At 36.5% G+C, this 244,442-nt stretch overlaps 1 protein-coding gene across 1 annotated transcript; it reads right to left on the bottom strand.

Moving 5' to 3' along the window:
- Positions 1–73,200: 73,200 nt before the first annotated feature.
- Positions 73,201–232,947, bottom strand: LOC117084902 (A disintegrin and metalloproteinase with thrombospondin motifs 3-like). The gene is made up of 5 exons (XM_033213319.1): positions 232,856–232,947; positions 231,536–231,563; positions 210,989–211,395; positions 75,547–75,703; positions 73,201–73,250 (listed from the first exon to the last, which is right to left on the bottom strand). The coding sequence occupies exons 1-5, from the start codon at positions 232,922–232,924 to the stop codon at positions 73,201–73,203; spliced, it is 711 nt and encodes a 236-aa protein (XP_033069210.1). The 5' UTR covers positions 232,925–232,947.
- Between the last annotated feature and the right edge of the window lie 11,495 nt (positions 232,948–244,442).

Below are 244,442 nucleotides of genomic sequence, written 5' to 3'. Positions count from 1 at the left end.
TGTTTGCTCTTGCCTCTCTAGTTCTTTTAATTGTGATGTTAGAGTGTCAATTTTAGATCTCTCCTGCTTTCTCTTGTGGGCAGTTAGTGCTATAAATTTCCCTCTACACACTGCTTTAAATGTGTCCCAGAGATTCTGGTATGTTGTATCTTTGTTCTCAATGGTTTCAAAGAACATCTTTATTTCTGCTTCATTTCGTTATGTACCCAGTAGTCATTCAGGAGCAGGTTGTTCAGTTTCCATGTAGTTGAGCGGTTTTGATTGAGTTTCTTAGTCCTGAGTTCTAGTTTGATTGCACTGTGGTCTGAGAGACAGTTTGTTATAATTTCTGTTCTTGTACATTTGCTGAGGAGTGCTTTACTTCCAATTATGTGGTCAATTTTGGAATAAGTGCGATGTGGTGCTGAGAAGAATGTATATTCTGTTGATTTGGGGTGGAGAGTTCTATAGATGTCTATTAGGTCCGCTTGGTGCAGAGATGAGTTCAATTCCTGGATATCCTTGTTAACTTTCTGTCTCGTTGATCTGTCTAATGTTGACAGTGGAGTGTTGAAGTCTCCCATTATTATTGTATGGGAGTCTAAGTCTCTTTGTAGGTCTCTAAGGACTTGCTTTATGAATCTGGGTGCTCCTGTATTGGGTGCATATATATTTAGGAGAGTTAGCTCTTCCTGTTGAATTGATCCCTTTACCATGATGTAATGGCCTTCTTTGTCTCTTTTGATCTTTGATGGTTTAAAGTCTGTTTTATCAGAGACTAGGATTGCAACCCCTGCTTTTTTTTGTTCTCCATTTGCTTGGTAGATCTTCCTCCATCCCTTTATTTTGAGCCTATGTATGTCTCTGCATGTGAGATGGGTCTCCTGAATACAGCAGACTGATGGGTCTTGACTCTTGATCCAGTTTGCCAGTCTGTGTCTTTTAATTGGAGCATTTAGTCCATTGACATTTAAGGTTAATATTGTTATGTGTGAACTTGATCCTGTCATTATGATATTAACTGGTTATTTTGCTCGTTAGTTGATGCAGTTTCTTCCTAGCCTCGATGGTCTTTACATTTTGGCATGTTTTTGCAATGGCTGGTACCGCTTGTTCCTTTCCATGTTTAGGGCTTCCTTCAGGGTCTCTTGTAAGGCAGGCCTGGTGGTGACAAAATCTCTAAGCATTTGCTTATCTGTAAAGGATTTTATTTCTCCTTCACTGATGAAGCTTAGTTTGGCTGGATATGAAATTCTGGGTTGAAAATTCTTTTCTTTAAGAACGTTGAATATTGGCCCCCACTCTCTTCTGGCTTGTAGAGTTTCTGCCGAGAGATCTGCTGTTAGTCTGATGGGCTTCCCTTTGTGGGTAACCCGACCTTTCTCTCTGGCTGCCCTTAAGATTTTTTCTTTCATTTCAACTTTGGTGAATCTGGCAATTATGTGTCTTGGAGTTGCTCTTCTGGAGGAGTATCTTTGTGGCGTTCTCTGTATTTCCTGAATTTGAATGTTGGCCTGCCCTACTAGGTTGGGGAAGTTCTCCTGGATGATATCCTGAAGAGTGTTTTCCAACTTGGTTCCATTTTCCCCCTCACTTTCAGGCACCCCAATCAGACGTAGATTTGGTCTTTTTACATAATCCCATACTTCTTGCAGGCTTTGTTCATTTCTTTTTCTTCTTTTTTCTTTTGGTTTCTCTTCTCGCTTCATTTCATTCATTTGATCCTCAATCGCTGATACTCTTTCTTCCAGTTGATCGAGTCGGTTACTGAAGCTTGTGCATTTGTCACGTATTTCTCGTGTCATGGTTTTCATCTCTGTCATTTCGTTTATGATCTTCTCTGCATTAATTAGTCTAGCTGTCAATTCTTCCACTTTTTTTTCAAGATTTTTAGTTTCTTTGCGCTGGGTACGTAATTCCTCCTTTAGCTCTGAGAGGTTTGATGGACTGAAGCCTTCTTCTCTCATCTCGTCAAAGTCATTCTCTGACCAGCTTTGATCCGTTGCTGGCGATGGGCTGCGCTCCTTTGCAGGGGGAGATGCGCTCTTATTTTTTGAATTTCCAGCTTTTCTGCCCTGCTTCTTTCCCATCTTTGTGGTTTTATCTGTCTCTGGACTTTGATGATGGTGACGTACTGATGGGGTTTTGGTATAGGTGTCCTTCCTGTTTGATAGTTTTCCGTCTGACAGTCAGAAGGACTGTCTGTTGGTCTGTTGGAGATTGCTTGAGGTCCACTCCAGACCCTGTTTGCCTGGGTATCAGCAGCAGAGGTTGCCGAAGATAGAATATTGCTGAACAGCGAGTGTACCTGTCTGATTCTTTCTTTGGAAGTTTCCTCTCAGGGGTGACGCCACCCTGTGAGGTGTGGGGTGTCAGACTGCCCCTAGTGGGGGATGTCTCCCAGCTAGGCTACTCAGGGGTCAGGGACCCACCTGAGCAGGCAGTCTGTCCGTTCTCGGATCTCAACCTCCGCGTTAGGAGATCCACGGCTCTCCCCAAAGCTGTCAGACAGAGTCGTTCGCGTCTGCACCGCCCCCGCTCTTTCCCCTAATGGACTGCAGCTGTGCGCTGTCCGCAGAGGTAGAGTCTACAGAGACAGGCAGGCTTCCTTGAGCTGCTGTGAGCTCCACCCAGTTCGAGCTTCCCAGCGGCTTTGTTTACCTACTTAAGCCTCAGCAATGGCGGGCGCCCCTCCCCCAGCCTCGCTGCTGCCTTGCGGATAGATCGCCGCAGACGGCTGTGTTAGCAGTGAGGGAGGCTCCGTGGGCGTGGGACCCTCCCGGCCAGGTGTGGGATATATTCTCCTGGTGTGCCTGTTTCCTTAAAGCGCAGTATTGGGGTGGGAGTTACCCGATTTTCCAGGTGTTGTGTGTCTCAGTTCCCCTGGCTAGGAAAAAGGGATTCCTTTCCCCCTTGCGCTTCCAGGTGAGGCGATGCCTCGCCCTGCTTCAGCTCACGCTGGTCGGGCTGCAGCAGCTGACCAGCACCGATTGTCCGGCACTCCCTAGCGAGATGACCCCAGTACCTCAGTTGAAAACGCAGAAATCACCGGTCTTCTGTGTCGCTCGCGCTGGGAGTTGGAGACTGGAGCTGCTCCTATTCGGCCATCTTGCTCCGCCCCCCTTGAAACATTTTTAGGAGAATGACATGTTCATATGCTTAATCATATTTATAGGAAATCAAAGTATAGGATTAGTGAAATTGCTCCCCACCCCAGAAAAAAAAAAATTCCTATGGTCTAAAAAAGGACAGGAGATGAAGGTAAAATTAGAAAGGTACAAGTTCTGAATCTAATACAAATACATTCAGGGTTGGAACACAATTATAAGCATACTGTGATAAAACCATCTACCCAATATTCATTCTTTCTTCCCTAAGGAGCAGAATGTTAATGTTATTTGAAATAATAATAAACCCAGCAAAAGGTCACTCCAATCTCCCTGTGACCAAGGGTTACATGTGACTAAGTATAAGCCAATTAGATCTAAGCAGAAGTATTGCTTATATCTTGATGCTTATGGCTCCTCAAACGAAGACAATTCATTCCAGCAGGTGCACACTCCTTTGGCCCTCCATTCAATCACTCAATATTCCCTTCTGCTTCCTAGAATGTGGACATGATGTCTGCAGCTCTATGGGGTGATCTTAGGATCAAGGGACATGCTGAATAGAGGAGGGTCTGACACTTTAAAGGAGTGTGACTCCTCAGTGACTGTAGACTCACCATATCAGCCCCGGATTACCTAAAAACAAACTTCATTACATATTAGAGGTAACACTTCCATCATGTTTAGGTTACCCTTCTAATGAGTTTTCTCTTGTATGCCACTGAATCTAGTCCTAACATACATGACACTAACAAATTTTAATGTTGTTGACTAGGTTCTCCCAGTACTCTTACTCCCTATGAGAATGCAAGCTAATTTTCATGTGAATAAGTGAAGAATAAAATAAGATTCATGTTACCAAAATGTACCATAGTAGCATTCTTTGTAGTGGATCATTTCAGAAAATGAGAAAGCATCATATTGTTTTACAGTAACAATTAATACAGAATGAGGCTCTACGTAAAAATCTTGCCTTCTTCGTGAACAGAATACTGTTATGAAATGAAGTAACTGGAATACTACAGGCTGGATTCTGGATTTTCCAAGAGTAGGTGGAGATCCTATAATCAGAGCTAAAAATAAGTGTAAATTCCAACAAATGTCAGCTGTCAACATCAGAAGCAGCGAGCAGTTAACTTAAATAATTGTGTTAACCTGTTTGTATCATCTAATAGTGATTTTTAATTGACATCTTTTTAAAAAAAATTTAAATTAAAGTTATCACTTCCTAAAAGGATACAGGAACAGCATCTCTACATATGTGGAGGCACTGTTCTACCAAGATATAAAATGTTTCAGTGAAACGGAGCTCTATCCTTCACAAACTGAGAAATTCCATAATGACAGTTCAAACAACTATATTCAGGCCAATTTATGATGTCAATTCAAAAGTTTCACTAAGTAACTGTTGCTTTTATTTTTTAAAGACATAACCATTGAGTGAATATTAGTTTCCATTATTTCTTTTCCCCGAAAGTTCTAATTCTAAAATACACATGTTTGCTTTTGTTTTTACTGACTACTTTATGGAATAACATGACATTTTTTAGATGGGAAACTTCTTACCTTTTAAGGAAAAAATGTTTTAATGCTTTGGGTTTGTGATTATTAGCAAATGAAAATTTAAAAGTCGCTTTAATATCCAAAATATGAACTCTGATTTGTAATAAATATCTTTTATATGTCAGCTAGAATGTTTCTAACTGCAAATCAAGAAAACTTAAAGTGTCTTCTGCAATAAGTAAACATACTAGTTCATGTAACAAGAGTTTGAGGTACGGTGATTCCTGGTTAATCCATCAATAGGTCATCAAGGATTCAGTTCTTTTCATCTTTCCATATCCTGCCATTCTTGGTGTACAAACTTGGTCTTCAAATTAGCTCCTAAAAATGGCTACACGAATTCTAGCATCAAAGTCATGTCCAACAGATTGTGTCTTCCTATATAACTTTCTTAGGAACAGGTAAAAACCTTTCCTGGAAACCCTCTGGTAACAATTAACTCCATGTTTCAGTGGCCAGAATTGAATCACAGGGGTTTGAAATAAAAGAGAAGGAAACGAATATTGTACAGGTTACCCACCTTGCTGAAATCTTTTTCAGATCTTCCTTTTCCCTCATCCCTTAGTAACAGTCTTCCACTGGTATCTGTTACACTTAGTTTTCATTAATGCATTTCACGTTTATTTTCTTCTATTATAATTCATTTGTCTAGAGATAACTTCTGCATTCTCTTGGCCTCAATATGTTTTGAAAGATACAGTCCTTCATTTCCATAGTAGTGGATTATCATAATTGTCACTCATTCAGTCCCATTGCAACCATTTAATTTGATTTTAGTGGTTTATTGCTGAAACATTTGGGTGTGGGCAAGGTTGTCAGATAAAATACAGTGTTCTTTGTTAAATTAAAATCTAAGATAAACAACAGTATTTTTACTATTGATATCTCACAGATATTGCATAAGACATACTTAATACTAAAAACCTACTCATTGTTATATCTGAGATGCAAATTCAAATGAGAATGCTATAGTTTTATTTGCAAAATCCAGCGACTCTACGTGTGGGGAAACTATCTTTCTCCAGGCAGTACATGCAGTTACATGAACTTACACCCTCTTCATCTCACTTTTCTCCTCTACACTTCTGTCTTCAGCTCTAGCAGTGGACATTCACCCGGCATGGGCAAGTAACATATGCCATTTCCGTGACTCCAGTACTTGGTTAAAAGATGTTCAAATGGCCTAAATTATGCTAATGAAATTGTGAACTAGGACTTTTTAATTTGGAGCTACTAGGAAAGAAAAGTTCTCATCACTAAGTTGAAAACTGGCAGAATATAACAACGTAGGTGTTTACGGCTAGCATGAGAATAGTTGTTGGTCTAAGTTTAATGCTAGAAGAGGAAAGTGGAGACTACTAATAGCGAATAGACTGTACTCCAATAGTGAGTTTGAGCCTGGGAATGCACCCATTAATTTTTGAAAACTTGGTCTTTTCAGTTTCACAAACCAATAAACTACCACCACTTCATTTTCTTATTTTACTGCTTTTTTTTTTCCCCTTTTGCTTAAGACAGTTTGATGTAAGTTTCTGACAGGTGAAACTAAGAGCAGCCTGATAAACAAGCCCATTTATACCCTTTCTCTGCTACAGTCTTTGATAGTCCTCATTTTCCTTCTCATTTTTCTTCAGTAGTCAACTATTCTTAGGTTCCACAGTGTTCTGAAAAAGACTACATATTCTGTTTTATTTCCCAATTTGTTTATTTTATTCTCTCGGTTCTATTTTAAATGAATAATGTTGTTACTAGTGATTTCTTAGTTTATTTCTTTTATTCTTATTCAGCTAAATCATAGCTAATTTTGGGAGTCAGCACAGTTTTTAATTTTCACATTTTACTGCTCTAAACATCTAATAGCATTTTTATTAACATTTCTCTTCCCCTTGACTAAATTATATACTTTCTTATTTATGGCTTTTGTAGTTCAGCTCTACTAAATCAAGGAGGTAATAGAAGAGTAGAAGAAGAGGTCACCACACCCAATTACCAGATTACATTCTAGTAATCTTAGACTGCTAGAAATTAAGGTTTTCTAAATAAGCTCAACTGTGTAGAAGAGAGGTGAGATTCCTTTTCACAGCTGCTAATTTCAAAGTTCATGTTACTTCCATCACTTGCCACCTAAATGCAACTTTATTAAGGATGGAAAACCTCTTCACCTCAAACTTCTCCAGAAACTCGATATTCGCATTCTAAATCACTCCAATATGGAATGATTAATAAAAATGTAAACAAGTCATTATAGCCAAACTATTAATATTAATACTTGCCATTTATTCTGTCAGATAAATATTTAAAGGCCCTGGATGCCACTTTATGTTGCACTGCTCTAAGCACTGCGAATCCAGCAACGGACGAGATAAACATGTAGATTATCCTCATAAAACTTATATCCCAGTGAAAAGAACTATCAAACAGGGTAAGAAGACTAAAACAGGGGTAAAGGAGCAAGAGGGACAAGGTGAAGGAGGCAAAATTTTAGATAAGGTTCTCAAAAGAAGGCAGCAAATGGGCGCAGATCTTGCAAAGTGATGGAGTAAGCCACACAAATATCAAAGTTATAATTGACTGAGATATATGTAAACGTTTTATGAGCATATTCATATTGATGTTACAGATTTTTAATAAAGAGATTGTATGATATAATACAAAGAAAATCATAATAGGCTCAGGAATGCAGCAAGCTGACTTTCTAAAATGGCCCCACTAAGATGCCCTGCCCTAGTCCCGAGAACCTGTACCTTTGATGAGGTATCATTTCCATGATTATGTTATGTTATATGGTACAATTGACCATAAGATAGAAACATTATCCAAGTGGGCCTGATCTAACCTCATGAGACATTAAAAGCAGAGATATTTCCCTGGCTGGTGGCAGAAGGGAAAGTCAGAAATAATGAAGCAGGAGGAAGATTTGATGTACCGTTGCTGGCTCTGGAGATGGAGGGATTCTGTTTCTGGACAAGAGAGAAGTATCTAGTTGCTGACAGTGAACCACAACCAATGGCCAGCAAGGAAATGAGGATCTCAGCTTGCAAAAACAAGAAATTGAATTCTGCCAACAACCTGAATGAGCCTCGAAATGGACTATTTCCCAGATCCTTCAGATAGGACTTCAATGTGGCCCACACCTTGATTTTGGCCTTGTGATAAATTAAGCATAGAACCAGTCCAGCCACCTTAGACTTCTGACCTATAGAACTGTGAGCTAATAAATAGGTATTGTTTTAAGCTACTAAATTAAGGGTGATTTATTGCACAGTAAGGGAACAGAAAATGATAAAAGGTGAACTGAGTTCTAGTTCCAGCTCTACTATGATGCAGCTCTATGATTTTGAGAAAGATGCTAAACTTATCTGAGCTTCAATTTCCTGAAATAAATAAGCTGTGCTAGCTGATCACTAACATGTTCTTTCTGGCTAAATTTCCATAATTAATAATTAGGCCATAATTTCACTAAATTTGTGAAAGATGGTTTATTTATTTATTATAAATAAATATTTTATTTATTTATAATAATAAATTAATTATTATTAATAAATAACCATTTATTAAAGATGGTTATTACTGCTCTGGCTGTTTTGATCATACATGATTGATCATACTTATAATTTATTTGATGCTAAATCCTTCATCAAGGATACAACCATCATTAAAACATTTTTACATGAAAAAAGTGCTACACTAAAAGAATCTATATTATGATATAAAATACTTCATAAGAATATAAAAGTCTAGTAACTTTTCACAATAAGAGATAATCTTCCCATTCTCCCATTTAAAGACCACAGTGTCCATAAAGTCTGAAGACATTGGCAATTATATACAATTTTCCAAGAACACCTTAAATCTCTTCTCTAAAAAAAGAAATGTTACCTATTTTTTTTTCAGATTTTATAAACAACCTCCCTTGTCTAAAAGGTAACACTTAGACATTTTTAAGGATTACGTAACCACAGTACAGATCAGAATTTTATCCTGATTAAAAATTTACTTCATATCTCTTTGTTATGATGCAATACAATTTTATTAACATATGTATGCTACTTGCAATAAAATTTTACTAAAGCAGAGTTCCAAACATATGGAATTAAAATGTATGTTATTATCACATCAAATTATTGAAGAAGCAGTTATTCTACATTTTAAAAAATCTAAAGTGTTTTTGCTTATTTGAATAATACTGATCAAACAGTTTTAACTCACATTCGGATTGGTCAGTTTTTGTATCATACACAGTTAACGTATTTAAGCCACAGTAATTATTGCAGATTGAAGACAGATCTATGACAGAACAACATTTGCTATCTAATATTATTAATGGAATACTATAATTGCTAGTCCACAAATAATATTATTCAAGTTAAATTTAATAACAAACCTTTTTTTGCATTCAAATAAAATTGTTGAGCCATTCCTAAAGTGATTTCCACTAAAGACACTTATTTGCCAATATAAAATTATTCTTAGTCTAAGGAATAAAATATGCCAGAAGAGAGAAACATTGTTGCCACATTTTACTACATAAATGTGTGCCTATAATGTATTCTCTGAAATCATATCGACCATATGGATGGAAAATAATGGGTATTTTTATATCTTCCATGTTTTCTAAGATGTATAAACTATAGATTTGATGATTGCTTTAATATTTGTGTTTGCTAATTCTAACATTTTTTGTCAGTTCTGTGTTGGTTTAGACAGATTTATTTTTCTTATTACTATTGGTTGCATTTTCTTGTTTCTCTGCATAGTCAGTGAGTTTAGATGGGAGGTCTGACATTGTGAATTTTACCCTTTTGGCTGCTGGATATAGTTGTATTCCTATAAATATTCTTGAGCTTTGTTCTTGGATGCAGTTAAGTTACTTGACAAGTTTGTTCCTTTCAGGTCTTGCCTGTAAGATTTATTAGGTGGGGTCAGAGCAGTGCCGATCTACAGCTAATGACTGACCACCACTGAGGCCAGACCCCTCTGTCTACTCTCCACTGTAATGTGAATCATGAGATATTGCAGGCTGGTTTGTGGAAACGCACTATTCCCAGCCCCATATAAGCACCAGGCACTGTTACCTCTGATTTTTTTTAGGTGGCTCTTTTTCAAGCTTCATGTAGTTTCCTCACAAATATATGTGATGATCTGAATTCAGCCGAATACCAGAGGGGGACCTCTACAGATCTTTAGAGTCGTCTCTGTTTGGCTCTTCTCCCATTCTCAGTCCTGTGAACTCTGGCCACCTTCATCTCTACAGGCTCTCAGCTCTGGCTTGTCAACTCTGGGAATCTGTCAGGCTCCACCTGGGTTCCCCTTCCCTGGGATTCATCTGGAAACCCTCAAGACAATACGCTGCGGCAATCCTGAGGCTCACCTCATATGTTTCTCATCTCTCAGGATCACTGTCATTCACTGCCTGATAGCCAATGTCTTGCAGACTGTTGTTTCAGACACTTTGTCCATTTCCGGTTGTTTAAAGCAAGAGAGTAAATGCAGTCTCTGTTATTCTATCTTGATCAGGAGCAGCAGTTCACTAAATTTGGTTTTGCTGAGAACATATGGTAGCTTAGAAGCTTGGATTTACAGGCATGTTACCCTGTAACATGCCTTAAAAATTTCAACAGCCATTTAGCTTTCCCTAAATGATTTTCTATACACATTTACTTGGACTTGAAGTTAGGCAGTAGTGAAATCTACAGTGAGAACCCTGAAAATGTCCCTTTAATTAAAAAGGTACTTTTATGACACATTAAATCTCCTTTAGTATGTCCTTGCAGCACACAGTATCATATGGAAGAAAGTGCAACTAAAGTTGAGTAGCATTTAGGAAATTTCCAAAAAAAAATCACCTTTTTCATAAAAGAATGTGAACTTCTTTGTTCATTAAAAGCTATATGAGCCAAAAGGTACTGTAAATGTGTTTACGGGAAGAAACCGTCTTCCAAGAGTAGCAAAGAAAAAAAAAGTGCTTGCTAACTAAGCACAAACATGGAGGGAGTTCAAAAAACTAAAACCTTAGCAAACATGGATATCACCTTACAGTTCAAAGAGCACGATGTTTGAAATATTCACTGAATATGTTTTGCTCTGTTTTTCAGAAAATTACAAGCTAGGGTTTTAAAAATCATGTTAGATGACAGAAAATTGGGGTGAACTTCAGTAAGCCATGTTACAGAGGTAAAGGCAAGAAATAAATTTTATAAATTAGGGTTCGTTGTTGGCCATTTCTCAAAATCAACAAGGGTAACAATAAGCAATATGAAACAGCTCACCCCCCCCCAAAAAAATCATCTTGTGATAAGTTAAGGAAAGTGGCACAATGGTGATTCTTGCTATAGTAAGTTCTGTTATATCTAATTTCATCTTCCTAGATTTTAAAGATTCTTTATGTGTTTTTAGTCCAAGAAACCTAAACATTTATATATTCGATTCAAATTGAGGAACGACATATTTGAAAGATTATCCCGGATGTAGTGAAAACACTTTGCCACTGACTACCATCAAAATCAATGCATACAGATATTTTCTTCAAATGCCAAAAGGGAAAATCCAGTCTACAGGTAGCAAGTTTATTTCTAAGAAAGAATGTGATTCCACATCTCAATTCATTCAGTAGTTTTAAAGATCTAACAAACTGGTAATACAAGGAAAATCTTCACATATAAAGATGTTAGAACCTCCTTCCTGGAAGGACGCCCCCTCACCTTTCTTTCCTCCCTCTCTCCTTCCATCCATCTATTTCAAAACATTTCTTGAACACCTTTTCAGCACAGAACTTAATCTGGCTTCTACAAACAATGTGAATAAGCTGAAATCCGGTCATCAAGTAGGTCACAGCTTAATAAGAAAGAAGGATATGCAAACAGATATTTTCATGCAAGATATTTGTGTAACTGAGGAAGAATCAGTTTACTCTACCTGGAAGAACCTGAGAATGTGTCAACAGAGGAAGTGACATCTGAACTGGATTTTAAAAGATGCACAGATATTAGACATGGAGAAATAGGGTGGGCCCTTCCAGACAATGGGCATAATGCATGCAGAAAGACTGAAAAGTACTGATAAGTTGGGGGAAAAGAACTTCAAAGAGGATGCAGCTAAACTAAGTGAATATTTACGTTGGGAAACGTGGTTACTAAGAGGTTGAAGGAAGATCATGAAGAATCTTAAATATTTTATAAACAGGTTTCAGGCCAGATTTCCTGGGGCGATTCTGTACCATGCTTATTATCCTGGCATCAATATTAGGAATGTTTTCGTTCATTCTCACATGTGTCCTAGTTTGAACAATAAATTAAGTGGTCATTCTATTTATGGGACTTTCAGTCTCAAAATGTGATTTCTAGAAGGCAGAGCTGAATCCACATAATTTCTTTTTGTGTACTTGTATTCAATGATAACAAATAAATTGTAGCAATAGGGCTTCCATGTCCTTGTTACAGTGATGATCTTAGTTTCAGAAGCTGAAATGGTGAATATGGTTACTTGGGAGTCATCATTCACTCCAACCTCCTTGCGGGGTGCACTCCTGAAGAAGCTGGAACTATAATTCCCAATGTACTTGTAGTTAGAACTCCATATGAGACTCTGGTTAAACCAACTGGATGAACTCATGAGATCTGGAACTCAGAATGGCAAATATGGTTATGGAGACACTGTAAAAACAGTGGCTTTCTGTAGCAGGGTCCTACATCTAGTTGCTAGCTGTGTGGATGCTGAAAGGAAGGTACAGTTGCAGTCGTAGCTGTTTGTTATCCTCGGATAACATCAGCGGTGGCAAGTTGGAGTCAGTAAGTCCAGCAGCAGCTATCTCAACCTCCCATTTCCGGATTTTAGCAGAAATAGCAGCTACCACCAGGGTGGGCCATCTTCTGTATCATTCTGGGAACTAGTCCTGAACCCCAAGCCTAGAGTCTGTGTTTTCAATCCTTATAAAGATTTAATGTACACTTAATTCTTTTTATTGAATTCTTTTATGCATAAAATGGCTAATGTGGTTTCAATTTCCTAAAACTGAACCTTGACATGTATATGGTAAGTTATTTAACAAAACTGGGCCTCAAATTCACATCCATGTAACAAGAAAGTTAGGCTATCCAATGACCTACAGAATCTCTCCTACCTCTAGAATTCCGTGTTGTGATTCTTTACTGTTGTAGAATTTGCCTAATACTCTCATTTTTTTCTCCTATATCCCTCAGGAACTGCTTCCAATCTGGCCTCTAGCTTACTGTTCCATGTAACTGTTTCACAAAATCACCTATTCATATACTTTTAGTATTCAGAAAGTGTACCAAAGGCATAGGATGTGGACAAGACAGGGATAAGAGTTCACTGATTCACTGGACAAACATTTATTGAGCACCTACTATGTATCAAGTGCTTCCAAGTGACATATTAACTATTTGCCTTAGTCCAAGTGTTTCTTTAGATAAAATATTCATAGAAGCACATTTACTTTCATCTGGTTTCCAGTTTAATAAGAAGTGTCATCCCCCCAACCTGTTGATATCCCTCTCAAGCCCTCTCCGTTCTAAGCTTCAGTCAGTATAGCTGCTCCTTACAGATATTGACTTGAGTCAAATCAAGAATTTTTTTCTCTTCTTTCTAGAACACTCTCTCCATTTTTAATCCTTTTCCTTTCTTCAGCAGAGTGAATTATCACACATTCTCTTTACTGATTCAGTTTTTAACCCTACTTTTCATTCCACTCCACTCTGAGTTTTCCAGATGTCTCTTTAGGTGGTCCTTTGAAAGATCCTATTCTCACCACTGGCTGAGCATCATTTTAAGGCCCTTTGCTTTTTACAAGTAGTCCCTTGGGCAAATCATTCAATAACAAGAGTTTTAATGCATTTTTGATCCTAAATTATACATCCTGAGTTACAGGACATTTCAACATTGACATTCCAGTGTCTTCTCATTGTTATTCTCAAGTCATTAGCTTATTGCAACATAATATATCCTTCAACAGTCTTCTTGTATAACATTTCCAGGCAATCAAAACTCTGAAGTCGTTTTTACTTTGCTTGTCTCATCAGGTCATTGCCAACTTCTGATAATTCTTCATACACAACAATCTTATATTTGCCATGCTATCTGCATTTCTATATCCAGTCTCATATTTCAGGTTCCAGACATTGGACTGTGTCTTCTCCTTCCTCATATTCTGTCTTCTACACCTATCTTATGTTCTGCCACTTAAATTATCTTCTTTAAATCTTACTCCAAGAGCTTTTGGTTTTGCAAATTTCCTTCCTTTTTACATTAAATTTCAACCTTTTGGCATTGGTCAAACATTTAACTAACTAAGCTATATATCTCTTATTGTATCCTAGTTTTATTTTTTCCTCTAGAGTAGTTTAATCTAGTTATTTTTCATTATAGTCTACTCATTTTTTTTTTTTTTGCAATTTTACCTATTTCATCAGTCTAGAAAGTTGTTTACCTGAACAATAACTAAAAAAAAAAATATTTTAAGGAACTGTTCAGATTCTTCCTTGCACCAAGGGACCAGCTTACATCACTTTCTCTAAATATAATTCATATATTCAGCAGTTTCAAAGTACTTTCTATGAGTCTGTTAAGCCAAAACCTCAAAAAAAAAAATAATAATAATAATGTGGAGGTGGAGGGTGCTCAAAAATAAATTCATGTACTACATTTTTCCTCCTGTTCAATGGACAGCAGGGTAAATTCTTGATTGAGCAAAGAAAAGTTGCAATATAAATCACAACAGCATGTAACTTCTTCTTCTTCTTCTTCTTTTTTTTTTTTTTGTTGTTGTTGAGACGGAGTCTCGCTCTGTCGCCCAGGCTGGAGTGTAGTGGCCAGATCTCAGCTCACTGCAAGCTCCGCCTCCCGGGTTCACGCCATTCTCCTGCCTCAGCCTTCCGAGTTGGGACTACAGGCGCCCGCCACCTCGCCCGGCTAGTTTTTTGCATTTTTTTAGTAGAGACGGGGTTTCACTGTGTTAGCCAGGATGGTCTCGATCTCCTGACCTCGTGATCCGCCTGTCTCGGCCTCCCAAAGTGCTAGGATTACAGGCTTGAGCCACCGCGCCCGGCCTAAAAAACAAACAAAAACAACAACAACAACAAAAAATGTGGAGGTGGAGGGTGCTCAAAAATAAATTCATGTACTACATTTTTCCTCCTGTTCAATGGACATCAGGGTAAATTCTTGATCGAGCAAAGAAAAGTTGCAATATAAATCACAACAGCATGTAACTTCTTATCACAATGCTATGGTCTGAATAGTGGTGTCCCCTCCAAAACTCATATTGAAACTTAATACTCATTGTGATGGTATTAAGAGGTGATTAAGTCTTAATGGATTAGGGTTCCTACAGAAACGACTTGTAGAAGTTGGTTTGCTCTCTGCCATGTGATGTCACAGTATTCATCCCCTCTTAGGCTTCATCCATCCCTCATGTGAGGATGCAGCAACAAGGCACCATCTTGGAAGTTGAAAGTGGCCTTCAGCAGACAGCAGTGTTGGTTGCTTGGTCTTATACTTTTCCCAGCCACTAGAACTGTGAGAAATAAATTTCTCTTCTTTATAAATTACTCCATCTGTCTTATTTTGTTATAATAGCACAAACGATTAAAGATAAACAACAAGGCTGAAAGCTAGGTATGCTCTCCATGATATTCATTATAGTACAGCTATACTCATAATAGGCTTATGATTTGTGGAAATCAGAATGTCTTCAACCTATGTACCATGGACACTCCATGATGCTGCAGACAGAGGGACATATATAAATGATTTTGACTGCAAAATACTTCTGTGATTAAAAAACTCTGGTAATTAACTATTGTGTCCATTAAAACAAAAAGGGAAAACATGTTAAGTTGCCGAATGAACTGGAAACACAACAACGATCAATAAATATCTGTTAAACAAATAAATGAGTGAACAAATCGGCAGGTAAATGGTTTAGTTTTAGAGAAAATAAATTTATAAATGGATCATAATGTGTCAATATGCAAAACGTGGAAGAATGAAAAAAGAAAACAACTAGCTGTTGCTAAAGTTTCTAACAGTATTGGAAGTGATAATTTAAAAAACACTGGAGGTAATTCACACATCTAAAAGTAGGAATATAGTTGAATAAACTATACCTTACCATAATATACACAGAGGCACACACCCTTACATGATATTATATTCTGTCTCATTTACATAAATATTAACACCAGCAATTTTTCATTATGTATGGATTCTGTGTTTGTGAGTTCACCTAGTTGCTATAATGTTTTTGTAACCCCTAAATCAATACTCATTGTGCTTTCACAGTCTTCCATAGACACGTACAAAGTGGAAAAACAAGACAAAACTCAACAAGGCAATAAAATAAAATAAATATGAACTCTGATTTGTAAGGAAGAAATAAATGTTACTATTTCCAGATAATTGTTAGGATAGAAATTCTACAACAATCTACAGATTAATTCCTATAATTAATAAATGAATTAAGCAAGTCACTGAATACAAAGCCAATATAAACAATTTTTTATATTACCATCAAAACATTATTTAAAAGACTATAAAAATAGTTTCTAATGTCTATAAATTTACAAATATATGCTAGACCTCTACACTGAAAACTATAAATATTACTTAAAGCCAAACATTACTGAGCTACTGAGCTGGAAAAAATATTCGTAGTACATATTAGAGAAAATATTAATATCTAAAATATATAAAGTACTCCTACCAAATGATAAGAACAAGACAGACATCTCAATTTTTAAAAATGTTCTTAGATATGTACTTAACAAAAATAACCTTCTAATAGTCAATAGGTATATACAAAGGTTCTCAACATTGTTAAACATCAGAGAAAAAAAAGAAAGCCAGATTAAACATTATCCACTACAAGGGCTGGAAGAAAATATCAAGCATTGAATGATATTTGGAGCACCTGAAATTTTCATACACTGCAGGTGGTAGTGTGTATGGAGATGCTCCTTTTTAAAACCATTTGGCATATTGGCAATGAAAGTTGAATATGTGAATACCCTGTGACAAAACAATTCTACTCCTACGCAAAAATGAAGAGAAATGAATGCTTATGTACACTCACCATAATACATGTACAAAAATATTTGTAACTATGTATAATAGCAAAAGCTGAAAAATAGATTATAGTAAGTTACTTATTACAATAAGATACATTATAGTAATTTAAGGCAACTGACTAGCACAAAGAAATAAAAAAAGAACAAATTACTACTACATGCAACAACATGGGAAGGCCTCATAGATATAATGTTAAGTAAGAGCAGCCAGATAAAACTGAGTAAATACTCTATGATTCAATTTCTATTATTTACATATACATATGTGTGTATGTGTGTGTATATATAAATATAAATACATTTCATGAAAAGGCCAAACAACATTATGTTGATAGAACTCAGAATAGTAATTACCTTTGGTAGGGTAGACGTTAACATTGTCTGCTTTGTGGATGCTGGAAAAATTTAAGTCAATATGCATGATCGTTACATCTATAAATTTTCAGTGAGTTAAAAACTTATGATTTGTGAAATTTTACTGTAGAAATACTATAGATCAAGAAAAAGTTACCAAAAAAAACACAAAAAAGATTTAAATATGAATCTATTCTATCATATGCCAATGACTTTGATACATGAGAACAGAAATATGACTTTGTTGAACATCCAAAACAATTCCAGAAAGACATTATGTAGCAATCTAAATTAACGAGAAATGATTTATGCAAGGATGGCTAACAGCCTCCCACAAACACTGCCTTCTCATCTCCCAAAACAGTGATTTGATAATAAAAGCACTGTAAATCAATCCACAAAATTTACTTCCTAGGGGGTGGAATGCCTGGCTAATGCAAGCCTCACTGGAGTACATAGGATATGTGCCAGCTTTTTGCCAAAGATGCCTATGAGATCATTCTTTGAAAGGCCTCCCCTCCATACTCTTGACGTGATATAAACTACTTTTATATTTATGTATGCTGGACACTGCTTTAGTGTACTTTATAGATCTTTAAATAAAATCAGCTGTCATTCCAGCTATCCTTAAGAAAAAAAAAAAAAACTTTGCCTACTACACTTTTGTACATATAAGAATCGCCTAATTCTTAGGGTCTGCACCAAAACTTTTTACTACACTGAGCCTGAAGACTGAATTTCAAGAAGCATTCCTGGAGGTCCCGAAACAGCTAGTTTGGGTTGTGCATTTATAATATACTGCTCTTTACTATCGTATGAACTATTCATTTTTCGTTGATCTGCATGTTTTAAAAATATGATGGCTTTATTCTGTGTGATCTGAATTACCTTGGACGATAGAATTAAATATTATAAACAATAAACTATATATATTCTTATCCTTCAAAAACATTATAAATCTTTTATCTGCCATTTAGATTTCATTTCTCTTATTCCTTGCAATGTAGCAACATTATGTAAACATTACATAATCAAAGAAGGAAAGTAGCTAAAGCAATGACTTTTTGTATTTGTTAAGAATTATCATGTATGTAAAATGATTCTTCACCAGGTAAACTTTTAATTTAACAGAGCTACCTCAGACTTGGATAGGAGACATCTAAATCTCTTATAATATAAACTCAGGGTCAGTTGAATTCAACAATTTTAAAGACTAATGTGCGGCCGGGCGCGGTGGCTCAAGCCTGTAATCCCAGCACTTTGGGAGGCCGAGACGGGCGGATCACGAGGTCAGGAGATCGAGACCATCCTGGCTAACATGGTGAAACCCCGTCTCTACTAAAAAATACAAAAAAAACTAGCCGGGGGACATGGCGGGCGCCTGTAGTCCCAGCTGCTTGGGAGGCTGAGGCAGGAGAATGGCGTAAACCCAGGAGGCGGAGCTTGCAGTGAGCTGAGACCCGGCCACTGCACTCCAGCCTGGGCGGCAGAGCAAGACTCCGTCTCAAAAAAAAAAAAAAAAAAAAAGACTAATGTGCATTACTAAAGCATAGGCGAAAGATTATAAAGTGATAAACTTACCTAGGCTGAGTGAAAGGCAGAGAGGTATGAGGTCTTCCAAAAGAAACAAACACAAAGACAGAGAAAAGAAAACAGAAACAAAACAAAGAAAATCCTGAGAAAAAGCTGAAGAGACTAGAGAGGAATAAATAATCTGTAATTTAAAAGTAGATAGTGACTAGATAAAACTCAGAACATTCAGATTGTTTTAAGTGAGAGAACAAGATCTTCTAAGAATCCGTGGCATAAAATACAAGATGCAACATTGAACAAAATTTATTTTACAATTAGACAAGTAGATTCCTAAATAAGCAACTAAACAAACTATTGACCATAACAAGAGCCTTGCAAAATGTCCTTGATTTGCTTGCTTCTGCATTTCTATAAAATGGAGACACCACCCATGAGACCTATCCTGGACCTCAAGGTATTATTGTACAAATAATGAACCAAAGGTATTAAATTATTCTTGAGTTCCTCAAGATATAGTGTACAGTAATTCAGACTATGGTGTTTTTAATTTTTATTAATTAATGAAAGTATATGAGTTAATATTTTAATAACATTTAGAACCATGGGCATGTAAAATTAAGGACATTCTTATAGTGAAAATGCAGTATGGGGAAAAGGCCATGAAATAGATATAGATAAATATTTCAGTGAAAGAACACAATTAAATTTTCCCCCTAGACTCTGGACTCCATTTGAATATGAAGGTGCTAGAAACCCTAACACCTTGTTTGGTTTAATAACATTTTTGAGGATATTATGGTAATGCTAAAGAAATGCATCCTGTCTATCAAGTACGTAAAATGTTAATTGAATGAATACACACTAATTATTAGTAATTACATCAATCTGAATACTTATTACCATTTAATGTATTAAACTCATCACTGAGTTAACAGCATGGTTTTAAATAAACTAATATTTTATTTTTAAGAAACTGGCAAAATTAATAAATTATACTCTAACATTAAGTATTATCAGCATTAGAATTAATTTGTATATAAGTAATGTACACTTTCCATTATAAAACATTAGGGATAATTATTCAAATAAGAAGAAGGCAGAAGAGTGCAGAATACCATTATCCAGCTCTCCATACAGCAAAGGCAATTGTGGTTTGCTGATCTTACCAGGTTGCTGATGTTGGATGATGACATTTTAAAAGTCATCATTTTACCAATTATTTTTTCACTGGGATAAGGCCATATAGTTGTGTAATCACTCAGACTGCTTTGATACCATTAACTTGTGTTTACCCACAAATAGTCCAACTGTGTGCAACAATCTAGAACAATGCCTTTTACACCATAGTAGGTTTTTCCTTGGATTTCCTATCCCTGGACTGTGACCTGACAGGGACAGTGTAGTCACGATGAAGCTTAAATTGAACAATGTCACAGCCTATTGAAAAGGACACAAATTCTTGACCTCAATGCCTACGGTCTCATAATATTCTACAATAATTAACCAAAGGTCCAAAAAAATTTCTTTTTAGTGATTTTTGCTCTCCTAATTTTCTGACTGCTGCTTGACAGAGCAAAATAGTAAGTACAAGTAAACTTATTCGTTTTCATTTTCTTCATTTTAGTAAAGACACTTTTCACGAGAGACTAAGTAATAAATGGTTTTTGTTGAAATTTACAATTTTACATAAATGAACATATATTACCAAAGAGAAGACTGCCAGTGATTTCTGTGTTATGGAAACACATGCACATACATAACCCAAATATGAAAAAGTACTGCAACATATTTTGCTTATTGGCATTGACTTTCATACCTAAGGTATTTTCTTTTGTCGTTTTAAATATTAATATTTAATACCTATAATACTTTCCATTTAAATTATTCTTTCAAAATGTATCTTATTTATACTAATAAATATCTCTATTTTCTCTCAGTATGAAACATGCATGTTCTATATTTGCTGCAACAAAATATTTTTTAATTCCTCCCTATTTTTCCTTATTTAGTATATGTTACTTATTCCAGATTAAAATTTTGATATGTGCATGTTGAATATTTGTATATGCTACAAGTAACCAGTGGTTCTGAAACTGCTCTACAGTGCTCTTGGCATTCTCAGGAACTCTTTCAGGGTTATTGGGATGAGCAGAATCTGGCTGTCTTCAACCACAGCAACCCTCTTTTAAGATGTTTTATGTGTTTATGTTTCCAGGTAAGCTATTAAACAAAGAGTGGAAATTATATATTTTTTTAACCTTCCATTCCCCTTATTGTTCCATTTCCCAAGCTGGTGCTTCATCTGTCACAATGAAAATTATATTATCTCACAAAGTGTTATGTGAAATAAATGAGATAATGTATTACCAATTATTTTTATAAAACAGGTAATAACATAAACACACATACTCATAATATGTCTCACAAAACATGGAAGAAGATAAGCATAAGTGTCTTATTGACAGATTGTTATGACGGCAATAATATCAAATTCTTAAACAAGAAAGACAGGTGTTTGGTTTATCAGTGAGAGAGCTAGGGTCTTCTGGCAACAAGATCTTTACAGTAAATATTTATTTTCTATAGGGCTTAAGAAGATTTTATTTCTGTTTTTGTATTTACGGAGATTTGTAAAGTAGCACTATCACACTAAAATTCCAATGAATAGTTTGGGTCTTGATACATCCACATATCCCTATTCTTTCCTTCATGAGCATGCTCCTTTGGGCCACCATTCCAATCCTTCAAATGTAATCTTGGGACCCATGATCACTGCACAAAACACAATGCCCATTCCTTCTGTATTTCTATCCTAGTCAGTTCATCCCTGGTCAGGTGTTAGTCCCATATGACTCTAACAATCACCTCATGCTTGCTATAATTTATCATGGGAAGCTGTAAAACCTCCTACAATTAAGTCTACATAAATTACAATTATTAGTAAAATTTTACAATTTATCACATTAATTTTAAAATTTCTCCTGAGCTTCAGACTCATATTTCCAGTGTTCTGTTAGAAATTCTGCATGCATACGTAACTGGAACTGCAATTGTAGAATGTCCAAAATTATATAAGCTATCTCCTCTCTTCCCTACTATTCTTTTTCTAATTTGGAAGTCTCAAGTGTTTTACCATAATCTTGTCAGTCACCCAGGCCCCTGATTTCCTGATTATTGAATCATATTTTAAAATTATCAATGTAACTGGACAGACTTTGTCCTTCCACTAGATTGTAAGTTCCTTGCAGGGAGGGTAGGTGCCTTATTTAAGTCTCTATTCCACACTATGACAAATATAATATTTAAATAGAAGGAACACAGTACTTCCAGAAGCAATGAGAAATCAACTGGTCATAAGAGCCTTTGCTTTACACAGCCCTTAAAGCAAAATCAGGGAATTCTACATGTGTGGTAGACAGTCTTCCTAAGGACTCTGCTAGGTGACTAGTCATTTGTTTCCTCTGTTCAAACAAAGGGACTATATTAAGTTTTATAACATAGTCTTATGGGAAATTTAAACTCTTCATTTAGATACTATGAAAGAATACAATGTCAAAGTAGCCCTTATTATCAGTAGTGACATTGCCATTTTCTTTTTGGAATATCATTTCAAAATGACTGTTACTGAAAATTTTCTTTGTAGAATATCATTTATATACTTTAGTCCATCTGTGACAGACTGGATTAAGAAAATGTGGCACATATACACCATGGAATACTATGCAGCCATAAAAAAGGATGAGTCTGCGTCCTTTGTAGGGACATGGATGCAGCTGGAAACCATCATTCTTAGCAAACTATCACAAGAACAGAAAACCAAACACCGCATGTTCTCACTCATAGGTGGGAACTGAACAATGACATCACTTGGACTCGGGAAGAGGAACATCACATATCGGGGCCTATCATGGGGAGGGGGGAGGGGGGAGGAATTGCACTGGGAGTTATACCTGATATAAATGACGAATTGATGGGTGCTGACGAGTTGATGGGTGCAGCACACCAACATGGCACAAGTATACATATGTAACAAACCTGCACGTTATGCACATGTACCCTAGAACTTAAAAGTATAATAATAATAAAAAAAGAAATTATAATGAATTTCTGATTTCACACCTTAATTATAAAAATTTCTAGTGATGACTGACACTTCAGTTCTTTCTAACATTTCTTTCCTAAGATAATAAAGAAAGATATTTTGGAAAACCTTAATCATGATCACTGCCTGAAAAAAATAATGCATAGGGTTCGCCTTTTACTTTTAAGAACAGTTGTGAGAGAAAAGTCACACTGGGCCTAAAGTAGTAAATAGGTCATACATTTTTTTAACTCAGGAAATTCAAATAACTTCCATACCCCAAGCCCAAATGGTTATAGACTGTACTGAAGAAGAGGGAGGAAAAAGATACTACACTAAAAATAAGATGAAACTACACACTTTAAATTTTTTAAAAAGTACTGTGCCAGCCTCAAAAATATCAGGTATATGAATGACAGTTAACTGCCATAAACCCAGGATCTACAGTATCCAAAATGCAGCATGCTGATGTATATAATTCAAGGCAAGGACATGCAAGTTATTCTCATGAATGATAATGGGAATACAAAAAGAATAGTATAAAATTGCCTCAAAAGCAAGAAAATAGAGTAAGAAAGTCAAGTACGGTCTCAGATTATTTTACATAACGAAGAGATGGCAAAAACATACATACCTCTGATGATCCTCTACAAGGAGATAGTATGGAAACATAACACTTGGTAAAATTCGTTGGAAAATTTAAGAAATAAGAAGGATGAATTTGAAATGGATGAAATATTTGAAATATAAAGGGTATAAAGAAAATGAACAGATTTGTAGAATATATCAAAACTAATTTACATAGTTAGATATACCATATGCTGGATAGGAACACTCAATATTGTAAAATAAGAGATAAAAATAAAAAAGGCCATCCTCCCTGGATGAATATAGAAGTTAATGCAACGTCAATCAACATCCCAGTGAAATTTTTTTGCAACTTGGCAAAGTGATTTTAAAACTTATGTGTAAAAATAAATCTGTAAGAGCAATTATTTAGATTTTTTGTTTGTTTTGTTTTTAAAGATCAAAGAATAGTCTGGAAAGCCCACAGACAGACAGATCTATGTAAAAGAATATGTTATGTAATAAACAGATGACTGTAAACAGTAGGGAAAGAATATACTTTCGATAAGCAATAGAAGCCTCATACCAAACATTCTAATAAAACATACCTATATAAAGACCTAAATATGAAAAGAAAAAAAATAAAGCCAGTATACAGCTAGAAGTGGAAAAATATTTAAAACCTTAAGGGTGGGAAAGATCTTCCAAAGCACGGAAATGTAGCAAGAATTAATTCAGTGAAAGTTTGCCAGATTAAGACGATGATGATGGTGATGGTGATGATAATGATGATGATGATGAACAATGCAAAGAATAAAACAAATGTCTCAAAAGCTCTCCAATATATTACATGAAAATGATGGCTATCCTTTAATATTAAAAAAAAAACCATTATTTTGCATAAGTAGAATTAGTCCATCACAATAAAATATTTGCAAGGGCATGAAAAGTCGGGGAACCTAGGAGTCATCAAGTCCATAGTGATGAATGAAGAAGTATACAAACCAATAAACATGAAAAATTCCAAATTCAAAACACAGAACCATGCATAACACATATACACACACACACAAACCACAAAGAGAGAGAGAGAAAAAGACAATAGGATATACACTAAAATAATTTTCTTTTTGTTTATTTTTCCAAAGCACTCAGCAAATAATGGTTGAAGAATTTCATACTTGCACGAGTAATGAAAATAAGGACAACACTATCTTCTATCATATATGAACAAAATTGTTTCAGCGACTAGTACCTGCCAGATAGGATCTTATAAACGCAGCTGTGTGGCCATGAAGGAGGACAGGTTATCAGTTGGAGAAATGAGCAGACATTTCCAGCATGGATGGAAAATCACTCACATTGAATTTCACTTCCTTGTGTTTCTGGTAAATATTTTACTCATTCTTGACAACCTATTGCAGGAAATCTTTTGCACACTTCCACATCTTGACGCCTATTATGTTTTCTACAACTCTTCATACACATCTTCATTATAGGTAAAATTGAGCTGCAGTAGAGTATTATTTGTGATTAAGTTTTTTTGGCGATACTGGGAGATCCCTGAAGGCGAGGAATATGCATTATACATCAGGGCCACTGCATACAGTCTAGCAGGTCGTGCACTACACAAGGGCATCATGTCTAAAAGATGCTGCACACATTGTGAATATCATAAATTGGTATACTTAAAACATTAATTTTCTGATATATGATAGTAAAGTATCCTGAACATAGATAATTCTTTATTTTCTAACATGGAAAATTCCTGGAACATGGAAGATACTAAAAAATATTCATATAAATAAACATGTCAAGAACTGAACCAGTATCTGATGCACAAAAATTAATGTATAGAATTTTGGTTTTATCTTTCAAGTTGATATGTGGGGAAAAATAAATTTAGCATGGCAAATAATATAAATGAAAATGTAATAAAATTACAGATCTTTTAGTCACAAATATTCATGAATTTTATGGTTCAAAAACATGCAAAGTAAATTCTCTCTAAAAATAAAATCTTAAGTTCTCTGATTACACACCAGCACTCATGAATGCTCCCAGCATTGGACACTGGGTCCATGAACTTGCTGTCTCACATAGTGCTTATAAGCTTTAATGTCACAAAGCATGATAAGCACTTCTATTTAGCTTCAGGCAAATGACGTTTTTACTTTCGGGTGTTCAAGGGCATAGTATTCAAGAGACCTATAAATAGAATGAATGGCATTGGCAAAAATAATAATAACCACAAAATAGCTTGCATTTCTTGGCTCTCTATTCTTCCATTTATCCAGTATGTACTCAGTACTTGCTTTGTATAAAATACTATGTTGAGTACTAGCATTCTTGAAGCAGATTCATATCACCAAACTTCTTCCTTCACAAGATGATGGCTTTTCATTATCTTGCTATTCACTATTGTATTAGGGTAGAAGACGATGTGAAATTTTCAAATATAATCCCAGGCTGCCAGAGGTTTAATACAGTCTAATCTAGTTTTCATTTGGGCTCTGCTTAGGCTAAAAGGGTGTAACCAGATTTATTATGCAAAAGTGATGAATGGAGATGTGATTATTTGTTTTCCCAAGCTCTGCTTTTTAGGGTTCCTTATAGTAAGCACCCTTCGCATTTAACATATGCTGTAATTTAGAAAAATTATTATATGCCATATCTAAGGGGATTTCATTCTACCGCATAAAGCAAGGAAAGCCTATGCTACTATGGTCTTGGTGGGGACATTAGTCCTCTTCAGGACATTAAACATTCAGAAAGAAACTAATGTGTCTAGCCAAAATTTTCTAGATAATTGCATCCTCATGAAGAAAGTTTTAAAGGGTATTTTAGTGTCCCAAGTTTTTTTTTTTTCTTTCTTTTTTTTTTTTTTCAGTCAGATGACTCATAAAGTTTATTAACATCATAACTGAAAGCCTTAGGGGAACAAGGAATGTTTGAACAGAGTTTGTATCTGCTCTAAATAAGTGGTTCTTTTTTTCTTTCTCTCTCTCTTTTCTTGTTCCTCCTCTTCTCTCTCTCTCTCTTTTCTCCTTTCTCTCCTTTATCCTTTCTTGCTCTCCTTTCATCTTTTTGATATTGATTTCTGTGAAATTAGAATTTACCTACTGCCTTCAAAAACATATTTAAAAATTATAGTCTTTAATGAAAAGGGCTGGTAGTTTGATTTTAAAAACACATTTTTCAGAAAATTCTGATGTTTTCAGAATCTATTTAAGAAATTCCACATTGTACAGCTCAAGTAGTTAGCTTTAAATTTCTGACACTTCTCTGAATTTGAAAAATTCTTTTTAGGCCACCAAAGCATTTTTCTATTATCCGGAGAGGCAATAAACTAATTTCCTATCTTTTAACTTAGAAACTGAATCTGGTTATCTAGCCCATAGCTTACTATCTATACTGCTTGGACATTTGCCATCTTTTTAGAGAGCTTCATTTCAATATTGAAAATATATAATTATATTAACAGCAACAAGTTTTGTCAAACAAGTGCAGATATTTATTTACTGTGTATTATAAAAAGTACCATGTAAATACATATGTAATACATATGTACATATATACACACATATATTAAAAAGTACTTATTATTTCCCAGTGCTCAGGGGGAATAAAGAAGACATTTGAAAATTTAGTAGCATGATGAATTTAAAATATACATTTTTAAAGACAACTAGTTGGGAGTCTAACATTACAATTATTTTTAAATGTCAGAGTGATTGCAACTCACATATTTTTAACTATTTGGATGTTATATGCATAATGAAATTTAAAAAGCAGAAATATTATACACACTGTGATATATTTAGTAACATGAAAATATATTAAAACAAAAATATAGATGCTCATAAATGTTTAGTGTTAAATGTAAAAATGTATGCTAAAACATGTTCTCATATTCATGTATATTATGTAGTCATATTTACATGTATTATTAAGTAATGCAACTTCAAAACTTTTATTAAAATAAATTTACACCTTCACTTAAGCTTTAATAAATGACAAAATTGAGACCTACAGCTTTCTAAAATATTTTGAATTCAATATTATTCTCTAAGCCATTAGTTTTTGAAGTGTGGTTTCAATTCAGTCACAGAGGAAAGCTAAAACCATGGGCATGTCAGTGTTAGTGCAAAATCACTTATCTTTTGGAAATATATCTTAGAATAAAGGACTACTAGAGGTAAAACAATGAAGACTTGAGAGGACAAGGAGTACAGATTGAACATTTAAAAAAAAGAAGAAATTAGTAGTTCCAAGACCAAGTATATACTAATCGATAGAGTCTAGATTCTATCTCAGTTGCATGCCTTTCCATAGTCTGAACATGGCTTCCCAATTCTTCTAATGTTGGGATGATCTGAAACAAATATTTTGAAGAGTAGAGGTATGCTAATAAACTGACAAAACAAAATGAATATGATGGTTCTGACATGAAGCTGATGAGAGAGGTCCTGCCAAATGAAAGCAACTATAATTCTTAAAGGACCAGTGATTGATGTAAAAATGACTTCAGAACAAGCTTAGAAACGTATGTTTTAATTCTCACTTTCTACATTGTATATTATCATGAAAATTAGTCACAAATAATCTAGATAGGAGAACCTAACATTTACACAATTCTAAAGTGTACTACATATTATAGAGTCATCATATGAACTTTAGAACATCACTATGACAAAGGTATTATTTCCCCCTTTTTGCAGACTAAATAACTGAAGCTAAAACTTGATAGAACTTGTCTGTTTTCACTACAGTATAGTGACTCTGATAACTAGCATCGTTTTCATGAAAATAAAATTTATTGAATATATTCTGTGTTCTCACAAATGAACAGAACATAGTCGGTACAAAACACAGAGAATGCAAAGAATAGGATGAAAGACAGTTAAAAGTAGATTAGAACACTTATACACGTAATAGAAACACTACGCAAGATGTCTTTACTTCGTACATAATTAATCCTCATAAAAACCTTATGAAAAGAAATATCAATGTCCTATTTTTATAAATGAAGGTAAGAGAAATTAAACCCCTTATGCAATAACAACTTTTCAACTAGTAAATAGTTAAACTGGAATTCAAATCATCTATGTTCTTTTCCACTACTTTCCACTGCTTTGTCAAAACTTTATAGAAGACACTTGCTGCCAACTATGGTGGAAAAATTTGCAGCACAACAATGCTCCCCTTATAACAAGTATTAAAAAAAATATGACTGGGTGCAGTGGCTCATGCCTGTAATCCTAGCACCTTGAGAGGCTGAGGTGGGTGGATAACTTGAGGTCAGGAGTTTGAAACCAGCATGGCCAACATGATGAAAGCTCGCCTCTAGTAAAAATACAAAAATTAGAGAGGTGTGGTAGTGGGAGCCTATAATCCCAGCTACTGGGGAGGCTGAGGCACGAGAATTGCTCTATCCTGGTAGGCAGAGGTTGCAGTTAGCCAAGATCGTTCCACTGCACTCCAGCCTGGGTGATAGAGTGAGTCTCAGTCTAAAAAATAAAAACAAATAAAAAACAAACAAACAAAAAAGACAAAGCACACACACACAAAAAACTTTTGAAGGTATTAGAGAGTTGCTAAGATAACTAAGACATGACATAAAAACAAGAAATCATATAAAATTTAACTGACATTCTTAAAAGCAGGCTTTTTCCTTGGGGCATATGCATATTATTGTGAAGGTCAAAGGCAGAGGTCAAGAATATATGAAGGAGACCATTGCTAAACGTCAGAGAAGCCATAAGATTCTGGATGTCTCATGAGAATGAATAGACAAACATTTAAGTTCCCAGGTTCCCAGGAAGTGAGGACTTAGCAGACCAAAGTTCTGGTGAGAAGAGAGGTTCAGAGAACAGGAGGGCCCAGATTCTGTACTTTTATCCTTGAGAAAGTTGATTTTTAAATAAAAGTGAGGTGAGCTGATAAGAACTAAATAAAAAGTTGTTAAAATGCAGAACAAAGTTTTTGGCATCCTCATAACGCTGAATAGACAAACACTGAAGTTCTGAATTAGACAAGTAGGTAGGACCTTGATGAATAATCTAGGCCCTTAGTTGTAACTCTGGGATACTATATTTCAGGAAAAAGAATGTCTCATAAATGATCAGAGAATTACAGAAATTATAAACTAACCTCAGTTCAGCTCAATCCTTAAATGGATAAAGGTGATCTTCCTCTCTGTTTGCTTTTCTGGAGGAATATCATATCATCCTTTCCTCTCCAATTTTTCGTAAACAATATCCATTATTAAATAAACATTATCAGGCAAACAATAACAAAAAGGACAACAGACAAAAAGGAACAGACAATAGAAAGAACAACTGTCAACCCAGTTAGTAACATAGCCACGAAAACCAGTGAAATGGAAAGTTCATCAGAATGCGAAAATTATCAAAAAGATTTAAATGGAAACTGCAGGAATAAAAAATTCAAAACTTAAAATTAAGAGCTCAATTAATTTTAAGTTTTGAATTTTTTATCGCCTGTAGTCCCAGCTACTCGGGAGGCTGAGGCAGGAGAATGGCGTGAACCCGGGAGGCGGAGCTTGTAGTGAGCTGAGATCCGGCCACTGCACTCCAGCCTGGGTGACAGAGCGAGACTCCGTCTCAAAAAAAAAAAAAAAGCTCAATTAATAAGTTTACTAGCCTATTAGACCCAGTAGAAGAAAAAGTTAAAGAATTAAAAGAAATCTAGTAAAAAATATCAAGGTTGAAACACAGAAAACAAAAAGTGATTAAAAAAATAAGAAAAAGAGCATAAAAATATATGGGATACCACGAAAATGTGTAATACATATGTACATACATATATATAAACACACATAGCTATATACATATACATACACATATATCTTTATCTATACACATACACACACACACACACACACCCTACACACACACTCCCTACACACACATCCATATATATGGGTTAGAATTTTTCCCAAAATGATAAATAACATCAAGCCACAGACTTAGAAAGCACTATAAAAATACAAGGAAGAAAAACAGAAAGAAAACCATACTTAGGCAGTAAGGGAAAAGAGTAGAATCAGTCACAGAGGAAAAAAGAAATTGACTAGCAGGTTCGTTTCTCAACAGAAATAGAGTCAAAAGACAGTGGAATCACATTTTTTAATGTGCAGAAACTACTGTACTAAAATAACCTTAAAAAGTGAAGACAAAAACGAAGATATTCTCAGACAAGCACAACAAATCAATTGATAAAACTGTGCTGGCAGACCCACAGCAAAAAATATACCAAAGGTAGTTCTTCGAATAACAGAAAAGTTATACCTGATAAAAACATGAATATATAGGAAGAAATGAAGATCACTAGAAAAAGAGGACAGATAAAAATAAATGTTGACTGGGGGATTAAAAATATATGTATGATTAAAACACATAATAATCCAAATGTTGGGAGGAACTGGTAAATGGAATTATGGTGGGGGATTCTAGTATTTTCCTAAGATGCATTAGCACAGCCATATTAGACTACTGTAAGTGAAATATGATTACTGTAATTTTTGGATAAAAGAATAGCAAAAAATGTTTACATAAAAAGCTAATTAAAAGTGGAAATGAAATAGGAAAAGAAAAAACTTGAATAATTCAACAAAAGGAAAGGAAGTTGAGAAAGATGAAGATAAAATAAGACAGGCCAGGTGCAGTGGCTCATGCCTATAATCCCAGCACTTTGAGAGGCTGAGGCAGGCACATCACCTGAGGTCAGGAGTTTGAGACTGCAGAGGAAAAGTTAAATATTAAATTTGAATGTAATTGAACATGGACACAAATAATGGTCACCAAGTCCCGGAACGGGTTGTGTGAGCCCTTGAGGCATTCATCCAGTGTTGTTTCTGAGAAATCTCTATTTCAATCTATTCCTATACATTCATTACTGAAAAACAATGAACAATCGCAAAAACAAGTTGACCTTTCTGTGTTCCTAGAGCCTGGTCATTTTATGGCTGTCGACACTGGACCTCATGCCAAACAACTCATTACCAAAAGAGCTAGGGTTCCAGACTGTGCCAAAGCTTTATGAGACCTCTCCTCGTCTGTGCACGGATGAGTAGCTGACTCTGGAGCCCAGGCTGTTCCTTCCCAGCCTGGTCGTGAATCCTCCATAGTCTGGTGAGTGTGGTGTCCGACTCTGGAGCCCAGGCTGTTGCTTCCCAGCCAGTTGGTGAGTCCTCCGTAGTATGGTGAGTGTAAATATATATATATACTTACATATATATATATATATACACACATACATATCTTACAAAAGATATATATATATATATATCTTTTCCCTTCTCCCCTTTCCATTGCAATTTGCTTATTATATCATTTGCTTATTATATCAATTTGCTTATTACATTAATCTGCTTAATACATCAATCTGCTTATTATATCATTTTCTTATTATGCCATTTGCTTATTATATATGCATTGCCATTTTCATGGGATAAAGCTTGTTTACTCTTAAAGGTGTTGTGTGTGTGTCTTTTCTTCTCCCCTTGCACATTTCCCGTGCAGAAGAGAGACCAGCTGGGCCAACATGATGAAACCCCGTCTCTACTAAAAATACAAAAAAATTAGCTGGGCATGGCAGCACGCGCCTGTAGTCCCAGCTACTCAGGAGGTTGAGGCAGAAGAATCGCTTGAAGCCAGGAGTCAGAGGTTGCAGTGAGCCAAGATCACACCACTGCACTCCAGCCTGGGCGACAGAGTGAGATTCTGTCTCTAAATAAACAAATAAATAAATGACAATTAGGGAAAAGTTAAGATGGTAAGTATAATCCCAAATATATCGTGAATTATTGTGGGTTGACATGTGCTCTCTGAAAGATATGTTTAAGTCCTAAATCCCAGTACCTGTGATGGTAACGTTATTTGGAAGTAGTGTTATTGCAGACATAAGCAAGATCGGGTCATAATGAATTAACGTGGGACCTAATTCAGTGACTGATGTCTTTAGGATAACAGAGAAATGTAGTTATAGACACACAGAGAGAACATGTGAAGAGAGATGCAGAGACCGGAGTGATATGTCTACAAGCCAAGGAACACCAAGGATTACAGGCAACCACCATGGGCTAGGGGAGATGTCAGCAGATATTTTCTTATACCTCACAAGGAACCAACTCTGCTGACATCTGTATTTCAGACCTCTAGCCAACAGACTATGAGAAAATAACTCTGTGTTTTTAATCACACAGTTGGTGGTACTTTGTTATAGCAACTTTAGGAAACTAACACAATTACATTAAATGATAACTGTTTATATATTTGAATTAAAAAAAGACTGTCATGTTGCATAAGAAGGTTAAAGGAAAAAAACAACAACAATATACTGCTTACAAGTGACACAAATACTAAAATGTAAAGGATAAAAAATGAAAGGATAAAGAAAATGTAACAAGCTGACACTAAAAGTAAATAAATCAATAAATAAAAAAGTAGATGCAGCTATAACAATGTTAGATAAGCTACACTTTAAAGCAAGAAGCATTACTAAAAACAAAACATATATATATATGTATAAGATTAAAAAACTCAACCCATCGGGAAGATATAGCAATTTTAAATTTGCATGCAACTACTTAGCTTTACAATATATAAAGCAAAAATTATCAGAACTAAAACTAAACTGAGAAAACAGTTACAGTTGATTTCAGCACAACGAACACTAAAGAACAAACATTTTAAAAGTCAGTACATTTCTAGATGATATGAATAACGCAATTAACAAACTTGACTTGGTAACAAACAGCATAGTACTCAAAACTCACATTATTTTCATGTGATCACAGAACATTGGTTTATTGCTGGATAATAACATTTCATGCTGGGCCTTAAAGCAACTCATACAAATTTCAGAAAAAAAAAAAAATTAATCATTCCGTGTTCTCCCCACACAATGGAATTAAAGAAATCAAAAGCGAAAAGATAATTAGAACATCTTCATATGTGAAAATAGTCCACAATAGTCATAAACCATATTGTCAAAGAAAACATCACAGTGGAAATTAGGAAATATTTTGAACTGAAGAATAAAAACATATTAGAATTTATGTGATGCACATAAAGCTGTAGCTAGAGGGAAAAGGTATAGACTCTGATGCTTACATTGTGAAAAGAAGAACGGATGACTATCAACTTTCTAAATATTAATAACAATAAGTTAGTAAAGGACAGAACATTAAAAGCCATTAAACTAGATGAAATAGAAAGAAGAGCAGAAATAAAATAGAAGCATAAAGAATAGAAAAAAAATCAGTACTGGCAAAAACTGAATCTGTGGGAAGAATAATACTATATTAGATGGCTTCTATAAAGATTGATGAGAAATAAGATACAAATTGCCAATATAAGGAATGAAAAAACTAGTATTATTACAGATCCTGAAATTAGAAGTACATCATAAATAATGCCAATGAATTTTAAAATTTATGAGAAATAAGCAAATTCCTTGAAAACACAGCTTATGAAAAATGATACCAAAAAATAAAATATAAATTGTACTAAATATATTAAGTAATAAACTGACAATTAAAAATCTTTCCAGAAATCTAAAAGAATCTGTTGACAAACTGTGAGAATTAATAACTAAATTAGCAAGAAAGATGAGTATAAAGTCGCTATAAAAATTTGCTTTTTATATGCCAGATATAGAATGTTTTAAAAAATATAATTCACAGTAATACCAAAAACATCAAATAACTAGGAATATAACTAACAAAATATATATGTAGTACTTGTATGCTGAAAGTTATAAAATGGTATTGAGGAAAAAAATAGGAAAAACCTAAACAAATGGAAGGACACATAGTTTTATGTAAACATTTCTTTGCTATTCTTTTATTTTTTATCCAAAAATTACAGCCATCATATTTCACTTTCAGTAGTCAAATATAATTTTGCTGACACATCTTAGGAAAATACTAGAATCCCCCACTTTAATTCCATACATACTTTGGAAAACTCATAATTATAAAGATGTTAATTCTCTTCAATTTTAATTTTATTTATAGATTTAGTACAATCCCGGTTAAAATCTTGATAATTGTTTTTCTGTGGAAACTAGAAAGGTAATTTTAAAAAATTACATGGAAATGGAAAAGGTCAAAAACAGCTACGGCAATCTTTAAAACATAGCACAGGTTTGAACAACTTATAACAACATATACCAAAATCTACCATAAAGCTAAAATAGTTAAAACAGAGCAACAATGATGCACACACTGACAAAAAATCCAACAGAAGAGACGGATTCCAGAACAGAAAACACACATACGGTTGCCTCAAACACAAGGTGACACTGCCACACAATGGGAAAAGAATGGTCATTTTAGTAAATGCTGCCAAAATGGAAACACAGTCCAATAACAATAAAATGAATTGTAAAACTGTGGTACATTCATACAATGGATTACTATTCAGCAACAAGGAAGAATAAACTATACCTACACATAGGAATAGATTTTACAAAATAATTTGATTGAAAAAGAAAGAGACACAAAAGATCACATACTACATGAATTCATTTATTTAAAGTTAAAAATCAGCCAGAACTAACTTCCAATGCTTTAAGTCAAAATAGTGGTGAGGGGCTGGGCGTGTTGGCTCACACCTGTAATCCTAGCACTTTGGGAAGCCAAGGTGGGTGGATCGCTTGGGCCCAGATGTTTGAGACCAGACTGGGTAACAGCGTGAAACCCCGTCTCTACCAAAAATACAAAAACTTAGCCGGATGTGGTGGCACACACCTGTCGTGGCAGCTATTTGGGAGGCTAAGGTGGGAGGATAACTTGAGCCTGGGAGATCGAGTCAGCAGTGAACCAAGATCATGCCACTGCACTCCAGCCTGGGTGACAGCAAGACCCCATCTCAAAATAATAATAATAATAAGGAAAGTATCTGAGGTGCTAATGTTGTAGGTCTTAATCTAGGCACAGGTGTTCTACAGAAATATAAGGTTATGTGAGGCACTCATGAATAAGACTAATAATTCTCTTTACAGTTTTATGAATAATATGCTAGAATAAGCATATTGCCTATTTCTTCATATCCCCAGACAGAATAAACAACTTTTTGAAGCTTATGGCCATGTTAGCAACACAAAAAAGTACACACTTGGTAACTCATTCTATAACTTTTTTTTCATTGTGACACTGAAAACATGTATTTATTTAATTAAAAAACTGAGTTTCATCCTGTTTGTTCTCCTGCATGTTTGGGAGTAACCCTTTTTTTTTTTTTTGGCTGGTACAGAATACTCTGTTATTATCTTCTTGTTATGCTTTGAATCATCCAAGCCAAGACTTGTTTTTAGCATTAAGCCGCTAACCCAGAAGCAAAGAAAACCAGTCACAAGGGATTATCTCTTTCAGGACTGTACTAGAATTATTATACATGTTAATTATTTAAAAATTGGATAATTTTATGTGGCAAAAAGAGGAAGAAAACTATGAATAGAAGAAGGTAGAAGTCGTCATTAATTATTAACTAGTCAATATGAAAATAAATCCTTCCATAAATAGATTTTTATATTTTTTTTCCTTACACTAAACTTTCTTCCACTTCTGTTTCTTCCATCCTGCCCACATTGGTGGATTATTTATTGCTATTTCAGTTATACGTTTCAAGAGAATGAGGTGACTGATTATATTTTTGCATAGTTTCTTGGTTTAAAATACTGTGAAAGGAATTTATTTTTAAATGTGGAACCTGTTACTATGACATCAAAAAATGACAACAGAAATGGATAGCAAAGAAATACTCTTAACAACACCTTTAATTCTAGTGACTATAATCATTTAAAATCTCTTGCTCTTGATATAAGCAATTACCACCTTTAAATGAAAGTGAGTATTTCTAAGAAATTCCAAAAGTCACTACCTAAGCTGTATTGCTTTTGTTGATCCCTATTCTCTTTAGAAATGCCTTTCCTATCTCACAGGTTATTACATGATGGGAGATCACTTCATAATCTTAGCTGCTAGCCTTGAAATGTTTCCTCTATATATTTCTTCTTAATCTCAGTCTTCTTGGCTACCTATTTTATTACCAATTCCTCCATTCCATTTCTAGCATTATCTCACCCTTCAGGCTTTATGCAAGGCACTGTCTCCCTTCCCCACAACTATGACTCAGTAAACCATCTTTTGGCAACCCTTAATAAATACGCTACTTCATCCTTGTGAGGCAGCAAATTGGCCCAGGAAGCCAGACTTTACCACAAGGAATTGCCCCCAGGCAGCCAAAGCATTTCTGGGAGTTCTGTGCATTCAATTCCACAAATATTTCCTGAGTGCCTACTACGTGCCCAGCACTCTGCCAGGTGCTGGAAAGAAAATAATGAGTAAAACAGGCTCCTGGCCCTTCGAGAGCTTATAATTTAATGGAAAAGACACAGCTTAAATGAGTAACTGCACAGATACATGAGTACAAACTGTGATGAGTGCTGGGAAGAGAAAGTACTTGGTACTCTGACAGCATAAGATGCTCGGCCTGATTCAGTGTATGGAGTCAGGAAAGACCTCTAAGGAAGTGACATCCAGCCAAGATCTAAAAAGTGATCATTAGGTAGGGGCCATGCTAGGCAGGAATTTGCATAGCAGGATAAAGATTTGGGTACTTAAAAGAGGAGGTCCTTTCTATTGGAAAATTATTAAATCATCAATCAAAAGGTAAGGGGGGAAGAACTCTGAAATGTACACAGCAGGAATAAAGTTAAAATTTATTCCTGTGCAAGAATTATTTCACTCCAAAGAAGAAAACTCATCATCCTTATCTTGAATTTTGCCAGGAGTCTCTCTTATATATTTGAAAAAGAAATTGAAAAGGACCCAGAGCTATAATCAGGGCATTATGTGGATTAAAATTCTAAAAGGAAAAATACAGATGACCCAGAAGTTGCAAGGTGAGACAACAATTTACATAGAGAAGAAGAAAAGAGCAAAATGCCATAAGCCAGTAGCAGTACAGATACAGGGAAGGCAGGTTTAAGATGAACATCAAAAGAGGATCACCAGGTAGTTAGAAATTCTCAAATACACGTGCAGATTATGTGGAAGTGCCACATACTTTTAAATATAAGTAAAACATCAAAGAATAATGTCTTAGTGTGTTTGGGCTGCTATAATGAAATATCATAGGCTTGGTAATTTATGAACAATGGGGATTTATTGCTCATAGTTCTCAAGGCTGGGAGAACCCAAGATCCAGGTTAATGGCTGGTGATGGCCCATTCCTCATAGACACCTTCTATGTGTCTTCATATGGTGGAAAGGTAGGACAGCTCTTTGGGGTTTCTTTTATAAGGGCACTAATTACTAGCATTAACCATCATAGACTACACACAATTGTTCCAAATCAGCATGGATGTTCAATAAATACCCATTATTGTGGAGGTAGAAAGGTAAAACGGAGAAGGCCCAGGACTTGTGTCCTGACTGAAATGCACTGAAGATCTGAATCACTGACCACCTGTGGGTTGCTAATGTTAAAATGCATTTGAAGCACCTGGGGAGCTTAGTAGACCATAGAATGATTGGTCCCCGCAACCTCCAGAGTTTGTAATTTAATAAGCCTTTGTTGGGGCCTAAGAACTGCATTTCTAACTAGTTTCTAAGTGATGATGATGTCACTGATGAAGAACCTTTGTTCTAAGGGATCTTTCCTCATCTGCAAAGTGAGACATTACCGTCTCCAAAGCCCAACCTCACAAATTTGTTGAATAAAATCAGTATACACTTTGAAAATATAAGCTGGTTCATATTTTTCTTGTATTTCACTGTCAAGGATGGCATTTTTGAATGACTGAATGCCTTGCTGACATTTTCTGAATAAAAAGACACTGTGTGAGTGTAAGCCTGTAATGATCAAATGTCTAAGAATTCTTTATAAGTGGCATTTACTGAAGTGGCATGAATAAACAGAAATTTGAATACTGAAAAAGACAGAATAACTGAGAAGTTACGTAGGCAATACTGTAAACACGGCCTTACCAGATGTTAAAATATTGAAATACTTTCATGCCAGATGGTAAATAGCTATGTCCAAGCCACACCCTGACTACTGCACACCCACAAAAGCAACTAAAAGGAATCACCACCACCCTGCTTGAGCTCCTGCACCAGTGTCTATTCTGATTGGTGTGTGTCTTGCCTCACTGGTAATTAAATGTTTTGATTATCACCCTTAGAAAGGGAAGAGAGGATGGAATTGCTGCTAGCTCCTCACAGACATTTGCCGAAATCTTTCCAATACAAATCCCGGGCTTAGCAGCCATGTTTGTTCTTCCTCTTTATCTTTAGTCCGTGTAAATGAATATAAGATGTTCCAAGAGAAATGGGGAAAAACGGAGAAAGAGAAATACCAAAGAGGAAAAAGGATTTAGGATTATATGGTCATTAAAGAATAATTTCACTTGAGCACTGTAAAAACCTGCTCTGAAAACTCAGTTCAGAAAGGCCTATCTAGATTGCTAAAGGAGAAAAGACACAGTAGTCCCAGTATGAGTGGTCTATATGTGTCTCTCTTTAGAATTTGCCAAAGCTGCATAAACTTTCCTTCTGCAGATGCTGAAAGTATTCCAAGTTGCCATGTGGCATGACATGGTTCCATTGCCAGCAGCTCTGCCACCTTGGGCTGCTTAGGTCTACTTGATGATCTAAGTGGCCTTTGATGTTGCCAGTCATTGGACAGAAACAAGGACTTCATACTTTGGAGCTGGGTCAGTGTTGTCTCTATTTGTGCTCAAAGAAAGGGTATTTTCTCCACTATTTGATCTAAAATTTCTTCACTCCAAAACTGGGATTCACTAAACCAAGAACTAAAAACTGGAAAATCAGGGAATAACAGAATGTGAGCACTCTGAACTTCTTCATATGTTTTTCCCTGAATACTACAAACTGAGCTCTTTCTGCATACTCAGAGTAATGATTAGGTAAAGAAAGCATGCTTAGAATTATAAAAATCCTTCCAGAAAATGTTTTTGGCAAAAAAAATCTTCCTTAGATAAAATTGAAATGGATAATGTATGAATAATCCTATCTCAATTTATAAAATTTCAATCACATGAAAAGACACATTTCTTACTAAAATTCCTTTATCAGTTTCCATTAATAAATGGTGGTGCTCCTTGCATCTACCTTAACTGCAACTATAAAACATTAAGCATAGTGAATGAAGCATTTAGTAAAACATAATCTAGCCGGGCGCGGTGGCTCAAGCCTGTAATCCCAGCACTTTGGGAGGCTGAGACGGGCGGATCACGAGGTCAGGAGATCGAGACCATCCTGGCGAACACGGTGAAACCCCGTCTCTACTAAAAAAAAATACAAAAACTAGCCGGGCGAGGCGGCGGGCGCCTGTAGTCCCAGCTACTCGGGAGGCTGAGGCAGGAGAATGGCGTAAACCCGGGAGGCGGAGCTTGCAGTGAGCTGAGATCCGGCCACTGCACTCCAGTCCGGGCGACAGAGCGAGACTCCGCCTCAAAAAAAAAAAAAAAAAAAAAAAAAAAAAAAAAAAAAAACCATAATCTACTGTAAATCGAATATTATCAATTCAGCACAAAGAGTCAAAATGGTTACTTCCTCCCTTGTATTCATTAGAAAATATGGTAGAATGGAGAACTTGTGGGTTCTGTTTGAGGTTCAATTACACCTAAATATTGACCAATTAGTTTATAGCAGAAACTATTTATACCAATGACTATTTTCATAGTTATCATATTATTATTGTTACTAGCAGAAACTTCAATTTCTGAGTACAGCCACATGAAACCATCGTAGATGGGCCATTACTAGTAAACTTGAGCTTCCATGCAAGAGGTAGCTTTCATTACATGCTGATAGATTATAAGCGCTTCCTTTCACATCACTGTATACGATGTTTCCAAATCACCACCAACATGACTTGAATTTTTTTTTTTGCAGTCACAGAAGTTGTAATGAACAGCACTATTTCCATTGTCTTATCTTTCTATTGCTACAGAACAAATCACAAAGTTAGGAGCTTAAAACAATGCTCATTTGTTAATTCACAGTCTTGTAGGCCAGAAGCTGGTCAGGCCTCAATTGTTTTTAATTCAGGTTTTCACAAAGCTGAAATCAAGACATCAGCCATGCTGAGGGGTTTTCACCTAAACTTTTTCTCTTTTGGATTCACAAGTTGTTAACAAAATTCATCTCCTTGTGGCTGTATGACAGGTCGCAGTTCTCTTGCCAGATGTCAGACAAGAACCACTCAGCTGCTAGAGACTTTCCTCAGTTTCTTACCATGAGGTCCTGAACAGTTGCCAACATGGCTGCTTACTCTCCTCTAGGCTGGCTGGAGCGTGTCTCTTACCACTTCACTATCTTTTAGTTAAGTCCTCTAACTAGGTAAAGCACACCCATGATAATCCCCTTTTTGGTATCTCAGCATATTCACAGGCTCTGCCCACACTCAAGCAGAGGGGATTATTCAGGGTATGTACACCTAGGGATGGAAATCTTGTGAATGGAATTCTGCTTATCACAGCAACTATTATGAAAATTTTGCTCAACAGAACTCCAATAATTGGGTTAACTTCTTCCCCAGAGGCCACAGGGGCAAGGGAAAGCAAGTGGTTGAGACACTCAAGACACATCTCTTCTTGCATCTACTTCATGCACTGGACTTCCAAGCAGATAATTTTCCTTTTAACAAATAATTATGTAGTAAGTAAAAAGTTTGAAAAAAAGAACCCCATTTTGGACTAGATAAATCAATTAGAGACCATCCAGTCACCAAAATCTCTTCTGGTCCTAACATTCCATGATTTTAAAAGAAAGAAGTTCAAGTCAATCATAGGGCCTATAGTTGAGAATTTATGATAGAGTGAAAAGAACATTTAATTTTTAATCATAAATATTGGATTCAAGTTCTGCATATTCCAATTACTTATTCTGTAATTCTGGGACATCTATAGTATCATTATCCCTTCAGTTTTCTGGCAAATCTGTAGTATCATTATACACTTCAGTTTCCATATTTAGAAATGATGATAATCATTACAGTAATAATAAAAACATATTTCTTACAGGATTACTGTAAGGACCAAATGAAGTAGTGCATATAATATAACACAAAGTAGTATATAAATGTAATTCTTATTTCTATTATTACTATTATGAAGACTTCCCTACCCCAATTAAGTTGTTTAATGGATAATCATTGTGTTTACCAGCTCAATACCTCTTCTTCTAGTGAATGTCTCTTCTCATTCATCATACATGTTCTGTATCATTTGGGGTTCACATAACAACATACCATGTTGCTATGGAGCAGCAATAATTTGTGAGGATAGCAAATGCCTCTGGGGTCTATAGGTCTCAAATGGTATTATGTAATTCTGATGTGAATGCATTTTACTGTAGGACCAATGGGACACCCAAACACATAATATGAATATTTGTAATATTCTTGAGGATAGATTTAAATGGATATCCTAAGAAGTTGTCAGAATCCCCAAACTCCCAAATTAATTTCCTGGCTGTGGTACACGAGCTATTATGAGAACAAAGACCAAGTAGAATCCACTGAAGGAAATTTTTAAAGACATCTCTATCACTATTGAGCCATGCAGAGAAAATTTAAACCCAAAGACCTAAAAGGATTCAAGGGTGATGATTCCTGTCACTTCTTCACTTAATACTCCACTTTGGGCTAGTGAAGAAAATCAATGTATTTTAAAGAATAAGAGTGAGTTTTTATAAAATTGATAAGGCAGTAATGATTATTACAGCTGCAGTTTCAGATACTGTTTCCTCACTGAATCAGATAAGCATAGCCTATTTCATCTAACATGCAGGTTTCATTTGATAAATGTACTTTTCCCTCTTTTCTGGCAAGACAAGAACACCAGTAGTAAACAATTTTTATCTGGCAGGGCCAACAGCATAGTTTTGACATTCTGTCTTAAGGAAATATCGAATTTCTCACACAATCTCACAATTCACTACTCTAGTCTACAATATTAAATACATATTGTTGACAGGTTCTAGAGGGCAGTAAGTGGCAAGTTTCCTCAGAGATTTATATTAAAAATGTGTAGAAGAGATTGAGAAACAAATTCCATACAAATACATGATCTTGACAACTTAGCAAAGTGCTTCAGAGCATGTCAAGATTTTTTTCCATACCAGAAAGTAAGTTGGTATATTTTGTATACCCAACCACTAAAAAGGAGTAGGAACATCTAAGTAACTAATATGATTTTGGAGGTGACATTTATCACTGACTCATTCATATGATTTTAAAAAGGTCCCAGTTTCAACAGAAGTCCAGGGCAAAGCAAACAAACAAAAAAGTTCTTCAGGTTTTCCAAGATACAGTGCAAATTGCTCTATATTTAGTCTTTAAGATAGATAATCCCATGGTGTGTAAAGTGGCTGTGTAGATCGGGGTGTTACATGGAGACTGTGACAAATTCTAATAAAAAATCATAGCAAAACCTATGTGCATTTAATAGTATAGTAACAAGGGGAAGTGCTTATAAACAAATAACTTTAAAAAAATTTTTCAAGATAGTAGCTCCCAGCTTCCTACTGGTCTCTGATAGAACTGAATGCCTATCAATGAACGCCAGATAGCCGTGCAACTTGATATTCCAATCTTGCATCGAGTGCTATTGGATTAATTTTGCCATTATATCAGCCAAATCCAGCAGCAGTCCACCTCCATTATTCAATGAAAATAATCTACATGGATCAGGTCTCAAAGGCACAAATTGTATAATCATTTTGTTCACATGAACTAGCATGTATGCCTGCTCCTAACATATTTCAACTTCTCTCTCAACTATAACACCTATGTGATCCTGGGAGTGCCTTTTTACTAAATAACTGCAGATGAAGAGTCTATAGCCTGTCTTACAGATGCATCTATAAGATATACAGGAACCACCCACAATTGGACTGTGAAAGTGTTATAGCCCCATCCAAGAATGGAGTTATAAAACAATGAAGACTAGTCCAGAAGGTGGCTGCATTTAAGCACTATACATCATTTTTCACTTTGTCTAGAAGGAGTACAGTGCAAGACTAGGATCTACACACCAATTTCTGAGTTGTCTGGTGAAGTAATTTAATAGAAGAAATAAACTGGAATATTGATAACCAGGAAGTTTGAAAGAAAGGTTGGGATAGATCTTTGGGAATGGATCAGGATCTGAGGATATATGTATACCATAGGAATGCTCACCAGAAGATTCCCTGCAGAAGAGGTTCTCAATCACATGGACAGAACAACTCCTTCTGTACATGTCAGTATAGTGAAGTGCTTTGGTGGCAGTAATTGAGGCTGTGCATGAAATCAACAACAGAAACTTAAGCTCTACAAAGCTATTTGAATATCAGCTCTGATGATTTCTTAACTTGTCACGTAAGGACCCATCCCCACTATGAAGCCTTGAAGGAACACTGCTTCCTAATATATTTTATATTATGGAACACACAGTTAATGATAAAATCAAGATGTTGAATATGTTAAAATTATATCTAATGACTACATAGTAGTTATTGATATAATTATGTCACATAATTATATCTAATGACTACATAGTAGCTCCCCCCATAACTCTATGATACTGAGTTCTGCTGGTTTGGATGCTGGAGATCATGCAGAGAAAAGGAAACATTTATACACTGTTGGTTGGAATGTAAATTTGTTCAACCCCTATGGAAGACACTATAGAGATTTCTCATAGAACTAAAAATAAAATTACCATTTGACCCAGCAATCTCACTACTGAGTATCTACTCAAAGGAAAAGAAACAGGTTTATCAAGAAGATACCTAAACTTACATGTTTACTGCAGCACTAGTCACAATAGCAAAGTCATGGAATCAAACTAGGTGTCTATCAGTGAACTAGATAAACAAAATGTGGTATGTATACACCATGGCATACTATGCAGCCATAAAAATAATGAAATCATGTCCTTGACAGCAACATGGACGCCGCTGGAGGCCATTATCCTAAGTGAAACAACTCAGAAACAGAAAATCAAATACTACCTGTTCTCACTTATACGTGGGAGCTAATCAGTGGGTACATATGAATATGGAAACAATAGACTCTGGGAACTACAAAAGTGGGGAGGGTGGGAGGAAAGCAAGGGTGGCAAAACACCTGTTAGGTACTATGTTCACTATTTGAGTGATGAGTTCACTAGAAACCCAAATCCCAGCATTATGCACTATACTCATGTAACAAACCTGCATATGTACCCCCCAAATTTCTAATAAGTAAGCACATAAATAAAAAATTTAAAAAGAATATCCTGTAAGTAGAAAGATTCTCCTGTTTCAAGAATAAAAGTTTTTTTTTTTTTTTTCAGTATTTTTATTTACTGCTGGTGGCATCTTCTACATTCCAAAATAAATGACAGCAGCTCACTTCTGGGATGGTTAAGTACTTCCTCTCCAACCAATAGCTTGTAGATAACTATAAACACCAGATAAAATAGAAAAAACAGCTTTCTGTAGTCACTGGAGAATGAAAAAATGCAGGGAGAAGCTAGAAAGGAGCTGTCACTTGGAAGAATAAAACGGCACAGGGTGAGTTTTCTGATTTTATGGCTTTTCTTTCTGAGGGTGAGTCTATATGAGTGGCTGAAATCTGAATGAGAACCTGGTTTTTACTGGCATAAAGAACCAAAGTACTGAGTTTGGGCACCACATACTTAGAAGTTTGGGGTTGGGTAAGTGCAGCGGTACTGGAAAATAGAAAGTCATAGAAGGTGACTTCCATATTCTGCAAATGCACTCTCCAACAACCTCTGGCTTACCCCTGAACTATATGTGTTTGAGGCAGACTCTAAGCAACCCAGCTAAGGCTAAAAGGAATGCAGAGAGGTTACAGTTTACAATCTGATACCAGCCACATTGTCTGTCTAAAACAAACAAGTAAAACAAAACAAAAAGCACACTATCTCGAGGACTACCATACAATGCAACATCTCTACAATATATCATTCAAAATGTTTAAGAAACAATTCAAAATTAGATACATAAAGAAATGTTTAAAATGTGATCCAGAATCAAGAGAAAAGAGAATTAATTGAAAGTGAATCTGAGATGAACCAAATGTTAGGTTTAAGATGCAGAATTATAAAATTATTGAATGATGCAAAGAAAAATATACTCATAATGAACAAGTATAAAAGCTCAACAAACCATTAAAAATAACTGAAAAATACAATACTAAATACTAATAATACAATAAATATATATATTTTAAAAATCAAGTGGATAAGCTTAACATCAATTGAAAGTGACACATAAGAGTCAATGAACTGGGAGATCAATAAACAGAAAATATCTGAAAAGAAGAAAGAGAAAACAGTTTGAAAATCATAAACAGAGTTTCAGTTATCTGTGTAGCAATACCCAAAGGTATAACATGCATATAACTGGACTCTGAGAGTATAGAACAAGAAATAATTACGAGAAAAATTATTTGAAATGATTATGGCCAAACATTTTCAACATCTGCTGGAAGACATACATTTACAAATTCAAAAAGTTCAGTGAATTTCAAACAGGATAAAACCACACATGGGCAGTTTTTAGTCATACTACTAAAACCACAAATAACAGAAGATCTTGAAAGGAATTAGAGAAAAATAAGATACTATTTATAGGAGAATAATGATATGAGTTATCCTTGACTTCTCATTGAAAACAATGAAGGCCAGAAGACAGTAGAAAAATATCACCAAAGTGCTGAAAGAAACCAAAACCTTAAAAGCTGTCAAATTTGAATTCAAAATTTATTGAAAATTACTTTCAAAAAGGGAGATCACATACAAATATTTTCAGATAAATAAAAATTATGATGTAAAGCAGAACTACACCACAAAAATTACTGCAGAAAGGTATTTGGGCTGAAGGAAAATGATACCAGATAAAATCAGATATCCAGGAAACATTATTGAGCATCGAAAAGACCAATATGTGGGTAAATATAAAATATTATTTTCTATTCAATTTCTTTAAAATATATACATTTAAAACAAAAAATATATGGTGGGATTTATAACATATGTACAGATAACACCTGTTATAACTATAGCATAAAGAAAAGGGGGTCAGTCAATGAACGTATGTGATTACAAAGTTTTCATATTTTACATGAATTGGTACAATATTAACTCTAAGGACACTTGAAAATTCAAGGATATTTATTATAGTACCTCAGTGACCATTAAAAGAAATAAATTATTAGAGCTAAAAAGCTGATAGAGAAGTTAAAATGGAATTATATAAAACATTCAATTAATTCAAAAGGAGGTAGTAAAGAAGATACACAGGGACGAAGAGCAGGTAGGACAAACAGACAATAAACTGTGAAACATTAGACCTACCTCCAACTATATCAATAATTACATTAAGTGAAATGCTCCCCCCAAAGGGCGGAGATTATAAGAATGAATAATTAAAAAAAAAGCTAGCTAGAACAAACTATATGCTACGATACAGACAGGTTGAAAGTAAAATGTGGAAAAAGAGATGGCATGTATAAAGTAACCGTAAGATAGTTGAGTGACTGCATTAATATCAGACAAAGTAGAACTCAAGAAAAACAGTTACACTTTGGAATTTCCTAATTACTTAAAAACGTTAATTGAGTACTCTACTCACTACCTGGGTGATAGGTTCCATCCTACCCTAAACCTCAGCATCATGCAATACACCCGTGTAACAAACCTGCACATGTAGCCCCTGAATCTAAAATAAAAGGGGGAAAAATAGTTATAAAATAAATCAATAATTTGGGTATTCCAAATTTATCAGGAAGACATAAAAATCAATGATTGTTTTTTACTTTTAATTACACTCAAACCTCATTGAACTGAGTGATTTCCATGTATTTTTTTAGGCGTGTTAAGAAATCTATAAACTAAAAGTTAAGAGAAGATAACATTTCTGATTTCCAGCCATCATCTATATGGGTATATACTTGCTATGGGGTTATACCACAAAGCTAGTAAGTTTTCATACTGAATTTCCTTGAAAAACTTCCATACTCAGGACATCTCACTCTTGGTAAACTCTCTAAAATGCATCATTACCAATTGAATTATTTCCTAAAATCAGTAACCAAAATTTTCTTTCACTTTTTTCTTTCCTGTTTTTTCTTTCCATCCAAATTTATGTTTGTGTGTATGTGTATGGATGCATATATTCAGGGCATGTGTTTATACATATACACTCTTATTTTTAAAAGCACATTTCATCCATCTGTGTCACTCTAGCAATACTGAAGTTAAACTGCCTAGCCAAAAATATTGGCAAACAACGTTTTGCAAAAACACATTAAGCAACACAAAGCAAGGATTCTGTGTTCCTTCTCTCTCTCTCTCTTTTTTTTAAAGTAACTATACAATCAGTGCAATAAAGGAGAATCACATTTAAATCATATCTGTTTTTTTTTTTCCAAATCTGTTTTTAAAATTTAAATTATATTTAAGAGTGGGGGGAAAGAGAGAGAGAGAGACGGAACAACACTGATGAGTCTCGGGGAAAGCAACCAGACAAACACACAGAGCACCATTACAACATTTTCATGAGCTAGCCATAAACGAAATAGTAGATAACTTTTCCAACACTCTACATCTATTGAGTATAAAGCTAGGATTTAAATCTAGGTGGTCCTACTCAAGGGTCTGCCCTTTAAGCCCACTGAGTTATTCCATCAAAAATAATCAAGGTTTTAATACACTGTGATGTTTTTAAGGGTTCATAAGAAAGTAGATTCTCACTATGGTAAACTGGCATTTTTTTTTAAGCAATCTTACTCACTGATCTTCCTATTTTAAAAATAAGATAACATAAAAACATAATAATTGAAACAGTAGAGTTCATTTACAAAAATAAAAGCTCTTTTCAATAGCTAAGACTATCCAAAATCTCGAAAACCTATTCTTCATCTCTGGCTGTTGAAGGAGTTTTAGAAAAAGAAAGCTATCAAATTTCTCAAGGTTAGTAGACATTATCAAAACAAATTACTGATTAGAATTTGTTTTTTACATTCTGAGTATACTGCCTTCACAGAACTAAATCTGTTAGCTGATATAATTAGATAGCTAAAATTCATGCTTTTTGTATGAACATTTCACTTATTCTTCATAACAATTAAGAGAAGCAAGTATACCCTGTTAATCAGTTACATTTTACAAACCATGAAACAGATGTCCACAGAGACTTGGTCTCTCTCCCAAGCCATATGACCCATAACTGTCAGAATACAGATATTCTTAAGCTTGTGATCTAAACCCCATACTCAATCAACTATGCTAGTTGTGTCTTACCTTTATCTTAAATAATCACAAAAATTCTTAAATGGTAAATACCTTTCACAGATAATGGTATGCCAAACCAGGTACTATTCAATTGCCAGTTCTTGTGTTGAATTTCCTAATTAAAAGGTGTCAAGCTACCTAAGGACCGACACCTTTGGGGAAGGGAGTCAGATTGGAGGTGCATATTGGGGTTATCTTGGGTGAGCCTTATCTCATTCGAAATGTGGGGTACAAGGTTAATTAGCAAATAGAGGCATCTAAAGTTTTGGGGTGAACTTGCTATACTGAATACAGTACTATCAAAATTTTCTCTTCAAAATTGACTTGAATGAGATGCCTAAGGCAACATAAGTGGTGCTGGTCAAATGATAAAAGGGTCAGTCTCTTCCTAGTTGATTAAAATGCTCAGAATCAAAGAATGCTATTTATTACTGTCCCACAGTATATAATTAACACAAGACAAAAAAAGTTTTCTGCAAGTTCCTAAAGAGTGCTACATTAGATACTAAAGAAGTAGTTTTCTAAGATCAAAGCATAAGAGCATAAATCCAGGTAATTACCAAGTAATTACTAGCAGCCAATGTCTGTCTTATTTGTCAGTGAGATGGTAAGAATGAATGAAAATCAGACCACTTTGTAAAGAGGAGAATATTAAACATTATTCCATTAGCATAGGGTAAAAATAGGGATTCTTCTCAACCATAAATGCTGATGTGACAAATCCTGTTGCTGTCATGCCATGTGACAGACACAACCGCAAGGCTTGGACCCCAGCACAATGACTATGCCAGGCGAAAGGCTGGTGCTCCCAAACCTCAGGTCCTCATCTCATAGCATGGGGCTGGGGCCAGTATTATACCAGGTCATACCACTATTGTGTTTTGGTCTATCACAGGCCTGGAGAGGAACTGGTGCTTTACTAATCATGCAGCTTAAAAGTACCACTACCCATATATTGAGGCCCATCTTCCAAAGTCTGTCATCAAGACCTGCTAGAAATATGTGTGCTTTCCTACAATGCAATGTGCCAACAAAGGGGCCATGTCCCTACCCCTGGTGCTGCTTTCTCAATGGTTTTCTCCAGTGTGCCCCAGTATCTCGTGCATGTGCTGCTTGGCCATTTACCCTTGTGAGCCTTATCTTACAGTTTCAATTTCTGGACTATGAACTTTAGAAAAAATAAATATCTTTTTTGTTCAAGTCATAGCATTTGGGGGAGCTCTTTGTTGCAGCAGTTTAACCTCATTCCAATCAATCCACAGGCTATATTCTGTCAGTGTTCTCCAAGACCACCCATAGATTTGATGACTCCTTAGGAGGATTCACAGGACTCAGCATATAGTCCTGCTCATGGCTACGATTCATTATAGTGAAAGGATACAAAGAAAATCCACAAAGGGAAAAGTCACACAGGGTGAAGTTCAGAGGAAGGCCAGCACAAGCTTCCAAGAGTCCTCTCCCAGTGGCGTCACACAGAACACACCTAATTCCTCTAGCAATGAGTTTGACAAAACATGTGAAATGTTGTCTACTAGGAAAACTCATTAGAGACTCAGTGCCCAAGGTTTTGTTGGGGGCTGGTCACATAGGCATCTTTGGCCTAGTACAAAGCAAAATTCCAGATTCCCAGAAAAAATGAGGCATTCGGCATCACCCACACTGTTTGTACAGTTTAGACATAGCAAGTCACCCTTATCAGTTCTGGGAATAGGCAGTCTTCTAAATTCCAATTTTTAATATGCCAGCCAATGATCAACCTTGCAAGCAGGCCTTTCCAAGGATAACGGCTTCAGAATTGTTATGTTAATTCTTTTCTGCACTTGTATCCTAACTAATACTTTATATAAATCCAGCAAAAATAAAAAAGAAAATTCAGTAGAATAATCTGTTTCAAAACGTGTGAATGACCATCCCTTAGGAATGACGGAGAGGAAAGAAATGAGTGGTGGTGCTTTAACCATGTCTGTAACATTTGAAAAATTTAAAACAAACATGGGAAAATACTGATAGCTGTTCAACTGTGTGATATACACATGGGTCTATAATTTTATTTTTGTTCATTTGTATAACTTCAAAATGTTTCCTTTAAATTAAAAGATTAAAAAACAAACAAATTAAAATCATACAAAGAGGAAACGATCCCTCATGAAAGTATATCATTAATAACATTTAGAAAGGACTATGCAGTAGAGAAACAGCTGTGAAGCAACTCAAACGTGCCAACGTTAAGGGAAAATTTTGTAAGGTCCACCCGAGTGTGTCACAAATTAAGTGACTTTTTAAAAAACCTTCTGAAAAATATTTGGGAACAATAAAGATAATGGGTACTGTAACAGAGGAAATCTGGGTTTATATCAATATGTAATAGCCATCAACCAGTCAATCAATCAATCACAAATGCTCCATACACACCACTCTAAGAATAAAACCAGTTATTTACATATTCTAGAGAATAAATACAAAATAATGAGAGATAAAATTACATAGAACTCCAATTTACAATAGTTGTTTAGCTTATAATTCACTTATATTTTTCTAATGATGCGGAGAGAGAGAAGGAAAAGAAGAGATGCATGTGTATAAACACGCACAGGCCTGCAAGAACAAGAGACAGAAATGAGTGGAGAAGAGGGTAGGAAAAGGAGAGGTGAAGCAGAACTGGGAAGAAATATCATGAACACAAATGAGAGAAAATCTATTTCTAGTCTCCAGCATTAATTCAGGTATTTTCAAATTTTAAGTGTACTAGAGGGGCAAATATGTTTAAACCATGTTTAAATAAGTAGGAAGCACTAGAAAAGTTACAGAATAATCAGAACCCTATAGTATTAATTTGAGAAGGATGGCATAAGAATTACATTACAAAAGATTAACCATATTAACCAACTTTTTAAAAAGCCACTGGGATTCTTCATGACTACTTTTAGTTAAAATAATAATAAGTACATTTATGATGACGGTGTCAATGATGCTATTCTAAGTACTCTATCTTATTAATTCTCAAAAGAACCCAATAAGGAAGACATTGTTTTTCTCCATTTTACATGTGTGAAAACTGAGGCACAGAAAGTTAAAGTAAATTGTCTTAGATGGAGCCTGAATTCACTTAGGCAGACTACATCCAAAGCTTTTATTTTTAACTCTGTCATTTTGACACTTCATTTCCTATTATCTCATACTTTATGAAAATGTAATATTCAACTAAAAATAACTACATTTCCTATACTGATTACTCATGACTTTGGCAAAGCAAATGTTATTATACAGGAAGGAGCAAAAGGGTATTTTTTCTCCTGTGAATTAAGAGAAGGCTTCAGTAGCATTTCTGCCATACCAGTATTCCAAAGCATAGCAAAAACACCTGTCTGGGAAAGCGCTTTATTTCCCAAGCTGTTCTATAAATACCTGAAAGCTATTTTAAAAACAAAAATAAAACATAAACTGTTCCTGAAAACTTCCATGCCTTTCTAACTTCCCAATGGTGACTCGTTTTTCCTAGGTTCCTAGAAAAATTAAAAAAAAAAAAAAAAAAGAAACTGGCTAAACGTTTTTTTAAAGCTTCTTTTATATTCTGGGAAATGAAAAATGATTATGAGCTTACTATGAGCTAACAATCCTAGACAATTGTACTGATGGATTTATAAGGCCCTAAACAAGGAAAATGATCTTCCTACTGCAGTCTGCACATTGGTCCACATCTGTGGTACTATGCTGAGTTATGGGTAACATTACTGAAATGGGACATTTGAAATAAAGGGCGACGGGTAGTTACAGGGAAGAAAATCCGTCTCCTCACAGCACTTTTTGCTTATTCTGTGTGTATTGTATATTATGTGTATATTTTCACTTCTCAAATACTAAACATATTTATTATGTGTATATTGTCTCTCTCCCATTGCTCAAATTGGTATTGGCCAACCCAAGCTACAAGGTTGAGGGATGGAGAAGAACAGGAGGAAAAGAAGAGTGTTTCTGGCAAAAGAAATGGTATTTCCAAAGGCCCACACTGAAGATAAAACTTAGCAGTCCAGGAACTGAAATTTCAGAGCAGCTGGGGTATAGACAGTGAAAGAAATTGGTAAATGAAAGCCCTGGTAAGTCAGGACAAGAAGGGCTGGATGGGAGGTCAGGGGAGTCATGAGAGGTCAATGAAATGTTTTAAGCAGGGACCAAATCTCTGTGACTACAGTTGGATAACAAACTTTACTTGCACCATTTGAAATTGTTAATATTCAACTGTTTTAGACCTTCAAAAATAGCAGCTATGCATCATTTAACTTCATTAAAATCTTCCTGAAAGGAAGCAGGACTAGAAAACCAGGAAAGTGTTCAATAGTGAAGGTTAAACAAACACACACACACACACAATATGGTTTCAGTGAAAATACTGAAAATATTGTTATTGGAGCAGAGTAACATGATGACAACCTGTCAAGGCTATTACAGATGGGATACTTCTTCAGAAAAAAAAAAAAATTAGAAGATAACCTACAATCTGATTTTAAGACCCTGAAAACCCATAGAAAACTCAACAACCAATTCTAACCACCCCACCCTATTTTTACAATTTAAAAAATGCTGTATTTTTACTCTTTCACTTGAAGAAATATGTATGTTCCAGGTGCCTGGCCCTATGCTGAGCACCATGAGTATACAGAGGTTTTAAGGATCTTAAAATCTAATATTTCCATCTGGATAGTGGCTGCAAGTACAACAGAGAAGTGACCCCTTAGACCTCACTGCTAATGGCAGAATGAGGACCAGAACTCATATCCCCTGACTCCTGGAGACCAGGGCCCTTCCGACTGTACCATCCTGCTGATATGTCATAAGCTTCACCTGAGATAGGTAGTTGTGTCTCTTAGCCTACACATTCCATCTCGAAACAAGAGGAAGGGCAAGCATACATAATTAATCATGGCACTGTAACTTTCCACAGCCTTTATATTTCTATATCTATTTTCTCCATGTATAGCCTCATCCATTACCACCCTATCCCATCACAAACTTCATACATATTTAAAAAAAAATCCATCCCCTTAACCCAAAGTAGTGGGAATATTACATGCACACATCATAGCAGTATTTTGCACTTAAAATTCATTATTTCAAAGCATCTTGATAATGTTTCTTGTCTCTACCTGATCCTAAATTGCACTGAAGTAAGATGCTAGCTAGGTTTAAGGCACACAACTAGTTTTCTTCGAGAACAGTTCTTTTTAGAAAAGGAAAAGAATAGAAGAGAAGTCAAGGGGATAGAGGAATATACATTTTTTCATTGACTTCTTTGCCTAAAACCAGTTTATTTTTTTCACTTTTATTTTTACTCTAAGTGAATTCAAAGATAATTGGAATAGCTGACTTTTAGTTTTAGGAGGAACTAGAAAAGAAATGTTGATGCAGTCTTTGTCTTCAAAAGAGTATGAGTAAAAAAAAAAATTATTCCACCCATCAGATTTTTTTTTTTTTTTTTTTTTTTTTTTGAGACGGAGTCTCACGGAGTCTCACCCTGTTGCCCAGCCTGGAATGCAATGGCGTGATCTCGGCTCACTGCAACCTCCGCCTCCTGGGTTCAAACGATTCTCCTGCCTCAGCCTCCCGAGTAGCTGGGATTACAGGCGCCTGCCACTAAACCTAGCTAATTTTTCTATTTTTAGTAGAGACAGGGTTTCACCATGTTGGTCAGACTGGTCTCAATCTCCTGACCTCATGATCCGCCCGTCCTGGCCTCCCAAAGTGCTGTGATTACAGGCATTGGCCACCGCGCCTGGCCTCTATCAGATATTTTGCAACGGAAATATTAGTTTCTATCTCCTTCCTTCTTATAATCTCGAGATGTTAGATTAGGATTGGAATATGTTGTGGGATACTATATAGACTCGGAACCAGAATAGATAACTTGGACTAAAATGCCCGTGACTTCTCTCAGACTAATACATTTCCTCTTTGTTGTTTTAATTTTTTTCAAATATGTAAGTAATAAATGAATACATAATTGAATTTTAAAATTCATGCAATAAAAGATGAGCAAAAGTCTTCCCTTAGCATCCCACCTCCCAATTACTATCCCATTTGCAAAGGAAATCAGTATTTGTGCCATCACTGTCACCAATGTTGTCACTAAAAATCAAGAGCTAAATCTTGTTACCCTCAAACGTAATATTTTGACATATAATGATAACATATATAATCCTTTCCATATACAGAATACTTAAATAAAGTCACAACCAGCAAAATAAAAAAGATGTAGAGATCACTTATATCATTTTATTAATAAGATAGTATATACTTACTTTTAAATACATGTAAGACTGCTGGATTAATGAACTGATGATCCAGGCTAGGAAAGAAGGTTAAGAACAACAGCTCTTCAGCATCTACAACTAGATTAAATTATCAGCACAAACCATGTATTGAATTTCTGGAATTTGTTTTATTAAGAAACTAAATTTGAAAATAAGCTGTATTCATGCAAAGGACAGTAGAAGATTAAAAGTAAACAATCTAAACAGTCAATATCTGGATGTAAACACCAACTCACTCTTTTCTTTTTCCACACTGATTTTCCCACAGGAAGGAAGAGATTAAAGGGTGGATTACTTCAAGCACTATAAAGGTCTCTAGACTGACCCCACTCTTAGAGGGAGCTCTTTCAGAGGAATAATGCTATAAAGAACAGTGAAAGCCCAAAATAACCCACAGCTGAGCCCTTCAGAGGGCCCCATTCAGAGTCCCCATTGACTGCCCTGGCCTCTCCGAGGGGATTCAATAAAATTCACTGCCCACCAGAATACTGAATTCACAACAGAGGGGAAAAAAAAGTGATGGTGCTGCTTTGCATCTGTTTAAATCTTCACAGAAATGTTAAGGGGGTTAATCTTCTACAAGTCCAGTCATGTGCTTTCACAAAGGGCCAAGAAAGGAGTAGCAAAGCCCGCCATGACTCAATGGGAAGCTCTTTGTGTCTTCCTTTCTACACCACTTCTGACAAAGAAGCTGTCTTAAGTTCATGGGCCTCTGTCTCTTGCATGAATTCTGAAGTCAGTGAAGCAACAATGATGTCATTGCTTCTGGAGACCACTGTTGCCGGAGATAATGAAGATCTTTTCACCCACAACATTGCCATTTCTGCAGCATACATTTCTTACCCTTTTAAATACAAAAGTATTCTACCCATGGGGTGGGGGGTGATGTATGTTTATTTTTTGCATTATTCAAAAGAAGTCATACCGAAACATGTTTCCCTCTCACCAAAACATCTTCTAAAACTGAACTAGTAAATAATACTACACTAAAGTAGTTGATTTATACACTTGAAAGGAAACCAAAAGTTATACTTTTGAAATTAGATATATTATTCAATTAATATTCTGATATTAAATGTCCAGTAGTTTGGTAGGCAACATATGGTATGACATGAATAAAATCTATTTCTCACCCTTTTAGTCTCCAACATATATGCACATTTGGCTTTTTTTTTTTTTTTTTTTTGAGATGGAGTTTCACTCTTGTTTCCCAGGCTGAGGGCAGTGGCACGATCTTGGCTCACTGCAACATCCGTCTCCTGGGTTCAAGCTATTCTCCTGCCTCAGCCTCCAGAGTAGCTGGGATTACAGGCATGTGCCACTACACCTGGTTACTTTTTGTATTTTTAGTAGAGATGGTGTTTCACCATGTTGATCAGGCTGGTCTCAAACTCCTGACCTCAAGTGATCCACCCGCCTCGGCCTCCCAAAGTGCTGAGATTACAGGTGGGAGCCACTGTGCCCAGCTGCACATACAGCAAAAGCAAATTAGATTATCTAAAGAATATCAAATAGTTTAAAGACAGTTATTTCCACAAATTAAAAAAATGATAGACTCCTTTGAAAACAACTCAAATAAGGACATATTCAACTCATATATCCATATATGCTGTCTAGCATGTATAAGGACAAAAAAAAAAGGCAAGGTTAAAAAAGTAAGTGTTTAGGCAATTCAAAGTTCAGTAGAACCAAAATAATGAGTGTATACTGGGGAGTGGCATCACTTATGAATAATGAGATAAAACAGATAAATTATGGAAGTACCAGGCAATGGAGGACAAATATAAAAAATTTATATTTTATCCAATAGGGAGTTGGGAGCCACTAAAAAATTTTAGATTAAAAATGACATAAAGTATTTCAGTTTACAACGATGACTACATCTTCGATCAAAAGCAACAATCTCCAAAGCAGAGATTGTAAACGCATACAAAAACATTTACTGGAATATGAAGAAAAAGAATTTCTATAGTTCTCTTTATTACAGTCTTCATAATTTATAGCTTCATGAAAGTTCTATAATACATAAGATGCACATTCCATAATGCATAAATGATAGTAGTGTATTTGTGTGTGTGTGTGTGTGTGTGTGCATATCCACCACACGTGCTGTGGATACACAGTCCACAACATTTGGTAACCTTCTATTTCAAAATGGAATAGAGGGAGATAGGTTTAGAAGCAGGAAAATAGTTCAGGATGCTGCTGCAGTATTTGAAACAAAAATTATTAGGCTCTGAACAAAAGTGGAAATAACAGAGCCTGGGTGGTTTTCTTGAGAGCTATCTGGATGTAAAATTTGTGGGTACTGCCTACCAACTGGATAAGGGATGTGAAAATCATGGAGTTAACTGGGTGGATGTTGGTGTCATTTACTAAAACTGGAATATAAGAGGAAAGGATAAAGAGGGAGTAGTCCAGGAACTGGTGGAGGGTTAGAAACAAGCTCAATGTATTAGCCAAGCTGAGTCACAGGTCTCTGTGGAGGACCTTAACAAGAGGTAAGGTAAGGAGAAAGCAAATGTATCAGCACAGTTTTCTCATGAAAGATTTTGTTATTTATTTTGCAAGTAAATCAGATAGGAGGAGCTAAAAAACATTTCAATGAATTAAGAATTAAAAACATATGAAGTAACATAATAATACGGTATATGATAAAGTATGAAAATCAACATAACTTATAAGAACTATAAAATATCAGGAAAAAAAAAACTTTCAGAGAAAAAAAGAAATGATGACACCCACACTGGATAATGAACACCAAGTGGAGGTGACAAGAAAACACTGCAGATGCAAAAGGGAGTATGACTAAATTTACAGAAAGAACAAGCAGGGGAGACGATGAGGAAGCCTAGTTAACTGCATCCCACACTACATCAGAGCAGGCATCATACATTCTCTTTTCCTTCCATAAAGATGGACACATTACATTACTTTTAAAGCACATTATGTTGGGGTATTTACAACTATGATTTAATGACTTAGGAAACAAATTTTAAATATTATGCTTTCTGGATTTACAAAAGTACTAAGTAATATATATAAAACAAAGAACCCTTATTTCTGCTCCATTCCTGAATCTTATACTCAGAGATTGAGTAGGAGTCAGGGGATAGCCTAAAGAATGCTGTTGCGCTTTTATTTTAAAATTTCTAAAATTAAAAATGAAATGGTCATAATGATGATGAACAGCCTCAAGTCAAAGCAGCCCCATAAAAATGTCTGCCCTGATTCTTAAAATGGGCTCAGCCAAACCCACTCCTTCCTTTTCACACTGGAGTTGACACATCTCATGCCCTCAGCACCTCTCACCTGGATTAGTACTCCAGGAAAAAACACTCCAAGCTGTTTTCCCTGCCTCCACTCTCTCACTCCTCTCTATACTCCACGAGTGTATTCTGTATTCCGCATGAATGGAAGACAGATTTTCTAAAATACATATTATAGTACATAACTTCTGTGAGTATATTTTTTAAACTTGTAAAATAAGGTTCTTCATAATCTGACATTAACCGTTCTCACCTGAGACAAATATAAGAAAAGTATATCGGACGGGCGCAGTGGCTCACACTGTAATCCTAGCACTTTGGAGGCAGGTGGAACATGTGAGGTCAGAAATTCGAGCCTGGCCAACATGGTGAAACCCGTCTCTACCAAAAATACCAAAAATTAGCCAGCGCCGTGGTGGGCGCTTGTAATCCCAGCTACTGAGAAAGCTAAGGCAGAAGAATCGCTTGAACTAGGGAGGCGGAGGTTGCAGTGAGCCAAGATCATGCCACTGCACTCCAGCCTGGGCAACAGGGTGAGACTCCATCACAAAAAGAAAAGAAAAGAAAAAAAAAAGGAAAGAAAAGAAAAGAGAAAAGAATATCAACTACAGTTTTGACTGTGGTAAGACAGGAAAAGGGGAAAGGAAAACAGGATATAAATTGTGAGCTGACTGCCCATATTGTGTAGGGCACCATATCATTAAGAGCATCTTGAGACATGCAGAATTTTAGTTTTATAGACGAGACAGTGATATCTAAAGAGGCTTCCTAAAGTGCTGCAAGTGACAGAGCTGATAATTGCAGAGCTGTGACTTGAATACACGTCTTTCTGATCACAAAACCTATACTAGAGAAGACCATGGATATTCAGTGAACATATCTGAAACTACAAAAAGAGCATCCCTTGTAAACCATGTAGGATACAATTGAGTGTAAGAAAAAATCCACTACTAAATTATAGGAGAAGAAGGAGACCCAAAACAACTGATCGAAGATAGTAAGGGATAAGGAGGCTACACTGAGGATATCAGGAGAAAAACAGAAAATTTAAAGAAACAACTTGCTATGAAGTGTCATCATGAAGAGGACCAGGAAAATAAGTTCTGAGAATAGCAATCTGTTGAAATTTTCAGGTCTCTGCGGAAAACTATTTATGTAAATTGCTGAGGATGAGAGTCATGTTGAGGGGGAGCTGGATAACAGATGAAGGGTGCAAAACAAAAAATTTTCTTTAGAGAAATATGGTAACAATGTTGATAAAATAAAGTATCGGCCGGGCGTGGTGGCTCACATCTGTAATCCCAGCACTTTGGGAGGCCTAGGCAGGCGGATCACCTGAGGTCAGGAGTTCAACACCAGCATGCCCAACACCGCAAAACTGCGTCTCTACTAAAAATACAAAAAAAAAAAATATATTATCTGTGCATGGTAATGCGCGCTTGTAAACCCAGCTACTCGGGAGGCTGAGACAGGAGAATCGCTTGAACCAGGGAGGCGGAGGTCGCAGTGAGTCGAGATCATGCCACTGCACTCCAGCCTGGGCAACAGAGCAAGACTCCATCTAAATAAATAAATAAATATCTACAAAGGACGAAAGGGCCCAAATTCCAGCCATATATTTATGAAGACAGAGGACACTTATATCATCTTGGAGAGTCATGCACACCTCTATGAAAGTTCACAAGATGAAAACAAAAGAGAAAGAAACGTGTGATACCAGTGACTAAGTAAGCAAAGCAAGTTCTACATCCTAATTCTGGAGGACCCCACAAACTATCTCTTCTGTGCTGTGCATCCCACTCCTGAGTCCCATTCAAATCCCACCCTCCAACAGTAAAAAGAATACAGTCCGGGGACTTCATTACCCAGTCTGGGTTTGATAACCAGACATCTAAGGTGGTAAGTGCAATTTCAGATTACCTTCCTTGTAATTTTCATCTACAAATTACAGAGAATCTTTGACAGTATGGGCCTTCTTCTATGTCACACTAACTGTTCTACTTCATTTTTCACCTTCCCAAAATATTTTAGTTGAGAGCTTTTTTGTTCAGTTTTAAAAGTACTTGCAAAACTTTCACTTTATTATCTAATAAAAAATGTGGAGAAGCTGTGTAAGTTATTTTTCTGGCCAGGCCTGAGCCATCAGAATCTGAGCACTTTGTGAGGCCTTGGTGGGAGGATTGCTTGAGACCAGGAGTTTCAGACCAGCCTGGGCAACATAGTGAGACCTCATCTCTACAAAAGAATAAAAGAAATTAGCTGAATGTGGTGGTGCACAGCTGTAGACCCAGTTACTGGGGAGGCTAAGGTGAGAGGATTGCTTAAACCCAGGAGTTTGAGGTTGCAGTGAGCTATGACCATGCCACTGCACTCCAGCCTGGGCAATAGAACAAGACTCTTCTCAACATTTCTGAGTATTAGAATTACTCATCATTCATTTGTTCAATCAATATTTATTGAAGACCTACCCCATGCTAGGCTAGACCCTGAGTAAGCAATGTTGAACAAAAAGGAAAAACTGGGGTAATCCCACCTATTTTATATAATTATTGGGAGACTCAAATGAAATAAGTTTTTGGGAGAAACTTAAAAAACTGTCAGGAAGACACACACACACACACCACACACACACACACACATATACCATGGTGCAAATCCTAGACCCACACTCTCCAATACCCAATACAAGGGCCATTAGTCATATGCAACTATATAAATTTGAATGAATTAAAATTAAATACAAATAAAAGTTCAGTTTATCAGTTACACTAGTCACATCTCAATAGCTACATATGACCAGTGGCTACCATACTGGACAGCACTAATTTAAAACACTTCCATCATCACATAAAATCCTATTGGACAGCAGTATCCTAAAAGCTGGGAGTAGAAACACGAAACAGAGCATCTGAATGATGTCAGGGTTGAGCAGTAAGTGATACTATGATGAAAATATGCTACAGGCCAGGTGTGGGGGCTCACACCTGTAATACCAGCACTTTGGGAGGCTGAGGTGGGTGGGGCTGAGGTCTGGGGTTCAAGACCAGCCTGGCCAACACGGTGAAACCCCATCTCTACTAAAAATACAAAAATTAGCTGAGCGTGGTGGTAGGCTCCTGTAATCCCAGCTACTCAGGAGGCTGAGGCAGGAGAACAGCTTGAACCTGGGAGGCGGGGGTTGCAGTGAGCTGAGATCGTGCCACTGCACTCCAGCCGCGGCGACAGAGAGATACTCCGCCTCAAAAAAATAAAAATAAAAATAAGAAAATATGCTACAAACCACATGCTCAAAGAAAGGTGGCTGATGATTCTTTATAAGATTATAAAACCATCACAAAGGAAAGATGTAGTCGTGTTTAAAAAAAAAAAAGTCAGAGCTAACTTATTGACGGCTTAGTAAGTATGAGAAACTAAAGCTAATTGCTTTAAGTCAGTATTAGATTTAATCCAAAGAACAATGCTTGAAGTAAGCATTATTATTTTCTCTGCCTTGTAGATGAGGAATCTTAAGCACTGATAGGTTAAGTAATTTGATCAAGGTTACAAAACTATTTAATGGTAAGCCCTTGGAATAAACTCTACTAAAAGAAAATAAATATTTATGTAACAATAATATCTAAGACACTGAATCGATCTGGTTGAATTAGTTATTATGAAAACAGCATCAAGGTAATATCATATCACTATGTGCCTTTTTTACTTTCAGTGATTAAGAATTATTGATAATAATATTTTCCCCATACTATCACCATTAGTTAGTTCTCTAAACTTTGTCTTCTTTCCTCAGGAATGTCCTCCTTTCTCCCAGTCATTGTATCTCGAATCAAAACCCAAGCATCTTCGAATATTCACATGAAGTCCCTAAAACACTTGAGCCTTCACTGGTATCTCTAAAGTCACACAATATATTTTCTAGATCATTCACTATAATGCTAATTGCACAATGATTTGGTTTTAATACTAGTCTTTACTGATGTATGCTATACTATTTGATGAAAGAGCATATATTGAGCATCTGATAAATAAATGATAATAATAACTACCTTGCATCAAGAATACCCTAAGTGTTCATCTAAAATTTATCCTTTGTAATTTAATATTGTCTTCACAGTTTTTGAAGGCATAAAATATAAACACCCAGTCTATCTCTAATAAAGGCTTTAGTTTTCTCATGAAGTAGCTGAAACATGTTAGCTCTTTTTTCCTTTCTGTAATACACAAAATAATAAAGATTATTAAACAGATATATGTTAGATAGTCTTCTATCAAAAAAACCCATGCTTAGATTTATTATTACTTTAGCGTTTTAAAGACCCAGATTGAAGATCTAATCTCAAAATGAGCTGAAGAGATCAGATTCAAATGTCTGAATCTGTTTTTACAGAACAACCTTGGCAAAGTTTACTCTAAGAAATGTAACATAGTTGGACTGTCTTCCTTTGGCTATAAAACATCTTTCATAGGAATGTCCATTAAGGTCTGGGAGGTGGTGTGAGGGGAGTGTCCAAAGGGGGTTGAACAGAAAATATGCGGGATCCCATCTCAATGCAAAGTGTTCTTACATTAATCAAAATATATTTTCAGAAATCGTTGCTTATATCTAGGTCTTATATTTTAGTCCCTATACCTGGAAATATGTGGGGTATTCCCAAAGGACTAAACACTGAGTACTTGTGGTTTCCCATCCTCATTAGTTTATTAGTTTCTCTGCTGTATAATACAGTCAAATTGTTCTTTAAGCTTAAGTCACTGGAACTGGGTACCTCAAGTAAGAAACTGCCATCATGTTTGGTCTTAATTTTTCCTTTGTTTTTGCCAAGAATTGAAGAAGACTAAAACAGATGATCTCTCTATTTGTACTGAGGGAGGCCTGGACATGGTACCTCTGCCACTTTTCTATCTCTGGATAAAAAGTTAGAAAAATCTGCAAAAGTAAGTACATGGCTTCACGGTGACCACATTAACACTATCTACTCTCTGATGTGCACAGATAACCCTAAGCAGTTTTAATAGTATCAAAAATAAAATATAATGCTTCTATATTCATGAAGAAAATTTGATTCCTTTTTACTCACACAAAAAATTCTGTGGAATGTGGGATAAAACTCAATATCTGCAGATATTAGATAGAAAAAAAATAAGAGTCAAGTAGTATTAAGGTCCCAAATTTGGGTATACAGACATCAGAAAACTGAAGATTGCAAGGTTCTCCTAGTTACTCACGATGTCAAAGCTATATTTGTGATGTTATAAGTGAAAAATCATGTGGTAAAGTGTGCTTGAGTTATACAGAAAAAATTATTTTTTCTAACATTAATTTTATTCTTAACACTATTTTTTTCTATTTTGCATTTGACATTTTATCATTCCTCATCCCAACTTAGAGATAAAAAAATTTAAAAAAATAAAAAGCTCCTAACAAGAGTCCTTTCAACAACCCTTGAACACATATGGTTTCTGCAACTGTAACAATTTGAAGCTACAACAACGTGGACCACATAAATATTGGAACTTGTACAATGGGGATAATTTTGGATAATTTGTGTGTAGATAACCTACTTACTAATCAGCCCTAAGAAATGGCTTGGAGGCTTTGAGTCAATGGAGAGAAAAGGGAAGAGATGGAGAATATTACATAGTAGAAATATTGCATCAAGAATAAAAAAGAACCGGCCGGGCGCGGTGGCTCAAGCCTGTAATCCCAGCACTTTGGGAGGCCGAGACGGGCGGATCACGAGGTCAGGAGATCGAGACCATCCTGGCTAATATGGTGAAACCCCGTCTCTACTAAAAAATACAAAAAACTAGCCGGGCGACGAGGCGGGCGCCTGTAGTCCCAGCTACTCGGGAGGCTGAGACAGGAGAATGGCGTGAACCCGGGAGGCGGAGCTTGCAGTGAGCTGAGAGCCGGCCACTGCACTCCAGCCTGGGTGGCAGAGCAAGACTCCGTCTCAAAAAAAAAAAAAAAAAAAAAAAAAAAAAAAAAAAAAAAAAAAAAAAAAAAAAAAAAAAAAAAAGAATAAAAAAGAAACAAATAAATAGAAAGACATCCCATGTTCATGCATTGGAAAACTTATTGTTAAAACTTCCATCCCGCTAAAATACCCAATGTGCTCTACAGAGTCTATGCAATCCCTATTAAGATTCTAGTGGCATTTTTTATAGACATAGAAAAAACAATTATAAAATTCCTATGAAACCACAAAGGACCCTTGGTAGCCAAAATAATCTTTACAACAAAGAACAAAGCTGGAAGCATCATACTGTGGGACTTCAAAATCTATATCCAAGCAACCATGACCAAATCAATATAGTATTGGCATAAAAACAGACAGACTAATGGAACAGAATAGACAGTCCAGAAATAAACCCATGCATATATGGTCAAATGGTCCTCCACAAAAACATACACTGGGAAAAGGAGAGTCTCCTCGATGAATGGTATTGGGAAAAGTGAATATTCACATGCAAAAGAATGTAATTGAACCCTCATCTTACACCATACACAAAAATCAACCCCAGATGGATTGAAGACTTAAATGTAAGAACTGAAACTATAAAACTCCCAGAAGAAAGCAAAAAATCTTCATGATATTGCTCTTCACAATGATTTCTTAGTTATGACCCCAAAATCACAGGCAACAAAAGCAAAAATAGACAAGTAGGACTACATCAAACTAAAAAGCTTCTACACAGCGAAGGGAAAAATTAACAAGGTGAAAAGGCAACCTATAGAATGGGAGAAAATATTTGCAAACCATGTATCTGATATGAGAATAATATCCAAAAAATCTAAGGAACTCCTTCAACTCAGTAGCAAAACAAGCAAACAAAAAACACATGCACAAAACACACACACACACACACACACACACACACAATAACTTGATTAAAGAATGGGTGAAGGACTTGAATAGACAATTCTTCAATGTAAGACAGACCAATAGACATATGAAAAGATACTCAGCATCACTGATCAGGGAAATAACAACCAAAACAGAAGTGAGACATTACATAACACCTGTTAGAATGCCTGTGGTAAGAAAGATAAGTATTGAGGAGATGTAGAGAAAAGGGAACACTTGCACTGTTGGTGGGAATGTAAACAGTGCAGTTCCTAGAGAAAATAAAGTATGTTGAGGCTCCTCAGGATATTAAACAATAGAACTACCATATGATCCAGAAATCTCATTTCAGGGCATATATCCAAAAGAACTGAAATCAGGACCTTGAAGAAATATTTGTACCCTGGTGTTCACTTCAGCATTGTTCACAATATCCAAGATGTGGAAACAACCTAAATGTTCATTGATAGATGAATAGATAAAGAAAAAGTGGTATATACATACATGGAATATTATTCATCCTTTTTAAAAAAGGATAGATCTCATGTTAAGCATTTTTTTTTTTTTTTTTTTTTTTGAGGCGGAGTCTCGCTTTGTCGCCCGGACTGGAGTGCAGTGGCCGGATCTCAGCTCACTGCAAGCTCCACCTCCCGGGTTTACGCCATTCTCCTGCCTCAGCCTCCCAAGTAGCTGGGACTACAGGCGCCTGCCACCTCGCCCGGCTAGTTTTTGTATTTTTAGTAGAGACGGGGTTTCACTGTCTTAGCCAGGATGGTCTCGATCTCCTGACCTCGTGATCCGCCCGTCTCGGCCTCCCAAAGTGCTGGGATTACAGGCTTGAGCCACCGCGCCCGGCCATGTTAAGCATTCTTAACACAATACAAAAAAATATAAAGAGACTCAATATTCAGCTCCCGGATTCAAGTAACATTTATAAAAAACAGATTTGTAGACTAGGTTGTGTTAAGAGAGAAAGGATTTTCTGAATGCTTAGCTTTCACACAGTACGTTAACGGTAGGCCTGGAGACCACATCACAAACTTTTTAAAATTTGTTTTTGTTTTGTTTTCCTCTTGTGAAGAGAAACTCCTGTTTATCATAAGTCTTAGTCATTAGTCTGGATTAGTGAAGAAAAAGCATATAATTAGAGGAAGGAAAATACAAGGTTAGCCCTTTTGGTCTTAGGCTGCCTCTGGATGAGGGAAATAAAGAGAAGTAGGAAGACAGTGGTTGTAATTTCTTCCCAGTTCCCTTCAAAGCCAAGTCTCAGATGGGGAGAGAGAGGATTAAGCATTAAAGGATTAAAATACAGGATTTTTACATACAGATTCAAGGGCTAGGGAGAGGTTCTTCAATTTGGATTACAGAGACTAAAATATACAAATCATCAAGGAACTGTAAGAGCCAAAGCCTTTTCTCCCGCTCTGTTTTGGAGATTCTGGAAGAACACTTTATGGGCGGCTAGGACGTCACTCTGTTCACAGCCTAAGAAGCTGACAATTCCCACAATTCTTACGCAACAAGAACAGCAATATCTGAGTCTCCTGGGGAGCCTGTGAGAGACAGCTGCTGAATCAGTGTTGATGTGGTCCCACACCAGAAGCTTCTGAGTAAGTGGATCATATAGGCTGGACAAATAGCAGTCCCAGCCAGAACTCAGGGTGGTTTGCTGTACTAATGACAATAAGAGGAGACTCTAGTCAAGCTGGCAGTAAATATCAACAGACTAGCAGATACCATGCAGAAAAGATAGCCAGCCCAGCAGTGCCTACTTGGCCAGCCAAAGGAGCCCATACTATGGTTAATATAGGATAATTTTATACAGAAATTTTAATAGACATATGATGCATTCAACATTGTAAGACAGCTAAGCTACTTTTTCCTGTTTTTCTTTCTTTGTTTTATCCTTGAACATTTGTAAAGAATTGATATGTACCACAATGAAATCCTTTCATTAATAAAACGACCATTCATTTTGTAGTCCCTACTACTTATAGTAAATTCTTGGTTTCCCTTTTACTTAATTCCTATTTAAAATATAAAACTTGAAGTTAATTCAAATTACCTGAGTTAGTTGCTTTAGTGTAGCTGTCATTAGGTAATGAAAGGAAGAAATGGGAATGAATGATGTTTTTATGTACACTGCAAGTGGGCTGGGCAATATTCAGGTCCTGAGTCTCAATATAACGGGGGCCACATAATCAGGAAATATGACAAATCCAAAGAAGGTAGGGTTTTTATTCCACAATAAGAATCCAGGTGATTGTTGTAATAATTTTGTCCAATTTCTATGTTTCAAACTGCAAATCGATAAAAATAGTCCCAATATCTTTCAGAGATGCCCATTAATAATATGTGTAAGTCTGAGCTGGCAGCTTCCACATAGTTAAGAGGAAGGGTGCTGGAGAGTGACAAAACGATACCCTGAAGAACTTAGATGACAGCAACCTTAGGTGAATCACACAAACGCTTCTACTGATTTTTCAAATGTTGGGTCATCAAACAGAAAGGGATATTGAAGGAGACAAAAACAACATATCCCAGACTGATTAACTTAATACCTTCTTTAAACATAACTAGAAAGGTCCATTTACTGTACATAGCAGTGATGTCCACTAGGGCTTCCCATGAGACCCAGAAGCAAGCCAAGGCCAGGCATATGAAATGAGGAAAGACAATGCATATTTGCATACATTCCCATACTGACTTTCCCTATATATTATCCAAAAGTTAGGAATGAAGAAATTTAAAAAATGGTTCTAATACCCTAATTTCCATTAGTAGAAGACTCTTTAGGGTCATTGTATTAGTACAAGTATCATAGAACAGGACATAAAGAAAATTTGTTTTTATTATTTGTTTCACCTTTTGGTGAGACAAGGACCTTTGGGCTTAGACATAGCTTTTATCCCTGTAACACGTGGAATAAAACCTGACAAAACTTGAAAACATAAAAACAAAACCTGCCAAAGTGCGGATACAAAGGACTGAAGTTAGGGAGCAAAATGTATTAGTAACCCCGAGACTTGACAATAAAAGAATATACAGCAATTTGTAAAGCACACTAGAGAGAACCAAGGCCTTCCACAGGAAATGAGTGATAAAGACAAAAAATGGACACAAAGACTTAAGATATTTGATATTATCAGTCAGAGCTCTCAAACAAAAAATATCTCAGGTCAAAAGCACTGAACAAGTTCGTATGGGGGAATATAAGTGGTTATAGTAGTTCTGAGAGATGAAAAAATTATTTTCAACAAATACTTCAATCAGACTTGTAAAACATTTCTTTCAGATACTTAGTAAGGTGCTGAAAGTGACAGGAATATGCTGTATATTTGGTTGTTTCCAATAATCTCTATACAATCTTACTGAGGGAAATAGCTCCAATCATTCCTAAAACAAATAATTCCAGCACATAGTCCCAAATTCAAGAACTTCCACTGAGAATTTTTAAATTTAGATATTTAGACCAGACAGGTAACAGCTAAAAATTAGAGCAAAATTTCTAGTATCCAGAAAGAACAAAAGCAAGTATTCAGCTCCTGTTACAAAATTATGCATTAAAAGGAGCATTTGTTTTCGCCTATGTGTAGTTCCCACATTTAAATTGACAGTAAATTCATATAAACTCAAACAATTTTCAAATAAAAATACTATTTCAGAGCTACATTTATTTTTCCCATGTTTTCTTTTTCTTTAACAGACACCATCAACTTTTACCCCATATATCAGGAAGATCCCTGGTAGGAAGACTCACATGAAAAAGATCCTCTAGGCCGGGCGCAGTGGCTCACGCCTGTAATACCAGCACTTTGGGAGGCCGAGGCGGGCGGATCACAAGGTCAGGAGTTCAAGACCATGGTGAAACCCCATCGTTACTAAAACTACAAAAAATTAGCCCAGCGCGGTGGCAGGCGCCTGTAGTCCCAGCTACTCAGGAGGCTGAGGCAGGAGAATGGCGTGAACCCGGGAGGCGGAGCTCGCAATGAGCAGAGATCACGCCACTGCATTCCAGCCTGGGAGACAGAGCGAGGCTCGGTCTCAAAAAAAAAAAAAAAAAAAGAGGAGTGGAAATAACCTGACTCTTCCACAGAGATGTAGGAGCTGCACACACACACACACACACACACACACACACGTACACACTCTCAGACACAAAATTTGCAAAATCCTAAATGAACATGTTCAGGAGTGGATAGTATTGATTCTCATAAATAAATGTTATGTTTAAAGTTAATGCTTGATGATTCAGAAAGGAAAATAAAGCGACAGAAAAATAAATGACATCTAATTTATTGAAATTATATTTTAAAAATATATTGAGCACCTGAGTTATAAATAAAAATGATGAAACAAAAGATTATTAAACCTCCAGAAATGTCTGGATTACTAACACAAATGCTTCCCACTTACTAACATGAAAGTTTATAAATCGTTGTACCTGGAAAAAAAAAAAAAAGAAGTACAGGCTTTAAAATGTGGTTAACGTGGAATACTATGCGCCATAAAAAAGATGAGTTCATGTCCTTTGCAGGGATATGGATGAAGCTGGAAACCATCATTCTCAGCAAACTATCACAAGACCAGAAAACCAAACACCATGAACAATGAGAACACATGGACACAGGGAGGGGAACATCACACCTGGGCCTGTAGGAGGGTAGGGGCCTATGGGAGGGATAACATTAGGAGAAATACCTAATGTAGGTGATGGGTTGATGGGTGCAACAAACCACCAGGGTACGTGTATACCTATGTAACAAAACTGAACGTTCTGCACATGTAATCCAGGACTTAAAGTATAATAAAAAATAAAATACAATAAAAACAAAATAAAATGTGGTTAAGGAGGCACACTTGGCATGAGCAGAGTCAAAATGTACTCAAAATTTTTCTAAAAAAGGGGTCTATCGCTCCTAAGCAAAAGCAGTTGAAACGCGAGAAAGCAAACACTACATGTTGATAATAGAGTGTGTTTTATATTCAAAAAGAGCAAGTATATTTTAAATATTAGCAAAGCTTTTTCTTGGTATGAACCGCTTCCTCATGAATCAGTAATTGATACAGCTTTTTTCTGAGTAGGCAATTACTAAATTTAAGAATCAAGATCTGGTCCAAATGATCTGAATTGGCTTTCTACCTTGATATATGTTTACTGCCTTCAATTTCACTTCAGTAAGTCAAACATATCTAAAACCTCCCAATTCTCTTTCTCCGTTAACGCAAGATCAAGAACTAAATAGTAATCCCGAGCTCTGAAGTCTCAACATATTTTGTGTCTTTTCATCTGCAATTCTTTATTGGAAAAAAAAATATGGAGTTACATTTGTAACCCTTCAATCCTGGTCTATCTATGTCCTAAATAAGTTCTTTTCATTGAACCTATCCATACAGAGACAGAAGAAACTCAGTAAGGCAATTTAATGAAAAAAATAAAGTATTATCCTTTACATTTCACATCTGAAAGCTCTTTAACCTTCACTCTGCTTTCTATTTTATGTAATAATTCAATCTTCATATTGCCTTCATTTTGTCAATAATTGTTATAAATACCCCAATTGTGAAACATACAAAACCAACCAGACAAAAAATTCCATAAATATGATTAATATTTCCACATGAATCCAATAGTAATAGACTTGACAAATGATTGGCTGCTAAATAAGATGATGCAGATGTGAAAAATTTATAATTTAACACCTACCCAAAATAATGATTGCCACTTGACATATCTTAGTAATTTAGTATAATATGTTCCATACTTCATTTACTAAAAAAAAATTCTGCTAAAATTAATTTATGTTACTCAATTTTTGTGTGGGTTACAAAGCCCACCAATGATTCTCTTTGATCAGGGCATAGGTCATGAGAACTTGCAAATACAGCAGGTTAGAGTATATACTGACATGTCTACAGATTCAAGGAAGGGCTCTGGACCTAGGAAGTTCCTAGGAGTAGTAAAATAAGAAATAATCTTCTCATTTTTCTAGTTCCTGTTTCATAGTTTAATTCCCCGGCAACCAGTAGCAACTCCCAAATCATTTCTGACTTCTGCATCTTTCCCACCTGGGACAAAAACACGCCTTCACAGCACCATGACAACCACGCCAGCAACACAAGCATTTGGGTTCATGCAGGAAAATGAAAATCCTGAAAGGAAGCTAGGAGATAAAGGCCTACTATTCCTCGTTTCCCACTGGTAGGATGTAATTACAAAAATTACTTTAACACAAAGCTTCTGGTGAATGAATAGCGGGTAATTTGAGGGGAAAAGCCTAGGGCCTAGGGATTAAATTAAAAATGTAAAATGCTGAATGATGTCATACAAGTTCAACCACCTTCCCCCCAAAAAGTAAAGTGCCTAAAGCAAACTCCTTAGTGATGACAGAGTAAACATTCTTAAGAGATAGGCAGGGGTATATTTTTTACATGAGTTTAGACAAATGACTGATTTAATAGTAGAGGTGAAATTTATGACCCTTTAATTTTTATTAAGTATATTGTTACCAATTATAATTTCAAATATAACATTATTTTGTCAAATTAAAGAGTTTCGAAAAGTGATTTTCATACCCCTAGATCTGAAAAAGAAGCAAATTAAACCTGCCCACCATGATGAAGTAGACAAATTTCTTTGTCATAAGCATGCCAAGTTTGTGTTTTTTGTTTAATGAAAAGGATGCTATTCGTTTGCTAGAAACCGGCAGTGCTATGTGTTATGAATACTTGCCACTTCTGTACTAGAAGACACCATTATTTATATTGCCAAATGTAAAACTGCTTTAGATCTTATTCTTTAAAGAGTAATTCTAAAGCAGAGCACTGCAGTTTTGACTTTACTACTTAGTTCAATATATTTTTAAACAACTCTTCACATGTTTCACATTGTGAAAATACAACTTTCCTATTAAGAGTCAGGAAAGAAGAATCTGCTATATATGGGATTGATTGATTGTTTTTGTGTTGTTGAATCATACCGTATGATACATTATCTTAACAGTTTCAAAGCTGTGACTTTTGTGGGAAACTCAGTTGAATATTCTTAGCAGACAGGGAATAGAAATAGATATTTTCATTTGGTCGAGCTGAATAGCTTAGGGCTCTCGAGTGTGGGAGAAGCATAATTTTTGTTTTGTTTCTAGTTTTAATTTTGTTTTCTGGAGACATAAAGTCCTTCTTATCTATAGCAAATATCTTTCATAGGCTCCCGATTCTGTGCAGTGTATACCTTCAGATTCTCAGTGATACACCTGAGAATGAGAGAGTAGAAGGCAAGAAGGGGCATTCTAACCATCGATGAGCCAGTAACTGCTACTTCACTCTCAAGCTAATCTCTACCCATCCCTACCACAAGAAATGTTTAGAAGGCCATTCGCACTTTGACTCTGGGACATGATTATGAAAATACACCATGCATTTTTTAGTTCACTCAGTGGTCTAAAAGATCATATAACTTAATCTACTTAAATTGGACCGACTTATCATTCTCCTTTATCAAGCCTATTTCTGTTTCTCAAGTTATATACCTGAATTCTGGAAAGAGAATTATCTAATCTTCTAGATTAGAATTTCTCTCTTTCTCCACCTCCTCCAACATCTACCCCATCACAAAACTCCAATAGTTTTACTTCAATTTCTATCCATTTGGCTCTATCTCTCCATCGCCTAGTTCAGGTCCTAATAGATTTTAATGTATAACACTTGCAACAAACTCCAGAGCTCAAATGAATGGCAGTTTTGAGGAACTAAACTGCCAAATCAAGAAATGTAGCTAGCCGATTACTGTGACAAGTAGCAAAATAGGGCAGACTGTTTACATGGGCCCTACTGATGAAATCCTGTAGGGTCAGAAATGGCTTGCTTATGATCAAAACTTCTACTGATGACTTGCTGTCAGAGAAATGTATGGAGACCATGGTTCTCAAACACATTTCATTCCAAGTAAGTTTTAGCTTATGTATTTTATTCCTCTTCCTACATAACTCATTAAGAAAGACCTCATATGTTTCCTAAAATAAAATCTTGAATTAATCCAGTAAAGGCACTATTTTTTATATAGTGCTTTTCCTTTCATTTATAAATCAATATACCTTTCTAAACCTAATTTTTTTTTCAATTTTACATTTTAAAATAATGGAATACATTACAAAAATATATTCTTAATTTACAGTCGGAAGGTATTTGGTCTATGAGAAGACTTGGCTCTCCATCTTGCTACCAAGAAGTTAAAGGAAGAATTTAAAAGTTCTGAATCTGAATCACTTGTTCCCCCAGGCAAGAGAGTTACACTTCTAACGTATATGGTTACAATTCAAGATTCTCAAAAGGAGGTAAATTCATATCACCTACAACTTATTTCAATCAGAACTTCATAAATAAGAAGGTGAAAATCATTAAGCTCATATTAACATTTATCATGGAACATTTTAAGAGAACAGAATGATTTAATTTTGATTCAAGTTTTAAGGTAATCAAGAGGTGACAGAGGAACTCCTTTTGCTCTGACCCATGATCACTGAAACTTGTCTCAGAATGTATTACTCTAGTTTGTGGTCTACTTTGACTATAATTGCAATCTTCTAAGAATGACTGAAAAACTCAGTCTTCAGTGTCTGCATTATTAAAAACAACTTTTAAGTAAACTGAGTGTGTTGATGCTATTGAAATTGACATTTTAAATAATTTTCTAAAGCAATGTTCCAAATTTCTGTAATTTCATCCAATTCCTTTATGTATACGTACCCTGACTGTTAATTTCCCTATTGTATCATCTAAAAATACAATAAGTATTAAACATAATATTTCTTGTAACTTTCTTACTTCAAGCAAAAAAAAACTCTTCTTCTTATAAATATATCAGACTAATGAAAAGTACTAGGACTAATATTTATAGAAATATACACGGTCAGGAATTGAAATGTAGTAATAGGGTACAGCTTGATGAAACTACGGTTATGACAGAGGGAGCTGATGGGAGGACAGCCACAGTAACTCATCTGGCTTTCAGTTCTCCTATACAATTCCATAGCATATGGCCTATGCTTTCCTAAAAAATATTTAACCATTGCTTTGAAAGAGGTATTAGATATTAGCAATATGCAACAACCAAGATTTACTTATAGAAAAAGCACTCTATCCTACTACCTTTTCTTTAACATAACCAGTCTTCTGATTTAGAATAACAATTTTAGAATATGAAAATTGAGATTCACCTGAAGACCATGACTAATGGTTCAACTTAAACAAAACTCTTAACATGCTAATCTTCTGCAAAGATATTAAATATTAACAGTTAATTAAATAACAGTTAGCATTAAGCACCCATTTTTGCTGAATACTACATTAGGCAATTTGCATATACATTTAATACTTATTACAATTGTGCAATATATATTACTTCTTTTTTCATAAAAAAAACTGAGGCTCAGAGAGGTTAAATACTAATCTAAGGTAACAACAACTTGGTGTGCAGAGCTATTATTACTCACACCAAGTCTAACTGCAAAGCCACTACAGTGACTCTATAAGCTAGGCACACATTTCATAATATTGGGTTTATGAATATAGTCCTGTTGTTTCAAATGAGAAATTTCTTTAAAATTTTCAAGATGTGTTAACTTTAAAGTTATCTTAAATTGCACTATTCTATTCATAAAGAATTTTAGGAGAAGTTAGTAGCATCTGAAAATCAGACTAATGACTAGGTAACAAATCTCAAAAGGCAATCTAGAAGATAAATTATTTCTAAAGAGAAAACTCTTTATTCTTAATTAAGAAAGTTGTCCTGGCAAATTTTAACAGACTTTTTGAGATTTGTTTAAAAAAAACTGGATTACCAAATTTTCTTTTTCTCCACAAAGGAAATTTTATATCCAATGCATAAGCATATCTCCTTAATAGTAAGTAACTTTCAGGTTTAATTTAAACAAACAAACAAAAATAGAAAACTTTTATGCAACATAATTTACTTGACTTTAGCAGTTCTAGCCTAATTTGAAATAAAATTCCACAGAAGAATTTGATTCATTGTCTCCTCCATATAGTAAAAGTTTTGCAAAATAGATTTTAAAGTCAAGTAGCATTATTATTTTCAGATATATCCATCACACTGGTCTTAAAACAAAAAGCAACTGTTTGTCATGTCAATATATGTCCTTTAAAAGGTTTAAAATAACACTGATAATTCATAATTAAGATACTTCTATAAAGCACAAACCACAAATATTTTCAAATTTTAACATAAGCTAGAGAACCAATAGTTTTAATATAAAGGTATTAAAAGAAGTCATATCAGGGATATACAACACACTGGAATAAATACCTGTAACATAGACTCTATGCATTTTTTTAAAAGCAAGCCAAATTTCATGATTTATAAAAGTAAACTTCTTTTGCTACCTCCACAATATGCAAGAGCACATGACAATCACATTCTCTTACTTGATGAGAGAGTTATTTTCATAATATCTTAAAATTATATTTCATTATTAAGCTTTGTCAAGATGCCTACCTCTGTAGTGGAAGTCTTTGGACATGTCTATGGGAGCCTGTTCTACTGCTGATCTCTTGTAGACAACATGAATCCTTCCTTTTTCTTCCTCCATCTGTTTACCTCTTTCCAAGGGTTCAATGAAATACTCTTCATTATCACTTTTTATCATTCCAGCCTAGAGAAAGCACAAAATGTGTTAATTTAAAAAAGAAATATCTATCATCTTCAGCTCACAAGCACATCTTTTTAAATGTCAAGAATATGACTTGTGAAAACTAAAGCTTTTTCTTTCCACATTTGGCTATAAATTTAAAATAGTTATTAACTATCAGTAATTCATATAAGGTAGAAATTCACATATGACAGAAATGAAAAAATTCATATTAAGGTACTATAGAATACAAAATTTACATAGGATGAGAATAGGGAAATCATACAACATATACATGTTATCAAATTGCAAAATAAGTGCATTTATATATTCTACTTGTTATTTTATATCTAGTAAGAATCATACGGGATACATAAATTCAAAAAATCTCTAATTTCCCATAATAACCCATTGTGGGGCAGTTTTCCACACATTACATACTTTTTCACTTATTTACACCTTCCTCCCAAACAAGGTGGCATGAGAGAAATGAGTTCCATGCTACATTCAGTATGTAAAGTTACTTCTTTAAAATAGTCTCAGTAAGCTTCTGTGGAAATTCCACATTTCTAAAGCTTATGAATTTGAAGAACTAACTCATATTTGTCCTAGCTTAATCTAACTTTATGATTAAAATTATAACTTTAATATATATTTTTATATATGTGTATATATATATATATATACCCCTCAAACTGCAGCCTTTCACACTGAAAAGCCTATTCTTACTTTCAGTTCCTTCCATCTCTCTATTGTTTTCTGATTCTGTTTCATCTTTTAATTATTCAGAAAACACCAGGCCTATAGTCAGTACTACAGCTGAAGAAAAATGATGGTTTTTTCTAAAATGTGATATTTCTTAAACATCAAGTCCACATTACAGTCAAGTAGTTGTGGCTCATGTTTCTACTTTAAACATCATACAATAATATGAAATATTAATTTAAATATAAGCACATTTATTTAAAAACAAAATTGGAACAAATAATGTGTTAGTGTGGAGATTGTACTTATTTTGAAAACATATATCAGATTTAGAGATGCCATATTTTTTCTCAGACCTTTAACTTATTCGGTATTTTCACACATGAGGTCACTGGCTCTCAGGCAACACGGACAAGGGAGGAGTTTCTTACTCCTTCGAACTATGTTGATGTCTTTGCCATTATGCTGTCAAGCAACATAGAAATGAAAGGGAGGTGTCCTTTACCAAAGAGCGTATGTTTGCAGCAGAGAGATATATATATTCAGCAAAGATGCCTATGATTATAGCTTTTCTGTTGCACTCAAATCTGTCCTTTTCCTTTCTGTTCTGACTTCTACAACTGGGTATGGTATTTCCCTTCTTCCCCTTTGTAAGCCTCACAGGGATCTTAAAAGCTTATGCCATCTCCATATGCCACTTCTACACTTGCCTTTATGATGTGCACTACAAACAGCCCTGGAACCTATGCGGCCATGTCTCACAAGAAAACAGTACTACAACTCTTCTACTATTCTTGGCCCATACCCTCTGGAACAAACCTCTAGCTTTCACTTAAAAGAGCATTGAGCTAGTGGGTACTTAGTAGTAAAGCTCATCTTCCAGATACTCCAAAAATTGGAGTTTCTTTCTTTACCTGACTAATTACTTTATACTTAGTCATGTACTATGAAATACACAGTATTTTTCAAAAGTTACATAATTATTCCCTATTCAGAGTTGTTCCTATTGGTTAATAGATTCACCTCTTCTACAAATATAATTTCCAACATCTTCCTCATGCTTTCCAATTTTAATTTTAATCTCTTCTATATTATGGTCATATTATTTTATCTCCTATTACCAGTAATTTCAACACTCACTGCTATTGGCCTTCTCAGGCATTAATGAATTAATGTCCATAAACTATATCCAAACTAAGCACGAACACAGTAAACATATAAAAAGTTATTAAAATGTATAAGGCTAAAATGTTGTCTCATCCCTAACATCATCTGTTGGTAGCAAAAAGCGTGAACTGGCTTTATCCTGGAACGATAGGTCTGTTTTTATATACGGAAGTTTATAAGGTGAAGTGCATCAGCATGGGAGTTTCAGTATTCATCTTTATTCCAGTCTTTTCTTTGCTCCAAATCTGCTGTCACTGCATTCTGTAACATCTACATTATCCTCCCATCCTCCTAAATCCACTAACATTTCCTTAGTTATAAACATCATCACTGTTTATTTGGATTACAAAAACTCCCTATCTTAAGATTTTCCAAAGATCATAATGATTCTCCCAGATGAGTGCCTGACTCAGGGAAGAAACAGTGCCACTGAAGTGGTCAGCGACTCTGAGCAATGGGCAATGGCTATTGCAGTCACTTGAAAGTGATAGGGAGGGCAGTGAGGATTAGCCCGTGTGCCTGTTGAAAACACTTCTCCATATTTGCTATGGCAAACATTCAAATTCCAGGCCACGTGATGTTATTTTACCCCACTAAGCCACAGGTAAAACAAAATTCAATGCAATTAAACATCTCATTTAGAAAGGAAAGAAAATGTAAGTCAAACTGAGTCAGTATTAGTGACAAGGCAAGCGTTGGATCAAGTGACGTCCAATAACTCCATGGACTCGAATTCTGAGAGTTGGCCCTTTTATTTGTTAATTTAAGTAAAGTTTAATGAAAGAAAGTACTTTATATAAAGCACTGTACTAAATATAGTAATAAATGAGAAATCCTGAAAGACAGCTCATTTGTCCTCATTTGATTCAATCTAGTTGAATAAATAAAATACATGCCTACTGAAATTCAGTGAGTATGCTATGGAAAGTCCAGAAAGTAATTGACAGGACAGTTGATAGTAAAATCAAGTAAAATTTTTTTCCTCCATAATCTTACCAGACACAGAAAACAGTTAGTAGGAACTGTTGATTTTTCACTCGAAATTATCCAGTATCTATTTCAACTGAAATGTACCTAGTCCACATCACAATAAACCTTTGCTTTGGCCACTGTTACTGTTCACATGATCTACATATTCACCTAGTGTGGCAGCCAAAATTACCCTTTAACATTATCATATTAAATTTGGAAAAATTTGAATTTGGTAGCAAGTGGAGCAAGCATGTAAGGGCTCAAAACATCAGGTGCTTCTTTCTCACTCACATAAAGCTCAAGATGGTTTTGGATTGGCCAGGAAGGGTTTCTACTCCACATAGCCATCCAGGAGTCCAGGCTGACAGTGGCTCTATCATCTTAATATAATCTTCCAGTATGCCTAGTCAAAACGGGAAGCAGTCTGAGGAAGCCCACATGGGAAATGTTTATGAGCTAGCCTTACTGGTGCTATTCACCATTTCCACTTACTGTCATAGATAGGATACAGTTGCATGGCTCACAGCCAACTGCAAAGAGGGCCAGGAAATGTAAGCTGGCTGTATGCCCAGGGAGAATAGACAAATGGATTTTGATGAACAGATGGAAGTCTCAACCTCCAAAAAGATCATGCCACTCCTTTGCTTAAAACACTTTAATTGCTTCCCATTGCACTTAAAACTGCACTCATTACTTTGGCCTTTAAGGCCCACATCATCTGTGCTGCCCACCATCCTCAAGTTTGCCATTCTCAGTGTCCCGATGAGGCCCCAACCTCAGGGGATTTTGTTCAACTTTCTTTTTCTGTTTCTATTCCCAAGGTCCTTATAACCTCAGGTCTTTGCAATGCCATTCGTTCTGCTTAAAGAGCCTTGGTTCCACCACATCACACTTCCCTAAGCTGGCTGGTTTTTATTCTCCAGGTTTCAAGTTAAATCTTATCTCCTTAAAATGATTTCCTCACTCCCTCACCTGACAAAAATGAGGTGCCCCAATCTAAATTAGATCCTCTCTTAGCCAATTATTCTAACTGAAAGTAATGTGTTCTTTTCTCTCCCGGTCCTTAACACAAATTTCAAGGGTGTATTTAGCTGAATGTGAAATCTATGGTTCTCTCTCTCCCCTGTGGAACTGTTAGCTACTAAGGCACATATATCTAGCTTAACCCACTTTTGAGTCTTAAGCTCCATCACAATTGCTGGCACAAAATATGTATTCAGTAAAGTTCTGATGAAAAATTACATGAATGAATGAATGATACAAATGAGAGAATGAAGAACTTTTAGACTTTTGGTGATTTTCCAAAGACCGGAGTATTGCTATAGTGGGGATAGAAGAGAAGGAATGAGAAGTGAGGCCATTCACGGGGGAGCAACGGTTCTAAAGCAAGCTTGTCCAACCTGTGTCCTGTGAGCCACAGGCAGCCCAGGACAGCTCTGAATGCAGCCCAACACAAGTTCGTAAACTTTCTTAAAACGTTATGAGATTTTTTTGTGATTACTTTTAAGCTCATCAGCTGTCGTTAGTGTGAGTGTATTCTATGTGTGGCCCCAGACAATTTTTCTTCTTCCATTGTGGCCCACGGAAACTAAAATACTGGACACCCCTGTAAGTACAAAAGTTCCTGGTACACATGTGGAGAGCAAGCAAGCCCATTCAGGGAACAGTTCATGCAGGGTGGCTCCAAAACAATGTCATGGAAGACTATTAGTACTATCTTGGGTCAGAATTTTAACATGTAGAAACAGAGAACCAAAAAATAAATAAATAAAAAAGAATGTTGATCAGATGGACGAGAACCAAACACTATTTTCATATTTCTCTGACGATTAAGTGCCAGATAGAAGCAAGTAAGAAGCTAAAATAACAGCCCAGATACAAAAAGTGGCAGTGGGAAGAGAAAAGGTCAAGGGAGTGGGGAAGGAATTAATTTAAAAGTGATTTCAGGAAAAAAAAAGTGGTACTTTTTAAAATGTAAGCTCCTCTGCTCAAAACCTTTCAAGGTCTCCCCTTCTCACTCAGATTAGTAACCAAACTTCCTACAGAGTCTACCTAGGCCCTCCCTGATCTCAGCATCACTGCCTTCAAGACTCCATCACCTCTCTGGCCTCATCTGCTCACTCTCTTCCTTGTTGGCTTTACTCCAGCCATGATGGGCTCCTTGCTGATTCTTGAATACTTAGGGGGTGTTTTCCCTTTAAGACCTTTACACTGGCACTTTCCTCTACTTGGAATCCTCTTCCCCTAGGACTCTGCATGGCTAACATTTTCACCTCCTTTAAGTCCTTGCTTAGGTGTTGCTTCTCAAAGAGCATACACGGACTACCCATCTGCTTCTCAACCCAGCACCCCCAGCCTCTTTCCCTACACTGTTTCCACTGCACTTATTGCCCTCCAACAGACTGGATCACTTAACTGCCTATCATGTTCATTGTTTATTGTTAGTAACCCACCACTGCCTTGCTGGTCAGGAATCACTTCTTGGTCTGCTTTGTTCAACTATGTATCTCAAGTGCCTAAAGCAATATCTGGCATAAACTAGACACTCGATAAATACCTGATACATGAAAAAACAACAAAGAAGGAAGGCACAATCTAAGATTACACCTTAGTTTTGAAGTTGGATGACTATGAAATTGATGTTTTCATTCACAGAAACAGGAAAGCCAAAATGGCAAGCTGACTGGAAAACAGGAGAAAAAGTTAATGCGTTTTGTTTTAACCATTCTCTTGAAATAGTGATGGAAATTCCCAGCATTCAGTAGAGAAATACAGAATTGTAATTCAGAAAAAAAAAATTTGTCACAGCCACAATGGATTTGGAATACATCTTCTCAGAGGCAATAACTAAAGCTGTTAATAGAAATGAAGAAGAAAAGTACATAAGGAGATTCGAGGGAGGATCAATAGAGAATCCTGGGAAATGACCATATAACCTTAGGAAACTGTCGTATAGGAAATTCCCAAAATCTAAGCCCTAGACCATGGCCTATAAGGCCCTCCATGTCCTAGCGTTGTCTATTTTTCTGGCTTCTAACACTTTATGCCTTGCTCTTTCTGCTCTAACCACATGGTCCTAGTCCCACTAGCACTACCCCACTTACATCAGTTAGCATCGCTTTCACTCTCGATCCCGACTTTTTCCCTTTCAGCATGACTAGGTGATTTGCCTGGCCCCATTCAGTATATAAGCTTCACATGGGCATGGGCTTTGTCATATTCACTGCTGTGTCATATCCCAGGTCTAGCACAGTGCCTGGCTCAAAGTAGGTGCCTAACACTTGAGGGAGCATGGGAGAAGAAATCAATGTAAGTTATGGAAAAGTGAAGATAAAACACCTTAGATTTAGAAGGAAACTGAAAAGGAATGATGAGAGATAGGAGGAAAACCAAGAAGAGTGTCATGGGCACCTAGTAGGATAGAGTTTTGTCAAAGTAAAAGTAACTGCAGTGAAGAAGACACAGAGAATGAAGTCTGTGAGAAGGAAACTAGGCATGCAAAAGCATTTAATTACAGTAGTGGGGGCTGATGAAATATTACAAGGAATTACAGAAAGAGTCAGTGTCAAAACCACCTATTTTTCAGATCCCAGAATATTCACAGCCATTAGAGGTAGATTCTTCTGCACTTCTTCCTGTCATACCATATTAATATTTCTCTGTGTAGCTACCAAAATTGGAGTGACTATTTTTAAAGTACCTGAGGTTTTAGATAAGTCTTTCCTATACATACTTAAGAAAGGAAAAAATCATCAGTAGTAATAACTAAACAGTCAAAGTTCTTTTATCCACTAGAATGCCCATTTAGGTAGTCATGCACTGTCATACGTAACCCTCAATAAAAAATTCACATTCCTGCTCTCAGGTCTGCAACATTTTATTCCACGGGATACATTTAGCACATATGACAATGAAGTGACTTAAGGAATAAATGTGCACAAAATTCTAAGTACTACTGTTATTTATAATGAAACCAGAAATTTATGACTTAGAAATTTTTGAAATGTCACACATACAATTATATATTCTCCTGTGGGATTCCACTTAAAAAGATGCAATCATTTTTAATTTATCCTTAATGTCAATTAATTGACATACAATATCAAGATAATGTTCTTTAAATTTCCCTATATAACATAAAGTCCTTCATATAAAGTACTGCATTGATATATGCAGAGATTCTAATCTCTGCAATGATATGTGAAATATTTATTGTTTCCCAAACTATTTCCCAAAATTTAACACTAATTTAAAAAAAAATTTATGTTAAATATAGCATTAAATACATTATATTAAACATATTTTATTTTGCTTTAATTCTTCATATAGGCTCTCTGACAGCATTTCAGAGGGGATATTTATAAAATGATGTCTGCTAAAAAGCCAGCTGCAAAATTCCCCTCATCTGGTCAACTCTTCCAGCTACATCACTCAAATCAAACACTGCCAAGAATTCAGAATTAAGTCAGATAGCCTCAGATGATGAAAACAGCGATCACAAAGGCCACACTCCTTACTCACTAGGAGGGGTCCTCACAGCCATATTTGAAGCCCAATGCTAATAAACTAGGTTGGATGGTTTCCTAACTCTCATCAGAGCATAAATGGCAAATGAGAACAAGGGGTGTGGGGTATAGAGAGTTTCAGATGAGATAATGTCTATGAATGCCCTTTATAAAGTCCTATAAGAAATGTAAAACACTGGTTTTTATATGTCTATAATAATAAAAATCAGACATCAAGAGAAGACTAAATTGTGTTTAAGACAAAAATTAGTCTAAGTGACATTTTTTAAAAAGTTCCATCAAAAATTACAATATTTTCTTAAAATTCTGTGTCAAATACTCTAAAACACTTATGCCATGGACACATTCCATTTCTAATTGTAACAACTAAACATTTTATTGCAGTTCTTCTCAAATCTGCTAAGGAAAGAGAATAGAGATGGGTAGCTTTTTTTGGTGCCTCATGAAATAGGTACCAATCATTTAATATAGAATTGCAGCTGAAACTAAATATTTACCATTTTGTGCTAAATCTGTTACAATCTTACACTAGTTCATAGCACAGAAAGGCATAGTAAGTTTTAAATGTCTGGAAAAGATGCTGAGAAAAATGTATATCAATATTGTGTGTGGAAGAGAGAGAATATATGTAAATATAATAGTCAAGTAAGACTATCATTATACTCTAGTGGTATAACAACATTATTTTAGTTTGCTAAGGTTCTCTGAAAACACATTCTGAGAATCACCGTTTCACTGTTATTTCCTCAAACATCTGTTCTATCAATGTTCCAAGCAAACGCATTGTGTAATTCCATTTACAATTAGAATGAACAGATTTTACTATATGCAGATGATTTCTAAATATTTCCTGAATTTCAGGCAGCATTTCAATGGCCTCTCCAGAATTTCTGCAAAGGAAGGATTGAGGAAGGTAAAGTGGTTGAGGAGGGCTGGAAAGTAGAATGACTAGTACTGATTTGAAGCTGTATTCGCAAACCAAAAGTACTATCACTCTACTTAAATAAAAGAAACTCAACTATTGAGATGTATTCAGACAGAGTACCTAAAAAATAAGAGTAGCTGGAATAGCCCCCAAGTCATGCCTTCGATTTCTATAAAGCCTTCCCTTATTCTAAAGCCAGAGGAAATTTTTATCTCTTTTGAACTCCCAGAATTTTATGTATATTTCCATGGCATTTATCATTTTGTCAACTTTGTATTACAATTATTTATATTAACTGTGCTACTGCCTGGAAATTAAGAGATGTTAAATAAGATGTTAACTGTATCCAAATATAAACCTGATTAAATGCCAAATTTACATTTGAGTTTAGTTGGCATTTCATTCAACAATAACCGTTCCGGATGCTTTCTGTATCCCGAAAGCATCTCCTGCAAATGGCTAGAGTCCTGCATTAAAGAAAAAAATAATAATAATGCCATGTCAACCCACAATTTAATTAATTGTTAAAGCAAATGGATCTAACCTTAACCAGGGACATTAGATATTACCATTTCAGTTCCCTAGAGAGCATAACCTTCAACCCTCTGCTGCCTGATTCTTATCAAAATACAGGTGACAAAAAATAAAATTTGAGAAATATTTCCTGAAGGCTAAAGGATTTTCTATACATCCATTCTAATCCCTCTAATTTTCCCTAATCTCCATTACCAACTCCTGCTTCCATTAAGCCAGGCCACAGTTATTTGGGATCCTAATAGAACTGATTTTATTCAACTATACTAAAATGTTAAAACACCTGCCCAGAATGAAGATGATTACACAAAAAGAGCCCTAGGAAGCTCAAATAGCAGTGCATTTGTCACTGAGGACCTTTCTCAATATCATACCCTGTTTGTTGCATGATAGTCCTGGGGGAATAAAATCACAGACTTTAGTAACAGGAACAGTTTTTCTTCTCCCAAGAAACTAGTTCACTTTTATTACAAACACTGAATATTATATAACCAATCAGGAGCTGAAAGAAAACTCAGAGTCAAATCTGTATCCTACTTGTAGGACAGTCTTGTGCCATAAATCCTGGGATACTAACTTTTTATTGGAGGTTATTTTTTCCTTTTTTATGTTCTCTTCTTGCTGACTTACTTTATTGTCAATATTTTATTGTATGAATGTATAGGCTGCTACATATTCTTTGTAATATTGAAGAGGGTAGGTACTTGTTGAATGAAAATATCAGTCCTATATTTCAAGCTAAAGCTACAATAACATTATGGTTTAACTGATGTGAAACAAGAAAGCATATTCCTCCAGAAACTTGTGAATTATGGGATTAAATGCATTAGCAATGCTTAGCATTATCCAATATTTCAAAAATACATGAGTATTCTCAGAAAAAGTTGAGGATGCGTAAATTATTATTTGTATTATTCTTAGCAAAATGTGATAATTCATAAGCCTAAATCTTGCTTTTCTTTTATTTCTTAATGATTCACACTGTACAATGGTCACACAAATGTAAAATATATAAAACATATTTATTTTTAATATGGGCATTTGATTCTATGTTGCTATGGATTCTATTTACATTAGTAAATGCATATACCCAAACTATAACCCCACTCATCTTGGCAGAAGGCATATCTGAACCAAAACAGCAGGCTTTCTGTTATTTATTTCTTTCCATTGATTTGTAAAATATAAAAACAGGTCAAATAATAATATAACAATAAAAAACTAAATTAGCTTGGGCACCGTGCCTCATGCCTATAATCCCAATACAGTGAGAGGCCAAGGAGGGTGGATCACTTAAGCCAGGAATTTGAGGCCATCCTAGGCAATATAGTGAGACCCTATCTCTATAAAAATAAACAAATAAATTATCCAGGCATATAGGCATGTACCTGTGGTCCCAGCTACAGTGTTGAAAGGCTGAGGTGAGAGGACTTGCTTGAACTCTGGAGGTCAAGACTGCAGTGAGCCATGATTGTGCCACTGCACACCAGTCTGGACAACACAGCAAGACCCCATCTCAAAAGAAAAGAAAAAATAAAAAACTGAATCAAAGCAGTCATCCACTCTACTTCTTTCTAGGGTGATTCTTCCTAAAAATTAAATTAGGTGGATAGAAAAAAAGGATCGGCCCTATATTGTTTTTCTATTGCTGCCAAAACAAATTGCCACAAATGTAATGGCTTAAAACAACACAAACTTATCTTTCAGTTCTGTAGATCAGAAGGCTGACTTGTGTCAAGGTGTTAGCAGGGACAATTTCCAAAAGCTCTGAATGCACTGGTACTATTCTCTATCAACCTAACTTCTCACACATGCCAGTTCCACTCTTTCCCAACACCCCTTAGAACTCATTGAATTCATTAATCATTCCCAGGCTACACCCCTCCCAATTCTAATGTAAATGAAGAGAGCCTAAGCTGAAAGTTTCAAGAACTTCCTACTTGAGGTGGCAGAGTGGGGTCCAAGAAATTCCACTACATTCCCCTTTTGAGTGTCAAACACTTCTTTCCAAGTCTCTGCTGGTAACAACCACAGCCAGCTGTGTCAATGATCTTTTTATTCAGTTGATTATGTTGCACGTTCTCAGGTAAGCTCTGTTCCACGCAAAATGACATCATGAGGAATAGAGGTAAGGCAGAAGTATGCATTTATCAGGGCTCTCTGCTATAATACCTTGCTCAAGAGGAATAGAGTAAGAGATGAGTAAAGAAAACCAATCTGCAACTCAGAGCTGGAAAACAGTAGAAGGAAAAAAAAAAAAAAAAAAGAGACAAAAATAGAAGAAAAAAAGAAGAGAAGAAAGGTTAGCTCAATCAATCTCTATGTTCCAAATTCAGAGGGATGGCAAAATGGAAGAGAGAAAGAGCACAAGTGAGAGGCAAAGAGACAGGACATGAAATTCTGAGGAGTTCTTCTGCCTTTTACTGCACAGTAAATATCCACTCCAGCCCTTCTCCATCTCCTAGTATGTTACATGCCTATTGTAGATGTGCTGCAACACACACAATGTATCTGTTGCTAAAATTCCATAAAGAAGGTAAAATACTGAAAAATGTTAATTGCAAGATATTGAAAATGTACAGAAAATAGAGTTAATGTTTTTTCCTTTTGTGAAAGAAGATGAAGTTAAAAAAATGAGATTATGCAACAGTTTAAGGACCTTTTGTCATTCAAAAGTCAGTTTATTAACTGAACACCTAAAAAACCATTATGGGTACTGTGGCTTACCCATTGCTATTGTACTTGTGCAATTACATGGGGAATGGATGGGGACACAAGACGTGAGGAAGAGGAAAAATGATATGAAGGAAATTGAGTTTGAAGATGAGTTGAAGGAGAGGTTCCACCTACCCTAATTTTCTGAAAGTCTTAATAATCTCTAGTAAAATGCTTTTCATAAGTGTTTGACATTTATGAAATTCATGGCATATAAAATTTTATTCATTAAAAAAACTCTCAGCTACTTTTCATAAGGAGCATAAATCGTTGCTTACTGTATCTGTTTTAGTTTTTCATGTAGGACTTTTCATGTTAAGATATTTTACCCAGCAGTTTTCCTTAGTTATGATGAGGTTTATAAGGACATACAAGAAAACCTCTAAGAAAAGACTTATATTGGATGACTAAAGCCATAATAGGATCAAAGACTGTAAACCTTAATTTTATTAACCTCATCAATTCAGTAAACCAAGAACTGCTGATTAAATGCCCATTTTTTTTACGCTTTCCATATTAACATACCTAATTGCCAAGCTAAAAGATAAGATGAATCTACCTTGTTTTAGCATAAAGGAGAAATCCTAGCTTGGTTGACACAGGACTTGGGTTCGGGTCGCAGCTTTGCTATTAACTAGAGTTACTTGTGAAAAGCCATTTAAACTCTCTGGAGCTCAGTTTCATAATCTAAAAAATTAAAAGGGTATGACTAGATAATCTCTCAGATGTCTCCCAATTAAAATTATTCTATTATTTAAATTATATTTTAATATTAGAGCTCCCAAGACATGAATTTGAAAAGCTGCTCCCTACCAATATCCCGAAACCCACTTATTCCCATAATAAATAACTTAAAAGATGTTTGTAAGATTCATATACTTAACTCCTTAAGAAAGTAGGTCACAAACTTTAGTGTGCCAAAGAATTTAGGTCCCAACCTCAGAGACTTTTCCATGTTCCAACTCCAGAGAGTCTGATTCAAAAGGACTGGGATGGTGATCAGAAATCTGCAGTTTTAACAAGCACTTCAGATGCTGCAAGTAGTAGTTGCCTGGAAATCACAGTTTGAGAAAAACTGCCTTAAAATTAATGTGCCAATCAAAATGAATTTTTGGATGTTTATTCTTTTGCTCCAAAATGAATTTTAAGATGGCTATTTAAAGGAAACATGAATAAATGGAACCTATGAATTCAACTATATGTAATAATTGAAATACATAATAGTCATCTGCTAAAGATATAGTAAGTCCTATATACATTTCACAGGTTTTTAAAATTTTATAGAATAACTCAAGGTGTCTTAACACATATTAAAAAAACATATTCTTTCATTCAGTAGAAAATAGATATCTACCAACAGTCAGTTGTTATAGGAGGGAAAAAGCTTTAGAAGACCCAACAATTAAAAAATAGTTTAAGGGAAATGTAAAATCCAAAAGAGCCTAATGCTTTAATCTTAGACATTACTCAAAAAAACATTATTAAACATATCAAAGTGCATGATCATCCTGAACCTTCCTGAGTCAAGGAGATTAGTGACTGATAATTATTAAAGCTAGGATTATGCATTATACTACATTTTGAGGATACATATTAAAGATATAGTCATTGCTCCTAAAAAGATAAGTTAGATTCTAATCAACATTAATAGGGTTAAAATTAGTAGTGACAGGTATAATTTAAAGTATAGGAACTCTGCGTGTAAACAGGAATTCAAACCAGGTCAGTTCAACTATTCCTTCGGTGCTTGCTATTTTCCTTCTGCAGTTGGGTGAATACAGAAAAGACCAGTTCATGGTCAGCGTCTCCTGGGCAGTGTTTTTCAAACTTCAAAGTGTAAATAAATCACCTGGAGACCTTGTCAGAAACAGATTCTGATTCAGTAGGCTAAGATTCAGTACTCCTAATAAATGTCCAGGTAACACTGATGTTTCTGGTCCCCGAACAACAGTTTGAGTAGTAAGGCCTCAGGGCATTTCAACCTTATTGTGTTGAAAAAAGAAAATTCCATGAATCAAATTAGGTCACTGTGGTAGATTGTATTTTCCAAAGATGGCCATATTACAATTGTTCTTATCCCATATGCTTTTCCAAGTGTGACCTTGGCACTCCCTCATCAAGCGATAGAGTTTAATTTCCCTGCCCTTGAATCTAGGCCAGCTTTCATGACTCACTTGTCACAAAAGAAAGTGGTAGAAGTGTCACTGCAGGACTTCTGAGCCCAGATGACAAGTCTTGCAGCTTCTGCTGTGGTCTCATGGAACACTCTCCCCAGTTGCTTCCTCTCAGAGCCCAGCACCCAAACTGGGATATTGGGGGAACCCACACCTGATAATTCTACATGGGTTCTTTTCTATTTCCCTGAGTGTTGGCCGGTCTGAGAAATAAAGGGAAAGAGTACAAAGGAGAGAAATTTTAAAGCTAGGTGTCTAGGGGAGACATCACATGTCGGCAGGTTCCGTGATGCCCCCCAAGCCACGAAACCAGCAAGTTTTTATTAGTTATTTTCAAAAGGGGAGGGAGTGTACAAATAGGGTGTGGGTCACAGAGATCACATGCTTCACAAGGTAATAAAATATTACAAGGCAAATGGAGGCAGGGTGAGATCACAGGACCACTGGATGGGGCAAAATTAAAATTGCTAATGAAGTTTCAGCCACACATTGTCATTGATAAACATCTTAACAGGGTTCAAGAGCAGAGAACCGGTCTGACTAGAATTCGCCATGCTGGAATTTCCTAATCCTAGCAAGCCTGGAGGTGCTGCAGGAGACTAGGGCGTGTTTCATCCCTTTCTACATATGCATAAAGCAGACACTCCTAGGGCAGCCATGTTAGAGGCCTTGCCCTGGGAATGCATTCTTTTCCCAGGGCTGTTAATTATTAGTATTCCTTACTGAGGAAAGAATTCAGCGATATTTCACCCGTTTTTGGTAATAAGAGAAATATGGCTCTGTCCTGCCTGGCCCACAGGCAGCCAGACTTTAAGGTTATCTCCCTTGTTCCCTGAAAATCGCTGTTATCTTGTTCTTAAGGTGCCCAGATTTCATATTGTTCAAACACACATGCTCTACAAACAATTTGTGCAGTTAACGTAATCATCACAGGGTCCTGAAGTGACATACATCCTCAGCTTACAAAGATGACAGGATTAAGAAATTAAAGTAAAGACAGGCATAGGAAATCACAAGAGTATTGATTGGGGAAGTGATAAATGTCCATGAAATCTTCACAATTTATGTTCAGAGACTGCAGTAAAGACAGGCCTAAGAAATTATAAAAGTATTAATTTGGGGAACTAATAAATGTCCATGAAATCTCCACAATTTATGTTCTTTTGCCATGGCTTCAGCCGGTCCCTCCATTCAGAGTCCAACCCAAACCATATGGAGAGGTTGTGTGTAGGTGCTCTGGTGACAGTCCAAGCCTTAGAATCAACTCAGCCCAGAGACCAGAAGACATGTGAATGAAGAAGCCTCCAGAGAGCCCCCAACACTCAGCCATTCAAATCACTCCCAGTCAGTTGAGCACTCCCAGATGAGGAACTCAGACTTTCTGAAGCAAAGATAAATCATCCACACTTGCCCTCTTGGAATGCCTAACATACAAAATCCATGAACATAGTAAAATAACTGTTGTTTTATGGCCTAAGTTTGAGGTGATCTGTTATACAACAATGGAAAACTGCAAGAATAGAATTAGAGTTAATGTAGAGAAAGGATATCTAGTAAATAAAGGAAAAAAAAAACTTAACCAAACATGTTATTTTTAATAGTTTAAACAAAACTGTGTGGTTAAGAAAGGGAAAGTCTGGTGATAGAGACAAAGCATCCAAAATCATTAAAAAAAAAAAAAAAAAAAAAACCTCAAGGAAAAAGTCTGGCTGGAATAGAAGATGAGTTCTAAGATGAAGCAAGAGATTATAATAGAAATTAAATGGGGAGAATTATAAAGAAACTTTAAAGAGATCAGTAACAGATAGTAACCAAGTAGATGAAAATTTGAGAATGGAACATGAACTATTAAGATTTTAAGATGGTTTTCTGTTCCATCATTGATACTTCTTTCATTAGACTTATTAGAACAACCATGGAGTAAAACAGAAATCAAACAACAGACAGCAAAGAAAAAGTTCTAAGAAGCAGAAGCAAAGCAAAAAGACACCCACAGAGCTAAATAGAAGTGGAAAGAAGGAAAAGAATTATGGCACAATGGCTAAAATGGATTGTAAAACCTGTTGATACTTCGGCTGAACAAATATTTTGAAACCCTGCTATGGGGTATTCGGTGTTCCAGGAACTGCAGATAATATGTGAGGAGCATGACAGAGTCACTGCCCCATTAAACCTAAAATACTACTGAGGACAATAAACCAGTAAACAGGTAAATAAAAGGACAGGCTAAGCACCCTTAATCTTAAAGTCCAAAATTTGAAATGCTCTAAAATCAAAACTTTTTGAGCAATGACACGATGCCACAAGCAAAAAGTTCTACACCTGCCCTTATGTGACAGGGTGTAGTCAAAATGCACTCAAAACTTTGTTTCATGCACAAAATTATTTTATACTATTGTACAAAATTACCTTCAGGCTATGTGTCTACGGTGTATACGAAAAATAAATAAACTTTGTGTTTAGTCTTGGGTCTCACCCCCGAGAAACTCTTTGTGCACATGCAAATATTTCAAAATCCAAAGTACTTCTGGTCCGAAGTGTTTCAGGTAAGGAATACTCAACCTGTACTTTTACATAGCGATAAGTATCATGAAGAAAATAAAGCAGAGTAAAGGGATATAACTACTTGGGAAAGAGGAAATGGGAGGAGGAGATACATAAGATTTGTATATACTTAAAATAACCATGAAAGAGCCCACGAAAAAACAGTGATAGTAGCAATAGTGAAATAGCAGTAGTTGTAGTGTAGTAATTGTAGTAGTAGTTATAGTACTAAAAGCTTAAGGAAAGGTAGTAATGAGAGAAAAATCTAAGAATTGTCAGGGATAAAAAAGGTTACCAATAAATGAAGAGAAAGCCCAAGACAGCTTCCTAACTATAATCCACCAGATGCCCCAGTCAGAAAGCTGGGAGTCATTCTTGATCCTCTGTAGCAGAGTCTGCTGGCACTCACCAATACCTGTGTGTTCTTCTCTTCCTAGGTACATAGGAGAACTATAATTCCAGTCTCCTCTACAATTAGGTATGTCCAGATTCCAGCCAAGGGGTGTGGCTGGAAGTGATAAATGCTACTTCTCCTCTTGGCCCATAAATTGCTCCAACAGCATCCTCCATGTCACAAAATGGGAGAAGTGAGAAGGCAGGTGTTTGATTCTACTTTCCCTCCCGACCACACTATGGAGCTTGGAGTACCGGTATCTGCTCCCCTCAGACTGCTCTTCCATGTACCTGGCTCTAATACCATTTCCCTGTTTTGCCCCTTGAGGTCTAGGGACAATAACAGCATCCAGTTTTTCATGAGTTCTGGGTGCCTCGCCATTCCATGTTAGTTCCTTATCACTGCCCACACTTCTGTAAAGGTTCCCTTCATGAAACCCCTCTCAGTTAAACATTTTAAAGAATGTCATTGCTCCCTGTCAGAACCCTGACAGCTATGCCTTGCTTTCTTGTTAAAATTTAAATAAAGATTATAATACTTAAGTGTTAAAGAGAACTAATGAAAATGACAGAACTTTGGAACTGAAAATGATCTTGGGAATAACCTTGAGACTGTCTTCTTCATTGTATGCTGATGGTATCAAGGACCAATAATAAAACAGATGAGTAAGTTTTTTCCTTTTTACATTTTTTTTACATAATCAGTATACATACCTCATACCAAAAGAAAATGTGTATTAAATGCCAAGCTTTTAATGTTATTCAGATTACTTATTTATGATATTTATATTTTCAAGAAAAAAAGTAACGAGATCCAATTCTTAAAATTAACACTCAGAAACTAGTTCTACATTGGAGCAGCATCCACCCACGCTGGAAGGCAGAGAACATATATTTCTCAGTTCTCATTCTTTCAATGAAATCCTACTCTGTTTATAGGGCTGCCAAATGGCTGAACCAGCCCAAAACAGTTTACAGTATTGAAATATGCTGACTTTTTTCCTGATGATCTTCTTATGATGGAAAAAACAAGCTTTAACCAAAACTAACCCTGATCGTGAATGTCAGCTCCTGATCAAGAGCCACACCCTGCCTGCAAGTCACATTAAGATGCTAAATAAAGCATCTCTCCAGCTAGAAGCTCAGTAGTCATGGCAAATGTCCATTATCAAGAGCCAAGGATAAAGACTTTGTCTAGTTTCCTTTGTTTTCATCTAAATTTGCTCTGTAGCACTCATCTGTATCTTGAGCTTCTTCTAATATTCTTGTTCTGAGATGCATTATCAAATATGTAATATTCTAAAGAAAGGAGAAGGTATATCTATCAAAAAAAGCTATACCTTGCTTCAAACTAAGACTTGAGCCTGGTATATTAAATATGACATTAAAGCATTCGTTGCTTTGAATAGCTACATTTGTTGATCTCTGTGTCAGGCAGAATTCAATGTGCTTCACACATTTCCCTTAATTCTCCTGAATCTTTTTTCCCACACCTTTGCTGTATGAACATGAAATTTCGCACAAACATGGTACTGTTCTATAAGAAGTGGTATTGTTCTATAACAAATACATTACAATTATGTGCTATTACCAAAATATGTCTCTTAATGTCATAATCTTGGTAATAGTAAGCTTACATATAAATGATTTTCCAAGCACTTATATTTGTTATTCTAACAAAATCTCAAAAGAACAGCAGAGTGTGCTTTCTGTTACATATGCTAGCTGATCAATGATCTTGTTCTTTTTTAACTGTGGATGTATATCACAGGGATGTGAGTTGGAGGTAGAAAAGAAATGTTTTCAACAACAAAGTATGTATTTTACAGAACAGCTGCCCTCTCTTTCTTACAATCAAGTACATCAATGAACTAGACTACTGAGGTTGGTGAAATCTCATTACAACAGTAGCTGACCAATAGCTGGTCAGATATACTAACAATCAAATATAAATGGCAAGTCCCAGCCTTCAAGCCTGAGTACATTCTGTTCTTTAGATGGCCACATGAGAACAGAGTAAACAGATCAGTGCTGATCTGCACCCTGAGATTCATAGGCTGCAAACAAAATGGAGCTCCCCTCCCACAAGAGAACTTAGTTAGGCACCTAAGTTTTTAGGTCCAAATATATGGTACCATAACTGCAATAACAATGCCAGTTTACAAATACATAGCCCACTTAACATTCATTTGCTTGTTCAGTCATTAAAACTAACTTGCACTATTTAAAAACTAGGCTCAAGAAATTAAAATGGCATACCCAAGGTCACATTGTGAGTGGCACAACTAAGACATGAACTCGTGTCTTTGAACTCTTAACTGATGTTCTTTTTACTCTTATACAGTAGAATAAGGTCCCAGACCTTTAGGAAACACCAATTCTGGAGCTCCACTGTAGACTTATTAAATCTAAACCTCTGAGGTTCGGTCTTGTAGTAGGCAGAATTCTAAGGTGACCTCCCAAATTCCTATACCCCAGCCACCAGTGTGCACATCCTGCATAATCCTTCCCCTTAAGTGTGGGCAGGACCTGTCAATATGATGCAGTGTCATGCCCATGATTAGGTTACATATGTGGCAAAGGAAGAGGGTTTTGCAAATGCAATTAAGGTCTTAATTTAGTTGATTTGAGTTGATTACTTGAAAGGGAGAGTATCCTGTGTGGGACTGACTTAAGCAGGTGAGAGCTCTTCAAATTGGGGTTCACTTTCTTCTTAAGTTAGAGAATATTCTGCTGGCCTTAAAGAAGCAAACGGCCAGGCAGTGAGCCATCTATGCAGATGATTACGTGATAAAGATCTGAGTGTGGCCTCTAGGAGAAAAGATTGGTTTCTAGCTGACATCTAACAAGAAAATGGGGACCTCAATTAGCCATAAGGAAATTCAATTTTGCCACCAACCTGAATGAACTTGAAAGTGAGTCTTCCCAAATTAAGCCTCTAAACAGCATAAACTTTGACCTCATGGCCAACAGGACTATAATTCATGCTTGAGCAAAGACATAGTTTCTAACCATTTTAACCAGTCAGATCACCAACAAAAAGCACAAAACTGTGAAATGTGTGGCACTGAACAGACCTCAACAAGGACATTTAATTGCAGTATGAAAGCTGATAGAAAAAGGCAGATCACTGCCTTGTTTGATTTTAGCTGGGAATATGTGCATTTTTAGGCAACTCAAATTTTTTGCTGCTCTGTTTGACCACAAAAGCTCCCAAAATACTGATTTTTAAGGCTAAAAATAAATCTTAGCAAGTAAGCAAATGTGTAAAAAAAATCCATGAATGATGAAGGACCAACTGTATATTGAAATGTCAACTGATGTTGTGTTTATTTACTGTATTTCCTGAATTTTTACACTTAACATGTATTTTTTAAAAACCTTGCAGTTTGAAAAAATAACAAATTTCTCAATTCAAACACAGAAAATCCTGCACCTTCTGCCTACCTTATGAATAGTTTTATTAGCTCTGTATTGAAACTGTATGCTTACTTCTGAATCCTTTAATTGGCTGTCGATTGATGTAAGACAGTACATAGCACATAAGCGGTGGGAAAACAGAGATATAGACCAATGGAACAGAACAGAGCCCTCAGAATTAATAGCACACATCTACAACTATCTGATTTTTGACAAATCTGACAAAAATAGGAAATGGGGAAAGGATTCCCTGTTTAATAAATGGTGCTGGGAAAACTGGCTAGCCATATTTAGAAAGTTGAAACTGGATCCCTTCCTTACACCTTATACAAAAATTAATTCAAGATGGATTAAAGACTTAAATGTCAAACCTAAAACCATAAAAACCCTAGGCAATACCATTCAGGACATAGGCACGGGCAAGGACGTCATTATTAAAACACCAAAAGCAATGGCAACAAAAGCCAAAACAGACAAATGGGATCTAATTAAACTAAAGAGCTTTTGCACAGCAAAAGAAACTATCATCAGAGTGAACAGGCAACCTACAGAATGAGAGAAAATTGTTGTAATCTACCCATCTGACAAAGGGCTAATATCCAGAATCTACAAAGAACTTAAACTTACAAGAAAAAAATCAAACAACCCCATCAAAATGTGGGCAAAGGATACGAACAGACACTTCTCAAAAGAAGGCATTTATGCAGCCAACAGACACATGAAAAAATGCTCATCATCACTGGCCCTCAAATGCAAATCAAAACCAAAATGAGATACCATCTCACACCAGTTAGAATGGCGATCATTAAAAAAATCAGGAAACAACAGGTGCTGGAGAGGATGTGGAGAAACAGGAACACTTTTACACGGTTGGTGGGACTGTAAACTTGTTCAACCATTGTGGAAGACAGTGTGGTGATTCCTCAAGGATCTAGAACTAGAAATACCAGTTGACCCAGCCATCCCATTCCTGGGTATATACCCAAAGGATTATAAATCATGCTGCTATAAAGACACATGCACACATATGTTTATTGCAGCCTTATTCACAAGAGCAAAGACTTGGAACCAACACAAATGTCCATCAATGACAGACTGGATTAAGAAAATGTGGCACATGTACCCTATGGAATACTATGCAGTCATAAAAAAGAATGAGTTCATGTCCTTTGTAGGGACATGGATGAAGCTGGAAACCATCATTCTGAGCAAACTATCTCAAAGACAGAAAACCAAACACTGCATGTTCTCATTCACAGGTGGGAATTGAACAATGAGAACACTTGGACACAGGATGGGGAACATCACACACCGGGACCTGTCGTGGGGTGGGGAGAGGGAGGAGGGATAGCATTAGGAGATATACCTAATGTAAATGATAAGTTAATGGGTGCAGCACACCAACATGGCACATGTATACATATGTAACAAACCTGCACGTTGTGCAGATGTACCCTAGAACTTAAAGTAAAATAATAATAAAAAAAGAGGTGGTAGAGAAATGTTGAACGAATGGGTGAACTTCCTCAAACGTTGAGTTTGCTCAAACTATTCACTCTACAGGACATTCTTCAACATGACAATAATTAAAAGTAGATCTACAAATTGTGATGTGAGTATTCTGTAAAACTTCACACAAAAAAATTACCACTTATCACCAAATCATCCCAGGGAAGGCAGGTCTCCTGGAAAGGAAATGAATATTTTTTAAAAATACATATTTAAGAAGTGTAAATGCAGTGTTGTTGCACATAAAATAAATCGTTTTAATAGGGATCGACATGAAAAGCATCTGCACTGCTAGAATCATGTACATTGAAAATTTATCAACCAACATCCTAAAATATTTTCCAAGTAACTGAATGTCTAAAAAAGAAGGCTCTGTACCAATTTATTGCAACACAAAGATTATCAGATAGCTAGTATTTTGTCCGTGGATCTGTATCCTCCTTAGCTGATACTAAGAATTGCATAGCATGATCCCATTTCTATCACAGTTCATCACTCTCAAGTAAGTGTTTATTGAAAAACCGATGCAGAAGATGCTTTGCTAGGGTTATGTGGTCAAAAATATTCCCCAGGTCCAGAGCTTTAAGCCAAGCCTCTATGTTGGTGCACTATGAACCAATCTTCTAGAGGATGATGATAACAGAAACAATAGTAGAATGGGCTCAGCTCTTCAAAGCCATGTGGCTTTGATTATTTTCACTACCAACAATTCAGACCCATAAAACAAACAAGAATTCTTTCTGGTCTCAAAACTGCTGGGTGAAGTCATGTAGTATATCTATTTTCATTAATATTAACAATAGGTAATATGCTAATAACAGTAATGGAAAAAATGCAAGTAGTTTTGGGAAAACAAAGACACCCTCGATAAGATTTTCTTCCCATTAAATGGGATAGATGAGTTTAGCTTGATGAAACTGTATCTGTCCTTTTGAGTTACCATAAATGTTTTTTGTTGTTGTTTCTTTTGTGTGCTCATGGTTTTAGCTATTGTGATTTAGAGTGATTTTAAGCCAGAGTAAACTGACTTAACCCATCTTTACTCTATGTGTACAGAAATTAGGGCACAGGGAAAGCCACCTGACTATATCCAGAGGTAATAGCAGGAAGACAAGGAAGAATTTCTGATCACATAAACAAAGTCTGCTGAAAGATCCACTGGGTTATAATGTTTATAAATGTCTTTCCTGCCTTCAGGTAGAAACATTCTAAAGCGGTGTTTCTCAAACTTTTTGGTCCTATTTGAGATTATTAAGGGCCCTAAAGAGCTTTTGTTCATGTAGGCTATATTTCCAGTTATATTATATTAGAAATTAAAACAAACTTTTATGAAATATTTAATTCCTTTTAAAACAAAAATAATTAGTCAATTACATGGTAAAATAACTAAATGTGTTTATGTAAAACAACTGCTTTTCTAAACCAAAAAAAATTAGTGATAAGAATGTCATTGTTTTACATTTTTATAAATCTCTTTCTGTCTGACTTAATAGAAGACAGTTGGGTTCTCCTAGCTGCTTTTGAATTCAATCTGTTGCGTATATTATCATACCTGTTGTAGCCTCTGGAAAACTCCTCTGTGCACTTGAGTGAGTATAAGTGTAAAACAAACACAAATAGTATTATTATGAAAATAGTTTTGATTTTACAGACCTCTTGAAAGAGTCTTGCGGACACAGGATGAACAACCCTCTGGTTTGCCTAGAACTACTCTAGTTTTACTCCCAAGTTCAAGGAAACTCTGAGTTCCAGGGCAAACCAGGACAATTGGTCACCCTCTCTGCACTACATTTTGAGAATGGCAATGCTAAGACATCAAAAAAGATCAACTTGCTTAAGACCATAACATCCACTAACTATCACTGTGCCTTCACAATCACAAGGTGACCTAACTCGCATATATCCACTATTACTGACTACATAGATATCTATTTTACTTTTTACAGTGTTTAATAGTAACGTAATAATTTGAAATCAATGAAATTTTCTCAGTAGCGTATACCCAAGCATACTCAAAGTAGAGGTTTAATGTTATTTTAGGTAAAGTAAAAATTAAGCTATATTTAATTTTTGGTAGTTTGGGAACTGAGGATTGAACTAATGTAACTTATTAAGTGATCATTAAAATAAATTTATTTTTTATTTAAAAAAACAGTATATGCCATTTCATTAAGTTTTTAGTCACAAAATACAGTTTGAAATCTTACTTTTACAGTAAATAATTACCTTGAGCAACAACAAAAAAAGCATTTAGCTTCCTGAGAATTAGCTTATTTTCTCAAAAAGCTTTACAGAATAAAGTATATTAATTCTGTTTTATGACATTCAAGTGCCAAGCCACATGTTTTCCCTCCAACACCTTTATTTCCTTTTAAATAAAATTGCATATGAGTAAGTCCTTGGTCAAATAATAGTCATCAGTTTCCATATTTTTTTTTTCCTTTTTTTAAGATGAAGCATTTCTTAAAAGTAACATATACAACAAGTAACAGTGACTGGTATAATGTTTTAATAATTCCTAAGGTTCTTTTTTGTTAAAACATGAATGACAAAAATCATATTATTTAGATTAAAATGTTATTTAAAAAATCACCACCCAAACCAGTGGTTTTCCCTCATGTGAGATATTTAACATTATTGAATTGGCAACAGACATTCATTTCAAGCTCAAGACATTTTTCTTTCCATCTTTCTCACAAAATTAAATGTGTACCTACAGTTGCTATGGTACTGGGATAAGCCTTACCTTGGCATAGTAATATTGTTTAAATAAATCATTTTATGAAAAAGTGTTTGCTGAAACTTTAAAATATATTTCCAAAGGCAATAATTTTCTTAAAATAGTTGCTTCCTTCTCCAATTATTTTTGTATTTTTTTCACTCCTCAATTGTCTACAAATTCACTGAGATGGTTACTTACGATTTTTAAAAGAACTATATCTAATAATACCAATGCAAAATTTCAAAATATATGCAGAAAATTAGTTAAGGGCTTTTCTACTTCAAATAGGAATAAACCAAAATACTTTAAAATACCACTAACATCTGAAACTTCACAATTTTGATAAAGATTACTTGTTACTGCCTAAAAAAATGGTGATAATTATATAATACTAATTACACAAAAAAGTGTCAAAATGGGCAAATGAAAGATGAGCTTCATAGCATTTTTCAAACAAAATTCAGTAGACACAAAGGTCTAAATTCCATTTTATAATCATACATCAAAATATGCTAAGATATTAGTATCTAAAAGATATGTTTATTGTGGAGAAATTTCTCAATAGCAAAAACATCACACCCACATATGAATATCCTTGTCACTAGTTTCTCCAAATTTTAGCTTGCTCTCCACAAAATCAGTTAAGTTGTTGAATAGGGGGAAAAAAAATTATTTCCTTGTTTAAAAACTTCCATGAATATCTGTTTTTCCTTAAAAAAATGCAGTCTGAACTTTTTAGCAATGCATATGATGTTCACTCAGTCCCAAACCACTTCATCGCTTGCCAATTCATTCTTCAAGTAGGCCTAGAGTGCCTTTAGCACCTGGCCCAAAGCAGATACAAAATCACACCTTTTGCAACAGGCACAGCAACCTCCTTGAGAGCTTATATTCTCACAAGACTTTGAACACACTTTTCGTTCTTCTAATGAAGATACAGCACAGTGCAGGTGAGAACTTTATACAAAAAGAACAATTCAAGAAAACTGAAATTTCTCCCGGCATGAATTTTGTCCATCCATAATTAAAATAATTTCAGTAAGTCCCATGGAGTGAAATACATCTATTCAGTTTGGATTTTCACTTTTTTTATTACAAGAATTATGATGAGAAAAATTACTATTACTTTTGTGTATGTCTTTTTTATCTAATTAAAATTAACACAAGACACAATGATGCATAGGTCTTAGGTATTCAATACAATGAGTATTCACAATTGCAAATCCCTGTGTAGCCAGCAGTGAGATCAAAATACAGGACATACCTGTCAGTCTCAAAAAGTTTTCATGCGTTTCTCCAGTCAGTTTCTTTCTCCCTTCCCCCGGCAACCACTTCCTGATTTCTAACATCATAAATTGTTTTTTCTATTCTTGGACTTCATATCAATTAAATCATCACATATGCAGATTTTTTAAATCTGGCTCTTTTATTCAGCATAATGCTTTTGAGATTCACTCATATTGTTGCATGAATCAGTAGTTTCTTCTTTTTATTGCTGAGTAATATTTCATTATATGAACACACTATATATTTTATGTATTTATCAACATTTGTATATCTTCTTTTGTGAGATATCGGTTCAATTCTTTTGCACATTAAAAAAATTAGATTGTCTTTTTATTGATGATTTATAGGCTTTCTTTAAATATCTGGGATACAAGTTGTTTGTCATATATATGTGTTGTGAATATTTTTTATAATATTTCAATTTATTATTTATTATTTGTTCATTATTGCAATGCTGTCTTGAGATGAGCAGTTTTAATTGTGAAGTCTAATCTATCCATGGTTTTCATGGTTACTGCTCTTTGTGTCCTACTGAAGAAATCTTGTTCTACTCCAAAGACTCATTCTATTTGCTAACATTCCCCTGCAGATTAGGAGTGCCCTGTTCCTGTTCTCATGGCTTTCTCATCCAAGGCTGCATATTTGTCATGGAGAAAAGGCTAAACAGAGCTGATGTTGGTTTATTCATCAGTTACATCAGTGCTGTAGCTACCAGTTTAAATATTCACAGCCTTTCCCCACACAGAACCATGTGCTGGTGCTCTCCAACAATACTAACATGAAATGGAAGCCTTGACAAAAACTTCAGTAAGTGGCTACTGATATTGGTTCCACAGCTTAATGACGTCGAGGCTGGCACCTGGGCAATTCTCATGGCCTTTCCTTCACGGTCACTAGATGACTGCTGCAGCTCCAGCCATCATGTTTTCTCTGGGTTCTATTGGTCAGGATTTCAGACAGGCACAACGCAGATGGCTTCTCTTTGCTCCACAAAGTCTGGGGAGTAGCTGGACAGATCTAAAGAGCTGGAAGTGACTTGAATGGCTGAGGTCTAGAAACATTTAGAGGATCCTCATGCACATGTTTGACACCTGGGCTAGGATATCTCAAGGATTTGCTTCTCCATGTGGCTAGAGTGTCTCACAGGTGTGATGACAGAGTTCTGAAAGACAGGACAGAAAAGGAGCACCCAAGAGAGATGCCTTAGTCCATTTTGTATTGTGATAAAGGAGTACCTGGGACTGAATAATTTATAAAGAAAAGAGGTTTATTTGTCTTGCAGTTCTGCAGGCTGTACAAGAAGCACAGCTTTGGCATCTGCTTCTGGCAAGAACCTCAGGAAACTTTTAATCCTAATGGAAGATAAAGTGGATCAGGCATCACTTAGCAAGAAGGAGAAAGCAAGAGAGGAATAAAGCAAGAAAAAGCAAGGGAGGAGGAAGGTGCCAGGCTCCTTTAAAAAACAAGATCTCACTCATTACTGCTACAGTGGCACCAAGCCATTCAAGAAGGTCCCCATGGCCCAAACACCTTCCACCAGACCCCAACTCCACCATTGGCAATCACATTTCAACATGAGATTTGAAGGGTACTAATATCCAAACTATATCAAGAGATTACCCAGATAAGAACACCTGAGAGAGACTGTCCAGAGGGATTGCTCCCAATGGGAGCACCCAGAGTGCCAGAGGGCAAATTACATGAAAAAGCTTACCAATGCATTTTAACTAGCAGCAAGACAGAGGCAACTTTCTGTTTTTCCATCCTGAAATTAATCTCTGGGAAGTTACTTGTCATTCATGTGGAAAGGGGTGACAGATATCCTTGAGTTCAAAACTTCGACTCACCACCAAAAATTCTTTAACCTTGGATTAGTCACTCAATGACTCCAAACCTCAGCTTTCCCTTTTGTATAATAAGAGTAATACTACAATGATAGAAAGTTTATAATATATTCTAATATATTATAACACTACAACAATGATGCAATGGAGTAATGATACTACCTTGCTCTGTTAAAGCAAGGGTCAAATAACTTATCCTTCATGACGACTGAAACACAGGAAGTGATTTTCATAATTTAGTTCTCTGCCCACATCTGCCTAGTGAAAACCTACTCCGTCACCACAATCGCATCAAAAGATGTGTATATGTAAAACTACCCCATCACCAGGACAGTCAGTTTCGTCTGTGTCCCTTAAACTTCCATTACATGGTACAACATGTAATAATTATATTATGCGATAATTATGCATTCATTCATTTAACAAATACCTATTGAGAGCCTACCACCTGTCAAGTACTGTGCTAGGAGTTGTATATACTGTTTAGTAAAAACAGTTTGGATCCCTACCACCATAAAGCTTACCCTCTAGCGTTAAAAATGTCTTTACCTGCACCTAGACAATTACCTGATTGAGAGTCACCTCTGTATCTTATTCAGCACATTTCCTAACAATGGCTAGATTCTCACAAATGTTTGACAAATTAATTTCCTACAAAAGATAAAGTAGTTTAATACTTGTTCACAGTTAGTTCATTTAGGTAATCAAGCACAATCTGTATTAGAATAAATTAACATAATTTTAAAAGGTAATGTTTCCTTTAGGGAAATCTGAAATCCCAAAGACATCTGAATGAAAAAAAAGAAAAAAATGGTACAAGAAACCTCATTTATGTTCGCATTTGAACCACTCCTTTTTCATGTTTTTACTATTATTAAGTTAATTATTCCTCAAAATCTTGGTAGAAAATAATAATACTGGTCATTTTGGTGATCATCTGCGGTCACTGTAGTGTGTTCTATGGGTCACCAGTTCCAACCCACACAAGCCTAATGGGTTGGGTTGCAGAATGGCTATTCAAGATCCTCACAGTCTTTCTCAGTGGAGACAAAGTTATATATTTATGGGGCCAAAATAAACAGATAAGTAATCACTGTAGTGAAGAGCCATTGTTTTTATCATCATATGCTGCAGGGAACTTAAAAATCAGTTCAGATATGGACTACAATGGCACCAGGAAAGAGGCAGCAGGCTGCACAGCAAATGTGTGTGTATGTGTCTGTGCACAAATGCAACCAGTGCTTCTAAGCACTTCCCTTCTCAGGAAAAAATACAAACATAAAAATGCACAGACAGTTCCTTCTCCTATTCCTAGAAAAACAAATCATAAAAGAATTCCCTGCTACCCTCACCAAAATCTAAATGGGGAGGTAAAAGAGTTGCAAAAATCCCAGCGAATGACGCATGATAAAAATTTATTCCTCTCATGTCTTTCCAAGATCATAAAAAATAGGTTGGTAGCTGTCATCATGGTCTTATCCTGGACATTTAAGGATAAACATTAAACATCTCAGGATACTTTTTTCCAATTTAAGTCTAAATCCAGGTTTACAATTACTGTCTGTGTTAAAAATAATGTATTCACATGTGAATTTCTCTAACTTTTTAAATGCAGGGATTTGTGTGTATGGGCATTTTTGTCTGAATGTGTGCTGAGTTTTCTTTCTCTCTTTCAGTGCTTTTCTGTGTGAAGCTATAAACACATTTTAGGAAATTAAGTGGTCAGTAAACAAAGCCTAACACATAGAAATGCCATACTTAAATGCTAGATAAAATCAGAGGAAAATAGCATAGGCTATGTATTTGACATTGCAAGTTGTAATGAAAACTGAAAGATGCCAAGAGATGAATTCAGATTACAATATGAGATAATTCATAATTGCCAAAAAGTGGAAACAAGCCATTGTCCCTCAACTTGAAGAATGGGTAAATAAAATATGGTATAGCCATACAATGGCACACAATTCTGCAATAAAAGGAAACGAAAAATCGATGCATACTATGACATGGATGAACCTTGAAAACATGCTAAACGGAAGAAGCCAGTAGCAAAATCCACATATTGTATGCATCCATTTATACAAATCGTCTAGTGTAGGCAAATCCACAGAGACAGAAAATAGATTAGTGGTTTCCTAAAACTGAAAGGAGAGGGAAAGAAATAAGAGGAAATGGAGACTGACTGCTAATGGGCACATGGTTTATTTTTGAGAAAATGAAAATGTTTTAAAATTGATTTTGGTGACAATGGCACACCATGAATACACCAGAAACCCCATTGCATTTTAAATAGATGAACTGTATGTTATGTGAATCACATCTCAATAAAGCTATTAAAAATACTTTATAGTAGAAATGACACAGGGATCTACTTTGTGTATAAAAAGAACACATGAAATAAATACTTGCTCATGTTTATAAGCATAAATCTGAGAGGATAAAGAGAAAGGCAAAACTGGGAGAGAAAACTCTTCTCCTGAGTCTAAAGCCAGGAACTGAACATACTTTACCTCAGCCACCAATATGTTCAAATAATCTATGGCAAAGTTTCTCCTCATGCTTCAAAACATCACTTAAGTACTCCCTCCTTAATAATGAGTACCATAGGGAAAATAGTTCTGTAAGAGTAAAACAGAAGGAACTTTCAATGCATTTATTTTGAAAGTTTGAAAGGGAAAACAGAGTGAACAAAAAGCAAAATAATAAAATCTTACTTTTATTAGCAAGATGAAGCTGTATCAAAGTGTTAGCTAAACACATGTATATGTACATAGGGTGGAGGAGCTTCACTTGAAGAATCATAGGCCCAAATCAGCCCAATTCAGTGTTAAACCCACCACAGAAAAACACCACCAAGTGCTGTTGCCTTAATTCCAGCATAACGTTTTAGAAGACAATTTGATTTTTATGTCAATCATGGCATATGCTTTTGCTTGTGTTTATGAATCATTAAAGAATATCAGTTAAATATAATAATTCCAAGAGATGATTCTAGAAACAATACTAAGTTCATGGCTGATTAACAGAGGTCACAGGTGAATTGAAATAAACTACAAGGGATTGAGTACATAGTAGCCAGGATGCTTTGAGCTGCAAGTAACAGAAGAGTAACCTAAAAGAAATGGAAACTGGAAAGGATTAATCATTCCTGTACAAGAAGATATGTGAAAGCAGTGCTCCCTCATTGACTCAGTTGCTCAACTTGACCTCAAGGGCCCGAGGACTTTCAATTGTCCTACCTTGCATCCCTGTACTCCAGTGATGTCTCCCCTAATGTTTTCAAGCTAACTGCAGCAGTTCCATAGGTGTCAACTTCTGACAGTTCCACGTCCCCAAAAATGGAAAAAGGCATTTCCTCAATGTATCTTTTTATTTTGGGAAAAAGTCTTGCAAACATCCTCTGGCCAAGTTCCCCTCAGATCTCACTGCCAGGATTGGGTCACATAATCGCGCTTAAACCAATCCTTAGCAAGGAGAATGAGACTTCAATAGGACTGGGGCATTCTAATCATGATTTGCCCCTGAACTGGGCAGGAGAAATCATTTCCTCAAATCAGAACAATGAGGTGAGAACAATGAACAACTTCAGGCTTCTTCCAGGAAGGAAGGTGAGCAACCCTCACTAAGAAAAGAGCAATCACACTGGTGTATGATCCAGACACTATCTCACATGGAAACCCAATAAAAAACGGACGATGCTTAACATACACAGGGGAAGGCTATGATGAAGTCTTCAAATATGTGAAAGTTTTCAAATACCATGTGAAAGAGAAGATCCCTGTTAATTTAATATGAGGCCTTACAAACTATAGCTCTCTAACAATATGCTCAGGGCAAACTCATGAGAGCACAATCATTAGACAATTCATATACAGGCAGAATCATCATTTCTAGAAGAGAAATACTCTTTGGATAGAAGGCTGAAATAGTGAATCTAAGATTTTTTCTATCCTTTCTCTAGTTTGGCTGAATCATGCGTGTAGGAAACTTGCCCATAACCTCCTCCCTCATCCTCCTTAACAAGTCTGTCAACTCAAATTTAAAACCTAAAATTGATATTTTTACATAGAAAAGAAACAACAAAATGATCTTAATAGGGTGAATAGTCTTTTCTTGAATCAGACAATACTGTACATAGAATAAAGATAATTCAGAGCTATCTAAAGCCATTACGAACATTGGTGTCATTTTCCTCATATTCAATCCCAGTTCCATTCCTATCAATAGGCAACCGTTCTTACGGTTGCTCTAAGTAGAAGAACAGATTGCAGATTATACAAGGGCTCAGCCTTAGCCAGCATTTACTAAATAAATACCAATATCTGAAAATCCCTTATGTCTTTCATTGCTGTTATTCTAACTGCCAGCATGAACAAGCAAAAGGAGCAATTAAAGAAGCTGCCATCATTATCATGGGAGGAGCCCATTATTTCCAATCCTTACCTTCTCTCTTCCAAATCTTACCTTCTAATTTCCATTCTGACCTCTTTTCATGCAGTTAATATTGATAATGATTTAAACAAATACTATGATCTCAGCCTGAATTTATTTCACTCTCTGAACAGAATGTCAGTAAACTGCAAGCAAAGTTATAATTTTATGTTCAATTACAACAAAATCTGAGTCAGGATTTTCTCCATAATGCCACATTTGAAAATAAATTTAACAAAATGTAGATATAAAAATTACTTAGGTTTTTCTTGTACTCAAAAATTAGTGAGGCTTTGAGATGTGAGAAAATGACTGAAGTTTAATAGAGGAGATCTTTCATTGCCGCACACTCCATCTTCCACATCTGCATCTTCTTCTTCTACACATTTTGCAGTAGATTACTAAACATAAAGAAGCACAGTTGGCTCTAAAAGGCAAAACCAGTGATCCAAATGCAGAAACCATCAGATAAAATTCTTATTTTTCCTTTGTTTCTGAGAGGAAAATAGAAAGCCACCTCATGCGGCTCATATCTAAAAATGTAACCACTTATTTTTGCTAATCTGGAGACTGCACCAACATTCTCCCTACCAAGCACATCATATTGTTACTTACACAAAACTTTTCGCTAATGACTTCTGATACTTTTTTTATACTCAGTAGATATTTTTTAAGTATAAATCCAAAAGTGACCTCTCTTTTTTCTCACCGGATCACTCACCTGTCCTGTATGCACTTTATTACTCTCTCCTTCCAAAGGAAGCTAAGTTTAACGTTCAGGGCCCCTTATTTACTAAGGCCAATCTAAGGCTCAGAGAGGGGCCCCAACCATGTTTCTATAAGACATTTTTTATTTTTAAGTTTGCCAAAATCACTTATATTTTCATCAACTGGTGGATATTGCTCGACTTCCCTTCTAACACATTTGCCCTTATGCTGGGAAGCAAGCAAACATCTTTAAGATCTGTATAAGTAGGCAGTGAGTTCAGAATTGTACTCACTTTGGATTAAGTAGGATATAATTTCTATGATTCAGAGTAATTGTCTTACATAATTCAGTTATTGCTAATTACCTCCAGTGCAGAAATGCCTTCCAGGTTCTTGACACCAAAGCATCGGTAACAAACTGGTTTATAAGTTATCCTTTAAGATTACTTAAGGTTAGTCACTGTGTATGAAAACTTGGCATGTCCTGAAATCACAAAGCTCATGTGAGAGAAACTTGATTTAAGTTTCCATATTTTGGCAACAGTCCTAAAAATTTATATGGCATTATCAATAATAAGTTGTAATACCAAAAGAAACTGTTCTAAACTTTTCAATAATAAAAATATAATTTCAACCAGCTATGCTAAATACTGCACTATTTTTCTTATATCCCCGAAGAAGATGACATTATAAAATTATTGCAATACTTGGCAGGGTGCGGTGGCTCACGCCTGTAATCCCAGCACTTTGGGAGGCCGAGGCGGGCGGATCACGAGGTTGGGAGATCGAGACCATCATGGCTAACACGGTGAAACCCTGTCTCTACTAAAAATACAAAAAATTAGCTGGGCCTGCTGGCGGGTGTCTGTAGTCCCAGCTACTCCAGAGGCTGAGGTAGGAGAATGGCCTGAACCCAGGAGGCAGAGCTTGCAGTGAGCCGAGATCGTGCCACAGCACTCCAGCCTGGGCGACAGAGCAAGACTCCATCTCAGAAAAAAAAAAAAAAAAAAAAATTATTGCAATATCAAGAAGCAATGCAAAAGTAAGTCTCCTCCCCTTTTCCACTCCATGAAAAAGAGAAAAAAGTATTACAGCAGTGCATTGGTGTTTAATTAGTAAGATTTTTCTGAATTTTGTTCATTTATGGCATTTTACCTCTTAAAATTTTATAATTTTTACTGTTATTTTCTCATTTCAAACAGTCAAATTAGTACCTAAGTTTGTATTAATCATCCTGGATTACTTTTCTTTCAAAGGACCTCCACTTTGACTAAGCTTCAAACCCCACAATATCTACAGCTACCTTTGTCTCACTCTTGAAATGCTATTTTCCCCTGGCTTCTAGAAAATCACACTCTCCTTATTTTCCACCCAGCTTACTGACTCTTTCTCTGCACTTGTCATAAAAGCAGGTGTGTGTGAAGACTGTGCTCCGGGTCTCCTTCGCTTTTCAGACAATGTACTTTGCTTAGGTGTTCCCACCGAGTCCTATGGTTATAAAGAGCATCTTCTGACTGTTTTTAACATCTAAATCTGTACCTCCAGCCCTAACCCCATCTTCCCACTTGATATCTCCCTGGGATATCTAACAGACATCTCAAACTCTCCATGGCCAAAACTCTTGAGTTTGCTATGGATGCCCACTGTTCCCCTAGTAGTCCCCATCTCAGGAAAAGACCCATCAATCCAATTCCTTACATCTCAAATCCAGGCATTATCACTGTCTTCTGTCTTCCTTTCACCATACACATGGCATTCCCCAACTAGTCCTGTCAATCTACCTCCATAACATCCATTACTTCCTTCCAGCTCTCTTATTACTACTGTAGTCCAAGCCACCATCACACCTCACCTGAACAACAGTAAGAGCCTCCTACATAGATTCTTGCCCCTCTATTCCATAGCAAGCAAGCTATGCTTTACACAGCAAGATGAACATTTTCAAAAAGGCAAATCAGACCATATTATCCTTCTGCTGAAAATCCTCCCTGGTCCCTGTTATACTTGCAGTTAAATGTTTTACTCTGTCTTACATAGCCATATAAGTCTGGTTTCTTCCCATCTGTTTTGTCTTTTAATGCCCTCTTCATTGCTCACTCACCTTCTTACTGGTTATCTCTGCCAGAAATGTTTTGCCCCTTAGTTTCTCTGCCTCTAGCACTTTCCTTTTTTTCTGTCTCAATCTAAATAGCATGTCTTCCTCACCACCCATTCTAAGAATGCCATAGTCACGTCTTGTCACGTAACCCTAAACTTATTTACCTGTATAACATTAAGACTTCTGCTAATCCCACAGTTTTCCTGTGTGTGTATTGGTTTTCCCCGTCTATCCCTGGAAGCCTCATCTGACATCTCTGCCATGCTGTCCTACCACCTAGAACAGTGCCAAACATACCTTCTTAGGCCCTTAGTACATTCTTTGAAATATGACACTACTAATCTTGGTGTCCATAATTCCCTCCAGGCCTGTCTCAAAGGTTATGGTACACTGTTTAGTTTGAAAAACGGGTGGACAAAACTGATAGGACACCTTTCTTCATACAACCCCTGCTTGAAACCACATTTTTTTCATTTCACATGCACTGAACAGTACAATTGGCTTCGTGGTCATAAATATGCTCCAGGAGCCACATGGCCAGGCTCTGGCACCATGGAAGAGCATGCAGGGCCCCCTCTGCTAGAAAACAGACATTCCACTGTTTTTCAGGTAAGACTTGCTTATTGTGGCTGTGTAAGAGGCATCCAAATGACAAAAACCTATGTTTAATCCATTATACGACCATTCCCAAATTACCATTCTTTGCTCTTTCACAAATTGGTATTTTACCATGCCTGTGTAGAGGTAGCATTTACTTTGTCTTACAGAATCTTTTCTGAGGCTTTCACTGATGCCAACACCACTAATAAACATAAGAAGTATCATGACTACACCATCTAAGAAAGTCCATGGCAAACTAAAATCTGTGGCAAATGTCCTATTACTGCAAAACTGTAGACTCCACGAAGCTTCTCTCAATCAAAATTGCAGGTCCATTTCCAGCTGGGTGCCTTGTGCCACGCTGACCATCTCTCACACCTGTCTTGCTAGAAAGGCCTTCAAGAGAGTACCAAGAGGGGAACCCAAATACACAAAAACAGCATACCAATGATTCCACACATCACTACCCCCAAAATAGGAAGAAATGGGAGCAATAGAAAGAGGAGGAGGAGGAGGAGAGCAGGGAAGGAAGGAAGGAAGGAAGGAAGGAAGGAAGGAAGGAAGGAAGGAGGGAGGGAGGGAGGAGGGAGGGAGGGAGGGAGGGAGGGAGGAGAGGAGAGGAGAAGAAAAGAGAAGAGGAGAAGAGGAGAAGAGGAGAGAAGAGAAAAGAGAGAAATCTGCAACAGATAAGAATATCCTTAACAGTAACCTACAGTTTCTATTATTTTCACTGTTGAAACAGACTGCAGACAAGTAAAAGGATAGCATACGCTTTCATGAAATCATCTACAGCCCTTTAGGAGTGTCAAAGCCTAATGCTGGCCAGAGAAGTTGGCCAGGTATCTAAAATGGGAGAGGATCAAGTCTGGCCCAATCCTGGCTGGATCTGAGATTCCTGAAGGTCAAATAACACTCAGCACAAACTGACTGCCTGGATAAAGTGGACCTGAGCTACTCAGAACAAATGTCAGGGGAAAAAAAGTTGATAATGAGAAAAGAATGACACAAATTTCTCAATAATGTCTAAGGTCATTTCTTACTAGCAGATTCCAAAATGGAAGCAAACCACGAGTATAACAGACTGATCACCAATCAAAAGAAAATATATAAAATCTAAATTTTAAAAGATAGGCATGGAAGCACTAGTGGAAAAGCTAGCCCTGGTCCAGCGCCAACATATTTAGAAAGAAGGCCAGCTCCATTTTGTGACATAAATTGAACATTTTTCAGATCCAAAATTTGTAACTACAGGCACAGAAATAGAATGACACTAAGGGGAAAAAAGTTTGTTACACTTACTGATTCCAAAGGTTTTTCAAACTTTCAAAGTAATGAAACCAAAACCAAAACCCAATATATCTCTGACAAGATTTTTCATAAATTATATACGTTAAAGGAAATAAGATTCACCCATTATATTCATATATAAATGAAGCATTATTGGAGATTTTAAACAGTTAAACAATAGCTTTAAAGTTTGGAGCCCAGGCACAGTGGCTCATGCCTGTAATTCCAACACTTTGAAAGGCCAAGCTGTGAGGATTGCTTGAGCCCACGAGTTTAAGACCAGCCAAAGAAACATAGTGAGACTCCCACCTCTATAAAAAATTAGCCAAACATGGTGGTGCACACCTGTAATCCTAGCTACTCAGGAGGCTTAGATGGGAGGATGCTTGAGCACAGGAGGTCAAGGCTACAGTGAGCTATGATCCTGCCACTGCGCTCCAGCTTGAGTGAGACCCAGTCTCAAACAACAACAACAATCAAAGTTTGCGTGTTCCTTTCCCTTTACAGGAAGTCACATTTATAAAAACAGAAACTGATTACAAAAATAAAGGCTTGTGCTTTACTAGAAAGTATTGACCAGCTGTACACTTCACAAATGTGTCATCTATAGCATTAGTTATGTTCTAATATCTATGTTTATAATTTATTTTTATTATTAACACAATATAATAAAAAATAAATTATAATAAGTATAGTTGGGATATGTATACTAGTCAAAGAACACATTTAGGGTATTGCTTTCATAAAACTGATCTTTTTCTTTCTAATAAACAAAATTGTACCAGTTACCTCAAAAAAGTACAAGCCAGAACTCAGGTGACTTATTCAAATTGCTTCTAGATATAATTGTATGCTTGAAATATCATTGTCTGGTTGGGAACAGTTAAGTTAGAACATGAATCTATCAGCAAGGTCAATCCTTCTTAAACTGACTCAACAACCAGTCTCCATCTTTCAACTTAAGTTTTTTAGTAAATCAAATTCAGTATTAGTCTGTGTCACTACAGTTCTCATAACACGCAGGCAGACTTGAGCTGATTTCATACATCAGGGATTCTGCAGTATGGCTGGTTTCAGCCACACAGTCCTACAAATTGGCCAGGTTCTCTGGCTTTTGGTACCTGCTCACCACTTCCTTCAAAGCATCTCTCCTACAACCTAAAACCACTATCTTGGTTCTAACTATTTACTTGTGTCAAACTGCCAAATGTCATTCTACCAGGTTTTTAGTTGATGATCTCTGAAGGGATGTATCAGAGTCTATCTCAAAGAACACTAAACACGAAGAATGTGTTTTAAAAAATGCAGCAGAGGGGTTAGGGGTATGAAAAGTGCTCCTGGATCCATGGCTACATACTTTATCCCTGCTCAGAGATTTGCTGTTACATTTGCATCTCAAAAGAGCTGGAGAATCCTACTATACTAGAAACCTGATTGCTTAAACAAATGTACTCCCAAACATACGTGGCCACAGGCCATTGCTTTATTATATTATATATTTTTCCCATTTATTAACATTCTAAAAAACACACAGAAATGCTGATTTATCAGTCCTCTGAGTAGCATCTGCATTTATTAGAGGTTCCTGACTAATCTTTGATAATATTTCAGACACTATGGTTGGCAGTAGTAGAAATAGCTGTAGTCAGAGAACCAATCCTGACACATCTCAAATCATTCATTCCCAGTAGAGACATAGACTGCTTGCTGTTAACAATAACAGCTAATGTTTATTAAGAGTTTACTATGTAATACATTATTTCAAGTATTTTACATATATTAAAACATGCAAACTACCCAACAATCCAGCAAGTTAGCACTATGTGTTATCCCTGTTAGACAGATGAGGAAACTGAGCAGAAAAAGGTTACATCACTTGCCATAGGTAACATGGCTAGTATGTGGTGGAACAGGGATTCAAGTCCAAGCAATCATCTCTAATAAAGACTTAAAATTAGATAAATTTATTTGACTAGATAATAACCATTTGGAGAACAAGCAAGTAACCCAAACACAGAGTGCTATGGTCCCAGTATATAGAGGCCATCCTCAGGATGGGTACTTGTTAATTTTTTTCTTTATTTGTGATAAAAGTAGCTTATAACAAGGATAAGACAGTAGGCTTAAACAGAGAGAACGCACTAAAATTAAGTCATAATAAGTTTAAGTAAGGTGCCAATTGAACATCAGGAGTTAAAAGCAGGAGAGCCTCCCTCTGCAATATATTTATATTATACTATATTATATTATATTATACATTAAAAATATATATATATACATAGAGAGAAAGTGCACATGCACAAACTTTTTATCCAACAGTGAAGAAAGGAAGTAACTGGATAGATTTTGACTTTAAATTTACTTCTGAACCTGTATAATAAAGATGAGTACAAATAATATTTTATGCTCATTCACAAAGATTAGAAAGCAATTTCAATAAAAATACTGATGAAATAAGTTAAATTCTATATTTCAAACTCACAAGGACTGTTCATTTTATTTTTTGTTTTGATTTTGTATTATAATACATTATTGCATATAGTTACTGAAATATTAAGCTTTATTCTAATAATGACCTTTGACTGAAGTATTTTTGGTTTTACAGATAAGTTAGTTCTAAAATGATCTCTTGTTGAAACGACTAGAATAAATTAATAAAATCCAAAGATATAAAAAGTTATAATTAGAAAATATAATATTTCATGTAAGTAAAATAGAGGGTCATGCTTGGGTTTGAACCCCCCCCACACCAACTGTAAACTGCTGAAAAGTGGTTTGTAGTAGTTTGGAACACAAGCTTTGAGTCTGAATAGAAATCCCAACAAGTTTAGTTTTCTCATCTGTAAAATTAGAATCGGCTCATGGTAATAATTAGGTGGTACATGCTTGGCACATTGATTGACATGTAGCTAATATCATTATTGTTGTTCTTGTCCATTATTAGGCCTTGTCCTTGACAATATCATCTTAATTCAAAAATTACCTTTGTAAAATACAATAGGTTGAAGAAGACTAGAAGAAGGATATTAACAGCACTAGGAGGATCAAAGAGAGAAACAGTACACAGCCTGGAAGTGTATGAGCAGTGGAGGAGAAACAGGGTTTGAAGCCTATGAAGCCAGAATCTGGACTGTGGACAAGTCTTCCCATCTTTACTTTAAAACTGTAGGTGAGGGAAGTGGTTCTCATCAATACTTAGTCGAAATGGAAATTTACCCTTGTCAGAAATATATTTGATAATTCAACATCATAATGAACAAATAACAAATTTTAAACACTCTGTATTGTTTTTTTATGAGAAATGTACGAGACTAAATTCATCAGAATTCCTGTTTGTAAGGCACAAACCAATAGTAGCACTACAAACAAATGATGATGACTATATGCACGTTTTATGCATCTCAATTATCAATAATAAAAATCAAAATCTGAACAATGATAGAAGAAAAACTGAGTTAACTTTCTATTCACTCAACAAAAATGATATTTCAAAATCATTGATAAGCAAAGAAGCAATTAAAGTATAAGAGCCAACAAATATAGAAAAAACTTAGAAATAAGTTGGATAAAGAAAATGTGACACATATACACCATGAAATACTATGCAGTCATAAAAAAGGATGGGTTCATGTCCTTTGAGGGACACGGATGAAGCTGGAAACCATCATTTTCAGCAAACTAACACAGGAACAGAAAACCAAACACCACATATTCTCACTTGTATGTGGAAGTTGAACAATAAGAACATATGGACACAGGGAGGGGAACAGCACACAACAGGGCCTGTTCGGGGGTGGTGGACTAGGGGAGGGATAGCATTAGAAGAAATACCTAATGTAGATGACGGGTTGATGGGTGCAGCAAACCACCATGGCACATGTATAGCTATGTAACAAACCTGCACGTTCTGCACATGTATCCCAGAATTTGAAGTATAAGAAAGAAAGAAAGAAGGAAGGAAGGAAGGAAGGAAGGAAGGAAGGAAGGAAGGAAGGAAGGAAGGAAGGAAGGAAGGAAGGAAGGAAAGAAAGAAAGAAAGAAAGATAGATGTTGGAGAGTTTCTTAAAAAGGATTATCTTTCTTCTGGATTTTTTGATGTTAGTGATATCTGTCAGCTTTATCAAATTTGTAATTTTTATAATTTTTTTTCCTCAGACTAAAGAAATATTCACTATTGTACCTAATTTTATATATACATATAGTTCTATTCACTTTTCTAAAATGTAATCTGCAAAATTATACAAGTTTCTGGCTCCACAAAACCTAAATCCACCCATGATGACAGTATAACCTTCACCAGCAACATCTGTGAATGAATTGTTTAAATATCTGCTGTATCATACAAAGGATCGATACATTTTAAATGATTTCTAAAAGTACTTACATCTGCCAAAAATGCTGCATAACTCACATAGGCACCCACTAACTCCTACCAGAGTTCATTTCCTCATGATCCCTACCTTTCCCCTCAGTTACCATTTGAGGAGCAACTGAGAAGAAAGCTTGGATACTATGCTGCTCAAAATGGTAGGCTCCTCTTTTATTGTGGGTGCACTATTTACATTTGTGTGTTTGCATCTCCATTTGTTCTGCTTTTAAACAGAGCACTCCCTATGTATTGCCCCAAGCCAACACAGGGAGGAACTACAAAAGGATTAAAAGACAAAAGAAAATCTTTGAGAAACTTGTTAAAGTGAATATATTCAAAGTGGGATTTATTGGAAGATCATAGCTCTTAAGTTTGTAGAAATCATCATGAAAGGAAGTCACCCAAAATTTAAGTAGAGATCTTTGAGGTGTAGGGATGTGAGCATTTTTTTTCTTCTTCTATGATTAAAATATCTTTTAGTATTTCTAAATACTACATGAATTAAAGATGTGCTACATTTATGATAGAAAATAAAGTTGGCCGGGCGCGGTGGCTCAAGCCTGTAATCCCAGCACTTTGGGAGGCCGAGGTGGGTGGATCACAAGGTCAGGAGATCGAGACCATCCTGGCTAACACGGTGAAACCCCGTCTCTACTAAAAAATACAAAAAACTAGCCGGGCGAGGTGGCGGGCGCCTGTAGTCCCAGCTACTCGGGAGGCTGAGGCAGGAGAATGGTGTGAACCCAGGAGGCGGAGCTTGCAGTGAGCTGAGATCTGGCCAGTGCACTCCAGCTTGGGTGACAGAGCCAGACTCCGTCTCAAAAAAAAAAAAAAAAAAAAAAAAGAAAATAAAGTTAGTAAACAAAGTGAGCTTTGTTTAGTAACCTGAAATGTTCTACATTATAAGTGAATTTTATCAGGTTCAGGTTGCTCATTGCCCATAGGCATAACCTACAAGAAAATGGCAGAACATAACAAAAATTAAAGATAAACCATTTTACATTTATGGGTTGAAAACCATTAAACACATAAATGACAGTAATAGCAGTTTAATTGACTTGTAGTATAAGGGAATAAAGTCTTAAGAGGTTTGGAATATTCAGTGGTCTAGTATTAGGCAGAAAGGAATGAGAACTACCTCAAATTAGATATTACATGATTCTTTGAACTGGTTACATTTTTAGATGTTTTACTTTAAATAGAAGTGGCTGTTTTACTTTAAATAAAATGCGGTTGTTCCTAGATACGTCATTAAAACGAAGAGACAACAAAAGATGGTTCTGTTACCAATAAGTAAATGTTTATTGAGGACTTGCAGTTTGTTAAAAACTTTGCCTGCTCTAACCCTAGCCGGTAGGTCCACCATTATTCCATTTTATCCTGACTTGTAAAAATGAAACAGCTAACCAGTGGCAGATCTAAGGTACAAAGATTCCACAGCATGGGTTGTTTACTACATGATACTGTCTTCTTAGAATTATGAAAGACTGATTCAGAACAAAACTACCAAGTTTTATCCTTAACATGTATAGAATATTTTATACCCTTCTTTCATACTCTCTGGTTTTGTTGTTGTTGTTGTTGTCGTTTGTGAAGTAAACTCATTATCTCTGTTAGACAATTATAAGAAAGGCAGGTTGCTGTGACTCATCTTTGGGGGAGAGGAGGCAAAGTGAAAACAGTATGGGAGATCAGAGGACAGAGAGCCCCTGGCACTGATTTTCTGCTTCCTTTTTTTCAGCAGTAACTACTCTATTCCAGAGTGATATGGTAGCAGGGTTTTAACTGAGTGCATCTAGAGCTGGTAATATTTGGAGGTGGAGGTGATGGCCCAGGTGATAATGAAGAGAAATAAAACTGAGGAATTCATGTTTTACTGTTAAGAAGGAAGACGGAACTCTAGGACCATATTTTAGATCATTACAGTATGGTACATGCATCAGTGAACTAACAGGGTTCAAATAGTAACTTCATAGCAGCCACTCATCCCAGAGCCCTAAATATTCCAAATTTTAGTCTCTCTCTGTCTCTAAAATATGGCCATTTATGCAACTAGAGAATAAGTGATCATGATGTTAATAAAAAAAAAAGATGTCCATGTCATCATTGCTTAAAAATAGCAAGCAAGAAATGCTTAGCGTTAAACATAGGAAATTGACAGAAGAATAGGAACAGAAATTATGGTAAAAATAAACACCTAAAAGGTCTAGTATTTAAGTTAAGTGGTTAAATAAATGCAGATGACAAGGTTTTAAGAATAGGAATGTTTTAAAACTTTCTATGGGTCCAGTTTTCTTTTTAGATACTTGAATGAATGGTAAAACGAATAATTCAATGAATAACTGAATGCATGATGAAAATGATGAATTCAAAAAAAACACAATGACTTAATTTTTTACACACCACTCCCAACCTGTCTATGATTCCCCGAAGCCCTCTCCATGGCCCTCAGCCTAAAAACTTCTAAGGTAAATAATAATCATGATTATAAATAGGTATTTGTTGAATATCTCCAGATATCAGAAAGAGTTTCTACTTGTAAGTGTCACACCATCTTCAGTAAGAACAAGGTTGAATGTAATCAGGACCTAGAAAGAACACTTAAATATTCTTCTATTTACGGGTGACCACAAATGACCCGATTTTATCAAGCTCAGTTTGTTTATTCCCCATAGCGCAGCAATTGACAAAAACTGGCAAAGCATAGGGAATATTAATGAAAATGCTAATGAAAAAACAATTTCATATACAAAAAGTCCTTTCTACTTCTGAAAAACATTTTTATATACTGTAAACCATTAATTATTAAAAACAAATATTAGACAAAGATATCAGAAATGTTTGGGGCCATAATCAAGTTTATTTTGATTACGTTCTGTATTAGGGGAAAGAGGAGGATTCTGTTTATGAAAGAAGCCCAAAGTTAGGGAACAGACTGAAACCAGGGAGTGAAGCTTAGGGCAAGTCAATTAACCGCTTGCTCTGTGAAAAGATGTTGGAAGATGGCTTTCCCAGCACAGATGAATACCTGGTTATCAAGAACATTTTGGATAAGCATTTAAAATGCATTTGCTTAATATTTCAATTCCAAGATGGTCACACAAATCCACACAATTAGCAAGAGGGTCTTCTAAAAAGAAGTCCTTAGCAATAAATGCAAATTATCAAAACCAATGTACTTAGCACAGAATCATGATTAAGAGCATGGGGTTTAGAGTTAGACAGACTCAAGTCTGAACAGTTTTTCTACCTCTGGGCTAGCTTCATTTAACTTCCCAAAGCTTCAGTTCCACCATCTATGAAAAACGAATAACAATTTTAAGAAAATGCATAAGAAATCCAGTACTTTGTACATATAAAAAAAATCTCAAAATGTCACTATTATTACCAATAGTTAGCATTCTAATATCAACAAAAACACTATTATCTAAGGGTTACATAACCAGGGAAAGGTATGAGTACAGGTCAAGTATCCCTTATCTGAAATGCTTGGAACAAGAAGTTTTCCAGATTTTGGATTTTTTCGGATTTTGGAATGCTTGCAAATATGTAATGAGCTATCTTGGGAATGGGACCGAAATCTGAACATAGAATTCATTTACATTTCATACATACCTTATACACATAGCCTGAAGGTAACCTCATACAATTTTTAAATAATTTTGTACATGAAACTAAGTTTTGACTGCGACTCATCACCTAAGTTCAGGTGCAAAATTTTTCCACCCATACTGTCATATCAGAGCTCAAAATGTTTCAGATTTTGGAACATATCGGATTTTGAATTTTTAAATTAGGAATTCCCAACCTGCACTACAAATTTAAAAACAGAACCAGGAAACAAAATGTTAAATATTAAGAGTACCTCCCCACTGCCCCCACTTTTTTTACTGGTCATTTGTTGATTTTTAACCAAAGATGTGTTCATTCTAAACAAGCACAAAATTATTATTCTGTTCATTGAAGCTGCTTAAGGTAGATTTTCTAGTTTCTCTTACTCTTTTGGAGAGTAATGAAGCTAAGAAAGGAACAATAATTATGTACCACATAGTACATGAACGTGTGTATTTTAACAGTTTGAAAGGAACTTCAAAAGCCACTAGCATTTCAAAAATTGAAAGAGAGGGAGGGAAGAATAAAAACAAAAGGGCTTCAGGAATGTCAAAGTTGTAGATACCCCATCTGAAATAAGAACATTTAAAAAACTAGTTTGCAACAATAATTAAGCAGTGTCCAAGTACAAAGGCCTTTTAAAAATTCCTTGAAAAAATTAATAAAATGTATAATTTATTTAAAAAAATATATTCATAGAAGTCATAAATATGCTAACAATTACTATAAAAAAAGTCTAGAATTAAAAAAAAACTAAAATAGGTGTCACTTAGATCCAAATTTGGGAATATTTGTAGCTACCATGTGTCAGAAAGAAGAAATGGCCACAAGAAACGCTAGATGAGCCCCAAAATACCCTTATTTATTTTGTAAGAGCAAAGGAATATTCAAACACAGAAGATACCGCTATAAAATGGTGTCACCCATTTACAAATTAAAAGATATAAAAATGTTCACAACATTTGACTAAGAAATTTGTTTTTGAGAATTCATCATAAGACTGAGTCAAAAGAATCATGAAGTCACAGGCATTCCTATAGATGGTTACTTCATTACTTATAATATCAGTAAACCAGAAAGAAGCTAAATGTCCAATAATAAAGTAAAGGTTAAATACATTTGGGATAGTCAATTAAGTTTAACAAACATAAACTGAACATGTTCTACATGCCAGGCATATAGCTAGCTATAGGCATACAAAAACTACTAACATAATAGCTTTGCTCCCAACACAGTCTCATCCTACCATATCAGCTTGATGAACTATAATAAACCCATTAAGAAGAATATAAAACAAAATAGATACATCTTTAGGGTAAATATTAATACACAAAAATATGAAATAGAAAATATGAAATATTATTATCTGAGTTATATACAAAGTCAACACAACATAGAGTGGAAAGAAATAGAGTGGAATCATGAGAATAATATTTGGTAGTTAATTAGAGGGTGTTCACTTATCCATTATTACTGATCTTAATTTGACAGGCTATTTCTCATGCCATCTGTAATGTGTCAAACACTCTCTTTAAACATTTTTTCTTTAGTGGACTATAGATACTCTCTTTAGTCAATTCCATCTGTTAGTGGCAGTATGTGCTACATAGCTCCAGAAATGCTAATATACTCAGACAATGGATATAAGCAACTAATAGAGATTTTCAAATTGACAAACCTAACCTTTCTAAAGCAGAGGGCATGGCAGTAAACAGAGTTTTAAATGTATTCTTATGAACCAACGGTAAAATTTCTGAACTGATACTCCTAACACCTTTATTAAAACAAATCTAATCTCTCTGCTCACTCCTCCCATTCGACAATACAATGAAATGTTTTCATATTCTCTGATCTTTGGCTAACTTAATTATTTCATTTACTTGGAATAAGTGATGTTTGCTACATGCAATTCAGTTTTCAGTCATAGTTTTATTAGCAGTACTAATACGCATTTAACAAAATTGATGGACTTTCCTGTTGTGCTTTAACTAGCAGCATATTGAATGATATTATCTGAGAAACCATCATTATCTCCTTTCTCTACTTTATCACTTTATCACTCCTTTCATTACTAGCTCAGTCATTCAACACAAATTTATCAAGCATTTACTATACCCTGGTTACTCTTCTGAGCACTATGGATTAAGCAGTGAATAAGAAAACATCCCTGGCCTCACATAACTCACATTGCATTTGAAGAGTTATAACTTTAAAAACAGAAATATAGTTCAGGTCAAAATAACTGCTATAAAAAAATAAAGCAAGTGGGCAATTAAAGAGTGACTGGGTGAGGACTTGGTGTATTGCCTCTTTTGAGGAGGTGACATTTGAACAGAAGTCTGAATAGGGTAAAGGACTAATGAGGCCAGCAACCTCACGAGACTATCAACATCTATAACAACAAAAGGAATATTATAAATCTCTTGAAAAATGTAAACCAAAAGGATGATTTATACTTGCTTCCTTTTTGTGCTGTTTCTTCTAAAAAGTCTCATCATAGCCCTTGGCTGTTGAAACAATGTGCAGTCATGAAGACTCACAGACTAAAGGTAGTTCAGTCCCAAGTACATCAAACAAACATGAGTGCATTTTACACAAGTGTACAGTCACACACCGCATAATGACATTTCAGTCAACAATGGACTGAATATATGATGATGGTCCCATTGGATTCCAATGGAGCTGAAAATTTCCTGTCACCCTGTGATGTCTTAATGATTCTGATCCCATGTAGGCCTAGGCTAATATCTATGTTCGTGTTTTAGGTTTTAATGAAATAGTTTAAACATTTTTTAAATTTTAAAAATAGAAAATATAGAATAGAATATAAAAAGAAAATATTTTTGTAGAGTTATACAATGTGTTTGGGTTACTATAAAGAGTTAAAAAGTTAAATCATAAACATTTATAAAGTAAAAAAGTGACAGTAAGCTAAAGTTATTATTGAAGAAAGAAAATTTTAAAAATAAATTTAGTGTAGCCTAGGTATGCAATGTTTATAAAGTCTAGAGGAGTGTACGGTAATGTTTTAGGCCTTCACAGTAACACACCACTCACTCACTCAGAGTCATATAGAGCAACTTCCAGTCCTGCAAGCTCCATTCATGATAAGTGACCTATGTAGGTGTACCATTTCTATCTTTGATACAGTATTTTTATGCTATCTTTTCTATGTTTAGATACATAAAAACTTACCTTTGTGTTATAATTGCCTACAGTATACAGTACAGTAACATACTGTACAGGTTTGTAGCCTAGGATCAATAGACTATAATGCATAGCCTAGGTGTGTGTTACGCTATGCTATCTGGGTTTGCGTAAGTACACTCTATGATGTTCACACAATGTGAAATCACCTAACAACACATTTCTCAGAATATATCCTCCACATTAAGCGAGGCATGACTGTAATGGGTACGTAGCTCAGAAATGACCAACCTCTCAAAAAGCCAAACCCCTTCATATTTTGTCAGGTTATTTATGCCTTGGCATTCATGCAAAGCAGAAGCATACATTGTAATCACTTAAAACAAAAAGATTCTATCTAGACCAAAGAAAGACAAAAGTCACAATGAATAGCAAGGTTAATTATTCTAATGAACCATCTTTCCACAGCTCCACCAATTTCTAACCACATTACAAGAATACCCATTCTCCATCCCTCCCTCAACCACTGCCACTGCCCAAAAATCATGGTGGGATTTAGTGACATTTTTTACTATTTTTCAGTGCTTTGAAATCTTTTTTGGATACTAAAACAGGTTAAACAAACAAACAAAAAAAGCATTTGGTAACATATTTTCAAATAAAGATTTCCTCTTCCACATCTCCACATCTACTTCTTTTTTAAATTTTTTTAACTTGTCCAGTTACAGGTGGCTAACAGCAAAGAGCTCTACCCTGCCATTCACCAAAGAGAAGCCTCACTGAAAAGGATCAAGAGCTCTGTGTTTCATCAATTTAACATCCTAGCATTAGCACCAGCCAAGCAGACACAGCCAGCCTGCCAAGACAAACAAATGGGTCTTGGCTAAAGGGGGCCCCATTTCTGGAGACAACCCTCCAGTCTAAACTTCTTAAAGAGGCCATATAAACGTGCTTTTATTGAAAGGTGCTGCTCCATCTAAAAAGCACAGATTCAGTTCAAACACTACCACCTTTCACTGGTTATGTTGGCTTAAGGTGTGTGCAGCTCAATGACCGTGCAAAACCTGCGTCACAGCTACCTGCTGCTCACTTTTTAAATCCCCAAACCAAAACTTCTGGAGCCACACCGAACACTGGCTGTTTTATCAGAAAGAAAATAAAAGTGAAGAAGGATGCTGAGCCACAGAACCTTTTCCTGCCTCCACCCCAACCCCATCCAAATAGAGAGGGTGAATAAATGGTTATAGGTCTCCTCTGTTTCTCTAGCCTAGCGGATAGCATTTAAATTTAGTGCGGGAATGTCACTCCTTCATTCCTTTTCTGGAGTTTGTCAGTAAGCGAACATTGCTTAAAGGTTGAGCTTCTTGGAGATGTGGGGCAGGTGGGGCTAAATTGTGAAATCTATAAAAACGGAAAATATTTTACAGAAAATTCTAAATTTTTAACTAAATTAAAAAAAAATCCACTAGCAAACATCTCTTGACATTTACTCTGTGTTGAATTCTGGTAGAAGTGTGGGGCTATGAAAGAAAACATGGCACTCATCATCCTAGAGAAACTAGAAATCTAATTCAGTCAAATACTAATGGCAACAACTAAGAATAAAAATTACATCCTGAAAGTTTGCAAGATTTGGATTCCTAAGAATATGCAAGAAGTGTCTCTACAAAGTAATGGACCAGAATTATATGAGATAGTTTTCTCACAACTTAGTGTTCAAACTGCATAACCTTCATCTTAGAAGTTTCAGGTGTTTGTGTGTCACCAAATGAGTATTCAAGCATTCACAATTACAAGGAGCCACCCTCACAGGAGTGGTATAAGTCTTTCATTCATTTACCCTCTGATCATTGGGCTTCTAAAAAAGTGCCAAGCACTCCATCCAGGTGCTGGAAATGTGATGGTAACAAGACAGAAATCTTAGCCCTTGCCCTCATGAAGTTGATAATCCAGTTCAGGGGAGAGAATATTAATAAGTAAATAAATAAACACCATTGTTTAGTTAGTGACAACTATGATGCTAAAAATTAGCCTGGGTCCTGGGAAGATCTGAGATGGAGGGGCAGGTATCAGAGGAACCATTTTAAGAAAAGGTAGTCCAGATTGGCTCAAGAAGGAATACTTGAGCAAAAATCTGAAGATCAAAAGGAGCCAACTATGTAGGAGGAGTGGCTTGCAAAAGAGGTAACAAGAGGAATAAATGAGCTTAGCAAGTTCCAAGAAGAACAAAAACGCCAATGTGGTTGGAACATAGTCAACCAGGGTGGAATGGCAAGGCTAGAGGTCAGTCTTAACAAAGGCTTGGATCATGTAAGGCCTTGTAGATGATGGTACAAAGTTTGGCTTTTATTTTGACAGTGATAGGAGGCAGCTAGGGTGAGAGGGTTAAAAGTGAGGGTGACATGATCTGATTTACTTGTTTTAATGTCCACTCTGACTGTACTCATTCATTCAAACATTTGTTCAGCATTAACTATGTCCTATACACTGTGATCTAGGAGTGAACTAAAAAGGGCAAAATCTCTACCTTCATGAAGTTTGGGTACAGGACAGGGGTCTTATGGCAGTTAATAAAAAGTACACCCTTAAGGTTAATGTTTCAAGTTGATATGATTTGCCTGTGTCCCCCACCCAAATCTCACCTTGAATTGCAATAATCCCCTTGTGTCAAGGGTGGCGCCAGGTGGAGATAACTGAATTATGGGGCCAGACTTCTCCCATACTGTTCTCATGGTAGTGAATAAGTCTCATGACATCTAATGGTTTTATAAATGGGAGTTCTTCTGAACAAATTATCTTGCCTACCACCATGTAAGATGTGACTTTGCTCCTCATTCGGCTTCTGCCATGATTGTGAGGCCTGCCCAGACATGTGGAACTGTGAGTCAATTAAACCTCTTTCCTTTATAAATTATCCAGTCTCAGGCATATCTTTATTAGCAGCGTGAGAACTGACTAATACACAAGTGGTAATGTCCTATCAATAAAAAGGGGATAAAAAGGTAGAATGTGATAATGCAAGATGCCATTTCAGAAAGGTTGGCTGGGTCCCTCTGACAGTGAGATGAAGATCTGGGGAGAAAGCATCTCAGGAAGGCAAGTAGTCAGCACAAAGTTCCAGAGAGAAAGCATTGTTCAGCTCGTGGCTGGCACTATGGTCCATAGGAGGATGTAGAAGGAGAGGTTAGAGGGATAGCCTATGTGAGAGCCATGTGCATCCTTGTAGTCCATGGTAATGAGTTTAGACTGTATTCTTGAATGGCAAGGAAGACCACTGGATAGTTCAGAGCAGAAAAGTGACAATCTAACCACCGTTTGGAGAAAAGACACTATGGCAACAAGACTAAATGTGAAAAACACCATTAGGGACAGGAGATGTGAGTACCTTGGACTGGAGTGAATGGTCAGAATCTGTACATATTCTGAACGCAGAGCAAACAGAATTTGCTAAAGGACAGAATGTGGGAGTGGGAAAGAATGAGAGCCTTCAAGCTTGATTCTAATAGTTTTGTCTTGGATGTAATGCTATTTCTAGTTTCCCTGCCTCCCTCTGGCTGCATCTTCTATATATCCCTGGTAGGCTCCATATAATCTAATGTTATTTGCCCAAGTTTTACCCTTGACCATCTTCTCTCCTCTTGTTCTCTTCTCTTTTGATCATTTTCATTTATACTCATTGCTTCAACCATACTATATGAGATGATACCCAGAGTAATAGAATGGAAAAAGCAGTAATTTAGGGTCAGATAGAACTAAGCTCAATTCCAAGTTCTGTCACTTTCAGCTATGTGGTCTTAGTTAAGATAATGACCTTTCTAAATCTGCCTCCTCTTTGGTCAATTAGAGATGATAATACCTCAAGGGGATACTGAGATAATTAAATATGTCACATTTGAAACTTCACTATATATCTGGCACATTGGAAGTAATCAAACATTATTTCAAAGTTGTATTTTATTTTGTTTTAATCTCCATCTCTAGCTAAAAACCCCTGCAAAAAAAACTTTCCCCTCCCCTCCATTTTCCATAGTCAGTCAAACGTGAAGCCTAAGAGTCACCTTTGAGTCGCCTTTGGCTCCTCTAGCTTTTCCTGGCTTTATTTCTAATTGCCAAGTCTGCAGATTCAAAATTATTTCTATTGATTTCATTCCTTCAGTTAATCCTATACTTAGGTAGCCCCAAAATCTGCTGAGACTTGAGCACTATCCTGAGACTTACTCTACAGCCTTGTCTCCACCACATCTCTTCCCACAGTATCTATTGTAATATCTTCCCACTTCTCTAAGTCTTATCTCAGGTCTTATCCTAAAATGCAAGAGCAGAGAACTCCCAAGTAAAAACCTGCAAATGGCTCCTTATAATCTAAATAAGATCCCAGCTTTTTAATATATATTCAAGAGACATGATGTTGACCCCTTCTTATAACTCCAACTTCCTCTCCTACATTATTTCATCTTTATACCATACTTTTACAATTTAAAAGTCTACTGTCCTATTCCACCCTGATTTGTCACCTCCTCTGAAGCATCTTCCCTGAATACATCCCAGACTAAGTTACTATCCCTTTAAATGATGCCAGAGTAGTAAATTTGCATCACTTTATTACTGCCCTCATCATACCACATTGTAATCATTTGCTAACTTGTATAGTGCTCCCCCTAGATGGCCATTCTTGAAGACAGAAGTACTCATGACTCATCTTTGTATCCTTAGTGCCTACCATCCTACAGCAATGCTGTAATCCAATTGTACAGAGCAGTCAACTAATGTTCAAAGAGGTTAAGCTATATTATGTCATACATGCCTGTGTGTATCAGAGCAAAGAAGGTTATAAACTCTGGATCATTTTGTTCCAGCAGCCACACTTTCTCAAAATTAGAATCATATAAAAATGTATTATTTCACTAATCCTTTCAGTCTGAAAAAAAATTTTTCTTAAAGTAGAGTTCAAGAACATTCTTCATTGTATATCTAAAAACACTGAAATGAAAAACTATTTTAGATTCCTTCATTTACAAACTCTAACTTAACAACAACAACAAAAATTACATGTAATATATAGTGTAAGAATCTAGTTGGCAAAACTTCACAATTGCCATGGATATGATGCCAATGGAATTTCAAACTTCTTCACAGTCATCATGATCCAAAGTTTACAGGAGTCTTAAGAAAAATCAATCAGAACAATATCCCAAATTTCTTTTCAAATACAAATACTCTAATGGCAAACATTATGCAAACATTATGCAATTATTTCACAGTTCACAGTTTTTGTTCTTTTTAAAAAATGTATTTCATAATTTCACTAAAAATTACCCACATGGTAATTACATAAATAAGGAACTTGATATATCAGTTATATTAAAATACTCCCCATACCTAACCATATTTAAATGACAAGTCTGGAATAATAAATAATGATTAACAAAAGCATTAACCAAATACAAAAAGCTATCTTAACATTTTCCTTCAAAACTTAAGTAATGTCTTAGGTAAATCCATCAGTTATTTTGAACAACATTGCATCAAACATATCACAACAAAGTTAAATTAAATCAAAGTTAAATTAATATCAAAACTGGCAGGTACTATTAAAAAAAAAAGAGAGAGAGAATAAAACTTATAATAGAATGTAAGTTCTGATTGGTTCCCAGCTTCTCTCGACAATGCATATCACATGGTCCCTCTCTTCAACCACCAGTCACACATCTAAGTTTAACTAAATGTCATTTATTTTCCATATTTTGCTGAAAAAGTAGTCTCTGGTTTCCAATGAAAAGATAGCACAGCATCTTTCTTATCAAGAATAATTATTAGATGGTTGCTCATAACTTTGCATATACAAGTTCCTATAGTACATACATATGATTATAAATCATACTACAATCACATTAATTTAAACTCTACTCATCAATCATTATCAACAAATTAGCCCTCTTGTGCCCTCTAGTGGATGAATGAATACAAAATTGTGTTTATTTTCTTCAGAAAGGTAAAAACTGAACCTGACTCTACACATGTATATTTAAAGTATGTTTAGAAGATAGATACAGTAACATCTAACCAGTTAACAATGTAGCCCAAGAGGCTCGTGAATACAGATATAAAGACACTATATTACAATAAAATGGTAGTATTCTATGGGTTGGAGTTCAACCCACAGAATTCAAATGGTTTGAATTCATACTCCAGCCCAACCCACAGAAGTGATGTTGTTTCAGGCTCATTGTTTAACATCAGAGGCTCCACTTCCTCCTCTCTAAAATGAGGCAGATAATAGTGACTTAACAGGTTGTTGTCAGAATTAAAGGGGTTAACACCTGAGTACAGTGCACATTACCTGGCACTCATTAGACGACTAATAAAATTGGTATCCTTTCCCCTTATTGCTACCTAATCCCTCACCTCTCCATGGTCAGCATGCACAGGTCTCTCAGGCCTGCTCCTTCCAAGCACAGGTGACTCTTGCACATCCATTTATACATGAATCTTCTGCCTTTGCCAACCCTGTGACAGCAAGACCAACCCCTCCTCCTCCACCTCCTCCTCCTTAGACTATTTACTGTGAAGACAACAGGCCTGAAAAACGTGATGATGATCCACTTCCACTTAGTGAATAATAAATACATTTTCCCGTCCTTATGATTTTCTTAATAACACTTTTTTCCTCTGGCTTACTTTATTGTAAGAATACAGTATATAATACAAACAACATACAAAATAAGTGTTAATTGACTGTTTATGTTATCAGTGAGGTTTCCAGGCAACAGTAAGCTATCAGTGGTTAAGCTTAAGGGAGTTGAAAGTTACATACAGATATTTCACTGCATGGGGGTTGGTTGTCCAACCTCCGCATTGCTCAAGGGTCAACTGTATTGTCCCAATGCACCATATTTTTTTTTAAATACAAGACGTCAGAGAAGACTTCAGTTTGTGTACAAGATGAGGAAAACTAGAATGCTCAACACTGTTTTGTTCCAGGTTGATACTGGATCTCCTGTGGGTTTCATTCTGAATCAGGATTCTCGCCCTTTCAGCAACTCCACTTACTTGGTCACAGGCAAAATGGCATAGCTACACTGACAGGGTTCCTCTATATCTTAGGCAGATATTCTAATCACCACTACCTCTCTGGAATACCGTGAGGATTACCCAAGTTATTTTCTGAAATTCTTTTGTTTCTATATATATACATTTCATATATGTAAAAAATATATATACATCTCATATATAATATATATACACACTCATATACATATATACACACATATAATACACACACATTTTTAAAATTATATCCATATTCCTGTTTATGTATGACGTACAGTAGTAGTTCTCAAAATTTAACCTGTGAATCCCTGGAGACACCTAAGACCCATTCTCTTAAAGGGGCTCTGCTGCAAGGTCAAAACTATTCTCACCCTACTATGAAGATGTTTTCACTGTTTTCACTGTGTTGATATTTGCATTGGTGGCAAAAAGGCAATGGTGAGTTAAACTGCTGGGCTTCCACATGAATCAAGGCAGTGGCACTCCACTGTAGTAGGAGTTATCGTATTCTTCACTGTCCTACACACTTATGGTAATGATAATAATTTTTAAAAGCCAGTTGCAATATAAAATGTCCTATTAAAGCAGTAACAATTATTAATTGCATTAAGTCTTAAGCCTTAAGTACAAAATGTTTAATATCCTATGTGACATAAATATTATATGGAAGTGCACAACCATATAACACTTCTATCGCATACCAAACTACAGAGGATATCTCAAGAAAGATCACCTGCACAAATGTTTGAGGTGTGAGCTGAATGAGCCATTTTCTCATGGAACACCATTTTTACTTAAAATTAATGACTAAGAGATAAATCACAGTTATTCAAACTTGGATATTTGGCAAACATCTTCTTGAAAAATAACACGAGTCTGCCTCTTCAAGGAAAACAACTAATGGGATATATTGCCAATGATAAAATTCAAGCTTTTAAGCAAAAATTAGAAACCTGGAGTACTTGTTATCTGCCACTGTGAGCTTAACAGACTCTCAACATTTAGAGACTTTTTCTGATTTAATCTGTGGTTATAGTGACAAATGTCAATAATGTAATAACTCCTAACTCCATGAAACAATATTTTCCAAATGACCAATGCATAAAATTATAAAAAGTGCAACAAAGATTTTAATATAACAGAGTACAAAAATATTTGATAGGCTTTTGGATTCCATATTGCATCTAGCATTTAGAGTGTTACCATTTGTTGAGTTCTGGTATAGAATCAAAGAATGTTCTCATTATATAAAAAGCATTTTAAAATATTCCTTTCATTTCCAACTGCATATGTTTGTAAGACCAGATTTTCTTCATATACTTCAACCAAAACAACATAAAAAAATGCAAAAGCAGATATGAAAACGTAACCATCTTTTATAAAGCCAGGCACGAAAAACTTTGATGAAAATTAAAAACAATGCCATCTTCCTCTTGAATTTTTTGTTTTCGAAAGCATAGCTACTTTCAGACAAACGTATTTATGTTAATATATGCCAAGTTTAGTATAAGTATTGTAAAAAATTAATAAATCAATATTTGATTTTTTTCACCTCTAATTTTCATTATGGTAAATGTAGATAGATAGAACCCATATAAACAAAATATCTTTGAGGTCTTAAATAATTTTTCAGACTATAAAGGCCCTAAAGTCAAAAAGTGTCAGAACTACCACCTGAAAGAAACCAAGATCCTCCACTGAAGAAAACTATCAGTAGAGATCAGTTCTCCCTCAGTCAGAAGCAGGAATGTCAGGAACTATGGGATATAAAGCAGATACTTAGAATTCCTGAGATAAATACAAGGAAGATCTAGAAATGAGAACCGAGTTTAACATCTGGAAATCCTGGTCCAGGAAAAATGAGACAGGGCTTGACAATATAAATGACAAAGAGAAGGAGCAATAACGTTGTTATAAATATTCAGAAATTCATACATTCTCAATTCCACTACATCGCTTACATTTGCTAAGGCCAAAATTCCATGCCCCATAGAAGAAAAGAAACTTATAAAAACCAAACTACATACTGATCATTTTTCTTCTGAAAATAAGATATTAACCTCTGTTACTACAGAGTACATGCCAAATACAGAAATATCCCTGGTAAAGTATCTTTTAACAACATGCAAAGCAATTCACTGTAGGTTTATACAGTATATTAAAGACACATAAACAGTGCTTCTGAACATAAAAATAACTCAACGTTCTCAAGCTTCCATGAAAATCAGTTTGTTTTCTTACCTTTTTTTTTTTTTTTTAGCAAAATGGGCTAATTAACCTACCAGTCCATGTTATGAATTGCTTTTAAGAATCTAACAATGTCATCTTGTCCCTTCTCCAATACATATTTAATAAGAAGACATTAAAAGTAGATTCTGTTCAAGAGAAATATTGCTTCTTTCACCTTGCAGTTCTGCAGAACCCCTAATATGTAATAGAAAAATCAGAGTTGTGCTAATGAGTACTCTTAGGAGAATAATTACTGAAAATGTCACATATAAGAGAGTCAAAATGAAGGGTAAAATAAATTGTTTATTCACGGATAGCTTATGTTGACAACTGTAGAATGGCTTAAGCACTGCACGAACTTTGGCTAGTGTTTGTTTCATGTTAACACACAAGTCAATCTGAGGTACCTCAAATGTAACTGTAATATTTGATGATCATGAGTAAGAGTGAGAGAGAAATTCATCTAAAAGTTAGCATAAAGTACAGCAAAACAAAATCTTTAGTTCTGCAACAAAGGTAACTTGGAACTCCATTATGAAATTTCTAAAAAGAATTAAAAATAAAAAATTAGTATTAACAAAACTAATAATTTAATAATGTATAGCCTTGCTATTCAACATGTGTACCTGAAGCAGCAGATCTCACAGATCTTGTTAAAAATGTTAATTATCATAATCAGTATATCAGAAGTAGACATACTTCTACTCCACCCAAGGACTCTACTCACTAGGTATAACTGTCTACTCTGGACCTTATATGTACAACAAACATGAAACAACTCTAAAGGTGGAAAGAAGAAGGCAGACTAACTAAAGACCTCAAGATCCATGATGACATATTGGGTTTTCTTTTTGCTTCTTTTATCCCAGATCTGCAGCGGAAAAAAAAAAGCTGGAAACTCAGAAATATAGATAAAAATAGGCAAAGAAACAAAACAAACAAAATAACAGCAAAAATAAGAAAGCCCTAACAAAAACATGCTCTCTCTAGTCAATGGTCTAAGAAATGGCCAGCCTATGATAATAAAAACATTTAGACACCAATAGTTTTACACAAGCCAAACACCACAGAAAAAAAAAAAAAAAACATGGTCCTACTACATTCACACCAGCACAGGTCAAGCGGGGAGCTTAGGCCTCCATCTTCTCAAGATTGTCATGAGTCACACCAACACCCTAGCTGGTGTGTGAGAGAAAGCCAAGTAGGGAGCTGGGACTTTCATCCCCTCCAGCAGGTAACCAGCTCTTCCCTAGTACACTGTGTACTATCAGTAGGACCACATGCAAAACCAAAACTCCCAACCCCTTCCCCATCAGTAATGAGGCACTCTTTCCCCTCCCAACTGGGGTGGTTTCAAAGGAGAGTTAGAACTTTCACCATTGCCTGGCAATAAGGTTATCTTTTATTGGAGGCCATCTTCAACATGATGTCAGTGAAGATCATGTGGAGAGCCAAAACTCCTACTCCCACTCAGCAGTAATGAGACACTCCCGTCTTCAGGAGTAAATAGAAGCCAAATGAGGAACACAAACTTCTATCTCCACCTGACAGTAACAAGGGGAACTCCTTCCCCACATATCTGCTAAAGTGGTGTCAGAAAAGGCCAGTTAAAACAGAAGTTTTAAATAAAATCCAGAGTCCTACAACATATGAAAAAGTCCAGATATCAGTCAAAAATCACTCGTCATACCAAGAACCTGGAAGATCTCAAATTAAATGAAAAAACACAATTAATAGATGCCAACACTAAGAGACAGATGTTAAAATCATCTGACACAGATTTTAAAGCAACAATGATAAAAATTTTTCAATCATCAATTACAGACACACTTGAAATAAATGAAAAGGGAGAAACAACAAAGAAGTAGAAAATACAAGGAAAAATCAAATAAAAAAGGTGTTATAACAAAAATATGGTAACTCAGACACAAAGCTCATTTGGAAAGGCTCAACAGCAGAATGAATGGACAGAGAAAAGAATCAGTAAACTGGAAGGCAGAATAGATGTTATCTAATCTGAACAAAAGAAAGAAAACAGACTATGTAAAATAAACAGAGCCTCAGAAACCTGGAGACAGTATACTTAAAAAAAAAAAAATCTGACGCTAATATTCAGGTAAAATTTCCATACTTTATTCAAACTGGTAAAATGACAACATCAGTAGATATGTACATATAATACAATATGTAGAATAACCACCAGAAAGTACACAAGGATATACCTCACAAACGCTATTAATAAATCAAAACAGAATTCTAAAAATGATTGCATAATCTTTAAAATAAATAAAAATAAAACAAAGAATTACAAAACAGAAGGAGAAAAAAAAACAGAAAACAAAAACAAAGTGCCAAGCTTAAGTCCTAACATATTAATAATTACATTAAATGTAAATAATCTAAATATAACATTAAAAGACAGAGATTGACAGATGAAATTTAAAAGCATAACAAAATTATACGCTGTCTACAAGAAACTCTCTTCAACGAAATAGGGAAGTTGAAAGTAAAAGAATGGAATATATACATAATGCACATATCATTCAAAGAAAATCATAAGTGGCTATACTAATGTTAGATAATGTAGACTTCAGAGCAAAAACATATATACACCAGAAAGAGATATTATATAATTATAAAATAGTCAATACAGCAAGAAGACACAGCAATCTTAAATATATATGCACCAAATAACAGAGATACAAAATATATGACACAAAAACTGATAAAATTGAAAGAAGAAACAAACAAATCCACAATTATAGTTGGAGTCTTTAACATGCCTTTTGCAAGAACTAAACAGCTGAACAAAAAATTAACAAGAATATAGATGAACTCAACAACACCATCAACCTACAAGATCCAATCAATATTTATAAAATATTCTACTGAAGAATAGGAAACTATATACAGTTTCAAGAGCCCACAGAACATATACCAAGACAGAATATACCCTGATCTATGAAAAAAAAAATTTTTAAATAATTGAAATCAGACTAAGTATGTTCTCTGACTATAAGAGAATAAATCTAAAAATAACAGGAATTTCCCCACTTAGAAAGTAAACAATACATTTTAAGTAATCCATGAGTCAAAGAGGAAGTCTCAAAGGAAGTCAAAATACATTCAAATGAATAAAAATATAACATATCAAAATTTGCGGGACACAGTTAAAGCAGTACAAAAAGAGTAATTTACAGCACGCAATACATACATTAGAAAAAAGATAAAGTTTTGAATCAAAAAGCTAAGCCCCTACCTGAAGAAACCATGAAAACTAGAGCAAAGTAAACCCAAACTAAGTAGAAAGAAGTAAATAAGTAAATAATAAAGAGCTAAAATTAATAAATCAAAAAAGAAAAAATCAATAGAGAAAACCAATAAAACAAAGAGCTAGGTCTTTGAAAAGATCAATAAAACTGAAAAAATCTCTAGCAAGACTGACAAAGAAGAAAGAAGGCATGAGTTGTCAATATCAGAAATGAAATAGGAGATTCATTCAAGATCCTAAAGATAACCAAAGAATAATGAGAGAATGCAATGAAAAACTCCATTAACATAAATTTAACAACTTAGACAAAATAAACTACTTCCCTCAAAAACATAAACTACCACAACTCATCTAATATGAAATAGGTATGTTGAACATCCTTGTAACCAGTAAGGCAATTAAATGTATAACTTAAAAAATCCCAAAAAAGGAATGTCCAGGCCCAGAAGGGTTCAATGGAGTATTCTACCAAATGGTTAAAGAATTAACATCAACTCTATACAATTTCTTCCAGAAAACAGAAGAAGAAAAACTTACTAATTAATTTATGAAACTAAAATTACACCAATCCCCAAACTAGACAAAGACAAAAGGAAGGGAGGCAAAGAAGAGGGGAGGGAGATGAAAGAAAGAGAAATAAAATTACACATCAATACTCATCATAAATATTGATGCAAAAATCATTAACAAAATATTGCAAACAAAATTCAAAAATATAACAATAATACAATGATATAAAAAGAATCATACAACATGACCTAATGGGGTTTATTTCAGGGAAGCAAGGCTAGTTCAATTTTCAAGAATCAATCAATGTAAACTAACACATTAACAGGATTTATTTAAAATCACATGTCAAATGATGCAGAAAATACATATCAAATGATGCAGAAAAAATCATTTGACAGAATTCAATACTTATTTATAATAAAAAATGCTCAGAAAAATAGGAATAGAGGTGAACTTCCTCAACTTAATAAAAAGCATCTTCAGAAAACCTATAGATAACATTATACTTAAGTGGTAAAAGACTCAAGACTTTCACCCTGAAATTGAGAGCAAAGCAGAGATGTCTACTCTCAGCACTTTTACTCAATATGGAGAAACAAGAGGAAATAAAAGGCATGAATATTGGGGAAAAAAAAAAAACTATCCCTATTTCTAGATGATATGATAGTTAACATAGAAAATTTCAAGGAATTCATTAAAAAGCTCATGGAAACAATAAGTGAATTTAGCAAGGTAGCATGATACAAAATAAACCTGCAAAAATAAATTGTAATTTTAGTATCAATAATGAATATGTGAGAAGAATTTAAAATGCAGTACTATTTACAACCATGAAAACATAATTAAATATAGGTGAAACTCTAACAAAAACATGTATAAAAACCTGTATGCTGAAAATTCTGGTGAAAGAAATCAAAGATCTAAATAAAGGGAAAAACATACTGTGATGATAAATTGAAACACTCAACATAGTAAAGATATCAGTTTTTCCCAAACTTGTATACAAGTTTGATGAAATTCCTATCAAAACTCAAGCAATGTTTTTCACAGATATAGACAAGATATAGATACAGATACAGAAAATAGATATAGATATAGACAAAATTATTTTCAAATTTATACAGAAGGTAAAAGAACTAGAATAGTTAAAACAAGTTTGAAAAATAATGAAGCAGGAATCGTCAAAATACCTAATTTCAAGACTTTTACAGCTACAGGAATCCAGATTGTGTCGTATTGGTGAAGAGATAAACACATAGCCCAATGGAACAAAGTAAAGAATCCAGGAACATATCCACACCAATATGCCCAACTTATTTCTGACAAAGTTGCAAAGACAATTCAATAAAAGAGAGTTTTTCAGCAAATGGTGCTAGAGCAATTGACTATCCATAGACAAAAGAATAACCTTTGACCTAAATTTTATACCTTAAGCAAAAACCAAATCAAAATGGACCACAGATTTAAATGAAAGTCATAAAATCATAAAGACTTTTAGAAAAAATATAAGATAAAAATCTTCAGGATCTAGAGCTAGGCAAGTTCTTACGACATGAACCATAAAAATTGATTAATTGGACCATCAAAATTAAAAATTTTCTCTGTGAAAGGCCACATGAAGAGGATGAAAAGACAAGTCAAAAACAGGTAGAAAATATTTGCAAATGATATATCTGACAAAGGATAATTTTCTAGAACAGATTAGCTCAAAATGTAAATTTAAAACATTCAACTAGAAAATGAAAAACCACAAACAGACATTTCAGATATCTAGAGAATATATAAATGGAAAATAAGCACATGAAAAGATAATTAACTGTTATGAAACTCCAAATTAAAAGAACAGTGAGCTATGACTACACACTATCAGAAAGGCAAAAAAAAAAAAAAAAATAGTGACATCACCAAATGCTGCTAAGAATGTGAAGAAACTGGAACATTCATACATTGCTGCTGGGAATGTAAAATGTTACAACCACTCTGCATAACAGTTTGGCAACTTTTAAAAAAACTAATCATTCAATTATCATACAATCCAGAAAATTTGCTCTAGGACATTTTTAGCAGAAAAACTAAGGGTTATGTTCATTTAAAAAAACATGTACACAAAGTTTATAACACCTTTGGTCATAACAGCCAAAAATTAGAAACAACCTGATGTCCTTCAATGGATGAATTGTTAAACAAAACATGATACATCTGTTCCTTGGAATAGTACTCATCAATAAAAAAAAAAAAAAATGAACAAACTATTGATGCATAGAACAACCTGAATGAATCTCCAGAAATTATGCAGAGCAAAAAAAAAGTCAAATCCTAAAAGGTTACATACTATATGATACCATTTACATACTGTTCTAGAAATGACAAAAATAGAAATGAAGAACAGATTCACAGTTTTCAGAACTTAAGGAATAAGTGGGGTGGGAGGAAAGTGTTCATGGCTATAAAAAGGCAGTATGAGAAAGCCTTTTAGTCAAGTAACACATCTGTATATTAACTGTATCAATGTCAATATTCTGTTTGTAATATCATACTGCAGTTGAGGATGTTTGAGACTCTGTCTCAAAAAAAAAAAAAAAAAAGCATTTGTTTGTTCTATTTATTTGCTCCATTTATTCTAAAACAGCCCTGGCTCCCTCCCTCAATCCCATCTAATTTACCCCAATCTTACTGTCTTTCCTTAAATGAGATAGAATCCAGAAATATGTAAAAAAGAAAAGCAAAAAGATAATAACAAATTTTAAAACCTAACACTAAATTACAGTGCACAGTACATATTAGGGCACTATCCTAGTTTATCTTATGTGTAAAATTCTTCCAGTAATGTCCTGAAAGTTAAATGCCTTCCTTTTAAAATATATTTTTCCATTATCATTTAAACCAACAACTACCTTTACCCTTTCAAAACTTGGGACCCTGACCATCTATGTCTTACTCAAATATTCCCTGAGTACAGCATGCTTAAAGCAGGGTAACAAAAGACCAAAAGGCAGATGAGTGTGTCTGAATCTCATTAAGGTACAGATGGAGTTGTATTTCACTCATTGTACTTGATCTACATTCCTACACCAGACCAAAGATGAAGTCAGGAAAATTCAATTCCTTTGAATTCTATACTCACCTTAGCAAAAGTGGGAGTGGATCTCACAGGCTACTTACAGCAAATCTGCAGTGCTCTCATTTGTCATAAAGGACAAACTAGAAACTCTCCATAGATGGTGAGGATAGGCAGCATGGTGAAAGTGTGCAGAGTAGGCCGGGCGCGGTGGCTCAAGCCTGTAATCCCAGCACTTTGGGAGGCCGAGACAGGCGGATCACGAGGTCAGGAGATCGAGACCATCCTGGCTAATACGGTGAAACCCTGTCTCTACTTAAAAATACAAAAAACTAGCCGGGCGACGAGGCGGGCGCCTGTAGTCCCAGCTACTCGGGAGGCTGAGGCAGGAGAATGGCGTAAACCCGGGAGGCGGAGCTTGCAGTGAGCTGAGATCAGGCCACTGCACTCCAGCCTGGGTGGCAGAGCAAGACTCCGTCTCAAAAAAAAAAAAAAAAAAGAAAGTGTGCAGAGTGGTGGTGAGAGTGGCTGCTATCGCAGCATATAGCCTACCTTAAAGGTGGATACCTGAAAGATACTCAGGTAACAAGGAAAATGTCAAATTCTGGCTGTAGACCACTCTTGGGAATAGATTTTTTGAAGTATAAGACCCCCAAAATGCGAGAGTATAAACGACCCTCCCTTTCAATCATGTATCCTTGTTTTTCCTATTTCCCACATTGTAAATATCAAAGACCTGAGCATTTGCATGGGATTAGTGTGCTCAAAACTTCTTGAAAATAGCGTGTAAAATGTCAGTAAGATGAAATGGGTTAAAAAGAGCATATTATACTTCTGATTATTTCTGCAGCCACGAGGTTTTCATTAAGCTTCAAGCATGTGGGTTTGTGATTATGTTCATGACAACAAACACTAAAACATGGAACAAGATCTGTAGTTCAAAGAAATGAAATATTCCAGAATTTATCCACATATTCCAATATACTGTTTTTGTGTATTTTGTTTCCAACTCAAGAGGTTTCATGAAACCTCTACAAAAATGTTAATCTTAGTGATTCATTCACAAAGAGTTTAAGCTAAAATTTTGGTAGTTTAATCTGGAGTTCAATTGTCAAGTAATGATTTTAGAACTGATATAAATTTTTAAAATTTTCATCAGATCACAGAAAATAGATAAACATGTCTATTCTAATGCAAAATTTTAGTTACGTGTCCTGTATTATCTTCCAGGCTTAACTATGTATGTTCTGGTTTAACAGGTTATTAATTTTTTTAAAGATCATTGGAAAAATATGTTCACAATAAAATTATTCAAGGAATATATTTCTACCAGTACTCTTGTTTCCTAACTTCCTACTTTTTAAGTTCCCTTAATTTTCAAACACAAACTTCTTTTCTTTTCTCTCCTGAGTTATATTTGTTGCTCCTAACCATACTTACATTGTTCAGTGCCTTCTAAATATAACAACCGCTATGGTCTGAATGTTAGCATCCCCCCTCAAACTTCATGTGTTGAAACCTAACTCTTATGGTGATGAAATTAAGGGGGGGGGGGGCTTTGGGAGGTAATAAGGTCATGAGGGCTCTGGTCTCATAAATGAGATTAGTGCCCTTATAAAAGAGGCTTGACGGAGCCTGTTTGCTCCTTCCACCATGTAAGGATGTAGCAAACAAGTGCTATCTTTGAAGCAGAGACTGGGCCCTCATTGGACACTGAATCTGCTGGTACCTTGATCTTGGATTCCCTAGCATCCAGAATTGTGAGCAATAAATTTCTGTTGTTTAGAAATTACCCATTCTTACATGTTTTTTTATAGCAGCCCAAATAGACTAAGACCATACCTAGTATGTGCCTTCATGCAAGAACTGTATATAGTAGTAGACTTACATGTTATCTTAGTTAAACCAGACTGAAAAACTTCTATAGTAAATATAATTTCTGTTTTATAAATGAGGAAACTAAGATCTACAGAAATCAATTAAACTTACCCAACTTAACAAAGTTTCTAGATGGCACAGCCAAGCTTTATCCAGTTCTAATGTACTCCAACACCCAAAACGTACTTTCATCATTGTAGTAAGTATTGAGGCCACCTTTGTTGAACAACCATATTTGGATATTAATATACTTTACTCATATTTCTGCTCAGTCTTGTACACAGGGGCCTATCTGGCTCCTACTTAAAAATAAAATTATTTGAATCATAAGTTCTATGTCTATTTCACAAAGACACCTGAGAACCTAGCTCTCCATCAAGCCTCTGAAGCAAGAGCCCTCCATATTAATAAATCCAGGGTTTTGGATGGATTCTATTTTTAGAGTGCTTGAAAAGATCCAAAGTCTAGAAAAATCAAATTTTCAAATAGGCAGATTTCTGATAACAAAAGATTGAATCAAATATGAAAGAAAAAAATACTGTTTTTCCAAAACAGACTGCATGACCAGATGGAAGAAAGAGTTTAAGAACAAAAAGTATCAAGTACTTAATTCAAATGAAGAATACAGGCATTCGAGGGTCAATGTACTACTTAGAACAGCCAGAGTGCCAGCATGGACAGAATACTGCACCCTCATTCTCTGATGCTTTTCACTCATCTGCGCTATCACTTCCTTATTCTCCCTCTAATGTCATTAGTTTAAAAAGGTAAAAGGGCAAAATATAGCATATAATAAATGCTCAGTTAACTGTAGATTATTCATTGACTTTAATGAAAATTATACCCATCCTTAACTGAATTTAATAACTTACTTTAAAGATGATTGCCTCTCCAGTCATCACTTTTATTTTACAGAAGAGAAGAAAAAATATTCTGAGAGGTTAAAATGTTCCCAAAGTCACAAGAAGCAAGGCATAGTGTCCACTGTATGCCAGAGGTTGTAGATTTGCATTCTTTATAAAAGGTATGTCAACTCTTAGATCATTATATATTTTTCACAGAACACATGACTCATTGTGATTATGCACATTATAAAATTATATTGGCTCAATGTTCAGAAAAACAAATAAGTAGAAGACAAAGGTAGGAGAAAAAGCTAACATGGATATTAAGAAGGAAAAAAAGATGCATATGCTAAAATAGGTCTTCAAAAATTTGCAGTAAGTATTCTGACTCCATCACAAGAATCAATGATCTTCTTAAGAGGTGGCTTGGAGCCAAGAAAAATTCACTAGATGAGAGTGAAGGAGAGAGTCAAAGAACCAGGCCGGGCGCGGTGGCTCAAGCCTGTAATCCCAGCACTTTGGGAGGCCGAGACGGGCGGATCACGAGGTCAGGAGATCAAGACCATCCTGGCTAACACGGTGAAACCCCGTCTCTACTAAAAATACAAAAACTAGCCGGGCGAGGTGGCGGGCGCCTGTAGTCCCAGCTACTCGGGAGGCTGAGGCAGGAGAATGGCGTAAACCCGGGAGGCAGAGCTTGCAGTGAGCTGAGATCTGGCCACTGCACTCCAGTCCGGGCGACAGAGCGAGACTCCGCCTCAAAAAAAAAAAAAAAAAAAAGAACCAATCAGCAAAACAAAATTTCAATAGCTACTGCTAAGGAAGACAGATGCCCATCTCTGTCTGCCCTGTCCCTCACCATACATAGGCCATCAGTTATACCACTCTGTAACCATTACCTTTGGTTCCAGATTTACCATGAGAGTGCATCAGGTAGTGACAAAAACACCTTCCATCTCTTATTAACAATACTTTCTGCTACATATTCAGTCTTGTATTCATTCCCTTTACATATATGTAAAAATTAGAGTAAAAATCAAGTTCTATATGCTGACAAGCACAGAACTTAATGAACCAGGTATATACAATTAGTTAGTAAAGAGATGGCAACAAAAAGGGAGTTGCTATGATCAAATACAATCATATTCTCTCTACGCTGCTAAAAGAGTTTAATAATCCAAATAAACATTATAATCATAAAGAATTCTGAGGCTTGACTTAAGAGAAAAAAATAGCTCTTTTCTTATTTATTTTCTTGGCCATGTTTGAAATGGAGAAAGAAATAACTGCCCAAATATGTGCACTTTGTGTATGATTTGTGAATAATTTCTATGCATATTATTCAAGCCAGAAAAGTTACACAATCAAGTCTTTTTTTGTTTTTAACTTAGTGATTAGGAGTAATTAACCGTGATCCTGTTGAGTTGCAGATGTGGCAATGTAAAGGCCTTTTGCCCCTATGATTTATGATCTTGATTTAATAGTGTTGTGCATTCAGTGTATTTAATATACAGGAGCTCTCTTTTCCTGGTTGGTAATTAATGTCCCTTGGACCGTGAAATTGCTCAGAACTGGGACTTCTCTGTGGAGACTATATTCCAGATTACACTGCCATTTTTACTTTATAGGTTCTTGAATTTTTATAATTTATTTCTAGATTGTACAGCTTCACATTTTGCTTCAAGGTTACCAGTCAGATAGCTTACTCTTCTAATAACAAATTCCATCTCTGTGAAGTATTGGCATTTGTCATGCTATCAGTTTTTGAAATGTTTTGGAAGTGCCTGAGACAATCCATTGCTCATCACTTCCACCACTTCTAACCTAGTCCAACCTACAGCCGTATCTCAAATGTCATCATCTCCTGCTCTCTAGTTGATTCACATTTTAGGCAGGGTAATCTTTTTCAAGATAGATTACTTTATTCAAGATTTACTATTTATAATTGAAAAATATTATATATAGATTTAAGGCATAAAATTTGATGATTTGATAGACACATGTATTATGAAATAATCACCACAATTAATTAACCTGTCACCTCATGTAGTTGTCAATATTTTTTCTTTGTTTTTGTGGTGAGAACACCTGGGATCTACCCTCTTAGCAGATTTCAAGCATACAATAAAACAACTATTGTCACCAGAACTTAGATCTCCAGAATGTACTCATCTAATAACTGTAAAATTTGTATGCTTTGACCACTATCTCCCCTCATCATGACCTCCAGCAATCTTCCTTCTACTCTCCATTTCTATGAGTTTGACTTTTTTACATTCCACATATAAGTGAGATCATGCAATATTTGTCTTTCTGTGTCTGGCCTACTTCACTTAGCATAAAGTCCTCCAGATTACATCCATGTTGTCACAAATGGCAGAATTTCCTTCCTTTCTAAGGCTGAATAATATTCTATATATACACCATGGTTTCCCTATCCATTCATACATTGACAGACATTTAAGTTGTTTCCCTATCTTCTTGATTGTGAACGATACTGCAATGAACATGAAAGTGCAGCTCCCTCTCTGAAATAGTGATTTTTCTTGTACAGTAGCCCCCCCCCTTATCTGCAGTGTTGATTTCTATGGTTTTGATCACCCATGGTCAATTGCAGTCCAAAAATATTACATGAAAAATTCCAGAAGTAAGAATTCATAAGTTTTAAATTGCTTGTTGTTTTGAGTAGCATGATGAAATCTAATGTAATCTAGCTCTGTCTTGCCTGGGACATGAATCATTCCTTTGTCCAGCATGTCCTTGCTATATATACTACCCACTTTATATACTACCCACTTGTTAATCATCAACATCATCTGCTCCTGACAGCCAACCACATCATAGCCCAATAATCCAGGATCACCTGAAGGAGATGATCTTCCTTCTGAGGTATAGTCAGAAACGGAATAATAGCCTAACACTACATCCCAATGGCTACGGCATTTACCTCACTTCATTTCATCACATAGGCATTTTATCATCTCACATCCTCACAAGCATATTTTATTATTAGTTATTTGTATTCATTTCTTATTGTGCCTATTTTATAAACTTAATCATAGGCATGTATGTGCAGGAAAAAATATAGTATATATAGAGTTCATTACTTTCTAAGATTTCAGACATCCACTGTGGGTCTTAGAACATATTTCCCCCAGATAAGGAAGTTGCTGTATATATATGCAAAAGTAGATCGCTGGAATATATGTAGTTTTATTTTTAATTTTTTGAGAAGCTTCCATACTGTTTTTCATAAGTGCTGCACCATTTACACTCCCATCAGTAGTGTACAGACGTACCCTTTCCTCCATATCTCACCAACACTTATCTTTCATTTTTCTCCTAGTAGCCATTTCAACAGGTGTGATGCGATATCTCACTGAGTTTGATTTGCATTTCCCTGATGATTAGTGATGTGGAGCACTTTTTCATATACCTATTGGCCATTTGTCATCTTCTGTTGAGAAATGTCTGTTCAGGTCTTTGCCTATTTTTTAGACAGATTGTTTTGATGCTATTGAGTAGTTGAGTTATTCATGTATTTTGCCTGTTAACCCTTTACAGGATATATTGTCTGCAAATATTTTCTCCCATCCTGTATGTTGTCTCTTCACTTTGTTATTTGTTCCTATGCAAATGCTTTTCACTTTGATGTAAATTCATTTGTCTATTTTTTGCTTTTGTTGCCTGTGCCTTTGTGTTCATATCAAAAAATGTATTGCCCAGACTAATGTTGTGAAGCATTTTTCTTATGTTTTCTTCTACTACTTTGGCAATTTCAGGTCTTAAAGTTAAGCTTTTAATACATTTGAATTGAATTTTGTATGCAGTGTAAGATAAGGATCATATATCATTATTCTGCATGTGTGTATCTGTTTTTTCCAGGACCATTTATTGGAGAGATTGTCTTTTCCACATCATGTAAGACCAGTTGACTGTGTATGCATGGGTTTATTTCTATGCTTTTTTCTGTTTCATTGGTTTTCATGACAGTACCATACTTTTTAATCAGTGTAGTTTTGTAATAAAATTTTAACTTATGCAGCACGATACCTCTAGCTTTATTCTTCTTGCTAAGTTTCTTTGCCTACTCAGGGTCTTTTGTGGTTTCACAAGAATTATAGGATTGTTTTTCTATATCAGTAACTACTTCCATGCAGATTTTGATAGAGATGGCACTGAATCTGTATATAACTTTGGTTATTCATGTTTTAACAATATTAATTCTTTCAATGAATGAACGTGAGATGTTTTTCCACTTATTTGTCTTCCTTAATTTCCCTTATCAATGCTTTATAGTTTTTAGTGTACAAGTCTTTCACTTCTTTGGTTAAGTTTATTCCGAAGTATTTTATTGTTTTTGTTGACATTAGGAATGAGATTGTTTTCTTAATTTTCTTTTTGGACAGTTTGTTGTTTGTAAATAGAACCACAATTGATTTTGTTCTGTTGATTTTTTATTATGCAACCTTACTGAATTCATTTGTTAGTTCTAACAGAATTTTGTTGTTGTTCATTCTTTAGTGTTTCCTAGGTATATGATCATATTATCTGCAAACAAAGACAATTTTACTTCTTCATTTTGTTTTTTTCTTACTTAAATGATCTGGATAAAACTTCTGATACTACATTGAGAAGTGACCAGAGTAGGTATCTTTGTATTGTTCAGTATCTCAGAGGAAAAGTTTTCAGTTTTTTCTCATTTATTATCATGATAGGTATGGGTTTCTCATATAGAGACTTCACTATTTTGAAGTAAGATCCTTCTATCACTATTTTGTTGAGATTTTTTTTTTTATCATGAATGGGTATTGAACTTTGTCAATTGCTTGTCCTGCATCTATGAAGATGATGTTATTTTTGTCTTTCATTCTGTTAATTGTGTATGTAGAACCATCCTTGCATAACAGAAAAAATCTGTTGGATCCTTTTATCATGGTGTTGGATCCTTTTATCATGCCATTGATTAGATGTACTGGTATTTCCTTGAGGATTCTGCATCCAGGTTCATCAGGAAAATTAGCCTATAGTTTTCTTTTCTTTACTATTTTGCCTGGCTTTAGTAGCAGCATTTTATGCTGGCCTCATGAAATGAGTTGGAAAAGTGTTCCCTTTTCTTCGACTTTCTGGAACAGTCTAATAAAGATTCATATTAATTTCCCTTTTAATAAAATTCACCTATGAAGCCATCAGGTTCTGAACTGTTCATTGTTGGGAGATTTTTCGTTACTAATTCAATCATCTGTTTATTTGTTATTGTCCATTTCAGGTTTTCTATTTCCTCCTGACACAATTTCGGTAGTTTGAAAGTTTCTCAAAATTGATCCATTTATTTTATGTAATCTAGTTTTTCGACCTATAATTGTTTACAATAGTCCTTATGATTTTTATTTCATAAAAATTCATTTTAATGTCTCCTCATATTTCTGATATTAAATGTTTGAATCTTCTTTCTCTTTTTCTTAGGTTAGCTAAGGGTTTTTTTAAAACTTTTACTTATCTTTCGAAAAGCAACTTTTAGCTTTGTTGATTTTTTCTGTTTTTTTAATTCTCTATTTGATTTATTTTCTGATTTTTAAAGTATCCTTATTTATGCTAACACTAGGCTTAACTTACTCTTGTTTTTCTAGTTCTCTGAGGTGCAAAGATTTTTTTTCAATATAGGCATTTATAGCTACAAAGATTCCTCTTATTAATGCTTTTGCTGCATCCCATGGGCTTTGATATGTTGTTTTATTTTTCCTTTGTTTTGAGATACACATTACATTCCCTTTTAATTTTCTCTTTGATCCAATGGTTGTTCAACAGTGTAGAGCTTAGTTTCCATATATTTGTGAATTTTTCACTTTCTTGCTGTTACTAATTTCAACTTTTATTGCATTGTGCCCATTGCATTTTTATTTTGGAATGATTTTTTATTTTCTTAAATTTCTTAAGATTTGTTTTGTGACCTAATATGTGATCTAACCTGGAGAACGTTCTGTGTGTACTGAAAAGTTCTGTTGCATGGAAAGTTCTGTATACATCAGATAGGACCTTTTTGTTCTCCAGTGTTGTTCAAGTCAGCTTTTTATGGTTGATATTCATATTTGAATGCTCCATCTATTTTTACAAATATGGTACTAAAGTCCCCAAGTGTTATTGTATTGCTATCAATTTCTGCCTTCAGATCTATCAATATTTGCTTTATTTAGATAAAATATTATCTAAATATTTAGATGCTGTAATAGTAGATCTGTGTATACTTATAGCTGTTATAAATTACTGTTGAATTAACTATTTTATCAATGTATAATGACCTTCTTTTCCTCAACATAAAGTTTTAGAGTTAATGACTCTTTTTTTCAGATATAAATATACCCACCACTGTTTTCTTTTGTTTATTTGCATGAAATAACTTTTTATATCCCTTCACTTTTAGCCTATGTGTCTTTAATTCTAAAGTGAACCTCTTATAGACAACATATTACTGAATTTGTTTTTTGTCCATTCAGTCATTCTATCCTATGACTTTTGTTTGGTGATGAGTTTAATCCATTTATATTTAAAGAAATTATTTTTAAGTGAGGACATACTGTTATCATTTTATTAGTTGTTTTCTGTTTATCTTACAGTAGTTTTGTCTGTCTCATCCTCTTTTGTTATCTTCCTTTGTTATTCTATTTTTTGTAGTGATTTGCTTTGATTTATTTTCTTTATCTTTTGTGTGCCTATTAAAGGCTTTTTCTTTGTGGTTAGCTCATGGCTTGCATAAAACATCTGATAGTTTTAAACTTCTATTTTAAGTTGATAACAACTTAACTTCAATCTCATACAAAAACACTATACTTTTACTCCCCCCATACATACACTTTGTGTTCTTGTAGAAAGAATGTGTTTCTTATCATACTGTGTAACCACTAACACATTTTTATCTATTAACATACATGTTAATATTAAAAGTAATTTATGCACCACTTTGATAATGTTACATTAATTTGTACATGTCCTTATATTGGTCTGTACCTGTTATATTTATGCTTTCATATGCTTTTTGTTGTTGTTTAGCATGTTTTCATTTCAATACAAAAAGTCCCTTAAGCATTTCTTATAAAGCAAGTCTAGTGGTGACAAACTCTCTCTGTTTTTGTTTATCTAGGAAAGTCACTATTTCACCTTCATTTTTAAAAATAATTTTACAAAGTATAGTATTATTGTGGAGTTTTTTTCTTTCAGAACTTTTAATATACCATGCCAATCACTCCTGGACTGCTAAAAAAATACACTGTCAGTCTTATAGAGGTTACCTTGTATTTGATGATTTGCTTTCTCTTGCTGCTTTCAAAATTCTATCTTTGTCTTTGACATTTGACAATTTGATTACAGTGTGTCTCAGTATATGTTTGGAGACTTTATAGCGTTCATGATCTAGAATGTCAATTTCCCTCTCAAGACTTGGGAAGCTTTCAGACATTAATTCTTCTAAGCTTTCTTCTCCTTTCTCTGTCTCTTCTTGAACTCTCAATATCCATATTTTAGTTTTCTTGGTGATGTATCATGAGTCTCATAAGCTTTCTTCATTCCTTTTCATTCTTTGTCCTCCTTTGCAAAACTTCAAACCACCTGTGCCCTGTGCTCACATTTTTAGATTTTTTTTTCTGCTGGATTGAGTCTGCTGCTGACACTCTCTATTGCTTTTTTCATTCCATTCACTGTATTCTTCAGCTCCAGAATTTCTGTTTTGTTCTATGTTTATGATTTCTATATCTTTGTTGAACTTCTTGTTTTGTTCATGTATTATTTTCTGATTTTGTTGAGTTTTCTATCTGTGCTCTCTTTTAGCTCCCTTAATTTCCTTAAAAGAATTATTGTGAATTCTTAGTCAGTTCATAGACTTCCATTTCTTTATAGTCAGATAATGGAAAATTATCACGTTGCTTTGGTGATGTCATGTTTACTTGATGTTTTGTGTTTCCTGTAGCCTTGCATTGACATCTGAACATTTGAGGGTGCAGTCTCCTCTTCCCGACTATGAACTGGCTTCAGAAAGATATTTACTTAAGGTAGGGTGTGATGGTGCCAACTGGGTAGGGTGTGGCAGCTCTGGCTCAGTTTGGGGGTGCTTAGTAGTAATTCTGGCTTCAAGGAGATGCAACAATGAAATCTTCACAGAGTTACATCAGCTAGGTCAGCATCAGCAAAGACTAAGAGGATCTTTAGCAGCCAAGGTTACAGGTGTACCTGGCAACAACAAGGACTCTTGGTGTCCTTAATGGAAAAGGTTGCTGGGATCCTCTAGTTCTCCCCTTCCCTCAGGGGGGAAGTCATGACCAAGGGGATCCCTTTTAGCACCAGGTCTGACATGTGGGCACACACACCCGGCAGCAGCAATGTCTGGGTCTGGGGCACAGGTGCACTTACCATAATGATGGTGTGAGTGTCTCAGGCCTGAGTGTGCTAAGCAGCTGCAAAGACAGGGTCCAAGGCTTGAGGGTGTGCAGAACAACCACAGCACTTGGAACCATGGAATGGGCATACTCACTGCAGTAGTGACACCAGTATCTAAGGCATGGAAGTGTGTGGAAGAGTCCCAGGGTCTGTGGGGTCTACACATTCATTGTAGGGAACTGGTAGCTCTGGCTGGAAAAGAGAGAAATGGTAGGCACAGCTGCAGATCAGCAGGATGGGGAAGAAGGTGCAGCTGTGGTATCTCTGCTCTCAGATGGGGTGGGGCTCAATCAGTTATTTATTACTTAAACTGAAAAGCCAGGTTTACATCATTAATAAGCTTACATTTCATACACTATTAGCTATGTGTTTGGAAGGAATGCAGATAACACTGACTACCTTTTTACAAAAAAAAAAAGAAATGATTTGTCAAACTCCTTTAAAACATTGTTGTGTAGAAATAGAGAGGTAAGGCTACAAAGTTTAACTCAATAATAACAGTTGCAAAAAAACCTAGAAAAATCATCAAATCATGCCCTCTTTCAGTTATTTTTTAATAACCTGCAGCAAGAAAAGCTACTTTCTCCCACTAACCTATATAAGTGTGCTGCCAACCCAGATCTTTAGAACATTACAAACAACTTTGGAAAAGGACACTTTTCGGAATATATATTTAAGCCTGGTTAAAAGATAGAACCATAATACAAACCTATTATACAGCAAGGACTTTGCACAGAGGCAAATTAACACGCTATTTCCTAACCCAATACAGCACTATTTCTGGTCTATATCTTTCCATGTAAGCAATCTTGTCAGCTACAAATGTACTATGCACCTACTATGTGCCAGTCATTATAAAGTACTAGACATCAAAAATGCCGGGCGCGGTGGCTCAAGCCTGTAATCCCAGCACTTTGGGAGGCCGAGACGGGCGGATCACGAGGTCAGGAGATCGAGACCATCCTGGCTAACACGGTGAAACCCCGTCTCTACAAAAAAAATTACAAAAAACTAGCCGGGCGAGGTGGTGGGCGCCTGTAGTCCCAGCTACTCGGGAGGCTGAGGCGGGAGAATGGGGTAAACCCGGGAGGCGGAGCTTGCAGTGAGCTGAGATCCGGCCACTGCACTCCAGCCTGGGCGACAGAGCGAGACTCCGTCTCAAAAAAAAAAAAAAAAAAAAAAAAAAAAAAAAAAATGACTATAATGGGAAAACGTTTTTATTTTTCCATTTAATCTTTTGAAATGAGTTATAAATCTGTAAAGAAAATTATTAGACTTTTCTCAGTTGTAGTTCTTGCAAATATGGCATAAGAATGGTGCTTACCAAATGCTTAGAGATTTTGTCACCACCAGGCCTGCCTTACAAGAGACCCTGAAGGAAGCCCTAAATAGGGAAAGGAACAAGCGGTACCAGCCATTGCAAAAACATGCCAACATGTAAAGACCATCGAGGCTAGGAAGAAACTGCATCAACTAACGAGCAAAATAACCAGTTAATATCATAATGGCAGGATCAAGTTCACACATAACAATATTAACCTTAAATGTCAATGGACTAAATGCTCCAATTAAAAGACACAGACTGGCAAACTGGATAAAGAGTCAAGACCCATCAGTCTGCTGTATTCAGGAGACTCATCTCACATGTAGAGACATATATAGGCTGAAAATAAAGGGATGGAGAAAGATCTACTAAGCAAATGGAGAACAAAAAAAGCAGGGGTTGCAATCCTAGTCTCTGATAAAACAGACTTTAAACCATCAAAGACCAAAAGAGACAAAGAAAGACATTACATAATGGTAAAGGAATCAATTCAACAGGAAGAGCTAACTCTCCTAAATATATATGCACCCAATACACGAGCACCCAGATTCATAAAGCAAGTCCTTAGAGACTTACAAAGAGACTTAGACTCCTATACAATAATAATGGGAGACTTCAACACTCCACTGTCAACATTAGACAGATCAACGGGACAGAAAGTTAACAAGGATATCCAGGAATTGAACTCATCTCTGCACCAAGCAGACCTAATAGACATCTATAGAACTCTCCACCCCAAATCAACAGAATATACATTCTTCTCAGTACCACATCGCACTTATTCCAAAATTGACCACATAATTGGAAGTAAAGCACTCCTCAGCAAATGTAAAAAAACAGAAATTATAACAAACTGTCTCTCAGACCACAGTGCAATCAAACTAGAACTCAGGACTAAGAAACTCAATCAAAACTGCTCAACTACATGGAAACTGAACAACTTGCTCCTGAATGACTACTGGGTACATAATGAAATGAAGGCAGAAATAAAGATGTTCTTTGAAATCAATGAGAACAAAGATACAACATACCAGCATCTCTGGGACACATTTAAAGCAGTGTGTAGAGGGAAATTTATAGCACTAAATGCCCACAAGAGAAAGCAGGAAAGATCTAAAATTGACACTCTAACATCACAATCAAAAGAACTGGAGAAGCAAGAGCAAACACATTCAAAAGCTAGCAGAAGGCAAGAAATAACTAAGATCAGAGCAGAACTGAAGGAGATAGAGACACAAAAAACCCTCCAAAAAATCAATGAATCCAGGAGTTGGTTTTTTGAAAACATCAACAAAATTGACAGACCACTAGCAAGACTAATAAAAAAGAAAAGAGAGAAGAATCAAATAGACGCAATAAAAAATGATAAAGGGGATATCACCACTGACCCACAGAAATACAAACTACCATCAGAGAATACTATAAACACCTCTACGCAAATCAACTAGAAAATCTAGAAGAAATGGATAATTTCCTGGACACTTACACTCTTCCAAGGCTAAACCAGGAAGAAGTTGAATCCCTGAATACACCAATAGTAGGCTCTGAATTGAGGCAATAATTAATAGCCTACCCACCAAAAAAAGTCCAGGACCAGATGGATTCACAGCTGAATTCTACCAGAGGTACAAGGAGGAGCTGGTACCATTCCTTCTGAAACTATTCCAATCAATAGAAAAAGAGGGAATCCTCCCTAACCCGTTTTATGAGGCCAACATCATCCTGATACCAAAGCCTGGCAGAGACACAACAAAAAAAGAAAATTTTAGACCAATATCCCTGATGAACATCGATGCAAAAATCCTCAATAAAATACTGGCAAACTGGATTCAGCAGCACATCAAAAACCTTATCCACCATGATCAAGTGGGCTTCATCCCTGGGATGCAAGGCTGGTTCAACCTTTGCAAATCAATAAACGTAATCTAGCATATAAACAGAACCAAAGACAAGAACCACATGATTATCTCAATAGATGCAGAAAAGGCTTTTGACAAAATTCAACAGCCCTTCATGCTGAAAACGCTCTATAAATTCGGTATTGATGGAACGTACCTCAAAATAATAAGAGCTATTTATGACAAACCCACAGCCAATATCATACTGAGTGGGCAAAAACTGGAAAAATTCCCTTTGAAAACGGGCACAAGACAGGGATGCCCTCTCTCACCACTCCTATTCAACATAGTGTTGGAAGTTCTGGCTAGGGCAATCAGGCAAGAGAAAGAAATCAAGGGTATCCAGTTAGGAAAAGAAGAAGTCAAATTGTCCCTGTTTGCAGATGACATGATTGTATATTTAGAAAACCCCATTGTCTCAGCCCAAAATCTCCTTCAGCTGATAAGCAACTTCAGCAAAGTCTCAGGATACAAAATCAATGTGCAAAAATCACAAGCATTCTTATACACCAGTAACAAACAGAGAGCCAAATCATGAATGAACTTCCATTCACAATTGCTTCAAAGAGAATAAAATTCCTAGGAATCCAACTTACAAGGGATGTAAAGGACCTCTTCAAGGAGAACTACAAACTACTGCTCAGTGAAATAAAAGAGGACACAAACAAATGGAAGAACATTCCATGCTCATGGAGAGGAAGAATCAATATCATGAAAATGGCCATACTGCCCAAGGTTATTTATAGATTCAATGCCATCCTCATCAAGCTACCAATGAGTTTCTTCACAGAATTGGAAAAAAACTGCTTTAAAGTTCATATGGAACCAAAAAAGAGCCCGCATTGCCAAGACAATCCTAAGTCAAAAGAACAAAGCTGGAGGCATCACGCTACCTGACTTCAAATTATACTACAAGGCTACAGTAACCAAAACAGCATGGTACTGGTACCAAAACAGAGATATAGACCAATGGAACAGAACAGAGTCCTCAGAAATAATCCCGCACATCTACAGCCATCTGATCTTTGACATATCTGACAAAAACAAGAAATGGGGAAAGGATTCCCTATTTAATAAATGGTGCTGGGAAAATTGGCTAGCCATAAGTAGAAAGCTGAAACTGGATCCTTACCTTATTCCTTATACGAAAATTAATTCAAGATGGATTAGAGACTTAAATGTTAGACCTAATACCATAAAAACCCTAGAAGAAAACCTAGGTAGTACCATTCAGGACATAGGCATGGGCAAGGACTTCATGTCTAAAACACCAAAAGCAATGGCAGCGAAAGCCAAAATTGACAAATGGGATCTAATTAAACTCAAGAGCTTTTGCACAGCAAAAGAAACTACCATCAGAGTGAACAGGCAACCTACAGAATGGGAGAAAATTTTTGCAATCTACTCATCTGACAAAGGGCTAATATCCAGAATCTACAAAGAACTCAAACAAATTTACAAGAAAAAGACAAACAACCCCATCAAAAAGTGGGCAAAGGATATGAACAGACATTTCTCAAAAGAAGACATTCATACAGCCAACAGACACATGAGAAAATGCTCATCATCACTGGCCATCAGAGAAATGCAAATCAAAACCACAATGAGATACCATCTCACACCAGTTAGAATGGCAATCATTAAAAAGTCAGGAAACAACAGGTCCTGGAGAGGATGTGGAGAAATAGGAACACTTTTACACTGTTGGTGGGATTGTAAACTAGTTCAACCATTATGGAAAACAGCATGGCAATTCCTCAAGGATCTAGAACTAGATGTACCATATGACCCAGCCATCCCACTACTGGGTATATACCCAAAGGATTATAAATCATGCTGCTATAAAGACACATGCACGTGTATGATTATTGCAGCACTATTCACAATAGCAAAGACTTGGAATCAACCCAAATGTCCATCTGTGCAGACTGGATTAAGAAAATGTGGCACATATACACCATGGAATATTATGCAGCCATAAAAAAGCATGAGTTTGCATCCTTTGTAGGGACATGGATGCAGCTGGAAACCATCATTCTTAGCAAACTATCACAAGAAGAGAAAACCAAACACCGCATGTTCTCACTCATAGGTGGGAACTGAACAATGAGATCACTTGGACTCGGGAAGGGGAACATCACACATCGGGGCCTATCATGGGGAAGGGGGAAGGGGGAGGGATTGCATTGGGAGTTATACCTGATATAAATGACAAATTGATGGGTGCTGACGAGCTGATGGGTGCAGCACACCAACATGGCACAAGTATACATATGTAACAAACCTGCACGTTATGCACACGTACCCTAGAACTTAAAGTATAATTAAAAAAATAAAAATAAAAATAAAAAAAGAATGGTGCTTACTTAATCTTACAGAGGAAATCTTCAATCTACAGAGTTGTCAAAACAAGCAGATAAAATCTGGAATGATTAACACGTCATCACAGCAGTAGTTCTTGTGTGGTTTTCTAGTCATACCTTCGAATGTAGTAAATGAAGTGTTCTTACTTTGGGCTTTCTCTTGCTGAAAGCAGTATTGTTCACTCAAGTCAAGTGTTCATTTTAGAGATGTTTTACCAGTGTAAAATAACTCCATCTTGTTAACCAGTTAAAATAACTCCATCATGGCATTCAGATCTCACCTATCTTCTTTAATTTTATAAAGATAAGACTAGCATCAGCCTGATCCTTTCCAACCTCTGTAATCTGTCTTGTTTCCTATCGGATATCAACCCTCACAAGCATCCCGCTATATGGCATAGGTACATAAAAGTGCCTGCCACTCCTAGTATCATCAATCCTACCACCACTGTGGAGCTTAGATTTTCCAGCCCACCAGGACAAATACAGCTTAGTGTTAGAGGCCATCAATTATACTGTCCCTATTCATTTTAATTCCATTGAAATATCCAAGAGGGAAGATATTAAACATAGTAAGGAAGGCTCTTTGAACAGCTGGGGTATAAGAGAGTGGTAATCCAATGGCCTCCTCACTTTATGTGGACTTTTGTCCTTTTGTACACCTGTCTCTGGTTTGGTTTCTGAAGATGATAATTATAATTCTGTATATTTCAACTCAAATATACTTAAAACTGACTTATAAAAATAAACATTCAGCCACACATCAAGAAAAATCTTCCATTTTGATATCACATTTTTAAAAGTTCAAAATTTAAAGGAACTTCTCTCTCACCCACTTTGCACAATAACAATTCTAACATCCAAGATTCCTTCCAGGTGTCATTCCAGGTCCCACCTTTGGCAGCTGCCAGAGGCTTTAATCTAAAGCACACACTGCTTGTGTAAAGAGAAGTTATCAGATGTTTAATATATCCACTAACTAATCAAAGATACTTTTCCTATATAATCCACAAATTTAAGATGAAAGGAAGGATAAAGCTGTTGGAAATATTTTGTCTTAAGAACAAATGCAAATGTATGTTATTCAATCACTTGAGGCTACAGAAATCTCTGCTCTGGAAATGCATATACAGACACTACCACAAAATCCAGAATATATTTTATATCATGATTAAAAATGCAGGATAAGCAAGGTCTCAGTATGCAGTAGAACTAGCACATTATTTTCTATTTTAATATGTGACTACTTCTGTTCTACAGAATGTAACTATAATCATAATCTTTTAGAGAACTTGTAAAACATTTTCCTATGTATCGCTTACTTTTTTATGGAAATGGTATAACTGAAGAGACATCAAGGAGAGTTTTTTAGTACATATTATGTTAGATATTAAAAATATTTTATCAAAACATAGCCCATAAAATTATTAACCCAGAAGAATATCATAAAATATTAGCTCAGTTTTTTTAAGGAATGTCTATTTTTTTACTCTAAATATATCATAAGATTTACAGATATTCAAAGGTCTGCAACTAAAGCACTAATATTTAAAATATAACAAAGCTGCCTCCAAAAAAATCTCAACTTTTCTTGTTATAGGTTAATGATTATCATCAGAAGAAAAGTCTGTTTACATTAATATAAAACTGACCAGCCTAATTTTAACTTCATCCAAAAGTCTGTCTCAATAATTTGAATAAATAAAAAATTTAAAACTTATTTCTGAATTCACATCACTAAAGATAAGTCAGTATTTATGCCCCAAGGACCTTTTCTCAGCTCAGTTAAAAGATAAAAAGATTTGTTTTTCATGTTTGAGGCTTTCAAAGTCTATGGCAATTCGTAAAATGTCAACATCCACTGAAATTTGGCCCTTAGCTCTCTAAATTCTCCTTTGTACATGCAGATGCTTCTGCAGATAATTGTGACTACTTCCAGGCATAACTAAAAAGACCAGTATGTAACTAAGCATTTTCCATATAACATATTAAGTAAAATGTGTCCTTTGTCTTAGAGAGCTAACACTATCTATTGAGGCAGGCAATATTTGTGATTTTGCTCAAAAGTAAGTACTTTATGATTTCTGCACCTCATTCTGGTCTAACAACTCCTTAAAACTTTTTAAGCCATCTATAGTGCTTTTAGGAATTGAAATCAGATTTCCTAGCATCCCTGCCATTGTATCAATGACAGCATGAGTTCCACTCACAGTAATGAAAAAAATAAAAAAGACATCAGAATTATGTTGAAAGAAATAGAAATCACAAAAAGAGTTTTCCTAGAAAATCCTGTAAAAAAAAGAATTTGTTTTCAGAAGCAAAGGTACATGAATGAGAATACAACTTTCAAGGGAATAAAGAATGAAACTACAGTTTGGGCATACCTACTAAACCACATTCATCGGAGTATATTAATGTATTCCAAACAAAAGCAAGAAAAACAGAACATTCTACCTCACCCTGAAATATTCAATATTCTCTTTTTCTCTCTCTCTCTGTCTCTCTCTGTCTCTCTCTCTCTCTCTCTTTCTCTCTCTCTCTCTCTCTCTCACACACACACACACATACACACACACATGCACGCACACATTTATCAATATATGAGATGTGTCTAGAACTAAAATATTCTTTGAGCATCTAGGATTCATTTTCAAAGTTTCTTTTCTCTTTAACCTCCCCCTAAAGCTATCTAATATTTTCAGTAATAACAGAATTCTTGGCCAGATTGGTAAAAGAGTGGTTCAGAAGTAAATACTCTGAATGTTCACAGTTCCAGTACTTCAAGACCATGCCTTTGAACTGATTACACATAATTCTTCCATCTCTGACACTATTTATAAGCTAATATAAAATCACCTATAACAGGGTTGTCAAGATTATGGTCCACAGACCACTTGTATCATAATCATATGGAATATTTTATAAAACTAGAATCTTGAGCCCCTACAAGACCTACCAAATTCAAATCTCTAAAAGGCAGCCCAGAAATGTGTATTTTAGCAAGCACCCCATATGAGACTCATGCCAAAGGAAGTTTGAGAATCACAAATCTGGAATCTGAAAGGTCTGTAAATAAATTCAGAAGATATCTTCCATTGTTTTTTCTATAGTCTGTGAAATGTAAGAAGAAATTTCTTCTCATTATTAAAGTATAATAAGAATCTATGTTGAAAAATCTATCACAAAAGTAAGCACAAGCTTCAGATATTTGTTAACCGCACTGTACATGTTTTTAATTATAGTAAATCAAGTAAATCAAGCTAAACAGTATACCAGAAGGAAAAGCTTATTTCAGCAGGATAATCTCCTTCTACAGGTGGACAAGATTATCTATACAAGTCAATATAAATTCCACTAAAAATGATGTGAGAACATACCTCTTAGTCTAAAAAGAGGTAAACTACATTTATTAACAACCAAAAATCAACTACCTATATTACACTGACCTATGTACTTGCCATATGTTGCACTCTATAACAATGTATCTTCAGGGGCTCAGGCATTTCTTTAAATTTTTCCATTTTTGATAATTTCAACTTTTATTTTAGATTCAGGAGTACATTTGCAGGTTTGTTACTTTGATATATTGCATGATGCTAACATTTAAGGTACAACTGATCCCATCACCCAGATACTGAGCATAGTACCCAACAGTTTTTCAACTTTCAGCATCCTTCCTAGCTCCCCACTAGTGGTCCTCAGTGTCCATCATTCCCATCTTTATGTCCATGAGTATCTATTGTTGAGCTCACCCTTATAAGTAAGAACATGAGGTATTTGGTTTTCTGTTCCTGTGTTAATTTGTTTAGAACAATGGCCTCCAGCTGCATCTATATTCCTGCAAAGGATATGATTTCATTCTTTTTATTGCTGTAAAGTATTCAATAGTGTACACGTACCACATTTTCTTTATCCAATCCACCACTGATGAACACTTAGATTGATTCCATGTCTTTGCTATTGTGAACAGTGCTGTAATGAATATACAAGTGCATGTGTCTTTTTGGTAGAACGATTTATTTTCTTTTGGATATATACCCAGTAATGAGACTGCTGGGTTGAATGGCAGTTTAAAGTTCTTTGAGATATTTCCAAACTGATTTCCATAGTGGTTGGATGAATTTGCATTCCCACTAACAGTGTATAAGCATTCCATTTTCTCTGCAGCCTTGACAGCATCTGTTATTTTTTGACTTTTTAATAATAACCATTCTGACTGGTGTGAGATGGTATCTCCTTGTGGTTTTGATTTGCATCTCTCTGATGATTAGTGATATTGAACATTTTTTCATATTTGTTGGCATGTACGTCTCTCTTGGAGAAGTGTCTGTTCATGTCCTTTGCCCATTTTTAAATGGAGTTACTTGCTTTTTGCTTGTTCAGTTAAGTTCCCTATAGATTCTGGATATGAAACCTGTGTCAGATGTATCGTTTGCAAACATTTTTCCCATTCTGTAGGTTGTCTCTTTAATCTATTGATAGTTTCTTTTGCTGTACAGAAAAGCTCTTTAATTATATTCTCGTCAATTTTTGTTTTTGTCGCAATTGCTTTTGAAGACACAGTCATAAATTATTTTCCAAAGTTGGTATCATTTATGGTGTTTCCCAGGTTTTCTTCAAGGATTCTGGTATTTTGAGGTCTTACTTTTAAATGTTTAATCCATCTTGAGTTAATTTTTATATAAAGTGAAAAGTAGGAGTAGTTTCATTCTTCTGCAAATGGCTAGCCAACTATCCCAGCACCATTTATCAAATAGGAAGTCCTTTCCCTATTGCTTATTTTTGTTAACTTTTTAAAAGATCAGATGGCTGTAGGTGTGTGGCTTTATTTCTGAATTCTCTATTTTGTTCCATTGGTGTATTTGTCTGTTTTTGTACAAGTACCACGATGTTTTAGTTACTGTAGCCTTATTGTATAGTTTGGGGTCAGGTAACGTGGTGCCTCTGGCTTTGTTCTTTCTGCTTAGGGTTGCTTTGACTATTTGAGCTGCATTTTGGTTCCATATGAATTTTAAAATAGTTTTTCTAATTCTGTGAAAAATAACATTAGTAGCTTCAGAGGAGTAGAAATGCATCTGTAAATTGCTTTGGACAGTATGGCCATTTTAATAATATTAATTCTTCCAATCCATGAGCATGAAATTTTTTTTTCCATTTATGTGTGTCATCTATACTTTCAGCAATATTTGATTGTTGTCCTTGTAGAGATCTTTCACCTCTTTGATTACATGTATTCCTAGGTATTTTATGTATATTAATTGAAGCTATTTTAAATGGGATTGTGTTCTTGATTTGGCTCACAGCTTAAACATTATTGATATATCGAAATGCTACTGATTTTTATACATTGATTTTGTATCCTGAAACTTCACTGAAGTCATTTATCAGTTCCAGCAGTCTTTTGACAGTCTTTAGGGGTTTTTTAGGTCTAGAATTATATCGTGAGCAAAGAGAAATAATCTGACTTCTTTTCCTATTTGGATATCTTATTTCTTTCTCTTACCTGATTTATCTGATAAGGAATCCCAGGAGTATGTTGAATAGGAGTGGTAAGAGTTAGCTTCCTGTTCCTATTCTCAAGGGGAATGCTTCCAGTTTTTGACTGCTTAGTATCGTGTCTCCTATGGGTTGGTCATAGTTATTAAAGTTTTGAAGTATAGTTCTTCAATGCTTAATTTCCTGGGGGCATTTTGTCATAAAGAGATGTTATAGATTTTATCAAAAGCTCTTTCTACATCTATTGAGATGACTGTATGATTTTGTTTTTATTTTAATTCTGTTTATGGGGTGAATCACCTTTTTTGATTTGTGTTTGTTGAACAAACCTTGCATCCCAGCAGTAAAGCCTACTTGATCATGGTGCATTCACTTTTTGATGTGCTGCTGGATTTAGTTTGCTAGTATTTCCTTTTCAAGATTTTTACCTCTGTGTTTATCAGGGATACTGGCCTATCGTTTTGTTTCTTTGTTATGTTTTAGCCAGGTTTTGGTATCAGAGTAATGCTGGCTTTATAGAATGAGTTAGGGAGGAGTTCCTCCTCCTCAATTTTTGGAGTAGTTTCAGTAGGATTAGTGCCAGGTCTTTTTTGTACATCTGTTAGAATTCGGCTGTGAATCCATCTGGTCTGAGGCTTCTTTTTGGTGGTAAGTTTTTTATTGCTGATTGAATATTAGAACTTGATACCAGTCTGTTCAAGGTTTCAGTGTCTTCCTGATTCAGTCTTGGAAGGTTGCATGTTTCCAGGAATTTATTCATTTCCTCTAGATTTTCTAGTTTGTGTGTATATATGTGTTCATACTCATCTCTGAGAATCTTTTGTATTCCTGTGGAATCAGTTGTAATGTCACCTTTGGCATTTCTGATTGTGCTTATTTGACTTTCTCTCTTGTTTTCACAGTTAATCTAGAGAGCAATCTATCAGTCTTGTTTATTCTTTCAAAATGCCTACTTCTGTTTGCTTTGATTCTTTGTATGGACATTTGGGTCTCAATTTCATTCAGTTCTTTTCTGACTTAAGTGATTTCTCTTGCTAGCTTTGAGATTAGTTTGTTCTTATTTTTCTAGCTCCCCTAAGTGCAATGTTAGTTCATTAATTTGAGATCTTGCTAACTTCTTTTTATTATTATTACATTTAAAGTTCTGGGTTACATGTGCAGAACATGCAGTTTTGTTACATAGGTATACATGTGCCATGGTGGTTTGCTGCACCCATCAACCCATCACCTACATTAGGTACTTCTCCTAATGTTATCCCTCCCCTAGCCCACCACCCACTGACAGGCCCTCGTGTGTGATGTTCCCCTCGGTAAGTGTTTAGCACTATAAACTTTCCTCTTAACACTACTTATGCTGTATCCCAGAGATTTTGGTATGTTGTGTCTCTATTTTCATTTATTTCGAAGGGTTTTTTTTGTTTGTTTTTGTTTTTTTGTTTTGTTTTTTGAGACAGAGTCTCACTCTGTCGCCCAGGCCAGAGTGCAATGGCACGATCTCGGCTCACTGCAAGTTCTGCCTCCCGGGTTCACGCCATTCTCGTGCCTCAGCCTCCCAAGTAGCTGGGACTACAGGCACCCGTCACCACACCTGGCTAATTTTTTGTATTTTCAGCAGAGACAGGGTTTCACCATGTTAGCCAGGATGGTTTCGATCTCCTGACCTCGTGATCCGCCCACCTTAGCCTCCTAAAAGTGTTGGGATTACAGGCATGAGCCACTGCACCCGGCCGTTTTTGTTTTCTTCATGGAGTCTCACTCTGTCGCCCAGGCTGGAGTGCAGTATTGCAATCTTGGCTCACTGCAACCTCTGCCTCCTAGGTTCAAGTGATCGCCTGCCTCGGCCTCCTGAGTAGCTGGGATTACAGGTGCCTACCACCATGCCTGGCTAATTTTTTGTATTTTTAGTAGAGATGGGGTTTCAACATCTTGGCCAGGCTGGTCTTGAACTCTTGACCTTGTGATCCACCCACCTCAGCCTCCTAACGTGCTGGGATTACAGGTGTGAGACACCGCTAACAGTCTTGACAGTATTTTTTTATATCTGCCTCAATTTCATTGTTTACACAAAATTCATTCAAAAGCAAGTTGCTTAATTTCCATATAACTTTGTGGGTTTGAGAGATTTTCTTGGTAATAATTTCTATTTTTATTCCATTGTGGTCTGAGATTATAGTTGGTATGACTTCAATCTTTTTATTTTATTGAAACTGCTTTATGGCCAAGCATGTGATCAGTCCATCTTGGAGTATTTTCCATGTGCAGTTGAGAATATATATTCTGTGGTTGATGGGTAAAGTATTCAGTATATGTCTATTAGCACCAATTGGTCAAGTGTTGAATTTAAGTCCAGAATTTCTTCATTAGCGCTCTGCCTCAATGAGCTTTCTAATGCTGTCAGTCAGATGGTGAAATCCTTCAGTATTACTGTGTGACTGTCTACATTTTTAATAGGTCTAGAAGTACTTTAGGACTACAGGTCCTCCAATGTTGGATGTGTATATATATAAGACAGTTAAGTCTTCTGGTTAAATTTAACCCTTTAATCACTATGTAATGTCTTTCTTTGTCCTTTTTCACTGTTGTTGGTTTCATGTCTGTTTCATCTAATATAAGAATACTTACCCCTGCTCTTTCTTATATTCTTTGTGCATAATGGATTTTTCTCCAACCCTTTACTTTGATATTATGGATGTCATTATGTGTGAGATAATTCTCTTGAAGACAGCAAAATGGATGGGTCTTGCTTTTTTATCCAAGTTGCCACTCTGTGCCACTTAAGTGGGATGTTTAGAACATTTACATTCTAATATTGATATGTGAGGTTTTGATCCTATCATGAAGTTGTTGACTGGTTGCTTTGTAGTTTCTACCATTTGGCTGCTTTTTTTAGTCTGTGGGCTATGTACATAAGTGTCTTTTTGTGGTAGCAGGTATTGTTTTTTCATTTCCAAGATTTCTTGTAAAGTTGGTCTAGTGGTAACAAATTCCCTTGGTGCTTGCTTGTCTGAAAAAAATATTTTATTTCTCCTTCACTTATAAAGCTTAGTTTGGTGGGATATGAAATTCTTGATTGGACTTTCTTGTCTTTAAGAATGCTGAAAATAGGCCCCTATCTCTTCTGGCTCGTAAGGTTTCTGCTGAGACCACTGTTAGCCTGATAGAGTTCCTTTTGTACATGATCTGACCTTTTACTCTGGTTACATTTAAATTTTTTTCTTTAGCATTGGATTTGGACAGTCTGGTGACTATATGCCTTAGGGATGTTAGTTTTGTATAGTATTTCATAGGTGTTCTCTGGATTTCTTATACTTGGAATATCTACCTCTCTAGCAAGGTTAGAGAAATTTTCTTAAATTTTTCATCCAGATATCTTTTACAGGTTGTTTTCTTTCTCTACCTCCCTCTCAGAAACACCAATAACTTGTACGTTTGTATGCTTTACAATATCCCATATTTCTCAAATATTTTGTTCATTTATTTTAATTCTTTTCTTTATTTTTAACTCACTGGATTAGTTCAAAAACCCAGTTTTCAATCTCTGAAAGTCCTCCTTCTTCTTGGTAAAGCTATTTATATAGTTTTAAATCATATTTTGAAATTTTTTAGGTGAGTTTTTCAATTCCAGAAGCTCTGACTGATTTCTTTTTAAGATGTTTATCTCTCCCTTCATTTTCCATATTGCTTTAGAGGTTTCTTTGTGTTGATTTGCAACCATGACTTGGATCTTGGTGAACTTCCTTGCAATCCATGTTTTATATTCTTTATCTGTCATTTGTGAGTTTCCATTTTGGTTATGAACCATTGCTGGAGAGTTAGTGAGATCCTTTGGTGGTGTCACTACATTCAGATTTTTCATAATGTCAGAATTCTTGTGCTAGTTCCTTATCATTTGGAGATGCTGGCAATTCTAGTTTTTATAGTTATTTTCATATGGGTAGGATTTTTTTCTTTTTCTCTATAATACTGTTGTTTTTTCTTCTTTCCCTGTCTCTTTACCCTCTTCCCTAGAGGGTGTGACTGAAGAGAATGCTGGGTAGGGTCTTTTGACTTTGACCCTATAGCACTATGCATTTCTTTTGGTAAATTTTTATACTGGGATATGCAGTTTGACCTGCAAGTCAGTAGATGGTGCTTATGGGTAAGAGCCGGCTATGGCCAATAAGGCTGGGTATATGCTTGATCCTTGCTTACTGGTAAAAGCTCTCTCCTGACCCAGGAAATGGGCTGACTCCTGGAAAGCACAGTGGTCCAAGCTCCCTCCTCAGCCCTGGGAGGAGAGGGTAGAGGGGAAGGGCAAGATGGACAAGTATACCTACAGGTCCCCTGATGGCGGGCACATGCACCAGCGCTGAGAGAGAATGGGCAGCCACCAACTACCCAGAGGTATAGGTAGGCATGAAACTGGGAAACCTCCTTGGCCCTGAGTTCTCTGCATGGAAATGGCGGGGGGGCAGCCTAGACTTCTAATCCTGGAAAGTGGACACTCCAGATGGCTGTAGATCTGCCTGGGCATGGAGCAGAGAGGATCATCCTGCACCAGGATCTCTCTGCACAGGAAGTGTGGAGCAGTTCAGGCTGCTGTTCCAGGTGAACAGGTGCTCCAAATGCTTGGAAATCTGCCTGGGTGTGGAGTGGAGAGGGTGTCCCTGCACCAACATCTCTGAACAAAAAGAGTGGGGCAATTCTGTCTGCCAAACCAGGCAACTGGGGACTTCAAATGCCTGGAGATCTGCCTGGGCATGAGGCAGAGAGGGCACCCCTGTACCCAGATCTCTGCACAGAAAGGTGGGGTGACTCAGGCTGTTAGTCTGTGTTAGCAGTTGCTCCAAATTCTTGGAAATCTGTTTATGTATAGAGCAAAAGGGGCCCCACTGCACTACAATCTATGCACAGGAAAAGTGGGGTGGCGTAGGCTGTTGATCAAGGTGAAGGGATGCTCCAGAGGCTGGAGATCTGCCTGGCTCTGGAACAGAGAGGACTCTGCTGCACAAACATCTCAGGGGAACAGGCTGGGGCACCCAGCAATGGCACCTGCAGACCAGATCCAGGTTGTCAAGCTGTCCCTGGCTGCAGGTCTCATCACTCAAGAGAACTGTGATGGGGGAAGAGCACAATTCCAGTGCCAACTGTTGAGGCACTTTCCAAAGTTCTGGCTGTGGTGACTCCTACCCTGCACCAAAGCAAGCAGTTCAATTGCTGGCCCAAGACTAAAATGCCTACATGGCCATCCTGCCAGCTCACCACAGAATGGCTGATTTTATATGGAACCCAGGTTAAAAAATGTGGGCTGCTCTCAGTCCCACATGTAGGGAAATACATGCAGCTTTTTCTGGTGTCTTTCCCTCACAGCATCTCTAAGCCTCTCCCTAAGTTACCTCCAGGACCTGGGAGAAACAGAGTGTTCTTGCTTGACCTGGGTTGCTCAAATACCCAGTGGAAAAGTGTGTCACAGAGGGAGGTTCTCTGCCTCTCTCACGGACTGGGGCTTCACTCACTTTTATCAGCCAGTCTCTGTCATGGGCCTGTTTGCCCACATTCTTCCCGCCCCTGCAGGATCTAGGATGTCCTTCATGATTCCAGTGGATTCCCATTTTTCTTCTTGAATTAAAGTTCACAGAGTTGATCTTTATGCACTATCTTGCTATTTCCAAGTGGGTGAGGCACACTAAAAGCCTCTAATCCAACTTCTTCTAAATTTTTTCTTTGAGAGGAGAAAAGAAGACTGTAGTGTACTACTCAATATATCAACAACAAGAATAGTGAATGAAGGAAAAAGTGGCAGAGATTATCTAAATTCAGTATATAAAATATGTATGTGCTAATGTGTATGTCTGCATATATAAGTGTGTATAAATATAGTTTGAGACCACTCAGGTCTATTTTTTATTTTTACTTTTTAAAAAAGAACTACAAAGCACCATCACTGTCTGTGGCAGGTCCATTATATTTGCCTGTCCAGCGTCCCTTCCTCTTCTTGTGGCAACCACGTGTTATGCCTCTGTCAGAGGGCAACCCCTGCTCAGTCTCAGTAGCTCTGATGAGTTGTTAGTTACTGTGCCTCGGTAAGACTGTCCAATCAGAATCTCACTGCTGAGAATTTAAATCTAGATAAGGGCCATACAGAATAGCTGGAACCTAACCATGCCAATTTCCCAGGAACTATGTTTTGATTGTGAGTCCTCCCACTATCCCAGTTCCTGCTCTTGAAGCTTGGTTGTTTAAGTTTGCCTTTGATTTCTGTGAATTACCTAATATGTTTTCAGTATATTTCATTTCTTCACGATGTTAGCCAGATAGCATTTCTCTTGCCAGCAACCAAAAAACTCCAACTGATAAGAGAGACACATTCTGAGAACACACCTTGTTTTGGTACACTGTTTGTAGGGCACTGTTTCTCAATGAGCATTTAAAGCGCTACAAAAATCCCACCACTTCATCCATGAAACCCTTTCAGATTGTCATAAAATCAGGAGCCACTCTTGTGTTTATCCTGTTAGCCTAACAAAACCCTCCACAGGCTATTTTCTAACTAAAGATTTGAAATCTCCTGTTATGAATATCCAGTACAAAGTCAAATGTCCTTGTCTCTTTTGACTTGCATATTGAACATCTTGCTGCCTATCCATATACTGCTTTCATACATTTACGCTGATTTATTAAGTCACAGATGCCTCTATTAACATCAAGTATGTCATTTTTAGCTTAGAATATACGCAAGTAATATGCATAATAACATGGAATGTGCACAGTTATCATTAACCATACACTATAATATGCATAATTATATGCACAATTCAAAACCACATCTGTGAAGGGCAATAAACAAACACATGCACATTGTAAAATATTCATAAGTCATTTAAGTAAAACATAGAAGTCCCCCTACACACACACTTCCACTGACCCTGCAAATCTCCTCTCTATAAATTACTGCTAACAGTTGGGGTGTTAGATTTGTCTCAGTACCTCAGCAATGACTCACTCATAGTAATGGTTCTTTAGAGGCCTATAAGCAGACTGAATGGAAGAGTTAAAATGGGTTAGTGGTTAAAATCTCCCACCAATACCCTAAAAAATTGAGAGTTATTTTTATCTTACTTTTCTAAGATATTTTTCAAGGCAATTGTAGAAAACAATAAGTATGGTCATATTTTACATTAGGAAGATGACTCAAAAAATAATTTAAATGAGTTTCTGATTTAAATGTTTAATTTCTTTAATAAGTTTTTCCAAGAAAAATAAGAGTTAGAGAAAAAAATTACATTTTCGAGGGACTGTTTTTATGAATATCATCTGGCTGATTCACTAATAAACAGGAGTAATTTCATAATATCAATATTGAATCACAATCAGTCATAGATATTCATTAGTAGATTCTATAAGAATTTCTTAGGAGGAATACTATCTTGGCATAATATGAGTTAACAAAAAATATGTACAGTATAATTTTTTTACCAAGTTAAATTTGAGCCAAGACTTAATCTGCACTATAGGCCAAATGGATCTAATAAATATTTACAGAACATTTCATCCAAGAGCTGTAGAATACACATTCTTTTACTATGCCCATGGATAGACCATATGTTAGGTCAAAAAACAAGTCTAAAACATTCAAAAAAATTGAAATAATATCAAGCGTCTTCTCTGACTACAATGGAATAAAACTATAAATTAATAACAAGAGGGGCCGGGCGCGGTGGCTCAAGCCTGTAATCCCAGCACTTTGGGAGGCCGAGACGGGCGGATCACGAGGTCAGGAGATCGAGACCATCCTGGCGAACACGGTGAAACCCCGTCTCTACTAAAAATACAAAAAACTAGCCGGGCGAGGTGGCGGGCGCCTGTAGTCCCAGCTACTCGGGAGGCTGAGGCAGGAGAATGGCGTAAACCGGGAGGCGGAGCTTGCAGTGAGCTGAGATCCGGCCATTGCACTCCAGCCTGGGCGACAGAGCGGAACTCCGCCTCAAAAAAAAAAAAAAAAAAAAAAAAAAAAAAAAAATAACAAGAGGAATTTTAGATATTATACAAATACGTAGAAGCGAAACAGTATGCTCCTGAATGACCAATGGGCCAATAAAGAAATTAAGAAGGAAGGCCGGGCGCGGTGGCTCAAGCCTGTAATCCCAGCACTTTGGGAGGCCGAGACAGGCGGATCACGAGGTCAGGAGATGGAGACCATCCTGGCTAACACGGTGAAACCCCGTCTCTACTAAAAATACAAAAAACTAGCCGGGCGAGGTGGCGGGCGCCTGTAGTCCCAGCTACTCGGGAGGCTGAGGCAGGAGAATGGCGTGAACCCGGGAGGCGGAGCTTGCCGTGAGCTGAGATCCGGCCACTGCACTCCAGCCCGGGCCACAGAGCGAGACTCCGTCTCAAAAAAAAAAAAAAAAAAAGAAATTAAGAAGGAAATTGAAAAATTTCTTGAAACAAATGATAATGGAAACATGATGTATTAAAACCTTTGAGATACACAAAAGCAGAATTAAGAGGGAAAATTTATAGCTATAAGTGTCTACATCAAAAAAGAGAAAAAACTTCAAATAAACAATCTAATGATGTATCTTAAAGAACTATAAGTGCAAGATCAAAGCAAACCCAAAATTAGTAGAAGAAAAAAAAAAACAAAGGTCAGACCAGAAATAAATAAAATTGAAATTTAAAAAAATACAAAAGATCAATGCAACAAAAAAATGGTTTTTTGAAAAGTTAAACAAAATGAATGAACCTTTAGCCAAACTAAGAAAAAAAGGGGCCGGGCGCGGTGGCTCAAGCCTGTAATCCCAGGACTTTGGGAGGCCGAGACGGGCGGATCACGAGGTCAGGAGATCGAGACCATCCTGGCTAACACGGTGAAACCCCTTCTCTACTAAAAATACAAAAAACTAGCCGGGCAAGGTGGCGGCGCCTGTAGTCCCAGCTACTCGGGAGGCTGAGGCAGGAGAATGGCGTGAACCCGGGAGGCGGAGCTTGCAGTGAGCTGAGATCTGGCCACTGCACTCCAGCCTGGGTGACAGAGCGAGACTCCGTCTTAAAAAAACAAAAAAAGAGAGGAGATCCAAACAAATAAAATCAGAAATGAAAAACAGACATTACAACAGATAGTGTAGAAATTCAAAAGATCATTAATGGCTGCCATGAGCAACTATGTGCCAATAAATTGGAAAAACTAGAACAAATGGACAAATTCCTAGATACATAAAACCTACCAAGATTGAACCACAAAGAAATCCAACATCTGAACAAAACAATAACAAGCAACAAGATTGAAGCCATAATGAAAATTCTCCCAGTAAAGAAAAGCGGGCCGGGCGCGGTGGCTCAAGCCTGTAATCCCAGCACTTTGGGAGGCCGAGACGGGCGGATCACGAGGTCAGGAGATCGAGACCATCCTGGCTAACACGGTGAAACCCCGTCTCTACTAAAAATACAAAAAACTAGCCGGGCGAGGTGGCGGGCGCCTGTAGTCCCAGCTACTCCGGAGGCTGAGGCAGGAGAATGGCGTAAACCCGGGAGGTGGAGCTTGCAGTGAGCTGAGATCCAGCCACTGCACTCCAGCCCGGGCGAAAGAGCAAGACTCCGTCTCAAAAAAAAAAAAAAAAAAAAAAAAAAAGAAAAGCACAGGACCTGATGGCTTTACTGGTGAATTCTACCAATCATTTAAAGGACTAACCAATCTTTTTCAAATTATTCTGAAAAATGAAGGAGGAGCAAATACTTCCAAACTCATACTATGAGGCCAGTATTAACCTGTTACCCAAACCAGACAAAGACACATTAAAAAAAAAAAAAATTACAGGTGAGTATGTCTGGTGAATATCAATGCCAAAATCCTCAAAAAAAAAAAAAAATACTAGCAAACCAAATTTAACAATACATTAGAAAGACCATTCATCATGACTAAGTGGGAGTTATCCCTGGGATTCAAGGATGGTTCAACATATGCAAATCAATCAGTGTGACACATCACATCAACAGAATGAAGAATAAAAACCATATGATTATTTCAATTGAGGCTGGAAAAGCATTTTATAAAATTCAACATCCCCTCATGATAAAAAAAAAAACTCTCAAAAAATCAGGTAAAGAAGGAACATGCCTCAATATAATAAAAGCAGAATATGATAGACCCACAACCAGTATCATATTAAATGAGGAAAAACTGAAACTCCTTCCTCTAAGATCTGGAAAATGACAAGGCTGTCCACTGTCACCACTGTTATTCAACATAGTACTAAAAGTCCTAGCTTGAGCAATCAGAAAAGAGAATGATATAAAGGGCATCCAAATTGGAAAGGAAAAGGTCAAATTACCCTTATTTGCAGACGATATGATGTTATATTTGGAAAAATCTAAACACTCCACCAAAAAAACTATTAGAAATGATACACAAATTCAGAGAAGTTGCAGGATACAAAAATAACATACAAAAATTAGTAGCATTCCTATATGCCAACAGAGAACAATCTGAAAAGGAAATAAAAAAGTAATGCCATTTACAACAGCCACACATAAAATTCAGTACCTAGGAATTAATCAAAGAAATAAAAGATCTCTATAATGAAAACTATAAAACACTGATGGAATAAATTAAAGAGGACACCAAAACATAAAAAATATGCCGTGTTCATGGATTTGAAGAATCAATACTGTTAAAATGTCCATATTACCCAAAGCAACCTATAGGTTCAATGTAACCCCCAGAAAAATACCAATAGACGTTCTTCACAGAAATAGAAAAAAAAAAATCCTAAAATTTATATGGAATTACAAAAGACCCAGAATAGCCAAAGTTATCCCTAAGCCAAAAAAACAAAAAAACAAAACTGAAGAAATCATATAATCTGACTTCAAATTACACTACAGAGCTGTGATAAACAAAACAGCATGATACTGGCATAAAATCAGATATAGAGACCAATGGAAGAGAATAGAGAACCCAGAAACAAATTCATACACACACAGTGAACTCATTTTCTACAAAAGTTCCAACAACATACAATGGGGAAAAGACAGTCTCTTCAATAAATGATGCTGGGAAAACTGAATATCCATATGCAGAAGAATAAAAGCAGACCCATATCTCTCTCCATACGAAAAAAATCAAATCAAAATGGATTAAAGACTTAAATCTAAGAGCTCAAATTATGAAATTGTTACAAGGAAACATTGGAGAAAATCTCCAGGATAGTGATCTGGACAAAAAATTATTGATCAATATCCCACAAGCACAGGCAACCAAAGAAAAAATGGACAAATGGGATCACATCAACTTAAAAAGTTTCTGCACAGCGAAGTGAAAAGATGACTCACAGAATGGGAGAAAATATTTGCAAACTGCCCATCTGACAAGAGATTAATAACTAGAATATATGAGGAGCTCAAACAACTCTACAGGGAAAAAAAATATAATAATCTGATCCAAAAAATGGGGAAAAGATTTGAATAGACATTTCTCAAAAGAAGACAGACAAATGGCAAACGGACATATGAAAAAGTGCTCAACATCACTGATCATGAGAGAAATGCAAATTAAAACTACAGTGAAATATTATCTCACCTCAGTTAAAATGACTTATACCCAAATGGCAGTAACAAATGCTGGTGAGGATGGGGAGAAAAGGAAACCCTTGCACACTGTTAATAGGAATGTAAATTAGTATAACCACAATGGAGAACAGTTTGGAGGTTTCTCAAAAAAACTAAAAATAGAGCTACCATATGATCCAGCAATCCTACTGCTGGGTATATACCCAAAAGAAAGGATATCAGTATATCAGAGAGATATCTGCACTCCTATGTTTGCTGCAGCACTGTTTACAATAACTAATATTTAGAAGCAACCTAAGTGCCCATCAACAGATGAATGAATAAAGAAAATGTGGCACAGATACACAATTGAGTACTGTTCAGTTATAAAAAAGAATGAGATCTTGTCATTTGCAACAACATGGATGCAACTGGAGATCATTATGTTAAGTGAAATAAGCCAGGAACAGAAAAGCAAACATCATATGTTCTCACTTATTTGTAGAATCTAAAAATCAAAACAATTGAACTCATGGATGTAGAAAATAGAAGGATGATTACCAGAGGCTGGGAAGGGTACTAGGACAGTTGTGGGGAGTTGGGTCCATAAATTGGTACAAAAAATAAGTAGAAAGAATAAATAAGACCTGGCTGGGTGCAGTGTCTCACACCTGTAAACCCTGCATTTTGGGAGGCCGAGGCAGGCAGATCATGAGGCAGGCGGATCACTTGAGGTCAGGAGTTCAAGACCAGCCTGGCCAATACGGTGAAACCCTGTCTCTACTAAAAATACAAAACTAGCCAGGCGTGGTGGCACACGTCTGTAGTCTCAGCTACTCAGGAGGCTGAGGCAGAAAAATCGCTTGAACCCGGGAGGCAGAGGTTGCAGTGAGTCAAAATGGTGCCACTGCACTCCAGCCTGGGTGACAGAGCGAGACTCCATCTCAAAAAAAATTGAATAAATAAATAAGACCTACTATTTGATAGCACAGCACAACGAGGTGACTATAGTCAATAATAACTAAACTGTATATTTTAATATAACTTAAAGATTTCATACAATTGGATTATTTGTAACTCAAAGGATAAATGCTTGAGGGGATGGAGAACCCATTCTCCATAATGTGCTTGTTTCACCTTGCATGCCTGTATCAAAACATTTCATGCCCCTCATAAATATATACACCTTCTATGTACCCACAAAAATTAAAAGTATAAATAAAACAAGTATACAGATGTAACAAACCTGCACATTATGCACATGTACCCTAGAACTTAAAGTATAATAATAATAAAATAAAATAAAATTTTAAAAAGTATAAATAAAAAAATAAACTTGGCCCTAACATTTACATTCTTTTTTTCTATGAGCATCCTACTCTTGAAGTTTTGTTTCCTTGGCTCAGTCACTTCTTTTTGTCTCTTCTGGCTTCTCCTCCTCCTGTTCTCCAAAAAGTGGGTATTCTCTTCACGTGTGGAGGCGGAGGGTACATGGGAAATTTCTGCATCCTCCAATCAGCCTTAAAATTCTCTTAAAAATATATCTTCAAGACTTCGTACTTCAGCTCTCCTCTCTAAACACTCCTTAGTTCTATGTATTGTCTCAGCTTCAGTTACCTCCTTTAAAAGTTCCATGTCTTCCAAATTCCTGTCCCTAGCCATGTACTGTCTCTGGAGAGTACCCACGACCCCCATCTCCTGTCTGCTAAACATCTCTGCCTGCACATCCTGTTGACAGTTCACACACAATGTGTCTTACAGAGAATTTGTGTTTTCTACTTTACCATTCTGTTTTCCATATTCCTTGGTCATGCCAGCTCAAAATTTTCCAACTCATCTTTGATCCCCTACACACACAGTTTTCTTCCCTCTTCATTCGCAGCAGTTGGCATATCTTAGGAATTCCACTCAATAATGCTATATCATCTTTCCCTTTTCAATGATCACAGCTACTGTTCTACTTCCTCATCATACTGTCTATTATCTAGTTATTGCAGTAGCCTCCAAACTACTGCCCACCACTATATTTCCACTTCCGTTTCACTCCCTACCATCTAACTGATTAACCTTCTTGAGTAAAATTCTGATCAGGAGACTCTTGTTTATTGACACTCCAAAGCTCTTTTCATGTTCTATGATGAAGGCAAATTAATATTTGAACTTCCTCCCTTTCCCATACTTGTTACGTCCATATCTTTACTTTCAGATTTTCCTTCATATGGACACTAGCATTCCCTCTTCCCTGTCTCTGTATGCTTAAATCTTAAATATTCTTTTCTTTTTTTCTGGCAGTTTTTTTTACATAAATATATTGCATAATGGTAAGATTTGGGCTTCCAGTGTACTCATCACCCAAATAGAGAACATTGTACCCAATAGGTAATTTTTAAATCCTCACTCCCCTCCCATCCTTCCTCTTTTTAGAGTTCCTGGTGTCTGTTATTAGGGTAAACACCTGTATCCATTGTTTAGCTCCTATTTATAAGTGAGAATATGCCATATTTGGTTTTCTATTTCTGAGTTATTTCACTGAGGATAAATATTATTTAAGGCTCTCCTCTTAAAAGTCTTCCTTGACTTCTAGGATGAGAGTAATCCTTCTACTCCGTTCTCTGAATTTTCATCTCTCTCCTTCTTCCTCTCCCCCCTCCCTCTCTCTCTCTCCCCTTTTCTTCTCTCCCTCTCTCTCTCAGTAACCCCTCTCAATTTAATTAGTATAACAGTTATTTCTATAACCCCTATGTTGTCGCTAGGCCTTACCCATCTATGGGCTCTGATGGGTCCCCTGAATAGTAATAACTTCAATGTCACCAACTCTTAAACCTGCTGATACAGGATTACTAGGCCCATACAAGTTACAAGCACTTCTAGGAGACTTCAAGTCATGTTTCCCATGTATTGGTGAATAAGGCTTCTCTCACTACAGTTTGTATTTAGATGCTCACCTTTGTTTGCATGGGCTCAGACATGAATCTATTGAGGGTGGGAGCATTATAAAAATATGAAAAACAAACATCCTATGCTCAGAATTGCTCTGTCTCAATGTCCAAGACCAAATCAAGCTAAAAATAGCTGGCTCTTCTTCTCTGGGGTAAACTCTCTCTCAGAAGGTTTGTTAGATTTTTATCCAGCTAGGCTTCTCCAAGCTCACTCAATCTACCAGCTATGCCACATACTTGTCTATACTTCCACCTAGACTCATCCTGTCGTTAGTATTCACTACTGGATGGTAAACGTTTTGTGAGTAAACCCCATGTTTAAGTAATATATATCCTTACCAAAACATTTAACATAGCTTCTTACACACAGATAAATCTCAAGGGTAAAACTAAAATAAAATTTAAAAAGTAATCCAAATTAATGCCTACTTAACAGCATTTAAAAATTAATTCAAATATTTACAATCTCCTTTTTTTTCTTCTTTTTTTGAGATAGAGTCTCACTCAGTCGTCCAGGCTGGAGTGTAGTGGCGTGATCCTGGCTCACTGCAATCTCCATCTCCCCCATTCAAGTGATGCTCCTGCCTTAGCCTCCAGAGTAGCTGACACTACAGGTTCCTGCCACCACTCCTGGATAACTTTTGTAGTTTTAGCAGAGACAGGGTTTCACCATGTTGGCCAGGCTGGTCTCGAACTCCTGACCTCAAGTGATCTGCCCGCCTCAGCCGCCCAAAGTGCTGAGATTACAGGCATGAGCCACTGTGCTGGGTCAATATTTATAATCTTTACATCAGGTAATCGAGGCCCTAGCATTTTAAAACTAGTTCTATGCAGTTAGCAACCTCTTTTCTCTACTTTTCCAATAATCACAATCTCTTAAAAATATTAATATCAGGGATCTTATGAAATCAGTTTCAAAAGGTGTTAAAAGCAGTGAGAAGTTTGTTCCAAGATCACTGAGTTGTTTCCAGGATTAAAAAACAAATAAAGTATTTAGCATAGTGTGTAGAATATAATCAGAACTCAATAAAAGTCAGTTTATATTACTTTCATTGTGAAAGCTAGACTTACTTGAAATTGTTCCAACAATAAATCCTACAAGAAACATTCTCGAAATTGACTATTTATTATGTTATAAATAAAAGTACCCCAAATAGTGTACATTGCCTTCAGCTTATGTTAAATTCTGCCTTTGTCAATAATCACCTCTAATTTAATTGAAGTTAATCATATCTTTTAATTAGCTATCCCCATTATTATAATAAAGAGCAGTTACCAGGAAAATCTAGCCATAGTAACCCACATATAAATGAATGCTTTCAGTAAGCAAATAAAACAATTTCAACAAGTTTCCAGGCCATTTTACTAAGTACTGCTCTACTTAGATCTCTGGAATAAGATCAGAGTATCTAGATTTCTAATTGAGGTGGCTCCAAAGCATCCCAATAAAAACAGAGCTGTATATGTTCCTTAACCAAACAAGCAAGGAGAACTCAAGAATTTCAAGTAAAAACATGACAGACTTCTATAGGAATGAACCTTAATTGAGATGGCAGGTTAAATTGCTGGAACTGATACAGTGAAAGAAGATGAACCCCAAGGGAAGGACATTTCACAATCAAATCGGAAATGGTACATCCTTTCTCCTACACACAAATCCATAATTGAAAAAAAAGACTGAAAACCTTTCCTCCCACCATTGACCTCTGAGTAGGTGTGGTAGGACAAATTTCATCCTCAATATTTACAACAAGATCTTGATCTTTTTAGCACCTGGTCAAGTTTGCAAACTCACTAAATAAAACCTAATCCAATTAGTTCCTCCCCAGTCAACTTACTTTTCACTTCCATGAAATGTGCTCTTTCCACACAATCGATGAAATAGCACCTACTACATCATCCTGGTTACAGTCCTCATGAGATGACAGACCCTTGCTTGTTGAGGACACTTTCACAGAAAGAAAAGTTAAGTGAGAGGAAACTCAGAGGCCAGGAACAGAGGTTACCTACAAAGTCTACAAGTCACATCAACTACTGTGGTGAACAAAGAGTGAACCTCTGCAATGAGACCATTTTTTATGACTAACTTTAGATTAAACACAGCGTGACTATACTTACCATCAAGTGGAATAGTTAAGTCTCCCACACACAGATTCTGTTCTATTCAATCACTACACCTTGTATAACAGCTTTATACAGAAATAATCATAACCAACAAAAAAAGAACAATCTTCATTTCTGACAGTGTTAAAAATGCTTAAAACATTTTCAGAGGTTATAACCTTATAAAAGTTAATGCATTAACTTCAGACAGTGTTTGAAAAAAGGAAAAAAATACCTAAGACTGAGCCAGTACCAAAGTGAGCTAGTTTCCTAACACCAGCAACTGTTTAACAGTATTGTTTTCAGTCATAAAAACATAAAACATGAATCTTAACCCCACAAGAAAGAAAATAATAGGCTTATTTTTAGACTAGTCTCTTCTATCAAAATAAATGTAAGAAATAATGTCTGAAACTAATAACCTAATTTTTAATTTTATAAGAGTCTTAGATATTACCCAATAATCTCTCATATCAGCAAGAGTTAAGAATTTACTATTCCAAAGGTAAATATAAAAAGAAAGAAAAAGTAAGCAAAGCACAGTGTACAATCTACACTTGACATGTGCATGAAAACAAAGAAAAACTTTCAATGTCCAGTAAATTTCGAGGAAATAATTTCCTTAAACTTTATTTTTACAATTACACACCCAGAGCAACACCTCTCTGTTTATTTCTGTAAAGCATAATTTCTAAAGTTCCTTCATGTTAACACAATTAACATCAAAAAAACAAAAACCCCTGAGGATACTGCTATCTCATATATTTGACAGGCATTTTATTTTCCAGTATTATGAAAACAAATTAAACCAAACAGTATAACTGTATGTAAATGTCATTCAAATTTTAAAAAAATAAAGAAATATATAGAAAACTTATTGTATGCCCAGCATAACATGTGAAACAATGCTATATATTACATTTTAATTAAGATTAAAAACAAAGATCTATATTTAAAACTTTTAAATAGTTTTTTAAATAATTGTATGACTCATCTCTATTGCCTCTGTTAATTCAAAAAATTAGTGAACTTAACAGTATGCAACCCACTCAAAATGACTCATTTTGACATTTAATTATTTCCATGCATGAGGTGAACAATATCTTTAACATATGAACTGATTATATCATATTAAAAGATGAAAATAACATGAAAATGTGACTTATAAATGTAAGATTATGTCTATTTATCAAATATGATTTATTGGTCAAATTTTAATGTATGTAAATTGATCTACAATTATTATAACTTGAATTTGACCCTACTGGGGAAAAAATAAATAATTTGACTCTAAAAATCTGATGTTTATTCTTTTCTATTGTTAGGAAACTAAAACTATATAACCTAATGTATTTCCCTTTTAGGCTTTAACTGCCAAAAACTTTAGAGCAATCCTTATTTCCCAAGTGTTTAATTTTGTTTAGTTCATATACTTGAAAAGGTTACTTTTAGCTTCCTTTGTTCTGATCTCTCCTTAAATTACTTAGCTGGTATTGTCCTGACACGTGGTCTCCTGAAGTCCTTTCAGAAATAGCTAAAAAGGAGAGCCTTCAATAAAAAGAAAAAGGGAAGAATTATGGGGAGGGAGGAAGACAGGCAGGAGAAAGGTAGGAAGGTATGCAAGTACCTGTACACACTTGATACTCGGAATGTCATACATTGCTGTTTCTTTGTGCAAACAACACTAGATATTTTCTGAATATATACATGTTGGGAATGGTCTACGATTTTTAAAGTTGAGGCAATAACAGTGCTGTGTAACAACAGAATACATCTAAAAAGAATAATAATGTCATTGAATTTTTGTAATGTCCTGGGCACTATACTGTTTAATCATTTATTGCTCACAGTAACCCATGAATCAGGCTTTATTATTATTATTAATTATTATTAAGTTAATATTATTATCACCATTTTACTAATGAGGAAGCAGAAACTTAGAATGGTTTTATACCTGGAATGTGGTAAAGCTGAGATTCAGACTAACTCCAGAGTCTGTGCCCTTAACCAGTAGCCTCTCTTCACTGATATTAAATAAAATATTCATTGTTAGTTTAGTATGTATTTTCTAAAGTATAATTGGCATATGCTTCATGAGGTATATGGCAGCCAGCTCAAATAAAATACTGAAATGGGTAATAATTTTATATTGCCAAACCAAACATTCGAGTCAACTGAAGGGGAAAAAGAAATAGAACTGGACAGAAAAGGAAGCTTCCCTAAGACCTCTTTCAAGTATGTGGATTCATAACCAGGTGCTAGGTAGGAAAAATACCAGAGTCAGCAGTTGTGATACCTGGGATCTGGTTCTTTCTCTACTGCTAATTAGAAATGTGTGACACTGATTCCATGATTCAACTTCTCTGGGAACCAGTTTCTTCATCTATAAAACAGTAAGTATGATTCTATAACAGCCAAGGACCCTGCAGTTCTGTGACTGAAACCCAGATCTCTTCATTCACCTGTTAGGTGCACTCACAGCTCCAGAATGGTCCAAGTATCACCCTGGGAAGGAAAACTGCTCCAAATTATTAAGGGTCAAAACAGGTAGAGCCTAAAGACCCCACTTCTATTTACTCAGGACAGACAAATCCTTCTTCTATGAGAAAGTGTCCCACCACACTGATATAACTTAGAAAAAATCCTTGTCCTCAGACTTTTCCCTGAAACTCCACCAATTATTAGAGGGACATTTGAAGCTAAAAAAAAAGATAAAATAAAATCACCACTAACGCAATTAGGACAACTCAGAAAACAAGCTAGTATATAGCAGTAGACATGTAAGTCATGCTTTAGGATGGAATAGTTTAATCATCTTCATAGAACTGACACTTAAAATAAACTTTTAAGAATACATTTGCTTACCTTCTTTTCACCTCACTCTCCAAAGAAAGAAAAATGAGCAAAGGCAAGATGAAACTTAAGTAAAACTGTAAAAACTGTAAAGAACAAAAAATGTATGGTCTTTTTCTTTTGTTTCTCTCCTCCTAATGATCTGTTTTCCTAGGCTTTGTTCAAAGCCTTTCACACCCTTCCTGAGCTATGCTTCTTGCTCACAGTCCCCCTTACCTGTCCTTTCTCCCATCACTTACTAGCCCTCAGAAGCAAGTTTACTGAATTACTTAAGTGATTTGATCTAAGCTAGAAACTTACAACTAAAGAGTGTGATATTTGCATTTTCTAGCAGTGGAAATTCCAGGCAAAATGACTCTGAACTGGCAGGGGAGATCCTCTTAAATCATCCCCCTGTACCTGTGAATAGCACAAATCAAATTCCCCCTTAAGAAAAACAAGGCGGTAGAGAGGGACCAGTGAGGTATCACAAAAGAATTTAAAAGTCTGGGATTACCCAGCACTAGCCCTTCAAGGGCTTTACCCAAAGCAGGAAATTGCTGTGCTGCTCCATGGCTTCCCTACACTGGTGCCCAGGCAGCTGGCCAATTCACTAACCCCTTCCCTGGCCTCTTCCCTGGCCTTGCACAGACAGCATAGTCAGTACTATCCTGGCCCCACAGTAACCCTGGCTGGCTTGAGAAAAGTTGGCAGAGAGAGTCCAGGGTTGTGCTATTTAAAGCTATAAGCAGCTACTGTAGATGCAGATGAGTTGCTTTAGCAGTAGAGGACAAGGCCAGCTGCATAAGATTTTCACTTGCTCTAATGAAATTCACTCACCTGCTGAAGTTAGGGTACCAAAATTTGATAGAAAACAGCTCAGTTCCACTTATTAATTACTAATTCTCAACTAGCTATCCCATCTGGCTTTTTTTTTTTCATTGTTAAATTGCTTGATTGAAAATCCTTAAATTAAATTTTCCTCAAAATATACTAATAAATATATATAATATAAATATACATATAAAAGTCTACTAATTAGTAATTAATAAAATATACTAATGAATTTATGTATGTGTGTGTGTGTGTGTGAGTCCATGTAGGTTTTTGCTGTGTACACATCAAAATACCCACAAGGACTTTTATATAACCATATACATATACATACCTTCGTATACACTACACACATATATAGAGAATATATATATATACATATATACACAGAGAGAGAGAGAGAGGAATCCATATATGTATCTATGTTTCAATCCAAGCTGCCAACACTATCTCAAATATTAGGAATGACCACTGTGAACCAGGATAAAATAATGGTCAAAAGCACAGGTTCTGAATGCAGGTATCTGGGTCTTCAGTGAAACACAGGATAAAATAACTCTCTGGATTTCTAATCTGTAAGTGGCAATTGTTGACAAGATTAAGATGATTCCCACAAAGCACAGATCTTTGCTTGGAACATAATAGTTAGTATTCATCAATTTTAACTAGTATTAGCATTATGATAAAACATCTATGGTAGCTCAAGAGGACAATTGTAGCAGAATAGTTTTCTTCTAAAAATCAAACATTATCTCAGCCAGCCCTGACAATCTGGCCCTGTGGTCTCCTTGTGCTCTTACTTCTCAAAATGGGCTTGAGAAGTACTTTATCTAGGGAACTCCTCTTCATCTGTAAAAGTTCACAGGTCAACTAGCATTTCCTTAGAGAAACCTTCCTTGATCCTTAGCCTAGGTCAGATAACACTGTTACTTATTTCAAAAAGCAGCATACCTTTTCTTTATAGCATTTATGCCAGCTTATTATTTACTTAGTTTGGTGACTTTTAAAAGAGTAACACCTGTATTTCCCACTCTAATCTCATGGGGGCAAATACTATGCCTGCTTTTGCTCACTGTTGCATCCACAGCAATGAAAGTATCATGTACACAGTAGGTGCTCAAAAATATTTATTGAAGGAATCAGTGACTCCGCCAACTTCTATCTAGATGTCAATCTATTTATATCTTCCCAAGAAGCAGAGAGAGTAAAAATTTGGTCACAGAAAAATAACGAATCCTGGAAGTTTCCCAGAGGAACAAAAGTTAGAAAAAACAATACTTGTCGAAAAGAAGTCAAACAATCCAGAAACCAAAGAGGCATGGCTTTCTGTACTTGGCTTGAGAATCCTCCTGACATTCCATTACGAAGAAACTGAAAGAAGCACAGGGTTACAAGGCAGAGTTCTGGGTAGGTACCAAGAGGAAGGAAGGAGAGGGATTCTACCCAGAGGAAGAATTCATCCAACTAAGACTCCTGAAACCTAGAGGGCGATAGGGAGCAGAGTGTAGTGTCATCAAATTTATGTTCTGTGTCTTCATTCAGTCAGTAAGTCATCAGAGCACCTACCACATGAGATGTAGTGCCTGGATTTGTGGATAGAGAAGTAAGCATGACAGACATAGTCCCCACTCTCATGGAATTTCCACTTTATTTCAGGGGAGAAACAGGACATTAAACAAGTAATGTACATGTGGCCAGTGTTCAGAGAACTACAAGTTGTTGCAGTAGTAACACTGACTGAAAAGTCAGTACATACACATATTTTGTTTTTGTCCCGAGGAAATAATCCCAAGGATATTTTTATGATCTCTTTTTTTTTTAATTCTCTCTTAAAAAAAAAAAAAAAAAAGTTTCCATGCTAATTTGTATTGGTTTCTGTTGCTTAGCAGGAATCAATTAATTTAAGAGACACACTATATATCTACTATTAGGTTGAACTCAAGTGAGGATTCAGTCAAGATAATTTCAAAGTAGCTAAAAGAGAGTGTTCTGAATATTCTCACCACAAGGAAATGATAAATATTTGAAACAATATGTTGATTACTCTGATTTTATCATTCTGTAGTGTATACGCATAAGGAAATACTACTTTTACCCCATAAAAATACGCAATTATTGTTTGTCAATTAAAAATAAAAACTAAAAAAAAATAAACAGATGTTGCTTCTCCTTCACTAGCTTGTATGTGAGTAGATGAGATGGAAAATGAGAGGGAAAAGAAACTTATGAAAACAAAAGCATAAAAACACTACTCAGGAGGATGGAATTGATTTATATAAAATCTTAGGTACCTCAAAAACTTTCAAGTTCGTAACATTGCCTTTATTTTATGAAAGCTACACACAAGGGAAAACTGAAATCATCAAAGAAAAGCCCCCAATTCACTTCTCAAGAGTAGTATTCAATTCTCCATTCCAAAATCCATACCAATAAGTCCATCAATATTAATTTGATGAGTACACACTGTATGCGAAGAATTGTTAAAAACCCAAGGAAAGAGTTCTTGTCCTCAGTAGACCCATGACCTCCCCAACAATAAATGTAAATAAAAACTTTAAGATAAACTTGAGATGCCAATAACGGCTAAAGAGAATATCAAAAGCACCAATATATGGTAGAGTAATTAGGGTTTCTGCTTTAGCTAGAATGGTCAGGAAAATCCTTTTTGAGGAAATACAATTTAAATTAACACTCAAATGATGAATATGAACCCCTATTTATTATAAAAGTCCAGAAAATAATATTCTTACAGAAGAATAGCTGATCCAAAAGGCCAGAGGTAGGAAAAAATTAAATAGTTTGAAAGACAAAAAGACCAGAATGGCTAAATACAGTAAACAAAGTAAGGAGTCAAGGGGAAATGACATCAAGGAAGTATACTGAAACCAGATCTTATAGAACAGTGGCTCTCAAAATGTAGCATCATATGGGAACTGTTAGAAATGCAAACTTTTGGGCCCCTCTACATACCTACTGAGTCAGAAACTCTGTGGTGATGCCCAGAAATCTGTTTTAGCAAGGCTTCCAGGGGATTCTGATGCCTACTAAGATCAGGCATCTTAAAGATGCCTCTTGAAGAGAACAGTAATCCTCAATCCTAGTTATATATTAGAATCATCTGTAGGAGCATTTAATCTACTTATGCTGAGTCTTACCCAAGACCAAATGAATCTCTATATCTGGAGATGGGATCTCAACATATACACATGTCAAGATGCTGTATAGGTTTGCAACCTGGAAGCAATAAATACACACACACACACACACACACACACACATACATATATAAGCTCTTTAGGTAATTATGATACACAATGATTATTGGACCCACTGAAATGGAGTCTTAAAAGTCATAGTAAAATGTTTGGAATTTAATGGGAAGCCACTGAGGTCTCATAAACAGAAAATTTTATCAAAGTTAGAAATGCCAATTCAGCTTCTATGTGAAGAAGGGGGCAAGAATTGACCGAAAACACCAATCAGGAGGTCACTGTCATATCCAGGGAAAAGATGACAGTGGTTTTGTCCAAAGTTGTAGTATTGGAGATATAATAAGTAGATTCAAGCATATTTCATAGAAACACCTAAAAAAGTATTATAGATTTGATAGGAGATATTTGAGGGGGGAAAAAAAGCAAGAAGAGTCTAAGATAATAAGAATCTAGGTTTTTGGCCTGAGAAATGATGCCCGACTTTTCTTTTTGAAGGAAAGCATTCAGGTATGTCTATCAAGGGTTGATTTTTGGCCAGGTTAAATTTAGACATCCAAGTGGAGATGCTGAATTTGCCGCAGAATATACATATGATTCTGGAGCTCAGAAGAGAGGTCAGAGCCAAACCCAGACACACACAAATCATCACTGTATAGGTGGTATTTGAAGCCACGGAATCAGATGAGATCTCTAGGTTGAGAGTAGAAATACAGGAGAGGGTTGGGTAAAGCAGAGAGCTGGTGTAGGAACAGGGTACATAGTTGGCTCCTGGGAGTCAAGGAGAGTGATGGTCCTCAGGCTGTTGATGCGCAGGACAATTGAAGATCTTAGGCTTTCTCTGTTGCCTTGTGGCACAGTTCTACCCAGTTCATGGAGACAAAATGACTTTAGAAACTAACGAGCAGTTCTTACTGACTACTGGCCACTAAATAACAGCACCAATATCCACTTCAAAGCTCCACCTAACACCAGAAAATCTTTCCCTGAACCAATGAGGAAACCAAGGATCAGACACATTAGGTGGCTTGTCTAAGTTCACACAGTTTCTCTATGCTACCAGAACATGGCCTGGGGAGATGGCACTCATGTTTGCCTACAAAGAACATGTCACTCCCAGGAAAGGGGACTAAAACAGAGAGTTAAAGCTGTGTATAGTTAATCCAATCTGGGACTGACAGGTGCTGAGTCAAACTGGCAGGGATTATGACTGAGCATTGGGAAAGGGCCAGACAGTATTACAGAGAAAAAAAAAAAAAAGTTGATATTCCTTACCAGAAAAAGGAAGTCAGCTAGGAAAAACCAGTATCCAGTATCATTGCACACAAACAAGAAACAGTAGAGTTTTAGAGTCTGGCAGTAACTGAGAGCATGAGAGAAATGCAAACTTTCAGTCCCATCTGCAGACCTACTAAATCAGAAATTCTGAGGTGGCACCCAGAAGTCTGTTTTAACAAACCCTCCAGGAGATCCTGATGCCCATTAAGGTCAGAAGCCCCTTAGGGAAAACAATAATTTTCAGCCCTAGTTGCATATTCCTCAAATGCAACACAGAAGGACTTTCCAGGGAAATGGTTTCATCAGTTGAGCTGGCACAACACTCCTATCTTGAAGTAACTTGGTGCTTCCCTAACAGTTCATCTAAGGGACAGTTCCGTATGCTCTTAATAATACACACACACACACACATCACACATCACACACATACGTATAACTATATATATATATATATATATGTATCTTTACACTAGTTAATATAATACAGTCATGTGTTGCTTAATGACTAGGATATGTTCCGAGAAATGCGTTAGGTGATTTCATCACTATGTGAACGTGATATGGTGTACTTACACAAACATACATAGAATATCCTATTACATACCTACTATTCACCTAGGCTGTATGGCACAGCCTATTGCTCCCAGGCTACAAACCTACACAGCATGCTACTATACTGAATATTACAGGAATCTGTCATAAAATAGTAAGTATTTGTGTATCTAAACATATGTGAACATAGAAAAGAAATGGTAAAAATACAATATAAAAGATTTCAACTGGTACAGATATATAGGGCACTATATGGAGCTTGCAGGACTGGAAGTTATTCTGGGCAAGTCAGTGAGTGGTAAGTAAAAGTGAAGGTCTAAGACATTATTGTAGGCTCCTGTATAAACACCACACTTAGGCTACACCAAATTTATTTTAAAAATATTTTTCTTTCTCCAATAATAAATTAACCTTAGCTTACTATAACTTGTTACTTCATAAACTTATAATTTCAAAGAATTTGACTCTTTTAGAATGATACTTGGCTTAAAACACAAACACATTATAAATCCGTACAAAAATATATTTTCCTTTTATACTTATTCTATAAGATTTGTCTTATTTTTAACTTTTATGGGTTTGTTTTTTGGTTTTTAAACTTTTTTGTTAAAAATGAAGACACAAACATACACATTAGCCTAGGCCTACACAGAGTCAGAGTCATCAATAAAACTGTCTTCTAACTTCACATCTTATCCCACTGGAAGGTCTTCAGAGGCAATAACACGCACGGAGCTGTCATCTCCTTTTATAACAATGCCTTCTTCTGGAACACCTCCTGAAAGAACTGCCTGTGGTGTTTTACAGCTAGCTTTTTTTTTTTCTAATAACAAGTATACTCTAAAGTAATGATTAAAAAGTATAGAACAGTAAATAAATAAACTAGTAACAAAGTCACTTATTGTCATGATCAAGTACATAATTGTAGGTGCCATACTTTTTATGTGACTGGCGGTGCAGTACATTTATATGTATACATATATGCACATATATGTACATATGTGTGTATATATATGTATATATACTTTTTCCTTTACACTGGTTATTTCCACATCTCATTAGGAGACAAGCTGAAATATCTTCCAAAGCTGTAATAGCAGTTAGGTCCTCTGAAGCCTTCAAGTACTCAGAGCTTATTCAGAATTAGAGGATTAAAAAATCCATTTTAAAAAGTAGCAAAAATGCTATTAGAAAGTAACTGTATTTCAGCATTTTTGGAAAAGTAAGCATTCATTCATGCAATTTCTTTTACAGACCATAATTAATGAGTAATAGTTAATTTGATGCTTTGATCTCTTCCTTGGCCAGAAGGACACTGTCCATAAAAACAAATTAGAAGACAATTTGGATATAGTCATAGAACATCACAGTCCCCGGTCAGGCGCGGTGGCTCCCTCCTGTAATCCTAGCACTTTGGGAGGCCCAGTCGGGTGGATCACGAGGTCAGGAGATGGAGACCATCCTGACCAACACGGTGAAACCCCGTCTCTACTAAAAATACAAAAAATTAGCTGGGCATGGCGGTGGGCGCCTGTAGTCCCAGCTACTTGGGAGGTTGAGGCAGGAGAATGGCGTGAACACAGGAGGCGGCGCTTGCAGTGAGCCGAGATGGCGCCACCACACTCCAGCCTGGGCAACAAAGCGGGACTCCGTCTCAAAAAAAAAAAAAAAAAAAAAGGAACATCACAGTCCCAGAAGGAACCTCAAGAACTAACTTAATAGTTAATGATTTTCTAATTCTAGCTCCGTAGATCTTAAGGGACCAGTGGAAGCAGTAATGAAGATCTGAGAATGAATGTCATTGTTTCATTAAGACTGGACAAAATGGTACAGATCTATGAATAAGTTGTTTTATTGGAAAGGGGAATCAACCAGTGTAGAGGAAGAGGAATCAACCAGTGTAGAGGAAGAGTAATTTGTACTCATGGTGAACTTTGACCAGCAATTTTGTATGTTTTTACGTTATTAAAAAGTAGCAAAAATGGTCACTACACAGTTTGGTATAGAAAATACTTTAAATAACGTTCAACAAATGGAACAAAAAGAATCACTGACCTAATTCAAACTCCTGGTTTTTAAGTATGGAAAAAAAGTAGTAACATGGTACCATGAATACAGCCCATATTTCAAACATTCTCATAGATGAACATGTTCCTAAATTTTTTTTCCAAGCACAGCATATAAAAAGAGATCCCTTTCTGAAAATTTTAGATCAATGGTTAGGGTCTAGGACCAATATGGCTCAAAGAGTCTAGAACAAATATGGCTCAAAGTGAACCAATATGGCTCAATATTAGAGTCTGGAACCAATACGTCTCAAAGTCTTCTCTCATTTCTATATGCTAAGTCTAGGTGTGACACCACAGTTGAAGCCAAGGTTGGGAGTGAGGTGAAGTTGACCAAATAGAGACCTCATGGAGACTTATTTTATCTGGACCCACATCACTATGCTTGGTCAGCTTTCTTGCCCAGGCAGCCAGTTAATACCATTCTCAGAGTCAGGTATGCAAAATAAAGGACTGTAAGAAGCCAAGAAGTAAAGCGTAAAATACTGGTACACCCTAAGCAAGGTCAAATATCTTGCAAGCCCAAAGGAAGGGTTACCCTAAGAGTCCAATCACTATGTTAAAAGCATCATGTTTCACTGATAATGCTACATGAAATGTTTCCCATTGTGTTTGGGTTGCTAACATTTGCAAATTCTCTCATTAAGTACTGTTCTTCATTTTCTCTCAGGCTTCATATGATCAGCTCAGAAGTCGACTTTAAGACTGGATCCCATTAGGTTAATGAGACACCCCAGCATCTAACAGTACAGTCCTCTCAATCTGTTAATATCTACTTTTAGAGACATCACCAGATAGAAGTAGACCTTCCAGAAGTCTTCTACATTTTAAATTGAGGTTGGAAAGTTTTATCAGCTAGTCAGAATCCCAAAGCTCTACTTTGATAATGCCATTCCAGTCTAAAAACTACATTTTCTGGTAATTGGAGCTAGGCACCCCTATGCCACCTCTTTCTTCATTCCTTTCAATTACCTCCACAGAGGGGCAGAAAACGCCCACTCCTTGCTTGATGCTTGTTTTTATGGAAGACTCTAGACCAGGAAAAAAAAAAAAAAAAAGGTATAAAGTCGCATATTAAACACCATCACTTAAAAACAAAACAAAAAAATAGCAAATTAATGAGGTTGGGAAGATTCTGAACAACAGAATACCCCATCTGATGCCATAAAACCCTTTACCCTCTATCCCAAATACATCTCATTCTGAGATTCCTAACTTAATATTTGACCAAAACGAAAAGCCTGAGACAAATCTTAAAATTGTGACTTATGTCAGGTTAATTCTATTCCAGCTAGGGTGTGAACTACATCACACCACTGAAGGAACTATTTCCTACAGCAGAAGTTATTTTCTGTATGGTTATTTGTGACACAGTGCACTACATGGTGGTCAATTGTGTAAAACCTCACTATTGTAATGACAACAGCAATAAGAAGTCTATCATGGTTATTAAATCTTTGTCTCAACTCCGAAGATTCAAATACATGGAACAATAACTTTCTATATGGTAGAGCTATATATAAATAAGATGGAAAGTAATGGGTTTTTTATCGTTAGAAGTCTTCAGGAGAGCAGAGATTAAAGTAACCCTCAGGGAAGATGATGTTAAAGGAGCCATACATGACGTAGAAAAGGTTATCTTAAAATTACAAGGAGTTTCACCAAGGTTCTAATTTCGTGGACGACTATATTTTCCACAAACTGACTCACAGGCCAAATTGGGTTACTGCAGCATATCTTATTTTGCAAACTTAATCATAATTATTATTAATCACAAAATGCTAAAACAAATCATTGTAAATGGAAAAAGAAGAGGATTTCAGTAACGCTGATTTCCTAAGGGCCAGGCTGTGTGGAAGATGCATTAATGCTCTTGGTAATGCCCTAATCCGAAAAGCATTACTTTCCCCATTTTACTGAAGGAAAGAGACCTTAGCAAGGTTAAATAACTTGCTCAAAGTCCTGAGGCTGGTAAATGATAGAACTGGAACTAGAGTCCAAGTTTATCTAATTCTAAAACAACACTGTGATCAATCCCAACATGAGTCCTTTCCTTCGACCATTTTACGAAAGGTTTGACATCTGTCATCAATGGTACTTAATTTTTTTAAAACTGAACTCTCCCAAAGTATCATAACTCAGAATACTTTGGCCACTATTCGTTTTCATTCGTGTTTATTGATTATTCCCACAAAGAAACCCCAATTTAATATATTCTAAACATTTTATAAAATTAAAATGTAACAGGTAAGATTCTAAAAATGCGATAGAATAGGAAGCACCAAGAATTTCCCCACTAAGGTAACAATTATACTGGCAGAATCTGTCTGAGGATAGAATTTTGGAACTCTATAGTCTATTGAAGGCTTATCACTTCCAGGGGAAGACTCAAATAATAAATTACAGTTAACTTTAGTCAACTTCAGCTCTTAGTACAGTAGCAGTTACCAGTACCCCAACCCTCAGCCCTGGGGCAGGCAGCTATGCACATATTTCTAGAGCAGCTTGCATACAACTTGCAGGAGCCAATGTGGGCAAAAAGGGCCTTGTTCTCCAAATATCTGGGATTCATGCCCTGATCACTGATGCTTCTGATCATGGAGATTTAGATAAAGAGTAACAGGCTTTTTTGTTACTCCCTCCATTGTTGCAAAGCCCTCCTCATCTGACTGAAATGATTTTTAGGGAATTTAAAGAGATAGCTTTTTTTTTTTCATTTTTCTCTTTTTCTCCTTTTGTGAACCAGAGACTGAATACTAGGATAGTCAAAAGCAACTACATGTACAAGAAAAGTTTGAAAGTCATTGTGCATGCTCCGGGAAAGGCACAGGCTCACAGAAGATCTGAGAAGACCTTAAGTTTACAGTTCAGCCTAATCTTTGGAAAAGAGGCAGCCTACAACAACTATAAACAAATAAACAGCAACAACAACAAAGCAAACAGCAAGCCCTGAGGAATGGGAGGAAATCTGATTTCCAGAGATACAACACTATTAGGTTCAGAAGCTCAGTTTAAAACCAAAAATCACAAGGAGCACAAAGGAACAGAAAAGTATGGTCCATTCAAAGGAAAAGAAAAAAAACAATAGACACCATTCCTAAATAAGACCTAGTGGCAGCAGTAGCAGATCTACTAGATAAATACTTTAAAACAACTGTCTTAAAGATGTTTAAAGAATTAAGACACACATGGAGAAAGTCAAGAAAGTGGTATATGCAAAGAAATGAAAATATCAAGAAAGACAGAAAGAAAGAAACCAAAAAGAAATTCTGGAGTTGAAAAGGAAACTAACTGAACTGGAAAATTCACTACAGGAATTCAAAGGCAGATTTGAGAAGGCAGAAAAATTATTAAACTTGAAGGTAGGACCATGGAAATACCAAGTCTGAGAAAGAAAAAAGATTGAAGGAAAGTGAACAGAGCCTGAAGGACCCGTGGAACACCATTAAGCAGACCAACATACATATTGTGGGAAATCCAGAAAGAGAAGAGAAAAAGGAAGAAGCAAAGAAAATATCTGGAAGATGGCCGAATAGGAGCAGCTCCAGTCTCCAACTCCCAGCGCGAGCGACACAGAAGACCGGTGATTTCTGCGTTTTCAACTGAGGTACTGGGGTCATCTCGCTAGGGAGTGCCGGACAATCGGTGCTGGTCAGCTGCTGCAGCCTGACCAGCGTGAGCTGAAGCAGGGCGAGGCATCGCCTCACCTGGAAGCGCAAGGGGGAAGGAATCCCTTTTTCCTAGCCAGGGGAACTGAGACACACAACACCTGGAAAATCGGGTAACTCCCACCCCAATACTGCGCTTTAAGGAAACAGGCACACCAGGAGAATATATCCCACACCTGGCCGGGAGGGTCCCACGCCCACGGAGCCTCCCTCACTGCTAACACAGCCGTCTGCGGCGATCTATCCGCAAGGCAGCAGCGAGGCTGGGGGAGGGGCGCCCGCCATTGCTGAGGCTTAAGTAGGTAAACAAAGCCGCTGGGAAGCTCGAACTGGGTGGAGCTCACAGCAGCTCAAGGAAGCCTGCCTGTCTCTGTAGACTCTACCTCTGCGGACAGCGCACAGCTGCAGCCCATTAGGGGAAAGAGCGGGGGCGGTGCAGACGCGAACGACTCTGTCTGACAGCTTTGGGGAGAGCCGTGGATCTCCTAACGCGGAGGTTGAGATCCGAGAACGGACAGACTGCCTGCTCAGGTGGGTCCCTGACCCCTGAGTAGCCTAGCTGGGAGACATCCCCCACTAGGGGCAGTCTGACACCCCACACCTCACAGGGTGGCGTCACCCCTGAGAGGAAACTTCCAAAGAAAGAATCAGACAGGTACACTCGCTGTTCAGCAATATTCTATCTTCGGCAACCTCTGCTGCTGATACCCAGGCAAACAGGGTCTGGAGTGGACCTCAAGCAATCTCCAACAGACCAACAGACAGTCCTTCTGACTGTCAGACGGAAAACTATCAAACAGGAAGGACACCTATACCAAAACCCCATCCGTACGTCACCATCATCAAAGTCCAGAGACAGATAAAACCACAAAGATGGGGAAGAAGCAGGGCAGAAAAGCTGGAAATTCAAAAAATAAGAGCGCATCTCCCCCTGCAAAGGAGCGCAGCCCATCGCCAGCAACGGATCAAAGCTGGTCAGAGAATGACTTTGACGAGATGAGAGAAGAAGGCTTCACTCCATCAAACCTCTCAGAGCTAAAGGAGGAATTACGTACCCAGCGCAAAGAAACTAAAAATCTTGAAAAAAAGTGGAAGAATTGACAGCTAGATAATTAATGCAGAGAAGATCATAAACGAAATGACAGAGATGAAAACCATGACACGAGAAATACGTGACAAATGCACAAGCTTCAGTAACCGACTCGATCAACTGGAAGAAAGAGTATCAGCGATTGAGGATCAAATGAATGAAATGAAGCGAGAAGAGAAACCAAAAGAAAAAAGAAGAAAAAGAAATGAACAAAGCCTGCAAGAAGTATGGGATTATGTAAAAAGACCAAATCTACGTCTGATTGGGGTGCCTGAAAGTGAGGGGGAAAATGGAACCAAGTTGGAAAACACTCTTCAGGATATCATCCAGGAGAACTTCCCCAACCTAGTAGGGCAGGCCAACATTCAAATTCAGGAAATACAGAGAACGCCACAAAGATACTCCTCCAGAAGAGCAACTCCAAGACACATAATTGCCAGATTCACCAAAGTTGAAATGAAGGAAAAAATCTTAAGGGCAGCCAGAGAGAAAGGTCGGGTTACCCACAAAGGGAAGCCCATCAGAATAACAGCAGACCTCTCGGCAGAAACTCTACAAGCCAGAAGAGAGTGGGGGCCAATATTCAACGTTCTTAAAGAAAAGAATTTTCAACCCAGAATTTCATATCCAGCCAAACTAAGCTTCATCAGTGAAGGAGAAATAAAATCCTTTACAGATAAGCAAATGCTTAGAGATTTTGTCACCACCAGGCCTGCCTTACAAGAGACCCTGAAGGAAGCCCTAAACATGGAAAGGAACAACCGGTACCAGCCATTGCAAAAACATGCCAAAATGTAAAGACCATCGAGGCTAGGAAGAAACTGCATCAACTAACGAGCAAAATAACCAGTTAATATCATAATGACAGGATCAAGTTCACACATAACAATATTAACCTTAAATGTCAATGGTCTAAATGCTCCAATTAAAGACACAGACTGGCAAACTGGATCAAGAGTCAAGACCCATCAGTCTGCTGTATTCAGGAGACCCATCTCACATGCAGAGACATACATAGGCTCAAAATAAAGGGATGGAGGAAGATCTACCAAGCAAATGGAGAACAAAAAAAAGCAGGGGTTGCAATCCTAGTCTCTGATAAAACAGACTTTAAACCATCAAAGATCAAAAGAGACAAAGAAGGCCATTACATCATGGTAAAGGGATCAATTCAACAGGAAGAGCTAACTCTCCTAAATATATATGCACCCAATACAGGAGCACCCAGATTCATAAAGCAAGTCCTTAGAGACCTACAAAGAGACTTAGACTCCCATACAATAATAATGGGAGACTTCAACACTCCACTGTCAACATTAGACAGATCAACGAGACAGAAAGTTAACAAGGATATCCAGGAATTGAACTCATCTCTGCACCAAGCGGACCTAATAGACATCTATAGAACTCTCCACCCCAAATCAACAGAATATACATTCTTCTCAGCACCACATCGCACTTATTCCAAAATTGACCACATAATTGGAAGTAAAGCACTCCTCAGCAAATGTACAAGAACAGAAATTATAACAAACTGTCTCTCAGACCACAGTGCAATCAAACTAGAACTCAGGACTAAGAAACTCAATCCAAACCGCTCAACTACATGGAAACTGAACAACCTGCTCCTGAATGACTACTGGGTACATAACGAAATGAAAGCAGAAATAAAGATGTTCTTTGAAACCAATGAGAACAAAGATACAACATACCAGAATCTCTGGGACACATTTAAAGCAGTGTGTAGAGGGAAATTTATAGCACTAAATGCCCACAAGAGAAAGCAGGAGAGATCTAAAATTGACACTCTAACATCACAATTAAAAGAACTAGAGAGGCAAGAGCAAACACATTCAAAAGCTAGCAGAAGGCAAGAAATAACTAAGATCAGAGCAGAACTGAAGGAGATAGAGACACAAAAAACCTCCAAAAAATCAATGAATCCAGGAGTTGGTTTTTTGAAAAGATCAACAAAATTGACAGACCGCTAGCTAGACTAATAAAGAAGAAAAGAGAGAGGAATCAAATAGACGCAATAAAAAATGATAAAGGGGATATCACCACCGACCCCACAGAAATACAAACTACCATCAGAGAATACTATAAACACCTCTACGCAAATCAACTAGAAAATCTAGAAGAAATGGATAATTTCCTGGACACTTACACTCTCCCAAGACTAAACCAGGAAGAAGTTGAATCCCTGAATAGACCAATAGCAGGCTCTGAAATTGAGGCAACAATTAATAGCCTACCCACCAAAAAAAGTCCAGGACCAGATGGATTCACAGCTGAATTCTACCAGAGGTACAAGGTGGAGCTGGTACCATTCCTTCTGAAACTATTCAATCAATAGAAAAAGAGGGAATCCTCCCTAACTCTTTTTATGAGGCCAACATCATCCTGATACCAAAGCCTGGCAGAGACACAACAAAAAGAGAGAATTTTAGACCAATATCCCTGATGAACATCGATGCAAAAATCCTCAATAAAATACTGGCAAACCGGATTCAGCAGCACATCAAAAAGCTTATCCACCATGATCAAGTGGGCTTCATCCCTGGGATGCAAGGCTGGTTCAACATTCGCAAATCAATAAACGTAATCCAGCATATAAACAGAACCAAAGACAAGAACCACATGATTATCTCAATAGATGCAGAAAAGGCTTTTGACAAAATTCAACAGCCCTTTATGCTAAAAACGCTCAATAAATTGGTATTGATGGAACGTACCTCAAAATAATAAGAGCTATTTATGACAAACCCACAGCTAATATCATACTGAATGGGCAAAAACTGGAAAAATTCCCTTTGAAAACTGGCACAAGACAGGGATGCCCTCTCTCACCACTCCTATTCAACATAGTGTTGGAAGTTCTGGCTAGGGCAATCAGGCAAGAGAAAGAAATCAAGGGTATCCAGTTAGGAAAAGAAGAAGTCAAATTGTCCCTGTTTGCAGATGACATGATTGTATATTTAGAAAACCCCATTGTCTCAGCCCAAAATCTCCTTCAGCTGATAAGCAACTTCAGCAAAGTCTCAGGATACAAAATTAATGTGCAAAAATCACAAGCATTCTTATACACCAGTAACAGACAAGCAGAGAGCCAAATCAGGAATCAACTTCCATTCACAATTGCTTCAAAGAGAATCAAATACCTAGGAATCCAGCTTACAAGGGATGTAAAGGACCTCTTCAAGGAGAACTACAAACCACTGCTCAGTGAAATCAAAGAGGACACAAACAAATGGAAGAACATACCATGCTCATGGATAGGAAGAATCAATATCGTGAAAATGGCCATACTGCCCAAGGTGATTTATAGATTCAATGCCATCCCCATCAAGCTACCAATGACTTTCTTCACAGAATTGGAAAAAACGGCTTTAAAGTTCATATGGAACCAAAAAAGAGCCCGCATTGCCAAGACAATCCTAGGTCAAAAGGACAAAGCTGGAGGCGTCACGCTACCTGACTTCAAACTATACTACAAGGCTACAGTAACCAAAACAGCATGGTACTGGTACCAAAACAGAGATATAGACCAATGGAACAGAACAGAGTCCTCAGAAATAATACCACACATCTACAGCCATCTGATCTTTGACAAACCTGAGAGAAACAAGAAATGGGGAAAGGATTCCCTATTTAATAAATGGTGCTGGGAAAATTGGCTAGCCATAAGTAGAAAGCTGAAACTGGATCCTTTCCTTACCCCTTATACGAAAATTAATTCAAGATGGATTAGAGACTTAAATGTTAGACCTAATACCATAAAAACCCTAGAAGAAAATCTAGGTAGTACCATTCAGGACATAGGCATGGGCAAGGACTTCATGTCTAAAACACCAAAAGCAACGGCAGCAAAAGCAAAAATGACACATGGGATCTAATTAAACTAAAGAGCTTTTGCACAGCCAAAGAAACTACCATCAGAGTGAACAGGCAACCTACAGAATGGGAAAAAATTTTTGCAACCTACTCATCTGACAAAGGGCTAATATCCAGAATCTACCAAGAACTCAAACAAATATACAAGAAAAAAGCAAACAACCCCATCAAAAAGTGGGGAAAGGATATGAACAGACATTTCTCAAAAGAAGACATCCATACAGCCAACAGACACATGAAAAAATGCTCATCATCACTGGCCATCAGAGAAATGCAAATCAAAACCACAATGAGATACCATCTCACACCAGTTAGAATGGCAATCATTAAGAAGTCAGGAAACAACAGGTGTTGGAGAGGATGTGGAGAAATAGGAACACTTTTACACTGTTGGTGGGATTGTAAACTAGTTCAACCATTATGGAAAACAGTATGGCGATTCCTCAAGGATCTAGAACTAGATGTACCATATGACCCAGCCATCCCACTACTGGGTATATACCCAAAGGATTATAAATTACTCTACTACAAAGACACATGCACACGTTGTTTATTGCGGCACTATTCACAATAGCAAAGACTTGGAATCAACCCAAATGTCCATCTGTGACAGACTGGATAAAGAAAATGTGGCACATATACACCATGGAATACTATGCAGCCGTCAAAAAGGATGAGTTTGCGTCCTTTGTAGGGACATGGATGCAGCTGGAAACCATCATTCTTAGCAAACTATCACAAGAAGAGAAACCAAACACCGCATGTTCTCACTCATAGGTGGGAACTGAACAATGAGATCACTTGGACTCGGGAAGGGGAACATCACACACTGGGGCCTATCATGGGGAGGGGGGAGGAGGGAGGGATTGCATTGGGGAGTTATACATGATATAAACGTCATGCACATGTACCCTAGAACTTAAAGTATAATAAAAAAAAAAAAAAAGAAAATATCTGAAGAAATAATAGCTAGAAACTTCCCAAATTTGATGAAAGACATAAATATAAACATATAAGAAGCTCAATAAACTCCAAGTAGCATGAATTCAAAGAGACTAACACCAAGATACATCGTAATTAAATTGTTGAAAGACAAAGACAAAGAGAGAAATGATTCATCACATACAAGGGATCCTCAAGATAATCAGCAGATTTCTCATCAGAAACTTACAGATTCCAGAGGGAGTGGACTGATATATTCAGAATGCCAAGAGAAAAAAAAAATTGTACACCAAGAATCCTAATTTGGCAAAACATCCCTTCAAAATTGAGGGAGAAGATATTTCTAGATAAATACAGGCTGAAGGAGTTCATTACCAGTACACCTTCTGAAATAAATACCAAAGACTTCTTTTGGCTGAAGTTAAAAACCCATCTTAAATTTCATACAGAATCTCACAGGAACCCAAATCACCAAAACAAACCTGAAAAAAAAAAGCATAAAGCTGGAGGACTCGCACTTCCTGATAACAAAACTTATTACAAAGCTACAGTAATCAAAATAGTGTTATATTAGCCTAAAGATAAACATATGCAGCAGTGGAATAGAATAGAAAGTCCAGAAATAAACTGTTGCGTATATGGTCAAATGATTTCCAAAAGGGGTGCCAAGACCATTCAATTGAGAAAAGACAGTCTTTTCAACAAATGGAGCTGGGAAAACTTGATATCCACATGCCCAAAGCATAAAGCTGGATCCTTACCTAACAATATACACAAAAATTAATACAAAATGGATCAAAGACCTAAATATCAGACATAAAACTAAAAACTCTTGTTAAATATATATATATATGGCAAAAGCTTCACAACATTGAATTTTGCAATTGATCTCACATCAAAGGCACAGGGAACAAAAGAAAAAAATAAATTGGACTTTATGAAAATAAAAAGGCTTTTGTGTATCAAAAGACACTATTAACAGAGTAAAAAGGCAACACACAGAATGGAAGAGAACACTTGCAAACCATATATCTGATAAGAGATTAATATCTAGAATATATAAACTCCTAAAACTCAACAACAAAAAACAACCAGATTCAAAAATGAGCAAATGACTCCAGTAGATATTTCTCCAAAGAAAATTCACAAGTGGCCAACAGGCACATGAAAAGATGTTCAACTTCACTAACCATTAGGGAAATGCATCTCAAAACTATAATAAGACACCACCCACCTCACAACCTTTAGGATGGCCACTATAAAAAAAAAAAAAAAAAAAAAAAAAAACAGAAAATAACCAGCATTCACAAGTATGTGAAAAAAACTCAAACTCTGTGCACTGTTGGTAGGAATGTAAAATGGTATAGTTACTGATGTGGTTTGGCTGTGTCCCCACCCAAATCTCATCTTGAACTGTAATTCACACAATTCCCACATGTCATGGGAGGAACCTAATGGGAGGTGACTGAATTATGGGGATGTGTCTTTCCTGTGCTGTTCTCCTGATAGGGAATGATTCTCATGAGATCTGATAGTTTTAAACAATGGGAGTTTGCCTGCATAAGCTCTCTCTTTGCTGCCATCCACTTAAGATGTGACTTGCTCCTCCTTGCCTTCTGCCATGATTGTGAGGCTTCCCCAGCCACATGAAACTGTGAGTCCAATTAAGCTTCTTTCTCTTGTAAATTACCCAGTCTCGGGTACATCTGTATCAGCAGCATGAAAATGGACTAACACAGTGAGGTGCTGCTGAAAAGTTACCCAAAAATGTGAAAGCAACTTTAGAACTGGGTAACAGGCAGAGGTTGGGACAGTTAGAAGGGCTCAGAAAACGACAGGAAAATGTGGGAATGTTTGCAACTTCCTAGAGACTTGTTGAATGGTTTTGACCAAAATGCTGATAATGATATGGACAATGAAAGCCAAGCTGAGGTGGTCTCAGATGGAGATGAGGAATTTGTTGGAAACTAGAGCAAAGCTGACTCTTGTTACGTTTTAGCAAAGAAACTGGCAGCATTTTCACCCTGCCCTAGAGATTTGTGGAACTTTGAACTTGAGAGACATGATTTAGGGTATCTGCTGGAAGAAATTTCTAAGCAGCAAAGCATTTAAGAGGTGACTTGGATGTTGTTAATAGCATTCAGTTTTATAAGGTAAGCAGAGCATAGAAATTCGGAAAATTTGCAGCCTGACAATGAGATAGGAAAGAAAATCCCATTTTCTGAGAAGAAATTCAAGCTAGCTGTAGAAGTTTGCATAAATAACAAGGAACCAAATGTTAATCCCCAAAACAATGGGGAAAATGTCTCCAGGGCATGTCAGAGGTCTTCACAGCAGCCCCTACCATCACATTCCCGGAGTTCTAGGAGGAAAACATGGTTTCATGGGCCAGACCCAGGGTTGTCATGCTGTGTGCAGTCTAGAGACTCATGGCCTGCATCCCAGATGCTCCAGCCATGACTAAAAGGGGCCAAGCATGGCCCATGACTTCAGAGGGTGCAAGCCCCAAGCCTTGGCAGATTCCACATGGTGTTGAGCCTGCAGGTGCACACAAGTCAAGTACTGAGGTTTGAGAACCTCCACCTAGATTTCAGAGGATGTATGGAAATGCCTGGATGTCCAGGCAGAAGTTTGCTGCAGATGCAGCACTCTCATGGAGAATCTCTGCTAGGGCAGTGCAGAAGGGAAATGTCAGGTGGGAGCCCCCACACAGAGTCCCTACTGGGGTACCACCTAGTGGAGCTGTGAGAAGAGGGCCACCGTCCTCCAGACCCCAGAGTGGTATATCCACCGACAGCTTACACCATATGCCTGGAAAAGCTGCAGGCACTCAACACCAGCCCATGATAGCAGCTGGGAGGAAGGCTGTACCCTGCAGAGCCACAGGGGTTGGAGCTGCCCAAGACCATGGGAACCCAGCTCTTGCATCAGTGTGACCCAGATGTGAGACCTGGAGTCAAAGGAATTCATTTTGGAGCTTTAAAATTTGACTGCCCTGCTGTATTTCGAACTGGCATGGGCCCTGTAGCCCCTTTGTTTTTGGCCAATTTCTCCCATTTGGAATGTCTGTATTTACCCAATGCCTATACCCACATTGTATGTAAGAAGTAACTAACTTGCTTTGATTTTATAGGCTTATAGGCGGAAGGGACTTGCGTTGTCTCAGATGAGACTTTGGACTGTGGACTTCTGAGCTTATCTGAAATAAGTGAAGACTTTGGGGGACTGTTGGGAAGGCATGATTGCTTCTGAAATGTTAGGACATGAGATTTGGCAGGGGCCAGGGTAGAATGATATGGTGTGGCTGTATCCCCACCTAGATCTCATTTTGAATTGTAGCTCCCCTAATCCCCACATGTCATGGGAGGTACTCAGTGAGAGGTAACTGAATCATGGGGGTGGGTTTTTCCCATGCTGTTTTTGTGGTAGTGAATATGTCTCATGGGATCTGATGGTTTCACAAAGGGCAGTTCTCCTGCACATGTTCTCTTGCCTGCCACCATGTAAGATGTGACTTTGTTCCTCCTTTGCCTTCCACCATGATTGTGAGGCCTCCCTAGCCATATGGAACTGTGAGTCCATTAAACCTCTTTTTCTTTATAAATTAACCCAGTTTTAGTTATTTCTTCATAGCAACATGAAAATGGACTTATACCCTAAATGTTATTTGCTCTGTGTATATATTCATATTTAGAATAACTACTCAAATTTAATTGTAGTTAAAATTATTAACTTTTAATCAGAAAGTATTCTAGTAAAATAGGTAAATTTTATGGTTAAACTTTCCTTAAACATGGATAATTACTGCACCTAATATACTAGGTTGTTGTGGAAATGAATAAACTAATACATGTGAAATACATGTCTCATCCTAAGAAGTACAAAACAAATGTTAACTATTGTTATCATTATTTTATTGTTATCACTGTCAATCCATTATTAACAAAAAAATCATAGTTTAACAATAAATTGTGTTCTGTTCTACCTGTATACCATTGTGGACCAGAATTTCAGATACTAGAAACTTCTTTTCATAGTTTTTCTGATTTTCCTAATGAATGTGACTACATGTATAAATAAATAAGGAAAGAGATACTTGGGAGGCAAACTCCAAAGTATGACCCATGACTTCCTTTTCTCATTTCTGTCCTACATAATAAAGTTCTGATTGAGATAGACAAAAAGTGCTTCAGACACTCTAAAATATCAGCTGGAGATGAAGAGACCAGAATTAGAAACACAACATCCACTAGAACCAAGGTCTCAACAGTCTTATTTCCAGTTTTTCTATTTCACTTAAAAACTTTACTTATTTGGAAACATACAGATTTTGTTGTTCTTTCTTTTCTTCTTCTGCTGCTGCTGGTAATGATACACACATTTGCTTTTTATGGTGTCTTTTTCTCTCAGAAAGATATATGTGCAAGAAAGCACATCATCATTAAAATATTTTCTCAATTTCAAAATAGGATTTGCAGTATAAATAAGCAAGTATTAAGAGGAAACTTCAAAATGTTCATGGAAAATGTGTATTATGAAAAACTATGGATAAATTTCTAAATTATTTTGCACCAAAATAAACTTGTACTAACTTATCACATGTCTGAACAGGTTCTAGTTTAAGGCACTAAGAGGAATAACATATAAACCTCTCTCTTTTGAAAAGTACTCAGTCTCAGGTGTATCTTCATCAGCAGTGTAAAGATGAACTAATACAGCTACCATGGGGAACAGTATGGCAATTTCTTTCCAAAAATTAAAAATAGAATGACCATATGATCCAGCAGTATCACTTCAGGCGATAAATTCAACTGAACTGAACACTCAGTCTTGAAAAGATATGTGTACACTCACGTTAATGGCAGCATTATTCACAGTATCTAAAGTGTGGAAGCAATCCAAGTTATATAACAACAGATAAATGAATACATAAAATGTGATACATACATACAATGGGATATTATACAGCCTTACAAAGTAAGGAAATTCTGACATATGCTTCAAAATGGATGAAATTTAAGGACATTATGCTAAATGCAATAAACTAGTCACAAAATGAAAAATATTATATGATTCCACTTATATGAAGTATTTAGAGAAGTCAAAATTATAGAAACAAAAAGTAGAATGGTGATTGTCAGAGGCTATAAGGAGGTAGAAATGGAAAGTAATTTCTTAATAGGCATAGCATTTCAGTTTTATAAAATGAAAATAATTCTGGAGATGGATGATAGTGATGGTTGCACAAGCATATGAATGTACTTAACACCACTGAACTGTATACTTAAAACATGATTAAGGCAGTACATTTTATGTTATGTGTATTTTATCACAAAAAATACTGGAAGAAAAAGTAGGCTATTACAATCTAGATAGTACATCTCAAAACCTGTCAGGCTAATATATATATGTCTTATTTTTCAGTATGACTGAATCTGGAGTTAGATCTCAGTTCAATTATATATTACTGTTTCTTCAATCAATACATGAGAATTTTCAGAAATTATGGAAGATCTGAATCTGTTTACTGATACCTATTTAGGATGACAAAGCACCATAAAACTAATAATAATCTCTTCATACATTTAGTAGTAGTCTAGTATTGCTCAAAAATTAATCAACTCTTTTGAAAACAAAGTGTTTTAAATGTCTTGTTTTAGAGGCAGAGAATTCGGCCTACCTTAACAAAAAACAAAATTGATTTTTCAACCCCTTTTTTTTTGCAATTTCATTGTTATAGAGTGACAACAGTGAAGTCTCCCTTTTAAATTGTATTTCTGATGAATCTCTCTATATTTCTAATAGTGTTAAATCATACAGCTTAATTTATTTCCAGTACTCTTTGAAGACAAGAGTTACACTTGACCAATCTCAGTTACCACAGCAATCAGTGTAACAACTTAATGGTAGTGCTTCAAAATGCTTTAACTTGGATCAGGATTTCTAGAATTGACGATTCTTAAGTCAAACCTTGAGGCTGACTTTAGTTTTCAAGGAGGCTGTGACCTCAGGGCATGATTACATACAAAGGCACCATATCAATTCTGTGCTGTGCTTTTGTTCTTGTTTTAATTATAATTTACCCAGAAGAAAATATTTCAGATGTGCTCAAGCAATATTTTCACAGTCCTTAAAGCATTTCTTTAGTATCTTCAAAAACTTTCATTAGTTATAATGACATCATGGTTTTCATGGCATTGAAAAGAATAGAAAGTATTACTTTTCAGGCCAACAATAGAAAGAAAAAGTACTTCCCATGCCTCTTTTATTTTCTGTTTGTCCAGATCTATCCAAAAAGAAATGTGCAATTTTCCCTAATTTTTAACCATATTTAATTTAATTTTTAAAAATTACTATATCAAAGAAGAGATATTTGGGAAAAACTATAATCAAATTGATGTATAAAAAAGAACAAACTGTGACCAGGTGGTACTTATAGTGATAAATAAACATGAATAATTTAATTTAACTACAAATAAATATTATTAAACATATTATTTAAATTTGCAAACACTTTTGATTTTTTTTTTTTTGGTTTTCTACTTTATTCCAAGATCACATCCTTGGATATTCTTTGTATAAGATAATTAGTCACAAAAGAGAAATATAGATTTTAAAAAATGGAAAAGGCTTGACATATATATGATTCTAGCCATATGAAAATTAGACATGAGATATGAAAATGATCAAGCACTATGCCAAACCTTCCCTCTTCATCCTGAATAAACACAAACTGCCTGCCTATTTGAAGAAGGAGGAAAGGTGGATGATGTATCCAATAGCTCAAACCTGGCATAGGCAAGCACACAAAACTAGGTACATTCCATCAGCTCTCGAGGAGCCACTGCTTGACCACACCTCAGGAAGGTAGCGATGAGGTCAACACTGGTTCTTCCAGACTAATTAAACTGGAGGACTCTCATCATTCTTCATTCTGAAAAGGGTCAATGCCTGCTGCTTTGTTCCTACTCCCTGGAAATTAAAGGGTATAAGGGCTTTAAGCGTCTTCCAATTCTGCATTGCCAAAATAGCCTGGTGTAGGTACCTGCAGGTGAAACATTGCTTCAGTCCTTTATTCTTCAGACCTTCTAAGGTCTCAAGTCAGCATGTAATCCATGAAGGTACAGCTATGTCTTCTGTCTCAACAATAACACACACAACACCTTCTGTGGATATCTTCCATGGGAGGAAGAGGTGAGAGGCAACAGGTCTTCAGATCAAGTTCTCTCATTAAAGCCGATATGCAAATGTCAACATGTCAAAATCAGCCCTCAAAAACTTTCTTTTCTAAATCCACTATAAATAGCTAAAAACTTACTGCCTATTTTTAGTATCAAACATTTCATTTACCAGATCAAGCTGTATCACAGCTCATAATCTCTAGTCAAATGTTCTCAATCATAGGTATACTGGTTCATAATACCTTTTTAAATGGACTTTTTAAAAAAGTGCCTCTGCAGGTAGACTTACTAAAATAGGCATGGCAAGATTATGTTTTTGAAGGGATCAAATCACAGAGCAAAAGTCTTAAGGCAGGTAACTAGGGCTGTTTTCCTGGTAACTTTGCAGTTGCCCACAAAGACTTCATTTAGTCCTGCTCAAAATCCAACAAAGATAAAATGTCTCTGATATTAACCAGATGTGACTGTCAGATGTTTTAGAAGAGAGGCTCTCTTTATAGTTCCCAAATTGTGAATGTCAAGCTTCGAAAAACCCCTACCCTACCAGTAAAGATCTCTGTGAGATGCCTCAGGGAGCCCAACAGTGGTGTGAACTGAGGACAAGGCAGGAGGGAGAGTATTTTAACCAGACCTTTCCTGAGTTTATCCAATTTACACTCTATTTTATTAGATAACCTCTAGTGATTTCATTTGAAGGAAGAATTACAAACATTAAAAAAAAAAAAAAACTTTAAAAACCTCTGTCCTAGATAAACCCCCTTGATCTTAAAATCAGCCCACAAGGAAATCACTGAGCTAGGTAACCCAGTAGAGCCATTAGCTAGTCAGTTCTTCCACTCACAACCAGGTCCCTCTGATGACAGTCCAGAGGAATTAGCAAGGCGATACTGTTCGAGCAAGTTGAGAAAAATCCAGTTTCTTTAGATTATGAAACACATCACATAAAGCCTACTAACCAAAAAACCTTTATTTTGGCAAATTGTAGACCACAAAATATGATTGTGAGTTGCCACTATTCACAGGGGAGATTTTATGGTATTAGAGAGTAAATGCCAGAACTCTGTGGGAGAAATCTATTTTCATCTGGGATTCTCAGCCAGAAGTGTCTTCCCAAGAAGTGTGTAAAATGCCTGCCATTGTCATGACTCCTGACCACCAGATTCTCATTTCAAAGGTGTAGAAGTGAAGAGGAAAAGCATATCAACACCCTCTAGCCAAAGATCATCAGAAGCACATCTTTAGTTAAGAAGATGGATTTATTACATGTTGCTGAGATGGAGAACGCACAGCAGAGGGAACCATGAGCATCTCAGTAAGAGACTGTTGAAAAGAACCTATTATTAACAGCATTTGGGCTTTGGTTGGGTAATTTTGAGAAAAGTCTAAAGAAGTAGGGCATTTTTCTAGATTGGATGCTGTCAGAAAGTGGGGACAGTTCTGTGATTGAATATCTCAATAATTCTTACCTATAATTAGGGCAGACTAGAGCAAGGATAAAGCTGTAATTGGTAAAGGATTAGCAGTCATGTATACATGATAATATTGACTGAGAACAGGAAAGGGTTAATGCTAGACAGAAAAAGACATTGTTCTTGATTGTTCACACTGGGTAGGAAGCATTGTCAATTCCTTTGTACAGGAAATCCTGTTGATTTCAGAAACTCATTGAGTAATATCTATGTCTAGATCATATTCCAGGCCATAGCTCCATATGTCACTCAAGGCATCCTTCTGTCCTCTTTGATAAAGCCTATGTTAAATTGACTTTCATGCGATCATTTCATACAATTACCTGGAATAGGTGATTTCAGTCACATTTCTGATGTCCAGAGTGGGCAAAATCAGCTAAGTGTCACTGCCTGTTTCTCAAACTATCTATGGTGAAGAAACAGTTTTTCTCCCCAGTCAGTTCCAGACTAGTATTTTTGTACATATAAAATAAATACAATTTGATGCATTAAAAACTAACTACTAGAATATAGTGAAAAAAGACAGAAAATGCCAACCCATTTTTAAAACTGGTATTATTAGACCCAACAGACATACATTAACTGTCAAAATTGCTATAAAAGTTCCTAAACACTTCGCCTCACTATTGGTATCTGTCTTGTCACAAACCTGAGTCTACGCAGCACACTTAAGTAGCACTGGGATTTTTTAATTAAATTAATCATTCTGTTAAATATGTCTGGTGTGCTGCCCATTTCAAACTCACAGAGTATCTGACAAAGCAGCAGAAGAGATTTCACTCATGGAGAGGGTCTTGCCATGAATTTCCCAACTTAGTGAGGAGTAAATACCTGCGGCTACTTCCTATGTGCAACAACTTCAAAGAACACATGTAGAAAATTGAATCACTGGAATTCCTTCTATGCCAGTCCAATATTAATCTAATGAAATTGATTAAATTTCTCATGCAGGTAGGGTTTCAATGGCTTTAACTAACTATACTCGATGGGCAGAGATTTTCTCATCCGTATTTTTAGGCCAGAAGGGGATATACATTCTATTAAGACAACTTGGATTTTATTATAACCCCAGAGCCTCCCAAGACAATGGCTTTATATGCCATCAGGTTAATTCTCTGGCATCGATGTTATCTCAGTATCCATGCTTCCCTCCTTAACGTCAAGAAGGCCAAGCCTAAATCCCTACACATACCCAGTTAAAGGACTCAGGCACCAATTTTCAGCCAAATTTATCCACAATCTCATTCTCACCAATTAAACTTTGAAATGATCTCTTCTAAAGGTTTATCCGGTTCAAAGCAATTCTTCAATTTTAAGAAATCCTCCACAACTCAATGAAGCAACTACTGTGTTTTCCCTCAGTTTATTGATCTGCTTTCCTAAGCCTGCTTCTGATTCTGCACCATCTGCTTTCTTCCTCCTAGCACACAGCTGCTATGAGCTGGAAACTCTAGAAAAGACTTCCATTTGTGCATGTCCACATCCTCAGCACTGCCTAATAAGGCCAGACCCACCCTTTTCCTGATCAAACTCAACGTCTGGGCCACTTCTTTCTGCTGAAAAATTATGTTCCATTCATAAAATCTCTCCAGAAGATACCTTCCTTAATCATAATTTAAAGTAAACATAATTCATATACTATATAAAATAAATATATAAAAGTTATATATTTAATTATATATAATTATATAAATATTTACATATATTTTACGTGTGTGTGTGTGTGTTCTTTTACCAAACATTTTGGACACTTACATTCTATGGCAAAACTTTACATTTCTGAGCTCCTTGAGGGTGTAACCATGATTATTTCTTTCACTCTTTCACAGTGCCCAGAATAGTGCCCATAACCAGCTTCCTACGAATTTTTTTAATTTATTAGTTAATGGATCAAAGAATGGAGCAAATGAATACTGGTACAAGTTTTATACACACACACATACACACATATATTACACTGACATATACATGATATAGTTAACACCATATCTTAAAAATGAGAAATTAAATAATTTCCATTCATACTTCATATCTATTTTCCTCTTCCTTGCATCAACTTGCTATTGCCCCATATTTCTATATCTATGATTAAATAATTTGACATGGACAGTAAGAAAAACACTGATTATCTGATCAGGTTTAAAAATCACTGCAATAATGCATTAAAATGATTTCCTTGCCTTTTGCCTGCCCTAAACTGGTTTTCAAGTCAATATCCCAAGTTTCAAATCTTAATCGAGGAAATGAAAATTAAATAATTTCTTATGCTATAAAATTTTAAAATAACACTAAATTAAGATCTATACTCAAGATGGTGTACTTAAAAGTGTTAATATATTTTATATAATTTATTTCCTTTTATATCTTAGTATTGAATCATAGCTCTCTGAGTCAATATCTTGAATCTTGTTTAGTCTTCTAGAAAGTACTTTCTTAGTGTTTTTATTCAATGATTTAAGTTAATCCAGTTCTAGTCAACCTTTTACGCAGAATGAGAGGAATCTGAGAGATTCTTTATGGCTTGGAACCCTAGAAGCTAGTCCAGCACCAACTGTGAAGTATAATTCTAAACTAGCGGTGTTCATGTTGCAGAAGTGGACCTGCTGCATGCATGCCACACAGTTTTCTGTGCTGGTTTTTACAACCCTACAGAACATCAAGAGTCAGTACAAGCTTGCAAAAATAAACTAAAACATGATGAACTCACCAGCACTTGGTAAAACATTGTATCTTAACTCCATTGGGTTGAAGTTATGCATATAGAGGACAACAGCAGAATATTCAAGGTATCACAGGAGGATCAGCCAAGGTATTATAGAATAATAGAATAATTATAATCAGGAATGAAAGAAATATTTCGAGAACTCCCGGAAGCAGTGACAAAACAAAAGTAACAGCTCTGAACTCCCAAGAAACAGCAGCCTGATAACCACAGAAATAAAAATGGTTGCTTTTTTGTAATAAAGACTTGGAATCAGCTGTATATGGAAGAGGCGTAAACACTAACACACCTTTCAAATAACAACTGGAGATACAAAACAAATAAAAATAGTTCACCTCTACAGAGTGTGTACAGTAGGGCTGGTTACTATTGACCTCAACCACAAAACTGAAAAGCAATATATGGGTATTGAATTTGAAAATGAAAAATCAAAGCCGCCACACAGAAAGTATTGCACCTTGCGTTCATAAAGTAACGCTATTTGGACAAATTCTGACAGAATCTGCTCATTTCTCACATTAGCATTCTGTGAGGAAGCTAAATAATACTTTCAAAATATTTTCTTTATGAAGACATCCAAAGTTTCCACATAAGGAGTAAAATACTGTCATTTTGAAGGAACCTATGCTTTTTTGGAAAGTTTTCAGAACACTTCAAACAAAATAAGGAAATAAAATCCTCAAGTGTAATACAAGGAAAAATATTAACCAAAAAAAAAAATGCTTAAATATTTGTCTTTCGTTTCTTGGAATAATGTCGTCTTCACATTATTCCAAGAAACAAAATTGTCACAAGCCAAAATACACATCTTTGACAGCAAAATGCTTTCTAGTGTCTTTTTCTGAACTTAAAAAGTAACATAACAATGAAGCCTCCTTTCCATCTCCACCTTCCAAACTATGCAGAAGCCCTGGCTGCACTCCCAGCACCTGCAAACTCATATGCCCAAAAAGGAAGGAGCCTTACCAGACCATCACAGTTGCTGATGGCAACAGAGGTTCCTGGAATATCCACGATGTCACCAACATAAGCACAGTTAGTCTGCAAGGGCTCTGTTTTCCGGATTCTATCCGTAGCACTTCCTGGCTGATGGTTGTTAATGGGATCGGTTATATTCCCAGGCACCAGAGATGTCTCATGCCACTCCACAACAGCCCCAGGAGCTACTAGTTGAGTGTTGGGCTTTAGTCGCAGATGAAAATCTTTTCCAAATGCTGTGATATTAAAAAACAACTGCTCAGAGTTGGAAGACACGTCCCTCGCTGACCTCTTTTTGTGACTCGCAGAAAGAGTATGGGAGAGATAGCGTCCTTCTAGATTTGTGCTGACTGGAGTCACCAGCTCATATTCTCTATATCTCTTTATTGGTAAATCTGTGGGGTAAAAAATGGAATTGTCAAACCCTGCATAATAAGAGAACACAGGAGAACAGAACACGGACAAAAAGTGCCCACCTCACAAGACCATACCTCAATGTGCATAATATAGACATTCCTGAATCAGCTCATAAATATAAAATTTTGAGAACAAAAATCATTTCTCAAATGCACTTAAGTAATCCTGTGTTCAATAAGTCATTTTTAAATTAAAACGGTATTAAAATTACATTGTAAATATTCACATCTCATTAACACATTTGCAAACACAAATATAATGTGTCCATAAACTATAAATGGCTTGCTTAAAATCAAGGCATACCTTCAATTAATTTATTATTGGCATAATTGACATCTGCTAAAAACTTTTAACAAGGTTATTATGTAAAAAAAAAAATTTCTGATTGTTTTCATTTTTTCCCTGTAGAAATCCTGGAATTTAGACTAATTACAATAACTACATTACACGAGTCTGTAATGTATATACTGTAGCTTACAATGCTGTAATTTATACACATTTTTTCCACCATAACAACCCTAACAACCATACTTCACAAGTGAGAAAACTGAGATTTAGGGGTAGGAGGTCCTATGTCCAAGGTCAAACACCTGCAAAGCCTGAATATAAATCCAAGTGGTACTCCTAAGCCCATATATTCTATCCTACCATGCTTTCTTCCATAAACCTCCATTTTTAGAAAACTAGAAGAATGGGTAAAGAAGACATAATAGTCTTTAAATCAAATATGCAGGTACCAGTTAGTCAAGAGGGAACAGTATTCTCATTTTGCGCCTTATTCCTTAAGTGGGACAGATATCTATTTGAATACAAAAGTGTATTTGGGACCCACCTTACAATACGGGTAGCCACTTACATGTTACGCCGAATTTCACAATTAGCACTTAATTCCCCTGGCTTAGCCAAATATGACTATTTTGTCTATCAAAATGCAAACACCCTTGGAAAAGAGAACAGATTACAGGAACCATTATAGGAATGATTTTAAGACCACAGGACAATGGATACTAGAGAAGGAAATAAGCAGCAGGGCAGTAAGGTAGAAAAAAAAAAAAAAAAGGGCGGCGGCATAGGAAGGGAAATCTAAAAACATGAACTAAAATGTTTCCCACTTTCACAATTCTAGCCTTACACTAATCCTATAGTGTGTTAGAGTGCCCTAAAAAATGATATGATTCACAAAAACTCCTCACCTATGGAAATCACAAGTTTTGTCATCCAATAATGTATTTAGAGCATGAGATCTGTAAAGGAACCTACATCTTATGCTCATAAAGTATTCTTGCAGAATCACTGTTTTCATTATTTTCCTGCTTTTTAAAAACCTCAGGCAATATGTGAAATACCAGAAGACAAATAAAGGTGTTTACTTGTGCAACATGTTAATTCTTTCTGTGCATGTTTGTTATAATTATGCCTGTTAAAATTACCAATGTATTTAAATGAACTATCTCATTTTATTAAATGAATACAACAAGAAACACTTGTAAATATTTACTAGCCAAAGAAGTAGTGAGGACTGTAGTATGAGTCAAGTGAAGCCTGATTCCAAAACTGGTGGCCAGACAGTGCAATCCCTGCTGAATTAGACTAGGCACCAGCAGAAACACAGACTTGGTCTTCCAAGAAGGTTGTGAGGAAGATTTAGTCTTCCTCCATGGTGAATACTTTTATAAACTCTAGTTTAGAGAGAAAAAACAACTCAAAATTTAAGAGAATGAGCACAAGTGTCACGGGTGCAGAGTGACAAGAGTGGAAAGTTTCCAAAGTAAGGAGAGGAATCAAGCTCTTCTATGTGTACTGACAAAATCTAGCCCAAATTAACTATAAATGTCTTAAAGATAAAGAACTCCCCACTCAACCTGGTACTCCCAATATCATCATACAAGATTTTTTATGTGTCAGGGTGTCTTGTCAGTTGGATTTGTTTGATGCATATTAAGTTAGTAATACAGGTAACCAGAGAACATTGGCCTTGTCTAAGCTGCTACACACACTGACTTACAAGACACATTATCCAGGCCCATGAGTGTCTGGCTGTCCCAATAATCTCAGTGATGGCTTTTTCTCTAACCATCGGTTGACTGTTTCAAGGGAAAAAGGAAGCAGTACTTAATTTCAGTGTATGGATTTCCCAATTTCACTAAAGGGAATTCACACAACCAAAGTCTAAATCTGTATATTGTACTGATGCCTGGATTAAGTGACTAGAGAACAAGAACATTTAGAAAAATGCAGGGAGGCTTCTCCATACCCAAGAGGATACTCAGCGGCTTATACATACAGTAAGCCATACATCCTAGATGTATGTTCCATTTTTCCACTGTCAGGTAATATGTTCTAAATTTTTATTCAAAATAAGAATGGTATGTTTCTATAAAGCTTTATTTTCTCTAATGCTAAATAATAAATCATTCCTAAAAAATACACATAATAAACATTTATTCCTTTTTTTTTTGAGACGGAGTTTTTGCTCTTGTTCCCCAGGCTGGAGTGCAATGGTGCGAACTCGGCTCACCGCAACCTCCACCTCCTAGGTTCAAGCAATTCTCCTGCCTCAGCCTTCCCAAGTATCTGGGATTATAGGCATGTGCCACCAAGTCAGGCTAATTTTGTGTGTGTGTGTGTGTGTGTGTGTGTGTTTTTAAGTAGAGATGGGGTTTCTCCATGTGGGTCAGGCTGGTCTCGAACTCCCGACCTCAGGTGAATCATCCACCTCGGCCTCCCTAAACATTTCTTAAATTAAATGCTTGAACGAGTCATTTTTCTATTGGGAATTAAGGTAATGAGGAAAAAGATACGATTGGCAACCCTCTGGATTACCATCTCCTGGGTGGTAGTTAATGGAACTAACAAAGGAACTACCCAGTCACCTGCTATTTATTAGCAGAAAAAGCTCCAAACTCTATGATTTGTGTTTGAGAATATATCATCTCTAATACAACAATCACAGTAGGTAAATCCTATTACCCCTATTTTATAAATGAGAAAGCAGACCTAGAAGGCTTGACACATACAAGCAAAGAGCCAAAGGAAAATTCCAATTCTCATCATTTTGACTCTGAAGACCATGCTTCTATGCTCTCATTCACTTCTGAATAGATGCGGCATCTTGCTGTCAAATTCTAATTTAAGATCTGATTTATAAAAGAGAACTACCACAAGAATTACAATGTTCTACCCACCTGCAGCCAGTCAACCAATTTTTCCTCTAGCATAGCATCAAAAATTTCTGCAAAAGACTCTTAAATTCTAGGTTTTGGAGGGAGAAACTGGGAGGAGGGGCAGAAGCTCAAAGCAATCAAAAGCATTTTAATTTCAGATTACAATCACAGAAGTAAACCAAATTATATCCAACGTTCATTTACTGCATTTATAATTTTCACATTTTATAGGCCCAACTACTTTCACAAAGCAGGAAAGCCTATGGTTATTGAATGAACTGCAGAGTCAGAAAGCAATAAGTTGGGTCCACTTGTGATCTTCAGCAAATTCTTTATTTTCTCTTAGGCTTGTTCCCTCAACTGCTAACTGGAAGTTAGTGACAGTTCCAACTTCATAAGTTTGGTGAGAGTTTTTACATAAGATCATGTAGAAGATTCAATAAATATCAGCTATCACTAATTTAAGTGTAAGTTAGCCACTCATTAAAATAATGTTGTAGTTCAACTTTAAAGTTAGAAACTATAAAATTGTTAGCTGAGGTGGCTGAGGGGCCACAGTAATAGGTATGTGAAGGTTTTTGTGGGCCACAGGTTCCACAGGCACAGAGGACTATAAATTCTATTACTGGTAGCTTATTACTCAAACATGACCCAATGCAGTGATTTAGCCACAACCCACTGCTATCAGTGCACATATAGTCCATCTCCTTCCTAGTACTATGGATGAATTGTCTGTCATCTCATCTAAGAGTAAACCCTCTACTAGTGCACAACATTCTAGCCCTTCTTGTCTTTTCAAGAACAACTGCCTTTTCAGCAATGTCATCTCTCTCTTTCCTCATCAAGTTTCCCCACATAACTAGACCATTCCCACCAACAGATAAAGAAGCTGACATCCTATCTCCCATCTTTGACAAAAAAAATATTTTGGATGACACCCCTTCCTCTAGGTAATTTTTTCACTCCCCTTGAGGGCAAAAAGCTTCAGAACATTGACTCTATTAGATGTCTCCAATTCCACACTTTCCATTCTTATTCCTTCTTGAACACATTCCAATTAGCTTCTTTTGGAGTCACGAGTGATCACATGTTGCTGAAGTCAATGGCCAAGAATTGATCTTTTTACTTTTCATGTCAGGAGCACCTGACCCAGTTTATTTTTCTTTCCTTCTCAAAATATTTTCTTTATTTAGCTTCCAGGTCATCATTCTCTCCTTACCTCACTGGTCTCACCTTCTCATTCTCCTTTACCGGTGTCCCAGTGTTTCCATGGCCTGGAAACAATAAAATGTCACAAGATCTAATCCATGGACTCTTCTCTTCTGTCTGCCCTCTGGAGCTGGTGAGCTCCTCCTATCTTAAGACTGGATGCCTTTGCAATTGTGTATCTCTAGCCCCAGTTTCAGCTGTGAGCTCTTCTCTAGTAAATCCAATTGCTTATGGAGTCCTACAATGTAGATATTCACAAGGCACCTCAACTTATCATTTCCAAACGTACACTCCCAATCTTTCTGCTCTCATATCTGCTCCTCCTTTCCCATGTCAGTAAGTAGCAACTCTATACTTTCAGTTACTCAGAGCAAAAATTTGATTAAAACCATCCTTAACCCTTCATGTACTACAAACTCAATCTTTTACCAATTTTGTTGATCCTAGCTTCCATATACATCCAGATTCTGACCACTCCTCACTACCTCCTTGCTACTACTGTAGTCCGAGCCAACATCATGTCAATTTTGAATGTGCTTCTAAACTGTTCTCCTTGCTTCTGCTCTTCCCCTTAATGGATTATCCTCAAAATAGAGTCAGAATAATTAAAGTGTCACATCTTATCACTCTTCTCCTCAAACTCATCCCACTCAAAGTAAAATGGCTCACAAAGTCCCAGGGCTTGAAGCTGGAGATTCTCACATCTCAAAGTTTTTGTACTTGCTGATTCCTCTGCCAAAGGATCTTCTTCTCAGCTGCCTGGCTTACTCTCTCAATTGCTTCAGACCTTTGCTTAAATGTGACCCTCTTGGTGAAATCTTTCCTGACCACCAGCAACCATCTTACCCTCTGTCCCTCTTCTGTGTTTTATCTTTCTCCATAAATCTTGTCACCATCTGACATCTTATAAATTTTACTTATATGTTTATTTATATATTTTTATATCTACCAGCATATATACTTCATGAAGGCAGGAGATTTTATCTGTTCTCTTCACTTCATTTCCCCACTGCCTAAAAAAGAACTTGAAGTTACTCAATAAACATCCATGAATGAAGAAATGAAGAAATGAGTGAACAAAAGAGAGCAGTTTGAGCCAGAAGGGGTATGTGAAATTAGCATGCATCTTCTTTTGGCTAAATAGTCATTTTATCACCAAGCCATTAATGATGGCAAACTGCACAAGCCATTTACCTCTAAAGCCAGAATTTTGCTTGCAGAGCTTGTGTATATTTCTCACAGTTCCTGCTGCCCTATAAACCAAACATTTCTTAGTATCCAGGTCTTACCTTTTAAGCTACCAAAAACAAGAAATGGATCTAATCATTAAAACAGACCTCCTGAAAGACAGACACAGAACCCCGCATTCTTAGGAGCAGGCAGCAGGAAATTAGCCCCCACTCTGCAATCTCTTTGGATATTCACAGAATTTTAACTATACAGGTCAAAAATTTAAAACAGCCAAAAGTCAGGGTCCCTAATCTCTGCTCTTTCTTACACTTCAGGCATCTCAAGTAGATGGGATTATTTTTTCTCAAGTTAGTGGTAGACAGCCTTTAATCTGCTCCTGCTCTCTGGAAAGAAAGGTTTTTCTCTGAGTACTCCAAGCTTCTCTCTATCCCTTCACTCACCCTTCCCTGGTGAAAAAGAGTGAATTATGTGGTTGGGAAGTTTGGGAAGCATAAGAAATTTGCAAACCTCAGCACCTCCTCCTCATTCTGCTTCCTGGGAATGAGCCTGATAAGGGGTACATGTTCTCCTTAGCCAGGGGCAGCCCTGCTCTGGACTGGTGAGGCCTGACAAGCACAGGGTGGAGTATTGGTAGCCAGTGCACTTGCCTGTCAAAAGTGGGAGCCTCATTCTCCACTTCAGCCTTTTCTGTAAAAGATATTTTCTTTTTACCTACCTCTTTAGTTTTTCTATTTCTCAACTTGTTCAGAAGCTAGGCAAGCAAGAAGAGTATCTTTTATTCAGGATCTCCTCAGTAACTTCAACTACCCCCGAGAAAAACTGTTGTCACATCTCCACTGGCAGCCTAATTATAATGTAAAAAAATTTCTTGTCAGTGAATTCTCTTTTATCTAAATTTCTCACTCTAGAGTTTGATGTAATGTCTTCTTCCTCCTTGTACTGTGTAAAATAAACACATTTTTGTATATATGTTCATGAGTGTATTTGTGATATGCATATAAATTTGTGCAGACGTATGCAGTTAATATGCACAACCTACATCAAAAGCTTTAAAAGGGCCGGGCGCGGTGGCTCAAGCCTGTAATCCCAGCACTTTGGGAGGCCGAGACGGGTGGATCGCGAGGTCAGGAGATCGAGACCATCCTGGCTAACACGGCGAAACCCCGTCTCTACTAAAAAATAGAAAAAACTAGCCGGGCGAGTTGGCAGGCGCCTGTAGTCCCAGCTACTCGGGAGGCTGAGGCAGGAGAATGGCGTAAACCCGGGAGGCGGAGCTTGCAGTGAGCTGAGATCCGGCCACTGCACTCCAGCCTGGGCGACTGCGAGACTCCGTCTCAAAAAAAAAAAAAAGCTTTAAAAGAGGCGATGTTCTTTGTTTCAATATACTTAAACATTTTTTACTGTCTATGTTAATGTCAACCATGTTAGATTTTCCTAGTGGTTTCCAAACTTTAATCATTATCCCTTTACACATATCTGTGTTTTAGCATGATACCCTGCACATAGTAAACCCTCAATAAATATAGGTTAAAAGAAAATAAAAGTTCCCTTAAACTATAACCCGAACGGCTCTGTTCTGTATTGAGAATAACTTGTCTTACTCTCTCTTCATCCTTAATATATATAAACCAATCTGAATGTTCACCTATTTAGCTTGTCCTCCTGACTTCACTATTTCTGTTCATGAAGTGCTGATTCTCCCAAATCAGGCTAGAGAGCTATTTTATACATGTCTTATAACTTTCCCCCATATGACATCATTCAAGTCCTACTGCTTTTTCTTTAGCAATTTCTCTCAAACTAATCCATTTTCTTCTAATCGCTTTTAAGATCTCATCACCTCACACTGAAAAGTTGCAAGTACCAAGTCCAAATTCCCCACACAGAATTTCTCACTACTAAATGTTATATAAATTATACCAAAATACTGTCTAAATTGCTGTCAGGAAAATTATTTTAAAGGTCCAGATTGAAAATACTTAGGTTCTACCACTTACTACCTTAGTGATTTGGGTCACTACATTAGTTCTTATCTGTAAATTGCAGGTAATAGTATTAACTTTATAGGCTTGTTGTAAAATTTCAATGAGCTAATCAATTCACAGTGCTTACAACACTGTCTGGCACATAGTAAATATTCAATAAATGCTGGCAATTAATGTCACTATGTTATTCCATCTAACTAGCCTCAATAGCTCACCATTACTTTAGGATAAAAGATAAAGATTCACAAAATCTATATAAAGTAGAAAACAGAAAATCAGAGACTAAGTAACTTAACCCAAATAAAAACATAGGTTTTGTATTTTAAAGCCCCCTGCACTCTGCCCCTTATTTCTTTTCAATATCATCTCTCATATTAGCCTACTGAAACATTCTGTCTAATGTGCTCACAAGACCTGGCTTAAGCATGCCCACCTTCACAGCCCCACTCTGCAGCATCACTACAGCAGAGGACCGCTGTTTTCTCTCCACCAAGGCAAACTGAATTGGGCCCCCAAGGCCTATCTCAAGCCCTATCTTTTCCAAGAAACCTTCCTGGCAACTTATCCACAGAGTACAGACCTCCTGGCCTGAGCTTCCATAGTACTCCCTGTCAAGTCATTTAACAAAAGCAAGGTCTGTACAAAAGTTTTTTAAAAATCCCTGTGGGAGAAGAGATACATGCTTATGTTTCATCCTTTCAGAAACTATAAGCTCTTTGGGGCAGAAGTATAATACCTTAACTGTGTTCAAATGCTTGATATGGTTTGGATCTGTGTCCCCACTGAAATCTCATGTCAAATTGTAATCTCCACATGGTAGAGGAGAAGCCTGGTGGGGGTGATTGAATCATGGGGGTGGACCTCCCTTTTGCTATTCTCGTGACAGTGAATGAGTTCTCATGAGATATGGTTGTTTAAAGGTGTGCAGCACTTTCTCCTTAGGTCCCTCTCTCCTGCTGCCACATGAAGAAGTGCTTGCTTCCCCTTCACCCTTCCACGATGACTGTAACTTTCCTGGGGTCTCCCCTGGCATGCCTCCTGTATCGCCTGTGGAATTGTGATTCAATTAAACCTCTTTTCTTCATAAATTACCCAGTCTCCGGTAATTCTTTACATCAATGGCAAAACCCACAATTACTTTTGCACCAACCTAAGAGTAGTATGAAAACAGACTAATACATAGCCTTAGTGTACACTACAGGAAGGAAGGAAGGAAGGAAGGAAGGAAGGAAGGAAGGAGGGAGGGAGGGAGGGAGGGAGGGAGGGGGGAGGGAGGGAGGGAGGAGGGAGGGAGGGAGGGAAGGAAGGAAGGAAGGAAGGAAGGAAGGAAGGAAGGGGGAAGGAGAGAGGGAGGGAGGGAAGTCTAACCGATGGCTCTGTCTGGAAGTGGAGTTTCTTGGAAGAGATTGCTCTGTGTGGGGGCTGGTAAGGTGCACTGTATGACAGACACAGTAGCCCATGCTCTAGGATCATCTTAACTCCTTTATATGTTCAGCCAGATATGCTACAGCTTGAAACAGACATCTTGGTTTCCTTCTAAGTATGTAGCAGAATAAGACACAAATATCCCCTAGGGGTGCTAGATGTCCCCAATACATTGCAAAGACCACACTATAAAACTGTAAAAGAACAAAAGTCTTCAGGAGTACAGTCAACATTGCGAAGACCTTAAGCAACTTCAGTATAAATCTCTCATATGTCACACAAATTTTTAAGGGTCTAATTCATACCAAAGCTACCCCAGGCACATAGAATATTGAAATACTTGTGATTGATGCAATATGGCTTACAGTTCCCAAGCAAGGAAGAGATTTGGGTATGACAGTTGAACACTAAAGTTCTGGAGTCAGAAAGCATTGCATTTGAATTCTAGTTCCTGACTGATGCACTCTTTGCCATCTTACAAGCAAATTCTGAAAATTAAGGCTCACAGAGGTTATCTTAAAAACAGAAACAATAATGGAAACCAAATCAGGTGAAGTATACAAAGGACCTGGCCCATCTAACAAAACTTTAATAAATGAAAAGTGAGCTGTTATCATCACCATCATCACTTCTTAGCTAGAGCTATAGAAAAAGAAAGTCAGTTTCAGATTCTTTCCAAGTCCTAGTACCCCTCAGACCTCTCTCCCCGATAAACCCATCCAGCCTGATGTGATACAGTTAGAAGGACCTTAAATTCCATATCAACAGAGGGCCTAAAATCCAATCTGGCTGTAACAATCCACGCCCCATTACCCAATCTAAAAGACTGGAATTCTCTCCCAAAAAGTGGCTGGTTATCTACTATGAAGAGGCAGTTCACACAGGCAATTTATTTTATCAGGTATAAATTCTCAGTATGCAATAATCTGGCCTCAAGAATGAAATCGAATAAGCATTTTCAAGATCAGCTAAAGAAGCAGCTCCAACAACAACATTTCCAAATCCTGAGCCAAGAGTAAGAGAATGACTTTCATCAGAAATGATGGGAGCCAGCTGCTCCAGGAAAGATGCAAGCACGGTGAAGGATGGACATTAAAGAGGACGCCAAATGCCAAAGGTCTCAGCAAAGCTATAAACACTTAAGGGGAAGGGGACACATCTTCTCTCAAAAGCAATTAAAAATTAATTGTGACACATGCTGAAATTCTGAACACAGTCAAATTCTTTTCTCCTCACTTCAAACCCTCTAGGCTCTTATCACCACAAGGTCGACACCCTCTTTGGTGTGTCTTTTATTTTAATTGCAAATCTATTTTCATAGTATAATATTTTTATGAAGCTATTTGAAAACTAAAGGTGATGGCTTTTTTATTCATTATTAAGAACGAACGAATAGTTGTGTACTTAAATTCTTCTAGTTTTTAGAAATCTGGCTTTTTAATAAATATTTGTTGCAACTCACAATATTTATGTTCAAGAAAGCCATTTAGGAAAGAACAACACATTCTTTAGTGTACTAGAACATGAAATCAGGTAAGAGAACATATTTCAAAAAAAGAAAAAGCATGCTTTGAAGAAAGATATCCAAGAATTGTATTTGCTACATCTTAAAATGACCAAATAATTAATAACAAAATAAGTTAAAAAGATTTTGTTTTTAAGTGAAGCCCAAATGCCAAAATTTTAACATTCCAATCTCAGTTTTAAATAAGCACCTCTGCTTATTTAGCATCACTAAGAATTTTACAGACTCGAGAGCAATGTTAGGCACTCTAAAAATTAATATTTCTCAAACTTATAATTTTTGCTAACTAGAACTTTGAAAGATTAATATTGACTATAGAATTTGAAGCTATAAAAATTAACATTTGTCTCCAAGAGCAAAGGCTGGGAAAAATAAAATAAATAAGAAATGTGGACAGCATTGTTAAAGGTTTTCACTGAAACTTTACTTGCGATAATTACATTTTCCAAATCTAAAACAGCCTGGCTCATACTTTTGTCAAAAAGTAGGAGAAACTGGGACAGTCTACTAGGCCACTGAGCTAAAATCAAGTCATCAGCAGGGCTGCATTTTTTTTGGAAGCCATAAGAAAGAATCTGTTTCCCTCCTTTTTCCAGCTTTTGGAGGCCACTGGCATCACCTGGCTTATAGTCCCCCTTCCTCCATCCTCAGAACCAGCAACAGGGGACTAAGTCTTCCTGCTGCCACCTCTCTGGTTCTCTCTCTTTTGCCTCCCTCTTCCATTTATAAAGACTCCTACTCTGATAATCCAGGATAATCTCTCTATTTTAAGGTCATTTGATTGTCAACCTTAATTCCATCTGCAAACTTAATCCCCCTTTGGCATGTAACATAACATACTTGCAGGTTTCAAGGATACAGGCACAGACATCTTTGGCGTGCCATTATTCTGCCTGCCACAGCCACTATCTCCCATCAATGTGCTGGAAAGCTATTGCATTTGAGGTATTACTGGTATGCTGTGTGACTCTTCAGCATGCATCTCTCCTTTTTATTTAGCTGCACACTGATTTCACTTCAGGTTAACCACGTCACACTCCAGTCACACTCCTTTTAAATCAGGGGTAAAACATCCCAATCCAGGCGAATCAAAGTACTGTATCCCCTGACCACAGTGAATGATTCAAGCTTATGACTAAATCAAGTAGCCAATAAAATCTCTACCAGGAAATGTACTGGACCTGTCAAAAAAGAGGTGTCTGTTTTCTGGGGTGAAAGGTAGAATGATAGCCTGGAGATGACAGCAACAGTCTTTGCCACAACTTGTGGGAGGTGTAGGGGGAGGTAAACCAATCCTACCCTGAAAGAGAAACAAAACCAATACAGAGGAAGAATGAGAAAGACACAAGGATAAAGAGAAAGAGGGAGTAAGAGAAAGAGAGAGATTCCATGACAGTATTATTTAAACTCTAGATCCAACTATACCTGACTTTGAAACCTCATCAATTTTGTTTTCCTTAACCTGTGTGAACTGGGTTCCTGTCACGTGCATCCAAAGGAGTCATGACTTCCATGATTTCTTTTAGCAAAATGGAATGAAGGGAATTCCAGCAAAATAAGGTGTAAGAAGTAAAAGAATTGTATCTGGTAAACATAAAATAGAGTTGGCATGGAATCCATATGGAATAACTGGTTTTGCACCATTCATTTCTCAACTCCCTCTCTCTACAGCTATATTACAATTAATTAAACAATACTACGCTGAGATACAAACATGAAGATAATACCTGAAAATAGAACTCTTAAAGAGCTGTCACATGGTGAGCTGACTGGTTGGATAGTTTGTTACAAGTCCATGGCACAGGGAATTAAAGTTCCTGGAAATTCAGGGTGATAGGCAGACCTATCTAAAATGTAGGGATTAGAATGAAGTACCTCTCTTTGAGTAAAAGTTTAAAAAAGAAACAGCACAAGTCAAAGACACACTAATAACAATAGTTGTGATTCTATCTTGTTTACAATGTACCAGCATTTTATGAATGCTATGAAGTAATAGTAGTATTTTCATGAGACTATGGCAAAGTAATTCATGGATTAAATGTTATTCCCATTAAACTACCATTGTCATTATTCACAGAATTTTTAAAAACTATTTTAAAATTCATATGGAACCAAAAAAGAGCTCGTATAGCCAAGACAGTCCTAAACAAAAAGAACAAAGCTGGAGGCATCAAACTACCTGACTTCAAACTATACTACAAGGCTACAATAACCCAAACAGCATGTTACTGATACAAAAACATACACACGGGCCAGTGGAATAGAACAGAGAACTCAGAAATAACATTGCACATCTACAACCATTTGATTTTCAACAAACCTGACAAAAACAAGCAATGGGGAAAGGACTCCCTATTTAATAATTGGTGTTGGGAGACCTGGCTAGTCATATGCAGAAAATTGAAACCAGACCCCTTCCTTACACCTTACTTAAAAATTAACTCAAGATGGATTAAACAATTAAATGTAAAACCCAAAACTATAACAAAAAGCTATAAACTATATAACCCTAAAAGAAAATCTAGGCAATATCATTCAGGACATAGGCATGGACAAAGATTTCATGATGAAATTGCCAAAAGCAATTTCAACAAAAGCAAAAATTGACAAATGGGATCTAATTAAACTAAAGAGTTTCTACACAGCAAAAATGTTCATTGTAGCACTATTCACAATAATAAAGACATGAAATCAACCCATATGCCAATCACTGACAGACTGGATAAAGAAAATGTGGTATATATACACCATGGAATACTATGCAGCCATAAAAAGGAACAAGATCATGTCCTTTGCAGGAACATGGATGGAGCTGGAAGCCATTATCCTCGGCAAACTAATTCAGGAACAGAAAACCAAGGACCACATGTTTTCACTCATAAGTGGGAGGTGAACAATGAGAACACATGTACACAGGTGGGCAGCAACACACGCTGGGGCCCATTGTGGTGTGGGGTGGAGGAGAAGAGAATACTAGGAAAAATAGCTAGGACATGCTGGGCTTAATAGGTGATAGGTTGATAGGTGCAGCAAACCACCATGATACACATTTACCTATGTAACTAACCTGCACGTCCTACACATGTACACTGGAACTTAAAATTAAAATTAAAATTTTTTCTAAAATGTAGTATTATGCCTCTTACACACAAGAAAGTAACACTTTGAGAGGTTAAGGTTACCAGCTAGAAAGTGGTGGAGTTGGGATTTTAAACTACACAGTCAACAGTGTCTGTGCTCCTGACCACTTGATAGAGGAAATCGAATATTCATAGGTCCTCTCCTGTATATATAGATTTAGATTTTAGATTAAGAAATGGGACCAGGGCCGGACACGGTGGCTCACGCCTGTAATCCCAGCACTTTGGGAGGCTGAGGCGGGTGGATCATGAGGTCAGGAGTTCAGGACCACCTGGAAAAGATGATGAAACTCCATCTCTACTAAAAATACAAAAATTAGCCAGGCATGGTAGCACACACCTTTAGTCTCAGCTACTCAGGAGGCTGAGGCAGAGAATTGCTTGAACCTAGAAGGCAGAGGTTGCAGTGAGCCGACATCGTGCCACTGCACTCCAGCCTGAGTGACAGAGTGAGACTCTGTCTCAAAAAAAAGAAAAAAGAAATGGGGCCAGGGTAGTCCCAGCTACTCAGGAGGCTGAGGCAGGAGGATAGCCTGAGCTGGGGAGATCAAGGCTGCAGTGAGCCATGATTGCACCACTGCACTCCAGCCTCTGTTACAGAGCGAGACCCTGTCTCAAAAAAAACAGAAAGAAGAAAATGAACCTTACATGTAAAAGAGAGGTTTTTACACGTAAAGGAACGAGAACTGGAACTCATGAATAATGCCATCAATCACTGTTTTGGTTTGCATATCTAATATACAAATATACTTACTAAATATTAAGAAAAATTGTTGGAAATGTGATTTAATATCTAAGACCACAGTATCTGAGGCATCATATATTTAATCCTTCTTTTCTTGCTACGAGTTTCCTAATAGCTATTTTTGTTTTATCAATCATTTCAAGAGCAAGATATACTGTTTCACGCTGCTCACAATTTGTTCTAAATTCCATGAAGATTCATCATGCTGAATTTGTGGCAATCATTTTCCTAAACAAGAGACTGACATTTTACCACAAAATTTCTCCTAGGGATTTACAGTTAGTCAGCAAAGTCATGTAAACTTCTTTGGAAAATCAGGAGGTATAAATAATACGTGGGAACAGAGGTTGCTATGCTAGGAAACTTCCCACGCTCCACTATGCATTTTAAGGAATATACAACTCTCAAATTGTACTGTATGAGGTAGATGAGTCTTCTTGTAGTACTAATAAAATTACAAAATCATTTGTATAATTATTCATATTCATTGGGTACTTGAGAGTTAGAAAAATTATGAATTCACTGCATCTTTCAGATTGCATAACCAAATATTTAAAAATTATATTCAAACATCAAAAAGCAGACAGAATTAATTCTAAAGTGAAATTTTAAAAATCAATGCCTTCCTAAGTTGCTAGTAGGAGTTCAGATCATCCACACTTGTTCAAAAGCCATTTGTCAAAATGTATCATGTGAATTTGTTTTTACTCAGTAAGCAACTTCTGGGGCTCTCACCTAAAGTAGTCACTTGAAATGCAGGCAATGACATATACATACACAACACTGTGTGGTAACATTCACTATCATGGGAAAATAAATACAATTAGGAAAATGATTATACAAATTAGAGTTTATTAGTATGATGAGATTAAAATGAAGTTCAGAAGGAGTTTGTAATTATGTTGAAAAGCTGTACTAAAATATTAAACAAAACAAAAACGGTTATACAAAAAATACAGTGTGTGTATTGAAAGAAGTCTGAATAAGAACATGCTAAATTATAACAGTAGTTTGGGAATTGGAATGATTTTCAAAAATCTGAAGAATCCAGAAAAATTAAAGTATATGATTACAGTGGGCACTTGTAAGACATCAACAATCTGGGAAAAAACTGACTAATTAAAAAGAAAAAATTCAACAACTTATAATAATAGAAGTAGTATAGTTTAGGAATAAAATCTGATCTCTACTACAGGAACGCTAAAGAGAAGATTCTCAAAATTCTGATAATAGCAATCCTCTTTAAAGAAGCACTAAAGTTACATTGAAGTCATCATTGTCAATATATCCTTTCCAAGCACAATAACCCAACTCTTCATATCAAAATTACTCATGATTTTACCAGGCAATTTGGAATGGTCCCTAATGGATTTCCAAGATAATCTGGGTTGGCTACTCAAAGCAAAGAATGCTTAAACATCATCATCCTGGAAGTAGAGGTGACCTTGAGGGTTTTTTTTTTTAACATTTCTGAGCAATATTATGATTATTTGGTACAATGACAATGAAAAGCAGTGAAAGCATGGGTAAGAAACATTTCAGCGAAACAACAATAAGGTATGATAATGGTGATACATAGCATGCTGCACTTAATTAAATTTTCACCTAAGAATCTTGAAGCAGTTAACATTAACCATAATCATGCTCAATGGAGGGACAGAAGATAAATCAGTAAAGCCAACTCCATTATCTTTAGCTTCAAGAAAGAATAATCGCTTGAGTAGCTAAAATTCTACATTTTATAAATGATCCCCTTAAACCTCCTTCACCACATTTTCTAGTACTGCTACTGGCAAATTGGATTGACAGATTTTAATCTTAGCTTAGCTTATCGTTCCTGATGCCAGCAATAGGGCAAATGATCCCAAGTACGCTGAAGTAAAAAAAAAAAAAATAGTTGGCATTCCAAAACTGCACATAGAATTCAATTCAATTTACCAAATACTTATTGAGTATAAACAGAAAAGCATAAAATAATGATAGGCCTAGGTCCCTGTGCTTTGTAGGGTGGAAGAGGAGTTCCAAGAGGCCTTGATAACATTGAATAATTAATTGTATAGCCATTGTCACCGTCTTCATTTTCTTAGGAACCAATTTAGCCTGGAGAAAGGCACAAAACAAGGAAATTCAGAACACAAATAAACCTTAATATAATAATATCCTGCTTGCTAGATCTATTCATTGAATAACCAGTATTTGAGGACCCACAAGGTACCAAGCCCTGTTTTATGTACTAGAGATACAACTGGCATCAAAACAAAGTCTTTGCTCTCATGAGAGTTAATCTAGTGACAATGCTTACTGGTCAATAACTAGGTAAGTACCTCACACTAAACCTTACAAATCAAAACCTGAAAATGGTGAAAAATTATCTCTTAGTAAACTAGATATCTGAGAGAACACGATTAGCAACTTTATTTTTTTAAGATTGGGATGTAATGGAATTTGCAACTGGGGAACAGAAATAGGACAGATGCCCCAATTCCCAGAGGAATCAGGAGAGGGAAGATATGCCCCAATTCCAACTGGGGTCAGGAAAGAGAAGACAGCTTAACACTAAAGGATCACAATGCTTTTTCCTCAAATGATACTCAAGCAATCTCAGTGTTGGCTGATGAAACAAAAGGACTTAGAGAGTTCTTTTTCAGATTTTCCAGTTTCTACAGAACTATGATTATTTCCTAAGCCACATGTGTCATTGAGCAAGCCTCCTTACCCAATTGGACCAGCCACACCAGTTTCCCACGATTACCTCAGGCATCCTACCAAGGCCATACTCTGAGTCAGAAATGACAGTCCTCCCTGATATCCCCTAAAAGTATGTCAATGATCTCATGAAACATACTTTCACATATATGCAGAAACATACTCAAACACACAGATATATATGTATGTATGGGTATAGGTATAGATTAGAGACGCAGTTCCTATCTGGTTGGCAAAGAGGCACACAACTAGATCAGGGTTCAAAACCTATTTACCCATTTTTTCTAGGGTGAATCCTACTTTCCCACATACCAAGAAGGTATTTTTCCACTGGCTGAAGAGAGAAGGAAAGAGGCAATATCGTGCATGAGACACTATATTAGTGACATAACTACACGTATTCTAACCTGTCCCCATCACAAACTGCCTTCTCCTTACCTAAATAAAAGCATTCCTAGTCTAGAGGGTTGAAGCATATAAGACAGATTTTTGAAAACTGACCATCTAAGTTAAATACTAAGATGTACATATCCTGTGACTCTAGTTATAAACAGCATGAAAAACTGACACAATCAATTTATCCTGTTAGATGTCAGGAGAGCAGTCACCTTTCATAACAGGAGAAAGCTTGGCAGTCGGCATGAGGGACATACAGCAGTGCCAGTAATGTTCAACTTATTGATCCAGCTGCTGACTGCACAGGAGCATTCACTTGGCGAAAAATCGGCAAAGTAAACTTATATGCACTCTCCTACATCTATATTACATTTCAATAGAAAGTATTTTTAAAATTTAGTTTCTTAACTTGTGGTTTATTACTGATTTATATTTAACCCTTCCTGAGACATTAAATTATTTAGAAATTATTTGGGGCCAAGCAATTTTTTTCTAGCCAATTTGTTGGGCAATAAAATAAATAAATAAAATCTACAAATATTATTTGTCTTTCCTAATGTATCCTTGATCAAATAACACGTCCCCAGGAGGTTATATAAAACTACTTCTAAATCAGTTAATAGAAAACAAAAAAAAAGTAATGTTTTCAGGAGTGCATTTTACCAAATCTCCAGGTTAGCAGTGCCTTTACACATAGGGGACAGGTGAGTCAAACTAATTCTATACATAAGATTTTCTTACATATTATACATAAACCAAAGTGAAATGATAGTTATACTTTTGCTATCACAAGACTTGTGGGCCAAAATCTAATTTTTTCAATCTGTTCTTCTCTTCATTCAACTTGAAAATGATAAATAAGAATGGTAATAATAAAAGAGAAATCGCATAAAACAGATGAATATGGGAACGAGTAAATCTCCAGCACTACAATCTAAGAGGGCTCTGCCTCCTCTCTTTCATACTGATTTATCTCTCTTCTGCCAAATTTAAGCACACCTGTACTATTTTCTTCCCTTTGAAAGGGCTACTATAGTAATTTACATTAGCAAAACAACTGAACCAAACTTTGGTTCAATCCAGGGCCTCTTATATGAGAACATCCTAATTCTATCTTAAAATGTTAATCAAAGCTATATATTTTATGAAATTTTTTGGTGGAATGGGTGATCTTAAGACATCTTTTTAATTTGCTTTTGAGAAGTTGGGACTTGTAAGTAATCAAATGTTTAAGTAATTAAAAATAAGACAACTTTCTTCTCCCTACTTTAGAGTTTTTTAAAAAACATCCTCTAAAAAGATAAGGATTGATGGCTGAATGTTACCAACTACAAATGACAAGTATCTATTCATAAACACTGTATTTTTAGTGCAGTTCTCAGTGCCTTTCCTCCCCACTGTTCTGCTCTTGCCGTAGAGGTCTAAGCTAGGGAAATATATCCAACAATGAATGCTAAGCACTGAGTAGGAAGGAGCATTTTGATATATGCTCATATATTACAGGCTACATACACACACCTCTGGGCCTAGCTCTTGGGTTTCTTAGTTAACAAGCGTGGATCTCCACACTGTGTACTATAACAGGTAGCTGTGCAACTTCTCAAGCTTCATTTTCATTTTCCTCATCTCTAACATAGGCACAACAGTATCCCCACCTCATAGTGTGGCTGTGGGAATCAGTTGACATAATGTACATGAAACAATCAACACTGTGCCTGGCATTTAATAAACAGCCAATGACTTGTAACTACGTTTGCAGTAGCAGTAATAAAAACTTTTCTTCTAAAAGACGGCTTTACAATATCACCTGACAAATACAAAATTTACAGACACTAATACTCTGCCAAAAAGAAAAAGTATCTTTTAAAGTAATCCAAGTAAAATGTGTATGAAAAGACTTTGAATGTAGCCTGGCTTCTTGCCAGATGACTTTCAGTCTCCACATTCACAACAAATACATTACTCTAAACAGCTTCAAGAAAGACCATGGACTTCTGAGTGCCCTGTTGCAAGTCACTTACACTCTTTGAATCTCAGTCTCCTCACCCTTAAAATGGGAGTAAGAATCTCCACAGCATCAGGAGAGTACTGGGATTTTAGATATTAGCAAAAGGCCTAACAGTATCTTTCACATCAGGACATAATTATTTTAAAGCAGATTGAATAATAGAGGTCATCAGAGGATTTACCCAAAGCAGGAAAGATTGTAAGACAAAAATTTCCATCCTCTGTATTTCATTGTTCTCTTCTATGTAGCATTCTTGCCTCCTGTTGTACTCAAATGTTCTCCTCCTAAATGCTACAGAAGTTGATGATTTTATTTCATGCATCTCCACATCATCTTCCAGTCCCTCCATCACCTTCCAAGTACATATCAGTGGTTTGTACAAAGACAGTAATAAACTGATGCTTGAAATGTCCAACTGCGGAAGAATTTTTACCTCACTATAATTTAGCCCGAGGAAAGTGGGATCTTCCTCCAGAAAGAGGAAGAGAAGAACAGAAGTGTTTCCGGACTACAGATTAATATTTTTTAACCACCAGTGGGAAACATTTCAGAAACAATATTTTGCTTAGCTCACTTCACTCCCTTACTTTCAACTTAAGAGTGGCATCTGAGAACAAAGCTTACCTATTTGCACCATTTCTTCATTACCAGCCTGGAAAGGAGGGGGAAAGCAAGAAAAAGAAACAGTTACTGGGTTTCATCTTATCACCTTGCGAGTTTTATTTCTACCGTTAATGCTTTCCAAGAGCTAACTAATCAGGAGATGCTAGAGACTGGGATTGGTGCCTAAAGCCTGCACCTTACTCTGTAGAAGGTTTCACGAGACAATTCCATAACAATTTGGGGAAGGCAGTTGTTTGCCCCTTTTCATTTTAATTTAACACTTACGAAGCCAGCAAAAATACATACACACACTCAATACTCTCTTCTGAAAATTCTACTGGGTCTGGATTAGAAAAGAAAGTCTATGAATTTAAACAGGCCAAAAGAAGCCTAACGGGGGCCTGATTAATCAGATTTAAGGTCAGGAATCAACTAGACAATTCTCTACTTTTTACCCTATGGTCGATTAGACCAGGCCGACCGGAGAAGCTACGAAAACTAACAGAGAAATTCTGTACCCAAAGTCCCATCGGCCCAGTGCTGATATAATTTACTACAAACGGCTCCCCTGGCGGAGCCTTCTCAAGGACTCTTCTGAGAGCATCGGGCTTCACCTTGAGTCTCCAAAGGGCTGGGGGCAGGGCCGAAAAGAAACAGAGCTGCAGTCAACTTAGCTTTAAAAAGAGGAGGAGTTGTGCAGAGGGGGAGGGGAGAAGGCGGCCGGCGCCTGCAGCCTCTGCCCAGGAAAACGCAGGGCAGGAAACGTCTCCAGCCCCCCTCCCCAACTGTCAAACCCTAGCCCGGCCGTGGTACTCCCAGGACACGTGTCTGCAGGATCTCTCCCTGTCCGGCCCAAGGACTTCCTGAAACCCCCGCCTCCAGCTGCCCGAAAAAACCGTGAGTCAGTTCGGAGGAGAGAAAGGTCCAGGAACCCGACTCCGGCGGCAGCAGCCAGAGCGCTGGGATCCCGGACTCAGTGTCCAGAACTTCATTCAAGCGCCCAGACCGCCCTCCAGAAAGGGGAAGCCCAGATGACCCGGCGAGGATGGGAACTGGCTGCGGTTTGTCACTAGGAATTGTTACGAATGTCACAGACTGGTGAAGCCCTAGGTGTGACAAGCCTGGGCTCCCGGAGTGGGAGTCATAACCTCCCGTGCAACTCAACCCTCCACCCCCAAAAGCCCGCACGCTGCGCCCAGCCCTCAAAACACCGTTCCTGAACGCAAAAGATAACAGGGAAGGGTGGGAGGAAAAGGAGGAAAGAAAGGAGGGTAGACAGGGGAGGAACTTTTCGGGAAAAGGTTGGGTTTGAGTTTTTTATTGTTATTATTTTCCACTTACTTGTCCATCAGCTGAAGTCCTAACCTCTACCAGAGCGGCTGCTATCAACCAAAGTGACAGGAGAACCATCACGAGTCGAGTTCACTTTCCAACTACTGGGCAAAGCAAATGCCCACAGCAAATCCCCCCCCCCCAAAATAAGTTTCTTTAAGAAAAAAAAAAAAGGAAAAGGAAAAAAATGCAAAATAGAAACAAATGATCTTCTGTGCTTTGCTTCAATGAAAATGAAATTTGAGCTCTGAGACTGGCCCCCTCTGCTCTTAAGTTTTTTCCACTTCACCTTCTCACCCCGTCCTCCCAAACAGAGTGTGCAGGAGCGAGAAGGTGCTGCAAGCGGGCACAGGCTGAGCCCGGGAGAGGGGGAAGGGACGAGGGGCTTTCCAACTATTTCTGCCCAAAGCAGCTTTTTCGAGGCTTTTCGAGCACCATTGGTCCCTAAGGTTAGCGCGGAGAATGCTTGGGTTCCCCGGAGCACAGCAGGGGGAAGTATTAGCGAGAGAGACGAGCGAGCGGGAGCGGGAGAAAGAGGCAGGGAGAGGGCGACTCCGCCGCACACGCAGAGGTGGGGGCGGGAGGAGCGAAAGGGAGAAGGAGGAGGCAGGCGGAGGAGGTGGGAGGAGTGGGCCGCTCGCCGGCTCCTGTTGCTCGCAGCGCGGCAGTCTGCTGGCTGCTGGCGACCCGCGGGGCGCTAATAAGGCGGCCGGAGCTCCCCGGACTGCCCCTCCCGCCGTGGCGCCCACGTCATGCGGGGCCCGAACCGGCGCCCCCCGCACCGTGTCAGGATTGGAGACCGCTCAGGGGCTGGTGTGGCCCGGGCTCGACCTCCCACCCTGGAGCCTCTCCTTCTCCGCCTAGGGCGAAAGGAGGGGAGGGTCCAGGGGCGCCACCGATCCCGACTGGCGGGACGCGCGTTGAGTTAATTATAGGAAGGGGGAGGGTCCAAGGGCTGGTCCTGGGCTGTAGGCAGTTCACCTCCTCCAACCTCCACTGTTCTCCCAGCCAGAGAATTCTCCCCGAAGTGAAGCCCTGGAACCTCCAGATCTTAACCAAGTGGTGATCTCCCCTCCAGGCACCAGTTACCTCCCACGTTTTGGGAGGGGGTGTCCTTCTTTGTAAGCTCTTGTTTAGGCTTTATTCGTTTATATTAGTTTTAAAAGATACCACGTCCTTTCCTTGAATCGCCCAGATGCTTCCGTTTATCACTAGAGTGCACAGGCCTCAGCGACTCTTCCTCACACCCAGATTAAGTTATCAAATGATTTCTGCCCGCTGTGGCCTGGCGCTTCCTGAGAGGAAATGACACCAACCTGAGAGTTTGCTGGAATCCTAGCCCAGGCCCAACTCCCAGGCCTATACACCTGTGGGTGCTTTCCAGAAAGCAGACAGGAGGAAAAGGAAATAGCTCCAACCTCCACTGACCGGTCCACCAGCCAGGAGTGAGTAGACACAAATTTAGATACGAACTTCAAGACTTCAACTGGACAGAGTCTTGAAGAAGCCTGCCTACAATAAAACGAGCTAGTGTTTATCTTGCTATGAGATGCAAGATAAGTCATAGTTCCCGTTCTTTTTTAAAAGCAATGTGAGTTTGGAGGGTTTCCTATAACTTCGAATCACTGTTTATTCCTAGAGAGGTAAGGTGATGGTTGTGCCTTTAACTTAAGCATGGAGAGATTTGTTGTTCACTGATGTTTTATCTGCTAAGTCTTCTCAAAATCATATATCGAGGACATTTACATATACAAATGAGAAACTCGGTAACTAAATGGTCCCACCTAGTAAAACAAGGTATTAGGTCAATTAGTTATTAATTGGAATTAGAATTAGACCCCAGCACTGAAGTATCTCTAAATTACTGTTTTCCTTCAATTAAAGCCTGTAGCATTTTTGTAACCTGTCATTGACTAGCTATGCAGGAGTGATTTGCTAAATTTTACACCTCGTTTTCCCATTCATTAAAAAGAAGTAACCCTAAGCATTCGATAAATTAAAAATTTGTCAATTTACACCGACAAGTAAAATAATACTAGAGATACACATTATCTGGGTTATGTGTTAGCTGGGTTCTAGGCCCAGCTAACAGTTGTCATACCTTGATAAGTCAGACTAAACCTCTATTTTGGTTTCTCTATGAGATATTTGAGATCTAAAATCATCTGATTTTAGGTAATAACAAATAATGTATTTAACCATGGTGTTACGGTAGGCCCTTTTATGTTAATTTTGCAACATTCAGACATTAGTTATAACCTAACTCTTGGCACAGCAAGCAATTCATGTGACTTTCAGGAAAGCAGCGGCTTCAGACATTTTTGGCCATGACCACAGAGAGAAATGCATATTGCATGGCGACCCAGTAAAAATTTCATGATTCAGTACTTACCTGTACTACATGCAACAACCCTGATATTTTTCTTGCCATTCTTTCCCCCCAACCCCAATTGCAGATGAGGACTCAATTGATTTCACAACCCAATAAGTCATGACTCTCACTTTGACAAAGATCAATTTAAGAGCATACAATAGGTATTTTTTATTCTAAATGAGTTCTAATTAATAGGGTTCTCCCAATTATATATTATAAGGCAGAGTTTCCCAAAGTATTCCCTGGAATAAATATTAAATGTTTTACCATGAAAAGGAAATGTTTTAGCCAGCTGAGCTTATGAAATACTTAGGTAAACGAAATAAAATGGATCTCCTTATTTCAGACTTCAGGGTACCTATTTAAACAAACAAATTTGTAGTCCCAGCTACTCGGGAGGCCGAGGCAGAAGAATCGCTTGACCCCAGGAGGTGGAGGTTGCAGTGAGCCGGTCACTGCACTCCAGCCTCAGGCAACAAAGCAAGACTTCGTCTAAAAAAAAAAAAAAAAAAAAATTGTGAGTCTTCAAAGGGAGATGTAGTGCAATTTGGTCTCCTTATTTATATGACCATAGAATCCTTTTTTCTCATGCTTTATCCTCTGTGGAACACACATGGGTAAATGCCATTACAAAGCACATTTAAAGCAAAATGAACTTCAAGTTAGGTAGGTTGGATTCTCATGAAGATTCAGCTTCAGTTTTCTCAACTCTAAAATTGGTTTCATAGTATACTTTTGCAAACTGTTCATGAAAATTAACATGATCTTACATGTAAACTCTAGCACATTGTCTAGAACATGTAAGGGCCTCAGTGTAATTTTTTGAATAAAACTAATGGCATACGTACAGATGGCTCATTGGTAATACAATATGGCAAGGTCTAAAGAAAATAGGAAAATGTAAACAGCTAAAATGTGATTGACTTTTAATTTTACCAGAGAGGATGTTAGGAGTCAGAGACAGAGTCATTGAGTTCCTTTCAAAAACTGACTGCCTGCCTCATGTCAAATCCCTTCCCTTCCTCCACGTTTCTTTGGCTCAGGCTACAGTGTTGTTTTCCACACACCCTCAAGTTCACATTCTTGCTCATAGTGATTTCTCAGTCCATAGCACCCTTCCTCTTCCTGTCCACATAGCAAAGAGCATCATATTACAGGAGGTGCTAATAGGTGCTCCACGAAAGTACTACAGTAATGCTTGTAGTATGTTTTCTTTCAAAATATATTTTAAGCATATAAATAATTTCCAAAGTAGCCATATACATTTAGTCTCCCTAATTGAAAATCATCTCCTTTAAAATAAGTTTCATGAAATTGGTTGACATATCGACATTTTAACCTGTGCATCCTCATATCGGCAGCAATTAAGTAAGCAGAGAATTGTGGGGGTTTTTCTGTTAGAGGCTGGCTGGTCAATGTCATAATTTGACAACATTTTGATACTCAATATTTATTGTGTATTAAACCAATGAATAAAATGTTTGTCATTTCTTGCAGCAAAGAATTAATTATAAATTCATTTATTAGGTTTATTTTTGGGGGAGGGTTTCCTTTTGGTTGTTTACCTTTCCCATACTCTTAATATAACTAACAACCTTCTGTCAATATTTATTAGATACATTACAGTTTTTACATTTACAATTTTTAATTTCTTCCCATGGTCAAATAAATTTGAGAATTCTGCAGTCAACTTTGTTCGAAGTATAAGTATAAAACTTCATTGCATCATAAGCTAGATTTATATCCACCTCCTCCTCTAAATTACAGGTTCCTTGAGGGTCTTGATCTTTGTTTTGTTTACTTTCTACCGCTAACATCTCACACAATTTCCGTCACACAAAAGTTGCATAGTACTTTAATTACTGCAACTTGAACATCTCCAGGAAAAATTGTATCCTTTTATTCCTGCCTGCTGATGAGCTTTATTCCTGGTCTTGGGATTCTTGACACCTAGAACTATCACAGAGGAATATTAGAGTAGGTACATAGGACCCACCACTATAGGACAGTGAAAGGACATGCAAAATGAGAAAACAGAGTTGACAGCAGCATGTAGAGAATTATTTCATTGCTCACTGAGAGCAAGAGTCATGCTCAGTCTCACTCTTTCTCTCACAGCACCCTCCCATTTTATGAATATTGAACTCTTTCATGCACAGGTCAGAGAATCAAGCATGTTGTGTATACATTATGCCTATTTGTTTTAACCGAGGCATTAGGTTGATAAAGAGTCAGGATGTCAAACTTTCATACTCACAGGATGCAGCCTGGCACATAATAGGCACTAAAATAATAATTATTAAATGAACAAAGAAGTGAATATTTACTGTCTCTATTTAAAGTGAGTATTTACTTCTACTTATTATTACTTCAGTGAAATGAGTATGGAGTTGTTATTGTCATTGTTTCTCTACTGTCAGTGAATAAGCTATTTCCAACTTGGGTCTTTTTCACAAAAGTTTTCAGAAGTTCCGTAAAAAGATTTTTAAAAATTAAACAACAGGGGCCGGACGCAGTGGCTCGCGCCTATAATCCCAGCACTTTGAAAGGCCGAGGCGGGTGGATCTCTTGAGGCCGGGAGTTGGAGACCAGCCTGGCCAACATGGTGAAGCCCCATCTCTACTAAAAACACAAAATAGCCAGGCGTGGTAGTACATGCCTGTAACCACAGCTACTCGGGAGGCTGAGGCAGGAGAATCGCTTGAACCCAGGAGGCGGCAGTTGCAGTGAGCTGAGATCATGCCACTGCACTCCAGCCTGGGCGACAGAATAAGAATCTGTCTCCAAAAAAAAAAAAAATTAAACAACAGGAAAATTTCTAAACACAAGTCTCAAGAAATCAGAGATGGAAAAACCTTATTAGGTCATCTAGTTCATGCTTTGGCCACTGGTTGAGGCAGTGTTCTTCCTATAGTCATTTCCTTCAGAAGAAAACCAGTATCTTGCAAGAACAAAGTTGGGTGTTCAGGATTCCTTATTTAATCACTTGCTTTTAGAAGAATAATTCCACAATGGGACAAAGTCTTGAGGGAAAATTATTCCTCGTGTTCCTTGATCTTTCCCCTTTTTCTCCACTTGGGATTATTCATTACACCCTTAACTATCATTAGCACCATAAATAACCTCTTTCTCTCCTTGATAAAGTTTGGTTTAACAATTAAATATTTAGCTGTTCATACTCAACTAACAGAAACAGATATTGCTGTTTACCATCTTTTGTTTTTATAGTTTTTCTCTGTTTCTTCAAGCCTTTAAAATATTTTTGGCTTGGAAACTCTGTATGGTAATGGAAGATCAGAGTCTTCCTGGGGCCAGGGTTAAAACAGAAACAAAGGAGCAATTACAATTTGAAATTCTTTCAAATGTTTCTTATAATAGCATAACTTAATAGTTATAACTATTTTAGTAGCAAAGCATTTAGAATTATTGTCAGGTTACTTTGCATTCATGCAATGATTTTCTCTTGATAGCTCAAGGAATCCTAATCTAGTGGAATGCTGGATAAAATGAGTATTTAAGACCATTAAATTAGTCCATGTATTCCCTTGAAGAGTTGGGGGTTCAAAATGACAGATGTAGCATAGTACTTTTCACACAGCAGGCCATTCAATAAATATTTGATAAACTTAATTAAATAGCTAGCTGACTCATACTAATTATACCAACACTTGTATTTTAAAGGGCCACCACATTGGTAACTTCAGAACTACGAGTTGTTTTCTATAGTTGTCAATCCTGCAAAACATTTGTGTGGTACATCACAGTACCAAAGATTGTGAATCAACTACCATTAGAAAAAAAAATAAAAGTACGATTCACAATTTCCAACTGGACTCAATAGACTTTATTGAGAGGGAAAAATTTTTAGCAAACTAGCAGTTACAGCTCATAGACAGGATTCTCCCATAGGAAAGTGTAGGTTATACAAGTCAGGAAAATAGTCAAGTGTTCTGAATTTACACTGGAGTCAAAACAAGACAAAGTGAGTTTATGTGGGGTAAAAGCTATACTGAAATTACACTTGAGAGAATCCCTCCACTTGTTAATAAGAGTTGTCAACAAAACTAGTTAACAAAGCAAATTCTGTAATTAAATGTCCTAAAGATCTTTGAGATTAGGATAAAGTCTCAATTCTTTTCGTGCTGTCTGAAGGCAGAGAAAAGAGTCAGATATCTTTTGGGCATTCAATCCAATGACTGTGAAGTAAATCACAGTTCTACTGTGTAAGACAGTATATTTGAGCATCATTGTGGTACATTAAAACTAACATAAAGAGTTTATATGTTATTATTAGTTTCATGAACCCTCTTTTATTTATCCAATGGCTGGCAAAGTTTTCATAAAATGTTTATAAAAGTTTTTGGTTTGGGTTATGTTTTGTTTTAAGGGAAAAACAAATGTTTGCATCCCGTTGAGTTACTGAAATTCACACCCAATTTTATCTTATAAACACAACTTTTAAATAAAATCAGTTATTTAATTCTCAGGATATTATATGTATTCCTTAAGGCAGCAATTAACTCTTTCCAGACTAAAAGTAAAAATAATTAGCAAAGAGAAAATGGGAAGAAAAAAATAATTCGACAAACAAATGAAAAATTAGTTATGAAACTAACAATCAGTGCTAGACTGTACCTCCCAATACACAGTCTTAGAATCTAGCTTGTTAGGAAGAAAAAACAAAACAAAAAACTGAAGTCTGATCTGAAAGTTTTGGGTTTTTATTTTAATAGATTCTCATCCAGATCATAACAGATGTAATCAAGCTAGAAATTGTTACTACTCTTATTTTATTGCTATTATTACAAAACGTTACTTATGTTAAGGAAAAAAGACACTGAGATTTATGTATAGAGTCTTTATTATATTATGTCACACTAAAAAAGCAAGAACCTGGGAGCTACCACTATTCTGGCAAACTAAGCACTTAGTGCGGACAGTTCAAATGTGAGATTATAGAACTGTTTAGTAGTCCTATGCCATACAGAAGAAACATAAACTTTTCAGATAGAACTTTTGCTATCAACATAATGTAACACAAAAGAAAACAGTCTGGTGACATTTTAATGTTTTTCATGCATTTGAGAAAAATATAATCAATATTCTTTAGTTTAAATTTTGGGTATTTAATAACAGAAATTATTAGCAGCATAAGGAAGTGATACAAGTCTATAAACTTGAGTTAATCCTCAAATCCGTTGCCTTGGTCACTCAAAAAGAGTTACAGCATTTTAACTAAATGTTAGCTTGTGACAAATCATCCTGAAAATATATGTCACCACTTACTATGTAGTTTTCTTATGTGTTATATGCACATAAGAAGTTGACCCATGGAAGTTTTTTTTTTTAACGCACCTGCTGTAAGCAACTCTGAGCTATTCTGATTCCACAGATCCATGTGAAAATTTGGCATCTATATTTTTCTTTTTTTTTTTTTTTTTTATTATACTTTAAGTTCTAGGGTACATGTGCATGACGTTTATATCATGTATAACTCCCCAATGCAATCCCTCCCTCCTCCCCCCTCCCCATGATAGGCCCCAGTGTGTGATGTTCCCCTTCCCGAGTCCAAGTGATCTCATTGTTCAGTTCCCACCTATGAGTGAGAACATGCGGTGTTTGGTTTTCTCTTCTTGTGATAGTTTGCTAAGAATGATGGTTTCCAGCTGCATCCATGTCCCTACAAAGGACGCAAACTCATCCTTTTTGATGGCTGCATAGTATTCCATGGTGTATATGTGCCACATTTTCTTAATCCAGTCTGTCACAGATGGACATTTGGGTTGATTCCAAGTCTTTGCTATTGTGAATAGTGCCGCAATAAACAGACGTGTGCATGTGTCTTTGTAGTAGAGTAATTATAATCCTTTGGGTATATACCCAGTAGTGGGATGGCTGGGTCATATGGTACATCTAGTTCTAGATCCTTGAGGAATCGCCATACTGTTTTCCATAATGGTTGAACTAGTTTACAATCCCACCAACAGTGTAAAAGTGTTCCTATTTCTCCACATCCTCTCCAACACCTGTTGTTTCCTGACTTCTTAATGATTGCCATTCTAACTGGTGTGAGATGGTATCTCATTGTGGTTTTGATTTGCATTTCTCTGATGGCCAGTGATGATGAGCATTTTTTCATGTGTCTGTTGGCTGTATGGATGTCTTCTTTTGAGTAATGTCTGTTCATATCCTTTCCCCACTTTTTGATGGAGTTGTTTGCTTTTTTCTTGTATATTTGTTTGAGTTCTTGGTAGATTCTGGATATTAGCCCTTTGTCAGATGAGTAGGTTGCAAAAATTTTTTCCCATTCTGTAGGTTGCCTGTTCACTCTGATGGTAGTTTCTTTGGCTGTGCAAAAGCTCTTTAGTTTAATTAGATCCCATGTGTCAATTTTTGCTTTTGCTGCCGTTGCTTTTGGTGTTTTAGACATGAAGTCCTTGCCCATGCCTATGTCCTGAATGGTACTACCTAGATTTTCTTCTAGGGTTTTTATGGTATTAGGTCTAACATTTAAGTCTCTAATCCATCTTGAATTAATTTTCGTATAAGGGGTAAGGAAAGGATCCAGTTTCAGCTTTCTACTTATGGCTAGCCAATTTTCCCAGCACCATTTATTAAATAGGGAATCCTTTCCCCATTTCTTGTTTCTCTCAGGTTTGTCAAAGATCAGATGGCTGTAGATGTGTGGTATTATTTCTGAGGACTCTGTTCTGTTCCATTGGTCTATATCTCTGTTTTGGTACCAGTACCATGCTGTTTTGGTTACTGTAGCCTTGTAGTATAGTTTGAAGTCAGGTAGCGTGACGCCTCCAGCTTTGTCCTTTTGACTTAGGATTGTCTTGGCAATGCGGGCTCTTTTTTGGTTCCATATGAACTTTAAAGCCGTTTTTTCCAATTCTGTGAAGAAACTCATTGGTAGCTTGATGGGGATGGCATTGAATCTATAAATCACCTTGGGCAGTATGGCCATTTTCACGATATTGATTCTTCCTATCCATGAGCATGGTATGTTCTTCCACTTGTTTGTGTCCTCTTTGATTTCACTGAGCAGTGGTTTGTAGTTCTCCTTGAAGAGGTCCTTTACATCCCTGTAAGCTGGATTCCTAGGTATTTGATTCTCTTTGAAGCAATTGTGAATGGAAGTTGATTCCTGATTTGGCTCTCTGCTTGTCTGTTACTGGTGTATAAGAATGCTTGTGATTTTTGCACATTAATTTTGTATCCTGAGACTTTGCTGAAGTTGCTTATCAGCTTAAGGAGATTTTGGGCTGAGACAATGGGGTTTTCTAAATATACAATCATGTCATCTGCAAACAGGGACAATTTGACTTCTTCTTTTCCTAACTGGATACCCTTGATTTCTTTCTCTTGCCTGATTGCCCTAGCCAGAACTTCCAACACTATGTTGAATAGGAGTGGTGAGAGAGGGCATCCCTGTCTTGTGCCAGTTTTCAAAGGGAATTTTTCCAGTTTTTGCCCATTCAGTATGATATTAGCTGTGGGTTTGTCATAAATAGCTCTTATTATTTTGAGGTACGTTCCATCAATACCAATTTATTGAGCGTTTTTAGCATAAAGGGCTGTTGAATTTTGTCAAAAGCCTTTTCTGCATCTATTGAGATAATCATGTGGTTCTTGTCTTTGGTTCTGTTTATATGCTGGATTACGTTTATTGATTTGCGAATGTTGAACCAGCCTTGCATCCCAGGGATGAAGCCCACTTGATCATGGTGGATAAGCTTTTTGATGTGCTGCTGAATCCGGTTTGCCAGTATTTTATTGAGGATTTTTGCATCGATGTTCATCAGGGATATTGGTCTAAAATTCTCTCTTTTTGTTGTGTCTCTGCCAGGCTTTGGTATCAGGATGATGTTGGCCTCATAAAAAGAGTTAGGGAGGATTCCCTCTTTTTCTATTGATTGAAATAGTTTCAGAAGGAATGGTACCAGCTCCACCTTGTACCTCTGGTAGAATTCAGCTGTGAATCCATCTGGTCCTGGACTTTTTTTGGTGGGTAGGCTATTAATTGTTGCCTCAATTTCAGAGCCTGCTATTGGTCTATTCAGGGATTCAACTTCTTCCTGGTTTAGTCTTGGGAGAGTGTAAGTGTCCAGGAAATTATCCATTTCTTCTAGATTTTCTAGTTGATTTGCGTAGAGGTGTTTATAGTATTCTCTGATGGTAGTTGTATTTCTGTGGGGTCGGTGGTGATATCCCCTTTATCATTTTTTATTGCGTCTATTTGATTCCTCTCTCTTTTCTTCTTTATTAGTCTAGCTAGCGGTCTGTCAATTTTGTTGATCTTTTCAAAAACCAACTCCTGGATTCATTGATTTTTGGAGGGTTTTTTGTGTCTCTATCTCCTTCAGTTCTGCTCTGATCTTAGTTATTTCTTGCCTTCTGCTAGCTTTTGAATGTGTTTGCTCTTGCCTCTCTAGTTCTTTTAATTGTGATGTTAGAGTGTCAATTTTAGATCTCTCCTGCTTTCTCTTGTGGGCATTTAGTGCTATAAATTTCCCTCTACACACTGCTTTAAATGTGTCCCAGAGATTCTGGTATGTTGTATCTTTGTTCTCATTGGTTTCAAAGAACATCTTTATTTCTGCTTTCATTTCGTTATGTACCCAGTAGTCATTCAGGAGCAGGTTGTTCAGTTTCCATGTAGTTGAGCGGTTTGGATTGAGTTTCTTAGTCCTGAGTTCTAGTTTGATTGCACTGTGGTCTGAGAGACAGTTTGTTATAATTTCTGTTCTTGTACATTTGCTGAGGAGTGCTTTACTTCCAATTATGTGGTCAATTTTGGAATAAGTGCGATGTGGTGCTGAGAAGAATGTATATTCTGTTGATTTGGGGTGGAGAGTTCTATAGATGTCTATTAGGTCCGCTTGGTGCAGAGATGAGTTCAATTCCTGGATATCCTTGTTAACTTTCTGTCTCGTTGATCTGTCTAATGTTGACAGTGGAGTGTTGAAGTCTCCCATTATTATTGTATGGGAGTCTAAGTCTCTTTGTAGGTCTCTAAGGACTTGCTTTATGAATCTGGGTGCTCCTGTATTGGGTGCATATATATTTAGGAGAGTTAGCTCTTCCTGTTGAATTGATCCCTTTACCATGATGTAATGGCCTTCTTTGTCTCTTTTGATCTTTGATGGTTTAAAGTCTGTTTTATCAGAGACTAGGATTGCAACCCCTGCTTTTTTTTGTTCTCCATTTGCTTGGTAG

This window comes from Trachypithecus francoisi, unplaced genomic scaffold, assembly GCF_009764315.1.
Source record: "Trachypithecus francoisi isolate TF-2019V2 unplaced genomic scaffold, Tfra_2.0 Lachesis_group1, whole genome shotgun sequence".
NCBI classification, from domain to species: domain Eukaryota; kingdom Metazoa; phylum Chordata; class Mammalia; order Primates; family Cercopithecidae; genus Trachypithecus; species Trachypithecus francoisi.
This window is presented reverse-complemented; position numbering and strand designations above follow the sequence as displayed.

Excerpts from the sequence above, each read along its gene's own strand:
- LOC117084902 (XM_033213319.1), bottom strand. The coding sequence starts at position 232,924 with ATGGTTCTCCTGTCACTTTGGTTGATAGCAGCCGCTCTGGTAGAGGTT. Across the intron at positions 231,564-232,855 it reads GGACTTCAGCTGATGGACAA|GCTGGTAATGAAGAAATGGT; the intron begins GTAAGTGGAAAA and ends CCTCCTTTCCAG. Across the intron at positions 211,396-231,535 it reads TGAAGAAATGGTGCAAATAG|ATTTACCAATAAAGAGATAT; the intron begins GTAAGCTTTGTT and ends TTTACCCCACAG.